This window comes from Narcine bancroftii, chromosome 9 (genome assembly GCF_036971445.1).
Source record: "Narcine bancroftii isolate sNarBan1 chromosome 9, sNarBan1.hap1, whole genome shotgun sequence".
In the NCBI taxonomy this organism is placed as follows: Eukaryota; Metazoa; Chordata; class Chondrichthyes; order Torpediniformes; family Narcinidae; genus Narcine; species Narcine bancroftii.
In genome coordinates this window covers 97,354,211-97,642,568 of record NC_091477.1, presented here as the reverse complement: position 1 = coordinate 97,642,568, position 288,358 = coordinate 97,354,211, and the positions used below count along the sequence as shown (strand labels likewise).

The following is a 288,358-nucleotide window of genomic DNA, read 5'->3' as shown; positions in this document are numbered from 1 at the left end:
ATCTGGATCACTCACCTAACATTGATGGATATTGCAAACCACAACTGTGATAGGTGGCAAAAGGGAGATCTTTTAATTTACCTGCTGCTCCAAGTTATTGCCAAGATCTCAGAAACTCTGCCTGAAAGGGTGTAAGAGGAGGTAGAAATCCTTACCAATGAGTCAACCTGTATTGTAATATTTTAATGAATTTATGTTATTTCTAAATTGCAGGCATCACTTGAAAGAAATGTAATGCTGCCGATTAATGAAAAAAGAACACTGGTAGATATGAACTCTATGTACTTCAACAGAAAACGTCAAAATCATACTAATGTTACAAGCTTTCTACAGATGTCATGTATACACACACACACATACACCCACACACATACGCATGCATGCACACACACACACACACACACACACATACACACACATAGACACACACACCCTACACCCACACACACATGCGCGCACGCACACACACACATACACACACACCCTACACCCACACACATGTACGCACACGCACACACATCCTACATCCACACACACACACACACACAGATGCTCCTCTACTTACATTCCAACAAACCCATCGTAAGTGGAAAAAAATGTGTCAATAAAGAATACAATACCTGGTTTTGGTGGCGCTGCTGTCAATTGATAACAAGTGTTAAGTTGCGCATACACAGCTAAAAGCCCACTGGACTTGGTCAAGATCGTCGACTGCAAAACTCCTAACTTACTTGCTATAGCCACTATCGGCTTGCTGCCTTCATGCTGAGCAAGTTTTGTCTCCAGAGCAATTGCTTTCCTCTTTTTCTTCTCACCAGAAGCAAGAGACTCACATGGGTGTTTAATAGACATGATGGGATGTTAAAACACAAAATAAGAAAACACATTCTACACGGTATTGGTTGTTTACACTTGTTCGCGTCATCACTACAGAGATTGTGCATGTGGTTGAGTGAATGTGGTGGCTCTCCACCAACGCCCAGCATCACGAGATAGTATCGTACTGCATATCGCACGTGCGGGAACAGATTGAAATTCAAAACTTGAAGTACAGATTGTAGCGAACGCGCATCACTTTCGTACATCATAACTTGTAAAAATTGTAAGTCGAACCATCATAAGTAGAGGAACATCTGTACTATATTCTGGTCAAGTTCTGATATTTTTCAAAAAGCTTGTGTTTTCTAACATGTTAATATGGAGCAAGTGGATGAACCAGGAATTCTTTTCTGGGCATCAGTAGCAGCTCTAGTGTAAGAAATAAAAGCATTCTTTTAAAGGAGTTCTGGTCATTTATTTTGATCATGGATAATGGGACTGATCAATCCATTCATCCTTAAACAGGGATTACTCAAGAGAATCTAAGGAAATAATTTGAAATATGTAGAACCACTCAATTTTCCTTTGCCAATTATTGTTTACATTTTACAATGACCTGGTTGTATCCCCCTTAATTTGGGGAACCTGAGATCTGCACAAACATATTAAAATATCTGAACAGAGCATTTTTAAACAGTAATTCAGAAGTCAGTCACTGATTTGGCAAAGCTTGCTGAGGAATCATCTCTGTTGACAATGTTTAACTCACTGTTTAGAGAACACAGTTCCAACCTCCATGTGAAACTGAGGAAAGCCAGGGGTTTCAGCAAAAAAGTAAATAAGACTTGCAGAGAATGCAAGGGAGCAATTGGTACAACAGATGATATTCAGGTCCATGAAGTGGGTAAGATAAGCAATGGAAAGCTGAACTAGTTGGGAAAAAGAAAGCCAGCTCTGAACCACTGAACAGTGAACACAGAGATGATGCAAAGCTAAGCTTTGAAAACGTTACAGTGATCATTGAAATCGAAGTTGCAAAGGACAACAAAGAAAGAAGAAGCTTTCTCAGTCCAATCTGGCGCATCACCATTTCTCAACCTGTTGTCCACAGTGGTCTCTGGGTTTGTTGTAGGTTAGGAAGCCCTAGTAGTTTTTGTGAAAACAAATACTACTAATGTAGCATGCAAGTCATATGTAAAAGATGGTTGTAAATTTTATGAACAATTTTAAAATTACAAAAGGTCTTCAAAAAATATCCTGTTGGTGGACTCGCCAGCTTCACCACCCCCAACGCCATCCCCTCTTCCAACTAGTGGTCCCTCAGTTTGGCTCCACTCCCCCATCCCTCCATCCAACTAGAGGTGTCTGGGTTTGGCTCCACAGCCTCCAATTCATGGTCCCGGGATTTGACTCCACAGCCCCCACCCCACCCGCTGACTAGAGATCCCTGAGTTTGGCTCCTCTCCCCCACCGCACCTTCCAACTCGTGGTCCCTCGGTTTGTTCTGAGTGTTCCACAGAAAGCAGAGGAATACCTCAGGAGATCTGTGGGTGAAAAAAGGTTGAGGACCACTGCAGTACACAATGGCTTTGGTTCCTCACATCAGAACATGTAGTAAACATGAGATAACTCATGAAAGATGATACTGAATGTTCAGAGTCACAAGAAAAGTTGGCATTTTATGCTATAAGATCAAGATCTACCCTGCCCATGGGATCATTTGAAAGAAAGGAGATGCCTTCTCTAAAATCCCAAGAACAGCCCTGGTATATGCCGATAAAGCTCCCATCTAATGCACTCACATCAGCAGAAACAAGGTACCCAACTTAGATGGAGAGCTATTAGTCATACACAGGTGCACGATGCACCACAAGGGATTTTGCAGTAGTCATCAACCTCAAGAACAAATGCATGTGAAAAACATATGTACAGCACCTGCAAAAATTGTCCTTGATGCTTCAGTTGCGATTTCATCCTGAAGTATAATCCAGGAAAAACATGTCATAAGCAGATGAACTCGTCTGTCTGTTGCCACAGCAGAGGTTCAAGATTGATGTGTGGAAAACTCTATTTACAAATTGGGAAAACAAGCAGACTAAGAAGATCAGAGAACTGGGCAGTAAAGTTGCAGATACTTTATCAGTAAGTAAATTAGGGATAGCCCTAGACACAGAGCCAGTAATAAGACAATTATAATCTACCCTCAAGCACAGAACATGATGTTTCTGCTGCATCTGGATGCGCTTCCTATTGGACGGCAGAGTCATGTGGTGAGCCTGTTTCTCATTAAAAAAATCACAATTTTGCATTCTGGAAAATTCCTTTAGCAGCAATAATTCTATCTTAAAATAGTAAGTGTGCTTTTTTTGTAGATATTCTCCTTTAGATATATATTTGCTGTGTCTTTCTGCATTTTGAAACACAACATTACTGATCAGAGGTGATATTTCGCTGAAAAATGGATTATGAACTGAATCTAGGAATAAAGCCCCTGCCAAAAAAAAAGTGAAAGGAGAATTACTCCAGTAGGTACGTGAGAGTCACTTGGGTAAAAAGGAATGCAGGGTGAAAGCTGAAATGACATCTACAGAGATACAGGGCAAATGGTGTCAACATGCTGTGTGTATCAAAAATACAGAAATACTCAATTAGAAGAGATGACCGTTACTGAGATACCAACTGGACCATGGTACATGGTGGAGCTGATCTGTTCTCAAAAAAATCAAAATCAGTATCTCGGAATTGTTTTCCATTACTTCACGTTCTTAAGGATTAAAGGGCTGAGAATTACAACAATTATAGATGTTCAAACCTGCTATGTAGAACAAGTGTCTGAGAAACTGGCAAATTGGAAAATTGCAACAGAATCCAGTTCATCTCAGGAGAATTTAGAGTTTGCAATGTGAGTGACTAACCATTGTGAGCTCCTCCCCATACTATCCAAGGTTTCTTAGACAAATGCATCCAAATAATCAGGAGGATATTTTTAAATGCAGGTAGCAATAGGGGAAAACCCAACCTTGCCTTATTGTCCCTTTGGGTTTTCCTTTGTTACACTGACATGAAATTACCAGCTGACTTACTACAGAGCTGAAAACACAAGGGAACTTTGCCAAGCAAACTAAATCCTTCAGTACAGAAACAACAACTAACTGATGCACAAGTGAGAGGAAGCTATAACAATGACCATGTTAAACTGAGTTGTTGAAAGGACCAAATATGACACCAGGAACCCAATTAAATTTTATTAATACATCACTGCAATCAAGATAGACCACAGAGACAGAACATATTCCATCTCTGACCTACATTAGAAATAAAAAAAACGTCACCCACAACACACCAGCAATACAGCTCTTATACTAATCAGGGGCCTTGATGAAAGGCTCAAGCCTGAAACATTGGTTTTCTATCTTTTTGCTGAATTTTGACCTGCTGAATTTCCCCAGCTTTAGTGCTTTTATTTCAGTCATGGTGTCTGCAGACTTTAGCGTTTTACACTACTCAGATGTTGCTCTGATACCACAAAAGGACTGCCCACATTATTGTGAAGTAACTGTGAATATTCATTACCATTTTTTCTGTGTTTATTATCCCTTTTTCCTTCAATTATGTAAAATTATACTTGGCTTTTATTTGTTTTTGTGTTTTTTATACAAAGTACCCATTCATCTTCAGTAATTAATAATTTTGGTGCATATGTACATTTGTACAATGTGACAATAAACTCATTATCACAAGCATCAAGTGGAACTCTTACTGCAACAGGAGTAACAGGAGTAACAGGCACCACATTACCAACAAGAGCAACAGGAGTAACAGGCACTTAACTACCAACAGGAGCAACAGGAGTAACAGGCACCACACTACCAACAGGAGTAACGGAGTAACAGGCACCTAACTACCAACAGGAGCAACAGGAGTAACAGGCACCACACTACCAACAGGAGTAACAGGAGTAACAGACACCACCCTACCAACAGGAGCAACAGGAGTAACAGGCACCACACTACCAACAGGAGCAACAGGAGTAACAGGCACCACCCTACCAACAGGAGCAACAGGAGTAACAGGCACTTAACTACCAACAGGAGCAACAGGAGTAACAGGCACCACACTACCAACAGGAGCAACAGGAGTAACAGGCACCACACTACGAACAGGAGCAACAGGAGTTTACAGGCACCACCCTACCAACAGGAGCAACAGGAGTAACAGGCACCTAACTACCAACAGGAGCAACAGGAGTAACAGGCATCAGACTACCAACAGGAGCAACAGGAGTAACAGGCACCACACTACCAACAGGAGCAACAGGAGTAACAGGCACAACACTACCAACAGGAGTAACGGAGTAATAGGCACCTAACTACCAACAGGAGCAACAGGAGTAACAGGCACCTAACTACCAACAGGAGCAACAGGAGTAACAAGCACCTAACTACAAACAAGAGCAACAGGAGTAACAGGCACCACACTACCAACAGGAGCAACAGGAGTAACAGGCACCTAACTACCAACAGGAGCAACAGGAGTAACAGGCACCACACTACCAACAGGAGCAACAGGAGTAACAGGCACCACACTACCAACAGGAGCAACAGGAGTAACAGGCACCACACTACCAACAGGAGCAACAGGAGTAACAGGCACCACACTACCAACAGGAGCAACAGGAGTAACAGGCACCACACTACCAACAGGAGTAACGGAGTAATAGGCACCTAACTACCAACAGGAGCAACAGGAGTAACAGGCACCACACTACCAACAGGAGCAACAGGAGTAACAGGCACCACACTACCAACAGGAGCAACAGGAGAAACAGCCACCACACTACAAACAGGAGCAACAGGAGTAACAGGCACCACACAACCAACAGGAGCAACAGGAGTAACAGGAACCACACTACCAACAGGAGCAACAGGCACCACACTACCAACAGGAGCAACAGGAGTAACTGGCACCACACTACCAACAGGAGCAACAGGAGTAACAGGCACCACACTACCAACAGGAGCAACAGGAGCAACAGGCACCACACTACCAACAGGAGCAACAGGAGCAACAGGCACCACACTACCAACAGGAGCAACAGGCACCACACTACCAACAGGTGCAACATGCACCACACTACCAACAGGAGCAACAGGAGTAACAGGCACCACACTACCAACAGGAGCAACAGGAGTAACAGGCACCACACTACCAACAGGAGCAACAGGAGCAACAGGCACCACACTACCAACAGGAGCAACAGGAGCAACAGGCACCACACTACCAACAGGAGTAACGGAGTAACAGGCACCTAACTACCAACAGGAGCAACAGGAGCAACAGGCACAACACTACCATCAGGAGTAACGGAGTAACAGGCACCACACTACCAACAGGAGCAACAGGAGCAACGGGCACCACAATACCAACAGGAGCAACAGGAGTTACAGGCACCACACTACCAACAGGAGCAACAGCAGTAACAGGCACCTAACTACCAACAGGAGCAACAGGTGTAACAGGCACCACACTACCAACAGGAGCAACTGGAGTAACAGGCACCACACTACCAACAGGAGCAACAGGAGTAACAGGCACCTAACTACCAACAGGAACAACAGGAGAAACAGACACCACACTACCAACAGGAACAACAGGAGTAACAGCCACCACACTACGAACAGGAGCAGCAGGAGTAACAGGCACCACACTACCAACAGGAGCAACAGGTGAAACAGGCACCACACTACCAACAGGAGCAACAGGAAAAACAGGCCCCACACTACCAACAGGAGCAACAGGAGTAACAGCCACCACACTACGAACAGGAGCAACAGGAGTAACAGGCACCACACTACCAACAGGAGCAACAGGAGTAACAGGAACCACATTACCAACAGGAGCAACAGGAGTAACAGGCACCACACTACCATCAGGAGTAACGGAGTAACAGGCACCACACTACCAACAGGAGCAACAGGAGCAACGGGCACCACAATACCAACAGGAACAACAGGAGTAACGGGCACCACACTACCAACAGGAGCAACAGGAGTAACAGGCACCACACTACCAACAGGAGCAACAGGAGTAACAGGCACCTAACTACCAACAGGAGCAACAGGAGTAACAGGCACCACAATACCAACAGGAGTATCAGGCACAACACTACCAACAGCAGTAACGGAGTAACAGGCACCTAACTACCAACAGGAGCAACAGGAGTAACAGGCACCACACTACCAACAGGAGCAACAGGAGGAACAGGCACCACACTACCAACAGGAGTAACAGAGTAACAGGCACCACACTACCAACAGGAGCAACAGGAGGAACAGGCACCACACTACCAACAGGAGCAACAGGAGTAACAGGCACCACACTACCAACAGGAGTAACAGAGTAACAGGCACCTAACTACCAACAGGAGTAACAGAGTAACAGGCACGACACTACCAACAGGAGCAACAGTAGCAACAGGCACAACACTATCAACAGGAGTAATGGAGTAACAGGCACCTAACTACCAACAGGAGTAACAGGAGTAACAGGCACCACACTACCAACAAGAGTAACCGAGTAACAGGCACCACACTACCAACAGGAGCAAAGGAGTAACATGCACCACACTACCAACAGGAGCAACAGGAGCAACAGGCACCACACAACCAACAGGAGCAACAGGAGTAATAGGCACCACACTACCAACAGAAGCAACAGGAGTAACAGGCACCACACTACCAACAGGAGCAACAGGAGCAACACGCACCACACTACCAACAGAAGCAACAGGAGTAACAGGCACCACACTACCAACAGGAGCAACAGGAGTAACAGTCACCACACTACCAACAGGAGCAACAGGAGTAACAGGTACCACACTACCAAAAGGAGCAACAGGAACAACAGGCACCACCCTACCAACAGGAGCAACAGGAGTTACAGGCACCACACTACCAACAGGAGCAACAGCAGTAACAGGCACCTAACTACCAACAGGAGCAACAGGTGTAACAGGCACCACACTACCAACAGGAGCAACTGGAGTAACAGGCACCACACTACCAACAGGAGCAACAGGGGTAACAGGCACCTAACTACCAACAGGAGCAACAGGAGAAACAGGCACCACACTACCAACAGGAGCAACAGGAGTAACAGCCACCACACTACAAACAGGAGCAGCAGGAGTAACAGGCACCACACTACCAACAGGAGCAACAGGTGAAACAGGCACCACACTACCAACAGGAGCAACAGGAGAAACAGGCACCACACTACCAACAGGAGCAACAGGAGTAACAGCCACTACACTACGAACAGGAGCAACAGGAGTAACAGGCACCACACTACCAACAGGAGCAACAGGAGTAACAGGAACCTCATTACCAACAGGAGCAACAGGAGTAACAGGCACCACACTACCAACAGGAGCAACAGGAGTAACAGGCACCTAAGTACCAACAGGAGCAACAGGAGCAACAGGCACCACACTACCAACAGGAGCAACAGGAGTAACAGGCACCTAACTACCAACAGGAGCAACAGGAGAAACAGGCACCACACTGCCAACAGGAGCAACAGGAGTAACAGCCACCACACTACCAACAGGAGCAACAGGAGAAACAGGCACCACACTACCAACAGGAGTAAAAGGAGAAACAGGCACCACACTACCAACAGGAGCAACAGGAGTAACAGGCACCTAACTACCAACAGGAGCAACAGGAGTAACAGGCACCTAACTACCAACAGGAGCAACAGGAGTAACAGGCACCACACTACCAACAGGAGCAACAGGAGTAACAGGCACCTAACTACCAACAGGAGCAACAGGAGTAACAGGCACCTAACTACCAACAGGAGCAACAGGAGTAACAGGCACCACACTACCAACATGAGCAACAGGAGCAACAGGCACCACACTACCAACAGGAGCAACAGGAGTAACAGGAACCACACTACCAACAGGAGCAACAGGAGCAACAGGCACCACACTACCAAAAGGAGCAACAGGAGTAACAGGCGCCACACTACCAACAGGAGCAACAGGAGTAACAGGAACCACACTACCAACAGGAGCAACAGGAGCAACAGGCACCACACTACCAACAGGAGCAACAGGAGTAACAGGCACCTAACTACCAACAGGAGCAACAGGAGTAACAGGCACCTAACTACCAACAGGAGCAACAGGAGTAACAGGCACCACACTACCAACAGTAGCGTCAGGAGTAACAGGCACCTAACTACCAACAGGAGAAACAGGAGTAACAGGCACCTAACTACCAACAGGAGCAACAGGAGTAACAGGCACCACACTACCAACATGAGCAACAGGAGCAACAGGCACCACACTATCAACAGGAGCACAGGAGTAACAGGCACCACACTACCAACAGGAGAAACAGGAGCAACAGGCACCACACTCCCAACAGGAGCAACAGGAGTTTACAGGCACCACACTACCAACAGGAGCAACAGGAGTAACAGGCACCTAACTACCAACAGGAGCAACAGGAGTAACAGGCACCACACTACCAACAGGAGTAACAGAGTAGCAGGCACCTAACTACCAACAGGAGCAACAGGAGGAACAGGCACCACACTACCAACAGGAGTAACAGAGTAACAGGCACCTAACTACCAACAGGAGTAACAGAGTAACAGGCTCCACACTACCAACAGGAGCAACAGTAGCAACAGGCACAACACTACCAACAGGAGTAATGGAGTAACAGGCACCTAACTACCAACAGGAGTAACAGGAGTAACAGGCACCACACTACCAACAAGAGTAACCGAGTAACAGGCACCACACTACCAACAGGAGCAAAGGAGTAACATGCACAACACTACCAACAGGAGTAACGAAGTAACAGGCAGCTAACTACCAAAAGGAGCAACAGGAGTAACAGGCACCAAACTACCAACAGGAGCAACAGGAGTAACAGGCACAACACTACCAACAGGAGTAACGAAGTAACAGGCAGCTAACTACCAAAAGGAGCAACAGGAGTAACAGGCACCACTCTACCAACAGGAGCAACAGGAGTAACATACACCCCACTACCAACAGGAGCAACAGGAGTAACAGGCACCACACTACCAACAGGAGCAACAGGAGTAACAGGCACCTAACTACCAACAGGAGCAACAGGAGAAACAGGCACCACACTACCAACAGCAGCAACAGGAGTAACAGCCACCACACTACGAACAGTAGCAACAGGAGTAACAGGCACCACACTACCAACAGGAGCAACAGGAGTAACAGGAACCACACTACCAACATGAGAAACAGGAGCAACAGGCACCACACTATCAACAGGAGCAACAGGAGTAACAGGCACCACACTACCAACAGGAGCAACAGGCACCACACTACCAACAGGAGCAACAGGCACCACACCACCAACAGGAGCAACAGGCACCACACTACCAACAGGAGCAACAGGCACAACACTACCAACAGGTGCAACAGGAGTAACAGGCACCACACTACCAACAGGAGCAACAGGAGCAACAGGCACCACACTACCAACAGGAGCAACAGGAGTAACAGGCACCACACTACCAACAGGAGCAACAGGAGAAACAGCTACCACACTACAAACAGGAGCAACAGGAGTAACAGGCACCACACAACCAACAGGAGCAACAGGAGTAACAGGAACCACACTACCAACATGATCAACAGGAGCAACAGGCACCACACTATCAAGAAGAGTAACAGGAGTAACAGGCACCACACTACCAACAGGAGCAACAGGAGTAACTGGCACCACACTACCAACAGGAGCAACAGGAGTAACAGGCACCACACTACCAACAGGAGCAACAGGAGCAACAGGCACCACACTACCAACAGGAGCAACAGGCACCACACTACCAACAGGAGCAACATGCACCACACTACCAACAGGAGCAACAGGAGTAACAGGCACCACACTACCAACAGGAGCAACAGGAGTAACAGGCACCACACTACCAACAGGAGCAACAGGAGCAACAGGCACCACACTACCAACAGGAGCAACAGGCACCACACTACCAACAGGAGTAACTAAGTAACAGGCACCTAACTACCAACAGGAGCAACAGGAGCAACAGGCACAACACTACCATCAGGAGTAACGGAGTAACGGGCACCACACTACCAACAGGAGCAACAGGAGCAACGGGCACGACAATACCAACAGGAGCAACAGGAGTTACAGGCACCACACTACCAACAGGAGCAACAGCAGTAACAGGCACCTAACTACCAACAGGAGCAACAGGTGTAACAGGCACCACACTACCAACAGGAGCAACTGGAGTAACAGGCACCACACTACCAACAGGAGCAACAGGAGTAACAGGCTCCTAACTACCAACAGGAGCAACAGGAGAAACAGACACCACACTACCAACAGGAACAACAGGAGTAACAGCCACCACACTACGAACAGGAGCAGCAGGAGTAACAGGCACCACACTACCAACAGGAGCAACAGGTGAAACAGGCACCACACTACCAACAGGAGCAACAGGAAAAACAGGCACCACACTACCAACAGGAGCAACAGGAGGAACAGGCACCACACTACCAACAGGAGTAACAGAGTAACAGGCACCTAACTACCAACAGGAGCAACAGGAGTAACAGGCACCACACTACCAACAGGAGCAACAGTAGCAACAGGCACAACACTACCAACAGGAGTAATGGAGTAACAGGCACCTAACTACCAACAGGAGTAACAGGAGTAACAGGCACCACACTACCAACAAGAGTAACCGAGTAACAGGCACCACACTACCAACAGGAGCAAAGGAGTAACATGCACCACACTACCAACAGGAGCAACAGGAGAAACAGGCACCACACAACCAACAGGAGCAACAGGAGTAATAGGCACCACACTACCAACAGAAGCAACAGGAGTAACAGGCACCACACTACCAACAGGAGCAACAGGAGCAACACGCACCACACTACCAACAGAAGCAACAGGAGTAACAGGCACCACACTACCAACAGGAGCAACAGGAGTTACAGGCACCACACTACCAACAGGAGCAACAGCAGTAACAGGCACCTAACTACCAACAGGAGCAACAGGTATAACAGGCACCACACTATCAACAGGAGCAACTGGAGTAACAGGCACCACACTACCAACAGGAGCAACAGGAGAAACAGGCACCACACTACCAACAGGAGCAACAGGAGTAACAGCCACCACACTACAAACAGGAGCAGCAGGAGTAACAGGCACCACACTACCAACAGGAGCAACATGTGAAACAGGCACCACACTACCAACAGGAGCAACAGGAGAAACAGGCACCACACTACCAACAGGAGCAACAGGAGTAACAGCCACTACACTACGAACAGGAGCAGCAGGAGTAACAGGCACCACACTACCAACAGGAGCAACAGGAGTAAAAGGCACCACACTACCAACAGGAGCAACAGGAGTAACAGGCACCTAAGTACCAACAGGAGCACAGGAGCAACAGGCACCACACTACCAACAGGAGCAACAGGAGTAACAGGCACCTAACTACCAACAGGAGCAACAGGAGAAACAGGCACCACACTGCCAACAGGAGCAACAGGAGTAACAGCCACCACACTACCAACAGGAGCAACCGGAGAAACAGGCACCACACTACCAACAGGAGTAACAGGAGAAACAGGCACCACACTACCAACAGGAGCAACAGGAGTAACAGGCACCTAACTACCAACAGGAGCAACAGGAGTAACAGGCACCTAACTACCAACAGGAGCAACAGGAGTAACAGGCACCACACTACCAACAGGAGCAACAGGAGTAACAGGCACCTAACTACCAACAGGAGCAACAGGAGTAACAGGAACCTAACTACCAACAGGAGCAACAGGAGTAACAGGCACCACACTACCAACATGAGCAACAGGAGCAACAGGCACCACACTACCAACAGGAGCAACAGGAGTAACAGGAACCACACTACCAACAGGAGCAACAGGAGCAACAGGCACCACACTACCAAAAGGAGCAACAGGAGTAACAGGCGCCACACTACCAACAGGAGCAACAGGAGTAACAGGAACGACACTACCAACAGGAGCAACAGGAGCAACAGGCACCACACTACCAACAGGAGCAACAGGAGTAACAGGCACCTAACTACCAACAGGAGCAACAGGAGTAACAGGCACCTAACTACCAACAGGAGCAACAGGAGTAACAGGCACCACACTACCAACAGTAGCATCAGGAGTAACAGGCACCTAACTACCAACAGGAGAAACAGGAGTAACAGGCACCTAACTACCAACAGGAGCAACAGGAGTAACAGGCACCACACTACCAACATGAGCAGCAGGAGCAACAGGCACCACACTATCAACAGGAGCACAGGAGTAACAGGCACCACACTACCAACAGGAGCAACAGGAGCAACAGGCACCACACTACCAACAGGAGCAACAGGAGTTTACAGGCACCACACTACCAACAGGAGCAACAGGAGTAACAGGCACCTAACTACCAACAGGAGCAACAGGAGTAACAGGCACCACACTACCAACAGGAGTAACAGAGTAGCAGGCACCTAACTACCAACAGGAGCAACAGGAGTAACAGGCACCACACTACCAACAGGAGTAACAGAGTAACAGGCACCTAACTACCAACAGGAGCAACAGGAGGAACAGGCACCACACTACCAACAGGAGTAACAGAGTAACAGGCACCTAACTACCAACAGGAGTAACAGAGTAACAGGCTCCACACTACCAACAGGAGCAACAGTAGCAACAGGCACAACACTACCAACAGGAGTAATGGAGTAACAGGCACCTAACTACCAACAGGAGTAACAGGAGTAACAGGCACCACACTACCAACAGGAGCAACAGGAGCAACAGGCACCACACAACCAACAGGAGCAACAGGAGTAATAGGCACCACACTACCAACAGAAGCAACAGGAGTAACAGGCACCACACTACCAACAGGAGCAACAGGAGCAACACGCACCACACTACCAACAGAAGCAACAGGAGTAACAGGCACCACACTACCAACAGGAGCAACAGGAGTAACAGGAACCACACTACCAACAGGAGCAACAGGAGTAACAGGCACCACACTACCAACAGGAGCAACAGGAGAAACAGCTACCACACTACAAACAGGAGCAACAGGAGTAACAGGCACCACACAACCAACAGGAGCAACAGGAGTAACAGGAACCACACTACCAACATGATCAACAGGAGCAACAGGCACCACACTATCAAGAAGAGTAACAGGAGTAACAGGCACCACACTACCAACAGGAGCAACAGGAGTAACTGGCACCACACTACCAACAGGAGCAACAGGAGTAACAGGCACCACACTACCAACAGGAGCAACAGGAGCAACAGGCACCACACTACCAACAGGAGCAACAGGCACCACACTACCAACAGGAGCAACATGCACCACACTACCAACAGGAGCAACAGGAGTAACAGGCACCACACTACCAACAGGAGCAACAGGAGTAACAGGCACCACACTACCAACAGGAGCAACAGGAGCAACAGGCACCACACTACCAACAGGAGCAACAGGCACCACACTACCAACAGGAGTAACGGAGCAACAGGCACAACACTACCATCAGGAGTAACGGAGTAACAGGCACCACACTACCAACAGGAGCAACAGGAGCAACGGGCACCACAATACCAACAGGAGCAACAGGAGTTACAGGCACCACACTACCAACAGGAGCAACAGCAGTAACAGGCACCTAACTACCAACAGGATCAACAGGTGTAACAGGCACCACACTACCAACAGGAGCAACTGGAGTAACAGGCACCACACTACCAACAGGAGCAACAGGAGTAACAGGCTCCTAACTACCAACAGGAGCAACAGGAGAAACAGACACCACACTACCAACAGGAACAACAGGAGTAACAGCCACCACACTACGAACAGGAGCAGCAGGAGTAACAGGCACCACACTACCAACAGGAGCAACAGGTGAAACAGGCACCACACTACCAACAGGAGCAACAGGAAAAACAGGCACCACACTACCAACAGGAGCAACAGGAGGAACAGGCACCACACTACCAACAGGAGTAACAGAGTAACAGGCACCTAACTACCAACAGGAGCAACAGGAGTAACAGGCACCACACTACCAACAGGAGCAACAGTAGCAACAGGCACAACACTACCAACAGGAGTAATGGAGTAACAGGCACCTAACTACCAACAGGAGTAACAGGAGTAACAGGCACCACACTACCAACAAGAGTAACCGAGTAACAGGCACCACACTACCAACAGGAACAAAGGAGTAACATGCACCACACTACCAACAGGAGCAACAGGAGCAACAGGCACCACACAACCAACAGGAGCAACAGGAGTAATAGGCACCACACTACCAACAGGAGTAACAGGAGAAACAGGCACCACACTACCAACAGGAGCAACAGGAGTAACAGGCACCTAACTACCAACAGGAGCAACAGGAGTAACAGGCACCTAACTACCAACAGGAGCAACAGGAGTAACAGGCACCACACTACCAACAGGAGCAACAGGAGTAACAGGCACCTAACTACCAACAGGAGCAACAGGAGTAACAGGCACCTAACTACCAACAGGAGCAACAGGAGTAACAGGCACCACACTACCAACATGAGCAACAGGAGCAACAGGCACCACACTACCAACAGGAGCAACAGGAGTAACAGGAACCACACTACCAACAGGAGCAACAGGAGCAACAGGCACCACACTACCAAAAGGAGCAACAGGAGTAACAGGCGCCACACTACCAACAGGAGCAACAGGAGTAACAGGAACCACACTACCAACAGGAGCAACAGGAGCAACAGGCACCACACTACCAACAGGAGCAACAGGAGTAACAGGCACCTAACTACCAACAGGAGCAACAGGAGTAACAGGCACCTAACTACCAACAGGAGCAACAGGAGTAACAGGCACCACACTACCAACAGTAGCGTCAGGAGTAACAGGCACCTAACTACCAACAGGAGAAACAGGAGTAACAGGCACCTAACTACCAACAGGAGCAACAGGAGTAACAGGCACCACACTACCAACATGAGCAACAGGAGCAACAGGCACCACACTATCAACAGGAGCACAGGAGTAACAGGCACCACACTACCAACAGGAGAAACAGGAGCAACAGGCACCACACTCCCAACAGGAGCAACAGGAGTTTACAGGCACCACACTACCAACAGGAGCAACAGGAGTAACAGGCACCTAACTACCAACAGGAGCAACAGGAGTAACAGGCACCACACTACCAACAGGAGTAACAGAGTATCAGGCACCTAACTACCAACAGGAGCAACAGGAGGAACAGGCACCACACTACCAACAGGAGTAACAGAGTAACAGGCACCTAACTACCAACAGGAGTAACAGAGTAACAGGCTCCACACTACCAACAGGAGCAACAGTAGCAACAGGCACAACACTACCAACAGGAGTAATGGAGTAACAGGCACCTAACTACCAACAGGAGTAACAGGAGTAACAGGCACCACACTACCAACAAGAGTAACCGAGTAACAGGCACCACACTACCAACAGGAGCAAAGGAGTAACATGCACAACACTACCAACAGGAGTAACGAAGTAACAGGCAGCTAACTACCAAAAGGAGCAACAGGAGTAACAGGCACCAAACTACCAACAGGAGCAACAGGAGTAACAGGCACAACACTACCAACAGGAGTAACGAAGTAACAGGCAGCTAACTACCAAAAGGAGCAACAGGAGTAACAGGCACCACTCTACCAACAGGAGCAACAGGAGTAACATACACCCCACTACCAACAGGAGCAACAGGAGTAACAGGCACCACACTACCAACAGGAGCAACAGGAGTAACAGGCACCTAACTACCAACAGGAGCAACAGGAGAAACAGGCACCACACTACCAACAGCAGCAACAGGAGTAACAGCCACCACACTATGAACAGTAGCAACAGGAGTAACAGGCACCACACTACCAACAGGAGCAACAGGAGTAACAGGAACCACACTACCAACATGAGAAACAGGAGCAACAGGCACCACACTATCAACAGGAGCAACAGGAGTAACAGGCACCACACTACCAACAGGAGCAACAGGCACCACACTACCAACAGGAGCAACAGGCACCACACCACCAACAGGAGCAACAGGCACCACACTACCAACAGGAGCAACAGGCACAACACTACCAACAGGTGCAACAGGAGTAACAGGCACCACACTACCAACAGGAGCAACAGGAGCAACAGGCACCACACTACCAACAGGAGCAACAGGAGTAACAGGCACCACACTACCAACAGGAGCAACAGGAGAAACAGCTACCACACTACAAACAGGAGCAACAGGAGTAACAGGCACCACACAACCAACAGGAGCAACAGGAGTAACAGGAACCACACTACCAACATGATCAACAGGAGCAACAGGCACCACACTATCAAGAAGAGTAACAGGAGTAACAGGCACCACACTACCAACAGGAGCAACAGGAGTAACTGGCACCACACTACCAACAGGAGCAACAGGAGTAACAGGCACCACACTACCAACAGGAGCAACAGGAGCAACAGGCACCACACTACCAACAGGAGCAACAGGCACCACACTACCAACAGGAGCAACATGCACCACACTACCAACAGGAGCAACAGGAGTAACAGGCACCACACTACCAACAGGAGCAACAGGAGTAACAGGCACCACACTACCAACAGGAGCAACAGGAGCAACAGGCACCACACTACCAACAGGAGCAACAGGCACCACACTACCAACAGGAGTAACGGAGTAACAGGCACCTAACTACCAACAGGAGCAACAGGAGCAACAGGCACAACACTACCATCAGGAGTAACGGAGTAACGGGCACCACACTACCAACAGGAGCAACAGGAGCAACGGGCACGACAATACCAACAGGAGCAACAGGAGTTACAGGCACCACACTACCAACAGGAGCAACAGCAGTAACAGGCACCTAACTACCAACAGGAGCAACAGGTGTAACAGGCACCACACTTCCAACAGGAGCAACTGGAGTAACAGGCACCACACTACCAACAGGAGCAACAGGAGTAACAGGCTCCTAACTACCAACAGGAGCAACAGGAGAAACAGACACCACACTACCAACAGGAACAACAGGAGTAACAGCCACCACACTACGAACAGGAGCAGCAGGAGTAACAGGCACCACACTACCAACAGGAGCAACAGGTGAAACAGGCACCACACTACCAACAGGAGCAACAGGAAAAACAGGCACCACACTACCAACAGGAGCAACAGGAGGAACAGGCACCACACTACCAACAGGAGTAACAGAGTAACAGGCACCTAACTACCAACAGGAGCAACAGGAGTAACAGGCACCACACTACCAACAGGAGCAACAGTAGCAACAGGCACAACACTACCAACAGGAGTAATGGAGTAACAGGCACCTAACTACCAACAGGAGTAACAGGAGTAACAGGCACCACACTACCAACAAGAGTAACCGAGTAACAGGCACCACACTACCAACAGGAGCAAAGGAGGAACATGCACCACACTACCAACAGGAGCAACAGGAGCAACAGGCACCACACAACCAACAGGAGCAACAGGAGTAATAGGCACCACACTACCAACAGAAGCAACAGGAGTAACAGGCACCACACTACCAACAGGAGCAACAGGAGCAACACGCACCACACTACCAACAGAAGCAACAGGAGTAACAGGCACCACACTACCAACAGGAGCAACAGGAGTTACAGGCACCACACTACCAACAGGAGCAACAGCAGTAACAGGCACCTAACTACCAACAGGAGCAACAGGTATAACAGGCACCACACTATCAACAGGAGCAACTGGAGTAACAGGCACCACACTACCAACAGGAGCAACAGGAGAAACAGGCACCACACTACCAACAGGAGCAACAGGAGTAACAGCCACCACACTACAAACAGGAGCAGCAGGAGTAACAGGCACCACACTACCAACAGGAGCAACATGTGAAACAGGCACCACACTACCAACAGGAGCAACAGGAGAAACAGGCACCACACTACCAACAGGAGCAACAGGAGTAACAGCCACTACACTACGAACAGGAGCAGCAGGAGTAACAGGCACCACACTACCAACAGGAGCAACAGGAGTAAAAGGCACCACACTACCAACAGGAGCAACAGGAGTAACAGGCACCTAAGTACCAACAGGAGCACAGGAGCAACAGGCACCACACTACCAACAGGAGCAACAGGAGTAACAGGCACCTAACTACCAACAGGAGCAACAGGAGAAACAGGCACCACACTGCCAACAGGAGCAACAGGAGTAACAGCCACCACACTACCAACAGGAGCAACCGGAGAAACAGGCACCACACTACCAACAGGAGTAACAGGAGAAACAGGCACCACACTACCAACAGGAGCAACAGGAGTAACAGGCACCTAACTACCAACAGGAGCAACAGGAGTAACAGGCACCTAACTACCAACAGGAGCAACAGGAGTAACAGGCACCACACTACCAACAGGAGCAACAGGAGTAACAGGCACCTAACTACCAACAGGAGCAACAGGAGTAACAGGAACCTAACTACCAACAGGAGCAACAGGAGTAACAGGCACCACACTACCAACATGAGCAACAGGAGCAACAGGCACCACACTACCAACAGGAGCAACAGGAGTAACAGGAACCACACTACCAACAGGAGCAACAGGAGCAACAGGCACCACACTACCAAAAGGAGCAACAGGAGTAACAGGCGCCACACTACCAACAGGAGCAACAGGAGTAACAGGAACCACACTACCAACAGGAGCAACAGGAGCAACAGGCACCACACTACCAACAGGAGCAACAGGAGTAACAGGCACCTAACTACCAACAGGAGCAACAGGAGTAACAGGCACCTAACTACCAACAGGAGCAACAGGAGTAACAGGCACCACACTACCAACAGTAGCATCAGGAGTAACAGGCACCTAACTACCAACAGGAGAAACAGGAGTAACAGGCACCTAACTACCAACAGGAGCAACAGGAGTAACAGGCACCACACTACCAACATGAGCAGCAGGAGCAACAGGCACCACACTATCAACAGGAGCACAGGAGTAACAGGCACCACACTACCAACAGGAGCAACAGGAGCAACAGGCACCACACTACCAACAGGAGCAACAGGAGTTTACAGGCACCACACTACCAACAGGAGCAACAGGAGTAACAGGCACCTAACTACCAACAGGAGCAACAGGAGTAACAGGCACCACACTACCAACAGGAGTAACAGAGTAGCAGGCACCTAACTACCAACAGGAGCAACAGGAGTAACAGGCACCACACTACCAACAGGAGTAACAGAGTAACAGGCACCTAACTACCAACAGGAGCAACAGGAGGAACAGGCACCACACTACCAACAGGAGTAACAGAGTAACAGGCACCTAACTACCAACAGGAGTAACAGAGTAACAGGCTCCACACTACCAACAGGAGCAACAGTAGCAACAGGCACAACACTACCAACAGGAGTAATGGAGTAACAGGCACCTAACTACCAACAGGAGTAACAGGAGTAACAGGCACCACACTACCAACAAGAGTAACCGAGTAACAGGCACCACACTACCAACAGGAGCAAAGGAGTAACATGCACCACACTACCAACAGGAGCAACAGGAGCAACAGGCACCACACAACCAACAGGAGCAACAGGAGTAATAGGCACCACACTACCAACAGAAGCAACAGGAGTAACAGGCACCACACTACCAACAGGAGCAACAGGAGCAACACGCACCACACTACCAACAGAAGCAACAGGAGTAACAGGCACCACACTACCAACAGGAGCAACAGGAGTAACAGGAACCACACTACCAACAGGAGCAACAGGAGTAACAGGCACCACACTACCAACAGGAGCAACAGGAGAAACAGCTACCACACTACAAACAGGAGCAACAGGAGTAACAGGCACCACACAACCAACAGGAGCAACAGGAGTAACAGGAACCACACTACCAACATGATCAACAGGAGCAACAGGCACCACACTATCAAGAAGAGTAACAGGAGTAACAGGCACCACACTACCAACAGGAGCAACAGGAGTAACTGGCACCACACTACCAACAGGAGCAACAGGTGTAACAGGCACCACACTACCAACAGGAGCAACAGGAGCAACAGGCACCACACTACCAACAGGAGCAACAGGCACCACACTACCAACAGGAGCAACATGCACCACACTACCAACAGGAGCAACAGGAGTAACAGGCACCACACTACCAACAGGAGCAACAGGAGTAACAGGCACCACACTACCAACAGGAGCAACAGGAGAAACAGGCACCACACTACCAACAGGAGCAACAGGCACCACACTACCAACAGGAGTAACGGAGTAACAGGCACCTAACTACCAACAGGAGCAACAGGAGCAACAGGCACAACACTACCATCAGGAGTAACGGAGTAACAGGCACCACACTACCAACAGGAGCAACAGGAGCAACGGGCACCACAATACCAACAGGAGCAACAGGAGTTACAGGCACCACACTACCAACAGGAGCAACAGCAGTAACAGGCACCTAACTACCAACAGGATCAACAGGTGTAACAGGCACCACACTACCAACAGGAGCAACTGGAGTAACAGGCACCACACTACCAACAGGAGCAACAGGAGTAACAGGCTCCTAACTACCAACAGGAGCAACAGGAGAAACAGACACCACACTACCAACAGGAACAACAGGAGTAACAGCCACCACACTACGAACAGGAGCAGCAGGAGTAACAGGCACCACACTACCAACAGGAGCAACAGGTGAAACAGGCACCACACTACCAACAGGAGCAACAGGAAAAACAGGCACCACACTACCAACAGGAGCAACAGGAGGAACAGGCACCACACTACCAACAGGAGTAACAGAGTAACAGGCACCTAACTACCAACAGGAGCAACAGGAGTAACAGGCACCACACTACCAACAGGAGCAACAGTAGCAACAGGCACAACACTACCAACAGGAGTAATGGAGTAACAGGCACCTAACTACCAACAGGAGTAACAGGAGTAACAGGCACCACACTACCAACAAGAGTAACCGAGTAACAGGCACCACACTACCAACAGGAACAAAGGAGTAACATGCACCACACTACCAACAGGAGCAACAGGAGCAACAGGCACCACACAACCAACAGGAGCAACAGGAGTAATAGGCACCACACTACCAACAGAAGCAACAGGAGTAACAGGCACCACACTACCAACAGGAGCAACAGGAGCAACACGCACCACACTACCAACAGAAGCAACAGGAGGAACAGGCACCACACTACCAACAGGAGTAACAGAGTAACAGGCACCACACTACCAACAGGAGCAACAGGAGGAACAGGCACCACACTACCAACAGGAGCAACAGGAGTAACAGGCACCACACTACCAACAGGAGCAACAGTAGCAACAGGCACAACACTACCAACAGGAGTAATGGAGTAACAGGCACCTAACTACCAACAGGAGTAACAGGAGTAACAGGCACCACACTACCAACAAGAGTAACCGAGTAACAGGCACCACACTACCAACAGGAGCAAAGGAGTAACATGCACCACACTACCAACAGGAGCAACAGGAGCAACGGGCACCACACAACCAACAGGAGCAACAGGAGTAATAGGCACCACACTACCAACAGAAGCAACAGGAGTAACAGGCACCACACTACCAACAGGAGCAACAGGAGCAACACGCACCACACTACCAACTGAAGCAACAGGAGTAACAGGCACCACACTACCAACAGGAGCAACAGGAGTAACAGTCACCACACTACCAACAGGAGCAACAGGAGTAACAGGTACCACACTACCAAAAGGAGCAACAGGAGCAACAGGCACCACCCTACCAACAGGAGCAACAGGAGTTACAGGCACCACACTACCAACAGGAGCAACAGCAGTAACAGGCACCTAACTACCAACAGGAGCAACAGGTATAACAGGCACCACACTATCAACAGGAGCAACTGGAGTAACAGGCACCACACTACCAACAGGAGCAACAGGAGAAACAGGCACCACACTACCAACAGGAGCAACAGGAGTAACAGCCACCACACTACAAACAGGAGCAGCAGGAGTAACAGGCACCACACTACCAACAGGAGCAACAGGTGAAACAGGCACCACACTACCAACAGGAGCAACAGGAGAAACAGGCACCACACTACCAACAGGAGCAACAGGAGTAACAGCCACTACACTACGAACAGGAGCAACAGGAGTAACAGGCACCACACTACCAACAGGAGCAACAGGAGTAAAAGGCACCACACTACCAACAGGAGCAACAGGAGTAACAGGCACCTAAGTACCAACAGGAGCACAGGAGCAACAGGCACCACACTACCAACAGGAGCAACAGGAGTAACAGGCACCTAACTACCAACAGGAGCAACAGGAGAAACAGGCACCACACTGCCAACAGGAGCAACAGGAGTAACAGCCACCACACTACCAACAGGAGCAACCGGAGAAACAGGCACCACACTACCAACAGGAGTAACAGGAGAAACAGGCACCACACTACCAACAGGAGCAACAGGAGTAACAGGCACCTAACTACCAACAGGAGCAACAGGAGTAACAGGCACCTAACTACCAACAGGAGCAACAGGAGTAACAGGCACCACACTACCAACAGGAGCAACAGGAGTAACAGGCACCTAACTACCAACAGGAGCAACAGGAGTAACAGGCACCTAACTACCAACAGGAGCAACAGGAGTAACAGGCACCACACTACCAACAGGAGCAACAGGAGCAACAGGCACCACACTACCAACAGGAGCAACAGGAGTAACAGGAACCACACTACCAACAGGAGCAACAGGAGCAACAGGCACCACACTACCAAAAGGAGCAACAGGAGTAACAGGCGCCACACTACCAACAGGAGCAACAGGAGTAACAGGAACCACACTACCAACAGGAGCAACAGGAGCAACAGGCACCACACTACCAACAGGAGCAACAGGAGTAACAGGCACCTAACTACCAACAGGAGCAACAGGAGTAACAGGCACCTAACTACCAACAGGAGCAACAGGAGTAACAGGCACCACACTACCAACAGTAGCATCAGGAGTAACAGGCACCTAACTACCAACAGGAGAAACAGGAGTAACAGGCACCTAACTACCAACAGGAGCAACAGGAGCAACAGGCACCACACTATCAACAGGAGCACAGGAGTAACAGGCACCACACTACCAACAGGAGCAACAGGAGCAACAGGCACCACACTACCAACAGGAGCAACAGGAGTTTACAGGCACCACACTACCAACAGGAGCAACAGGAGTAACAGGCACCTAACTACCAACAGGAGCAACAGGAGTAACAGGCACCACACTACCAACAGGAGTAACAGAGTAGCAGGCACCTAACTACCAACAGGAGCAACAGGAGTAACAGGCACCACACTACCAACAGGAGTAACAGAGTAACAGGCACCTAACTACCAACAGGAGCAACAGGAGGAACAGGCACCACACTACCAACAGGAGTAACAGAGTAACAGGCACCTAACTACCAACAGGAGTAACAGAGTAACAGGCTCCACACTACCAACAGGAGCAACAGTAGCAACAGACACAACACTACCAACAGGAGTAATGGAGTAACAGGCACCTAACTACCAACAGGAGTAACAGGAGTAACAGGCACCACACTACCAACAAGAGTAACCGAGTAACAGGCACCACACTACCAACAGGAGCAAAGGAGTAACATGCACCACACTACCAACAGGAGCAACAGGAGCAACAGGCACCACACAACCAACAGGAGCAACAGGAGTAATAGGCACCACACTACCAACAGAAGCAACAGGAGTAACAGGCACCACACTACCAACAGGAGCAACAGGAGCAACACGCACCACACTACCAACAGAAGCAACAGGAGTAACAGGCACCACACTACCAACAGGAGCAACAGGAGTAACAGGAACCACACTACCAACAGGAGCAACAGGAGTAACAGGTACCACACTACCAAAAGGAGCAACAGGAGCAACAGGCACCACCCTACCAACAGGAGCAACAGGAGTTACAGGCACCACACTACCAACAGGAGCAACAGCAGTAACAGGCACCTAACTACCAACAGGAGCAACAGGTGTAACAGGCACCACACTACAAACAGGAGCAACTGGAGTAACAGGCACCACACTACCAACAGGAGCAACAGGAGTAACAGGCACCTAACTACCAACAGGAGCAACAGGAGAAACAGGCACCACACTACCAACAGGAGCAACAGGAGTAACAGCCACCACACTACGAACAGGAGCAGCAGGAGTAACAGGCTCCACACTACCAACAGGAGCAACAGGTGAAACAGGCACCACACTACCAACAGGAGCAACAGGAGAAAAATGGCACCACACTACCAACAGGAGCAACAGGAGTAACAGCCACCACACTACGAACAGGAGCAACAGGAGTAACAGGAACCACACTACCAACAGGAGCAACAGGAGTAACAGGAACCACATTACCAACAGGAGCAACAGGAGTAACAGGCACCACACTACCAACAGGAGCAACAGGAGTAACAGGCACCTAAGTACCAACAGGAGCAACAGGCACCACACTACCAACAGGAGCAACAGGAGTAACAGGCACCTAACTACCAACAGGAGCAACAGGAGAAACAGGCACCACACTACCAACAGGAGCAACAGGAGTAACAGCCACCACACTACCAACAGGAGCAACAGGAGAAACAGGCACCACACTACCAACAAGAGCAACAGGAGGAACAGGCACCACACTACCAACAGGAGCAACAGGAGTAACAGGCACCTAACTACCAACAGGAGCAACAGGAGTAACAGGCACTTAACTACCAACAGGAGCAACAGGAGTAACAGGCACCGCACTACCAACAGTAGCAACAGGAGTAACAGGCACCTAACTACCAACAGGAGCAACAGGAGTAACAGGCACCTAACTACCAACAGGAGCAACAGGAGTAACAGGCACCACACTACCAACATGAGCAACAGGAGCAACAGGCACCACACTACCAACAGGAGCAACAGGAGTAACAGGAACCACACTACCAACAGGAGCAACAGGAGCAACAGGCACCACACTACCAACAGGAGCAACAGGAGTAACAGGCGCCACACTACCAACAGGAGCAACAGGAGTAACAGGAACCACACTACCAACAGGAGCAACAGGAGCAACAGGCACCACACTACCAACAGGAGCAACAGGAGTAACAGGCACCTAACTACCAACAGGAGCAACAGGAGTAACAGGCACCTAACTACCAACAGGAGCAACAGGAGTAACAGGCACCACACTACCAACAGTAGCAACAGGAGTAACAGGCACCTAACTACCAACAGGAGCAACAGGAGTAACAGGCACCTAACTACCAACAGGAGCAACAGGAGTAACAGGCACCACACTACCAACATGAGCAACAGGAGCAACAGGCACCACACTATCAACAGGAGCACAGGAGTAACAGGCACCACACTACCAACAGGAGCAACAGGAGCAACAGGCACCACACTACCAACAGGAGCAACAGGAGTTTACAGGCACCACACTACCAACAGGAGCAACAGGAGTAACAGGCACCTAACTGCCAACAGGAGCAACAGGAGTAACAGGCACCACACTACCAACAGGAGTAACAGAGTAGCAGGCACCTAACTACCAACAGGAGCAACAGGAGTAACAGGCACCACACTACCAACAGGAGTAACAGAGTAGCAGGCACCTAACTACCAACAGGAGCAACAGGAGCAACAGGCACCACACTACCAACAGGAGCAACAGGCACCACACTACCAACAGGAGCAACAGGAGTAACAGGCACCACACTACCAACAGGAGTAACAGAATAGCAGGCACCTAACTACCAACAGGAGCAACAGGAGTAACAGGCACCACACTACCAACAGGAGTAACAGGCACCACACTACCAACACATCAATTCGTTACAGAAAAGGATGACTACATTCAAATCCATGAAATTGAAACAACAGCTTGCAGTGAACTGGAATTCACTGTCTATGTATTGTTCGGACGGCTGGCTCCTCCCTGGGCTCCAACCTCACCTACCCCATATAAACCTTGGTTTTCCAGCCTTACCTCAGATTCACCTGAGGACTATTGTATTTACCGGCCATTTATTGTAAGCTATTAAAAGCATGTTTGTACCCCTCACTTGTCTCTGAGTGCAATCAGTCATGTTACAATTTTAGTAGCTTAACTTTGAAGCAGAATGGAAGCTCTGTTGAAGCCAGGCATGCTCAAGGTCGACCCTCTGTCCCCTGGGGCCCCAGAGTAATTTGCCTACTGTCTTGAATGCTTCCAGTCCTACCTGATTGCCACACAAGATGTCTTCAACACTGTAAGTCTCCAGAGATTGGCACTTCTCTCTCATGTTGGCCCCAAAGGGTATGCTGTCATCAGAGACTGTGCTACATATGAGTCAGCCATAGAAGGTTTGAAGGCCCACTACATGAGGCACCAGAATGACGAGCTGGCAAGGCACCAACTCTCTCAACGTTGGCAGCATCCGTGTGAGTCACTGGATGACTATGTTCTTGAACTGTGGGCCCTCACCAGAAAATGTCACTACGAAGCCGCCTTGGCCTGGGTGAGAGAGAAGGAACAAACCTGGGACACTCTCGTTGCAGGAGTGAAGTTGAGGTATATGAGGCAGCGACTGCTAGAGTTGGGGAAAAAAAACTTGGCCAACACCCTGGGAGCTGATGACCTCACAGGCAAAAGCAGTGCCTTTTCAAAGGACAAGATCATTGGGGCACCAGTGACCGCCACAGCCCCAGTGCCGACCGCTGCGGCCAAGCGCGACTGGTGATGTTACACCCCCACACCTGATGCCCCACAAAGGACTCTGTGTGCTCAGGATGCGGTAAGCGAGAGTGCTGGGTAGAAGTCTGCCAGGCTAAAGGGAACCCAAAGAGGATGACCGCATGAAACCCCTGAATCATCACTCGAACCATGTCCGAGACCTGAAGAGTTGGCCTCAGCCTCTCTGTGCTGTTCGCCGCTAGTGTCTTGCTGCGTTTCATGGCAGGACCTGCCACCAGAAGTAAAGCATCACGGGAAGTCACGGCACCTCAAGGTCAGCGTCACCTAGTCCTTCGTCGGATCAAGATGGAGGGCGGCCATCTTGCCGCACCTTGTGCTCGACGCCATTTTGACTGTCCGCAGGCCAAGAGGAGAGAGTCGACATCAGCATGGGGAGCAATGGGGTTTCTAGAGCACTGGCATCGGTCGTCCTGGATCAGGCAATACCTCCCCGATTGAATAATTCATCAATGGAGGGGAGGGAAAATGGACATTTCACTGATTGCTTAGTAGTCAATGGCTCCAGTGAGAGCTATATAAACTCTGCGACAGCTCTGGGGTACAACTTAAGAGTGTACCTGACGGACTATCATATTTTCCTAGCTTCACACTCACACTCTGCAATGATCCAGGGGTATTGTATAGTATATCTATGTGGTGAGCTGTCGGTCAGAAGCAAACACACAAAACCAACATACTTTATTCGACGTAAACTTCCACAGAGCCAACTGTGAGGAGAACTGCTGTAAACTCTGAGATTGACTTCGAAGGGCTGGCTCAGGCTTATATCCCGGAGTGTGATTGACACCCGACTGGGGGTGGGGGGTGGGGGGCTTGGTCCATTCAGGTCGGCTGATTGACAGCCAGCCAGGTGTTGTCTTGTCCCCATGCTCTTCTGCAGGTACAGAGGTTGCCCCCTGCAGTAGGCCAACGTTCTATCTGTAAAGGTTGGGTGGGGGGGGGTGAAATTTTGTAAGTTCCAATTGTATGTACTGATGGATTTGTGTGCTCCTATGTTGCTGAGCCTGGACTTCCTGTCTCACCTTATAAGCGTGACCACAGAGTTCTCTGGCCCATACCCTCCAATCACGGTATGGAATAGAAGGTCCCAAAAGCCAGATGCCATGTGCAGTCTCTCCACCTTAAATATTGATGAATTACCTCCCCCACCCCCACTGTTTCTTAACCTGACTCTCGATTGCAAACCAATAGCTACAAAGAGCAGGCGATACAATGTGGGGGTGGGGAATTTACCAGAGCCGAGACACAGCAGCTGCTCAGAGAAAACATCATTGAGCCTAGCAACAGCCCATGAAGAGCCCAGGTGGGAAAGAGGAAGAAAGGTCCAGGCTAGTGATTGACTATAGCCAAACAATTAATTGTTTTATACTCCTGGATGTGTACTCCCTTCCTTGAATTTCGGACATGGTAAACAAAATTGTGCAGTATTGGGTGAATTCGACCATCGACCTGAAAGCTGCACACCATCAGTTAATGATCCGTTCCGAGGACCACCCCTACCCAGCATATGAGACCGACAGATAGCCCTATCAGTTCCGGATGATCTCTTTAGGTATCACCAATGGGGTCTTGATCTTCCAGAGTCAGGTGGACAAAATAGTCGATGAGTACAGATTGAAGGCCACCTCCCTTATCTCGACAAATGTCACCATTTGTGGACACTCTCTGGAAGACAAGACACCAATCTCCATAGGTTTATCCACATGACCAAGGCCCTGAACCTCGTGTACAACTCCAGTAAGTGCGTGTTGTGGATGAAACGTCTGGTGATCCTGGACTATGTGGTGGAGAATGGTGTCATTGGCCATGACCCTGATCGAATGTGCTCCCTGTTAGACCTCCCGATCCTGAGGATCATGAAAGCCTTAAGGAGGTGCCAGGGCTTCTTCTTTTACTACACTCAGTGGGTCCCTCACTAGGCAGATAAGGTCCACCCCCTCTTAAAGTTAACCTCTTTCCCATTGTCAGCCGAAGCCCAGGCAGCTTTTGACTATGTTCAGAGTTACATCGCAAAGGCCACCATGCATGCGGTGGATGAGAATGCACACTTCCAGATGGAAAGCGATGCCTCTGACCAAACTCTGGCCACTACCCTTAACCAGGTAGGCAGGCTGTTTGCCTTTTACTTCCACACCCTACAAGGCCACGAGCTTTGGAACCCATCTATGGAGAAAGAGGCTCAAGCCACTGTAGAGACTATCAGGCATTGGAGGCATTACCTGGCCAGCAGAAAATTTACACTATTCACCGGCCAGTGATCAGTGGCATTTATGTTTAATAATGCAAAAAGGGGCAAAATAAAGAATGATAAGATTGCTAGGCGGAAGATCGAACTCTCAACCTGTAATTAAGACAAAGCATACAGGCCAGGTACTCTCAATGATCCTCCAGATGCCCTGTCAAAAGGAAGCTGTGCCACTGCACACACTGGTCAGTTGTGGTCACTGCACGATGAGTTTTACCACCCAGACATCACTCGCATGGCTCATTTCGTCAAGGCACGCAACCTGCCCTACTTCTTTGAGGAGATTAGGGAAATGACCAGGTCCTGCCAGGTCTGCGCAGAGTATAAGCCGCACTTTTACCGTCCCAACAAAGTGCTCCTGATAAAGGCATCCCACCCCTTCGAACGACTCCGTGTCAATTTCAAGGGTCCCCTCCCTTCCACCTATGGGAATGTGTACTTTTTCAATGTCATCGATGAGAATTCAGATTTTCCGTTCACCATCCCCTGCCCAGACATGACCATCACCACTGTTATCAGGGCCTTGAACTTTATTTTTACCCTGTTTGGGTGTTCCAGCTATATCCATAGCAACCGGGTCTCATCATTTATAAGCTAAGAGTTACGCCAGTACCTGCTCATGTGGGGCATTGCCTCAAGCAAGATGACAAGCTACAATCCCTGGGGGAATGAACAAGTTGAAAAAGAGAAACAGGTAGTCCCCAACTTACAATGGTCCAACCTACGAATTTTCAAAGTTATGATGGTTCAAATCCGCACTTTTGATTTCCAGTTCTGATGTGTCCCTGCGCTTGCGATATGCAGCAGGCTACTCTCATGCTATTCTGGGCGATGGCAGCATCGTGTGAGAGCAGTGATCAGCATATTTTCTCGCGATGGTGACCCAACCACACTCGCAGTCACTGCATTCAACATTCGACATGTTGTATTCAACACTTAATTATAAAAAATGGTAAGTGCAGTATTCTTTTCGAGTTATGATTTTTCGACTTACAATGGGAGTGCCGAAACAGAACCCCATCGTAAATCGGGGACTACATGTACTATTACATATCCCCTTAACCTGTGGAATATTACGGGAAACCTGGCAAAATCATAGGTCATCCAATTTTATACAATTATACCACAACTCCAAGTATTCTATTGATTTTTGATTCAAGTGATGGTGATTTGGGAGAAACCTCTTTTGAACTTCCAAGTGAGAGACCGAAGAAAGTAATGTGGAAAAGGTTCTTCTCATAGAAACCTTCACAATAGTATATTTTAACCTGTATAATCAGAAGCCATGGATGATTTAAAACAGAGGTCTAAAACATTATTTGAAAATATCTCTTTTGTTCAGAGTTGAGGACACTTCACTGGTTCATCCAACTTCAAAAGATTGTTACTTATGAGTATATTATATAAAAATTAAGATTAAATTATCAGTGCTGTTCCCCTGAATTTCACAGAAAGATGCTGCATAAAGAGACCACATTACCCATTATCCCTACGTTAGCTCCTTGGAGGAGCAACCTCATTAGTTCCATGACCTTATGATTCCCCATGTCTCAGCCTCCAAATCCCCTTTAAAATATTATTATGGAAATATTTCCAGCACTCTTTCAGAGAGAGTGTTTTGGATCATAACCATTTAGCAAAAAAAACTGTTGCTGGGTCACATTTTTTTGCGATTCAGAGCTTTCATTGATCGTTCATCTCTCTGGCTTGATTCAAACATTCCATAATTCAACAAATAACTATTTCACCTACTCTCATTAGCCATGGCCAATCATCATTTAGATATCTCTATCTGCATATCTCCCATTGATTGGAATCCTCGTGGACTACATTCTTCCCTAGGTATCACTATCTGCCTGCTGCATGCTGGGCCATAGAGTCATGGAGTCATGCAGACATGTCATGGAATTAGGACCTTCCAGCAGCATCACTCACTTATAGATTAGAAACAATTTTATGTTGACTGCCCATAGCTTCAAGCCCTTAATACTGAAGGATTTGGTGAACATACACATAAGAATCATGAATCTGAGACTTACTGACTGATCTGAGTCCTAATACAGCCATTGAACTCTGTCCATGGAGCTCATTGGCAGTGCTCAATTTTGTTGGGATTTCTCAGTGCTAAACTGGGAATTTTCTCCAAGTTCCTCTGACCGTTTCTCAACCTTTTTCTCTCTACTCACATACCTCTTTAAGTAATTCCTATACCATTGGTGCTCTGTGATTAGTAAGGGTTTGCTTAAGGTGGTATGTGAATGAGAAGAAAAAGGTTGAGACTCACTGCTCTAGACCTAATTGTTAATGAAATATTTTGCTTGAGAAAAATTGTCATTGGCCCATTTCCTTTGGAGTTATGAAACCATACACATAACGTGTCAATTAGGTACCATTAAAAGAGTGGTTTTCAAATTTTTCTTTCCTCCCACGTACACCTTAAGTAATCCCTTACTAATCACAGAGCACCTATGGCAGTGGTATGTGAATAGAAAGAAAAAGGTTGAGAACCATTGGGTTAAACCCAGCAGAGGATCCAAACTTCCACTGATATGAATAGAAATTCTAGGTCAACAGATTATGATCTTAAGAAGAAAGGAAACTGAACTTGAAACTGTTGCAAATACTCAGCAGAGTACTGATATTAAGTCATCTTCACTCGTATCCCACAAGCCAAGCAATGGTCATCGAGCTGAAACGCTGGCTCCACTGCCTGATCTGCTAAGTGCAGTCTGGATTTTCTGTATTGATTTCACATTTCCAAATTTGTTTAATAATTTTAATTATTTCCTGATGTTTTTAGCAAGTTTACATTACATTTATATTTTTTAATTATTTGCTTCAATAGTAAATGTTTTAAAATATGTTTGGACTCTAGTGTCCACAGCTCAGTTGCCTTTAATATGTCAGCACCTGACTTAAGGGCTTAGAGCAGGGGTGTCAAACTCAAATTCACGGAGGGCCAAAATTAAAAACTTGGACTAAGTCGAGGGCTGAACTAAATATTTATTGAAAATTTTCAACAACATCTGCATGTTTTCTCTTCTTTCAACATATGTAATGTTAAACTTTTTCTTATTAAAATAAATGTTTAATAATAGTTTTGGATAAACTCTTTCATTGTCATTGTCATTGGCCCATTTCCTTTGGAGATCTGAAACCATGCACATGACGAGTCAATGAGGGATGATTAAAGCAGTGGTCTTCACACTTTTTATTTCTACCCACAGACTAATCACAGAGCACCAATGGCACAGGGAAGCGAGTGGAAAGAAAAAAGTTGAGAACTGTTGTATTGTGGTAACTCCACATTCGATTAGGTTAATTGTTAGGCAAGTGGTCAGAGAAGGACCCCCCCCACCCCAAGAAAGGCTTAAATCACAGGAACAAAATAAGCTTCTGTCTCACTGCTCCCAATCTTACACACAGTCCTGATGTGGAATGTGGGGTCGCAGCTCCACATTCACCCGAGTTCAGGTACTGTCTGTGTGGAGTTTGTACGCTCTCCCCTTGTCTTGGACCAACAGTTCGGTCGCCTGACGAAGACACCCGAACCCCCCGTTGAAATGCCGGCGTCCAGGGCGGTGGAGGAATTGGCTGAGAAGAGTGCGTTGCTCCCACCCCCCTCCCATGGTTGGAGAGGGATTAAACTGCAATCTCACGGCGCCGGGCTCGTCTCCAACAAAAGGAGCGGGAGGCAGGGTCCACCGCACGTGGAGCGAGGGGGAAGGCATCGCCAACGAGACGTTCAGTCCGGCGTCACCGCTTAAGCACAGACCCAGCGAGGATGGTCCCCAACTCCAGCCGCGTCTGTGTGTCCAGGAGCCGGGCGGGCTGAGAGCGGCGCTCCGATCCCCAGGATTCGGAACTCTGAGATCCCTCCACACCTCCGGCGTCTTCATTTTCACCTTCAGTATGCATGCGCTATACTGGCGCGGCGGCCAGCGGGCCAACTCTAATATATATTTAATATGATCTTGCGGGCCAAATATAATTATATTGTGGGCCAAATTTGGCCCGCGGGCCAGAGTTTGACATGTGTGGCTTAGAGCATGATCAGTCCTCAGCATCTGGCTCAATTTCCATTTATGCAGAGATCATGCGCAATGATTCCAGGTAGTGGGGCAACAAAACAAAAGCAATTCTCATCTTACAATCAATACGGGCAATCAGTATTACAGGGCACTCAAAGGAACCATTTCATTTATAAAATCTTTGAAAACCACAGCCAGAGAGACAACCTCTGGTTACGCTTTCTGAGATATCCTCATGGTTGAGGCTGATCTCTGTTGATCAATGCCTGCCAAGTACAGGGCAAATGCATTGGGGGAAAGGGTAGTGAGGTAGCATTGATGGGTGGGGGGGGTTAGTTGGTGGGGTAGAGTCAGCTCATCCAGTCCTCCACAGCTAATCACCTGACAGATGGAGACAATGAGCACCAATTCCTGTCACCACAGGAACATTGGAAAATAGGAGCAGAAGCAGGTGATCACCCATTTAGCTGACACTGCCATTCAATGTCTTCAATGCTGATCTATCCCAGGCCTCAGTTCTGTGAAAGTTCCCTGTAGCCCTGAATTCCCACAAATGTACCTATCCCCACTGTAAATAGTTCCAGAGATCTTGCCTCCACCTTCTGCAAGGAAGAGGATGCATGTCAAGACTCTTCAAAGGAACAGAAAGAACATTTTATTCACATTGTCGATATTAATGGGTGGGAACCAATTAGCAGCAAATAGTTTACAGCTACAAACGTTTGTGGCGCCTAATAGCACAATGGTAAAATGATAAATTTGAATATTCATCCCAGATCAGTGAGTTTGTTTTTTTATATTGCCATTCTTACCTTCAGTATTAACAGCATTTGTTTTAGTTTGTTACATTGCATCTCAACACATTTGACTTGCTTTACTTCCTGAAGAGGTAACCCATTTCCTTGGCTGATTGCCCTCAATGTCTTTTTGTTAGTCGTCACAGGCGAGAAATCAGACTGCTCAAACTACAGGGGAATCACGTTGCTCTCCATTGCAGGCAAAATCTTCGCTAGGATTCTACTAAATAGAATAATACCTAGTGTCGCCGAGAATATTCTCCCAGAATCACAGTGCGGCTTTCGCGCAAACAGAGGAACCACTGACATGGGCTTTGCCCTCAGACAGCTCCAAGAAAAGTGCAGAGAACAAAACAAAGGACTCTACATCACCTTTGTTGACCTCACCAAAGCCTTCGACACCGTGAGCAGGAAAGGGCTTTGGCAAATACTAGAGCGCATCGGATGTCCCCCAAAGTTCCTCAACATGATTATCCAACTGCACGAAAACCAACAAGGTCGGGTCAGATACAGCAATGAGCTCTCTGAACCCTTCTCCATTAACAATGGCGTGAAGCAAGGCTGTGTTCTCGCACCAACCCTCTTTTCAATCTTCTTCAGCATGATGCTGAACCAAGCCATGAAAGACCCCAACAATGAAGACGCTGTTTACATCCGGTACCGCACGGATGGCAGTCTCTTCAATCTGAGGCGCCTGCAAGCTCACACCAAGACACAAGAGAAACTTGTCCGTGAACTACTCTTTGCAGATGATGCCGCTTTAGTTGCCCATTCAGAGCCAGCTCTTCAGCGCTTGACGTCCTGCTTTGCGGAAACTGCCAAAATGTTTGGCCTGGAAGTCAGCCTGAAGAAAACTGAGGTCCTCCATCAGCCAGCTCCCCACCATGACTACCAGCCCCCCCACATCTCCATCGGGCACACAAAACTCAAAACGGTCAACCAGTTTACCTATCTCGGCTGCACCATTTCATCAGATGCAAGGATCGACAATGAGATAGACAACAGACTCGCCAAGGCAAATAGCGCCTTTGGAAGACTACACAAAAGAGTCTGGAAAAACAACCAACTGAAAAACCTCACAAAGATAAGTGTATACAGAGCCGTTGTCATACCCACACTCCTGTTCGGCTCCGAATCATGGGTCCTCTACCGGCACCACCTACGGCTCCTAGAACGCTTCCACCAGCGTTGTCTCCGCTCCATCCTCAACATCCATTGGAGCGCTTACACCCCTAACGTCGAAGTACTCGAGATGGCAGAGGTCGACAGCATCGAGTCCACGCTGCTGAAGATCCAGCTGTGCTGGATGGGTCACGTCTCCAGAATGGAGGACCATCGCCTTCCCAAGATCGTGTTATATGGCGAGCTCTCCACTGGCCACTGTGACAGAGGTGCACCAAAGAAAAGGTACAAGGACTGCCTAAAGAAATCTCTTGGTGCCTGCCACATTGACCACCGCCAGTGGGCTGATAACGCCTCAAACCGTGCATCTTGGCGCCTCACAGTTTGGCGGGCAGCAACCTCCTTTGAAGAAGACCGCAGAGCCCACCTCACTGACAAAAGGCAAAGGAGGAAAAACCCAACACCCAACCCCAACCAACCAATTTTCCCTTGCAACCGCTGCAATCGTGTCTGCCTGTCCCGCATCGGACTTGTCAGCCACAAACGAGCCTGCAGCTGACGTGGACTTTTTACCCCCTCAATAAATCTTCGTCCGCGAAGCCAAGCCAAAGAAAACAGGTGAATAAGTTTTCTTTTTTAAAATCTAAGCATACATAACAATAACAGGCCCTTTTGCTCCATGAGCCCATGCCGCCCAATTTACACTTAATTAACCTACAACCCCAGAAAGTTTTGAAGGGTAGGAGGAAACCAGAGCCCCCAGGGAAAACCCATGCAGACATGGGGAAAATGTGCAAACTTCATACAGACAGCACAGGATTCGAACCCTGGTCCCAATTGCTGATGCTATACAGCATTGCACTAACCGCTACACCAACCGTGTGTGACCTTTTCTGAAAAAGCCTGATTTCGGGTGAGAATTCCATGAGCAAGTATCCTGATTAATCTTTCCAATTCCTCACAATACATTACTCAGAAAATTAGAGTATCATTAATAATCTAAAGATCTGAGAAGCATGTCAGGATGAGAATAAAAATTCACAATTATAAACTTTCAAAATGAAATTGTCAGGGTCAGGAGCCAAAAAAAACCAAACCAACAAAATTTCAATGTTTATTTCAATTTTGGCATTAAGTTGGATGAATTTTAAAAATTTAAAATTTTAATTATTTAATCAAACATTGAATTATAGGTACCACACCTAAATAGAAAGAATCTCTCCTGGTGTCCCGGATGATTCAGCTGGAAGCTAGCAGAGTGCCTCCACTTGAATCACATCCATTACTAAACTGATACATAAAGTGGTGTTCAATACGACCTCATGTCTCCAAGTAAGGAAGTTGATGTTCTCCATTCTGGCCCATGATCTTTAAGGAAATCTGCTGTCTGTGATTTCAGTAAGGGACTTGTTTTCCCAGTTTGGTCTGCTTGTGTGGTGAATGTCTGCCAAGCTGCCTGACTCCCCTCTGACGAGCCTTGCTGTACTAACATTGGCTGTGCATATATCTCTACCGCTAAAGACACTCCCCTTGGGTATAACTGTATATGCACCCATTGTCTTTCATTATTTTACCCTAAGTTTCTGCTAATAAAAGCCATGAATATTGTTTGGCTGCATCGTCTTTGTCTACTTCATCAACTGGCACTTCAGCATGTGACTCCCAACCAACAGTAATGTGGTTGACTCTTGACAGTTTCCAAATTAACCTGATGTTGTGTGGAGGAGGTATGGCCTCCCTGCCTATTGCTGATGGTCACATCGCCTCCCTATCTGAAACTCATTCGAAAGTCACATCACCTGTCAGTACGTGGGGTGCTTTTTGTTTCACTCAAAGTTATAGACAAAGAGTCAGTTTGCAGGTGGAGTGTCAGTTCAGATTGGGCTCTGGCCACTGATCAGTGCACACCTGTAGACGCTACTGTAAACGTCACTTGGAAGGGTCGTGGGTAAGGTGCACACTGCACTGAAGTTGAGTTGTGATATTGCTATAGATCAATACCAGCAGTAGAGCCACTGCTCTCAACTGATCAGGGGTCCAAGAGGGTGCATACAGCCCTGCGGGTACAGTGGTACCAGATCCACCTCCTCTGTGGAGGGGAAGGTGTGTATAACCCCTGCAGTGTGTTAATGTCTGCATCACCTGTGTGAATCAATAGTTCTGTACTGTTTAACGTTCTCCCGTTTGCTTCCCCTTACGACTTTTTTCCCCACACTCCTTTATAAATTGTGTGTGTATGTTTAAACACTCTCTTATTAATTGTTGTGTTAATAAGTTACATTTGATTGCAAACCCTTGTGTCCAGACTCATCTCTCTTTGAAGCCACTGAACCTAACACTTTCTCAACAAAACACCTGGCAAGATATTCAGTTTAGACTTCAGATTTATTGTCAGAGAACATACATGACATTACATGCAACCCTAAGATTCTTTTTCCTGTGGGCAAGACGGAATTACCATTTATCGGTCAGCAAAAAAAAAACTGCATACAACATTAAATGTAAATAGAAATGTAAACAAACTGATTGTGCAATACAGAGAGGAAAAAAATCAATAAAGTGCAAACATAAGAGTCCTTAAATGAATCCCTGATTGAGTTTATTGTTGAGGAGTCGAATGGTGGAGGGGTAGCAGCTATTCCTGAACCTGGTGGTGCAAGTTTTATGGCATCTATACCTTTTTCCTGATGGTAACAGCGAGAAAAGAGTGTGCCCTGGGTGGTGTGGATCCTTGATGATTGGTGGTGTTCTCGATAGTCCTTGTGATGTCCTGGGCTGTGTCCACTATCATTGCAGGGCTTTTCACTCAGGGGCAATGGGGTCCCCAAAGCAGACCGTGATGTAGCCGGTCAGCACATTTTCCACCACACATCTGTAGAAATGTTGCACCAACATACTAAGATAAAAGACAAGAAAAAAATCTGACAGAGCAGTCAACATCAAGGTACCCATTGTGATATCAAGAAAAACCTGAATGATCTGAATACAGCAAAAGTGAAGTGTAAGTTTTATTCTCCAGAACCAACCAAAATTCTACAACACTAATATCTACTCAACAGATAGGAAAATTGCTTGATGTGTTAGAAGTCCAAAAATTCAAATGCTAGAAACCTAGACCACCCAAGAATCCGGACATTTTGAAAACTCTCAAACTTTTTAAATTTAGCGGGGTTTTGTGTGCATGCATGCATAAGTACCACTGATGCACAGCGGCAACAAGCGCCCACGCTTGTTGACTTTAATTTTCTTTTTCTGATCAGTGAAGCATGCTGCATTTGCTAATGAATAAACTATCAAAATTTACCTGTTCATCTCTTCTTTATTCCTCCTTAAACATGAATTTTAGAAGTACTGCCTGAGAATTCGGACCAATCCAGTAGCACGGTTCCAGGCTCAGATAAACAGGCTGGCCAGTCCATTGCAGTTCCTGATTTCCTAGGAAAGGCAAACATACATTCATGAGGTGTTTGATTTGTTGCAGTACACAATAAAGACTGAATAGAATGTAGTGCCTCAGGCAGCACCTCCTGCCACCGGGTAACAGGGTAACCATGTGTTTTTAAAGCAAGATTAACAGCTTTCCAGACTGCAGCATTAGCCCTTTCAACCTGCCCATTGCCCTGCGGGTTTTAGCTCATGGTATGGCTGGTGGCAATCCCCTTTCGTAGCAGGGCTCGCCGCAGTTCAACGCTCATGAATGCTAAACTTCTATCAGTATGAATGTAATTGGGAAAACCAAAAATCTTGAAAATTCTGTCAAGTGACTTAATGACAGACACTGACGAGACGTCAGGTCAGGGTATCGCAAAGGGAAACCTGAATATTCGTCAATTACAGTAAGGAAATATACATTTTTGTTGTTGGAAGGTAACGACCCTTTAAAATCTAAGCTAATCCTCTCAAAAGGTCAGGTTGCCTTGATGAGAGTGGCCTCTGGAGCTTTGAGGTATTGCGGTTTGCATTCTGCTCAAACAGGACGGCTTTTAGTCAGTTTCCTGAATTCTTCCAGAGAGTAAGGAAGGTTGTTAGCCCTTATGTAGTGGAAGAATCTCATGACTCCTGGGTGGCACAGTCTGCTATGGATCTCTTTTAGCCCCTCCAGCTGAGCACCAGCAGCAGATCGTGACAATGCATCAGAGAGCGATCATTTAACCTGCCCAGTCTGTACTGGATCTCATAATTATAAGTTGAGAGTTTTATTCGCCAGTGTTCCATCTTATCGTTCTTGATTTTACTTTTGTGTTTAGTACTAAACATGTAGACTACAGATTTCTGATCAGTGACAAGAGTAAATTTTCTGCCGGATAGAAAGTGTCTCCAGTAGCGAACAGCTTCAATAATAGCCTGGGCTTCTTTTTCAATGGCAGGATGTTTAAGTTCAGGTCCGTGTAATGTGCGGGAGAAGAATGCCACAGGTCTGCCCTTTTGATTAAGGGTTCCTGCCAAGGCACAATCTGAGGCATCAGTTTCCACTTGGAATGGGAATCCTCGTCAATGGACAAGAGTGCAGCTTTGGCAATATCAGCTTTAATTCTCTCGAAAGCCTTCAAGGCCATTGGAGAGAGGGGAAAAGATTAAGTGTCAATCAGAGGGCGTGCCTTCGTGGCGTATTCCCGAACCCATTTGCAGTAGTAGGAAAAGGATCCCGTACACCTTTTAAGGGTTTTTGCTGAGTTTGGGGGTGGTAACTTCTTAAGGGGGACCATTCTTTCCAGGTCGGGGCGGATTTCACCCTTGCGGACAATGTAGCCCAGAATGGGTAGCTCTGTCGCGCTGAACACACATTTGCCCTCGTTAAATGTAAGGTTGAGTTCTTTAGCTGTTGCTAAAAATTTCTTTAAGTTGTTGTCGTGCTCAGCCTGTGTTTTCCCACAGATAGTGACATTATCCAGATAGGGAAACGTACCCTGTAACTCATATGTCCTAACAATCTTATCCATTTCCCTCTGAAACACTGACACACCACTAGTGACTCCAAAAGGTACCCTTTTAAACTGGTATAACCCCCCATCAGCCTCAAAGGCTGTATAGGGTCGTTCCTTTTTTTTAATGGGGATTTGGTGGTAAGCTGATTTGAGGTCGATAGTGGAGTACACTTTGGACGCTTGCTTCAGTCTTTCCTAGCAGCTGTCCTTTTGATTTTAACCCTTCTTCTGCCGGGGGAGACTGTGGTAAATGTCTGCCAAGCTGCCTGTCACCCCTCTGGCGAGCCTTGCTGTACTAACATTGGCTGTGCATTATCTCTACTGTTAAGGACACTCCCCTTGGATATAACTGTGTATGCACCTATTGTCTTTCATTATTGTACCATGAGTTTCTGCTAATAAAAGCCATGATTATTGTTTGACCACATCGTTTTTGTCTTCTTCATCAACTGGCACTTCAATTTTATTAGCAGAAATGGATGCAGCGCTCAAGCCAGAGCAGCTGATAATTGACCAGTCTGCCCCGAGGGCCAGAGAAATGTTCAACCACTGGATTTCTTGTTTCGATTACTACATGGCTCAGATCAACGTGGTCAATGAGGCGATACAGTGGGGCCACCTGACCTCTCTAGGTGAGGTCCCTTTCACCCTAATGCAAGGAGCTACCAGTCTGGCTATAGCCTGGGAACGTCTGAATGCTTACTATGCAGTGCCACAGAATGTGGTGCTTGTTCAACACCAGTTGCAGACCAGACGCCAGAAACCCGGGGAAAGTGATGCTGCCTATGCACTGGCTCTCGACTCATTGGCAAATGGACCCCAGAGCAGTCCAAATTTTAGGACTATCACAGACTCAGGCCTGCACAGTGGTACAGCTCAGAGACCTGTTGTCTCACAGCTCCAATGACCCAAGTTCATTCCTATCTGTGCGGATTTTTAATGTCATCCCTGTGGCTACATGGATTTTGTCAAGGAGCTCCAGGTTTCATCTACAGCAATGCTAGTTATTAATTGGCCAGTGTATGTTGCTCCTAGGGTATTGCTGCATGAGGGAAGCTTACAGGAGTTGATAAGCAATAATAACTAGGATCTCCTGATGGCCAGCCACTTTAAATCCACTTTCTATATTTACACATCTGTACATGGCCTACTGAACTGCCAATGAGGCTACATGCCAACTACCAGTTGAACACCTTACATTTTGTTTTGGCAGTCTCTAATCAGATGGCATCAACATTGACCTCCAATTTTTGGTAACCTTCCTTGTTTTCTTTATCATCCCTTGGACTCCCTGATCTGACTGGCCCTTTTGCTCATACCCTTTTCCTTCTCTTTCCCCTTGGGTGGCACAGCAATGCGTTACAGCGCCAACAACCTGGTTTCCAATCTGGTGCAGTCTGTAAGGAGTTTGTACATTCTCTCTGTGTCTGCATGGGTTTCCTCCAGGTGCTCTGGCTTCATCTCAACCTTTGTAGGTCAATTGGGTGTGATTGGGTGGTGCTGGCTTGGCGGCTGGAAGGCCCTGCTACTGAGCTAGATATCTAAATTTAAAAAAAAACATTTGAACATTTTAAATTAATCCTGCCCTCTCCACAGACCCATAACTCACACCTTCCTTCCTCTAGCTTCTCAGCCTCTTCCATTATCAACATTCCATATCCTCCTATCAGTGCATCTTCCTCAGCCATCTGCCTCTTCCTTCTGTCACCTTTTAGTTTCTTACCTACCACCTGTATTTACCTACCATCTGCTAGCTCATGCACCTCCCCCTCCCCACCCCTTTATTCAGGTTTCAGCCCTCTTTTTTGCTGGTCCTGACCAAGGGTGACAGCCCAAAATGTTGACTAACTGTTGCCTTCCATGGTTGCTGCCTGGCCTGCTGAGTTCCTCCAGCATTTTGTGTGTTGCTCCTGTTTTCCAGCATCTGTGGTCTCTCTTGTTTGCCATTTGATATGAATGTGGAGAAAATGTATTAATATAAAATTAGTGTAAATAGAAGCTTGATGATCAGTGAAGAGTTGTTTTTTTTTGTGCTGTATGACTTCATGATTCTATGACCAACCTGGGTCTGAATCAAGTTAATACCTTGGTCCAGATATTGGCCAAGAGCAGAATTCCAGACACGAGGTGAGAGATACTGTTCTTGATGCCAAGGCAGCATTTGACAGCAAGTGGCTGAGTTCAATGGAAATTTAAAAGAAAATTTACATTAGCTGGGGTTTCACCAAGCACAAAGGAAGATACCTGTTTATCAGAAGCCAGTCATTTCAGCTCTGAAATCTTCCTGCAGAATTCCTTAGAGCAGCGAACTTGACCCAAAACTTTTAATTTCTTCATCAATAACTGTCCTTCCATTATAAAATGGGAAGTGTGGATATTTGTTGATAAATGTTCATTTTATAGTCTTCAACAAAGAAACATTCCAGTCTTTGGTCATTGGTAACAAATCTTGAGGCTGGAAATTCAGTGATAAATGACTTAACTCTCTCTACCATCTACAGGGGATGTAAGTCGAGTGGTGAAGTACTCCACGCTTCTCCAGATAAATTCAGTTCTATCAACTATCGATTGCTTGGAATTGAGGGAAGATCTTCATCACAATATCATCAAATGTTCAAGACAGCAACTCACAATTATCTTCACAGTGACAATAAATGCTAACCTCAATCCACATAGGAGTATAAAAAAGGCATCTAATTAGAAGTATTCGAGTGATAATTTTCTCCTCATTGTTAAGAGTCATACAAAATAGAAACCTCCATGTTCATGCTGACCAGTGGGTAGCCATCCATATTAACCCCACCTTCCGGCATTTGGCCCATAGCTGTCTCTGCTCAGTTGAGTCAAGAGCTCCTCCATCCATTTTTAGTGCTGTCTTCAACTCTACATCCTCTATTTTCTCAGCCAGTGTGTTCCAGATATACAACTATACAACATGGCTTTGACACGAGAGCCAACCCAAGCACATTGAGGACCTTCACAGTCATAGGCAGAATGTGCAAATTATACTTATCCAATGCCAGAGGACTGGAGTGAGCCTACCTCTCAAGGAAGCAGCTGCATGGTACTATGTCAGTGAAAAATCTTGCTTGAAAATAAAGCAAGAGAAGATAAAGCTCTCTAATTCTGCCTTCAGTGGATAACTAACCAATCGAGCTTATATTAAATCTCTATCATGACTATTGGATTATTATACAGTAAAAGTCCAAAAATCCAGACCACCCTCGAATCCAGACTTCTCAAAACCTCAAAATTTAAAAAATATTGCAGGCTTTTGTGTTTGCATCCATTAGCATCACAGATGCACAACAGCAACACTTTTAACACAAGTAATCTTATCACAAAAAAATTCATTTTTATATTGTACTTTTCTTTTACAATGTTCATTTTTAAACATAATTTCAAGCATTCCACGCTTTTTTGTAGTTTTTAAATATATTTTGTCAAGTATTAACTTTACTTTATAACTGCTTGTTTTGATAAATGAAGCATGCTGTATTTGCCAATTAATAAACTATCATAATTTACTTGTTCATCTCTTCTTTATTCCTCCTTAAATTTTAATTTTAAAAGTATTGCCCAAGAATCAGGAAAATCTGGACTGACCCAATCCCCGAGCAGTCCAGATTTTAGGACTTCTGCTGTAAAGTAAAACTTGGCCACCACTTCAATATCTCAACAGGGGCCAGTTTCCAAATTTATCGACAGGAATGAGGACATTTCCTGAACTAAGTTGTCAATCTGGGGATCATGGGTAAACCCAAATAAAAGACATGAAAAGAAAAATAAAAAACTATTTGTCACTTCCATTTTTATAAAATTCAATCAAAATCCGGTTTAATTGAGATATGAATTGCAAAGGATTATTAAAAGTGATATCAATTAATACTCATAATTTAATAATTTTAAAGCATGCAAGTTTCAATTTTTTTGGTATGCTTTATTTGACAATGATTACACAATAACCTTCCAGATTGAAATTAGTATTTTTCTTCTAGCACGTCTAGCCCTATTCAATTTAGGTTCACACCCAACAGGCAACAGCATTTTAATGGTGTTGCCTCATATGTTTGTTTCATTAACTAGCGATTTTTTTCAAGTCATTGGAAAGATATGGATAAAATTAGTTAATCCCAAATTACATTAAATTTCAGTGGATGAAATTACCTGTTCATACTTTGCTTTAAAGGCATGATTTTAAGTTTATTGTTCATAATTTTAATTATTTCCATGAATTTCCAATACAGATGTCAATACATTTCATGCTATTCCTAAAACAACTAAATTTGCTCTTATGCTCTGATACAAATAACCATGCAGAATTCAGGACTATTAATAATCTATACTTGTGTCAGATTAATAAGTATTTAATTTGAAAAATGCAGTCCTAGAAAGACAGATGACTGTCTTAAGGGAGATTAAGGTAAAAGAACCCACCAGTGATCAGACTGTGATAAGAATTCACTGCAATTTGAGATGGGGAAGCTAAATGATCTTTCAGGAATTGTTGGGAGTCAGGAATGGTGCCAGAGGACTGGAAAATTGCAAATACTACTCCACTCCTTAAGAAGTGAGGGGGCCAAAGGACAAGAAATTATAGGCCAGTTAGCCTAACTTCACTGATTGGCAAGATTCTGAAGTCTAAGATGAAGTTTCAGTGGACTTGAAAGCACAAAATAAAATAGGCTGAGATCCTTGAGAAAATAATTAGCAGGGCGGACAAAGGAGAGTCAATGGATATTGTTTATTTTGATTTTCAGAAGGCCTTTGGACAAGTTTGCTCATAAGGCTTCTAAACAAGATTGGACCCCTTGGCAATAAGGGAAAGATACTAACATAGATAGCTTTTGGCTGACTGGCAGAAAGCAAAGAGTGAGAATAAAGTGGACTTTTCTGGCTGGCTGCCAGTGTCTAGTGATGTTCCGCAGGGGTCAGTGTTAGATTCACTACTCACACTGTAGGTAACAGAACTGATGGCTCTGTGGCCAAATTTACAAATGCAGTTTAAACAAACATTGGTGGAGGGTTGGGTAACATTGAGGAAGTTGGAAGTCTCAAGAAGAACTTTGATAGGATTCAAGAATGGGCAAGGAAATGGCAGGTGGATTACAATATCGGGAAGTGTTTGGCCATCCACTTTGGTGGAAGGAAGAAGTAAACTTGCAGGAATAAATATGAAACTTTTCAAAAGATTTGGGAACCATATCTTCAAATTGCAGGGATTAGATTCTAATCACCCAACCTAAGTCTTCCGAATCCTTAAAATTAAGATATGTTTTGGTGATAGTTTTAATATTTTTGTTTTCTTCTTTCTTTGGAGCTGAACTTTATTTAGGGAGAGGGTGAGGGGGGTTAAATCACTATGTATTAATCATTATTATTTTGAACAAGACAATTTATGAATAATTTTAATGCATATGTGAAAAATTTAAATAAAATTTTCAAAAAAATCAACTTGCAGATTGAGTCAGTAGTAAGGAAGGCAATATTAGCATTTATTTTGAGAGAATGAGAATATAAAGGCAAAGATGTAAAGCTGGCCCTTTATAAGACTGGTCAAACCATATTTAGAGTATTGTGAGTCATTATGGGCCCCTTATCTAAAGAAAAATATGCTGGTGTTGGAGAAGGTACAGAGGAGGTTTACAGCAATGATCTTAGGGATGATGGGGGAACATATTACATTTATATTTTTAATTAAAATTGATTTTTTTAAAATTTGGACATATTGCATAATAACTGGCCTTTCTGGCCCAATTAACCTACAACCCCACCCCTCCCCCATACAGTTGGAAAACCACTTTATTATTTAGAGTTTGATGGCTCTGGGCCTAGTCTCACTGGAGTTTGGAATGATGAGGGGGGATCTCATCAAAAAAACACCTAATATTGAAGACATGGATGTGTTTCCAGTAGTGGGAGAGTCCAGGATAGGGCACAGCCCTTTAGAACAGAGATAGGGATGTTTCTCCAACCAGAGGATGATGTGGAATCCATTGCCAAAGACAGTTGTGGAGGCCAGGTCATTGGGTATATTTAAAGAGGTTGCTAAGTTCTTGATTAGCTATGGGGAGAAGGCGGAAGAATGGTGTTGAAAGGAAAAATATACCAGCTCTGATTTGAATGGAGGAGCAAACTTGATGGGCTAAATGGCTCTTAAATCTTAGTGATTCAAAGCATTTTTTCACAATTCATCATTTTGGATCATCCAGGGAAAGAATATATCTTAGAATTCAATTGTTTTTGTTTTGTATTTATTGTAATCGCCTCTTGCTATCCATCAACTTGGCTAGCCAACTTTTGGCTATGCATATAGTTTGACCATGGGTGAATGAATCCAAATGGGGAAAATGAACTAAAATTAATTCCTATATTGCTCCTCTGAGCGACACTCGGGATCAAGGCAAACTGGAACATTTTGATGACTATAATTTCTTGGGTACTGGAGGTAAATGAAATTGACTGGAGAAATGGTTTGAACAATAAAAACAGGCCTATGAAATCAGATCAGACAGGAAAGACTGAGTACTCACAAATTTAGAGGGATGGGCACGGTAACGGATGAGGTGAAATACTGGAGGGAAATGTGACATCAATTATTCAAACTGAAATGATGTGTAAATTATGCATTAGGGTTAGTATTTCTTCAGCATCTTCTCAGAAGATGACGTTCAGTGAATTGTCTGGGATTAATGAATATGGTAAAATCAGGGTTAAATGGCAGACTTGTAAAGATAGCTGCCTAATTTTAAGTTAAGTAAAATAATGAACAGGTTCTATCAATTGCCTGTGTCTGGACATCCAATTTACCAAAATCCACCACTACTAGTTGATATGGCATGCTGACCAATGACTCAAGATGGCTTAAACTAAATTAGTAGCAATATTGTGATTCCAAGCAAATTATTTTCAACTGAAGGAATCATTTGTATGGAAGTAAATGAATTTTAATGGCAGCTACTTTCAACTATACTCTTGCACCAATTCATCCCACTGAGTCACTAAAACATAGTTATCAATGTGGTAATTTCCTAACGAATTTGAAAATTGCAACATTGAGAAAAAGGGTAAGGACTATATAATGAATTAAGAACCCACACAAAGTTTTGATCCATAACATCTATGGAATAATTTTTAAAAACCAGGTGATACAAACATGCAAATCTAGGTTCAGATTTCATGTTGCTATTAATTTTATTTCCCAATTGCATAAATTCCAGGAATTCAGTCTGCATATCTTCACATAAAAAGTCAATATTGCATAAATGTTCCAAACGAACAGATGAATGGATGATGATCTTAAGACAGCAGTTCGTTTTCACGATCTGCAAGCATCCTTCCTTCCATCAGTATATGGTTTTGACAGATTAATCAATCAGTACATTCAAATCTGCCCGTGAGTCATTTTACTTGAGAGTAACAAGAATGAAAACAGAAGTCATATTACTTGTTTTTCTGGTCAAACAATGTATCTCTTTGAAGCTATGGGCATGGCAGTCACATTGAAAGAATAAAAGAATAATTATAAATTGAAACATATTGAGTAAGTTTAACATTCTGCAGGAAAGGTGACAAACTGTTGCAATGTTCTCTAAAGCCAAAAGCTTGACTGGCAAATTCTAAAAAACTTTTCATGCAGAATAAATCATTACTAGAATTCAGAAAAAATGAGTTGATTTTGGGTGGCAGTCTAATTCAGTTTCTCAATTAGTGTGCTTATTCATTTAATAAATAGTGAATTTATTACTCTGGTTCAAATAGTGATCAGAAACTCCAGGACAATGTCTCAGTAATAAGTGCATAGAAAAATACAATTCACCAAATAAAGTGTCAAACGATTATTTAAAAAAAAACCAGAAGAGCTTCAAAAGAAATCCTTAGTAGTGTAGATCACAACACAAAACTATAAAGGTATGGAGTATAGGATTAATTTGCAGCTATATAAACCCAAATCTGATCACACCATTACAGGGAGGATGTCGAGCTTGGGAAAAGATACAAAAGATTTTTACCACCATGTTGTCTGCTAGAGGGTATGAATTTATGGGGAGAGGCTGGACAAACTTAAGATTCTTTTTCAGGATTATCAGAAACTGATGGGTTTCTAAAAAATGTGAGAGACATTGATAAGGCAGACAGTAAGAATCTTTCACCCAGTGTAAAAATTTCAAATACTAGAGGATGTATTTAAGAGGTGAGGGAAAGTTGATGATATGCTACTTGTCAGGATTAGTGGTGTAAGAGTTTGAAAGGTTTCTAGATTGACAAATTAGTATGCAGTAAATAGAGGGCTATGTATCATTTGCAAGCAATTTTAGTTTAATTTGGGCACACATGGTGAGCTGAAGAGCTTGTTCCTGCACTGTATTGTTCTGTTATATGTTCCACATTCTGAAACTAAAATTTTGATACAATGTGTATTAAGGTTCCTACATATTCAGCATTCCCAACATTGGGAAAAGTTACTCCCTCACTGCTCAGTCTGGAGAAATCAAGTCAAGGTTGATGCCGTCACACTGCACAACCACAGGAGCAAAAACAAAATGCTGCAACTTCCATCTGACACATCGTACTGTAACCAATGTGGTGAACCACCTGATTAATTTTTTTGCACCTTTTTGTCAAGATGAAGGGTGGCCTCAGATATTCCAACAATTAATAATGTTACAATAGATTTCAGTTTTATTCTCAGAGTACTTATTACATACTGCCCAGAGATTCTTCATGATGGCAAGACAGAATCACTGCTGATTGGTAGCACAAAAAGGACATAATGTACACATGTAAACAAATATCAACAAACTGTGCAATGCAGAAAGGAGAAAAAAGTGCAAATGTGACTTCTTAAATGAGTCCCTGATTGATTTTATTGTTGGAGTCTGATGGTGGCACCTATACCTCTTTCCTCATTGAAGCAGCAAGAACATCTCCTACATGGCTTAGATCCTTGATTATTGCTGCTGCTCTCCTACAGCAGTGTTCCACGTAGATTTCTTCAATGGTGGAATGTTTTGCCTGTGATGTTCTGGGCTGTGTCCACTATCTTTTGCAGGGCCTTCCGCTCAGACGTATGGTTTAAAAAAAAGGTAACGTTTCTATTATTGTCATGTGGTGTCCCCAAATCAGACCGTGATGCAGCCAGTCAGCACACTTCCCACTACACATCTATAGAAGCCTGCCAAGGTTTTCAACGGCCCCTTTTCCACTGGCATCCCAGTTAATTGGCTGTGCAGTGAGTGTCCCAGGATAGAAAGCCCTTTGTGCTGTTTCCACTGGGCCACCCTTAACTGGGACACAAGTCATAGTCGGGGATCGGAGTGTTCTACCTTCAACTGGAAACAGATGACTTTCTGCTGTCTCTTTTCCACTGGTTTTGTCAACTGAAGCCAGGGATATGAGTAAAGGTCAAGGTCAAGTAATCCCCAGCGTGAAATGACGTTATTTAATGCCAGTGTGCTGACAGTTTTCTTTTTCCACTGGTCCCTGTCCTAGTTAATTATTGGGACAAGGTGCCAGTGGAAAAGGGGCTAACGTTGTATCAAACCTCTGCAAACTTCTGAGAAAACTTTCTTCACAATGACATTAGTGTGTTGGGTCCTCGGAGATAGTGACTCCAAGGAATTTACTCACCCGCTCCACATTTGATCCCCCCCCCCACCATGATCAATGGATTCTACACTTCTGTTTTTTCCTTCCTGATCAATGTTTGATCTTTGTAAAACTACAATGTCAATTAGTCTTGAAGCTACAGATATAAATAATCAGATAAATCTGGCAATACAATAACTGTTTTTATTAAATGCGTCTGGAATGCAAATTCTGGTTTGACACACCAAAGGAGATTTAATCTGGGGATAGCTCTGCACTTGCACTGTTTATTTTAATTGACCACCAAACCCAATACAATGTTTGAGTTTTTGTTCTGAAGGAAGTTAGTAATTTGTAAGTCATAGTACAAGGTTAAAACAATTTGAAGTAATAAGTCCTTCTGTGATCTTTCAATCAAAACATTAATATGTACAATATTTCAACAAAAAAAGAAATAAGATTTTTCAACCAGTTTTTAAAAACACAAATTATTAAGATACACCCAATGCATGTTCAATTCCCAGGGATTATGCAATACCACAAAAGCACACCTGTAGTAAAAGGAACCTCAATACACAGATGAGACTCAATCCTCAGAGAACAGCATTAATGTAAGCTCACTCCGAATATATGAAAGTGTTCACATCAAGACAACTTGAACTTTCCTTCCTTCCCCAGTTGCTGTTGTGCCTATATTCCACAGAATATTCATTATCAAAGACTAGCACCTCCACGGCAACCAAACAAGCACCCATCCACGCTAATCCTATTTTTCATCTTGCATCCCATTAACACACCCCGATTCCCCTGCTAACCACCTACATTATCAAGAAATTTAGAACATCCAATTAACATTCAGCTGGATACAGATGCTCCAATTCAGCATCTTCAGCCCTCCTGCCACTGAACCACATTGCAGAAGGCAGTGTAAACCTTGACACTCACCAACTCTTAAGGGACTTTTTTTTTAAACTTTGCCTTTTTTTTGCAAAATTATGCAAGAGTACACCAACTCTGCTAGCTTTTGAATGGCACGCAAATGAAAGTTTTTCATCGTTTCCCAGTACAGGTGAGGATAATAGATACCTTACAGCTTTTAATTTCTGAAGAAACTTGGAATATAATTTTCAAATTGGTTAATACCTCTTTGTGCCTGTCATTCTCTCCTACAATTTAAAGTAGTCCATAGGGCCCACATCTCGTTTTTATGTGAATTTATCTCCTCGTTGTGATAAATGCTTCATTAATTCATATGTTCTGGATATGTCAGAGTCTTGAGAAATATTGGAACACAGTATTTCGAACTTTCTCTGCACTTTTTAAGAGTTAATTTTAAACCTTATCCCTCAACTGCTTTACTTGGTATTGTTGGAGAGTAACCACATCTGAGGTGCATGTATTAGCTTTTATTTCTTATGGCTAGGCGGGCGGTGTTGCTCAGATGGAGGGACATTACCCGACCTAATCATGCTCAATGGCTATGAGACATCATGTCATATTTAGAGATTAGATGTTCAATTTCAGATTTGAATTCAAATTTTCAAACATTATGGGGAGCTTTTTTGTGTTACTTTTATAATCTTTAATTTGTAATGAAGGTAGGATTGTTGATTAATGAGGTTATTTATCACTAATAAGAATTGTAGAATTGTCTTTTTTTTGGCTAAACAGCTTCTTTCTTGGTTGTGGGTTTAAATTTCCCTTTTCTATAAAATATCATTGCAATATAATGTTTGAATAAAATGTGGGGTACCTTGGAGGAAATATGATTTATGTAATGTATCTTCTTGACTTTTAACATATATCCTTATGTACTCTGTATTTTTGGATGTGAAATTTCAACGTTAATAGAAATATTGAAAGAGACAAGAAAGGAACAATACCAATGAGCATTTTTTTTTAAAAGCACTGGGTGAAACTAGAATATCCAGGTCATACTTGCTCTTAACCTCTCTCCTTATAGAACAAGGCAATTAGGTAACTGACATTATGACTACAAAAAAAATAGCAAAGCTATAATCTACAGAGCCAAAGACTAAGAAATAGGAGGCGGGATTTCCCCAACTGTTGGCCAGCTTTAAATTGGTGGGACAAATGCCCTTTCTCTGTAATTCTGAATTTGGCTTTTCTCTCTCCCATTAATGTTTTCCTGTTATCTTACTTCCTTCCAGATTTATTGACTTTCTCTTCTTTTTAAAATCAGAGCTTCCATATTCCTTTCCCACTGTTTCTCCCTCTGTTCAGTTCAATACTCCAACTACCTTCTCCAGTTTGCATTCTGTTTTCCTCTCTATTATGTTTCTCTAACCCAACATACTTCATCTTCCTTTCTATTCCACCTTATCCGAGGTGTTTTGGCCTCGTTTCTTCCTGTGGACGAGACGACGCACTACTGATAAGCAGAATTCTGCCTCCCCACAGGAAAATTTGGTGCTTTTGGCCATCAGCAATTTCTTCTCCAAGTGTGTCATAAACCTGTAAAATTCTGTACCCAAGTCCTGTGGAGATTGGATTACTGAATATTACCAGACTTCAGGCTATCATGGAACCAAAGCTAATGGTAATTGGCTGAAATGTATCAAGCTCAACACTGATCAGATTTGATGGTGAAACTGCTTGAAAGGTCACATGGCTTATGCCTGCTACTATTTACTTTCTTCTCTTGCTGAGTAATGATGTGACACCAAAGGACAGAGATCAGAATAAATAATTACTAATTTCCTTATGGGAGAAACAACATTTGATGTCAGAGAGTATTAAAAATAATTCAAGTTAAGCAATTAAATTGATTTATTATGAATATTGACATTCCATTCAAAACAGATTCTGCAGATGTCTTAAACTCTACAGATCAACAGACTGTGGGCGATTTTGAATCTGAAATTTGTGGGCATTTCGGGCCCTCATACAAAAATAAAAGCAATTACTTCGAACTTCTCCGAGAATCTCAAAGCCTTTTACTGTTGTATCACATGCAGATTGTAACTAGGAAGGAAACATATCAGACTGAAACATGGGAATTACAGATAACATCTTCCTTACTAACTACTCACATTCTTATTGCATCACCACTTGTGTGGGAATGAGAGCAGCAAGGGCTTTATTGTAATTGGTTTAGATCTATCCAAAAAAAAATTGCTAAGTTATTCAGCACAACATAATCTAGTATTCTTAATTTTAACTTACTTTGTGGGGTGCACTTATCTATACAATAATGCAATCTTTGATAAGCCTGGAATAAGTTCCCTTTAGTTAAGATTATGTGGCATTAATAACTGCACTGGTTATGAAAACAATCAACACAATTTAAATGCAAACATCTAACCATCACAGTATTAATTTATTGTGATTAGAAAATTTACAAAATTATTTAACTTGTAAAAGTATCATCAGAACTTATTTTTCTTGCATATAGGAATATCTGAGATTTAAAATATCCCATTACTCTGTTGTAAATGTTACTAGGTTTCTTACAATCAAATCTAACTTTTGAGAAAACATTCATAAGTAACCATTCAAGTGAACTTGCCCTTTCTGGCAATAACAATCATGACTGAACAATTATATTTTTGACCAAAGTTTAGAAATTTGAAACTTATTTTAATATTCATTATTTATGTTAAAATTGTATGCCATTTTAAATGTCCAATGATCTGATGGCAGAGTACAAAATTACTCAATTGATGTTCTACCGAGATTATATAATTGTTACACCACTGGCAATTTGACATTACCCTGTCCCAAAATTCAAGGCAATAACCAATTATTTTTCCTCTCTCTTGGGTACTGTTACCAAATAAAACACCACTAATACCAATTGGTTCTGTATTCTATGCACTTTTAAACATACTGAATTCACAATCAGTTAATCTTTGTTTTATATATCAGAGCTCTGTTATCAAGTGAACGTGGCTTTCCCTATAAAGTCCACCAAGTGTAATTAGGACTTTAATACTGGAGATAGAGGCTTGGCCAAGGACACCAATACAAATTTCATTTATACTTGCTGCAGATTAAGAAGTTTTGCAGGATCAATATTGGTGGAATCTCTCCATTATCTTGAGATGGCTGCAACAGGTAAGCCAAAATTCAAGTGATTTGAATTGTGTTTTGTGCTGCGTTTGAAATCTTGATCTTCAAACACAGTTGTCATCAGTTGGCCAAAGGCTATGCTAAAAGCCATTAATGTAATCCATCATCGTCAGCATAATTCATTCTACGGAGACAGCACCAAGTATATGAAAAATACCTAACTTGCACTGCTGTTCTGCAACAGGAAGAGATTCTAGGTGGTTGAAGAAAAATAAGGATGTTTCTCAAAGCCTTCTTGATAAATTTCCAGATTTCTAAGAATTTCAGAGCCATGACCACATCAAGGGAAAAAGTTTTTGGGATGGAACAGTAAATGACAAGACCAAACTTCAAAGGAATTGGACCACTTCACAAACACCCCACCTTCCTCCTTAAATCGGTGGTAGTCACCTCAGAATACACAGACCAGAGCACAACAGAATTCTTTATCCTGAAGTACAAAATAGTCATACAAACCTTCACCTTTTCATACATTCTGATTATACTCATGAATTTATCATTGTCAAGTCTGTTGTTTTGATGCTCACATTGGGTGAATGTGTCAGACAATGTGAAGTTATTTTTTGATCAATCCAAAATCAAGTTGTTAATAAACAGAGGCACAGATCAATTAAGAATTGTGTTGTTCATAAATTTCTGACCTGGCTGAAACATTTTTGAAATGAATGTTTAGTATCCATTATTAGTTATCCAATTGGGGTAGTATCCACCAGAGTTCCACTCAACAGCACAGGCTAACCGTGCTTTCTTTTCAGCCTAACTAATTAACATATTTTGTTTAGAGAAGGGCTCAGGCCCAAAATGCTGGTTATACATCTTTATTTCTTATGGATGCCGCAAGACCAGCTGAGCTTCTCCAGCATTTACAATCACTGAATCTGCACTTTGATTTCAATATACATCTTTCATTGCACCTGCATACCAATACAGATTACATTTTATTTCCTCAAGTTTACCAATAAAATTTCACTCTGCTATTACAAGTAAATCTTATGAAATTATTGGTGCCACAGGAAACAGAAGCAATTAGAAAGCATGTTACATTGAATCTTCCTCAAGTCTCTGGAGTGGGACTTGGAACTTTCGATCTTCCAACATAGGTATGGCACATACAAACAGGTAAGCATGAATTGAAAGTGTTCTTGTACATCCTTCTGCAGAAAGCCCAATCAAAATATTGTGTTTTTTTTTAATTTTAGAAAAGCCACTTTTCTGTTTTTAAACTCAAAGTTGCAGCCTGATTGGAATGGTCACAATTCTTAGTTCAAAGAAAACTCACGCTCTCAACTGCACTTCACATTAATTGTACTTTGCTAAGCTTAATTCTGACCTTTAAAATGTGCCCATTTTATAAAATGTGGACTTTTTGACTATTTTCTTTTTTTTTCCTTTTGTTGTAGAAGGTGGGTTCGAGGCACAGCAGTCAAACCAGATGACAGGTGCTAAATTTCCTCATAACTGGCATAGTTATTCCAATAAACCCCACCCCCCCAAAAAAAGTATGTGCTATTGAGTTAATTGGCTACAACACCAAATGTAGGAGGGTGGCAGAACTAAATGACTTTATGGGTATATAAGAGAACATGTAACTTGGAAATGGGAACAAAGAAAGCAAGTAGAGGTCTTTTACCAGAGTCCATCATAAGTAGAATAAATATCAAAAATATACAGAAAGAAAATCCTTTAAAATATCAAAAGATGACATGGAACATTCGATTGAATTCTCTTTGATTTATGCTAGAATTAGCTTGAAATTGAGAAACATGGTAAATATTTAGAAAATGTCAATTCTAGCAGGAAAAATAGCAAAATGGACAATAGTTGTATTCTTAAAAAGTGGCTATTCAATCCAATGGATAGTATTCATTTCTCAAATGGGAATATTACAAATATTTATGCTGCTTCTTAAAAAATGCTATACTAAAAAGATTGTGTCATGTGATCCTATTAATCTGATTTTCCATACTTAACTGGACATCATTTTTCCTCCACCTATTGTTGTGTGAATCACCTAAATGCAACACTTTGAAAAAAATGAATTACAAATAAAAGATCTTTGACAAACTACAAATATTTCCAAAAGGGTAATGTATTCTTACAAGAACATAAATTTAGATGCTTCAGTATTCAGTAACACGGAATAGATATGTGACTTACCGCCTTAAAATAGTTCTCCAAATGTAGAGAAACAGTATCAAATTATATTGTACACAAATCTTAACACTTTGAAAATAGTCAAACATGTGTTTTCAATTCATGTCTACCATCACTTTATTTCAGCATTAGTGGCTGTATTTACTTAACATTTCATCTCAGAATAACTCCCGATTTCAACAACTGAGATGACTGCCATTGGTTACAGTGCTCCCATGGACGCTAAGAGTTCATTGGCTTTTATTTCACTAGTGTGAGGGGAGTATTTTAAAGTGTTATACAAATTAAAAAATCTCAAGGAGTCAATTCATCAGAAAAACTCAGCAAAATAAAATTCCGGTTTATTGGACAACAAACTGTTTCACACATACAACAGGCCACAATGGACAGTATTTCAGACAAAAAAAAACCTTGATCTTTGGCCTTTCCACCTCATACAAACCAACTACTTATCGTACAGCTAAAGTACATACACAGTTATTGGAATGATCAAATTAATTTTGTTTTTATTTTTTTTTTACATGTTACCTTTATGATAATGTGGCTAAGACATGGTCAAACCACCAGTAAAGTCTGTTTTACAGAAGAACTTCAAAGCCCTGTTTGGTCACCAGAGGTCAATGTTTAAATTGGCTGACCTCTAACCATATGTACAAAAATATAAAATGTAAATAAAAATACAAACAAATTCTCCTTTAGGATTTTAAGAAAGAAGTAGGGCAATGAAGTCTTAGTAATTTTATTTTAAAAATTCTGGTGTCGACTTGCACTGGTGTACACTCTACTTAGTGATGATGACCAAGTTTTTCCAACAGAAAAAAAGAGGGAAAATATGGAAGTAGTTTATTCATCATCTGTTTTCTGCTTCTTCTTTGCAACATCATCCTATTGGAGTTGAAAAACATTGAATAATGATTGTTACCTTGATTCACATTACATTTTAATTTCAAGTGACTTTTTTTTGCTTTAGCCATTACTTAAACAGACTAACTGAAAATAAAGTTCATTCATCTTGCTACTCGTTCCACTATTTGCCAATTTTTATTCTGTAAATACACCAGGTTTTTATAGATATCCAAGGTATATTATTTTGGCCTCTAATAAAAAAAACCTGAAAAGTTAGAAGATGAGATAAACCACTACCATTTCAATAATTGTACATGGTCATAAACGGGCATGTAACTACCTACCTCTTCATCTTCAACCACTCGTTTCTTTGCAGCTCCCTCACATTCCTCTTCATCACCTTCCTCGTCTAGGAGAAAGAATCCAGGATTTCAACAATACAAACACACACCAGACAGTTGCAAAGGTGTCTTCCCTCGATGATCATTGCAGTCACGCTACCAGATCTTTCCAAATGTAACTAACACCGCTCAAACAAAGCACAGCTGTATGCCATAAGGATAACATTTCTCATTTCTAAAGAGAAAACAAGTGACAGTAAACAGAAATAGCTTAAACCATAGGACCTACACCAAATGGAGAATTTGGAGACCCGTGCCATTCCCAAAATGGCCAGTAGTGTCACTGTAAAAGAGCAACAAAAACTGAGTACATGCACTGGGAGGGACACTTGAAATGCTGCAATTGTCTTGTTATGTCATGATTTCATAAAATGTGGTAGAAGAGGCTTTAACAAAAAAAAACTGAAGTATTCTCCAAAGCATCCCAACCATTTTAACCCATGACCTCCAGACAGTCAACTGGTTATTTTTATTTGGGGGGGGGGGGTGAATTTTGGGTTTATATTCCAACTTCTAGTCATCTGCAAAGCAGCCAAAAGTTACCTTCTTCATCCTCCTCCTCCTCATCATCTTCACCAACATCTTCACTCTCTTCGTCTTCTACCTCATCTGCGTTCTCTTCGACTTCTTGTTCTCCATTTTCTTCATTCTCCTACACGAAATTAGAGGTGTTTAAATGAAACAATCCAGGCCGGTTCCACCCCGCAGAAACCCCACCGTGACGAGTTATAGCAGCAACTCACCGCATTCCCGTTGGGCGCGTCGCCTTTGCCATTCTCAGGCTCCACTTCTGCAGTTTTCTTCAGCTCCTTTACAGAGGCACAAAAAGATAGGAAACCCCCAATTCAACTTCAACCATGCCAACCTGGTTCCCCAGACATGACCCCGACCCGGCTTTCGTCACGAGTGTGTTGCAACTCAAGTATGCGCGTGCCCGCGACCAGAGAGAAGGGGGGGAAACCTCCAGCCAATCGCGAATTATTTTCAAACATCCCCCACCAATGGGCTCAAGGACGCCACCTTCCCGGCCAGCAGGCGCTGATTGGCTGCCCCGGCGGGGCGGCGCCGCCCACCGCCCTGGTGCTGCGAGACGTCAGCGCCGGCTGGGAGACCGCGGGGCACTCTGGGAGTGGTAGTTCGGCCGCGTGGCGCTGCCTCATTGTCGGAGAGCCCCACGCGGACGACAACCTCTCCGGCGTGCACCACCTCCACGCGTAAGTCGCCAGAAATAGCACACATCCACCTTTCTCTCCAAAGCTGCTTCTCCGCCATCACAAACAGCTTCACCCCAGAGGTCTCGATCGCGACTCGCTCAAGCGCAACAGATCCGCAAATGGTCTTGCTCTCCATGCGCGCCCAGTGATTGCAAGATGTAGTTTACATCAATCAGACATCAACGCGTTAATAGGTAAATTGCAACGTTCATGTGAACAAAGAAGTGGTTGGTTACTCCATCCAATAAAAATCCACTGGAAAATAGATTTCATGCAGATTTAACTCCATAACGGTAACTTCGAAAATCTATTCGCCCGATACTTCTTACTGGGACTTTGAAGTAGGTCATCGCCTTTCACTGCATTGCTCCATCTCCTAATACATCAATGTGTTATTTTTTAAATAATTTCCCAATCCTTTGAGAGCCGTCATTATCCCCAAGGCCATCTTCTTCAGGATCCTGCCGCCCCTTTCTCTCCGATCCCCCATTTAAATAAAAGGTCAGATAATTTATACAAGATCCCCATGTATCGGTAATCAAGATTAATCACCTTTTAGAAACTGGTTGATCAGTTACAGATGACCGATGTAACCAGTTTCAGCAGGCGGAAGTAAAGCTCCGGCTTCCACCACTGTTTTCATCAAAGTTCAATCAAAAATAATTTTCAAAAGTACTTCGAAGCGCTGAACTCATTATTGTCATTCAATCCTTTCCGCAAACCGGCAGAAAAGTATTTTTTTTTGTGGAAAGGCGAGATGACATTTTAAATTTCCTACTTTAAAAAAAATCTACAAGCAACTTTCGCGAATCAACCACCTTAGAATAACCCAGATGTGAGATCGTCAGCAGGAGGGACCTGAACCCGATCGATGTATTTGTTCTGCACATCACCAAAAAAAGTAAGAGAAATGTTAAAAAGTCAACAAATCTCAATCTGATGTTACGTAAAGCGTTATTTGAAGTAAGCGAGCCAGATAAAGAAGTGAGTTTTAAAGCAACCTTGCCCCTTTTCTCCTCCAACCAATCCTGCCCCCGTGTTTTGTTGCCATACATGAATGCTGGTGGATGAGCTCCTAACGAAGTCATAAGTCGCGATAGCGGCGCCGTCCCTACACTCCACCATGCACAACTCCAAGGGTGCTGCTTTTACAATCCTTCCAACGGAGGACTGGCTGTCCGTAGAGAGAGAGAGATGGGGGTGGATGAAATAAGGTAATTTAACCAGAAATCTGTCCACAAACTCGGGGAACGCGCCTCGCTGCTCATTGTGATGTCGCCACAATAAAAATTTCACTGCATCCAAACAGATACAGCGCAGCAAACAGCCAGCGGTCCGAAAAAGAACCCCCCCCCCATATAAAAAATAAATGCAAAAGGGACGATCGTCTTTTGTCGCCGGATTCGCAGAGTGATCCCCTTCTCCACTCGGTTGAACAATAAAGCCAGTCCCCAATGCTCCGTCCCCAGCAGCTCGGGACACTTGCCTTGCACCGCTTTTAAGGTCGCCGCTGACCCCCCCCCCCCGGCTCCTTCCCCATCCCGGGACAAAACGCGCAACTTTCTGTCCCTACAGCATCCCGCCCTTCCAGGGGAAAAAAAACACGGAGCTCTCACGGGTTGATACAGTCCGGCGGACCAAACGTCAACTTTCCCCCAAGTCGGAAGACTTCAAAAGCTTCATATATATACATATAAAAAGGAAAGTCTCCCACTCCAGTTTGGGGGTGGAGGGGGAGAGATCTCGGATGCATCCCGATCCAAACCCAAAGAACCCTTTCAGCAAGCGACTTTGCAACAGAAGGCGGACTCGATGGGCTTTTGCGGAGACCCAAAACACGAGCAACGCCGTTACCTTCGGGGACCGCTCGACCGCTTTTTCTACTTTCCTTTCTGACATGACGCCGGCGAGGAAGGTGCGCTGACAAGTTAAAAGAGAAAGTTACGAAGCAGAGGGGTGTAGCTGTGGGCACGGACGGACCCCGCGCTGCTGCCTCCGCCGCCGCCGCCCGCCAGGCACACAATGCAAATATGGCTCGCGCACAGAATGAAGGGCTCCCTGCCGCGGCTCGCGCATTTACACGGCCATCGCGTCACGGATCCCGGTTTAAAGTCACGTGGCCGCCGCCCTGCCCCGCCATTGGACCAAGCGGCCGTAAGCCGGGCGGTCGTGGTTGGTTCATTTTTCAGCTCGAAGGCAATTCTCGCTCATGAAGCCGTTGCCCGTGAACGCAATGACTTCGGTCGGCAATAAAAAAAAATTAAATCACAGCGGATGGGGTGGTGGGGGCGGGGCGCGGACATGCGGCCAATTTGAAAGCTTCTTTGTTTGGATACGCAAAGACGGTCCCGATCCTCCACGCCTCCAATTGGGTGTCGGCACATCGTGATTGGCTGATTGGTCGCCGTAGGCGGAGTGGGGGGGGGGTAGTTATTGGAGCTCCGCCTTCTCCTGTTGATTGGTGTGATTCTGCCTGGATGGAACGCCCGCGTGACGTCACTGGCTTGTGATTGGTGCTCGTGGCTGCCCATCCGCCTGAGTCCCGAGCGCTGGTGGTGGTTCGCAACACACGGATGGTCTTGTGGGTCTGTGAGGGATTGCTGACTCGCTCCCCGTCGGCAAGGATCAAATGAAATCAGGCTGCTGAGACGAGTTTGCCATTCAGCACCTCTTCGGTCTTAGTCTTTGTGAGCATGTGCAAGCCCCTCAAGAAATGCCTTCAAAGAGCGTCTTCCCGTTAATCCCTTTTCAGTGTGAAAGACCCTTCACGTTTGCGGATCGGACCCCGTTTTGAACCAGGGGTGCGCCCCGAAACGTTTTGTTCCCATTGCTCCAACTCGACCTGCTGGGTTCATCCAGCAGACTGGAGTTTGTTTGCTCCGGCGATCTCCTGTCAGACTCGACAACTGTGGAGTCTGGATGTTTTTGTCTTATTGATGTGGGTCCCTGGTGGTACAAGCATTTATTGTTAATCCTTAATGGTCTTTGAAGAGATGTTGATTGGCTCACTCCGCTAAAAGGGTATCATGATCTATCGTCAGGGCATTAGAGGATTTTGATCCAGTGATTTCAAAAGGATAACGTTTGTATTTCATCGTTTTGATGTTTATGTGCAGAGCCACATGTAAATGTAGTCCTTACTGCTGGGGAGATGATGAGCTGAAAGGATTGTGAATGCATTATTCAGGGATCGCTGGAGTCGGGAATGGTTCCAGGGGATTGGAACATTGCAAATGTCGTTCCATTCTTAGGAAGGGAGAGAGAGTCCAAATACAGGAAATTATGGATGGGTTAGCCTAACTTCAGTGGTTGGCAAGATTCACGAGTCCATTGATAAGGACGAAATTTGGGAGGACTTCAAAGCACAAGATAAAATAGGCCAAAGTCAGCATGATCCCCCTCAGAGGAGATCTGTGGGAGTTCTTTGAGGCTGCTGAACAATGAGAGGAGCTCATGATATTACAGGAAATGTATGAGCATGGATAGAGGATTGGCAGATAGCAAAGAAGGAATAATGGGAGCCTTTTCGGGCTCGCTGCCAGTGACTTCTCATGTTTCACAGGGGCTGGTGTTCAGTCCACAACTTTTATGCTGTCTATAAATTATTTAGATTATTGTGGTGGCTTTGTGTCCATGTGTGTGGATGATATGAGGATAGTTGGAGGTGCTGAGGAAGTAAGGAGTCTGCAAATGAACTTAAATAGGTTGGGAGAATGAGGAAATTACAGCATAGGGAAGTGATTGGTCATGCACTTTGGGTAAAGGAACTAACAAGTAGACTATTTTTTAAATGGGGAGAGAATTTGGAAAGTAGAGGTCCAAAGGGACTAGTGTAGATTCACTAATGGTTAACTTGCAGGTTAAGTTAGTAGTCAGGAAGCCAAATGCAATGTTAATATTTATTTTGAGATGACTAGAATAGAAAACCAAAGTTGTCATGCTCAGGCTTTAGAAGGTGTTGGCCAGGCCAGATTTAGGGTATTGTGAGCAGTTTTGGACCCATATCTGAGGAATGATGTGCTGGCATGGAAGAAGGCCATTAATGAGAATGATTCGCAAATGAAAGGGTTAACGTGAGGAGCATTTGATGTCTCTGGGCCTGTACTCACTGGAGTTTAGAAGGATGAGGGAGGGGATCTCATCGACACATTCCGAATATTAAAAGATAGAATGGACATAGAGATGTTTCCATTGGTGGGAGAATCTAAGACCAGAGGTCACAGCCTTAAAATAAAAGGATATCCCTTCAGAACTGGGATGAGAAGTTTCTTCAGTCAGCAGAAGTAAATCTGTGGAATTCGTGCAACAGACAGCTATGGAGGCCAAGTCATTGGGTTTTAAAAAAGCATGACTGCTGGAGTTGCTGTAACAGCAGTGGTGCCGATGGTGAGGACCGTGGAGAGTGGAGACGAAGTGCTGCTCCAAAGGCTTCAAATGCTCAGTCCTAATGCCGCGACTCTGTACAGGCTTTCAATGGCCTGTTAAATGAGCCCACAGTGTTTGTGAGTAAAATCCTGCAACCGTGAGGACTGCCCAAGATGTCAGTGCCTGTACTTGGCAGCGTCTACGAGGGGTTGAATATTTCAGGGGAGCAGTGGACCAGCGCAGGATACCAGAAATGGAGAAACACCCCCTTCCTCCCATTGAGAAGTAGAAGTAAAGGAGATGACCCTAGGACGATGACTACAGTTGCAGACTACCAAGGGGCTCAGCAGCGGAGCAGCTCACGGGAACCAGGTATTGGAGCCGAGATTCAAGAGATGCTGAAGGTAAGAAGGGCTCCTGAAGGGGTCACTGCAGGCTTCCTGACCCTTTTGGAGGTTTTATCTGGAGTTTGGGTTGTCAATGAATCAAACAGGAGCCTATGTAGCTCCAGAGGCTGTGGGAGCACTGGAGGTGAATCCATGGACACTCAGAAACTCTGAAGGGGCTCACATGCTTTTTTCTCTCTTGTACTTTAAGGGGTGGCAGGTAATAATAATAGCGACTCTGTCTGCCTTACAGCAGGTTGAAGTTAAAGTACATCATATATGATAAATTTTTAAGGTATTATTAAATGACAAAAAAAGAAACAAACTCATATTTAAAGCAGAGGTTGTTAAGTTCATAATTAGTAGGGGCATTAAAGGTTATAGGGAGAAGGCAGGAGAATGGGACTGAAAGGACAAAAACATTGGAATGGTGGAGTAGACTCAATGGGCCAAATGGCCTAATTATGCTCTTAAATTTTATGGAATTTAATCTGGATTGTAGAGGTCATTAATTTCAGAGCTGCAGCCAAAGGTCCATTGGCAAGTTACCAAAATGCATTTTACCACCTTAAAATACTGAACATTAAGCCTGTGACATAATGGGCTGCTCTGACAAAGTTGGTGGTGTTGCATACAGCTATAAATTTGGACAGTAATCACACTTCTCATGGGTGTTTTAAATGTAGATTGCTTGGGAGAGTTGGGTCAGTTTTTGCCACAAACACCCAAACTTTGATCTATATTTGCATACACACCATGGTAACCTGTCCAGTTAAGGTGGCCCTCTTTTCCATCCTAGGATATTGATTAAGTGCATCAAACATTGATAAAGCAAATGATTATTGAAAAGATGTTGCTATATTGGTGGAGACAGCCTTTGCCTGCAACATGTTTGTGAATGTTAGTTGTCATTTTCCATCCAAGTTTGAAAGCTATAAATGTTCTATGAATATGGTCAAAGACTCCATCATTATCTGAGGAGATGTTATTGGAACAGTGCAATTGTCAGCACCTTGTCTTTTAATTGGGAAATAGTAAAAAAAAAGTAATTAAATGTGGAAAGAGGACTTCTAGTAGACCCCTAGAAGTAATTTATTTATTCAGAGAAAATTGGCCTCCAACAACAATCTTTACTTTTAATTGATCACGTGAGACTGTTCGACCTAATTCCCACTCTGCTAAGTATTACTATACCTATTTGGTATATTCTTGTCTTGGCAGAGGGAATTACGAATTACTTTAATTGTCTTTTGAATAGATCTGCCTGAAGGCGATTACCAATGTTGTACCTTTTGGTTTGCTCTCATCATTAAGGATAGGAATGTTCATGGTAATATCTCCCGTTAATTTTTCAAATGTCTGATGCCATTTATTTTCTGGATGTACCAACCAACAGAACTTCAATTTTAATCATTGTTGAGAGATAATCTATATCTCTCTGTAACATGCTGTATTTGCAAACACTTGGTCTTGTAAGAACAAAGAGAGGCTGGAGATTCTTGGCAGATCAGGCAGCATTCATGGATAGAAAGGATCAGTCACAAAACCCTTGATCGAGATGGGTTTAAGGTTCCAGCATCTGCAGTTTCTATATTTCTCACCTAGTCCTGAGCCTTCATCTAGTTTGCATTGTATTTTATAATGTGGCTCTTGACATGTCTTCTTGGATCTTGATGAAACTGTATTCTTCCCCTGCCTTGATGGCAATAATAAAATATATACAGTAAAAAGTCCAAAAATCTGGATACCAGAAATGTGAACTACCCGAGAATCTGGACTTCTCGAAAGCTCTCAGACTTTTTAAGGGACTTCCAGTTGTGGAATAGATGTCCTTATCACAGCTCCATACCTTCAGTATACTTTTTGCCCTGTTTACTTTTCTTAAAACTTTCAAAGTGGTATTGAATTGTATATTCTATATTTGAAATGGATACAAGAGCTGTAAAGATTGCTAAAAGTGAAAAAAAATGGAAAGAAACAAAAAACTCCGCCTATTCCACTGGTAAATCTGACTACTGAGGGTTCCTCTGATGTACTTGAACAAATTAAAGAATCTATTGATGCAGGATTTAAACGTCTAAATTATAGGCTTTTGGTGCTGGAAAATCGAATTGCACAGGTCTGTCTTTCTACAGAAGAACAAGGTGAGCATTTGACTTTAGCAGAATCTACTTTAAAGAAATTGAACAACCAAGTCCGCCACCTGAAAGAGAATAATGAGAGACTAACGATGAGATTTATTGATTTGGAAAGTTGAATTAGGCGACAGAACCTGTGATTGTAGGCTTGGCTGAAGATACTGAGACTGGTATGCTTATTAATTTTTTCTCTGATTTGTTTGCAACAGTGTTTGGAGATTAATTATTGCAGACACCACCAGAGCCTAAATCGGGGCATGTTCAGTGGTTATACACCCACATCTTATCAAACAAAGGAACTGCTGATTCATGAAGTTCATCGTAAAGATATCCTGTAGTACCAAGGCAAAAAAATTTAAAATCGTGGAAGATTACTCCTGAAGTTATGAAGCAGTGGACTGTCTACAGAGAAGTTATGTCAGAGTTATATCAGCATGGGTGGAAGCCTTCACTGCTGTTCCCAGCACGTCTCCATATCTCTCTTCCCAATAGAGCAAAAAATAGTTTAGTTTGGTGGAATAAGCTTGGGAGTTCATTTGTAACCTTCCCGCTCCAACTCCTGAATAACATTCTCTTTTTTATCTGTTGAATAGCTGCTTTGAACTGATGATTGAATTTTAATATGTTAAAGTTTCATTCATTTGTTTTTAAGCTTTACAGAGAAACCATTGCTATTGCGAGTTGATTTAATTTGGAGTGGTTGAAGAAAAAGAATTTGACACACTTCAATTGTATTTACAGTTAAGTTTACTCTATCAAAATGGGATAAAAATTATTTTATATATCTTGTAACATTTGTTAAAAATAACCACAAGAAGTCTTTAATTTTTTTTCAATGTTTACTGTATTTCGATTAAACATGGCTTTTTTTGGTTTATGAACAGCTGTGGAGGAATGCTATAATTTTGCTTTAGAGCAAGAACATTTAATCTATACTGGAAGATATTGGGCTTTTAGAATTAATTAGTCTTTCCATCAGCCTTAGGGAAGTGGCCAGGAGAGAAATGAGGTGGGATCATGGATGTTTTGCATTCCCATGGTGCTTTATTGTTTAGATCTTTCTGATTCCAGCTTATAGAGTTGTATTCTATGGTTTAATAAGGCCATATGCAGGCCGGAAGTCTTTGTGCACAAGTTCGACTTTGCACTTGCACATTGGAATTTCCAAAATTAATTTTAAAGTTTGTGTATACTTTCTATCATTGAGCGATCATGGCTAATCCTACTAAGCTCCTGAGTTGGAATGTGAAAGGCATAAATCTTACAGTAAAACAAAGGAAAATGGCTTCATATTTAAAACAACTTTAAGCTGCAGGAGACACATATATGTAGAATGACATTGCTGCCCTTTCCACGCCTGATATTATGGTGGAAAGGGCAGCAATATTATTCTGCTTTTTCAAGCTAAATCTAGAGGGGTAACAATCCTTGTTAATCCAAATATTTATTTTCAAATTCCTAATGTTGTTTCAGTTTCTAACAGTCATTTTTTTTAAATTGGTTCAGGGAAATTACGTGAAAAAAGGGTGACTTTCGCAAATGTTTATGCTCCCAATGTCGATAATCCGGGAGTTTTAAAAAACTTTTTTTACTTCCTTGCCAGATTTAAGTTTTAACTCACTTATTCTAGGCGGGGAATTTCCTAGATCATTCATCTTCTAACCTGGCTACATTAAACAAATTTGCCTTATTAATACATTCTTCTTTATTGGATTATAAGTGTTTTTATTTTTTAATATCCTACAGATAAGAGTATTTTCCCCAAGTTCATCACACTTTTTAAAATTGATAATCATTTAATTTCATTAACTAATTCTTGTGAATACCATAGTATTGTTACACTGTAATTGAATCTTCCCAATTTTCCTCAAAATACAAGACGCTGGTGTTTTAATTCAGTGTTATTATCAGATAAGGACTTTGTTAAATTTATGGAAGAACAGATTTTTCTTTTTTTTTATACTAATCTCTCTTCAGAGACTCTAGTTTAATTATATGGGATACCTTGAAGGCTTTTCTGAGGGGGCAAATAATTTTGTATACTGTTAATAGGAAGACTAATAAAGAAAGATCCGAGTTAATTAAACAGATCAACAATAGGCTCAAACTAAAAACTCAGATGTAAACAAAAAAATGGATTGAACTTAAAACTAAATTTGATCTTCTCTAAACATATCCAGCCACATGTCATCTTTTGAAATCTAAAGGTCAATTTTACATTCATGGTGATAAATCTGGTAAGTTTTTGGCAACCAATTGAGAGTATTTGGTGCTAAATGTCACATTATAAAGTTTGTAAGGATAATTGCATTATGACCAGATTATTTGGAGATAAACGATACATTTAAAAGATGATATTCCCAATGATACTCTGCCAAACATACAAATGATGGTGATTTATTGGAAAATTTCTTGAACAGATTGAATATTCCCCAAGATTTCTTCAGATATTCAAATTAGACTGGACAAATCTATTTTGCAAGAGGAAATAAAGGTCGCTAATTCCTTGTTACAATTGGTAAGACCCCTGGACCCCTTGGGTTCAGATTTGTTTAAACAGGATAAACTTACAGATTCATTTAATGATGCTTGTATATCTTTGGTTGCGAACAAAGGTAAAGACACAACCAAATATTCGCCCCTTAGACTGATCTCCTTATTGAATGTCAATACTAACATTTTGGCTAAAATTTTAGCCAATAGGATGGAAAACATTTTACCATCAGTTATTTCTGAAGATCAAACAGGGTTTATTAAAAACTGATATTCCTATTTTAATATACTTTGTTTAATGAATATTATGTATTTGCCTTCTGGGAAAACTCCTGGGTGTATTCTTTAATTGGATGCTGAAAAAGCTTTTGATTGTATAGAATGGTCATATCTGTTTACAACCCTTGAAAAATGTAATTTTGGTTCTGATTTTATTACATGGGTTAAATTATTGTATTCATCGCCATCCACCAGAATTCTTTCTAATTTACTATTATCTCAGCCTGTCAATTTGCAATGTGGCACTCTTCAAGGATGCCTGTTAAGCCCTATATTATTTGATCTGGTGATTGAACCATTGGCATTTGTATATCGTTAGTACCGGGACATCTTGGGAATATGGAGGAAAGGGATTGAACATAAGGTCTCTCTTTATGCAGAAAATCTCTTACTTTACATTTCAGATCTAGTCACCTCCCACCTCCATATAATGTCTTTGCTTTCACAATTTAGTCAATTTTCAGGATATAAATTGAATATGCTTAAAAGTGAACGTCTGCCATTGAATTTTTCTGTAGCAGTGTGTGATCGGTCTCCTTTTAAATTTGTTAAAAATCAATTTACCTATCTTGGTATTACAATTACAAAGAATTATAAACATATTTTAAAGATAATTATCTTGCTATAGGTGAAGCATTACCTGACCCAATGGTCACCTTTGTCTATAACTCTAGTTGACTGTATAAATTCCATTAAAATGAATATTTTGCCTACATCTTTTGCATTATGTTCCAATTTTTGTTCCTAAATTGTTTTTTGACTTACTTGACTCGGCCATATCATCTTGCATATGGAAGGGTAAGCATCCTCACCTTAATAAAGTTCTTCTACAGAAATCTAAGACAGATTGTGGAATGGCTCTACCTAACTTTAGATTTTGCTGTTGGACATTCAATATACAAAGTCTTGTGTTTTGGTCCTTCTTTCATAATCATTCTGATCGCCCATTATGGGTATCAATGGAGCTGAATTCCTCCTCCACCCCCCCCCCCCCCCCACAGATTTTTCTCATTTTGCACTTCTTGGCTTTTCATTTCCAACTAAGTTAATAGATAATTTAATTGTTAAATATTCTATGAGAATTTGGGCACAGTTTAGAAAACATTTTGCATTTCATAATTTTTCTCTCCCAAACCCTATCATATCCAATCACTTTTTTCAACCTTCTTTACATGATGCAATTTTTTAGAGATGGAATTCAAAGCTTTAAGGATCTGTTCATTGATTGATATTTTGCATCATTAGAGAAGTTTTCTATTAATTTTAATGCCCAAATCTCAATTTTTTTTAGATATTTGCAAGTCCAGCATTTTCTTGAATCACAATTATCTGATTTTCAAAGAGAGTCTGAATCAAATTTTGTAGATAAGTTTTTTTTGTTTTAGCTTAATGCCTTCTCGCAAAGGTTTCATATCTATTATGTACGATAAACTGTTATGTTTAAATCAGACCATTAGTTAAAATCAAAAATGTTTGGGAGCAAGATTTAAATTTGACTATATCGGATGTGGATTGGGACACAACGTGCTCGCCATTGTTTATTACAATTTTAAGTGCTAAATTAAGGCTAAATAGTCTTGCAATCCCTGATGTGACAGCTATAAGAGCAGAGAAGTGTCATTAGTTTATATGCTCTCGACTTGGCCTAGTCTGTAAAAATACTGGAAAGAGGTTTTCCGTACTTGGTCAAAAAAATTTATTATAGATTTAACACCTAACCCTTTGGTGGCCCTCTTCAGTACAATGAGAGGGAATGATTCTTCTTTGTCTCTGGTTTAAAGTCATGCTATTCCTTGTGCCTCTCTTTTGGCGAGACGTGCAATTTTGCTTAAATGGAAGGATGCTGCCCCATCTTGATGGTTGTGTAACATCATGTCTTGTTTGAATATGGAAAAGCTTCATTATTCAAATAATAATTCAGATATAAGATTACAGATGTTATGGGGGTCATTTATAATTTACTTCAATGTAATTAAATTGTCTGACTTGTCTCTTTTCCATGTTCTTTTTTTTCTACTTTTGTTTTTCTTTTAATGTTAATATATAGCATCTGGCAACGCGGTTAGGTAAGGGTTTTGAGTTTTTCTCCTTTACTATTTTCTTTTCTCTTTTTTTTGTGTTATTAGAATTTTTTTCCAAAAAAATGTCACTTAGAATCTGAATTATGGATATGATTTATAATTCATGCATGTTTTTGTCATATTGAATGCCTTATTACATTTGTGTAACTAGTCATATCATATTGTATTGCACATTTATTGTATAATTTCTTTATTAAAATCAATAAAAATATTTTTTTAAATAAAAAGAAATAAAATAAAACTTTTTAAATTTAGTGTGTGTGTGTGTGTGAGTGTGCATGCGCATAAGTGCCACAGATGCCGAGAAGTTGCTGAAATGAACAAATAAATATTTATTTGTTTATTGTACCTTGTATTTAAATGAAAAAATGTTTTGTTAATAAACTATCAAAATTGACGTGTTCACGTCTTCTTTATTCTCCTTAAATTTGAATTTTAAAAGTACTGCCCAAGAATCGGGTAAATCTAAAAATCCTGACCGACCAAATCCCTGAGCAGTCTGGATTTTAGGATGTACTGTAAAGCGCCAAAATGTGAACATGGTGGAGTAAAATGCTGCAGATGGTGGGGATCAGCACCTCATAAATGCCACATTATAAGCTGCTGGTTTTCTGTTGTACCTCAACTGTGTTTCATGCAGCATGAGAGAGTTTCCTCATTGTAACTTCCTCTTTTAGAAGGATTGTATAGTTAATTAAACCAGAACTATTATCGATAATCTACTTACATCTAGACATGCTACAGACACAGTGTGACAGTTTATGTTTTAGTACCCAGCCATTTTTGGTCCAGACTTGCACAAAATAACTCAATTCCAAAGTTACGCCAAGTGCTCGTTCAAGTCAGCATTTGACCAGGTATAACATCAAGGGGTCCAGCAACTTGATGGCAAGCAAGGGGAAAACTCACAGGCTTGCTCTAAATCCCAATAATTCCTGGCTCTAGTGCTTATTAACTTTCATTGGCTTCCCATTACGTCTGCCTTTTGAAACAATCATGATTCCAAATCCTTATTTATCTCCATAATTTTTTCCAGTCTTCCCAATATTTTCTATTCTCCAATATAGCCTCTTGAGCTTCCATAATTTTATTGTTCCCAGTCTTTAATTGCCACTGATTCAAACTCTTAAATTCCATCCCAAAGCATCTCTAGATTTCAACATAATTTTTCTCCTTTTAAAAACATTTTTTTTCTTCTCATGGATTGGTGTAAGATTTTATTTCGAAACTTTCGGTCTATCTTTGACTCTTGTATTGAAAGTACTATATAAATTCAAATTATTGTTCTGTGATTACACCTTCTGCTCTCACAATCCCCAAAAAAAAGATTTTTTGTTCTTTCTCTACTTGGCCCCATACAGCCTGTATTTGTGTCTATCATTTCAAATCCATTATGATCGTCCTTTTCAAAAGTCCACTCTTGACTCCATTGACCTTGAAACAGTCACCCACTTTCTGAACATCTGTTTCCTTTTAAATTCCTTGTCTGAGCTGCAACCTGCCAGATCTTTGCATATTTGTGCATATTTCCATTTTTGGGCATTTCCAATCAGATTTCCATTCCTGCCGTTGCATTTATACAGCAACTATCAAAGGTCCAAATGGATTCCTACCTGAGTGATCTTAGTGCACCACCATTCTTGGCCTTTCTTAACCTGTCTGCACTTTATAGGAGTGTTGTTAGTTCTTCCTTGTTCTGCTGATTGAGGCATCCCAGGACATCACAGGCAAACCCTCCCCACCATTGAGAAGATCTACTGATGCCAACGGACAACAGCAGCAATATCAAGGATTCACATCACCCGACATCACTCTGTTTTCACTGCTACCATCAGGAAAGATGTATAGATGCCATAAGACTCGCACCACCAGGTTCAGGCACAGCTTCTACCCCTCCACCTCCAGACTACTCAATAAAAAACTCAGAGACTCATTTCAGGACTCTTACTTTTAGACTATTGACTTTTTTCTCTCTTTATATTGCACAGTCAGCTTTCATTTCTTTATTTGTTTAGATGTATAGTTAGCTTGTTGAGTATAGTTTTTTTTTCACTACCACTAAGTGATAATTCTGCCTTGCCCATAGGAAAAAGAATCTCAGGGTTGCATGTGGATGATAATGTGGTAAATTGGATCAGCAAGTTTGTTGATGATACTAAGATTGAAGGCACTGTGGACAGCAAGGAAAGCTTTCAAAGCTTGCAGAGGAATCTGGACCAACTGGAAAAATGGGTCAGAAAATGGCAGATGGAATTTAATGCAGACAAGTGTGAGGTGTTTAATTTTGGAAGGATAAACCAGGTCAAAGGAGTGCAGAAGAACAAAGTGATCTGGGAATATAGATACATAATTCCCTAAAAGTGGCATCACATGGTTGTGAAGAAAGCTTCTGGCATCTTGGCTTTCATATATCAAAGTATTGAGTACAATACTTTGGGTGTTATGGTGAGATTGTATAAGACATTGGTGAGGCCAAATTTTGAGAGTTTTTTAAAAAATATTTTAAATTTTATGGTTAAACAAGTATCAAGAATTAACCATTACAAATACATAGAATGAAGTGAAAAAAATTGATACAGATTATCCATGTTTCCAACTAACCCTGTCTCTCTCTTCCCCCCCCCCCACCCCCGCCATTTGTCCCCAAGATAGAAGAAGGTTAAAAAAAAAGAAGAGAAAGAAATAGAAGAAAAAGTGAGTAAGAAAAGGAATCACAAAAGAAAGAGGAGCTGTCGGGATCTGGAATCCAGCCCAAAAAGTTTTGCGCTTTTTCTTATCTGGATCTCAAATATGGGAAAGAACAGGGATGTAAAAACTCAAGAACAGAATAGGTATTTTAAATATTCAATCCTAAGTTATGCAAATATGGCTGCCTTATCTGCAAAAACATATTATACTTCTTTCTTAAATTGTAAGTAATTTTCTCCAAGGGAACACAACTATGCATTTCTGCATTCCAACAGGCTACATCCAGAAGGAAATCAGACTTTCAGGTAACTGCAATACATTTCTTGGTCACTGCCAATGCAACTTTAAGAAATTCTAATTGGTACTTAGACAGCCTCATTTTAGGTCTTATGTCCACAATATTTCCAAGAAGAAACAATTCTGGACTTTGAGGCAATTGTTTCCAATTGATCTGGTTTAATAAAATTCATAAATTTTCCCAAAAGGGTTTCACTTTAGTGCATGACCAAGTAGAATGTAAAAGGGTACCTGTTTCTTCCCTGCACCTAAAACATATGTAGGTATATTGGAATTTAATTTATGCAACTTCTGCAGGATAAGATGTAGCTGATGTAAAAAAATTATATTGCACCAGTCTATATCTTACATTAATTGTGCCAGTCGTGCAGACCTAACGTACATTGGATCAGTTCTTATCATCAATACAGTACTAATATTCAAATCTGATTTCCATCTTTTTTTGATTTGTATAATTCCAGTTTAGGACTACCCGATTTAAGTAGAAAATACATTACTGATGTCAACTTCTTGTGTTTCCCCTTTCAAACCACTGCACTCTGGTAAAATCATAGTTGGTCCTAGTTCATCTCTAAAAAAAAAGTCCTTAATTGAAAGTAGCAGAAGATTGTATTATTGTATTTATTTTTAACTGTTAAAATGACAGTAATTGTCCTTGTAATAAAAATTTTCTACATATCTGATCCCTTTACGGGACCACGCATGTAGAATTTTATTATCCATTGTTAAAGGAATTGATCTGTTTTGAAACAAGGGTATTTTTGGAGTTAATTTTCTTTTGATCCAATTAAACTATTTCCACCAGAAATAGATTTAATGTCCCATTTATATATAAAATCCTCTGTTACTCTCTCTCTCTCCAACTTTGAGCAATTCAATTTCCACCCATGAAGGCTTGTTTCTCCATCAAAGAGGGAAGTGACAAATTTAATCTGGGCCGCCCAATAGTTGTAATCCTCCATTATGATATTTCCAAGTTAATTTTTCCAAGCAGATTCAGGCTAACTTATCTTTCCAGAGAAACTTTCTAATTAACTTAATCTGATTTTGGTAATGATATTTGAAGAGTCTGAAAGAGGTATTGTATATGCAGAAATATATTCATTTTAATACAGTTCACTCTTCTGATTAATGTTATTGGAGGAGTTACCCATTTATTTAAATCTTCTTCAATTTTTTTTAAGCAAGGGGAGGTAGTTCATCTTATACAAAATTTTTTAATCATTATCCATTTTGATCCCCAAGTACTTGATCCCTTTCTTAGGCTGTCTTTGGCAGTTTGTATAATCCCCATCAGTAAGTCATATGGTCTCACTCTTGTCCCAGTTTATTTTGTACCCAGAGACCCTCCCATAATCTTCATGATGTAAATGCAACTTTTGTAAAGAAGTTTCAGGCTCCATCAGATATATTAATATGTCATCTGCGAGAAGACCAATCTTATGTTCATCTTGGTCAACTCTGAATCCCTTAATGTCTGGGTCCTGTCGAATAATTTCCGCCAAAGTCTCTATAGCCAATACAAAGAGAGCCAGTGATAGGGGACATCCTTGTCTTCTAGATCTGGATAGTGGGAATGTTGGAGATACTTGGCCATTCATCACAACTCTAGCCTTAGGCTTGTTTTATAGGGCTCAAATCCAGTTTATAAAATATTGACCTAATCCAAATTTATCCAATACTCTGCCAACACATTCCCAAAGCTGCCAGTCCTGTTCTTTGACCCATTACTAGATAGGTTCAGATAACATTTGAGCAAAGAAAGCTATAGAAATATAATATTTTGAACCTCTTTTTTAACAAATTCCAGAAGGGTTGAGAGTTCATGTCCAACCTCTCACCACATCCCTTCCCAAATTTGGAGTATTGTGTGCAGTTCTAGTCACCAATAAAATTGAAAGAGTGCAGAGAAGATTTACTAGGATGTTTTTGGGTCTTCAGGAGTTGCGTTACAGGGAAAGATTAAACAGGTTATAGACAGAGTAAATGCAAGTAGGCTTTTTGCACTTAGATTAGGAGAAATAAATACAAGAGGAGATGGCTTAGGGTGAAAGGGGAAAGGTTTAGGAGGAACATTAGGGAAACTTCTTCACTCAGAAAGTGGTGGGAGTGTGGAATGAGCTGCTATCTGACATGGTAAATCCAGGCTCACTCTTATGTTTTAAGAATACATTGGATTGATACATGGATGGGAGAGGTCTAGAGGGTTATGGGATGGGTGCAGGTCAGTGGGACTAGCTGAATGATGTTTTGGCACAGACTAGAAAGGCTGAATGGCCTGTTTTCTGTGCTGCTGTGTTTTATGGTTTTATGTGTTTTCATGTATGATTCTGACAATAAATCTGAACTTTTGACTTTAAGACTGCCCATATCTCATAGAGTATTACAGAATTGAAGCAGAGTGTTTGCTCCACCCTGCTCATGCTGCTGTCAAGGATCCTTCAGCATCCAGATAATCTGTAATGAATGCTGCTGTCAGTTAACAACAAACCAGATATAACCTGCGTAAACCCATCAGAGATGGCAAGAGGCAGTACTGAAGCAGACTTAATTCCCAGAAGAAGCTCACTGACACTTGGCACTTATGGTGGTGCATGCAGTGGCTACAAGGAACACTGGGCAGAATACTAAATAACATCGACAGCATCCCTCCCAGATGAGTTCAGTACTTCATGTTCACTTCAAGTAGGAGGGCAGTGAGCCTGTGGAACATACTTCTACTCCGCACCCATGCTCATCTCAAAACATAAGATGGCACAAAAGACCAACAGCATGCACATTTAACTCACCCTGATTGCTCTCTTGCATATTTGCCAGATTGCTTATCTGACATTTTGTTCCAAGTCAATATTGGGAAGTCCAAAGCCAACTTCTTCAGCTCCTATATGTATGAATTCAGCTAAAACTTTGATGCTTGTATTTTACTCAGCACAAACCCTTGTTTTCCTTTTGATCCAATGCTCACTGTTCTGTACTTGACCCAAAACTAGCAATGTCTAAAATGCTAGTCATTTCATAGTCTTTCCCCTTCCTGCTACAGTCTGCCTTTCACCTGCCAACTGTCAATTTAGGGCTTTTTCGGCCTAAAGTTTAGGAGATCTCAGCCAAGTCACACTGCACTAAATCACTCCTAATATAAACTTCTTTAAAATCTACCCCTTTGACTTGATTTGTTCTAAAACGTGCTTCAGTCTTAAATTCTACTTGCTAATATTCCTGAGAAATGCCTTGTACAGCTGTATACATACAAGTTTGTGTGAATATTTGTCACTTGCACAAATCCTTGGATTTGAAAACGCAGGACTCCAATTTTAAGGATAATGGTGAAAGGGAGATTCCACAAACCTTTTCTGCAATTTAATTATTTGTGCCAATTTTACTCAATTTCTTTTACTTAGTTTTGATCTATTTTCTTGATACCTTATCCACTAACAGTCTCTCAATCTCAGTCTGAAATTTCATTTTGTTGAGGTAATTTCACATTGTCTTTCCCTCACTGTGAATGTATGCTTCCTCATTCACTTCTGACTAGGCTTGTTCTAATTTTAAGATTGTACCCTTCAGTTTTGGAATTCCCCACCATAGGAAATAGCTTCTCAGTGTCAACTGTAATATATTTCTGGCACATTTTTTAAACAGCTCAATCAGATTATCCTTTAATCTTCCATTCTCAGTGGAAAACAACCCAGATTGTGCAACATGTCTTCATATACCCATTTCAACACTGGTATATCCTTTCTAAAATTTCATATTTAGATTATACACACTATTCTACATCAGGTGTTTTTATATATTTTCCTCTCCTTTATATTCATAGGATCATAAATCAAAGGCTATTGTTCTTTGTTCATCTGATGTTACTCCTGTGCACTGTCATTTGGTGATGGTAAAGTCTCCTATCATTAATCCTTTTGTTCATTTTACAGTTTTTTTTCTCATGAAGAAATACTGATACATGTCCTTTTAAATTAGTCTAATAATGCTTGTGACGATAAGCAGTGTTAAGATCCAGGATTTGGTTGTTCAAATATCAGGTTATTAAACAAACATCAATCAGAATGCTCAGGTAAAACAAGAAGTCCACAGATGCTGGAGAATTGGAACAATACACAAAGTGCTGGAGGGACTCAGCAGCTCATGCAAAATCCATGAAAAGCAATAGGTAGTTGACATTTCATGCTGCAGCCCTAAATCAGGGATCTTGATATTTGAGGACTGAACAGGGATTCTTATTATGGATCAATCCAAGTACTTATCACTGCCCTCAGTCTCCAATCTATCAAACTTGGTTACCCAGGATCTCTGTTACAAGTCTTTTGAGTGAAACATTGCAAGTTTCCACAGATGATCCTTTGGATTGTGTCAACAGATGTTCAAGACATTTTGGAGGCAGTGCTGGGATTTTTTTTAAAAAGCATTGGTGACACAATCCCAGGGGCTGTGATCTGCCAATGTTTTGAGCAGTAGATTTGGTGGATGATGATGATGATGAAAATATGAACACTAGAATCCAGCAAGAGGTCAAGCCATTATATGAAGAGCTTAGCAGTATTTTATGGGTACAAGGCTATTTAATCTTGTATGATGGAGCACAGATTTTAAATTGAACATGTACACGTTATTCTCTGAGACTCTATACAACTGATCGATTCCTTGGCTCCTCCTCAGTTGGAAGTACACTTTCTCACTTCCATGGATTCCATCTACATCTCACTCTGCTTAGGAAAGGTAGCCAACACACTGAAAGATCTCTTATGCCCTGGACATACTCCTTTCTCCTTCCTCCCATCAGCATCAGGCTTAAAGACAATTTCTTACTCACACCTATCAGGCTCCTGAATGAACCCCATATCAGTGTTATCAAACTGCCTTTGATTGGTGCTAATTGATCTTCCTTTTCATTGTAATCCTATACTCCGTAAATTGTGCTCTTTACATAGTTACATGAATATTAGAGATAATCTGTTTGTCTGCTCGTAGAGGAACCCTTCCCACTGTAATAGGTATTTTGTGAAAAACCTAACCTTAAAAACTTAGTTAAGTAAGACAATAATAAAAAAATTATAACAGTAAGACCCTTTAATGTGTATGTTGGTCATTGATCCGCATTTGTCAATATAAGTAGGCTCCTTTCAGAAAGCAGACAGAAAAGATAGTAAACCTGTGAAAAGGGTTCATTTTAAGAGATGTCTGAATTAAAGTGGAGTATTTTCATAAATTAGTGTAACTTCTGAGTGTGTTCATCAATAATAAAAATAACAACATCCCCGAAACTTTTTTTCTTTGGCTTGGCTTCGCGGACGAAGATTTATGGAGGGGTAAATGTCCACGTCAGCTGCAGGCTCGTTTGTGGCTGACAAGTCCGATGCGGGACAGGCAGACACGGTTGTAGCGGTTGCAGGGGAAAATTGGTTGGTTGGGGTTGGGTGTTGGGTTTTTCTTCCTTTGTCTTTTGTCAGTGAGGTGGGCTCTGCGGTCTTCTTCAAAGGAGGTTGCTGCCCACCGAACTAATGTTCATTCATTTTTAAGTTCCTGTATTATTTGGCATGATATATAAAGCTCTCATTGCTCTCTCAAGCTCACATCACTTTTCCTTGAGGGAGTAAGAGAGGAAGTGTCTGTGGGAGATAGATAGAGAGAGAGAGTTGAGGTGTGCTCTGGTAAGATGCCAGTTAAAGTTAACATGCATCCCCATGCCAACCAAATGCATTGTTTTGCTCATTTGTAATTTTGAATAAGCCCCATTCCATTACTAAATATGCTATGTGGTATCTTCAAAGGTTTCCAGGATTTCAAATCAAAAGTAATCTGAGTGAGAATAAGCAATTTTGATGCTTCAGCAAAAAAACAGGAATATAGTCCCATTCCATTATAAAATAGAAGGTTTATTTTACACAAGAGATGGGCAACTGATGTACAATTAATAATCTGTGAAAATCTAGTGTTGTGGCTAATTCAAGGCTGCCTTTGCCAGATCTGGCCTAATGCAGAAGTGCCAGTAGGCTGATCTGGATAGGCTATTCTATGATGAAATTTAGGGTGCTCTCCTCAAAGCCAAATGAGGAAATCTTTGAAGTTTTTAGCTCCTGATGATTTCAGTGGGCTGGAGTATTGGATGTTTGGATTGTATATAGATGTTAAAGTGCTGAAGAACCAATGCATTTCAGATTTCATATTTATTGTCAGAATACATACATGACATCACATACAAACCTGAAATTATTTTTCCTACTGGCAAGGCAGAATTACCATTCATTGGTCGTAAAATAAAAACTGTACTCAACGTACACATGTAAAAAAAAGAAATAGAAAAATATCAATACAGTGGAAAAGTAAGAGTCCTTAAATGAATCCCAGATTGAGTTTGTTGTTGAGGAGACTGATGGTGGAGGGTTAGCAGCTGTTCCTGAACCTGGTGGTGCAAGTCTCAAAGCACCTATACCTCTTTCCTGATGCTAGCAGCAAGAACTGAGCGTGTGCTGGCTGATGCGGATCCTTGATGATTACTGTTTCATCAACATTCCATGTAGATGTTCTCAATCGTGGGGAGGGTTTTGCGTGTGATGTCCTGGGTGATGTCCAGTACCATTTGCATGGCTTTACACTCAAGCATATTGCTGTCCCCATATCAGTCCAAGAAGCAGCCGGTCACCACACTTTCCATCACGCATCTGCAGAAATTTGCCAGGGTTTTCGATGTCATACCAAACCTCCGCAAACTCCTGAGAAAGTAGGGTGCTGATGTGTTTTCTTCACCATGCCATTAGAGTATTGGGTCCAGGACAGATCCTCCGAGATAGAGACTCACAAGAACTTAAATTTCCTCACCCTCTCCTTTCAACTTTTGCTCAGCCTTCTGCAATTTATCCATCCACTATCTGTTCTTTATGTCCTGCTTTTTATGTTGGATCTTTGTCTTCACATTCCTGGAGATCATTTTCAAATCCAGGCATATCATGTTTACAGTTGATTGGTCCTCAATCTCCTTGCCACTCTTATCAAACAAGCTCTGGTTCCTTATGGCAGAGAAGCCTAGGTTTTATTCCTGAATATCAATTATGGTAGATGCATCATGCATTGATCAGTCCATTCTGTTCATCTTATCATATAATTCACATGCCTGACATCAGATTCCAAAAACAGACCCTCTGTTCCTGTTGGACAGATTTGATTATATGTTTCCATGAAGAAGTACATCATCCAGACTAACTCCTGGGACCTCTGGCCCATGATTGCAGAAGGATCACGTGGACAGTCACCGGTAACAAAATTCACCGTGATTATCAATGTTCCACAAAAGGTTTTGGATAATTGAAGAAAAGGGCATAAACCAGAAGGATTGCAACACCATCATAAACTGCCTGCTCACCCACCCACCCAGGGCAATTTTCCTGCTCCCATCAGTGGAATGATCCTACTTTGGGCTCATTTGTCATCTAAGAACTTACAAAACTAGAGTGGAAGCATCATCGTTGATCCCAAGCACTACACTTTGAAAAAGAGATCACCACATTAGGAATATGGAATATTGCTGTCTATATGAAAGAATGCCCTCAACGCTTTTTTAATGACCAAGTGGACAAAAAAAACCTCATTGATGTGACATCTTTTGTCACATCCTCTGTAGATCTCCACAGCTGAGTGTTACTGCTGCTTTTACTGAACACATAAAGGCTTCACAATTCTCTCATCATTTCCAGCACACATTACCCAATGAAATAGCATAGTGTGACTGCACAAAAGGTTGGCGGTGTAACCACTCAATTGCATCGTAAACTACCAAAGCTCAGCCAATGCAGGAAGAAAATGGTTGCAAAAATTCCCACAATTGCTATTCCTTGACTTGCCTCAGTGTTGAGATCCCTTTAACCTTTGCTGATGGTTATTCATGCTGTGCTTCTCAAAGTTAGCACAAGTTATCCCCTTTCTGTTTCAAAAAGGGGCATTGATTCATCAAAAGAGCCATTTAAAATTTATTAACAAGGCTGTTCATTTCAGGAGGCTGCCAGAGAATACAGAGGGTTTCTGAACCAACGTGATGGGAGCTACTTCACGTACAGGTACTTGCATCTGGGACAAAATGCCCCACCTCAAAAATGGTAAATGCAAATAAATTTAATTCCATATATGGTTCCTTGTTCAACTTTCCAGGAATCTTCACTGAATAAAAAAAAATCTGTAGCTGGAAAGCCACCCATAAAAGACTCTTCCCAACAACAGGGAGTATCTCTGAAACTTACTGCAGTTCCACCTTGCAGAATACCCTGCTGTACTACTTCAAGTTAGTAGTAAGTTGACTCCTATCTCCAATCGTTTACACAAACCAGAGAAGATTTTGATACTCTGTTAGAATTGCCAAATCTCCAGGACTCCCCAAGAATTTCCAGCAGTGAAGGGTGCAATTTCAAAGAACCATTTAAAAATTATGCTTTATTTCATTGTTGATAAATACTTTTATTAAAATTAGCTGTAAATGTTGGGTGAAGGTACAGAATCAAAATTCATTTGGCTGTGTAACAGGACTAGTTTGCATTCAGGTTTAATTGAAAAGAACAAATTTGGTTACCATTAAGAAAGCAGATGAGTAGGATCGTTGAAGGATGGTGATGGTATCTCCAGAAATCTGTCCAGTGTAGGTGACCCCAGCCTCCTTACTTATTACATTAGATTTGGTGTTTGCAAACTTTGAAACAGGCATCAGATGACTGTATTAAATCTGACCCATTATTGGATTAACCCAGCTGCCACAAAGCATGCCAGGAGAATTGTATATTTTTCATTCATTTTTGATGTGAAAATCTCTGGCATGCCCAGCATATATTGTTCAACCCTGATTGTCTTTCGAAAAACTGGTGGTGAGTGCCTTCTTTAGTTGCTGCAGTATGTGTGGTGAAGGTCCAAATGTTGTGGGAGAGAGAGTTCCAGAATTGAGATCCATCCACAATGAATGAACAATAAGCTTCTCTCAGGAGTGTTCTTTCTTAGAAAAGGGAAACAGTAGATGACATTTCGATTTCTTGAAGCCCTTTCCCTTCCTAGAGGTAGAATTGAAGTACCTGTGATTACCTGCAATGTATTTGCAAATGTTCAATGTGAGTTTATTGTCCTCTAGTACAATGCACAGATACATTGAAATTCTGACTAGCTACAGCCAAACAGGTATGTAAAAAAACACACACACACACACACAAATGTAAAACAGGGAAATAGATATTAAATGTCAAAGGATAGATCTGTATATCTGCACAAAATAAAGGGAGGAAGATTTAGGGAAGACATCAAAGGTTTTTTCTACACATGAGAATTGTAGATGGCTGGAAAGCATTTCCAGGGGTGGTGGAGGCTGGAACAATAGGGGCATTTAAGAGACTCTGAGGCAGGCACATGATTGGAAAAAAATGGTTGTGAGAAAGGGAGGATTTAGTTCTTTTGGTTTATTTGGTATATATTGGTTGGTGTAACATGATGGGCTGAAGGGCCTGTGCCTTGCTGCAGTGTTCTATGTTCTTAATATTCACAGTTGCAGTTAGTGAAAGGAAACCGGTGTTTCAGTAGTGCAGACAGATCTTTTGTTGGTCCTAGGTTAGGTTTGGAGTTATAGAGATAGATTTAAGGCACGATCACTGTTGGATAAAAACTGTTCTTAAACCTGAAGGTACTGGATTTCAGGCTTCTGTACCTTCTGCTTGAAGAGAGCAGTGAGATGATATTGTGACCAGGTGATGGGTGAGCTTTAAGATGTTTGCATCCATCATGAGGTAGCACCTCACATAGATGCTTTCAATGAACTGGCGGTCAGTGTCCATGATGGACTTGGCTGGGTTTGTCATTTTCCACAGCCTTTTGCTTTACCAGGCACTGAGTTGCAAACCAGGCCAAGATGCCATCAGTTAGTGCACTTTTCACAGTACACCTGAAGAAGTTTGATGGAATATTTGATGATATGCCAAGCATCCTGAGATTTCTTAGAAAGTAGAGGTTTTGGTGTGCCTTCTTCACAGTTGTATCAATGTGCTGGCTCCAAGAAAGATCCTCCAATATGTGGACTTCCAGGAACTTGAAGATACTAGATGCTCCACCATCATCCTATTAATGAAGATGGGAGCATGATCGCTTGGCCTCCCCTTCCTAAAGTCCATAATAAGCTTCTTGGTTTTGCTGATATTGAAAGCCAGATTGTTGTTATGGCACCACACAACCAGATTCTCTGTCTCGATCCTGTATTCTAACATAATTTTCTATTATTCGGCCAACAACAGCAGTGATGTCACCAAATCTATAAAGCATTGGAGGCAAAATTGGTGATATAACTGTGAGTTCAGAGGAAATAGAGTAGAGGTCTAAGCACACAGTCTTGTCATGCCCATTTTGATGGTCAGTGAGGAGGAAGTGATGCTCATAAACCTCATGACTGGTGTCTGTTGATGAGAAACTTGAGGATCCAGTTACAAAGGGATGAACGGGATCCCCGAGCTTAATTATTAGATTTGCTGGTGTGATGATGTTAAATGCCGAGTTGTAGTCATTGTTGTGTGTTCTTGTGGTTCAAATGATTTAACACAGAGTGGGGGGCTAGAAATACAGCAGCAGCTGTTGACCTGTTACGATGCCAGGTTAATTGAAGTGAGTCCAGGTCCTTCCTGATTAAGGAGTTGATTTGCTCCATGGCCATTCTCTCAAAGCACTTTATCATGGTAGACGTCAGTACCACTGGCTGATAGTCATTAAGGCAGGTCACTTTGCCACTGGTATGATGGATGTCCTTCAAAAGTAGGTGAGGACTTCAGATCATGACAGCGAGGTTGAAAATGTCTGCAAAATGCTGTTTAAATAAAAAGGATTGTTAAATATTAGTATGCAAGAAGTAGAAGAAAGAGATTCAAGAAAATGATTGGTTGTAGATTAAAGAATCTGCACTTTAATATGTTTGCTATGAATAGTCTTTTCAAAATAGGGAGAATATAAGAATGATGCACTCTGGTGACACACACTGTAAAAATTAAACCAATTGGTGATAAATACAATAAATTTTGCAAACTTTGGATAGGCGAGAGGGAAGTCAGGCCTACTGGAAAGAAACACATGGAAAGGAGTAAAGTGTTTATTGGAAAAAAGGGGATGAAAGGGTGGTTTAGGACTAAACTATGGGAGTAACAAAGCAAGAGGTTGAAGAGACAGTTCAAAGGCAATTAGGAATAAGATAGTTCCACACAGGAAGGAAAGTGCATTCAGCAAAGTATGGCAGAAATATGTTTATTATAAGAAGGCTCAAGTTCCATGTGAGATGACCTGTAGGGAAGATTGGGATAAAACATGAAAGTCTGCAGACACTGTGATTGTAATAAAAGCACAGAAATGCTGGAGGAGCTCAGCAGGTCTTGTGCCATCCCTATGAGACAAAGATATATAATCGACATTTCAGGCCTGAGCCCTTCTTCAAACCCTACCTTGAAGAAAGGCTCAGGCCCAAAACATCAGTTATATATCTTTAACTCCTATGGACTCTGCCAGACCTGCTGAGTTCCCCCAGTATTTTTGTGTTTCCTTGGAGTATCCTGAAATCAATGTCAGATTTAGAGCCAGCTGTTCAAGGTGAGTGAATCGAGGAGCTGTTCACTAAGCACCAGTGCGCACACTATCCAAATAGTAATGTACCTTGATCGAAACATGACCCAAGTGTCATACATACCCGGCAACATTCATGTTATTACATGTACTTGTTGAGCATGGCTGCTAAATAATACAGAATAGGCCTTGAATCTTTGTACTGATAATTTAGCATTGAAAGACTAATGCTTTGGGTCCAACTTTGTTTATAATAAACTAAATCATTGGATTACATACTATATACTTAATGGCAGATTTTTGCAACATAAGGTGCAAATCATCGATATATAATTAATGCAGCCTTTTGATATATCAAGCCCAGTGTATTGAAAGGTTCAATTTCTTTTAATTGTACAGTTCTCATTTACCATGAAGTTAATAGTTCCCCAAGGAGGTTCACCACCTGTCCCCCTCTTGTGACGAGTGACTAAACTTAGAGCCTTGTGGAAATAAGGCATAAATTCACCACAGGAAAATCCATTCCCTTCTCAGTTTGATTGTGATATTCTTGGAAGAGTCTTTAATCCAAATACCATTTAAATAATATTATTATGTCCTCAAAGTAAATTTGAGCCATAGGATTTAACATTTTTGTTGAAGACAATTTTAACTTTCTAAGCAGCATATTATTTACAATAATTCCGCATCACTAAAATGGTGCATTCCTATTCCCCTTGCTCTCATAATCCCAGATCCTATCCAATAGAGAGAGAAAGAGAGAGAGAGAGAGAGTGAGAGAGCGAGAGCGCAATGAGACAGAAACTGGTCAATCACTGCATGAACAGTCTTTATAAATATTAACTATTTTTTGGTGCTTTAATTTCTTGTGTTTCTTATGTTATTTATCAGGTTCAATTCAGCAAGTTCAAAAGATCATGATAGTTCTAAAACTATTCCAGTGATGTTTCTGGATGTGCACTGGAATGATGAGCTTTCCCCACATGGAGAGAGAGAAAAAAAATGGTTTTTAGGCAGGGCATGACCTGGTAGAAGTGGAGTATAACTTTTAGAAAGTGTCAACATGCCTCTGGAACCTCCTTCACCTTGCAAAATGTTCATGTTCCTTTTCCTATGTTTTCAACTTCTCTCTGTTATTCATGACATTTTTTTGTCTTTCTGTTTGCTTCTGTTATCTCACAATAACATAACCTACTGTTAAATCATCTTCCATTTTTCATTTACGTTACTCAATGGTGATTGCTTGTTTTCTCTGTTTTTTCTGTGGTTCTTTGTCATTCCATTTGTTCAGTCCTCTTTTAATTGCTGCACATTAAGGATATCTCGCTGTCTTGATTTTACTTTGTTAATTCTTGCCGTAACTTCAGCTTAGCCCGCTGAAAATATACACTATTTTCTGTTTCTGTTTGAAATACATCAGCTTGAGCATTGTCACTATGGCACCATATCCCAGAAGTTAATTGTTTTGGTTTTAAAAATACAGCAAACAAGTAGCATGAAGCAGAACAGGCGGAGTATATCCATCATTAGTGAGATGTAGCCAGGCTGCAGTAAGTCAATTGCAGTTGCACTAGTGGAAACAAATAATATTTTCTTTTCTTTGGGGTTTTTTTAGCAAAATACTGGTTTATTTACTTGATGCATTTTTTGTTCATAGGCTCAGTTTGAATTTGCAGATCATCTTAAGAGAAGAAAATCCATAGCTGACCACAAATAATTAGTTCCCCACTCTCCTAAGAAAAACTACAGGCAAAGAAATAGGTTTGGTAATAATTAGCCAAATGGTTTGAGCCATGCATTTAGGAGAAAATTGATGAATAGTTGGCAGCCATTTTGTATTTTATCAAGTCAATACATCAATGTCCAGTTGCCAGGCCCTGGAATTCTCTTCTCAAGATCCTCAGCCTCTTCATGTCTTTATGGATCAGATAGGACTATCTTTTTTTATCTTATCTCTACAGCAATTTGATTAGTTTAATTTTTTTTCATAATGATCATAAACCATTTTCTCTTAACAGAAGTTTAAATGATATAGAGCTCCCAATTTAATTTGGTGAAGGCTAAGATCCAGATATTCACACCAGGTCAGCTTTCATAATTAATTTTGATATTTTCACTTAAAAATCATCAATTAACTTATCTGATTTTGAAAGAGGAGTTGGAATTTTGACAGTTTTCACATTTCAAGATCAATTGAATGATGAACCAGACTTAGTCCTCTGTGTTAAAATAAACAGGAGGTAATAATGGCCAAAAGAGGGCAGTCTCAACAACAGAGCTGAATAGGTTGGTTCTCAATCAATTTAGTAAGTGATATTACATCTATATATTAACAAATGGATGTTAAATCTTAGCATTGTTAGTTTTCAAATTATCATGAGGCTCCAAAGATTGTTTCCATTTAATTGGATTTGGGGTAATCAGAAACAATAGTATAAAAATAGTATAAATAGTATAGACCTTGTTGAAGAACAATCATAATGACCTGTTCTCATCTGTTCCCTTTCCCTCCCCAATTATTTTATGATTTCAGTCCATTTGTAAAAGTGAAATCACTTTCTCTCATCTGACCACATCTGAGCTCTCCTGGAAGTAGTTTGTTATATTCTGCTAATGGTGTTAATCATTATGAGTATTAGGTACAAGGACTGCCTAAAGAAATCTCTTGGTGCCTGCCCCATTGACCACCGCCAGTGGGCTGATCTCGCCTCAAACCGTGCATCTTGGCACCTCACAGTTTGGCGGGCAGCAACCTCCTTTGAAGAAGACCGCAGAGCCCACCTCACTGACAAAAGGCAAAGGAGGAAAAACCCAACACCCAACCCCAACCCACCAATTTTCCCCTGCAACCGCTGCAACCGTGTCTGCCTGTCCCGCATCGGACTTGTCAGCCACAAACGAGCCTGCAGCTGACGTGGACATTTACCCCCTCCATAAATCTTCGTCCGCGAAGCCAAGCCAAAGATTAGGTTCCATAGCGTGGCACCATGGTACTGGTGTCTCACTGCACCAAAAATCTGTTTTCAATCCTGATCTGGAAATTATCTGTATGGAATTTACATGATCTCCATTATAATGTGTGTTTCTGCCAAGTGCTCCATTTTTCCCCTTTCTTCTGAATATTTTATTTAAATTTCCATACATGTATTACTGTCCAAAGACAAAAAATAACAATCAGTTATACATGCTACATATTACACCCCAGTGAAACTTAGCAAATTTGTCAATAGCATTGGTTATGCTATACTTTGCTTATTCTTTGAAAAAGGGTTCAGGCCCAAAGCATTGGTAATATATTTTTACCTCCCATGTACGCTGTGAGACCAGTTGAGTTCCTCCAGCATTTGTGTGTTTTTACTACAGTGACAGTATCTGAAGACTTTAATGTTTCACTCTTTTCACTGCATGTGGACATTCTTACACTCTTATTTTCTATCTACAATAGTTTCACTGAGTGTTGGAGAACATAGGGGATTTCCTATGGCATGAGTTCCTGGCACTTTATTATTTAGATGACCAATACAAGAGAAAGCAGCAAGAATTGTATCCTCATTAACAATTCCCTCTAAACATCACTTACCTAGTCTTCCATTAGGCTGACTTTTAGTGCTGTTTTAACTTACAAACTGTTGATTTGTTTCCTCTTTTCTAGAATTAAATAGTTCACTCTTTCATTGATGTTCCTACCAAATAAAAGAAGAGATAGAGTCTTGAATCAACAGTAACAGGTCAGTAAACAAATTAGATGGGATCAGTCATTGAACGCTCTTTCATCAATTTTTCTTGCAATGTATATTTGTACATCAAGATAAACTTTAGCAGCAGTTTGGTGTAGAATTGTACATTGTGGAAAATAGTCCAAGAAATGGAAAAGACAAAATACATCATTTAAGCACATCGAGGATCAAGGCCTACAATTTAAAAATTAATGATGTGGAGACCAACAATTTACAAAATTTGATATTTCTGATGTCTGTTGTGGCTACCATAGATTTGTGGCTGCATTCACACAGAAATTCCAATGAATACAGAACTCCAGAGCAAAGTTATTTCCATTTCCAGATGTTAGGACCACAATACTTGCAATAAAGCCTCTTGCAACAATATAATCCCTTTAGCACCACTACATTGCCCATTGGTGCTTCACAGGAGTGTTATCAACCAAAATTTATTAAGAGAAGTTCATGCGGTTAAAAATACAGAGACAAAGTCATTAAGTATTATGAACTCAGATGACAATTTTAAAATTGCAGATTAAAAATACAGCTGTGCAGTCATTTCAGTAGTTTCAAATTTAAGATGCCACAGATATCAAAGTGGTCCCAATATGGCAACATTTGCACATTTGTAATGTGAGTTTTAGTAGCTGTCAAATTGGTCAGGTCATAACCGTGTGCAGTGCAGTCTGAAAAAGTGCATGGTTGATAGTTTTTACCCTCCAAACCAGCTGGAGGCAGAGAACACTGGAGTGTTGGTAGTTTTCCCTCTGCATAATAGATGATAAAATAGAAATTTGGTATAGCATGCATAGAGAACATTCACACAGATCTATTCCCATGTTGACTTTAATATTAAGCTTGAAAATGTGAACTACAAAAAGGATATTAAAATGTACAGGAAGCCAATGCCTTCTTATTTAAAATTTGAAAACCCACCTGATATTACATGATATATTATCCCTTAGGTTTATTAAAAGCAGAATAACATGAATTTAAGTTACAATAAAACAACAGTATCATGTTTCAAACTGAGTGAATTGGACCAATGATAGAACAGGATTAGAATCATAGAACACTACAGCACAGAAACAGACCCTTCATCCCATCTAGTCTGTGACAAACTATTATTCTACCTAGTCCCAATGACGAAAACCCAGACCTTAGCCCTCCATACCCCTTCCATCCATATAACTATCACATTTTTCATATGTCAAAATGGAGCCTGCGTTCATCACTTCAAATGGCAGCTTGTTTCACACTCCCACCACTCGCTGCGTGAAGAAGTTCCTCTCTATACACAATCCATGACCTCAGTGCCACACTTCCATAGACTGTGTCAGTCTCCTGAGTAAATACAGATGTAAAAAATGCATTTAAGTTCTCCTCAATCTCTCTTGGCTCCATATGTAGCTGACCACTCATCTTCAAGAGGACTAATTTTGTCCCTTGTTCTTCTTTTGCTCTTAATATATCTGTAGAAAGCCATAGGATTTTCCTTCACCTCATCTGCCAAAGAAACCTCATCTTCTCTTAACCCCTCCTGATTTTCTTCTTAACTCTTTTCTTGCATTTTTATACTTTTTAAGTACCTCATTTAAATATGAGATTTAACCTTCCTCATTTTTAGCTGCCCACTGAAATTTGCTTCTCGTTTATATTTGCACCCATCATAATATGCGAGCCATAATCCTAACCATAGAGTCCATGATAGATTAATCCCATTTAAGATCAGTTTGAATTAGGTTAATTTATTTCTCAATCTTTCCTTGTAATGTTGCACCAACAAGCTTCCTGATGGAGTGTAACGAATGGGAAACAGTTAAGGGGTTAGACTGTTACTGGCTTATTGCTGCCAAACCTACAACTCCTCAGTCTTCCAACCAGTTTAACTGTTTAAACTCGTCTGCTCTTTTTGTAACAGCAACAGCAGCACATTTCAAGACTGGCAGGTGCAAGCATATTTAAGCACATAGATATCACCGTGCACAGTATTGTAGACGTCCATAGTTCATTCAGTACTGCTTTAACTTTACTGCAGTTACATTGGCCATTGAACACTATTAATGTGTTCTCCATTTCTCAGTTTAAATTTTAAAATTTAGGCATACAGCACGGTAACAGGCTCCTTCAGCCCACGAACCCGATTACACTCAATTGACCTACAACCCCGATTTTTGGAGTGGGAGGAAACCAGAGCACCCAGAAGAAACCCACGCAGACATTGGGAAAATGTACAAACTCCTTACAGACGCTGCTGGATTCAAACCCTGGTGGTTGGCACTGTAACAGCATTGCGCGAGCTGCTATGCTAACAGTGCCACCCATAGTTTGAATAGGCAATGCAAAGTAGAGATGATTGTTGTTAAACAGCTACCAGAATAAATGGTCTGTTTGAAGTTTTATCAGCAAAATAGAACAGAAGACCATTATTAGCCGTAACCTGAGTGGTGTTAAATTGAATTCTGTTTACTAATGCATTTATTGTAGTCGCAGTTCCACCGCCAAATAATTTACAACCTCCAGTAAATCTACTAAAAGATCTTACATTTATAATTCATGACTTTTTCCATTTAATTCTGACTAAATAATTTGAGTCCCAGAATTTAGACTCGATATTTACTCCCTCACACAATATACGTGCATACACACAACTTTTTTGAAAGTCTACAAACATTATCAAGAAATCTCTTTTGGGTTGAAGCAGTAAATGTACTGATCAGAAGGGCAACATTGAATGAAAGATCTATCAATTACTCCTATAGTATATGTATCAGCTAGAATTTAAGACAAAGGTTTTTTCATAAATAATTGTTGGTTTACAGAAATTAATAGCTTTGAATGCATTTGTTCTGGAAGGGTTTTGTGCATATTTCAAAAAGTTTCTTTTAAAAAAATGAACAAATCAGAGATTTTACATTTTATTAAATATTTGATATGATTTGAGAAACAATTAAGACATACTAGTTGGAGCCCAGGTTTGGGCAGAAAAATAAAATATGCAGGCAGTTCTGTGTATGTCAGATAGTATCTGGAAAATGGCTAGTGGATGTTTAGCTAAAGTCTCTTTTTTTAATTAACTTTGATCTTCAAGGACAAAGGAAGTTATGGCAAAGAATGCAAAATTCAGTCAACAAGATGTTCCATTGATTTAGAAATAAATAGCACGTATTTATTCGTATCATGCACTTGGACAACACTGTACATTAAATGTATGAAAATAGAAGCCTGGAATTCAACATTGGAAAGTGTCCCCTAAAATCAAGACAATTGGGGAACGAGTATGTTTATTCTGGTTTCATTTCCCTTTGACAATTTGCATATGCTTCCCATGATATTATTTGAATATTTAAGCAGTTTCAAATGTCCTGTTTCCCATATTAATGCACAATAGGAAATCATATTTGCAGAGTTCTGCATGGTGACTGAGAAGAAACTGCTGAATGAAGATGTTCCTCCATTTATTAAAGTGGAAGTGCTAATTTTTTGTCACGATTACTAGACATTATCACACAACTAGGACTAACATGAAGAACAAGTCCCATATTTTCCAAACACAGCCCTGGATATAACAATTTCAACCTGAATGACAACTCCAGGAATGAAGTCCTGCTCGCTTAGGGAGTTCATAGTCCCTCCAGGTCAGAGGTAAAGAGTATCAAGAGAAGGAGGTTGATGGGGAAGTCAGTTCCAAGAATAGTCTGCCATGAAAAACAAAATGACCTACGCCGACATAAAAGCCAGTATGAACAGCAGCAATTCCATCCATTCCTAAATAGTTTCACCCATTAAGCGTTGCAACACATCTCTGAAAATTAATTAACAACACTTTCTATTAATCAGCACTCCACCCACGTGTGTGGTGCGCTGTCAGTCAGAAGCAAACACACAAAACCAAAAGACTGTACAACAGGCTTTATTTGACATAAACTTCCACAGACCCAGCTGTGAGGAGAGCTGCTGTAAACTCTGAGAGTGTCTTCAAAGGGCCAGCTCAGGCTTATATCTCGGAGGGTGATTGACACCTGACCGGGTGGGGCTTGGTCTACTGACAGCCGGCCAGGTGTTGTCTTGTCCCCATGCTCTTCTGCAGGTACAGAGGTTTCCCCCTGGATTAGGCCAGTGGTGTGCCACCACAATGTGCACACGTACTCAGACACCTAGCACTATTGAACCTCACTCCATGATCCTTTCCACACTCTCTGGCAGGAGATGCTGGCAATAAACTGCTGACCAGTCTTGAGAAAGGGTTCTGACTTGAAACATTAACTAACCGTTTCTGCTTATGGATGCTGTCTGCCTGCGGTGTTCCTCCAGCAAGTCTTTGAATGCTCAGAAATAATTGAAAGACTAGAATCTAATAATTATCCTGACTGCCAGTGTGGAAGAGAAAGAACCACCTGCTGGCAAGTCACCAAAGGTAATGGTGAGAGTGTTCCCTTTATATTATTAGCTGATGATTTGTGATGCCAACAATCAGGCAAGAATAAACTCCAGAGAATTGTTAACTTGGCCTGTGACATCACAGGCACCAGACTTCACTCTATCGAGGACATCATAAGGCGGTGTCTTAAAAAAGCAGCCTCTATCCTTAAAGACGCCTATCACCCAGGCCACGCCCTCTTCACTCTGCTACCATTGAGAAGAAGGTATAGGTCCCTAAAAACGAGCACTCAATGGCAGAAGGACAGCTTCTTCCCCGCTGCTATCAAATTCCTGAATAATCAATGAACCAAAGACCTGCCTTATTTTTTGTGCACTATTATTTTTATTTATTGATGTAAGATGGTTATAATATGAATGTTTCCACTATTAATTCTGCTGCAAACACTGAATTTCATGACTTGTTCATGACAATAAATTCTGATTCTGATTCTGAACCTTCGACGTATTCCCAGGTCAGCAGAGGATAGGATGTAAGGGCCACCTCGTGGAAGGTAGAGAGAATGTGGCACTTGCCTTTCAAACGATGGAATGCTGAGACTGACATCGCATGGACCGAAGTCTGTTTCTCTTCCCATAGAGGTAGCCTGGCTGGCAGAGTGTTGTCCACATATTTTGTTTTTGTGTTAGATTTCCATCATCTGTTGTTTCTTGTTTGATTTTCACTAATAGAAATAGGATATTGATGATATAGTGTAAGCTGTCATCTCAATCACTATTTTGTACAACTTAAAAGGAAGAATAAAAGCATCCGTGTCCATATTAGCCAATTGAATGCAGTGTGGAATAACAAAACATGTTGGAATAGGTGATGAGGTATTTGTTTCTGTCATGCTTATAGAAGCAACCACCTGGAAAGAGGCAGAAGACATCAGGGAGTTAAGAACGTACACATTCTTCAGATCAGGTAGTACCACAGTGCCAGAGTTCCATGTACAGTTAAGGAGGCCTAAGCTTATGGCAAAAAAAAAACAATTAACATACTCAGTCTGAAATACTTTTACATAGAGGGAAAGCTGTGTGGTTTATCAGTATGTAAATGCAAATTTGTATGTACACTTACTGATTGGTGTTCTCCATCCTCAACCGATGGTCAGAACACTTCCAATCTCTTTTCAGTGCCAACCGCTCAGTCCAAGATTCCGCCCTGCTCCAGCTCCCTCAACAGCCCCTAAGGCTAGAGCTGGATGAGGTTCCCACCCTGGATGAGACATATAAGGCAATCGAACAACTGAAAAGTGGCAAAGCAGCAGGTATGGATGGAATCCCCCCAGAAGTCTGGAAGGCTGGCGGCAAAACTCTGCATGCCAAACTGCATGAGTTTTTCAGGCTTTGTTGGGACCAAGGTAAACTGCCTCAGGATCTTCGTGATGCCACCATCATCACCCTGTACAAAAACAAAGGCGAGAAATCAGACTGCTCAAACTACAGGGGAATCACGTTGCTCTCCATTGCAGGCAAAATCTTCGCTAGGATTCTACTAAATAGAATAATACCTAGTGTCGCCGAGAATATTCTCCCAGAATCACAGTGCGGCTTTCGCGCAAACAGAGGAAACACTGACATGGTCTTTGCCCTCAGACAGCTCCAAGAAAAGTGCAGAGAACAAAACAAAGGACTCTACATCACCTTTGTTGACCTCACCAAAGCCTTCGACACCGTGAGCAGGAAAGGGCTTTGGCAAATACTAGAGCGCATCGGATGTCCCCCAAAGTTCCTCAACATGATTATCCAACTGCACGAAAACCAACAAGGTCGGGTCAGATACAGCAATGAGCTCTCTGAACCCTTCTCCATTAACAATGGCGTGAAGCAAGGCTGTGTTCTCGCACCAACCCTCTTTTCAATCATCTTCAGCATGATGCTGAATCAAGCCATGAAAGACCCCAACAATGAAGACGCTGTTTACATCCGGTACCGCACGGATGGCAGTCTCTTCAATCTGAGGCGCCTGCAAGCTCACACCAAGACACAAGGGAAACTTGTCCGTGAACTACTCTTTGCAGATAATGCCGCTTTAGTTGCCCATTCAGAGCCAGCTCTTCAGCGCTTGACGTCCTGCTTTGCGGAAACTGCCAAAATGTTTGGCCTGGAAGTCAGCCTGAAGAAAACTGAGGTCCTCCATCAGCCAGCTCCCCATCATGACTACCAGCCCCCCCACATCTCCATCGGGCACACAAAACTCAAAATGGTCAACCAGTTTACCTATCTCGGCTGCACCATTTCATCAGATGCAAGGATCGACAATGAGATAGACAACAGACTCGCCAAGGCAAATAGCGCCTTTGGAAGACTACACAAAAGAGTCTGGAAAAACAACCAACTGAAAAACCTCACAAAGATAAGCGTATACAGAGCCGTTGTCATACCCACACTCCTGTTCGGCTCCGAATCATGGGTCCTCTACCGGCACCAACTACGGCTCCTAGAACGCTTCCACCAGCGTTGTCTCCGCTCCATCCTCAACATCCATTGGAGTGCTTTCATCCCTAACGTCGAAGTACTCGAGATGGCAGAGGTCGACAGCATCGAGTCCACACTGCTGAAGATCCAGCTGCGCTGGGTGGGTCACGTCTCCAGAATGGAGGACCATCGCCTTCCCAAGATCGTGTTATATGGCGAGCTCTCCACTGGCCACCGTGACAGAGGTGCACCAAAGAAAAGGTACAAGGACTGCCTAAAGAAATCTCTTGGTGCCTGCCACATTGACCACCGCCAGTGGGCTGATAACGCCTCAAACCGTGCATCTTGGCGCCTCACAGTTTGGCGGGCAGCAACCTCCTTTGAAGAAGACCGCAGAGCCCACCTCACTGACAAAAGGCAAAGGAGGAAAAACCCAACACCCAACCCCAACCAACCAATTTTCCCTTGCAACCGTTGCAATCGTGTCTGCCTGTCCCGCATCGGACTTGTCAGCCACAAACGAGCCTGCAGCTGACGTGGACTTTTTACCCCCTCCATAAATCTTCGTCCGCGAAGCCAAGCCAAAGAAGAAGAGAGCATAAAGGTGCACCCTTGTTTTTGAAACTGTTAAGAGTCTCTTAAAACTTATCATGGTTAGAATTTCCCAGATTCAAACAATGGCTCCAGACCACCTCCAATATGCTTAATTCCTCCTCCTGCTGCTTTAGCTGTGCTGTGGGCACAGGGAAATGGAAGCAGATCATATCTTAAACTATGATGGTGACAGTATGGAGGTGGTAAAAACACAACGCTGAAGAAACCCAGCAGATCAAACAGTGTACATTATGTAGGAAAGATAAAGATACAGAACCAATGTTTTGGGCTTGAGCCCTTCATCAAGGTAAGAAACAATCGTTCTGTATCTTTATCTTTAGTATATAAAGAACACTGTTTGACCTGCTGAGTTTCTCCAGCATTGTGTTTTTACTTCAGTCATGGTGTCTGCAGACTTTCATGTTTTACATCAATATGAGGGTAAGGAGTATACAGTGTTAACATACTTATCTTTTCCCCCAAACCATCAAGATCCCATTTTGAAGGTGGGACCCTACTTTGAATGTTATGCTGTGCTTGCAAATTGTTTTCTAAAGTGTTCCTGCATTCAAGGATTTAAATAGTGACCTGGTGATAACAGAGAAACATCCAATGTCATTCTCTAGTTTTATTTTTAGCTCTCAAACACATAACAATTCAGTTCAGCTAAAGCTCAATCCCCAACAATCTCTGAAGGTATTATTACATAAAACACATAACACAAGCATTGGGTATTAGTTCTATCAATCCCATTAAGATACAAGTTTAGCGATACTGCAAAGTCTAAACCAGTCCAACAAAGGAAAATCCAATGTTCTGTCAACAACCTCAAAATATTCATCCAAGTTTATTTCTATCTGAAATCCATAAGTGATTCATAGACAATTCCAGCAATGCAGAATGAGTTCCAATGTGAGGTCTTGCTTTCGTTGCAATGATGTAAATGATTATTCTTGGAAATCTCGCTCTCTGAAAACCCAGCAAGGGCAGATGGCAAGTAATATCCACATGAAATGGATTTGCCAAGTTCTAATAAAGCATTTAACAGCTTTACAGGTATGGAACAAAAGTTATCAAAATTATACTATTTACCCCAACCACCTTTGTTAATCTCTGCTCTAATTGTTTAATAATCCATTTCTCAGTCAGAATCTAACCAAGCATCTGAATCCATTACCATCGTGTGGAAGCTCCCTCTGATGGATGGAAATGTAATTGCACACAGGACGTGACTTTCCCTTTGGTACGTGTGGGGAACATCAAGGGAAATTGAGTGGGAGAATCAAGTTCATTTAACACAGTCCATAATTTATCATTCATACAGTAATTGACAACCAAGCATCAAAAGAAATTGTTAAATGTTGGGTCTTAACCTTTACAAATAGGAGAAAATAGGAAAGAATAATTCCAATTACATGCATGCACTTCCCCTGAAACTCGAGGTTCCGTCTTCAGTCTGAGGTACCAGTGAGAAGATGGGGACCTTCATGATGTTGGCTACCTTCCTGAGACAGCGCCTCACATAGATGTCTTACCTTACATAGATATCTGAAGTCACATGTCAGAATTTCCAGATGATTTTTTTTTTTAGCCTGCTAACTGAATATAGGAAAAGTGGTAATTTTCTTCTTTCTAAGGTGACAGACGATAAAAACAGCAATATTACCTGGGATTATTTAAAAATAAAGTAAGTATAGATTATTAGCAAAAATAGATTCTTCATCTTTGCACATAAATTGATTTACTGCAGAAATCACTGTCAATTATTCACCTTTGTCAAATGATATTTCAAATCCCTGAACCTCGTGTCTTGACTGGGTGTTAGTATTCATTTATCATTCACTCACCTTTTGTTGGCAATTTTAATGATCACTGAGTAAAGGTGTTGGAATGCAATTATTATTGTGAATTCATTATCAGAATCAGAATTTATTGTCATGAGCATCATAAAATTCATTGTTTTGCAGCAGTATCACAGTGCAAACATTCATATGAATCACCTTACCAAAAAATAAGTGAAAATAGTGTACAAAAAGTCAAAGTAAGGCAGTGTCTTTGGTTCATTGATCAATCAGATGGCAGCGGGAAAGAAACTGTCTTTGTGCCGCTGAGTGCTTGTCTTTAGGCTCCTGTGTGGTGGCAGAGTGAAGAGGGCATAGCCTGGGTGGTGGGGGTCCTTGAGGATAGAGGCAGCTTTCTTAAGACACAACCTCTTGTCGATGTCCTCGATGGAGTGAAGTCTGGTGTCTGAGATGTCGCAGGCAGAGTTAACAACCCTCTGGAGTTTTTTTTCTTGTCCTGAGCATTGACATCTCTGTACCAGCAAGTTATGTAACCAGCCAGAATGCTCTCTACAGTACAGCTGTAGAAGTTTTTGAGAGCCTTTGGTGACATACCAAATCTCATCAAACACCTCACAAAGTATTGCCACTGGCAAGCCTTCTTCATGATTTCATTAACATGGAGGCTTCAAGACAGACCCTCAGAGATGTTGACACCCAGAAATTTGAGGTCCTTGGCCCTCTCCACTACTGAGCCCCCAATGAGGACTGGATTATGTTCTCCTAACTTCCTCCTGAAGTTCACAACAAGTCAAGTTTATTGTCATCTGATTGTACAAGTACAACCCAACAAAACAGAATTCTTTGGTCCTTTGTGAAAAATAGGCAGACACACAACCAGATAACACACAAATAGACAAATAATACATATACAGGATGAGTATTTATCTATCTAAATAAATGAATAGATCTTATTTTGTCAGAAGAAACTTGGAGTATAATTTTCAAATTGGTTAATACCTCAACTTTACCCCCTTACCCATATACTTTCCCTTCCCACATCTAATTCCCTCTAACCCTTCCTGTCCCTGACCTCTGGTGACTTTACCCTCTATATCGTCACCATCCCGCTCATTTCTAAAGGCTGTGCATTTTGCACCCATCCTCCTCCCACACCTCTTCACCCTCACCCCTTTCCAGATCATTTCCTTTACACAAATTCTCTCAATAGCATTTTATATCTCTAACAGTTGAATCTATTATTTCTCTCTTGATATGTAACTATTTCCAACAATACACTCTTGTATACTACAAAATTACTAACATTGTTCATTTGGCGCTACACCTATACACATTATTTCTTACAGACTGGTAGCCGTTTCACAAACTCCCAGGCCTCTTTGGCCTCTGACAAGAATTCTTTTTTTTTGGCTCAAATTCTTTTCTTTGCTTGAGGAGGGCCTTGCTTATGTCTGGGTAGAATAGAATCTTTTTTCCCTCCAGCTTCATCGCCCACCCCACCACCTCCCGCTTTCACCCTGACTGCCGCCGCCCTTAAAATTTTCTCACGATCCTGGTGATAGATCAATACTTGCAGAGAGCCCCACCCCCATTGGTCAGGAAACTGGGTGTGTGTAAGAGCCCCTATTTGTAGTGTGTGTACTCAAGTGTGTGAGTGTGTCAGGTGTAGGTTCACTATTATCAGAGTCCAGCCTAGGTCTGAGGTGAATGTCTAAATCTTGGCTTAAGTTAAATAGTAATCGAGTACCATTTAACGTTCTTCCTTGTTTGTCTCCTGTGTAGGAAGTAAAGTTACGTGTGATTGTAACTCTTGTGTCCAGACTCATCTCTCTGTGAACCTGACACTCTTCCCAACATGACACCATCTAAGTATGTTGTCTGGTCCTGCTGCCTTGTGTGGGCTTACCTTGAATAGGGTTCTCCTCACCTCAGCCAAGGCTATGCAGGAAGCCCGCCATTCCTCAGGGGGATGTGGGGCTTTTTTTGACATCACCCTGTTCTCATCATATCCTGCATAGAAGGCACTCAGTCTTTCGAAGGGAGGCATCATTGACTTTAATTCACAAGGTTGACATTAGCATTCTGTACTGTTGGTGGTTTGCTGTCCCTATCTATAGTAAGTTGATGAATACAGGAACAACCTCAACAGGGATTCATTTCAGACCAAGATTAATCTGCACTGTCGAAATGTCAGAAATTAGGATTACACTATGAAAAATAACATGATTATGCTGAGAAACATATCAAAGCTAAAATCAAGAATGGTTTTAATAACTGGTACAAAGGCAATTCTCATTATATGGTTTCTTGTGTCCACTTCCAAAGTTATTAAAGAATATTTGGAGAAAAGTGCAAAAATCACAGAGATTGAGGAATGACAGGGAATCATTATTTTAGTTCAAAACAAACGGTCCAAAGGATGGGATTAATGCCTTGTAGTTTAATCACATGGTACATATTTGAATACATTCCATAACTGAACAGAGTTATGAAATCAACTGTTGATGTAGTCAAGATTTGCGAGCCTGCATTGCACTTTGGATCTCACTGGTCTTGGATCTCATTGATAGGTTCAACATCCATAGGTAAGATGATCTCTGCCTGCATTGCATTACAAGATGAACTCTCAGCCATTAGACTCTGTCCATGGCTAAGTGTGCAAATGTTGACATTGAAGTGGCCAGCACCTCACCTCCATGCTAGAAGAGATGATTTTTTGGCATCACCCCCACCTACACCCACCAGCTGCCCAAAAGGCTCTCAAATTCCTTTGCAGGATTGGATCTAGATTCTCCCATAGTTCTAGACCTCTCACATGGGCAGACATATCCCTCGGGTATCTTGATTTTCATCCTTATTACATCATCTTCATCCACATCCCCATAGCTTTCCTTGATAATTAACAGTTCTCAAATCTCATTAGTTAAAAATTTCATCAGTCTCACTGCTCAACATATAGAATATCTGTGGCTCTGATGCTGTTGTTATAAGCTTGTATTTGCAGCAAATAGAAGAACCAAATCTATGAACTGAGGTAAACTTGAAAAGTTTGAGCTAATCTTCTGTTTCACACATTGCAGCACAGAATTTGTCAACATTTGGTGGCTCTAAATCCATTTTCTTATGACATTGATTGCACTAAAATTCAAACAGGGAACTTCAAAAAAGCCGATTAAAGTTCTAGAAGTTATGGGCTTTGTTCATGAGTTAATGGACATTCTGGAAGAACTGTTGAGTCTGGAAAGGACATAATGGTATTATATACAGTCTGGGAAGGGTTGTTGAAATAGCTTCCATAAGATGTGTTTAGTTGAAAAGAGGTTGCCAGCTGTGCTTGCTGCTTGTCAGATTGAAGCTTCTTATTACCTGATGAATAGTGGTGGACAGTACTGTTTATTGTCTGCATTAGCCAGACAAAGACATTGAATCGTTTGGTGTCCTTCAGCAAAATAAAAGTTATTTGCTTGCATTTGGCTGCCATAAGCAGCTCAGACACTTAAATGGATCTCAGGTTGCTGATGGTTTGGACTGAATTCTATGTGGCTGCAGAGACTATGGGAACACTGGAGGCGAATCCACGGACACTCCATGACTCAGAAGGGACCTTTGCTTCTCTATCTCTGACTGTAAGGGGTGCTGAGCAATTTCTACCAATGGCAAATCTTAGTCTGCCATAAGGCAGACTAAATGCACATTTGTGTAATATTATCCCATCTTTATTACATGGCAATAAAAGAATCTTGAATCTTGGATCAGAACATGTGACGTTGTCCACAATGAATAGGATAGAGTTTGTTGAGCTTCAGAATATATAATGCCTGTAATGAATTCTATATGAAAAGGCTGAACAGTTTATGGTTCAAACCACTGTTTATGTAGGTGTTTTTGTTTTAATATTTATAAAATAAACAAATCAGCTTTGAAAAATGAGTTATATTTATTTCTTGACTAGGAGAATTGAGAGATTAAAAGCTTTTAAAAAGCAAGATACTAAGTAAACGATAAATTGACTGCATTTGGAGTTAGTAGCATAATATCTGAAATATGAAATCCAAATGTAGTTAACTTTGTGCTGTTTAGAAAATTTCAAATACCTTTATTTGGGTTATACAATGAAGGTCAAATTGCAGCCTAATATTGAAATTTACAGGGACGTCTGAACAAACTCCAGAAGATAAAATAATGTAACAGAGACCAGCAGTGTATAACATGTAGACCTCCTGGTACTGAAAAGGATGTACAGTACAGTGGAGTATTATATGTAAAAGGTCAAACTGAAACTTACATATGAATAACTTCACACAAGATGAATTATGAATGCATGTCAAGGCAAGCTGGGATTTCAATATGATTTCAGCAATATCAAGAATTTGACAGAACAAGTGGATGTATGGTTATGTTCTATATTTAACAGGTACAAAGAAGAAAGCATCATATAATTTATAGCAATGAAATTAATAGATTGGACATGTTACAGTAAAACCCCTGGTATCTGGCACCTGCGGGGCATTGGTGGATGCTGGACAAGCGAGTTTTCCAGTTGCTTGAGAATCACTAACTAATACACCAGCATTAAGAATAAACAATTTAACAGACAAAAACAAAAACACAAAATGTAAATTAATTTGAAAAAAATCAGTATTGTAGTCTTATTATTTAAAGTTCACTTTAGTCAGTAAATTCCCATAACTTACAAAATTTAAATTTAAATTTGAACCCCAGTCGCTGGCATTGCACTAATTGCTATGTTAACTGCGCCACCATCATAATTAATCCTCCCCCCTCAAGTTTTCAGATAAAGCCTTACTAATATACTTAATATACTAATAAAGATAAAGACTCTCACTAAACAGGGATAAGAGGCTCTTTAAGAGAGCCATTCCAACAGCGAGCAGCATCAACCAATTCTTCATCTGATGTCATTTTATTCAAACACAACTTTATTCAAACAGCTGCTATGAACAAAGCATGACTAAGGCACTCCACTGGCTGGATATTTATTCCCATCTTCAGAGAACGTTTGCTTGGACAATTTTAATGCTTTATTTAAATTTTTATTTTTTCTTATTTATTTTAATTATTTTCAATATTTTTATTGGTTTCATCAAGTAGATGTTACATAGGTGCATGATAATAAGATAAAGCATTAACAAATCACATATAATAATAAAAATGGTTTTATATCCTATGTTACATTGAAAAAAAATCTATATTATTTAACTATCCACGTATTACTATTACTAAGAAATTTAATAATTTGTTTAAAGAAAACTTTTTTACCTTTATGAATCATGTCAAGAAGTCCTTGACACAGTGGTCCCCTCTTTCGATGACATTAATTGGACATGTCAATATTATCAAGATGAATATCCTACTTAAATTTTTATTTATTTTTCAAGCTGTATGTTTTTTTCCCAAATCCTTTTTTGATTTCACTGAACTCTCTCATATCTTCTTTTATATGGAAAAATAAATGCCCTCGTCTTAAAAAAAAGTTTTTCTTCAACTTATTAAAAAAATGGAGGCTAGGCATTACCCAACTTTAGGTTTTATTACTGGGCAGCCAATATTAGATATGTTTTTTTTTGATCCATCATCAGGAACATCTCGTTGTTTTAAGATGGATTTATTTAGAAATTAAATCTACTAAAAAGTATTCTCCTCTTTCAATGCTTGGAGGACCTTTACCTTCATGGGTTTCCAAATTAAATGATAATTTTGTTGTCAGACATACATTGAAAATCTAGTTTCAATTCAGGAAACATTTCAGGTACCACAGATTTTTATTAATTAGTCCTATTTTAGGTAATTCATCCTTTTTACCTTTGGTTCAAGATATTGTTTACCATCAATGCTCAAATTTAGGTATCCAATCTTTTTAGATTTTTTTATTGACCAAAATTTTGCTTCTTTTGAACAATTATCAACCAAATTTATAATACCTAAACATCCCTTTTTTCATGATTTACGGGTTTGGAGCTTCTTGAATTCTTTAATTTTGAGGCTCCCTCAAGATCTGGAATCTAACATGATAGGGAAGATTATAATTTTAAACCTGATCACAAATAGTTGCTATCAGTCCTTTATGAACTACATTTAAGATCTAGAGATGGTTCCCTGGATAGAATTAAAAAAAATATAGGAACAAAATTTTCAACAGGTAATTTCTGAAAGTACATGGAATTCTATTTTGAAGCGAGTGCATTCATCCTCTCTTTGTGCCAGATACTCATTAGCATAATTTAAGGTGTACACCAGGCCAACCATTCCAAAATCCAATTAGCTAAATTCTATTCTAATCTTTCCTCTAAATTGAATAAGGTACACTGTATCGTATGATCTGATTAGTTTCTCCACTTTCCAACTTTTGGGAAAGGGTATTTCATACCTTGTCTTTAATTCTTAACATTACTTTGACTCCAAATCCGTTTTCTTGCTCTTTTTGGAATAAGTGGGCAAATGGGTCTAATATTGAATGCATCACAATCCCATGTAGTTGCCCTCACTTCCCTTATCACCAGAAGGGCCATATTAATGAGATGGAAAGGTGCTGTCCCTCCCACTCATACAATGGTTGTCTGATATGATGGCATGTCTGACTTTGGAAAATAGATGCTCCACTACTGAAATTAATCTTAATTTTGTTTCATTGTGTGGTTAATTTTTAAATTATTTTCAAAATTTGTAAGGTTGGTTTACTTTTGATTTTTCTGTCCCCATTGATAACCTTCCCTTTTTTTTTAATAGGTAGTGAACTGTTTATGTTTAGCCAGTAACCTCCAAAGTGGGGGGGGGGGTTGAAAAATTTAATTTTTTTTAATGTATTTATTTTCCTTGATCTTTTTTTTGCCATTTGCTTGAGATTGCAGGTTGCTTGAATTCTGGCTAGCAGGTGTTTTAAAGGAAAGCCAATACCAGTGGCTTACAATTACTCTAGAAATGAAGGCATGGTAACAGAACAATGAAAGATATGGAACATATCGTTTACAATTACTGTACAACATTTTTTCTTACATCTGTAATTTTGTAAATGTTGTTTCCACGGTGCTTCCTTTAAGCCAAAACCTGACTGAAATCAAAGTATATTTTCTCAATTAACTATGTCCGTCCAAAAGAGCTGTCTGGCATACATTTCTTCAGCTCTCTGTAAATATATTAAGTAGAATGCTTATGCACAGTTCCAGGAAACATTTTCATGTGTGGATAACTGAAGAGCCAATCATTTTCAATGTCGACATGATTAATTTTAAATCATAAGGTATTATGAATTATGTACTTTCATATTAATTATTCACCAATAAAGAAATAATTTCCTGAACAAGGGCCAAAATGATCTTTGCCAGAGAAATATACTTCATCTTGTGGCAAATGGAAACTTAAAGAAATGAATGCATATAGTGATTCCCATATCAAATCACTATTTTGCTGCCCTTATATTGTAAAGCCAGTTAGGATCTCTGTCCCTACTGGATTCCTGACTAAATATTAAGCAGATTTGAAGTAGTTTCTTGAACATACGTTTTCAATGCAAGAAAGTTAAAAGGGATAAAATTCAAAATACAGAGGTGCAAAGGGTCTTGAGAATCCTCGTGCAGGATACCCTAAAGATTAACCTCCAGGTTGAATCAGTGGCTTATACGGAGAAGGCAGGGGAGAGGGACTGAGTGCGCAGTTGGATCAGCTCTTGATGGTATGGTGGAGCCTTCCTGTTTTCTCCACCTACCTTTGTATCATCTAAAAACTTGGCCGCAAAGCCATTCATTCCAAAATCCAAATCATCAACCTAAAAAGAAGCGGCCCCAACACTGACCAGTAGCAATTGGCAGCTAACCAGAATATGATCCCTATATTCTGACTCTGTTTTCTGCCAAGCAGCCAATGCTCTACCCATGGTAGCTTGTTTCCAGTTATACCATGGGCTCTTATCTTGTTCAGTAGCCTCATGTGTGGCAGGAAAACTGTCAAAGGCCTTCTGAAAATCCAAAATCACAACATCCACTGCATCTCCTCTAGACTGCTTGTCACTTCTTTAAATAATTCCAATAGGTTTGTCAAACAAGATTTTCCCTTTAAGAAACTATATGGGCTTTGGCCTATCTTGTCATGTCCCCCATATACACTATAACCTCATCCTTGACAATCATCTCCAACATCTCCCAAACCACTGATGTGAGGCTAGTCGACCTATAATTTATTTTCTGCTTTCTCACTCCCTTCTTGGGTTTATTCTTTATAGAAATAGGGGCAGGTACAGCAACTATCTTGAACAGAGGGATAAAAGTGTAACAGATGGAAATTAACCTTTGAAATATAATGACAGGAGAGGAGTCTGCATTGGCACGAAAGTGCTAGAGAATCCCAGCTGGTCACTCAGCATCCACAGGAAGTTTCAAGTCAAGTCAAGTTTATTGTCATCTGATTGCACAAGTACAACACGACAAAACAGCGTTCTCCGGTCCTTGGGGCAAAACACGCAGATACTACCAGACATAACATACATACAGACAAACAATACATATGCAGGACAATTCTTCATATATACAAATAAATAAATAAATATTATTTCATAAATATGAAAGTCGAGGAAAGTGTAACCAACGTTTCGGGCCTGAGCCCTTTCCTTTACTTCCTATGGATTCTACATTTCTCCAGCACATTTGTGCATTGCACTCAACCCCAGCATCTACAGACTTTCTTGATTAACACTTATTCATCCTTTGAGGCATTGGTTATGACTATATCTCAGAGTGGTAGATGCTTCTACCACTCAAATTGTACCACACCTTTGCCATTCTCACCAGCACCTTAGATCCACACACCGCATGGAACAGACCCTTCAGCCAACTCATCCATGCCAACCAAGTTGGTATTCTGAGCTAGCCCCAGTTGCCTGCATCTGGTCCTTCAAAACCCTTCCTACCTACACATCTGTCCAAATGCTTTTTTAACATTGTAATTAAACCTGCAGTTTGTTGGATTTCTTCCTGCTCTTTGGAATTTCCTCCTTCTCTGGACCTGTTTCCAATCTTACATTCATAAAATGAGTAACCCTGGCAACTTTGGCTCTGTGTGCTATTGTCAAAAGCCTTCAATCACTGTTGCATGTAGCAACACTGCATGACCCTTTAAAAATGCAAACTACAATATTTTTGTTTGTTGTCAGGAGCATGTGATGTTGTTTACCTTTTTAAGGCAGGTTGTTAAAAAGATTTCAGATAGTGCCAGTAAGTTCAGCTACTCCACTTGAAGCAAAGTACATACTTTCTATGTACTTTATTTATGCTCATTGTGAACAAGGCCTTCCCTCTTAATTCTTGTAAATGCACTGACACCAATGTCTGCCACAATGTGGTTGTAATTTTGGCTAAATTATATATTCAATTACGTAGATATTGATTTTCTTTTGTGAATATGTCACTGATGTTGTTAAAGCCTCTCAAATCCAATTTAGGCTCATTACAGCAGTGAAATTAAAATGTATAAATTGGTGTTTAAATAACTTTTCTATCAGATTCCTAAATGGGCAAATTGGAATGCCACATTTTGTTGTATTTGTGGATTAATGCATAATTAGAGAGGAAATTAGAGAGCTAAATTAGTCTCCTGAACAATTAGAGAGACATGTAATCCTAGAAGTTACCAGGTTGCTCTATATCGGAAGACACCAGAACATAATATCATGAAATTATTGAAACAAGAGAAAAAGAAGACAATGAAAAAAAACATTCCTTCCATGAGGAGAGTCGGGGGATTTGTGCCGTAATTTTTAAGTGTGTCCTTTTTAATTGTTACTTCCCTTAAAAAAGATGCAGCTAGTAAAGAAAATAGAACATTAAACACTTCATCACAGGAACTGACCCTTGAAAATGGCACATAACTTAATTAGAAATGTGAAATGTACAACACAAAATGAGTGTCTTCTTGACATTCCAGTCCTTGAACTAGATATTGGTTGGGGGAGTCAATGTGCATGTGTGTGAATACAATGGGGTTTCTCTCCTGCACACTATAAGCAAAGCCAGGTACAGAAGAGAACCAGACAAAATCCTAGATGAGGGAATTGCCTCACAAAAAAGTTCTGGCATGTGCCCACCTTAACTTATATTGAGCAATTAAAGATCAAGTGTATTTAAATGAAGGACTGACATATAATTCTGCAGTGCAGCTTCCCAGTGTAAAACAAACTAACACAAATTAAGTATAGTGAAGAAGCCATGAAGAGATAAAACAGTAAATCAGTGAAGTGTTGTGATTTGGGTGATACAAGGAGGTTCAAGAGCCTGATATCAGTTGGGAAACAATACTCTTGAAGCTGCACGTGCTGGATTTAAGGCCTCTGGACCTTCAGCCTGAAGGGAGATGCGAAAAGATATCAGGGCCAGAATACCCTTTGATGAGGTTGCTTCCTTCTGTACAGAGGGCCTCACACTGAGGAAAGGAGCCCAGAGATGGGTTATCAATTTTGATGGTTTTAAATGCCGAGCTAAACTCAATGAAGAAGAGCTTGAAATAGGTGTTCTTCTAGCGCAAGTGATCTAATATAGAGGAGCCAGGGCCAGCGTGATGGCATCTGCTGTTGATCTGTAATGGCAGTAGGAGAATAGATATAGGCAGGCTGCAGAAGCACTAGGTCCTTCGGAGCCCAAAAAGTATCTTTCCAGCCTGTTGACAGATCTACTCCATGAAATATAATTCATCGTTGGTTCTCTATGTTGTAATAATGAACCTGCGATCAAGAAAACATTCTGCTTGAGTCCTCCATTTTTTGCAAAATACCATGATGGGAAAGAGATTGCAAATACAATGTGGAAAATTTTTTAATTAAATTATTTTGAGCAAGTTATGGTCATTTCTGTTTTCGATATATCTAACTGATGCAACTGTACATTTATGATGCTTTTTGAACAATGACCAGTGAATTGCATAAGAGTAACCTCTTAAGGCTTAGAGGTATACTTGACCCTACAGAACTTGCAGAATAATTGAAGGATTTATGATTATTCTGCTCAGTCACCAGAATTCTACAGAAAAACATTTGGATCAATGTCATTTAATTGTTACAGGTAATAATACACGAGTTAACATAACTAATGTCCACAAAGTCCAAGAGAATTCATTAATACTATGAAGGAATGAACTGTAACTAAACTTCATAAAAATCACGTTTCAACAGTATTCATTTGTACTAATAAAGAATATAAATGAAACACATTTCACAGTAATTCTACAACTAAACCTTACTCATGTGAGTATTTCATTACTTTTACTGATATGGCATAATCCAGAGAGTCAATGTTCAGCTTTGTGTTTTTTTTAAATTCACAACATGTATCTTGATCCTAGGCAAAGGAGGAGATGAAGCACACCACCATATTTACATCCCTCGTGCAAAGAGCACACCATACTGAATTCTGAGATGATTTGACATTATTTATATGCTTGGGAAACCAGCTTATCGTTTAATACATCTGTAGGGGGGGGGTGGGGGGGGGGAAACTCTTAAATGTTCAGATTTCCTTTAGAGAAGGTTTTGGTAGTGACAAAATTCTCCTCCCTTCAACTCATCCCAAATTCTATCATTAACCTGCACACCAGGACCCATTAACAGTGGTCAATTGTCATGCCAAGCTGCACATTATTGACATGTGGGAGGAAACCAGAGCAGCGTGTTACAGGGAGAAGGTGCAAACTCCATGTCAACAGCAATTGAGATCTGCTTTGAAGCTGGGTCTCTGGGGATGTGAAGCAGCATCTCCGCTAAGTGTGGCACTGTGCTTTCACTTCTCCAGACTGGATTCTCTTTGTTACTTGTTTTGCTCATGTTACCTGTCCAAGGATATTTTTCTGCAACTTACAATATTCCTCCACATCATCAAAACTAGATTTGGTAGATATCTGCAAAGAGAAATGGAAATTTAGGAGCAAATATGGAGACTGTAACACATGAGCTACCTTGGATTCCTGAACTTAGGGGTAGTAAACAGAGAGAACTGTAAGTGATTTGTTTTTTAAAGAGGGCATGCAAAATCACGGATAACCCCTACCATCTCACATGCAGCATCTTCATGCTACTCCTGTTGGGGAAAAGATACAGAGATAGCAGAGCTAGAACCACCAGGCTGAGGAACAGCTTCTTCCCAGGGGGAGTGAGACTACTAAATGACTACTAAAACAACTCTTCATGACTACTATTTATTAAAAATATTTGTGTATGTGTGTGTGTATTGCCTGATTGTGTGTTTTGTCCGGACATGTGATTTGCACTGTTCTTCACCATGGACCACATTGGGTTATACTGGTACAATCAGGTGACAAATAAACTTGAACTTGACCTGAATTGAAGACTCTTCTTGGACAGGGCATTTGTGCACAACAATGTATACATAATCAAATACATCATCCATTGATGCCACACTAATTTATGTGCATTTCATGGACACTTTGCTGAGGTAAACATTGGTTGTGTCTTCCCCAGTACTTTGGGTCAATGGTTTCCAAAGTTTCCAGTCTCCTGGGTGAAGGGGATGGAATGGATAGCTCTTAGCTCCATTATATTCTCTTCTCCTGCAGAAAGAAAAAATGAGAGTAAGTGTGTGGTTAAATGGAAATCCATCAGGCTTGTGCGCGTGATGTAGGAAGTGGAAAGGAAATACAATGAAATGAAAAATGGGAGAGAATCAAGGTTAAAGCAAAGTCTGAGTGACTGTAGGGCCACAGAGCACAGATTTATCCTTCAGCCCACCATATCTTTGCCAACCTATTTGCCTGACCACACTGATCCTATATGCCACATTGTGACTACTTCCTTCTAAATCTTTCCCATTTAAATGCCTGTGTAAATATCTCTTAAGTTTATTTGACTCATACTCCACCACTACCAGCTCCTCTGACAGCAAGTTTCAGATATCAACCACTCTCTGTGAAAATATTATTTTCCTTCAAGTCCTCTTTAAAACTCTTTCCTCTTACCTTTTTGATACCTCTATATTAGAAACTATCTACCCCACCTATACCTCTTGTAACCTCCAATCAGTCACCTCTCAGCATCCAGTGAAAAGAATACAGAATCCAATCTCTCCTCACAACTAAAGTCCTCCAATCCAGGCAATATCCTAACGAATATCTTCTGAACGCTCTCTAGCATAACCATATCCTTTATATGATGCGGTGAGCAGAATTGCACACGGTTCTCGAAGAGTAGTCCAACCAGTTTTATATAGTTGCAACATAAAGCTGCAACTTTTATAATCAATGCCCCAACCTCATATGCTGTGCAGGGAAGAGAAAGGAGTGTGAGTTGTTTGTGCTGATGCATTCCTTACTTTTAGAATGAGAATGGTGTTTACGTTATCATGTGAGTATCAATGCCCATGCTTTTGATCTTTCAGCACCTGGTGGGGAGTGTGGAGTAGTTGGGGGAACTGCATTCGTTGGGCATTCACAGATCCATATAGGTCATCAACAGATCAGTCCTTGCCACACACCTGCCTTTCTTCCAAGGTGAGGGAGCACTGGTTCACTGGAGGCCTTTCACAACATTTGGGAAGTACAGGGGCTGGGGTTTATCCTGGACTCTGAGGACAACATTCTAATTTAATTGTAGTTATCTTTAATAAAGTTCTTTAAAACCAAAAGCAAACTAAAAGATCACATCACAGAATGGGTCCTGGAGACAAATAGGAAACAAGTTCAATTGAACTGAAGGAATGTTTGTGATCTGTGTTCGTGGAGTACAAGCAAACACAGAAAAGCAAAGGCTACAGCATGAGCTTTAGTAAAGCATTTGACCAGGTCCTTTGTTGACTTACCCAGAGGATTAAGTCCACATAAGATCCATGGGAGTTTATAAACTGGATACAAAATTGGTTTGGTCATAGAAAATAGAGGGTAGTGGTGGAGAGGCATTTCTCATACCAGCGGTCTATGACAAGTGGTGTTCCACAGCAATCAGTGCTGTGACCTCTGTTGTTTGTAGTACGTTATATGATTCAGATGAAAATGTCAGTGGACAACATGGAAATTGGAGGAGTTGAAAATAGTGAGAAATGATATGGCATGATAAGGATCAATTGGAAATTTAGACAGAGAAATGGCAGATGTCTAAGATGTTGCATTGTTTTGGAGATCAAATACAAGAAGAAAATGTACATTGAATGGCAGAACCTTTGCAAGACTGCTATACTGAGGGATCTTGAGGCACAGGTCTATGCTCTCTGAAAGTGTCAACAGAAGCGGATAGGGTGGGGTAAAGAAGATGTCCAGCATGTTTGCATTCATTGGTCAGGGCACTGAGTCTAAAAGTTGAGAAGTCATATTGCAGCTGCAGAAGATTTAAGTTAGGTCACATTTGAAGTATTGCATGCACTTCTGGTTGCCACTTTACAGGAAGGATGTGGAGGCTTGGAGAGGGTGTAGAAGAGGATATTGCCCGCTCTGGAGAGTGTTACAGTAGCTAAAATTAGCTAGAAGAAGAGGTTTCACAAACTTGAACTGATTTCTCTTGGGCATTGGAGGCTGAGGGTGACTTGATGGACGTAGGCTGATGGATTTAGTGGAAATGCCTGTTACTAGAGGGTGTTCGTTTCAGGTGAGCAAAAATGTAAAGGATATTTGCAGGGGTTTTTTTTAACAGGTGCCTGCAATGTGCTGGCAAGAAAGGCGGGAGAAGCAGATGTGATAGCAATGTTTTAAGAGGCGATTAGTCAGACTCACCCACAGACAAAAAAAATTGAGGGATGCGGAGAAAGGAGTACTTAGGTTGCCCTAATGTTTAGCACAGACATGGTGGGCTGAAGGGCCTGGCCTATGCTTCGTGTTCTGTGTGCAGAATGCATTGAATCAAGATCCTAGAAATGTTCGGTAACCACCCAAGTTGAAGATCAATGTGAGAACAAGGCCACTTGGGTGAGATGCCTCAGTGTCCCTGTGAGAACTGATAATTTGATTCTCTGTTTTGCACATTATAAATATCGCTCAAAAAACTCGTTTGGTGCTCTAGAAGTATTTTCTCATTTTTGTTTCTATCATATTCCAAAAAAGATGACACAATTATTCATGGTAATATTCCTTTACAGAAATACAAGATTTGAATGGTTTGAAAGGCTTAATAGTTTTTTTTTTGTTACAAAATCACCTTATATCTTGATATACTGATTGATTATGAATGTGTTCATTCATTAATCATGTTTTCTTCAATGTTCTGTGTTTATATATTATTATTGATGATTCATACAGCAATAGTGCATGGAACATCATCATTCCTGTGGAAGGGCAAAACACTGAAAAACAATTGGGCTGCTCCACAGAAACACAGTACATTTACATTAAAAACAAGCTATAAACTTGCCAGAGGTAAAATCGGGGAGGAGGGCAAGTCAACTCACTTAAGGTTGAACAGTGTCGTTCAGTTTTCCAATCACAGTTACAAATATATATTACCTGTTGCAGTGATTTCCTGAACATTATGGGCAAGGAATATTTCAGTTTCAATCTCCATTCTAATCTCGTGCAGATCTTCTTACACCTAAAGAGCTCATACATTGGTTCAAATTCCAGTTCAAGTTTATTTATCACCTGATTGTGTACAACCTGACGAAACAATCTTTTTCTTTGGTTTACGATGCAAAATAGTGCAAACACACATCGAGGCAAATAAAGTACACGTATACATATATTTAAGATATTAATAAATAGTGGATCTCGGAGAGTTGTTTCTGCAGTTCATCAGTCATTCACCAGTCTCACTGCCCATGGGAAGAAGCTGTTCCTCAGCCTAGTGGTTCTCTCTCTAATACAGTACTTCAGTATCTCTTTCCTGACGAGAGCAGCTGGAAGATGGGGTGGTCGGGGTCCTCCTTGATTTGCAAGCCCTCTTTAAATAGTGATCCCAGTAAATTCCATCAAAGGGGGTCATGGGGGAGAGAGACCCCAGTATTCCTCTCTGCTGCTTTTATGGTCCTGTGGATCGACCTCAGATCCAATTCTCTGTGGCAACTGTACCACACTGTAATGCAGCTGGCTGGGACACACTTGATGGAGCTCCTGTAACTAGTGGCCTTGCCCTCCTCAGTCTTCTTATGATGTGCAGTCACTGTTGTGCCTTCCTGACTAGTGATGTTGTGAGTCTAGGATAGATAACTTCTTAAGTGGATTCCGATGATCTTGGTACTCTTCACTCTCTCCACTATGTGTAGTGAAGGGTCGTCTTCCCTGGTCTTTCTGAAATCCACAAGCATTTATTTTGTCTTATCCATGTCGAGACTCAGGTTGTTATTTTCACACCACTTCACGAGATTTCCACCTCTTCTCTGTAGTGTGACTCATCATTGTTGCTGATGAGGCCGACGACTGTCATGTCACCAGCAAACTTGATGTTTGTTGGAGCTGGATCTGGCAAGGAGTCATGGGTCAGTCTCATGAACAGGAGTGGGCTGAGTACACACCCCTAAGGTGCACCAGTGCTCAGTGTGACAATGCTCAATGCTCTGCTACTGACCTGGACAGACTGTTGGCTTTCCGCGAAAAAGTCTAGAATCCAGTTACAGGGAAGGGTATTGAGTGCCAGGGAGGACAGCTTCTCCACCAGCTTCTGGGGTATGATTACATTAAAACTGAGCTGGTCAATAAATAGCAGCCTGGCATATGAGGCATCATTCTCTAGAAATGACTAAATAGTTTAAGGGTTTGGAAATTATGTCATGTACACCAAAGTCCACATTTTAAATATATATTAAGAACCTAATACAGTAGTTCTCAACCTTTTTCTTTCCATTCACATACCACTTTAAGTATTCCCTTTGCCATAGGTTCTCTGTGATTAATAAGGGATTGCGGGTCCCAGTGTGGGTCAGACAGGTGCTCTTTAAAGAACTGCCCTGCAAGGAACTCACATTGCTCCTGATGGGCAAGAAAGGCCACTTTGCTAAAGAGTGCCTCTCCGAACCCACTGGAATGCTGCGGCCCTCCGCGACCAACTGGAAGCACCTTTCGTCTCTCTGAACGCCTCCACGTGCAAATGCCGGGCAGCGCCATTACTCTGCCTGCCACTTCCGCCCGCACTGATGATATCACTTCCGACCAGGCCATCCAACCACACAGCCGCCATGTGCTCACCATGGGCATCGCAAACTTTCATCGTCCAACTTCCACCAGAACCAATGACATCACTTCCGGTCAAGTCACCCGACCGTGCCAACGCCATGTGCTTTTCCTGGGTGCTGCCATCATGGCCCAGCTGACCCCCAACCACCCCAACTCACCCAACTCACCGACTGGACCGTGCCCTTGCCATACTCACTCACCACAACTGTCGGGGAGCAATGACTCAGACCCCAAGGTGGTCCTAGCATCTACTACACTAACATGAGGACATTCCCCATAGACTCAGGCACTCGATGATGGACATCGCTGTTAACAGGAAGCTAATAAAATGCCTGTAGCCCTGAGAGCTTTGTGCACCCAAGTTTAGTCTGTATGCTGAAACTCAAAAGTATACCCAGCGAACTTCGCTCACTCTTTCGCAGCCCAGGACCACTCCATCACGGCACTAGGGTACTGCTCAGTGAATTTGACAGTGTTGGGGGGGGGGGGGGAACAGACATATCAAGGGTTCAGGCTTCTGGTCATACCCAAACTCTGTGCCCCAGTTATCCTGGGACTAGACTTCCAATGTCACCTCCACAGCCTCACCCTTACCTTTGGTCGCCCACTCCCCCCACGCACCGTCCACAGAACAAAGTCCAGCGACTGCCCCAGTCCACCTGGAGGCTCTCCACCCTTTGAGTGCCACCTCCATCCCTCTTCAACTACTTAACACCAGACTGTAAGCCCATAGCTGCCAAGAGCAGGCACTACTGTGCAGCTGACAGGAGCTTTATCAAGGCCAAGGTGAGGCAGCTTCTGGTAGAAGGAGTTATAGACCCCAGCACCAGCCCCTGTAGAGCTCAAGTCCTTGTCATAAAGGGGGCAGCAAACCGAGGATGGTTATCAACTATAGCCAGACCATCAACCAGTACACCCAGCTGGATGCCTACCCACTGCCCTGCATCGCCGACATTGTCAATGAGATAGCCCAGTACAGGGTTTTCTCCACGATTTACCTGGTCGACCTACCATCAGCTCCCCATCCATGCCCGAGATAAATCTTATACTGCCTTTGAGGTGCCTCTACCAGTTCCACCAGGTCCTGTTTGGGGTCACAAATGGAGTCTCCGTGTTTCAGTGGGAGACAGACTGCATGTTAGACCGGTACAACCTAAGAAAGACCTTCTCATTCTCATTCTCATTCTGTCACCATCTTTGGCCATGGCCAGCAAGACCACGATGGGAACCTGGAGAGATTTCTCCAGACAGCTGAGACACTGAACCTCACTTACAACAGGGAGAAGTGTGTGTTCAGCACCACCCACTTCACCATCCTGGGGTGCATTGTGGAAAATGGTGTCATCAGTCCCGACCCTGAACTGATGCACCCCCTAATGGATCTGCCCCTCCCCCGCACACTCAAGGCTCTCCACAGGTGCCTAGAGCTCTTCTTACTACTCCCAGTGGGTCCCCTGCTTCTCAGATAAGGTACGCCCACTGGCCCAAGGCACCACTTTTCCCCTCCCTGCCGAGGCGCAAGTGGCCTTCACCCGCATCAGTCAGGACATTGCCAATGCCACGATGCATGCTGTGGACAAGAAAACTCCATTTCAGGTGGAGTGAAATGCCTCTGATGTTGCCCTCGCTGCCACCCTCAATCAAGGGGACAGACCCGTGGCCTTTTCCTCCAGGACCCTCCACGGCTCAGAGCTCAGACATTCTGCCATTGAAAAGAAAGCCCAGGCGATCGTGGAAGCAGTCCACCACTGGCACCACTACCTGGCAGGCAGGAGGTTCATCCTTCTCACTGACTACTGCGTGGTGGCATTCATGTTCAGCACCACCCACAGAGACAATATCAAGAATGACAAGACCGTGCGCTGGAGAATCGAGCTGGCCACTTTCAGCTGGGACATCCAGTATAGGCCGGGAAAGCTCAATGACTCCCCTGATGCCCTATCCAAGACCTGCGCCACTCCAGTCTGAACAGCTTCAGGCACTGCACGACACACTTTGCCATCCAGGCATCACGCGCCTGTAGCACTTCTTTAAGTCCCGGAATTTCCCCTTCACCGTCCAAGAAGTCTGGACCATGTCTGAGTCCTGCATGGTCTGTGCAGAGTTCAAACTGCTTCTTCCGCCCGCCACAGGCCCATGTAGTGATGGCCACTCGGACCTTCAAGCGACTCAGCATTGACTTCAAAGGACTGCTGCCTTCCACGAATAAGAACATCTATTTCCTCTCGGTCATAGACGAGTACTCCCATTTTCCCTTCGCCGTCCCTTGCCCTGACACCTCCACCGCCTCCATTGTTAAGGCACTGGTACAGATCTTCACCGTGTTCAAACACCTGACATTCATTCACAGCGACCAGAGATGCAGCTTCATGAGTGAGGAGCTGCGCCCGTAGCTGATAGAGCAAGCATTGCGGCTAGACGCACGACTAGCTACAACCCCAGGGGCAACGGGCAGGTGAGGTGTGAAAATGGGGTGATCTGGAAGGCAGTCCTCCTGGCCCTGAGGTCGAAAGGCTGGTCCATCAATTGTTGGCAAGAAGGCCTCCCCGAGGCACTGCACGTCATAAGGTCGCTCTTGTGCACGGCTACAAATCAGACCCCTCATGACCCCTTCCTTTCCTAGGAAATTAGTGACTGATGCCTCCCTGCCAGCTTGGCTGATGTCTCCAGGGCCAGTACTCCTCTGTAAACAGATGAGGACCCACAACTCTGACCCCCTGGTCGAGCAGGTGCACTTTCTCCATTCCAACCCAAATTATGCCTACGTCAGGTACCCCAGTGGATGTGAGGATACCATCTCAACCAGGGACCTGGCACCAGCAAGGGCCCAGCCCTCTCACCCTGGGCACCCCTGGCCCTTTCAGAAACCACCAGAAGCCAACACCCTCTTTCCACCTCTCCAAAGGGCCCTACTCCCACAGACCCACCCCACGCCTACACTCCCTCTCTGCCAGACACTATCAAGCCCACACCACTGGCTGCCCCAGCTATCCCAGAACTGACCATTGACCAGGAGCCTGTCCTGCGACAGTCCCAGAGGCTCAGGCGACCGCAGGAGCACCTGAACTTGCAAATACTACCCGGTACCAAGGACACCATCTTAAGAAGGGGGTGAATGTGGTGATACAACCATTACACTGGCCACACTCCTACCAGCCTACTGCAAGGGATAACTGCTATACCTGGGGGTAGCAATCTGGGAGTTGTCAATAAAGACTTGAGCTGGCCCCTTTGAGGTACAGTCAGACACGTGGATCCATTGCTTAGCAGAATACTCTAAAATGCTTATCAGGATGAATAATGTGTAATAACACTGAACCATGGAGGTTTTTCTTCTTGAACACTTTTGGATGTATTTTTATGGATTTGGGGCTACTGATCATGAAAATCACCTTAAAATTTTCCTATCACATACGGTTTTTTAGATATAACCTATTTTTGTGATTTCCTGTCATATTTTAAAGTCTACTTCAATCATACAAAACCATGAAGGGCAAGATGTCATTTGAAAATTCATTTTCTGCATTCGTACTTGGACTTTTTCCCTGCTGATCTTGGTTCAGTCAGTGACAAACATGGTGAAAGATTTCACCAGGACATTGTGGCCATGGAAAAACAGTATCATGGCAACTGGACTTCATCAATGCCGGCCGACACAAGAGGCATCGGAAGCTGAGTACAATGAAAATCAGTGGCAAAATATTTTTAGTTCAGTGGAACTAACGCAATGTATCACCATCATTATGCGATTAAACATGCTAAATTCAATGAAAGTTAATCTAATGTGTCTCCAACTTCCTGCATGATACAGCAAATCTGAAATTATCTTTGTGTTCAGCTTAAAGTTCTCTATGAATATCCAAATTTTTTTTCAGGAGGCAAACATTTTGAAAAAAATTATCCAATGTAATTTAAGGACATCTTCAAACAAAAAGAATAAGAGTAAACAAATTATAAACTAAACATGAGAGATAAGTGTAAAGGGATACATAAATATCATCTAATGACTGGTTATTAATGAGAGAATTCAACCTTAACTTGTCACTATTGGTCTGGTTTACACATGAAGATTCAGAAATGGCAGAGTGTATTCTGTGGCAACTGCTTTGACTTTGGGAGCAGGTCAGACATAAAGATTAAGTGAAATATTCACTTTTGATACCTGGAATAGACCACAAATTTAATAATAATCTGTGTGTTAATTGATTTCTGTAGGAGCAACGTCAATAGAAAACCCAATTAAGTTGGACACTGTGCAAACCCAAAACTGCTCAAGACTGCCAAGGAACAGGATCTAACTGATCAAAAGGTTTGTGGTAACAATATTCTGGTACAGGTTGGTCACTGTAATATTGCCACTGTGTCAATAGAGAGCAAATTAATCTGCTGGATTTCCATATATTGAAGAATCAGAGTTCAAGGAGAGCAGTTAAGAAATAATAAAAACAAATGTTCCGATTCATTCCAATACTTACTAGTCAAGACAACTTCTATCTATACACAAAACTGTGGATTTTGAGTTTATGGAGCAGACTCCATGATCCAACTCTGCAATCAATAAAATGTTACCACAGTACGTGTGTTTCGTTCATTCTTCCAGATACATATTTTATATTACTAACACATTCATATTTGTTTGTCAATAGGCCATTTCATGTCATGTCTCCGCCTGGAGGCCGGCTACAAGAGCGGATCGAAAACTTAAAACTTACCTTTCAGACAGCAGCCCTAAAAGGTTGATCCAGTGTCAGATTCATATTGAGAGGCACCTCAAAGCACCCTCCGAATCCGATGGAGCCGGGGCGACTGGTGCCATTGCGCCACCCTTCATAAATTCATGGCAGAGCAATGGCCGGCTTCCCTACCCATAATCCTCTATGCAGCTGAAACTGCTCTGTGTTTCCCAGAACAGTTCCAGCTGTGTGGGGAATTATGGGTAGGGAAGACGGCTATTGCTCTGGCATGTTTTAAGCCACAGAGAGTGGCCCCGAAGGCCGAAGCAGCCTGATGAGGCTGTCACAACCCACACCAGCCACCCCCTGACCGCTCCCGCCAGCTGGCTCTGCAGCAACAGCTCCCGCCGGCCCTCACTGCCCCAACGGCTCCCATCAACGCCCACTCCCCCAACAGCTCCTGTGGCCCCTGCTGCCCCATCAGCTCCTGCTGGCCCCCGCTGCCCTGATGGCTCCCACTGGCCCCCGCTGTCCCGATGACTCCCAATGGCTCCTGACAGCCCCTGCTGCCCTGACGGCCCCCACTGCCCCCCAATGCCCCGACAGCTCCCAATGGATCCTGCCAGTACCCAATGCCCTGACAGCTCATGGCTCCTGTTGCCCAGATGGTTCCTGTGGCCCCCACTGCCCTGTCAGCTCTTACAAGCCCCCACTGCCCCAATAGCTCCCACCAGCCCCCTGCTACCCCAACGGCTCCCAATGGCTCCTTCCAGCCCCCGCTGCCTCAATGGCTCCCAAATGGCTCCCACTGGTCCCTACTGCCCCAAAAGCTCCCAATGGCTCCTGATAGCCCCAGCTGACCAGACGGCTCCCGCTGACCCCTGCTGCTCCAATGGCTCCTGCCAGCCCCCACTGCCCCCTGATGGCTCCCACCCGCCACCCCTGCCTTGAAAGGGTTATGGAGGGAGGGGGATGAGTGGGCAAATGGGTCGCGGGTAGATGGCATCATCAGCCCACCTCTAACCAGCCACTTGCAGCTGCTGTACATTCAAGTCAGGTGGTGGATTATCCTTCCTTGAGAAGCCATTCGGAGAGGTAAATCTTTAGGCGCAAGGGTGAAGAATCTCTGACTTTACAGACGGGCGTTTTCCTTGCCTGACAATGAAGATTTTGCTTTCTGAACACCTTTGGTTATATTTTACGAATTTTAGGCTGCTGATCACGAAAATCACCTTAAATATTTCCTATCTTGTACCAAATTTTAGATATAACCTCTTATTGTAACTTCCTGCATACAAAACCATGAGGTGCAACATGTCATTGAAAATTCATTTTGCAAATTCCTATCTGATCTTGGTGCTGTCAGTGAAGAGCATGGTGAAAGGTTTCACTAGGACATTGTGAACATGGAAAAGCGGCATCAGAGCAACTGGAATTCATCAATGCAAGCTGACTATTGTTGGACACTGACACAAGAGGCATCAGATGCTGAGTACAAATGAAAATCAATGGCAAAATATTTTTAAGTCAGTTGAACTAATGCAATGTTTAACGTTATGTGATGAAACATGCTAAATTTAATAAAAGTTAATTTAATGTTTCCCCAACTTCCTAAGTGATACAGGAAATCTGAAATTATCTTTGTGTTCAGCTTGAAGTTGTCTATCATAATCATCATTTTTTTTCAGGAACCAAACCTTTTGAAAAAAATTTGATGTCTAATGTAATTAAACTGGATCTTCTGATTTTTTTTTCATGGGCATGACATTAAACAAAGCAGGATGAGAGAGAAAATCTGATGAGTCTCAAATTACCAGCAGCGGAGGAAAGGTGAATGTCATCTCTCTAAGAGTGAAAGCAAATATTATTTGTGACATGGCATGGTGAGTTCTACTTTTTTTGTGAAAATCATGTTTATTTTACTGTAAGATCATGCTTTTTCTTTGGTTCCTTTTTACGGAGAGCTGTAAAATTAAATACTGTTCCAGGGGATGCTGGTTCCAAGGTTAAACCAGGAGAAGAAGAGGTGTTGGAAGCCCTCTTGTGGTGAAATCAAGCAATAACGCCCACCAATTTCCTTTTCACTCACCGCAGCCAAAGATTCAAAACCATTGACAAATTATTTTGCCTGAAAGTAAAGCATCGAAATGTAAAATGATAAAAGACTGTATGTTCAAAGAAGCAATGGCTGACATAAACTCTGTCAAGGATCCACTTAATGTGCAGTAATGCGACTGGTTATTCTCATAACTAAATAAAATCAGATTGACAGCACTTCTTCCTCCGAAAGTTTGCTCATTATTTCTTAGACAGCCACTTTGGATAAAGGGTGACTTACTTCCACTCCCAAGGCCAGTTTCAGAACTGCAGTTTTTCAACTAAATGAAGCAGGTGGTGGCCAACATTGTGCAGTGGTTCTCTCTGTCTCCAGTCACACAGAACAATTATGTGTTCTCGATGTGTGGACCCCAGGTTGTCAGTATTATCCCAGATATTCTCTATTTGAACTGGTCAAAAAGGTAATGAGAACATTCTTGAACTTCTTCCCATAACTCAGCTTGGAACAGGCTGTCTATTTCATGGATTTGGGTCAGGGATGCGAGCAAAAGCGACTGACAGAGTATTAACTCAAACACTAATATGTTGTTGGTTCATATGCACTTGTAGTGAATTTGGATGATTTTGCTTCTGATCGAGTGGGAAACAAATCACTCACAACGATTACCCTTCCAGAACCAAGGTTGCCAATCGTCAGTGGTCAAACTGCACGAAGCTGGCGGCATTTTCCTTTCCGACGTCTTGCAGGCTGAGCTCCAAGCCATCATCCACACTTCCAGTGAAGTGCTGTAAATGTTAGGCCTCACACTTAACATCTGTAAGACACCCACCTGCACCACATTGACATAGTTGATGGATGTGACCATTTCCCATGTTTGGGAAGTACCGCTCAATCGAGGCAAACATTGTTAATGAAATTTACCAACACTTTCAATACACAAGCAGAACATTTGCTCAATGAAGAAAAGAGGTATTTGAAGATAAAAACCTTAGACCTGGGACAAAACAAACAGGCAATGGGCAGACAGGAAGCACTTCAGGGCACTGGAAAGATAGGAGCATCACTGAGTTCACTGAAAGGATGAAAAAGAAATCAACACCAGCTGCTAATGTCATTCATGCAAGGATAGCAAACCTCCCTGCATTTGTCATTGGATCCTGTTGACCCTTTCACTCTGATCAGCAAGAGACTGAAATGATTGTCCATTAGGCACAATTTCAGCTATCAACATACAAAAATGTAATTTCGTGATTATAAAGATTATTCACGAAAGTCCTGAACTTTTTGTCTTTAACAAAGCAATCATTCATAATTTGAACTCAGTTCTGGAATTTTATGCCCTTGGTGTACACAGGAAAAGGCAGTTTTCCAGGACTTCAACCTCCACAGAAGGATTATTACCACAATGAATATGGGTAGCCTTTGAAGTGCTATCTAACAGTAGTCTGGAAAACTTGACCAGAGATTGGTATTTTGACAATGTTTAATGAAGTCCTCGAATCAAAGTTATTTATAGGATCTGAATGGGCAGAGTGGGGAATGTAATCTGATTCTCACTAGAATCAATAATATTCTATTAATGCAATGCTAGACTGTTTCTTATACCTTCAACAAATCACACACCAGCTTTTAGATGGATAATGACTCCTTTGGGTCATAATAGAACAGGATCAGTGAAAGATTGGTCTGGTAGTGCCTAACATTATAAATGCATCTACATTTGTAATGTGGCATCTGTTGCATGCTCCAAAACATCAGTATTGATGAGATCATTTGTTTGGTTGCAGTGAGCGTCCTCCAGTTGGAAATTGAGAATGCAGATCATAACATTAGCCATCATTGTCTTTCTGAAGATCAATACTGCAGTGAACGCCTTCTCTTTATTTTGCATGGCTGGATAGCCAATTGAAGGCCACAAAGGATTTGCATCAGTATCATTTAAGATGTAATAAATGCAAATAGGTATTGACATCACTGCATTGTTGTGCATATGTACACAGTGAAAGAAGATACAAACACACCTTCCCAGCCCTTTGTGCTTCCTGGATGTTAAGACCCACACGCACATACACTACACTGGCAGAGAAGATGGGATGGAGGTGAATTATAGCTGCCAGAAATAATGCAATGATCCAATCTCTTCCATTGAGACGATGAAAATGTGATAGAGTGTGTCTGAAAAACTCATGGTTAAACACATTAACTTTAATTTACAAACATGAAACAATGTGTCTCAAGTTAAGACTCAAACACTTGAAGAGCAGCACACATGCAGATCATGAAGTATAAGCCTTGGAAAAATTAAATTGAGGACAAACAGATGTAATACAAAGTCTGCAACATTGGTTTTTGTGGTTAGGTAGGTGTGAAGTGATCATCAGGCCAAATAACATTGTTGAAATTGAGCATTATACGCAGGCGCTGGAAATTTGAAATAAAATGCAGGAAATGTGGGAAAGCTCAACAGGGAAAGAACCATCTGCGGAATGAGAGACAGAATCAACATTTCAGGTCTGAGACCATTCCTGTGCTTCCTAAACCCCCTTCACATTCAAAAATGATCAAGAGCATTAACAATAGAAAGAAGACCATGTGGGAATGATGGAACTAGTAGCAACAGTTCCAGATGGAGGGGAAGGTTTCAACATTATCACTTTGAACTGCTCTATGGATAGAGTGAGTGGCAGACTCCAGCCCAAATGTGTTTATTGATGCTCAGTCATGTTGTTCAATAGGTTTACATGGGAGAGTTGCTCCCCTAAGACCCCTGTGAAGTCATGATGTCTTGCTGGGAGTTCATATTTCCCTCTGCAAGAAGCCTGACTGTCTCTGCATGCCCTCTGCATGTTAATGATGCTATAACTGGGAACAACAGCTTTGTATAAATTCTCTGAAGTCAGCAAAGTGAACTTTGCTGGTACTATACCATCCCTGGCGATTACTGCAACTTGATATGTCCACAGAAATGATCACTTATAGAGATAAACTATTAGACATAAGAAATCATCCCCTTTGGTCGCAATGTAAAAATGAAAGCTTCCAGAAAGTGAAAATTCAAAACTAAATCATACAACTTCTAGGCAACCAAATGTCTGATTTGCCTGTGCCTCTGGCACACCTACATCTTCCAACACAGTGCTCCCAAGTGCTAGCAACATGGTTGAATATTGTCTGGAAGTCATATCGTGTATTGTCTGGAAGTCATATCGTGTAGTTTGGAATTTTTACTTTTTGGATGCTTTTGTTTTTACATTGTAACCCAGTGGATCTCAACCTTTTTCTTTCCACTCATAAATCCACTTTAAGTATTCCCTACGCCATCAGTGCTCTGTGATTAGTGAGGGATTACTTAAGGTGGTGTGTGAATGAGAAGGAAAAGTTGAGAATCACTGCTCTAGACCCAAATGTTACTGAAATATTTTGCTTAAGAAAAATTGTCATTGGCCCATTTCCTTTGGAGTTATGAAACCCTGCACATAATGAGTCAATTAGGTACGATTAAAACAGTGGTTTTCAACCTTTTTCTTTCCACCCACATACCACGTTAAGCAATCCCTTAGAGAACCTATGGCACAGGGAATACTTAAAAGTGGTATGTGGTATGGAAAGAAAAAGGTTGAGAATCACTGTTGTAACCAAATAAAGGGATTGATGGTTAATGGAAAATGGCTGAATTGTATGTGAAATATTTCAGGTGTCTTTTGATGGGTGACATGAAGCGCTCTTGAAAACAGAAGGCTTGGATCTGGACTGCATCACTTCAACCAGTAACTATCAAGACTGCCTGGGTGACATAAAAAAAAGAGAAGACCCTGGCATTGAGGAGAGTGTTATCTGTCTTCCTGCTATATCATATTTTCTTCTTTGGCTTGGCTTCGCGGACGAAGATTTATGGAGGGGGTAAAAAGTCCACGTCAGCTGCAGGCTCGTTTGTGGCTGACCAGTCCGATGCGGGACAGGCAGACACGATTGCAGCGGTTGCAAGGGAAAATTGGTTGGTTGGGGTTGGGTGTTGGGTTTTTCCTCCTTTGCCTTTTGTCAGTGAGGTGGGCTCTGCGGTCTTCTTCAAAGGAGGCTGCTGCCCGCCAAACTGTGAGGCGCCAAGATGCACGGTTTGAGGCGTTATCAGCCCACTGGCGGTGGTCAATGTGGCAGGCACCAAGAGATTTCTTTAGGCAGTCCTTGTACCTTTTCTTTGGTGCACCTCTGTCACGGTGGCCAGTGGAGAGCTCGCCATATAATACGATCTTGGGAAGGCGATGGTCCTCCATTCTGGAGACGTGACCCATCCAGCGCAGCTGGATCTTCAGCAGCGTGGACTCGATGCTGTCGACCTCTGCCATCTCGAGTACCTCGACGTTAGGGGTGTGAGCGCTCCAATGGATGTTGAGGATGGAGCGGAGACAACGCTGGTGGAAGCGTTCTAGGAGCCGTAGGTGGTGCCGGTAGAGGACCCATGATTCGGAGCCGAACAGGAGTGTCATATACTGCTCAGAATAATGCAGAAGCAATATGTATAAAAATTTTATATGAGTGCCACCTGTAATTAATGTGTTCCTGTATAAAGACATATCAAAGGTTCAAAAGTTCTTTTTTTGTGTCACACAATAATTCATTGAAAATGTAATATATATGTAATATTTTGTGCATAGAATACCATTTCATCGGATGCAAGGATCGACAATGAGATAGACAACAGACTCGCCAAGGCAAATAGCGCCTTTGGAAGACTACACAAAAGAGTCGGGAAAAACAACCAACTGAAAAACCTCACAAAGATAAGCGTATACAGAGCCGTTGTCATACCCACACTCCTGTTCGGCTCCGAATCATGGGTCCTCTACCGGCACCACCTACGGCTCCTAGAACGCTTCCACCAGTGTTGTCTCCGCTCCATCCTCAACATCCATTGGAGCGCTTACATCTCTAACGTCGAAGTACTCGAGATGGCAGAGGTCGACAGCATCGAGTCCACGCTGCTGAAGATCCAGCTGCGCTGGATGGGTCACGTCTCCAGAATGGAGGACCATCGCCTTCCCAAGATCGTGTTATATGGCGAGCTCTCCACTGGCCACCGAGACAGAGGTGCACCAAAGAAGAGGTACAAGGACTGCCTAAAGAAATCTCTTGGTGCCTGCCACATTGACCACCGCCAGTGGGCTGATAACGCCTCAAACCGTGCATCTTGGCGCCTCACAGTTTGGCGGGCAGCAACCTCCTCTGAAGAAGACCGCAGAGCCCACCTCACTGACAAAAGGCAAAGGAGGAAAAACCCAACACCCAACCCCAACCCACCAATTTTCCCCTGCAACCGCTGCAATCGTGTCTGCCTGTCCTGCATCGGACTTGTCAGCCACAAACGAGCCTGCAGCTGACATGGACTTTTTACCCCCTCCATAAATCTTCGTCCGCGAAGCCAAGCCAAAAGAAGAAATATCAGTGATGGGACTAAGAGATTCCCTCAGCAATAAGGTAAGGGCACGTACAGGGCAATCAACAACATGTACAATATATTGGATACAATGTAGAAAAATGTGACTGGAGACTAAAGGTACTCAAACCATTGGAAGATGGGACATGATGGTCAGAAACACCCAGTATAAGTGTCATTGTTGATCATTATTTACACAAGCAGTTTGAAAGGGATTCTGAAATGCAATCTCAAAGTTTGTACATGAAGTCAAATGGACAGGAATAAGTAACAGAGAGGAAGGTTCCATCAAATATTGATAGATTTTCACTAAGTTTGAAAGAGCATATATAAAAAAAATTGATATTAGATGATGTATTTGGGGAAAGGAAGGTCAAAGAGGATACCTACTCCAGGACAAACAGCATAAACTGATTAAATTAACCAAAAGATCTCAATAGAGAACCAAACTCACCAAACAAAAGAGGATTGCTGTTAAAACTAATAGAAGTGTCATTTCAATGTTATAAGACATTGAAGCAGAATTGGCTATTCAGCCCATCAAGTTTTCCCCACCATTTAATCATGAGCTGATCCATTTTCCCACTCAGCCCCACTGCCTTTGATGTCGCAGCTAATCAAGAACATTTCAATCTCTGCTTTATATACAGCAATGGAGGGGGACGTCACGTGATAACATAGAGCCAGAACAAGAGATCTGGCTCCTTCAAGAAAAAGTTTAAAAAAGACCCGAAAATCAAAGTATTTACTCTAAAAAATAATAAGGAAGAAGAGGGAACTCCCCTGGAATGTGAAAAAATGCCACTCAAAAAGGACAGAGAAGTAGAAGAGAAAAACAAAGATGGAAAAGAATTACAGCTGGAAGAAAAAGAAGGGCCTACCTTGCAGATGAGACCAGGAGCTAGAGTGGGACCGGCTCTCTGTCCAAAATGAGCTCCCCAATTTGGCACTCAGTGGCTTGTGGTGTCCCTGTAAGAGAAGGGATGCCCAGATGAACTGGTGGAAGGAATTATGCGAACAAGGAATCACGCATGCGTGAACATTTGCAGAAGGGAGCCCTGGCTGAATGGCTCACAAAATTGGTGAGTCAGGACCCAGAATCAACCAGGAGAATGGCAATGATACAAATTATTAAGGAAACTGAAGGATATATGAAGAAGAGGAAGAAGAAAGGCAAGAAGAATTAGAAGAGGATATTATACAGGGAGAAGAAGGGGAAGAACAGTTGGAAGAGGAAGAGGAAAGGGTTAGGTTGAAACTTTTATCACCTACAGCTATTAAAGATCCTTTAACTATTATAATGGAAGAATTAAAGTTGGTAAGGAAAAATATTAAACAGTCTGAGGTTAAATTTGAAACCAAAATGGATGGGAAGATAGACAAGTATATGGACTGATTAAAGAAGTTCAAATACTAGTATAATGTAGTAGATGAAAGAGTTAAAGTACTGGAACAGGAGAACTGAAATTTTAAAGATAGACTGGATGATCTCTCCAAACGATTTGCATGTTAAAGAGAAAAATGAAAAAATACTTGCAAAAACAATGTCAAGGTTATCAGTATTAAAGAAGGAAAGGAGGAGGGAGATATGATTAAAGAAAGGAGGGGGAAGATATGATTAAAGAAAGGAGGGAGAAGATGTGATTAAGGGAATGAAGGGGAAGATGTGATTAAGGAAAGGGGGGGAGATATGATTAAGTTTATGCAGGGATGGATCCCTTAGATTTTTGGGCATGAACATTTTAAAGATGGTATCGAGATTGAACCTGCCCTTAGGGTTTCACGATCTAAACCCCCTTCGGAACAGAATCCAAGGCCTATAACAGTGAAATTTATTCAATATCAAGAAAAAGTTTTGGAGTTAGCGGCAAAACGAGCCAAAGAGAGAAAATTGCCGCTGGAAATAGAAGGCATCTATCCTCATATTAGTTTGGAATTATTGAAAAAAATCCTCATATTAGTTTGGAATTATTGAAAAAATGTAAAAGTTTTAATCCAATTAAGAATATTCTGTGGAAGAAAGGTTATACTTTTGCACAATGTTTTCCAGCTACTTTGAAGATATTTCCACAAGGTCAACAAAGTCAGACTTTCTGGAATACAGATCACGCATGACAATTTGTGGAAAAACTACCAGATTTATGTCAAGTAGAAATTGGCAAGAATGATACTTGAAATGAAAGTTATATTGTGGGGTTAGTAATTGATTGTTAGTTTGATTTTCTTTTACAGATGGAAAATTTCTTGGGGGAGCCGGAGTGATAGAGAAACTGATTGCAACTGAGTTACTGAGTCACTGAGCTACAGTTGTAGCTTCACATTTTAATACCAAGGCTAGAGTAGTTGCTACATTAAAAATTTACATTAAAAAATTACCTATTTTGATTTAAAAAGTTGTTCTAGACCCATTTGGTAGGTTTGTTCTTATTAATTGTCAATTTTTATCAGAAAAATGGACACTGAAGAATATCTACAACCTAACTTTGATGATCATAAGTTGATACAAGAGACTTTTGTTCAATTGAGTGAGGTAAATGATAATATTTTGTAGGGGGGGAATTTTAACTTTTGTTTAGACCCTTTTCTGGGCAAGTCAACAAGAACAGTGGGAAATTCAAAATCGCAAAAGCTAACACTGTTATTAAAAAAGGATTTTAATCTGATAGGTGTCTGGAGGAAGTAATACCCGATGGAGAGAGATTATTCATTTTACTCTAATCACCATGGCACATATTCTAGGATAGATATGTTCTTAATGTCAGCTAAACTACATGGTAGAGTACAGCAAATCCAATATATACCCAGGCTTATTTCAGATCAATCCCCATTATATATAGTGCTAAATTTAGAGGATAAAAGGGCAATAGCTTATCGCTGAAGATTTTAATAACATACTATTGAAACGAGAAGAATTTTGTCAATTTATTATAGATCAAATAAAACAGTTTTTTGATATTTAATGATAGTTCAATGGATAATAACTTCATCCTTTGGGACACACTTAAGGCTTATATTCATGGTCAAATAATGTTTTTCCTCTAAAATTAAAATAGAACATATGATCCAAGTTGATAATTTGGAAAAAGAGATTCTATTCTTGGCGAAAGAATTACACAAATATCTGTCGGAAGATAGGAAGAGCATTTTATTGAATAAGAAGTTACAATATAACACTTTATAGTCATCTAGAATAGAAAAATTGCTTTAAAATAGTAAACAAAGATTTTATGAATTGGGAGAATGAGCAAACAAGATCCTAGTTTGGCAATTGTAAAAAGAACGAGAATCTAAAGTAATTACATCTATTCGGCCTGATAAAAATTTCTGTTTCATATAATCCTCAAGATATAAATGACTCTTTTAAACAATTTTATACTAAACTATATTAATCAGAATCAAGGAATGATGAAGATAGAATTGATCAATTTCTAGATCTAGTTAATTTAGCTCAACTGGATCAGGAGGAGCAGAAGATTTTGGGAACACCGTTCTCAGTTGCGAAAGTTGCAAAAGCAATAACTTCATTACAGAATAATAAGTCTCCAGGAGATGATGGCTTTATTTCTGAATTCTATAAGGAATTTAAAGATGTATTGATCCCAGTTTTTATGAAGACCAGACAGGAACTTTACCAGATTCTTTTAGAACTGCTATTATTTCAAGAAAAGGTTAAGATCCATTAATAATATCATCTTATAGGCCAAATTCTCTACTAAACATTAATTACAAAATTTTATCTAAATTATTAGCGAATAGATTATAAAATTTCTTACCAAGATTGATTCATAGAGATCAAACAGGATTTATTAAATACAAAAAAATCAGCAGATAATATGACCAGACTGATTAGTTTGATCCTCTTAGTTCAAAACAAGGACAATCCAAGTGTTGCAGTAGCACTTGATGCAGAAAAAAACTTTTGAAATGGGTGAGTGTAGTTTTCTTTTTAAAACACTTGCAAAATTTGGGTTAGGTCCAACATTTATAAAGTGGATAAAAGCACTGTATTTTGATCCAAAGGCAAAGGTGGTGACGAATGTGGTTATGTCTGATTTTATTTATTTGACAAGATCAACTAAACAAGGTTTACCGCTGTCCCCTGCCCTCTTTGTACTAGTAATAGAACCTTTAGCCGGACTAATTCGGTCTGATCCAAATATTAAAGGCGTTAAAACTGTCCTAGATGAACACAAATTAAGAATATTTGCAGATGATGTGATTGTTTATTTAACTGGCCCGGAAGAATCATTGGGCTAATTTACAAATAAGACGAGATCAAAATGGCAGAATATTGGGATCCAAAGTAAATTGGGACAAGAGCAAAGTGGTGCCATTGAAATTTAGAGATTTTTCTGCCTGAAGAAGGAATCAAATATTGAGGTGTAAGAATTAATCCATGGTTAGATACTTTATACAAGATCAATTTTGGACCATTATTTAAAACAATTAAAGATGATCTAAAACGATAGATGGAATTACCTATTACTTTGATAGGCAGGGTGAATTGTATCAAAATGAACATCTTTCCTAGAATCCAATACTTATTTCAATCCTATTATTATTCCTAAAAAATTTTTAAGGACTTAAATAAAATCATCAGAAAGTTTTTGTGGAAAGGTAAGATATCCAGGATCTCCATTGAAAAGCTTACTCGGAGATATGAACTAAGTGGTTTTCAATTACCTAATTTTGAGTATTACATTGCTATGCAATTTAGATTTCTCTCTTTTTTTGAAGAGGGAGTAAAAGTTGCTTGGGTAAATGTCAAACTGTATAAAATATATGAACAAAATTCTGAAGAAATATTATAACCAAGGCTTATTGACAGAGGAATCAGATACACCAATATCATGACATTTGATGTGAATATGGCATAAAGTGCATAAAATAACAGGATTGTAAGGATATGGTTTAGCTAATATGCCGATAGTATAAAACAGATTGATACCCTTTACGATGAATAACAAAATTTTATAGAATGGTCAAAAAAGGTATAAAGGTTATTAAAGATTGTTTTCAGGATGGGCAATTGGTATCATTTGACCAGTTAAAAACTAGATATGGATTATCAAATAAAATTATTTTTGGATATTTCCAATTGAAGGCTTTCTTACGAGATAATCTATCTATTCCAGCCTTAAGACCACCTGGATGCATCCCCGATCCAAACACTGGCACCTCCTGGACTACATCCTGGTGCGAGAAAGTGACAAACAAGATGTGCTCCACACCAGGGTCATGCCTAGCGCGGAATGCCACACTGACCACCGGCTGGTTCGCTGCAAGCTCAACCTTCACTTCAAGCCAAAGCCCAGGAACAGTAAAGCCTCCAGAAAGAGGTTCAATGTTGGAAACCTCCAGTCAGACGAAGCGAGAGGAAACTTCCAGGCAAACCTCAAAGCAAAGCTCGACGTTGCAACCCGCCTCACGGACCCGTCCCCTGAAACCCTCTGGGATCAGTTGAAGACTACCATACTGCAATCCACTGAAGAGGTACTGGGCTTCTCCTCCAGGAAAAACAAGGACTGGTTTGACGAAAACAGCCAGGAAATCCAGGAGCTGCTGGCAAAGAAGCGAGCTGCCCACCAGGCTCACCTTACAAAGCCGTCCTGTCCAGAGAAGAAACAAGCCTTCCGTCGCGCATGCAGCCATCTTCAGCGCAAACTCCGGGAGATCCAAAATGAGTGGTGGACTAGCCTCGCCAAACGAACACAGCTCAGCGCGGACATTGGCGACTTCAGGGGTTTCTACGAGGCTCTAAAGGCTGTGTACGGCCCCTCACCCCAAGTCCAAAGCCCGCTGCGCAGCTCAGACGGCAAAGTCCTCCTCAGCGACAAGATCTCCATCCTCAACCGATGGTCAGAACACTTCCAATCTCTTTTCAGTGCCAACCGCTCAGTCCAAGATTCCGCCCTGCTCCAGCTCCCTCAACAGCCCCTAAGGCTAGAGCTGGATGAGGTTCCCACCCTGGATGAGACATATAAGGCAATTGAACAACTGAAAAGTGGCAAAGCAGCAGGTATGGATGGAATCCCCCCAGAAGTCTGGAAGGCAGGCGGCAAAACTCTGCATGCCAAACTGCATGAGTTTTTCAAGCTTTGTTGGGACCAAGGTAAACTGCCTCAGGATCTTCGTGATGCCACCATCATCACCCTGTACAAAAACAAAGGCGAGAAATCAGACTGCTCAAACTACAGGGGAATCACGTTGCTCTCCATTGCAGGCAAAATCTTCGCTAGGATTCTACTAAATAGAATAATACCTAGTGTCGCCGAGAATATTCTCCCAGAATCACAGTGCGGCTTTCGCGCAAACAGAGGAACCACTGACATGGTCTTTGCCCTCAGACAGCTCCAAGAAAAGTGCAGGAACAAAACAAAGGACTCTACATCACCTTTGTTGACCTCACCAAAGCCTTCGACACCGTGAGCAGGAAAGGGCTTTGGCAAATACCAGAGCGCATCGGATGTCCCCCAAAGTTCCTCAACATGATTATCCAACTGCACGAAAACCAACAAGGTCGGGTCAGATACAACAATGAGCTCTCTGAACCCTTCTCCATTAACAATGGCGTGAAGCAAGGCTGTGTTCTCGCACCAACCCTCTTTTCAATCTTCTTCAGCATGATGCTGAACCAAGCCATGAAAGACCCCAACAATGAAGACGCTGTTTACATCCGGTACCGCACGGATGGCAGTCTCTTCAATCTGAGGCGCCTGCAAGCTCACACAAAGACACAAGAGAAACTTGTCCGTGAACTACTCTTTGCAGATGATGCCGCTTTAGTTGCCCATTCAGAGCCAGCTCTTCAGCGGTCAACCAGTTTACCTATCTCGGCTGCACCATTTCATCAGATGCAAGGATCGACAATGAGATAGACAACAGACTCGCCAAGGCAAATAGCGCCTTTGGAAGACTACACAAAAGAGTCTGGAAAAACAACCAACTGAAAAACCTCACAAAGATAAGCGTATACAGAGCCGTTGTCATACCCACACTCCTGTTCGGCTCCGAATCATGGGTCCTCTACCGGCACCACCTACGGCTCCTAGAACGCTTCCACCAGCGTTGTCTCCGCTCCATCCTCAACATCCATTGGAGCGCTTACACCCCTAACGTCGAAGTACTCGAGATGGCAGAGGTCGACAGCATCGAGTCCACGCTGCTGAAGATCCAGCTGCGCTGGATGGGTCACGTCTCCAGAATGGAGGACCATCGCCTTCCCAAGATCGTATTATATGGCGAGCTCTCCACTGGCCACCGTGACAGAGGTGCACCAAAGAAAAGGTACAAGGACTGCCTAAAGAAATCTCTTGGTGCCTGCCACATTGACCACCGCCAGTGGGCTGATATCGCCTCAAACCGTGCATCTTGGCGCCTCACAGTTTGGCGGGCAGCAACCTCCTTTGAAGAAGACCGCAGAGCCCACCTCACTGACAAAAGGCAAAGGAGGAAAAACCCAACACCCAACCCCAACCAACCAATTTTCCCTTGCAACCGCTGCAATCGTGTCTGCCTGTCCCGCATCGGACTTGTCAGCCACAAACGAGCCTGCAGCTGACGTGGACTTTTTACCCCCTCCATAAATCTTCGTCCGCGAAGCCAAGCCAAAGAAAAAGAACCTTCGAAAGATGATTGAAATGTAGTTACCAATCCATATTTGAAATATTTTATATCAATTATGCATTTGATCATTTTAAAAGGAACTAATAAGAAAGATTCATTTAAATTTAAACATAGATGGGAAATTGATTTAGACCAGATTATTGCTGATAAAAAATGGACCCAGATATGTTTTGATAGTATGCAAGGCATTATTAACATTTGATATAGAATAGTTAAGTATAATTTCTTGCACCAGTTATATTTAACACCTCAAAAACTTAATAAATTAAAATCTGAACTGTCTGACATATTTTTTTGATGTAAGCAAGATGTGGGTACTTTATACACTCAACGAGGTTCTGCCCCAAATTAAATTTCTTTTGGACTAATTTATTGGATTTTCTGCCACAGATAATAGGGATCCCACTTCTGCAAGATTCTTTGTTAGTTCTACTTGGTGATTTTGCAATGATTGAGCTGAGAGTTCACCTACAGTATTTTCAGAGGGATTTTTTGAAAATTGCTAAAAAGTGTATTGCAACTACATGGAAGTTAGAAGCAAATTTAACTATTGATCAATGGCATACTGAAATGAGAAGCTGCATACCTTTGGAGAAAGTTACTTATAATCTACGAAATAAATATAGCCACTTTTTGAAAATTTGGTTTCCTTATATGCAAAAGATTGGGGTGATTACTTTATGAATTATTTTATGAATTACTTTATGAATTTTTTTAGAGATAGTTTGTCAATTCCTGACCTAACCTTCACCTTGTAGTATTATATATTATTTTTAGTATTGTTAAGAATGTATAATTAGTTTTTCATATATATTTAACAGGTTTTTTTTAACTAGAATTAGAAGTTTTATAATAGAATATATTTGTTCTATAATTTTAGTAATGTGACCCCCATAATAATGTGACCTGTGAGTTTTGTTTATATAAGAATAATTTTTTTTAAAAATGTTGTTAATTTATTATGTACGTTTTCTTAATCTTTCTTTTCTTAAACTCTTTTTTTTTCTTTCTATTCTTTGGGGGGTTTATATTTTCTGTGGGAGGGGTAAAGATATGTATCAAAAATAAATTCTTTTGCAATATGTACAATGATATATGTGTGTTGATACATAAAAAATAAGAACTTCAAAAAAGAAATACATGCAATGGTCTGGCCTCCACAATCACCTGTATCAACCAATTCCACAGGTTTACCACCCTCTGGTAAATTCCTATGCATCTCTGTTCTCAGTGGACACCCTTTAAACCTGAAGTTGTGCCCTCTTGTCCACAACTCTCCTGCCATGGGAAACAACCTTTCAACATCTACTCTGTCCATGCCTTTAAACATTCAAAATAATGAAACATTCTCCTAAATTCCAATGAATACAGGCCAATCCTGAGAAGTTATGTTAAATTTATATGGAGCATTTGTCACACAAAGGGTCTTCATCCTGAAATGTTAACTTGGATTCTGTTCCCACGGATGCTACCTGACCCATGAGTGTTTTCAGCATTTTCTGTTCATATTCCAAACTTCCAGGACCCCAAGTTCTTGTTTATTGTGTACATTAGTTAGACCTATCTATAGCTCAGGTCAACAAATTTTGAATATTGATATAACATGATGAAAGAAGATTCAAAAGAGATTTACCAGTTGGCTAGAATTGAGAAAGTGTGTCTGTCTGGGGGGGATTTTTGATAATTTTTTAATAAAAAAAATTAATCATACAGCACATGATCCCGTGACACCCAATTACACCCAATTAACCCACAATATACGGTACATTTTGAATGGTGGGTAGAAACCAGAGCCTCCAGGGAAAACCCATGCAGACATGTAGAGAATGTACCAATTCCTTACAGACAGCATGGGATTCAAACCCTGGTCCCGATCGCTGGCGCTGTAACAGCGTTGTGCTAACCGCTATACTAACCATGCCACCTTTTTCTCTTCCAAAGTTCAGACTGAGTAGTGGTTTAGAAATCATGAAGCAAGTTGAAAGGGTGGACATGCAGAGCAAGTTTACATGCTCTTGATCCAAAATTAGGGACATAAATATGGGATAGTAATTCATAAATCTAGTGAAGAATGCTCGAGAAACATGACTCTGTGAGGTGAGAAGGTGGAACTGTGTGAATATGGAGAGTGATAGGGATGTTTTTAAATGGAAAATTATGATGGAAAAATAAAGAGACTTTGATAGGGGTAGATAAATTAAATAGATGGAGGCCACTCATGTGAATCAAACTCCAGATGGCATGTTTCTGTACAATTCTATGCAACATAATGCTTACATGTTATGTTGTCTTTTTGATTTGTCTCTTAGATTTTAACTTCAATATTTAGCCACACTTGATCTTCCAAACATAGCATTTTGCCAATCTTTGACCCCCCCCACAAGATTCTTCAGTTACAGAACAAGACACCTTTTGTCAGTCTTCACCCCCCCCCCACAAGATTCTTTAGTAACAGAACAAGACACCTTTTGCCAGTCTTTAACCCCCCCCCCCAACCCCGCCCCCCCGCAAGATTCTTCAGTAACAGAACAAGACACCTTTTGTCAATCTTTGGCCTTCCTCTTGCTGCTTTTCAAATTGGGCAGGAACCACATTTACACACTAAGTATTGTAGAGGATTTGCCCGAGGCTCTCCCACTAATATTCACCACACATCTGCTTTTTAGGTCTATGAAGCAGGCAGCAAGAAAACTCCAAACACATCACTTAAAAGCACAGAGGAAGCTGTAATGTTGCCCAGAATACTGAAGTGCATCATTTAGAATAGCAAGGGCCAGTTGAAATGTTTAAATAGAAGTAGACAAATTTGTTTCATATGGCTCTTCAATCCTTTTTATTTTAATTTTATACATTAGTGATGTTTTCTTTATGTCACGGATAATTCTTACATTGTGGACAATTGATTTGATCAAGGCAAATACACAGATTTGACTTGGTAAAACATTTCTCTCAATAATGATTAAGATGATGACATAAATGCCCAGAATATATGCAGAGTGTAACCAACCATATCTTGGCATAAAAGTTCATTCATTGTATAAATCATCAATAGTTAAACAAATGCACCCATTTCCACAATTAATGTAGAATTGTTCAAATAATACAACATGGAACCTAGAAATCTTTCTTTTTCCATTTTGTTGTCTTAAATTTATGAAGCTTTGGTTTCTTGCCATTGCTGGTAAGAGCAGTACAGTTCTGACATATATCAATCAAAATATCAATATTCTAATATAATCATTTGAATTCAGCACAGATGAGTCAGCAGGACAATGCCAAATATCTCCGTCCATTGTACAAACTGAAAACAATGTAGGTCAATGACTAGAAAGACAAAGACATTTCTTTTAATTTAATCACTGAATTTTCACTTTTTTCTGAACTTACCTCAGTTTATCGCTTCACCCCAAAACTGCTTCAAAGGATAAGTTCCAGATTTTCAAAGAAATGCCTTTATTTTTCTGTTTATTCCTTCTGTGCTGTGTTCAGAATTTTCCATTCAGTTTACATATTATACTTTTGACTGTCGCCTCTCTGTCTGAATGTCAAAAAAGATTTCAAGATTACAACTTTGTACGAGGACACTACCAAAAGCAAGAATACATTCATTATAGATAGAACTTACTGATGAATCTAAACATATTTTCATTGTAAAATAGCAAAGAATGATTTTTAAAAACTGTGGATTTTGAATTGTTTAGCATTTTGCAATAATTGATAATTTATCTGGGATATTGTGGCTCTGCTCTCTAGGAGAAATCTATGCTATTACATTGAGAATCTCACATCTTCCACCCCATTATAATTTCTTATGGAACATTCCATGAGCATTACTCAGGAATTGTGCCAGAAAGAATTCAAGACACGGATGGCCAAATTTTTTGGTTGTGGGCCACATACAGAAAAATATAAGGAGTCACGGGCCAAACAATACTAATCCCACAGTTTTCAACTGCCATTGGCTCCTTTAACAGGCCGTTTAAATTCTGTACAGAGCCAACGACAGTCAGACTAGGTGGTTGGACACTGCAGGGGAGCGCTTAGACATTACTTCCCACTTCCTGCACGTCCACACCAGTAGCTCTGGCAACGCCGCCTTTTTTTTTCTAACCAGCCACTTAAAAATGGGCAAAGGGCTGCAGTTGGCCTTGGGGTCGGAGTTTAGCCAACCCTGGTTCAAGGGATAAGGAAGTCTTATTTTAAACTGTAGGCTGTAACACAGCTAGGGGCTGCAGGGGGAATTACGTATTTTTCAAAAGCGGCGCATCCCCCCCACCCCCACCGGTCTGACAATGTCTCCACCCCGCGCCGGTCTGATGCCACCGCCTCCCCCACCCCAGTCCAACGCCACCCCCTCCCCAGCTCCGACTCTGCTGAAAAATCAATGCGGCCCACTATTCAACTACTGACTCAGCATCTGGGGTGTGTCGTGGCATCTTTTTTATGCGCTCACTCCCCCTAATATTAGAACCTGACTTAAGAAGCTGGATAAAGAGCAATATTATTAGATCATAAATACATGAAGTAACAAGTTAATGACATGAGGCTTCTTCCTCAGGATGAAACATGATAGAGTGTTGTATATAGACAACTTGTATTTCTTCTTGTTTGTGTTTTTGAGAGCAGGTTTATGTCAACCTTCAGACAACTGTGGTGGAATCATGGGATGCTTCCTATCTCACAACTCAATTATGGTTTTTTGACTGCAGGCACGTAATGACACAATCAGAGAATTTTGCTGCTACGCATGCAGTCTAAAAAAGGAATGTGCAGAAATTTTGAGTTAATTCCTGCACCGTGATTTATCCTGCAGGACCCCAACAACTTTTTGGAGGAAGCTGCAGTGTAAATCGTACCGGAAAAATTCATTGTTGGTCATTCATTCTCCTGCACGTCCAACCACCGGGACTGTGGCACTCAGGTACTTGCAGTCTAAAAAGGCACCCGGTATGAACGACCACACGGGCAGTAATCATGTTAATTTTTACCATGATTTTTCTGACATTACAGTCTAAAAAACCATAAATGGAGGATGGAAGAAGCTTCAAGTGGTGTTTATTTGACAGATCCTGCTCTTTATCAGCATCACATGTGAGAACATCAGAGGTTGTAAAATATGATTGACGATGCTGAAAATCTGACATGAAAGCAGAAAAAGGTGGAAATACTCAACAGGTCAGAGAGCAATTGTCGAGCAAGAAATAGATTTGATACTTAAGGGTGATTCAACTGAAATATTGACTGATTTTCTATCCACAGATACTGCCTGACCTATTGAATGGTTCTGTTTTTGTTACAGTAATGTCATTTTATTTTGGTTTTAATTATGTTAAATGTTTAGAGGATTGCAATCATGATGTTTTGGATTTAAGTTGAATGGTATTTAATAAAAATCCGACCTAGACATGAAAGTAAAACACAGAAACTGCGGATACTGAACTCTTGAGCAAAGAAATGACGGAGGAACTCACAGGTCAAACAGTATCCATGACAAGAAATAAGCAGCCAACGTTTCAATAAAGGTCATCATCTTGATAAAGGGTTTCAACTCAAACTGTTGACTGACATTTCTACCCAAAGTACACTCTACTTTGCTGAATCCCTCCAGCAATTTCTTGTCTACTCTCGGCACAAAAGCATTAAGAGGGGAATTTCCACAGAGATGCAGCCTTATAATTGTTTTATTTTTCCTTTTGCACTTGGGCAGAAGTCAGCATCAAAACACATCACCTAACATGATGTGAGCCCAAAAGGATTCCAAGTCTATTTATGAAAATTAAAGGAAAATCAGTCATCTTCAAAGCAGGCACGCCACTCTTCAGATCCAATTTTCTTTAGTGCAGCTGGCTCTTGCCCCCAATTGTACAGTTCGGGTGAAAAGCATTAATAATATCTTCCAGGCTGCAAAAAGGTTGCAGCAAAGGGCATCTAAGTTGAGATGTAAGATTACCGATGTGTGTGATGAAGACATGTTATAGAAACTGAAAGCTTGCACTGGGGAATAATATGCTTGGAAGTGAGTTTACAAAACCAGTTATTGTTCTCAAGTTGAGAGAAATGGAAATAGGTCTAAGAATCCTTGGAGTGGCTCATCCCAGATCAACTACTGAGGTACATCCACTTGGGAGCTCTCCAATCACAAAAAAAAGGGTTGCTTCACATGCCTGTGTTTAGCAGCACATATTCCCTTTCCTGCTGCAATTTATGGCAGAACTAGCCTGTTCCAGTGGTACAACAGTGGCTGCAACTCACCCCACAATCTGAAGCCATGAGAGAAACTTGATATGGCTGCAGTAACTGTGATTGAAAGGATACATGGGGCAGGGAGATGGAGTGTCCATGATTTAACTAATAAATAAATTAAATAAAAAATATAAAAGACATTGAAATTATTCATGCTTGTTCCACCGAGTAGGATGCCCTACATCAATATGGCAGCCCAATGAACCTTTAGCATTAGGCAGCCTTTGAGCATACATTGCCTCCTTCTGAGAAGGAGAGATGAAGAACCCCCTTACACTGGTGCCAAGAAGTTGACCCTTCCACCCAGTCACAAATCAATAATTTCTTTTTAAAGAGCTGCCCATCAGAAAACTAAACCCATTATTGGTTGTTGCAATTCACACACTGGAAATATAAAAGAATAACGAAGAGGATTAGTGTGGCTGGTCTGCATAGACATGGTGTCCTGAGGGGTATGGTTCAGTGCTGTTTACCTGGCCTAACACTGAATTAATATCCCTGTAACATCTTGTGCAAGTGATGATGGTGTTTGACTTGATCATCTTGCCTCATTTGTTTTAATTTCTCACTGTAATTTGCAACTTCTGTAAATAACTCGCCGTTCCACATGCATTGATGTGAGCCCTGCACCTGTCTGGGATGTTGTTTTTATAAATGAGAAATCATCCCCTACACAATTTCATTTCAAAACTGCCAGTGCAGTCTGTGAACTGCTAAGTGGCTGAATTTGTACATCTGCCAAAGTTATGTCGGGTGTGCATCAGAAAGGCCATGGGCTTCTTTTGGCTGTTGATGTTACAAGAAGCATAGAAATTGAAGTGGTGTGTTGAAAATTTAAATCCAGAATGCTTAAGGGAAGGGAGCTGAATGTAGGAACTGAATTGACAAGGGAGGCAGTGTGCTGATAAATATTCGTCAAATTCAAGAGAGAGTTGAAAAGTGTCTGAAGAAAAAAAATGTAAAATGATACAATTGAAGGAAATGGCTCTTGGATACTGAGACATTCTGTATTTTCACTGTTGCAATTGTCATTGGTAGTTGCAAGAATATTCAGATCTAGAGAACACTGATTATATGCCAGTCTCCCCCTCCTGATCCACTAATGTCAGCATCTTAAGATAACATGGGATACCTTTTGGTGAATGAAACCATGAAAACCATTCAGTCCCGAGAGAGTACCTGGCCAAGTACTTAGATCCTGTGCTGACCAACTGGCCAATATTTTCATGGATATTTTCAGTATCTCACATCGACAGGGCATGGTACTCACCTGTTTCCAACAGGCCTCAATTGTACCAGAGCCCAAGAAGAGTGTGGTAATCTGCTTAAATGACAAATGTGGCACTCACGTCCACAATGATGAAGTGTTTTGAGATGCTGGTGTTGAAACAGATAAGCTCCTGTCTAAGTGGCAACATGGATCCGTTCCAATTTGCCCACCGCAACACCAGGTCTACAGCCATCTCACTGATTCTACCAAAAAGTCAATTTGCAAACAAAGCAAAAAATGTTTGTTATTAATTTATATTTATGGTGTTGTTTTCGATTGGCAGAGAATAACTAGTAAACCTGCTCTTGATATCATTGTGCTAATTAGTTAACTATGTGCATTTGCTGGTGTTGTGCATTTTGTAGTGGACCTCTGAAACAGAGGCTACTGCTGAGCACAGTGTACTCTACTTCATTCCAATGATTGGCAAAGGAAATCGTTGACCTGCCAAAGGAAATTGGCAGGTCAATTGTCCTGATTCAGATTTCAGATTCATTATCGAAGTGCATATGTGATATCACATACGACCCTGAGATTCTTTTTCCTACGGGCAAGGCAAAATGACTACTTATTGGCAGTGGGGGGAAAAAATGACTCAATGTACACATGTACACAAATATAAACAAACTGACTGTGCAATACAGAGAGAAAGAAAATCAATAAAATGCAAAATTAAGAGTCCTTGAATGAGTCCCTGATTTAGTTGTTTTTTTAAATTTTTTTTTATTTTTCACACTGAACCATATCAACTAAAATACATACAAACATTTCCCTCTTAAATATACACAGTGGCATTTTCTCCCCTTTTTTCCTCCCTATCTCCCCTCCCCTCCTTCCCACCCCCCTCCAAAACCAATAAACGTTCAATGTATACAATACAATTAAAACATTAAACAATGTCATCACACAGTTAAAATAAACAAGAAAAAATGTGTCATCTACTTTTACACACTGGATCAAGTCAATTTGTCTTCTTATCTTTTTAGGGGGTGGAGGTCCGAGGCAAGCCCTCTCTGTTATGTTCCATGTATGGTTCCCAAATAATGTGACTTTATTTTTTAAATTATATGTTATTTTTTCCAATGGAATGCATTTATTCATTTCCATGTACCTTTGCTGTATTCTCAAGCTCTCTTCTGATTTCCAAGTTGACATTATACATTTCTTTGCTACAGCTAAGGCTGTCATAATAAATCTTTTTTACGCTTCATCCAGTTTGAGGCCTAATTCTTTACTTCTTATATTACTTAGAAGAAAGATCTCTGGATTTTTTGGTATGTTGTTTTTGTGATTTTATTTAGTACCTGATTTAGATCTTCCCAAAACTTTTTCACTTTCTCACATGCCCAAATTGCATGTACTGTTGTTCCCATTTCCTTCTTACAGCGAAAACATCTATCTAATAATGTTGGATTCCATTTTTTTAACTTTTGGGGCGTGATATATAACCTGTGTAACCAATTATACTGTATCATGCATAACCTTGTGTTTATTATATTCTTCAAAGTTCCAGAACATAACTTTTCTCATGTTTCATTTTTTATCTTTATGTTTAAATTTTTTTCCCACTTTTTTTTGGGTTTATAGCTTATTTCATCATTTTCCTTCTCTTGCAGCTTGATGTACATGTTTGTTATAAATCTTTTAATTATCATTGTGTCTGTAATCACATACTTAAAACTGCTTCCTTCTGGTAATCTCAGTCTGTTTCCCAATTTATCTTTAAGTAGGCTTTCAGTTGATGGTATGCAAACATTGTACCATGAGTCATTCCATATTTGTATTTCATGTGTTCAAATGATAATAAATTATTTCCCAAAAAACAATTTTCTATTCTTTTAATTCTTTTTCTCTCCCATTCTCTAAAGGAAAGGTTGTCTATTGTAAAAGGGATTAACTGATTTTGCATCAATAATAATTTTGGTATTTGGTAATTTGTTTTTTTCCTTTTTAAGTGAATCTTCTTCCATATATTGAGTAAATGATGCAATACTGGTGAGCTTTTATATCATACCAGCTTTTCATCCCACTTATAAAGTATATGTTCCGGTACCTTCTCCCCTATTTTATCTAGCTCTATCTTAGTCCAATCTGATTTTTCCCTTGTCTTATAAAAATCTGATAAATACCTTAATTGTGCTGCTCTATAATAATTTTTAAAGTTTGGTAACTGCAAACCACCTTAGTTGTACGTCTCTGTTAATTTATCTAAAGCTATCCTTGGTTTCCCCCCCTTCTATAAAAATTTCCTTATTATTCTCTTTAGTTCATTAAAGAATTTCTCTGTTAAGGGATTTGGTAACGATTGAAATAAGTATTGTATCCTTGGGAAGACAGTCATTTTAATGCAAATTACCCTCCCTATCAACATTAGCGGTAATTCCTTCCAATGTTCTAGATCTTCTTGAAATTTCTTTATTAGTGGCTGATAATTTAATTTGTACAAGTGTCTTAAAATATTATCTAACCTAATACCTAGGTACCGGATTGCTTGTGTTTGCCATTTAAATGGTGATTCTTTTTTAAATTCTGTATAATCCGCATTACTCATTGGCATCACTTCACTTTTATTTGAATTGATCTTATACCTTGATATTTCTCCATATTCCTTCAATTACTTTTATTCTTTTATTGATATTTCTTGTTCTGTTAAGTATACTATGATGTCATTTGCAAATAAACTGATTTTATACTCCTTATTTTTAATCCCTTTTATTTTATTTTCTGTTCTTATCAGTTCTGCCAATGGTTCCATTGCTAAAGCGAACAGTGAGGGGGATAATGGACATCCCTGCCTTGTTGACCTACTTAATTTAACTTGGTTCGATACATATCCATTTACTGTTACCTTCGCCAATGGTCCATTATACAATGCTTTAATTCAATTAATATATTTTTCTGGTAGATTGAACCTCTGTAATACTTTGAATAAATAATTCCAATCTACCCTGTCAAAGACTTTTTCAACGTCTAAAGCAACAGCCACTGTTGGCTTCTTATTTCCTTGAACTGCATGAATTAGATTAATAAATTTATAGACATTATCCGATGTTCGTCTTTTCTTAATAAATCCAGTTGGATCTTGTTTTACTATTTTTGGTACACAATCGACCAATCTGTTTGCTAATAATTTTGCTATTATCTTATCATCTGAATTAAGTAGAGATATTGGTCTATATGATGCTGGTGTTAGTGTTTGGTATTACCGTAATTATTGCTGTCTTACATGAACCTGGCAAGTTTTGTGTTTCTTCTATCTGGTTCATTACTTCCAGGAGAGGAGGAATTAATAACTCTTTAAATGTTTTATAGAATTCTATTGGGAATCCATCCTCTCCAGGCATTTTATTGTTTGGCAGCTTTTTTTAATATGTCCTGTACTTCCTCTATTTCAAATGGTTTTATCAGTTTGTTTTGTTCCTCTTCTTGCAATTTCGGCAGTTCAATTTTAGCTAAAAACTCTTCTATTTTATCATCTTTCCCCTTGTTCTCAGTTTGGTATAATTGTTCATAAAATTCCTTAAAGTTCTCATTAATCTCCATTGGATTATATGTAATTTGCTTGTCCTTTTTCCTTGATGCCAATACAGTTCTTTTAGCTTGTTATGTTTTAAGTTGCCAGGCTAGTATTTTGTGTGTTTTTTCTCCTAGTTCATAATACTTTTGCTTTATTTTCATTATGTTCTTCTCCACTTTATACGTTTGTAATGTTTCATTTTTTTTTGTCCGCCAATTCTCTTCTTTTTGTTATGTCATCCCTTGTTGCTAGTTCCTTTTCTGTACTTACTATATCCCTTTCCAACTGTTCTATTTCCCCATTGTAGTCCTTTTTCATCTTAGTTACATAACTTATTATCTGTCCTCTAATGAAGGCTTTCATTGCATTCCATAATATAAATTTGTCTTTCACTTATTCCGTATTTATTTCAAAGTACATTTTAATTTGGCATTCAATAAACTCTCTAAATTCCTGCCTTTTAAGTAGCATGGAGTTTACCCTCCATCTATATGTTCTTGGTGGGATGTCCTCCAGTTCTATTGCTAATAACAGGGGAAAATGATCAGATAGCAATCTAGCTTTATTCAGTTTTCCTAACTCTCCCTTGAATATGGGCCGACAACAGAAACATATCAATTCTTGAGTATGTTTTATGCCTACTCAAATAATATGAGTATTCCTTCTCCCTTGGGTGCTGCCTCCTCCATATATCCATGTTTCATTTCCTGCATCGATTTAACCATAAATTTGGCCACTTTATTCTTTTTTGCTAGTCTTTTGTCCAGTTTTATCCCACATTGGATCCAAATTAAGGTTAAAATTCCCTCCTATCAATATATTCCCTTGTGTATTTACAATCTTCAAAAAAATATCTTGCATAAACTTTTGATCCTCTTCATTAGGTGCATGTATATTGAGCAAATTCCAAAATTCTGAATATGTCTGACACCTTATCATTACATACATCCCTGCTGGATCTATTATTTCCTCCTCTATTTTGATTGGTACATTTTTATTAATTAGTATAGCTACACCTCTAGCTTTTGAATTATATGATGTTGCCGCTATGTGCCCCACCCAGTCTTTCTTTAATTTATTATATTCCACTTCAGTTAGATGCGTTTCCTGCACAAATGCTATGTCTATTTTTTTTCTTTTTACAGTAAATTTAATAGCCTTTTCCGTTTAATTTGGTTATGTATTCCATTAATATTTATAGTGAGTTTGTTTTTGAGGAGTCTGATGGTGGAGAGGTTGCAGCTGTTCCTGAACCTGGTGGTGTGAGTCTTGTGGCACCTGTATCTCTTTCCTGATGGTAGCAATGAGAACAGAGCATGTGCTGCGTGGTGAGGATCCTTGATGATTACTGCTGCTCTCCAATAGCTGCATTCCCCATAGATGTTCTCAATGGTCGGGAGGGTTTTACCGTGATGTCCTGGGCTATGTGTACTACTTTTGACAGGGCTTTATGCTCAGGGGCATTGGTGTCCCTATTCCTGACTGTGAAGCAGCTGGCCAGTATACTTTCCACTGCACATCTGCAGAAATTTGCCAGAATTCCAGATGTCATGTCAAACCTCCACACTCTTGAGGAAGCAGAGGCACTGTTGATTTTTCTGCATGAGCAGGAGGGAAGCAGTGGGCCAATTTACATTAAAATAGAATAATTACCACTGCTATTTGTAAAGCAAACATTTACCTGCATAATTTTGACCAAGTGAAGGTTGCTGGAGATAGTGACTTTATTTTATCAGAATCAAAATTTATTGTCATGAACAAGTCATAAAATTCGATATTTTGAGGAAGCGTCACAGTACAAACATTCATATTATGAACCATCTTACAACTATAATATATATATAAAAAATGAAAACAGTAGTGCGGTCTTTCTTTGCTGAAGATTTCAGTATTTGCAGTCTTTGTGATTCTCTTCAAAAATTAGGATTGGGCTCAATGGCCTTGATCTTGCCTAATGCCCATCTTGCTGTCCATGGTTCTCATCTGCCTGGGCCTATATTTTCCAAATACTGATGACTAAGGGAAATGATCCTTCAGAACCAGCAGGGAGTCCTTGTTCACAGCTCAGCCGCTGTCAAGGGCTTTTAAACTTTGAACATTGTAAATTGTGCTGTTCTTCTTGGAACAGTTGTATGAGTGTTAGATGATTACAGAAGAACTTTTCTCCCTGTGCCAGGTATAGTGTGACAAATAAAGTTAAAGACTTAAATGTTTATATCTCTCATTTAAAAACTATCCAAACAGATGTAAAGCATTATAAAACAAAATGATTTGTGAAAATGTAACAATTAATGTAATCAACCACATAAAAGTATGTAAAACATTAAAACAAAGTCAAACAAAATGTCAATGCTGTTCTTAGCAATCATGCTTTCATCCAGACTCGCTTCCACAACCACATGTCCTACTTGACTTTGTTTCACTGTCAAGCATTTACCTTTCTTAACATAGAACATCGAACATTACAGCACAGTACAGTGCCTACGGCCCATGATGTTGTGCTGACCTACATATATCAAAAAAGCTTATAAAAACTAAATTCTCCCTATTTAGCGACTAGTGTGGCAGCGCTACCAAGAGACATCCACACAGCGTGAGGGTGAACTAAAGGATGACTTTATTGGTTTGAATTTGCCACATCTCTAAGCTGGCCCACCCACTTCCGGTGATGTACCCAACGGCTTCCAGAAGTGACATCATCGTGTCGCGGTGTCACTCCCTGCGCCAGCAGGCCACTATGCGGAAGTGGAGGGCTCCTTAGCCCACACATGGCGCCAGGCACGAGCTCCTTCTCAACAGTGAAGGGGAGCCCGCACCATCTTGAACTGGCCACGTATTGCACAGATTCAGCCATTTTACTCGCGCGGTTGCTTGGCCCACTGCACCTACCTCATAATCCTCGATTTACTTTCATACAGGTGCCTGTCTAAGGGTCTCTTAAATGCCCCCATTGTTCCAGCCTCCACCACCCCCCCCCCCCCAGGCAATGCATTCCAGGCACCCACAACTCTCTGTGTAAAAAGCATCCCTGATGTCTCCCCTATCCTTTCACTTTGCACGGATGTCCTCTGGTTTTGCTCCTCCTGTCCTGGGAGAAAGGAACTGACCCTTTACCTTATCTATGCCTCTCATAATCTTGTAGACTTCTGTTAAGTCACCTCTCATCCTTCTTCACTTCAGAGAGAAAAGCCCTAGCTCTGCTAACCATACAAGATATATTTTCCAATTCAGGCAACATCCTATTAAATCTCATCTGCTCCCTCTGGGACTGGTGACCAGGTTCAAATGAATACATTGCTATTTATATACAAGCCCTCCAGGGCTAAAGCTGAGGCCAAATATCTTTTTTTTTTTTTTCTTTTCTTTTTTTTTCTTTGGCTTGGCTTCGCGGACGAAGATTTATGGAGGGGGTAAAAAAGTCCACGTCAGCTGCAGGCTCGTTTGTGGCTGACAAGTCCGATGCGGGACAGGCAGACACGATTGCAGCGGTTGCAAGGGAAAATTGGTTGGTTGGGGTTGGGTGTTGGGTTTTTCCTCCTTTGCCTTTTGTCAGTGAGGTGGGCTCTGCGGTCTTCTTCAAAGGAGGTTGCTGCCCGCCAAACTGTGAGGCGCCAAGATGCACAGTTTGAGGCGTTATCAGCCCACTGGCGGTGGTCAATGTGGCAGGCACCAAGAGATTTCTTTAGGCAGTCCTTGTACCTTTTCTTTGGTGCACCTCTGTCACGGTGGCCAGTGGAGAGCTCGCCATATAATACGATCTTGGGAAGGCGATGGTCCTCCATTCTGGAGACGTGACCCATCCAGCGCAGCTGGATCTTCAGCAGCGTGGACTCGATGCTGTCGACCTCTGCCATCTCGAGTACTTCGACGTTAGGGGTGTAGGATGTTGAGGATGGAGCGGAGACAACGCTGGTGGAAGCGTTCTAGGAGCCGTAGGTGGTGCCGGTAGAGGACCCATGATTCGGAGCCGAACAGGAGTGTGGGTATGACAACGGCTCTGTATACGCTTATCTTTGTGAGGTTTTTCAGTTGGTTGTTTTTCCAGACTCTTTTGTGTAGTCTTCCAAAGGCGCTATTTGCCTTGGCGAGTCTGTTGTCTATCTCATTGTCGATCCTTGCATCTGATGAAATGGTGCAGCCGAGATAGGTAAACTGGTTGACCGTTTTGAGTTTAGTCATGGTGGGGAGCTGGCTGATGGAGGACCTCAGTTTTCTTCAGGCTGACTTCCAGGCCAAATATAGTGTGCATCCAAATCCTCTCTGCAGCATGTCCCCATTCTCCTGGGCCATGTGAAGATTTCAGTGGTGGAGCAGATGATCAGGCGCACCAGCACCTGACTCTTAGCCGCAGGAGCCTTGAGCAACAACTGCACTGTACTGGCTTACTATAAACTAATAGTTACTTAACAGCCTTATAATGTTTTGTATTTTCTTGGTAGGACAAATTTCAATTAACATTTTTTTGGTTAATCATGAAGCCTTGAATCAGCCAGTTCAGAATATGGTTGGTCCTTTTGAATTATTTTTTTAAATTGGTTGTTCATGGAATGAAGTTTATAGAAGTTCCAGAATTTGTCATTCCAGTACAATGGAATTTGGGTTCTTCAGAATAACCTTTGTTGGATCTACCACCAGTGGCTTTTGGGAACAGCAAATGACAGACCAATATTTGTTTAGTAATAGCTTGCTGGAGAACAATCAACCAAAGTAATTAACTTTTCCTTCAGCCCTGTCGTCTTGATGTATAAAACCGTGGAAAGATTTGTTTTGTTGCTGGATGAGTGTCATGTGGACTTTCTACAAAATGATAGAAATAAAATTGTGCAACATGTCTGTAGTTATACTGGCTGTGCCTTCATTACTCGTGTTCCTGTAAGACACGTAGTTCCATTGAATTACCTACTAGGAGACGCATTGAAAAATATGGTTGGCTCTATTAATGAAGTTGCAGAGCAGTTGATAGGTTTACAATATCCAACCATCTGTATTGTTCATACATTGTTTGTTTAATTATGCTACAGTTTTGTTTGTTTTAATGTGAGATTGTGAACAACAAAGCTTAACCACCACCTGAACGGTCCTGCTGTACCATTTAAGTTGTGAATAAAAAAGTAGTATTTTCAGGGAAAAAAACGAAAAAAAAGAATTTGGACTGACCATCAATCCAGATAAATGTATTTTTGGACAAGAAACCATTGCTTTCTTGGGCATAGGATTACTCTGCAAGGTGTGACCCCACTGCCATCCAAAGTTGAGGCCATTACCAAACACTAAAAACCTGCTATGGCTAAAAGCCTGCAGAAATTCTTGGGAACAGTAAAGTTTTACCATCAGTTTCTTCAAGGAGCAGCTCTTTTTGATTTACTGTCCAGAAATGACAGAACTATCCATTGGACCAAAGACGGAAACAGCGCCTTCTTGAAGATGAAAGATGTGCTGACACATGCCTCTATGCTCAGCTACCCAGTTTTGAAAGCAGCCACCGCCCTTTCTACAGATGCTTCCAATATGGCCGTAGGAGGTACACTTCATCAATATGTCAATGGGCAATGGAAACCGTTAGCATTCTTCAGCCGCCATCTTCGTGAAGCAGAGAAGAAATACAGTGCTTTTGATAAGGAGCTTTTGGCCATTTACTTGTCTATTCGACACTTCCGTTATTTATTGGAGGGCAGAAATTTTACTATGTACACTGACCACAAGCTCTTAACATTTGCATTTTCCAAGGTCGCAGAGCCCTGGTCAGTGTGACAACAATGGCAATTATCATTAATTGCAGAATGTTCCACAAAAAGACTACATATTTCTGGAAAAGACAATGTAGTAGCTGATGCATTGTCCCGTTCTTCTCCATTCAAGGTTTTATCTGTAGATCAAGATATTGAATACACAGCTTTGGCCACAGCCCAAGAACATAACCATGAGATGAATGCTTAACAGACTGCAATCACGAACCTGCAATTGAAGGATGTCCAGTTTGGAGTTCATGGCAAACTACTCCTCTGTAATATATCAACGGGACACCCACGCCCAGTAGTTCCAGCATCATGGAAACATCATGTATTCGACTCTGTGAATGGTTTCCCACATGCATCAATTAGATTGACCATCTGTACGGTTTCCAACAGGTTCATGTGGCACTGTCTTAAAAAAGACGTTGCACAAATGGCAAGATCCTGCATTGCCTGCCAGAAAGCAAAAGTTCAGTGGCATACTAAGGCACCACTGCGTTCCTTCCCAGCAGTTACTCATGTCCATGTGGACATCGTTGGTCTGCTTCCTGTTTCAAGAGGATACTGTTATCTTTTCACAGTAATAGACAGGTTCACACAATGGCCCAAGGCTGTGCCTATGGTAGATGCTACTGCAGACACTTGTGTTCGGGCATTCCTCAGTTTCTGTGTGTCTTGTTTTGGTTTACCAGCACGTTACTTCAGATAGAGTACCACAATTTACTTCCTTGCTGTGGACAGCCTTGCCTTGCTTGCTCGGTTCATCATATGAATTCTTATCATCCCCAGGCCAATGGAATGGTGGAAAGGTTTCATCAGCATCTCTAGTTAGCTTTGATGGCTTGGTTAGAGGGCCCAAACTGGGCTGATGAGTTGCCCTGGGTATTATTGGGTATTAGAACTACTCTAAAGGACCTCCAAGTTTGGAGATCGTGTATGGTGCACTGTTGGTGGTCTCAGGGGAGTTCGTCCCCTACCATTCCAATTCTAACGATGATTCTAAGGAACTGCTGACCAGACTAAGGGAGACCGAAGGAAAATTGACCCCTATACCACCATTTTCGCATGGAGAACACTCTTCCTTTGTGCCCGGAAATTTCAAAAACTGTGAAGATGTCTTCGTCCATAGGGGAACACTTGGTCAACCTTTGCAGATGACTTAGGAAGGACTTTTTAAGTTATTCAGACAAACTAGGTCGACCTGTATTTTGGAGATTGGAGGGAAGCCACAGTCGTTCACTATTGACAGGCATAAACCAAGTCTTCCCCACTGAAGCAGCCAACAGTCTGTCGCAGAAGTTGACCACCTAAAAGACAAACAAACCTGTCTGCTGGTTTGTGGGGGGGGGGAGGAGGCGGAGGGGTTGTAGCAGCGCTATGGCGGCACTACAACTCCCAGAAAGCATCGAACCAGCCATGTGACGTGATGCCGTCGACGTGCGCCATGATTCGGGCTTTAAAAAGTGCAACTGGTTCTGAAGAGTAAATCCGTTTGCTTCACTCATAAAAACATCTTGCATAGTTATTTCATTGTGTCCACTGTGATTCCAGTGTCCACAGGGTAAAAAATATGTATGTTTAAAAAATATGTGTGAATATACATGTTCTCTGAAGTAACACATAAACCTTTGGTGAAGATGGGAGCAAATATTCAGCCAGCGGAATACCTTGGTCATGCTTTGCTTCCTTTGTAGCTGTTTGAATAAAGTTGTGTTTGAATAAAATGGCATTGCCCAAGATGAAGAGCTGGTTGATGCCACTCGCCTTTGAGGTGTCTCCTCCTAAAGTATCTCCTTATCCCTGCTTGGTAAAAGTTACCCCGCTCAGAGCCTTTATCTATAAACTTGAGGGAGGGGGGGTTAATTATCTATAATTTTATTGTTCATCTTTTGCTCAGCTCCATGGAGGGGGAGGAACCTGCAGATGCAGCAATGGTTAAATGTTTTCAAATAATATGACTGAAATAAAATAAAATGCTTTATGGTTTATATATTCATGCAAGTGAAGTTTGTTCAGTCTAGTATTTTTGTCTTTTGTCTTTTAAACTGTTTATTCTTAATACAGGTGAATTAAGCATTGTAAGAGTAAGTCTCAAGCAACCGGAAAATAACTTATCCGCATTGTCTGATCCCCATAGGTGCTGGATAATAGTTGTTTTACTATATTTTAATGCATTCCTCCAACTCAATTAGGAATTTGCAAGTGCAGACAAGAGAGTAAAGCAAAGTCATAGAGTGGGCAACCCAATGGTTCTTTATGAAACTGTCAGAAATGTTTAGATACAAGTGTGGTGCGCTGTTAGCCAGAATCAGACACACACAAGGTAAAGACTATACAACAAGCTTTCTTTGGCTTGGCTTCGCGGACGAAGATTTATGGAGGGGGTAAAAGACCACGTCAGCTGCAGGCTCGTTTGTGGCTGACAAGTCCGATGCGGGACAGGCAGACACGGTTGCAGCGGCTGCAGGGGAAAATTGGTTGGTTGGGGTTGGGTGTTGGGTTTTTCCTCCTTTGCCTTTTGTCAGAGAGGTGGGCTCTGCGGTCTTCTTCAAAGGAGGTTGCTGCCCGCCAAACTGTGAGGCGCCAAGATGCACGGTTTGAGGCGATATCAGCCCACTGGCGGTGGTCAATGTGGCAGGCACCAAGAGATTTCTTTAGGCAGTCCTTGTACCTTTTCTTTGGTGCACCTCTGTCACGGTGGCCAGTGGAGAGCTCGCCATATAACACGATCTTGGGAAGGCGATGGTCCTCCATTCTGGAGACGTGACCCATCCAGCGCAGCTGGATCTTCAGCAGCGTGGACTCGATGCTGTCGACCTCTGCCATCTCGAGTACTTACAACAGGCTTTAATCCACAAAGATTTCCACAGAGCCAGGCTGGCTGTGATTGCAGCAACTCTGAGCGAGCTTCGTGAGGCCGGCGCAGGCTTATATGCCGGAGGGTGATTGACACCCAACTGGGTGGAGCTTGATCTATTCAGGCCGACTGATTGACAGCCAGCCAGGTGTTGTCCTGTCCCCTTACATTCCTGCAGGTACAGAGGTTGCCCCCTGCAGTAGGCCGATGGTGTACCACCACAACAAATGGCCTATTAAGATATCATAGACACGTCAAAAAAAGCCAGAGAGTGTGAATATCGGCAGATCAATCAATGTACCCACAGGACATGGTCAATACAATAACTGATGGTGTGTGGAATATACTTTACATATGCCATCAAATTCGCCTTCACATGCTGATGGATGAATGTGAAAGATTTCTGTATTTTCAAGACAGATGACTGCCTGATTTTACTTGTAATTTAACCATGAACTTGCCTATGAGCAAGTTCTGCAGCCTATGCTCTGTTGGCTCCTTGTTTTCCAGCATTTTTTTTTGCAACCACAAAGAAGGCTCACCAGCGGCTATACTCTGTGAGGTGTCTGAGGCAGTTCGGTATTGTAAGGTAAAACATCATGAGATGGGAATGTGTAGGGAGTTACCCTGTACAGGGCAGTAACAAGAAGGGGAGGTGTCCTTGTACTCCTGTTAGGTAAAACATCATGAGATGGGACCGGAGAAGGAGTCACCCAGTACTAAGGAGTAACAGAATGCATCCTTGTACTTACAAGATAAGAGAGACATTGATGGATTGAGAGGCAGGAAGCTAGCAGGGAAAGGATAGCAACAGTTTTAGTCATTGGACAAGTAATGATATGATGATGTTCTAAGCATGTATCCAAGGGTATAAAAAATCACCATTTTGCTGATAACGGCAGAATGCATTCTCCGACTAACATTGTTAGTCGCAAGTGTTACAATCCGGTAATAAAGAACAAAGAACCCTGATTTCGACTCAGTCTGGTGTTTGTCTCACTCATTCATGAACAATGCAGACCTAACAGTATGTCACCGAAGACTCTCAGAAATCTTTACAGGTGTACCGTAAAGAGCATTCTGGCTGGTTGCATCACTGCCTGGTATGGAGGCGCCAAATCTCAGGACAAGAAAAAACTCCAGAGGGTTGTTATCTCAGCCGGCGACATCACAGGCATCAGACTTCACTCCATCAAGGACATCTACATGAGGCGGTGACTTTAAAAAGCAGCCTCTATCCTCAAAACCCCCCGCCGCTCTGCTACCATTAGGGAAAAGATACAGGAGCCTAAAGACGAGCACTCAGCGGCACAAGGACAGCTTCTTCCCCGCTGCCATCAGATTCTTGAATAATCAGTGAACCAAAGACACTGCCTGACTTTTCGTCCACTATTATCATTATTATTTTTTCATAGGAATGTTCTAAGATGGTTATAATATTTATATTTACACTGAGATGCTGCCGCAAACACTAAATTTCATGACTTGTTCATGACAATAACTCCTGATTCTAATATTCAGCTCAAATACCCATCATTATCTTTATTTTCAGATCATATTTCATCTATATCACCTACTGCAACCCTAAGTCTTAATTCCTCTTGGATCCCCTTTATGTCTCCATCACTTTCTGTTCCACTGCCAGTGGTAGAGCATTCCTTTCACTCTGGAAAGTTGACCGCAATGTAGGAGACGAACCTATATATCATTATGCTTGAGAGATTCTACAAAATTCATTATTTATCTGGATTTTTGTTGGTTATTGCCATTGTGCTGCCGGCTATAGTTGTGTTTAATGTGTCAGAAGAAAGCTGCAACAGCTGCATGTCACAAATTACCCCAGATATATTTCTGCTCCACTTATACTTCAGATATAGCGAAACCATTTTTGCTGAGACTGAAGAGTCACTTATACAACATATAAATTAATGCTGTAACTGTGGAAAACAAAAGGGCATGCCCTCACCATTGTACAATAATTAGCACAGATGATGAGCTCAGTTGCAAGCATTATATTTATCTCTGGGAAGAAGATAGCAAAAGATACCAGTTTTTAAATTGGGCCTGGAATTAAAAAGTTAAAAATCAATTTTGCAATCAATACTTAGGAAGGCCATACAATACATATTCAATTCTAAGTGGCTGTTGTGAAAGTGCTGTATTACAGATGCAGCTTGTGGTTAGTTGCTCAGAGGCTTGGGCTGATTCTGTTAATGGAATCCTACTTCTGGCAATTTCTGCTCAGTCGTCCATTAAGGATGAATACAAATATAATAACACAATGCTTCAGGCAAGTAAATCCAAAAGTAAGTCAGTCAGTTCAACATCAATATAAATATATTATCATTAGAAAATGCAGATTTGACTGATTCATGCCACTATCTCTTTCTACATAAGAAGAAAATGCAGAAAAATATATTTTTGTATTATTAGTCAATTATTTTTGATCAATTTTCTTCGCAAATTTACAGTGACTCTGAGAAAATTATGCTATTGACTAATACTTCTCCTGTGCCTCAATTTTCTGCTGAAGTATTTTCAGCACAGATTAAATGGATTTGTAACAGTAAACTGATGCACGTTTTGTATGTCAGAAGAACTTCTGTTTTAATTCAACTTCAATTTCATGTTAATGGATGTGTAACTTTCGGGAGGAAAATGGGATCTACTAGGAAACATGATGCAAATTATTAACTCCAAGCACATCATGTGATAACCTGAGTGATGTAAGTCTAATATGGATTATTCCAAATACATTAAAACTCCCGGTATCTGGCACCTATGGGGATTGGTAGATGCCAGATAAACAAATTTTACGGTTGCTTGAGACAAACTCTTACAATGCCTAACTAATACACCAGCATGAAAAATAAACAGTTTAAAAAGCAAAAGACAGTGCAAAATGTAAAGTAATTTGGAAAAACTCAGTACTGTAGTCCTTAATTATGTAAAGTTCACATTAATTAGGTAATTCCTATAATTTACAAAATGTAAATTTAACTTCAAACCCTAGTCGCTGGCGCTGTAACATTGTTGCGCTAACCACTGCACTAATCGCGCCGCCATCATAATTACCCCCCCCCCAAGTTTACAGATAAACCCTTATTAATATACTAATAAATAATATACTAATATTATACTATTATTAGTATAATAATATACTAATACTAGACTCTTACTAGGCAGGGATAGGAAGAGATCTTTGGGACAATTGTTCCAGCAGCAAGGGGTTTCAGTGCTATTTTATTCAAACTGCTGTCGTGGGTGGGGAATGACTGGGGCATAGAGTTAGCCTAAATGTTTGCTTCCATTTTCACTAAGGGGTTGTGTGTTGTTTCGAATTTTAAACTTTTATTTAATTTTGAATTTATTCTTATTCATTTCAATTTATATCTATTTATTTCCTCAAGGTTTTTTTTTCCTTTTGCCAATTGCTTGAATTCCAGAGAACAGGGATTTTACTGTAATGTTACCGAGTGTTAGCACTCTCTGCTTTGCCCTGCTGAAGGCTGTACTGGTTAGACAGAAAAGAGAGCATATACAATGTCCAGTTTAGGGAAAAAATGACATTGAATGCAAACACAAGGAACGCACACTAACGCTTTACAAATCACCAGTTTAATTGAAGGTGATTTCAAGGCCTTGGAGAGAATTAAAAAGTAGTTGATCAAGATGCTATCAGAGATGACAAAGGAGAGACTGCACATGCAGGAATCTGGAGCAAACAGCAATCTGCTGGAGGAAATCAGCGGGTCAAGTAGCATCAGTGGACGGAAAAGAACCAGCAGCATTTTGAGCTGCATCACGTCATCAAGTATGAATGACATCAGTTATGGACAGTTATGGAAATTGGGATTTTGTTTTTCCTTTTGAGCAGGGATAGGTTCAGGAAAGGCATAACACAGACTTTCAGGTTTATAATAAAAGGGGAAGTTCGAAAGTTGTTTCTACTGGCAAGTGAGGCAGAAACCAATAATCAAAGATTTAAATTAATTGACAAGCAAACAGAAGGGAAATACAGAAAAATTTATTTTTCACATAAAATCTGGAACTCATATTCTGATAAGTTGGTGGAATTATTTTCCAAAAGACATTTGAACCCACATTAAAAGACTAATATTCAGAGTTATGGGAGTAAAGATGAAACGAGAGACCCATCTGGATAAATATTGCCAAGAAAAAGGTTCTGAAAAAAAAGAATATTCTTGCACCTTGCAACTTTCAATTAGCTGAATCTTAATACCTAAAACTTGTTGGCAATTCATTGAGTGAGATGAAAACACTTTGCTCTCTTTACTCCATCCAGGTCCATATTCAAAGGAGGTCATAGACTCATGGAGTTTCTTTGGCTTGGCTTCGCGGACGAAGATTTATGGAGGGGGTAAAAGTCCACGTCAGCTGCAGGCGCGTTTGTGGCTGACAAGTCCGATGCGGGACAGGCAGACACGGTTGCAGCGGTTGCAGGGGAAAATTGGTGGGTTGGGGTTGGGTGTTGGGTTTTTCCTCCTTTGCCTTTTGTCAGTGAGGTGGGCTCTGCGGTCTTCTTCAAAGGAGGTTGCTGCCCGCCGAACTGTGAGGCGCCAAGATGCACGGTTTGAGGCGATATCAGCCCACTGGTGGTGGTCAATGTGGCAGGCACCAAGAGATTTCTTTAGGCAGTCCTTGTACCTCTTCTTTGGTGCACCTCTGTCACGGTGGCCAATGGAGAGCTCGCCATATAACACGATCTTGGGAAGGCGATGGTCCTCCATTCTGGAGATGTGGCCCACCCAGCGCAGTTTAATAGCACGGAAACAGACTGTTTGGCCCAACTTGCTAACCAAATTGCCTAGCCGACCCAGTCCCATTTGCCTGAGCTTGGCTGATATCCTTCCAAACTTTTTGTATCCATGTCTAAATATTTTTTGAGTGTCACAATTGTTCCTGCCTCTATCACTTCCTCTAGCAGTTCATTCCATATATCCACCACTTTCTGAGTGGAAAAAGTTCCCATTTGAATCTTTCTCTTCTCACCTTAAGTCTATGATCTATTGTTTAGGATTCACCTGTTCTGGGAAAAGACCATGAATATTTACTTTATCAATGCCTCTCATGATTTTATTAGCCTCGATAAGCCCCCCTGCCAACCACTCCACCCTCCCTCTGCCCCCCAACCCCCCCACCCCTTATCCAGCCTTCCTTCCAGAGAGAAAAATTTCAGCATATAATGTAAAACTAAAAAATTTTAAAAATCAGTCTCTCCTTATAATTCAATATCTGCACCTCCAGCCCTGGCAACATTCTCGCGAATTTTTTGTGCACACTTTCTCGATACCTTCCCAATAGATGGGTGACCAAAACTGTGTAGTCTCACCTTCATCTTGTACAATGCTAACATGACATCCCTGCTACTGTATTAGTAAATCAATGAAAGCCAGAGTGAAAAACATCTTCTTCACCACCCACCACCCTTTCTTCCTGTGCGGCCACTTTTATCACCACACTCGTCAAGCCACTGTCTCCAAAACCATCTCCAACCTCATCACCTCTGGTTACCTCTCCTCCACAGCTACCAACCTCATTCTCCCCGACCCTGCCTGTTTCTACCTCCTACCCAAGATACACAAACCTAACCATCAGGGTAGACCCATTGTTTCTGCCTCCTCCTGCCCCAGTTTCATCCTATCTTGACTCTATCCTTTCTCCCTCCCCACCTACATCTTCAACACCTCACATGCCCTCTATCTTCTCAATCACTTCAGATTCCCCAAACTGAACCATTTCACCTTCACGATGGATGTCCAATCCCTTTATACTTCTATCCCCTACACAGGAGGTCTGAAAGCACTTTGCTTCTTCCTGGACCAAAGACCCTAGCAGTCACCCTCCTTCACCTGGCAGAACTTGTCCTCACTCTAATAACTTCTCCTTCAACTCAACCCACTTCCTCCAAATCAAAGGAGTATTCATGAGTACCTGTATGCAATGCCTGCCTGTTTGTGGGCCTCATGGAGCAATCCACGCTGCAAGCCTACACAGGCAAGACCCCACCCCCCTGCTCAACTCTTCCTTCGGTACATAGACGACTACATCATGGCTGCCTCATGCACCCATGATGAACTTGTCAGCTTCATCCACTTTGTGTTCAATTCAACCCCGATTTCAAACTCACCTGGTCCATCTCTGACAACAGTCTCTCTTTCCTGGATCTCTCTGTATCCATCTCAGGAGACAAGCTTTCCATTGATATATACTACAAGCCCTCCAACTCCCACTACTACCTAGACTACACTACCTCTCACTTTTCCCCCTGCAAGGATTCTATCCCCTTCTCTCAATTTCTCTATCTCTTCCAGTCCAGAGCTTCTGAAATGGCATCCCCTCCACCACTATGAGCTCAGCCCTCACCCATATCTCCTCCACTTCCTGCTCATCTGCCCCAGCTCCCTTTCCCACTAGACACAACAAATATAGAATCCCCCTCATCCTCACCTCCCACCCCACCAGCCTCTGCATCCAAACCATCAGCCTCTGGAATTTCCGGCACTTACAACAGGATCCCAGCACCAGGCACATTTTTCTCTCTCCTCCCCTCTCAGACTTCCACAGGGACCACACCCTCAGCGATTCCCTCATGCACTCAACCCTCCCCACCCATCGCACCCCGGCACCTTCCACTGTGGCCACAGAAGGTGCAACACTTGCACTCACACCTCCTCCCTCACCACAGACTGGGGCCCCAAACAGGCCTTTCACATGAAGCAACACTTCACTTGTACATCCAGAGGACTTATCGACTGCATCCAGAGCACCCTTTGTGGCATTCTCTACATCAGAGAGACCAGTTGCAAACTGAGAGATCACTTCACTCAGCACCACTGCTCTGTTTGCAACCACAGTGACCTCCTAGTGGTCAACCATTTCAATTCTGGGTCACACTCCCGTGCTCACATGGCCTTATGCACTGTCCCACCCTGACCACTCATGGATTGGAGGAACAATTCTTTATTTTCCAGCTGGGGACTCACATTGGCATGAACAGTAACTTTACTGCTTTCCATTAAACCTGTTTGCCTTTTCTTTATCTTCCCCCTTTTCTGCTCCCCCATCCTCTCCCTGCCCATGTGTCTAGCAGCAGCAGCAAATTTCTCAGTTATCTCAGACTGTGGATGTTGTCTACATGGACTTTTGAGGTTAGTCAGGAAGGTTCAGTAGCTTGTTATTCATTGTGAGGTCAAAAACTGGATTCAACATTGGCTTTTATTGATAGTTCTGTTAAGCATACTATGACATCATCTGCAAATAGACTGATTTTATATTCTTTTTATTTTTATCGCTTTTATTTTCTGTTCTTATCAGTTCTGCCAAGGGTTCTATAGCTAAAGCAAACAGTGAGGGAGATAGTGGACATCCCTGCCAAGTTGACCTTGGTTCAATTATATATCCATTTACCGTCACCTTCACCAATGGTCCCTTTTATAATGCTTTAATCCAATTAATATATTTCTCTGGTAGGTTGAACCGCTGTAGTACTTTAAATAAATAATTCCATTCTACCCTGTCAATGGCTTTCTCTGTGTCAAAAGCAATTGCCACAGTTGGAGTCTTCTTTCCTTGTACTGCATGGATTAAGTTAATGAACTTAGAGATATTGTCCATTGCTTGTCTTTTCTTAATAAATCCAGTTTTGTCAAGTTTTACTATTTTTGGTACACAGACAGCCAAACTGTTTACTCATAGTTTTGCTATTATCTGATTGAATTGAATTGCATTGAATTCACCCATTGTTATTGAATGAAGATCTACCGGGACCAATGCCTGAAGAGGGCGCACAAGATCAGTGAACCGGTGCGGACTCGAAAGGCCAACATGGCCTTTTTCCGCTCCGTAAATGGTTATATGGTTCTATGGTTAGGGTAGAAGCCAAAGAGTGGTAGTGGATGATTGCCTCTCTGACCCTAGGCCTGTGACTAGAGGTTTGCCTCAGGGATTAGTGCTGGGTTCATTGTTCTTTATCATCTGGGTCAATGACCTAGGTGATAATATGGTAAATTGGATCATCAATTTACAAAAAGATGACACAAAGGTTGGAGGTGTAGTGGTCAGCAAGGAAGGCTTTCAAAGCTTGCAGAGGGATCTGAACCAGCTGGAAAAATGGACTGCAAAATGCCAGATGGAATTTAATGCAGACAAGTGTGAGGTGTTGCATAATGGAAGGACAACCAAGGAAGGACATACACATTAAAAGGTAGGGCATTAAATGGTAGAACATAGGGATCTGGGAATACAGATACAAAATTCTCTGAATGTGGCATCACAGGTAGACAGGGACATAAAGAGAGCTTTTGGCACACTGGCCTTCAAAATCAAGTATTGAGTATAGAAGTTGGGATGTTATGATAATATTGTATAAGACATTGCTGAGGCCAAATTTGGAGAATTGTGTGGAGAACTACAAGAAAGATTTTAATAAAATTGAAAGAATGCAGAGAAGATTTATTAGGATGTTGCTAGAACTCGAGGAACTGAGTTACAGGGAAAGGCTAAACAGGTTAGGACTTTAATCCTAGTAGAAGAATGGGGGAAGGATATTTGATAGATGGGTATCATAAATTATGATGGTTATAGAGTAAATGCAAGTCGGCTTTTTCCACTGAGGTTGTGAGATATCAGCCAGAACATTTTGGGGGAATTTCTTCACACAGAGTCGTAGGAATATGGAAAGAGCTACCAGCTGAAGTGGTGAATGCGAGCTCAATTTTATCATTTAAGAAAAATTTGGACCAGTACATGGATGGGAGGGGTACGGAGGGATATTGACTGGGTGCAGGTCAGTGGGATTGTGTAGAATAATAGTTTGGCCCAGACTAGAAGCCTGAAGAGCCTGTTTTCTGTGGTGTAATGTTCTATGGTTCTATGGTTATACAAATGGTTCCCATCTGTCCAGAAACTATGTCCAGCAATCAGCCTGACTGCTGTTGGTTAGATCTTTTTGAAACACCACCCCACAGTAACTAAGAAAATCCAAACTCCTGATGAAATGCCGTTGATTTGAAACATTAACTCTTCTTCTCTCTCCTCAGATGCCACCTGATCTGCAAAATACTTCCAACGCTTTTCTGTGTTTACATTAAAGAGCTGGTGTTTTGACGTGTCCTGTCACATTCAACCCTTGTATATGCAGCGTCCTACTAAAGCTTCAGCAGTAATGCAATGAATGACAAAAGAATGTGTGTATAATTGGGCCATCAGTTGGGGAAGGAATGTAGGCTAGAAATGTTCTTCAAATCATCTACTTTAATCTTCAACTACATTTAAAACATCAAAGGCGTGAGTAGGTACACCTCAAAACAATGCCACACTTTTGCAGAGCTGCACCCAAGTATGAGCTCAATCCTTGAATAATAAATTAGTTTAAAAAAAACACTTTCATACCATAACAGTGAATGGTTGGCTCAAGTTCCAGAGTCAATGGGATCTTACAATCTCACACAGTTAGTCATTATGAAAAGGCCTTTTGTCAGCTGTGCAAATGGGGGCTGAGCTCTGAAACATCTGCAGCAGGCAGTCAGTGTTATCCATCTCATACAACTTTGCTCTCACTGAGATGTGTAAAGATACATGAAAAATAGGTCACCTGAGGTGGAATGATGAGATAAGCGATTTAATGTAATATTGAGGTCATGTAATGTTATGAAACCATATTTTAAAGACAAAAATGGAAACTCAAAAAGTGAATATAGTCGTCTGAATTTAAAGAATATGCACAAGAATAAGTAATTATATTTTATAAATGGTAAATGTCATAGGCTATGAAGAAGTATAATCCACATTGCTGTAGAAATCTGTGAGGGTGTATTTCATGTTACTGGAAAGTGTGTCCCAAAGACAGATAGGGTGATGACCAGGCACACTTGATGCATGTAAACCAGTGGTTTTCAAACTGCCCCCCTAACTCACATACCACTTTAAGTAATCCCTATGCCATTGGTGCTCTGTGATTGGTAAGAGATTGCTTAAGGTGGTGTGTGAGTGGGAAGGGAAGGTTGAGAATCACTGTTCTAGACCTAATTTTTCCTGAAATATTTTGCTTGAGGCAAATTGTCATTGGCCCATTTCCTTCAGAGTTACAAAACCATGCACATAAAGAGTCAATTGGGTTCAATTAAAACAGTGGTTTTCAAACATTTTCTTTTCACTCACATCCCACCTTAAGCAATCCCTTACTAATCACAGAGCACCTATGGCGTAGAGATTGCTTAAGGTGGAATGTGAGTTTAGGGGGCAGTTTGAAAAGCACTGATGTAAACAATAATATTTTCTCTCATTTAAATGTTGCTTATTCACACATTGCTTTCTGAAAGCACTCTACCATCCTCAATTCTCCATCTCCATCCATCCTTGACACCAGAAATGCCTCTCCTCTAGCTCCCCACCTCCTGTCTCTCTCTTTCCCTACCCCTCTGTCTCCTTTCCCTCAGCTCTCTCCCGATCAATTCTCAGCTTTTCCCTCCTGCCCTCCTGTCTACGTCCATCTATGGCCTCTTGGTTGTTGGTCTGTGCTCCTTTCCATGCCCTTTCTTCCCTCTTCTCCCCACCTTTAGATTCTAGTGCTTGCCTGCTTTTTGCTCATGCCTTAATGAAAGGCTCAGGCCCAAATCATTGGTTATATATTTTTGCCTCCTTTAGACACCATGGGACCTGCTGAGTTTCTCCAACAATTTTGTGTATATACTACAATCACAGCATCTGAAGACTATCTTGTTTCACTCCTTGGTGAGGCCGATGGCTCTTTCAACCTGCATCATTGTATTGGAGGATTTAAACCACGCTTTTGCTTCTGCAAGGCTGAGAATCAGTAACCTGCTTTGAGACTCAGCAGACTAAGCTAAATTCCACCATGGGGCCCAGAGATGCAGTTATCTGACAAAAAGACATCTGTGTACCAAGAACGTTTAATCTTCCTGCTTGTTAATATATTGGTCACAGACTGTCAGACAGCGACCTAATCTTGAAGCAAAATAAACCATTGTATTCAAAATGATAAGCTAGAAAGTTGTGTTATTCGATAGAAGCCTAGGCATGCTAGCTTGTTCGCTTATCTTTCTTTTTGTGCTGGGAGTAGGTGCTTGAGTAAGTAGTTTTTGGGTAATATAAGCCATGGTCCCACTGCTGAAGTTTGAGACTCTCTGAGAGGTGGCAACATCTCTCAGCAAGAAGAAGAACTTCTAGAGTCCAGCCAACGTCCCGGTCGGGGGAGGTGGAGAAGCTGCTACCGGCGCCCCGACAACCTACTACAAGTGTGCAGTCGTTGCCTCGCCTCGGCAGTTGGGACCAGTCCAGGCATTGATAAGTATAATTGGGAAGGGCTTGCATATTGCAGTTTGATATCAGCTTTAGAATTTGTAATAAAGATTTGTATAAACTGAAGTACTCTCGGCGTGTGTGTCTATTTTCTTTCGATAGCTCAAACACTGTCACCAATCTAAAACTAACAAAGTGAGAGGTACAAGTTTACCCAGGACAATCATTGACAAGGGAAGAGATAAGGATTGAGGGTCACTGTGGCATGGGTAGCACTCAGAATGCTGCGTGTGATGCGGTGCAGCCTGTAATGTTCCTGCAGTAGTGTTTGTGGTTCAGTAATCTCCTAATTAAAAACACAGAGTTGTGGAATGGGAGCTGTTGGATTCACAACTGAGATCCTTTGCCATTTATTTTGTTGGGCAGCACACAGGTGCCACTAGTAAAGCCTCTCCCTCACAGCATCAGGTGACCCAGGATCAAACCTGATCTCCAGGGCTATGTCAGTGGAGTTTGCACTTTCTCCCTGTTACCAAGTGGATTAATTCAGGTTGCTCCATTTTCCTACAGATCCCAAAGGTCTGCAGGTTGATAGATTAATTATCAGTTGTAAATTGTATATGGATCAATGGAATTGATGGAAATATGGAGAGAGTAGGTAAATACGAAAAATTAGTAGACGGTTGAGGATAGTCTGAGTGGGGGAATAGACTGAATTGGCTTAATGGCCTCCTCTTATGTTTTAAGGAATTTCTGAGACATTGCCTCTCTGAGGGAGTACATCCTAAATACTATATGTGCACAGTGTTTTCTTTCTCTCCACCTCCCTCTTGATACAACCATTCCTTATGCTTGCTCTTTCCCCTTCACTTCATGCCCATTCCCAAAGCATTCCTCCCAGAACTACCCACAACCACATACAGGCAACAAAAACTTCCGTTTTACTCCTTCACCAAAAAAAAAGGGTCCAGTTGATAAATTAACTTTCCATAGGGGGAAAGAAGTCCAAAACACAAATAAATTAATCAGTCCTTTGACCATACCTGCATGGGCCCCAGCTATACCTGCCTTTTTGTTGGCTATGTGGAGCAATCCATGCTATGAGCCTATATAGGCAAGGCCCTTCAACTCTTCCTCTGCTACATCGATGTCTATTTTGGTGAAGCTCGTTGACTTCATCCACTTTGCTGCCAATTTCCACCCCGACCTCACATTCACTTGGTCCATCTCTAGCAACATTCTCCCTTTCCTCAATCTCTCTGTCTCCATCTTGGGAGACAAAATCTCAAACCCACTAACTCCCACACCTACCTTGACTACACCTCTTCCTACCCTGTTCCCTGTAAGGATTCCATTCTATTCTCTCAATTCCTCTGTCTCTGCTGCATCTGCACCCAGAACAAGATCTTTCATGCCAGATCATCAGAGATGTCCTCCTTCAAACAATTTGGCTTTCCCTCTACCATCATCAACTTGGCATTCACCTGCATATCCTCCATTACCCACACATCTGCCATGGCCCCCTCTTCCCCCATGTGCAACGACATGATTTCTCTTGCCCTCACCTACTACCTCTCCAGATTCCACAACCAATACATCCTCCTACTACGCAATCCCACCACTAGATACATATTCATTTCTCTGCCTTCCCCAGGGACTGTCCCCTCCATGACTCCCTTGTCCACTCCTCCCTCCCCACCAATCATCTCTTTGGTACCTACCCCTTTGACCCCAAGAGATGCTCCACTTGCACCCACACCTCCACCCTCACCAGAAATTCAGGGCCCCAAACAGTCTTTCCACGTGAAGCAACATTTCACTTGTGCATCTGCAGGGACCATCTACTGCATCCTGTGCTCCCACTGTGGTCTGCTCTACATTAGAGAGACTGGATGCAGACTGGGAGATGGCTTTGTTAAGCACCTCAGCTCTGTCCGCCACAGTAGCGTGGATCTCCCAGTGGCCACCCATTTCAATTCTCCATCCCATTCCCTTGCTGACATGTCTATCCGTGGTCTCATGCACTGCCAGACTGAGACCACGTACAAATTGGAGGAACAACACCTCATCTTCCAACTGGGCACCTTCTAACCAGAAATATTGTCTTCTCTGGCTTCACTCCCCCTCACTACTTCCCCTCCCCCCCACCATTGCCATCCCCCAGCTTAGTCTCTCCCTTCTCTGTCTCCTTTCGCACAGACATGATAAATTCTCACCTCTCCCTTTATCATATTCAATTAACACCTTTTGTTGGTCTGGGTTCCTCCCCCTGCTAGCATTGTCTGAATTCTTAGATTTTCTGAGGTTTCCTCCTTTTGGCTCATTATGCTTATTTCTTGAAGAAGGACTCAGGCCAAAAACGTTGGTTGTATATCTTTCTTTCCTGAACGGTGAAAGACCAGCGTTTTCCTCCAGCATTTCAGTCTGTTTTTTCTCTTACATATTTCACTCACCATGAAATTCTTCTTTTTTCTTCTTTGGCTTGGCTTCACGGACGAAGATTTATGGAGGGGGTAAATGTCCACGTCAGCTGCAGGCTCGTTTGTGGCTGACAAGTCCGATGCGGGACAGGAAGACACGGTTGCAGCGGTTGCAGGGGAAAATTGGTTGGTTGGGGTTGGGTGTTGGGTTTTTCCTCCTTTGTCTTTTGTCAGTGAGGTGGGCTCTGCGGTCTTCTTACAATCAAGATAACTAACAAACTACATTTAAAGGATGTTCTCTTCAAATAGCACAGGCAAGAGCTGCCTTCTCTCTTCTCTGTCTCCCCACTAACAACAATTTCCACCTAATGAAGTGTCTTGAATCTGAAACATTAATTCTGTTTCTCTTTCCTCAGATGCTGCCTGAGTGCTTCCAGCATTTTATTTCCATTTGTTTAAATGTTGTATGTGGACAAAACTTCTCAAGTACTTCACGGAGAGTTAGGCAGATAAAGATATATGGATGATAAAATAATGGTTGGTGAGCTTGGTTTTATAAAATGCTATTAAAGGTGCACAGGGAGAGGAAAAGGATCAAAAATCGAGAAAGGACATTTCCGGAGTTGTTCTCGAAGCTGAGGGCACGGCAGCCAAAGGTGAATTGGAAAGGGTGGGTAAAGATTTATAATTTCTTTACACATATCAAGTGGAACCATGTACACCTCAGAAGAACATTGAAAATATTTCAGAAAAATATATAAATAAATTTAACCAAAGAACTAATCCAAATAAAGCTGAATCAAATGTTTATTGGTTTCAGAATGGATGAGTGTGATCATTTTTATTGTCAAAACAGACAGTGAGTAAAAGATGAAGGGAAACCTGAAGATTTAAAGTTGAATATAAAAAACATTGAAATGATTAATAAAGCATATAATTAAAAGCTGGAAACGTATTTCACTATTTCTGAAATTGCATTCAAGTTCAAGGCACAATGTTGTCCTTTAAAGTTACATTTAAGTGGAAGAGCATCTTTAAACTGTCAATCATCAATGATTTCAGAGCTGCTTTACGTTACTTCTGATGAAGGAGAGGATGGATTAATGAGAAAATATAACGTAGCTGCTCTCCTGATATTTATTTTGCCGCATATGGTCATCATAATTGAGAATACTGGAGTGCACGCTGGCAGCAGCGTGTTAATTTTGGTGTGCTGCTCTCACTCAGCTGGTGACTTATTAACTGCACTATTCATTTCTTCATGACACAACTTATACTAAAGGTTCTTCGATGAGCCAGATTTCCTTTCATACTCCTTCACTATTTTCAGCATGGCACAAATTGACTTGATTTAGCTTTAAAGTGAACTGCTTGTTGTCTCGTTTCAACAAAAGATGATAGGAATGAATGATAAAATTAGAAAATTTGACATCACAGGTTTTAAACAGATACTGTTGAGTGATAGAAATAGTCAGAAGAGAATGAACCCCACATCCTTTAAACTACATGGGGAGTTGCAATAGAGGTGTTAGGTTTGAGAAATTTATGGACAGAGATAATACTGCCGACTGGAAACTCGCTCTCACAATATTACTGGTTATTTTTGTAAAATATGCTTGGTGATATTTTATTAATAAGATTGGTTATTCTTCTTGCCTTGGGCTGACATCACTTTTAACTCTACACTGGATCTGAGAAATGATTTGACAGCCAAAAGTAGTTCAGAGAAAAGCACCATTTTTATTTGCCACATCATTACTGCAGGCTTATACAGAAATAATTCAGCAGAAAAACTGAGAGTGAAATGTGAGGCAGATGGAAAGAATGCTGTTAAAATTGGACTGTGTAGTTATAGTTTCTCAGCACCAGGAATATGAATTCACTTTCAATTTTCCATAGGAAATGTGACTGAACATTTTTATTGTGGCTTATACAACATACTCATTTGGATGGTGTCATGAGACCAAGTCTGATGCAGTGGTTGGTGCTCTAAAGCTTTGTACAGTGCAGGTTTAACACCAATCATGTTAGACAGGGCTGTGACAATTGATCTGATGCTCTTTGTTAACCACATACGGGAAATCTAATGCTCAACAGCCAGAGGAATACTTCAAATTTCTGGTATTTTGAAATAATCTTCCATAATGTAGATTGTGTGGGGATTGAACTGAGTGGGGGGGGGGGGGGGGTGTCACTAGATTCAAAATAATTGTGCAATGTGAGTTTTTTACAGAAAGTAAGAAATCTGTATCGAGTGCTGGATCATCCTTTATGAGAAAAAAATGGGGACAGGAAAAAAGAAAGAAAAGAGAGAGGAAGATCAAGTGAGGAGGTGACAATGAGAACCGCTTATTGGATGTACTGTAAGATACTGAATAAATCCCCTTCTGCTTTCACTGAGTAACGTGAACACCATTAACATGTGCGGGGAATGACACAAAAGTTGTACACTATTTGGACACATGGCAATTAACTATAGTGCAAAATAGTACCAGGTAATGATTATGACCAAAACAAAGTCATTTAACAACTTCTCCTTGGCATTCATCAATATTAATCTCATCCTAGGTATCATTATTGGACAAAAACCTCAATGAATCTAATATAATACAGGTACTCCCCAACTTACGACTTACTTGACTTACGTCCATCCATACATACGACTGCATTTTTAAAAAAATGCACATCAGCACATGACAATAAGGTGCTATATAATGCTTGGCATGTATTCGCCGTTCTGTAGGCGTGCTAGAAACATGGCAAGCAAGAAGAAAAACATATCCCTTGCTGATAGATCTGCAAAGAGGCCAATGAAAGCAATAACTTTGGAGGTAAAAATGAAAGTCATCAACCAGCATTAACAATTTTAAAGGGAAAAAAATAAAATATGTGAGGCTGTAAAAGGTTCTGCAAGTATGAAGAGCACGATACTTACAAAGCAACGGTGGGGCCCCATTTATAAAATAGAAAAGTTATCGATGGTGTGGTTGGAAGATCTAATTCAAAAACACATGCCACTGAACATAAGGACAATTCAGATGAAAGCTAGAATCTTTTTGAGGCATTGAAGGAGCAAGCGGGAGAAGATTTTATTGGGGACTTCACCACAGGTAATGATTGATTTAATAGATTTAAAAGAAGGTACAGCTTGCCCAACGTTCGAGTCTAAGGTGAAGCAGCACATGCTGTCGAGCGAGTTGTCAAAAGGTTTATTGAGAGTTTTTATGAGTTAATTCGTGATGGAGAATATCAACCAGAGCAAATTTTCAATATCAGCGAAATGGGACTTTTTTCGAAGAGGATGCTGGAACGAACGTCCATTCATAAATAAGGTAGCACCATGCCGGGATTTAAAGTATTTGAGGATCGAGTAACTTTGTTACTGGAAGGAAATGTTACTGGTTTTAAGCTGAATCTTTCCTGATTTTCCATTCCGAGAACCCACGTGCATACAAAAACATTAATAAGCACATCCTGCCTGTCCACTACAAATCCAGCCCCAAAGCATGGATGACTAGGGCTTTGTTCAAGACTGATTTGCGAACTTTTTTATTCCAAATGTCCACCAATATTGTTTAGAAAATAGTTTCACTTTCAAGATTCTATTAATCTTAGACAATGCACCTGGACATCTCTCTCAAGGGTCAATTATGACTTTTAAAGCTCATTATCTTCACTCAACATTCACACAGGCCATAGCAGCAACGAACAATGATCAAGAATCGTTAGATAAATTCTGGAAAAGCTACAGAATCTTCAATGCATCAAGAATATTGTGACAGCATGGGAAGATGTGACAGGAAGATGCCTGAATGGAATTCAGAAAACATGTTTCAAACACTACATTCACACAAGCTTGAATGAAGAAGATGTGCTTGATGAGATTAGAGAGAGCATTGTGAGACTCGCAAGGAATCTTGAATTAGAAGTCAAAGTTGAAGATTTGGAAGAGTTATTAGATCTTGAATCCAAGGAATTGTCCAATGAGGACATAATCAAATTAGAAGAACACATTTTAGGAGGAGGAAAGGAGGAAAGAGGATGGAAACAACAAAGAATATCTGACAGCTATGACAGGATCTAACAACATAACCTGATACAAACCCTAATCCGGAGCAGTAGGAGATGGCAAAGCTTCACTCCTAGATGAATTCAACCATAAAAACAAGGAGGAACCACTACCATTCACTCTCACGTCCCCTGATGATCCTCTCCTCCCCATAACCCAGGGTGATGTGCAGGCTGCCTTCAGGAGGGTGAACACAAGAAAAGCGTCCAGTCTGAGTAACTTGCTAATGTATTCACAGATATCTTCAAACATCTCACTCCAGCAGGGTGTGGTACCCACTTGTTTCGAACAGGTGTCTATCATACTGGTGTCCAAGAAGTGTGTAGTGACCTGCCTAAATGACTATCAACCAGTGGCACTCACATCAACAGTAATGAAGTCCTTTGAAAGGCTAATGTGAAGCGTATTGTTACAAGCTCAGAGAACTCCAAAACCCAGCAGCAATAAATATTCACCAAGACAAATGGTTACTTGAACAAAAGTTGCTTTTAATTATCTTTAAACATGAAAACAGGATTAAACTTTAACTTATCACTTTTAACTTAACTAATCTAACTTAATCCCCTTCTAATTCGAAGTGCAAGTGAGTGTAATGTGTATGTAAGTTTAGAAAAGTTCTTTGATTCACAGTCCAATCTCACTTCTCATTCCTCCAAGTTCACTGGTGCAGGAAATTCTTATACTGTGCACAGAATTTAACATTTATAAAGTTCACCAGGCTTTAGTGCTTGAAATGTAAATGGTTACCGCTCAGGAAGGTTCTTGCCAATTTTCAGAGAGAGATTAGTTGTTCCAGGGCATCCTCAACTGATTCCTTTTTGATCAGCCACTCTCTAGTGTCTTGCTGATAAAACTTGCCCCCTTCAGGGTTCTCCAGATGATAACCTCTTTCTTTCAGATCACCACAGAGTTCCTTTTTGTTTCTCTTATTTCAAGTGAAACATTAGGCAGCCAATTTTCTCCTCTTGCATGAACCACAAGGGCCTTGACCAGGCTGAACTAAGAACTCACAATCAGTCAGCAACATGGGGTTTTCCACAAGCTTGCCGGCTTGTCCTGTTCCAGTCACAGCTGCTGCTGCTGAATGTAAAACTGTAAAACTGAATTCCCTCTCTCTCTCTCTCTCTCTCTCTCGCTCTCCAAGCAAAAGCCTTTTTGACTCTCTCTGCTTGCAAAATCACATGACCCTCTTAGAACAGCAACCTGCACTCCAGACTACTCCTCCGATCTCTTTCATCTGTTGCTTTTCAAAACAACAATCCATTAGTGAAGTCTCTTGGGCACTCCCCAAAGTTTTTGCAAAGGCCCTCAGAAACTGTTCTGTCTGGCTTGAGCAGAGCTTCAGTATGTTAAATGAGATATGTTTTAAAGTGTTTGCATGTGACCTATACTAAAAAAACCTGCTCCAATTTATCTCCCAAAAACCTATCTATACACAATATAAACACAACATAATCTGTCACAATATCAGCTCCTACGTGAGTGACGACACAAATCCATTCCAAGTCGCCTATCGTCACATCAGTTCTCTAGCAGATGACATCTCACTGGCTCTACATAAAGCCCTGGGCCACATGGACAGCAAAGATGCACACATCAAGATGCTCTTTGTCAAAAAGAGTTCGGCATTTAACACCATCATTCCCTCAAAACTGATCAGAAAACTCCAAGACCTGGGACTCAACACTCCACTGTGTAATTGGATCCTCAATTTACTCACCTCCAGACCACAATCAGTGAGGATTGGTAAGAACATCTTCTCCACAATCTTAATCAGTACCAGAGCCACACAGGGCTAAGTTCTTAGCCCCTGCTCTATTCACTTTACACCTTTAACTGTGTGGTTAAGTTCGATAGGAACTCCATCTAAAAGTTTAGTGATGATACCATGGTAGTGGTTTTGTATAAAAAGGCAGCATACAGGAGGGAGATAGAAAACTTGGCTGAATGGTGCACCAACAACAACTTCACACTCAATGTCACCAAAACCAAGGAGCTGACTTCAGGAGGGAAAAACCAGAGGTGTACGATCCATTAATCATTGGGGGATCAGATAGAGAGGGTAAGTAAATTTAAGTTCTTGGGACTCACTATCTCAGAGAGTCTTTCCTGGTCCCAACACACAAATGGCAGCATGAAGAAAGCATGTCAGTGCCTCTACTTCTTCAGGAGTTTGCGAAGGTTTGGCATGGAGATGGGGTGGAAAGTTTGCTGACCAGCTGCATTACAGTCTGGTAAGTGGACACCAATGTCCCTGTGCGAAAAGCCCTGCAAAAGGCAGTGGACATAGCCCAGGACAATCCCTCCCCACCATATTGAATATCTACAGGCAACGCTGCAATCAGCGACCAGTAGCAATCATCGAGGATCCACACCACCCAGCATATGCTCTGTTTATGCTGCTACTATCAGGAAAGAGGTATATGTGCCATAAGATTCACACCACCAGGTTCAGGAAAAGCTGCTACCACACCCACCCCCCCACACACACACCCCAACACCCCCATCATCAGACTCCTCAACAATAAACTCAATCAGGAACTTATTTAAGGACTCTTATTTGCACTTGATTGATTTTTCCTCTATATTGCACAATCAGTTTGTTTACATTTGTCCGTTGCATCAGTTTTTATTTTGCACTACCAATAAGTGATAATTCTGCCTTGCCTGCATGAAAAAAACATCTCAAGGTTGTACATACTCTAACGATAAATCTGAATCTGAATCTCTCTTCTTATATGCCAGTTTTTCCTAGCTCTCAATTCTCTCATCTGTCAAAAATGTATCTCTTTCCTCTTTAAATACCCACAGTAATTCACAACTGTCCAGTGCAAAGAATTCCAGAGATTCAACCCCTCTCTGAGATGTTCCTGCACAAAGGATGCAAGGTCCCTGCTGTATATCCTGAAATTTGCCAAATCTGATCAGATATTCTTTGAGTATTTTGAGGAGGAGATGAAGGTGATTGATGAGGGTAGGCAGTAGATGTTGTCCTGTACATTGGCACCTCCATACCAGACAGTGATGCAACCAGTCAGAATGTAGTCCATGGTACACCTGAAGAAATATGCAAGAATCTTTGGTGACATACCAAATCTCCTGAAATTCCTCACAAAGCAAGCCTTCATCATGATTGCATCAACTTGGTGTCTCCAGGATAGCTCTTGAGCAATGGTGACAACCAAAAATTTGAAGTTCTTTACTTTTTCCACTGCTGATGCCTCAATGAGGACTGGTTTGTGTTCTCCTTATACGCCCCCCCACCTTCTAAAGTCAACAATCATTTCTTTAGTTTTACTAATGTTACGTGCAAAGTTGTTGTGACACCTCTCAATCAGCTGATCTATCTCATTCCTGTACACTTTCTCATTGCCGCCAGTGGTTCTACTAATGACTATGGTGACAGTGAGTAGAACAGTGGGCTAAGGATGTATCTTCGAAGTACACCAGTGTTGATTGTTGGTCCTGTGCAAAGTTGACAGGATGGTGGCCAGAAGTCTTGCCTACCTCAACATTCTCAATAAGTGCAGTCACTGTTGTGCCTTCCTGACAAGTGAGGAGATGTTCTGTGTCCAGGATCGCTCACTATTTAAGTGGACTTCCGAGGAACTTGGTGCTCTCTACTCTTTCCACTGCTGATGTATTAATGTGTAGTGGAGTATGGCTGTCCCTGGTCCTCCTGAATTTCACAATCATCTCTTCTGTTTTGTCCACAGTGAGACTCAGTTTGTTATTTTCACACAAAGTCATGAGCTTTTCCACCTCCTCTCTGTTGTGTGACTCATTGATGTTGCTGATGAGTCCAACTACTGTTCATGTCGATTGGAGGCGGATCTGGCATTGCAGTCGTGGGTCAGTAGCTTGAACAGGAGCAGATTGAACACACAGCCCTGAGGTGTGCCAAAGAGAAAGGATATCATGTTGTAGCTACATAAAACTTTGATTTTGCTTCACTTGGAGTATTGAGTGCAATCCTGCTCACCCCAGTACAGGAAAGATGGTCAGAAGAAATTCTGCAGGATGTAGCCTGGATGAGAGGGTATGAGCTATGGGGAGGGTTTGGACAAACTTAAGTTGTTTTCTCAGGACCATTGGAGGCTGAGGGGTGACCTGATAGAAGTTTATAAAGTTATGAGAGGCAAACAATCAGAATCTTTTCCCAAGGGTAAAAATGCCATGTATTTGTGTTCTTCTGATATCCCCGTCCTGAATTCTATTCAAGGTGAAGGTGGGGGTTTAAAGGAGATCAGTGGAGCAAGATTTTTAAACTGAGAATTGTAGGTGCCTGGAACAGGCTGCTCAGGGTAGTGGTGTAAGTAGATAATGTAGTATCATTTGAGGCTTCTTAAGAGTCATGAATATGCAGGGAATAGAGGGCTATGTATCATGTGTAAATGGCAGAGTTTCTTTAACTTGACCATTATGTTGGGCCCAAGGGCCTGTATGTAAATACCTAAATGTTTATGCTTTAAACTTTGGCCCAGTGCCTTCCTTAGCAGGCTGTTAAAAGTTCATAAATTCTCCATAAAGTAATTAAAACAGAACTATTTGTTCATCTTCCCTATCAATTCACAGATGCATATCCCACATACCAAAGCTCTTGTCAATATCACAGAAAATTACCAGGACCCAATTTGCTTGAGCAATAATATGATAGAAATGCAGAATCCCAGGCTCTTAACATCTCACAGATTTGACACTTTAAGATATTAGTTTGCCTGCTGCCTGTACACATCCTCTCAGATCCAGGATAATATGGGTCAAATGCAGACAAATGGGTCAAGCCCAGATAGACAACTTGGTTGGCATTGACAAATGTGGTGAGACAGCCATTACACTGGCCACACTCCTACCAGCCTTCTGCAGGGGGTAACCACTGAACCTGCAGGTAGGCAACCTGGGAGACTGGCCCCACCTGTCAGTTGTCAATCACCAGCCCATATAAAGGCTCAAGCCGGCCCCTTCAGAGACAGTCAGACGTGTATGTTTAAGCTAATTAAAGCCTGCTGCACTGTCTGTGGACTTTGCGATAGAATCAACAGCGCTCAAATAAGTTGGGCTGAAGGGCCTATTTCAAAGCAGTATTACTCAATGACATTTTACCTTTAGATGTAATGTCATATAATATCAGTGTCTGGGCAACAATTATTTCTTTAGGGAGTGATGTGACTAACTTTGGCTATTACTGCACCAGGGATTAATTGGGAAACATCCTGATGGAGAAGGCAACTGCAAGGTTGCAAGTTATTTCTGGAAATTGGTTCATGTTTAAAGTACTTTGTTCGTAGATTTACTTACCCTCCATTTCCAGCATCTTAAAGTGTGCATAAGGGAAACAACTGAAACATGTACAAAAATCTCAACCTATCTGAATCCTTGTGTATTTGATTTTTTCCTGAATTCCCTGCTGATTTCTACAGAAATATAGGATGTTGATCCTGAGCTTAAGTGAAGTGCTAGCAGTATTCAGTGAAGGAATTCCCAGGCTCGAGATTGAAAGGTCAAAGTTCAAAGTTCAAATTTATTATTATAGTGACATCCCATACCCCTCCACCATCAGACTCCTCAATGACAAACTCAATCAGAGAATCATTTAAGGACTCTTATTTGTGCACTTCATTGATTTTCTTTTCGTTCTCACTGCAATGAACAGTCAGTTTGTTTACATTCATTATCTGTTTACAGTTCTTTGTTTGCTTACATGTTTATGATGTGTACAGTTTATTTTTTGCACTACCAATTAGTGGTAATTCTGCTGTGCCCACAGGCAAAAGGAATCTCAGGATTGTATGTGATGTCATGTATATACTCTGACATCTTTGCTGTCCAGCTGTTTCATGGTTTTGTATAGGACCAGTGAGATGGCATTTGTGGGAGGCCCATGTGCTGTATTAGGCAAATTGGAACAGATCCATGTCACCACTGAGAAAGGAACTGATATGATTCAAAATTCTTCATTACTGTCAATAGTCATTTACACAGGTTACCATACTCTTTGTGAGCACTGGTAACTATTGAGACCTGTTTTAAACAAATGGGTACTATGCCTTGCCGGAGTGAGATGTTAAGCTCCCGACAATGCCCGACTCCAAACCCTCCCCTCAGCCTACACCAGAGCTCCCAACACTCAACACCGAACCCTCCCCTTGGCCTACACCAGAGCTCCCAACGTCCAACTCCAAACCCTCCCCTGTCTCCTGTTGGAGCCAGAGTGTGTGCTGAAGGATGTGTTTAAGCATGGGCTTCGGCATCTTCCTGCTTCTCTCCCACCAGGTGCTCAGTGAAGGTAAGAGAGGGCACCAGTGGGAATGGTGACAGCCACTCAACACCTTTAACTAAGGCTGCTCTGCTCTGGCCTGGGGAACACCGCTCTCTGCTTTCATTCAGCGAATGCTGAGGTTTTTTTTCTAATTGTTGGGTGTAGGTTATTTTCCAATATCTCAATATATCCAACACAATGTTGGATATGTCTATTTTAGGGTTCTACAGTGGCGAGGACAAGTAGGGAAGGCAAAGTGGATGGCATGACAGCAGCAAGGGATGGTTGCAGGGTGAAGGGTTGAAGTAAATTTTAATGGGGGGCACCATTTCAGTGCTTGCCATAGGCACTCTTTTCCTTAAATATGCCATTGATTTAATCAAGATTTGCTCAATGGCAGTGGAGCAGGAGGTCAACATAACCCCAAAATCCATCCACCAGCTGGTATTAAAACACACACTGCACCCTCTCTCTTTGCCAGAATCCGGTCCAGTCTGTGAATGTTGGGATCACCGTGTGTTCTCTGTTAGCCAGTTCTCAGTGCAGCACACAACTGAAATTTGTCTCCCCTGTCTCTGATAAAACAGCCTTGCCCTGAAAGTGCTCAATTCATAGCAGAAGGATGAGGAGAAGAAAGGGCAAAGGCAAGGTGCCATTATTTCTCGCATGACATGCCCCCACAATTCTGTCTGCAAAAAGATAAAATCACCTCACCTTGACCTTGAGATGATTATTAAATCACTCGTAAATGAAAATAGCTTTTCCTGGTTTACCTTCTCAAAGATTTTCATAATTCAAAAGTATTTGGCCCTTCACTCTGTAACTAATTAAGTTATTTCAGAGTTCATGGGTATTAATCACATTGCTGTGTGTGTGGAGTCAAAAAAAGGTCAGATCACTTAATGACCATAGGCTTAATTGGTTTGTAAATTTCACATTCTGTCCCAAAGTTTGAAGACATTTTGAATATTTAATTGAAAATATCAAGAGAAATGTACAGAAGAGATCAACTGAGCTGGACAAAGTGATGATGAACAAACATTTAAAATGCAAAGAAATTTGGGAGTTTCATGATAATCATTACTGTAGGTTTGTGTAATTACTTGAATATGAATTAGACAGCTACCAAAGTGGGATCTCAATAAAGTGGGGTTCGGAACATTGACTGACTTTTTCTCCATCAATGCCTCCTGACCCATTGAGTCCCTCCACTACTTCTTTGTTCCAGTATCAACAGCTTTCTGTGTTTCCCTGGGATCTGAATATTTCCAGATCATTGATCCTGGCCTCAGGATACTAGTCCAACAACCTCAAAAATCTCAGAATTTATTATCATCTCTGTCAATTTTTCCTCTCAATGCGTCTCTCTGTCTAATGATCTTTCGTTATCTTTCTGAGCACATGGCTTCTTTATCCATCACATCTAAATTCCATCTGCACTATCCACTCCATCAGTGGCGTCTCCCTTCTCCCTCTTCAAGGATTGTTGTCTGAAGAGGGTGTGCAAAATCATTAAGGACCCCTACCACACTGTACACAGCATCTTTCAGCTTCTCCCGACTGGAAAGAGATCAGACCTAGCACCATCAGGCTGAGGAACATCTTCTTCCCAAACAGCAATAAAGGGCATGCTCGGACAGTGTGAATACTGAACAACCAAAGGAATTGTTGTCACTAACCTTCCAAGACTTCCATATTTATGAAACAATATTTATTTATTCATTTATATAAATGAATACTTATCCTGCAGATGCATCTTCTGTCTGTATACATGTGCGTTATGTCTGGTTGTGGTTTCTGCATGTTTTGCACCGAGGACCGGAGAACACTGCTTCATTGGGTTGTACTTGTGTGATCAGATGAAATAAACTTGACTTGACACTCAACAGTGTATAAGTATAAATTTAATTCAGCTCACCTTTTAGGAATCTGTGGACATTGGGATTCTCTTTAAATTCAATTTAAATTTAGACATTCAGTACGGTAACAGGCCATTTTGACCCACGAGTCCATGCCACTTAATTAACACCCAATTAATCTACACTCTCGGTACATTCTGAACAGTGGGAGGAAATCAGAGCCTCCTGGGAAAACCCACGCAGACAAGGGGAGAATGTACAAGCTCCTTACAGCCAGTGTGGGATTCGAACCCAAATCACCCCAATGTCTCCAATTAAATTAAGTTTTATTTCCTTGATCAGAATGATCAGAATTGGCTTGTGGTTCATGCTGGTGCTTCATCCCCTCTACTCTGCATTCATTTCCATGCTTTCTTCTTACAAATTTTTCCTCTAAATATTTACCTGAAATATGTTCTGATCCTTGGTTTCATCTGCCTGCCTAAACTGTTCTAATGTACTAATATGCAACAGAAAGTGTCATTTTTTTCCCCTTTGTTCCTGTGTTTGAATGGAAGAACTGAAGTAATTGGGGGAAGTGCCATCATTTGAAGAAGTTAAGGAGATTTATCCCTTTGTTTCTTGCATATCTCTGACTTCAATGAAAATAAGTTGCCTTCCAGTGCCACAAAAAGGTTAATATGTGAACTATACACTTGTGTAACATTTCAGAAGGAACCCTTGGATCATTCATCCAACACCTAAACAAATCCACAATAGACTAAAACAAACGTAAGTTTCATACACCACATAATTTTTTTTATCTTAACAGCCAATAAATTGTTAGGTGAGGAAACTTCCTAGTGGCATGTTGCTTTTGGTTCAGAGCCAATTAATCATTATTAGAAAAACATTATGAAAATGATTAATAGTATAAGGTAATATTGGTTTGTTTATAAGTTGTGATCCAGATTTAAGAAACAATTGTTGCATTACAAAAGTTGTACTGATTTTGAAATCAAGAAGCAATAAACCTTTATTGTTGTTTGGTATAACACTGTTACAGAGGATTTTTATGATGTTAGATTTGAGTGGTTAATCCCACTTCAAAAACACCAAGTACCTTTTCACTGTAGTTTGTAATATATGACCTCATTGCACATTCATACAATATCATTTTATTAACAAAATGAATTCCTTGTTTGCTGAAAGCCATATTAAACTCAATTTTATTTTACGACTTAGTTGGCAACATCAGAGTGACAGATTTTATTTTTTAACTTTTAAAGCAGAGTTTCTACTATTTGGTTAAACATGCTCCTGGAACACATAATATTGTCAATGGATGACTCTTGGGCATCTGTTATAGATTACACAGGACAACAATTTTTGTTTTCAAAAAGTTTGCTTCCTGAAAGAAAATTGGGGATTATGAAACACAACTTCAAACTGAACACACAGATAATTTCAGATTTTCTGTATCACATAGGAAGTTGGGGAAACATTAAATTAAATTTTATTGAATTTAGCATGTTTAATCCCATAATGATGCTAACACATTGAAGTTAATCCTAATAAAAAATAATAAAAATAAAAAATATTAGAGGGAGGGGTAGATTAGATTTAGTTTTTAGAAAATTCTAAACAGCATCTTTCAATGCCTTCTAAGCATGCCTAGGCTTAAAACATTATTTGCATAACACCTGCACTGAGTGCATGGCCAGTCATGCTTAGACAGGCCAAAACAGCTTGCTTTGTGGGCAATATCCTAGTAGACTTAAAATATAACAGGAAATTACAAAAATATGTTATGTTTAAATAAAGGGTACATGATACGAAAATTAAAGGTAATTTTCGTGATCAGCAGCCCAAAATCATAAAATACACCCAAAAGGTGTCCAGTGTTATTGTGCATGGAATATCTTTCAGGAGATATGGAATAGTGGAAGTTAATTCAAATAAGAACTGGTCTAGAACAAAACATCCCCACAAAATCAAAACAGATACCAGTGCCTACTTAAAATTATAGGCTGCCATTTAACTGTGAGAGGCCATTTGAGAGACAATGAGCTGCCAGAGAAACTCAGTATGTCAGACAGCATTCGTGGATAGATGTGGTCAGTCAATGTTTTGGGACAGAACCCTTTATCGAAACCTGATCGGTAACTGACCATTTCTACCCATGGATGCCCATGGATGCCACCTGACTGCTGAGTCCCTCCTTATTGTTTGCTCAAGATTCCAGCATGACCAGTTTTTGTGAAATTGATAAGCCAATTTCTTCTATTGGCTTTTGCATCAAACAATGTAACATCCATTGATATATTAAGGCCTTTGAAACCAGCTGTTGTGTCCTCGTTGTACCATCGGAGGTCTAAATAAACACTAAGAAGGTTTGTAAGTTTAAAAGCACGATTCTTTACTCACATTACATTACTGGTCAATGTCTCACTGAGCACGTTCACCACTCAAGTGTGATGCGGCTCTTACAGTCTTGCAGTGTTCATGCTCCAGCATAAAATAGTCCCAAGTTTCCTCAGTATATAACATCAGCCATTGAACATGAGACATCTTGATTCTCTACCGTTGCTCCATCAATTACTCAAAGACTAAGTTTGAGAAACCAATAGATTTTTATTCATTAAAGAACAAAGGCACATCTATGCTGCTCAAATGTCCTGCACTGAGGAGGGGACTGTGGAACAGTCACCTTTCTATAGGAGCCTATGGGAGGGGCCACAGGTACAGCTGGCTAATGGAACCTGGTAACTCCAGGGTGGCAGAGATCATTAAGTAGGGTTTGCAAGAGGTCAAACAGGACAGGGCATCCAGTGGCTCATTAAGTTTCCTTGGCCAGTGCGAGATATTATAATTTTAGGTAGGCAGTTCAATTCTCCACCTCAATATCTTGTCATTTTTAATTTTTCCCCACTGCTGGTTGTTATATATAAATGCAACTGCACAATGGCCAATTTCATTTACCAGCCAGGTAATTATGCCAGTGCCGCACTGCCTCGACAATGGCTTGGGCCTCTTACTCAAACAAAGAGTGTCAAATTTTGGAGCCCTGTAGGATACGGGAAAAGGAAGCAACTGGTCTGCCTGCCTGGTTAAGGGTGGCAGCCAGGGCAAAGTCTGACGCATCGCTTTCCACCTAGAGTAGGATGGATTCATCTACAGTGTGCATTGTGGCCTTGGCAATGTCTGCCTTGATGCAGTCGAAGGCTGCATGAGCCTCTGCCATTAGAGGGAAGGATGTGGATTTGACAAGGGGCGGCCTTATCTGAATAATTATGGGCCCATTGGGCATAATAGGAGAAAAACTCAAGGCAATTTTTAGGACCTAAAGGCTGTGGGGGAATGGATGTTCCAGGAGTGGCCGCATGTGGTCAGGGTCTGCCTCCATGCCTCCATGACACAGCCAAGGATGACAAGGTGGATTGTGCAAAATACGCACTTGGCTTTATTATACATGAGGATAAGGAGCTTGAGAGTTTGGAAAAATTTCTGGAGGTTGGCATTGTTGTCTTGCAGATCGTGGCCACAGATAGTCACGTTGTCAAGTTATGGGAAAGTGACCTGCAGCTTGTACTGCTCCACCATGTCGTCCATCTCCCATTGGAAGACCAAGATGCTATTTGTAATGCTGAAGAAAGAGGTGCTCATCTGCCTTGAACCCAGCGTATTGGTGGTCTTCCAGGTGGACAAGGAGCTGGTGATATGCTGACTTTGGATTGATGGTAGAAAAGACCCGATGTACAATTTGGATCACCATGTTGGCTATGAGGGGGAGGGGGTACACATCTAATTGTGTATACCTGTTGATGGTCTGACTGTAGTCAATAACCATCCTGTTCTTTCCCCCACTATCTGCGCTCTCCAAGGGCTGGTGCTGGATTTGATGATCCTCTCCTTAAGTAAACACTGTACCTCTGCCCGAATAAAGGTCCTGACCTTAACACTGTACTGTCTACTTTTAATGGCGACAGATTTACAGTCAGGGGTGAGGTTGGAGAGCAATGGTGGAGGAGTGATTTTAAGTGTGGAGACTCCACAGGTCGTGCATGGTAGACAACTGGGTTGTTAGCCATGTACGATGGGGGGTGGGGGGGTGAGGCTGAGAGTTTGGTGGATTGCAGCAGTCGGTTTGAAAATTGCTGGTTAGAGACAGTGAGGGGTGGATGGGGCCTGTCGAACTCCATCATCATGTTTTTAAGGTAACATTGAAAATCAAGTCTCAGTAGCATGGCAGTGCAGAGCTGAGTCATTACCAAATGTTTAAAGTCTTTATAGTCTGTACCCCACACAGTCAGAGTCACTATGCACTGCCCTCAGACATTCACTGTATGTGATCTGGAAGCCAAGGAGACCTTCCGGTTCACTGCCATTACCATGAGGGAGAAGCACTGCACCATGTCAGGATGTATGATGCTCTCTGTGCTCCCACTGTTGATAGGCAACTCATCATATGGCCATTTACCTGAATATCCATCATTGACCCGGTGAGCAGATGCGGGCTGTCCTGGTCAAGTGTGATGGAGCCCAGTGTCGGCGGTGTCCAAGATGGAGGCCCCCAGGGCCATGATGCTTCTGGATCCCAAAGATGGCACCCAGGATGGCAGCCCCCCATGGTTCACACATGGTGCTGCTGGATCCCGGTGATGGCAGCGTCCAGGAAGTTGGCCCCCACAATCCACACACAGCACTGCTGGGAAGGGGTTTAGACTTACACACTTTGGTGTAGTGTCCCTCTTTCCCGTAGCTGGAGCAGGTTGAATCCTTTGCTGGGCAGCGTTTCTTCTGTTGCTTCCCCAGGCCGCAGAAGTCGCACTTTGGGTGCATCCGGAGTACCGTGGTTGTGGTCAGGTCACCGACGGAAAAATGCAAAAGCAGTGGGAGGCGTTTGCAGAGCTCTGCTGCCATGGTAGACTCATTAGCAGAGCAAAGGGGTAGCGGCACCCAGGGTAACCATGAGGCAGCCGTATTATCTGTCAAGTAGGCTTCCATATTCTGGAGGGCCACCTCCAGTGTACCTGCCAGCTAAACCGCTCTCCGCAGACTGAGCTCCCCTTGTTCCAAATATCTCTGGAGGATGTAATTCGACCTGATTCTGGTGATGTAGGCATCTCTGATCAGGTCCTCAGTATACTCAGCAGCAATCATGACCTTACATTCACGAGCCCTTCTGAGGGTCGCAGGGCCCACAGGTACTTGGCCTTTGACTCACCGGATCACTGTTTGTGGATCACTAGAAGATGTCCGGCATAGACAATGTTGATCTTTTGCAGGTACTAGCCTTTAAGAATGGCCTCCTGGTATGTCATGGCATCCCTGATCATGGAGTACTCAAGGGTTCCAACTTGGGAGTGCCATACCTACATTTTATCAGTCTCTGACCACACGATGGCTTAAGATGCCTGCAGGAATGTTTCAAAACAGTGTAACCAGAGTTCAAAGTTGCAAAAACTTTTAGTGAATAAGACTGATGCACCATCAATTACTTAAAGACTGAGGTTGAAAAACCAATAGGCTTTTATTAAAGAACAAAGGCACATCCATACTGCTCTCCTGTCCTGCATTGAGGAGGAGGCTGTGGAACAGTCACCTTTATACAGGTGCCACAGGTACAGCTGGCCAATGGATGTGCCTGACCAGACAAATACACGCCACAGTGGTTTACCACATGTACCATTGTAACTACACAGGGGAAGACAATAAATAAATCTTCATCTTAATTGGCCCTCTCAGACCAGCTACTATTATTTGAATATTCAAAGGGATTCGGTCAGTTTGTTATGTGCTCCCATATTTTAAATATACCTTTCTACAAAGTTGTCCATCTGGCATTAAATTGTTGTTATGTCGGTAATTATAACCATTAAAGTTTGAAGTTGTCTATCATAATTCACGATTTGTTTTCAGGCAAGTATAAAACATTAGTCTTGTTGAGTCTCATAGAGGAGGAATAGATTCTCCAAAAGACCTTTTACATCTGCCCACTTCACTATCCTAGCCAAGACATAGTTAGGGAAAAATAGAAAGAGACTCATATCACAGAAAAGTACAGCACAAGTTACCGTATTTGATGGCATATAAGACCCCTCCCATTTCAGAAGGAAGTACTAATGGGTTCCTTCTGCACCTCCTGCGCTGCTGGCGGGGGTCAGCCTTCTCACCGGGGGGAAGTGAGTGGGCTACCTGAGGGAAGGTGGCCCGTTAAGCTGCTGGCGGACTTCCTGGACAGCCACAGTACCTCCGCGGGCACCTTGAAGCTGGGTGAGTAGCCAAGCAACCTGCTCAGCAGCCATCGTGGCCATGCAGAAGTGAGTTGTGGCAGCAACGGCTCCGGAAAGCATGGTCTTGCGCTGCTGTCGGTGTCACTCACCATTATCACCGTCATTTCAACTTTGCATATTTTTGAGCCAATTTTTTTTTGGAAAAAATGTGAGTCTTATATGCAATCAAATACGGTAAGTGTTGGAAATGGAAAGACTAATATGAATTGGATTTAATGGTAACGTGGAGAGGGAGAGCTAAAGAGTCTAATGCTGAGTGATATGATTCTGACTCTTTAAAACATTGCAATGCACAAAAGTGTCAGAGAAACTCAGCAGGTCACGCAGCATCTATAGGATCTATTTCAGACCTGAGCACCTTGTCAGACAGGCATGGGAATATAACAGGTGGGGGAGCAGAAGAGATGAGGGAGGAATGGGTAGGGGAGGTAAGAAGTCATAGATGGAGATGCATGGGAATGTAGAAAAGAGAAAAGCTGAGGAGATAGGAGAGGAAGTAGTTCTCTGAATGGATATCCTCCTCTTACCTGTTAACTCTCTTTAATAAATTACCTTCCACCCCAATAAATTCAACTTTAACTAACAATTTCTTCTGAAAAACTTTATCAAATGCCTTCTGGATGGCCATAATATATATTCACTGATATTCTCCTATCCACACTACTCACCAATTTTTAAAAAATTGGTTCATCAGGCATCCCTCTATAAATCCATTCTGATGGTTTCTGGTCAACTAAAGATGTCTAAAGTGTTTTGCCACTCTATCACTATTATGTCTAATACACAATTCCTTAGTTATCTCTCCCCCAACTTCCTGCAATAACTGGATGCCATGCATACTTCAATCCTCACCTTTCCTCCAATTAGTGCCTTTTGTTGGTCTGGACTCCTCCCCATTCCACTCTTCCACCTTTCTCTCTCAGTCTTTCTTCATTGCTTTTTGTTTATGTCTTGAAGAAGGGCTCAGGCCTGAAACGTCAGTAATATATTTTGGCACAGCAAGACCAGCAGATTTCCTCCAGCATTAACAGTGTGTTGCTACTAAAATCACAGTCTTTGCAGACTTCTGGGGGAGGGGTGGGGGGCACCATCCTGGGTGTTTCACATCATATCTACTTTATTGATGTAATAAAAAGATTTCTGAATTGAAGGGATTCTCATGCATCTCCTTTGCTTCCTGTTGATCCTCTCAGTCTTATTTTCGCTATTATTTTCCTTCATTTAATTTGGTGTTCCTTGATCCTGCGATCAGACTTTCTTTTCACAATACAATGCATACCACATTTCAAATTTACTTAACTTATTGAAATACAGCGTGGCATATCCTGAAGTTATTCTTTACTTGCATCCCTTCTCCATGGGTGAGCTGCAGATTTAATTTTTCCCCATGCTAAGACCCCCACCTAGAGGCCTAGATATGTGATGGGCTGCATCTTCAAGTATGAGGTGAAACATTTTTTTAAAATAGCATTTAGTGGGTTGTTTTAGCCTTTCAGTTTTATCACTGGAATAATAAAATATTGAGGATCGCCGTGAGAGTCTCGATTTTCTTATATTCTTGATAGTTCCAAAATCAAAATATTTCAACTATTATCTGCACATAAGCAAAAAATTTACAATAATTTTTTTGCCTGATATACACAGTATTTTGATTTGTGAACTTGGTTGTAAAACTGACTTATTGTTGAAATGAAAAGCACTTAAGCCCTTTCAAATAATTATTTTCCTGTTAACAAGAAAATCTTCTTACATGGATACTGCTTGAACTATGTTAAATTTTCAGATCTGCACTCTCCAAATGCCCTGTGCACTCTAAAATTATTTCCAGTATCAACTTGAATCTCAGTAATTTTTCTGACTTATGATTCACAAAGTTGCAACAAACTTGTTTTGCCCAGCCTTCTGATCTGAAGCCTGCCTATCAGAAGATTGACAAAGCTGTTCACTTTAATTCGTGGAGATTAATGTATGAAATTATGACATCATTGGGAGCTGGCCTCTGAAAACAAAACAGACTGGACAATCACTATTTTTTAATTAACAATGATTAACACATTTATATTATGATTTTTAATGCAAACATATGATTAGAAGTTCATGAATAACTGGCTATAAATTACACTTATAACAATCAAGCTATTTATTAAGGACTGTAAGATGAATGCTCTTCTATTGCATCCAAAGGAATGTTTACAAAGGCGCATAATCACAATATCTATTTAAACACCCAGATGGGTGCATGGCTTTCTGTTTTTTTTGCATACATAAGGGATACTAACCATGAGAATAGCTTGGTTTTACTTTGTTTCCTACACTTTGTCATCCTCTAGTGGTGAAACAAGTATGCCCGATAAAAGAATAAAAGTTCTGCATTCATTAATCACAATCAATTTCTATCATTGTGATAATTCAATATTCTCATTAACAGTTTATGTTTTATTTGTGCTAAAAATCAATGAATTTTGCTCCAGTAGTCTTTCTATGCATTTTCCCTTTCTCCACCTCTCCTCTGCTAGAGTATGTTTCATTAGTAATGAGGTTTTCCCGCATCTCAGGTAAATTGGTATTATCCAGACATGGGTCCCATAGGAGTGCACATCTCCAAAGCCAATCCCACTTCTGACTGCAGTTCCTAGTAATCTGCTTGATAATGATCAGAGATGGAACTTAGAGCCATTTTACCTCATTATTAGGCAGTGTGCTCAATTTTAATGCTGACGGTTAGATTTCTCAGCCAACCCCAGGAACCTCAGTAACTATCCTGAGTTTTTCCTGCTCTACCTGGTTCAATGTCAGGCTGAAGATGGGGATAGCTGCATTTCTAGCAGCGTTGGAGTACTTTGAACTGTCAGATCCACAAAGCACTTTATGTTAATTTGTGTCAAGAGCACTTGAGCTAGATGTAAATACTTGTAATTATGTTTTTGACTGCATAGGGTAAAAGACACACTCTCTTTTTGCAATACAATTATTGGTAGAGGTAAATGAGTGTCAATCTTGTTTTTTTAAAATTCAATTAAGAATGATAAAATAACATTATTTTGCAAGTTTTTAAAAATATTTGAATCAATTTTCTTACAAAGGAGAATTATTTTACTTTATTTATCATATACTATGGCCAATGTTAGATATTTTGAGGCCAATTTTTATTCTCTATGTTTTCTTTAGGCATGCAAGCATATTTCTTTTTCTTGTTCAATTCAAAATTCAGTGTAAATATTGAAGCACATTGTGGGTGGACCTCAGCTGTAACCATACAGGAAAAAAAGAGAAATTTGGAGCTGAAGTCGGCCACTCAGCCCTTTAAGCCTGCTCACCAGATCATGGCTAATCTAAATGAAATCTCAACTCGACATTCCAGGATTTCCTCAGGATTCCCCGAGAATCATAAAGGAAAATGGGTATAAATTAGTCTTTGTACACAATGGATATAAAATTAGAGAAATTTTAAATGAAATGTCACCTCACTAGCATTGTTTACTTCAATGCACAACAAGAAAACAACTCTTTTTTTAAACTTTATTTAAGATTTTATAACATGAATAAGATATAAGATTACATTTAAAAAATTTAAAAATGAAATAATAAAATTACAATACAACATCAGTAATCTAAACAAACTATACCCCCCCAATAATTATTACACAACATTAATAAACCAACTCAAATTAATCCAACCCCCCCTCTTTCTCCCCCCCCAACAATAAAGAGTGAAGGATTAATAAGATTAGTAATATATGTAAGAGAAAAATTAGTAATATATGTAATAGAAAAAAAACCCACTTACAAAAAAAACAAAAACATTAAACAATAATCAATTCTTAAAAAAGAATTGTAGCATCAGAAAAAAAGATTTAAAAAAACTTTCTCTATAAAAATAAACCTTCACCAAATATCAACTAACTTCACATCTATCATCATATTAGTCACATAAACCACCATCTTAAAACAAAATCCAAACCTCATTAAGCATTGTACAATTCAATTTTAGTACTCTTCCACCATCTTTCCCTTTTGCTTATCCAATAAAAGCCCCAATACCACATTTAAATATCCCCAATCATTACTTTAAAATTCACATATCCAAATAATAAAAACACATCTACAACAAAAACTATATCTTCAACAAATGGAGCATAAACAACAAACAAAATTCAAGCCTTATTAAGAATTGTACAATTCAATTTATAACTTTCACCATTATTCCCTTCATTCTGTAACTAAGATAATAAAATAATTTACACCAAAATTACCACTCCTTTCACATTGAAGTTAAATAAAAAATAAAAAGATTATCCATCCCATTCAGATTTAAATTTCAAATATTCCTTATCTACTAAATAAACTTTACAAAAAAAAACCACATCAACTTTTAATTTTTTAAACAAGCAAATACTTACTTTCTTATACTTAATAAAATTATTAAAACCATAAGTATTAAAAAAAAATTTAAATTTAAACATTACTTAAAAGAACACACAAAAAAAAGAGGAGAAAAGAAAGAGAAAAAAAAACACTCCCTCCCCTTATCCCCTCCTAAAACTACAAAAAAAATTAAAAAAAAAATAAATAAATAAAAAATCCTTCACTCCTCAATCCAAAAATTAATAAGAAAAAAAAACCATGCAGAAGGAAACTACTACCTCCTCCTGGGTCAACCGCTCATTGCGGTAACTCCAACACAATATCGGGTGTGAGATAACTCACACGTAGCTGATGACTTCTGGAAAATAGTGCCCATCCAGCTCCCTCTCCCAATTCACGTTTCACATAAACTATCATCATTATTTAAAATTTTCTCAAAAAGAGAAAAAAAAATTCTTTTTAGTATTTTTTAATCAACTTTATCACTTCGACCACCATTATTTCCATTTCTCCTTGGAATTCGATTGCCATCTTGTATCTCCACTCTCTTTAGAGACCGTGGAGAACTACGTCTTTCCTGAAATTGTATAATTGGTAATGATTGAGCAAAATCCATAGCTTCCTTAGGATCATCAAAAAATTTTGATTGGTAACCATCTTGAAAAATCTTCAGTGCCTCAGGATATCTAAATGTTGCTTTATAACCTTTTTTCCACAACACTTCTTTCACAGAATTAAATTCACGTCGTTGAGACATAACTTCTTGACTCAAATCCGGATTAAAAAAAACACGATTATTCTGAACCATCAAAGGAGATCTTCTTTGTTGTGCACTTCTTATGGCCACATGCAAAATTGTCTCTCTATCATAATAATTTAAACAACGAACCAAAACAGGTCGTGGCTTTTGTCCAGAAGAAGGCTTTCTTCTCAAAGCTCTATGTACACGTTCCAGTATTAAGCCTTCCGGGAACTTATCTTGTCCTAATACTTGTGGAATCCACTCAGTAAAGAATTTTCTTGGATCTGATCCTTCCATATCTTCTGGTAAACCAACAATTTTTATGTTATTCCGTCTGGATTGATTCTCCAAATAATCAACCTTTTTCATTAAATTTTTATTCTGAATTTGTAAAGTTTCAATTGTTTTATTGACACCTTGTAATTGATCTTGTACCTCAACTAAACCTTGGTCACAAAAATTATGTCTTTCACTCGTTTTAAGCTTAAAAGCTCCATAATCAGCCATCTGTTGAGTATTCATATCCACCAAGGTATTAAGTTTAGTATCAAGTTGATCTAAAGCTTTAACAAATTCTTTCAATATAGCAGTTAACTTAGATTCAAGACTCTTAAGAAACTTATCCACTGAAGTAGATTCAGACACAGTAGGGTCCAGTTGTTTCTGAATAGCCAAAAGGTCTTGTATTCCCTTCCTTAATTTAACTGCTTTTCTTGCAGTGTGACTTCATGTAGAAACCCCTGCCATAACCTCCCCAGTAATATTTGGAGGTTGATGGCGAGGGTTATCCCCAAACCATATTCTGTCAAGCATCTCCGACGCATCAAGGTCTATAGGAATCTTCATTTCAGGTGGTGCACTTCACAGCGCCACCGCTACATCAGTCAGTGGACGTCCCTTTAACTGCAAGCCTTCAGCTGGTGGCTTCCCAGCTGTTTCAGCTGTCAAAGGCTCTGTGACAGTGCTCATAGCGGGCATTGACTGAAATACACGCACCTGGCTAGCCCTTTGTTCTAAGGGCTGCCGGGTGCCATTTTTAAAGAGCCCTACCGGCAGAGAACGGAGCTCCGCTGCTGATTCCTGTGCTTCTCCTCCTGGATCCATTCCACGCTGAGTCCTGGCTTCTTGTAAACAGGTAGGCTCTGATATCTTTGGAAAATGTAATTTCTTGACAATCTGTTGCCGTTTTTTCTTGCTTTTTTTCAACAATTGTACCATTGGAAATTAGTTTAACAGCTCTAACTATATCTAACCTCGAAAATATTTTAACGGGCATTTAAAGACAAAACAACACCAAAGAGTCGGGAGAGGACTGGAAGGCACGTCTATTCCTTACGCCATCTTGCCACGCCCCCCCAAGAAAACAACTCTTGAATGACTCTTCATTAAGGGCAATTTGGGGTGGGTGCTATTGTTTGCCATGATGCCCAAATTCTACAAAGTCAGATTTATTGTCAGAGTACTTACATGACATCACATACAACTCTAAGATTATTTTTCCTGCGGGCCAGACAGAATTTCTACTTATCGATAGTGCAAAAAAAAAACTGGACTCAAGAAGAGATACATATACAAATAGAGGAATGTAAACAAAATAGTGTAAACAAACTGACAGTGCGATACAGAACATAAATAATAAATTATGTGCAATGTAAGAATCTTTAAATGAGTCCATGATTGAGTTTGTTGTTGAGGAGTAGCAACTGTTCCTGAATCTGGTGGTATGAGTCTGATGGCACTTGTACTCCTTTCCTGATGACAGCAATGAAAACAGAGCACATCCTACGTGGATTCTTGAGGATTGCTGCTGCTCTCAGATTGCAGTGTCCATGTAGATTTTCTTGATGATGGGGAGAGTTTTGGCTGTGATATACTGAGCTGTGTCCACTACCTATTAGAAGGCTTTTCACTCAGAGGTATTGGTGCACCCATACCAGGGCATGGTGCAGCTGGACAGCTGCAAATGAATAAAGGTAGAACTCGTATTTTGTTCATTCTGTGCACCAAAACAAGTTCCCACTCATTTAATGTAATTCAGGTGGCATGATCCAACAGTCCTGAAGCTTCCTGACTGTCGTGCCTTCAGAGCTGCAAACTCGTCACCAAGGCAAAGTGGAGGGTTGAGTGAGGAGGAGGAGATGCAGGAGAAACAGGGGTTGAGATATCCCATTTCTGAGTCTATCCAAAAGTCCCTGACTTACCCAGCGATAGTCAAACACTTATTGTCAAATGGTTCAAATCCAGCACTGTCTGTAAAGAGTTTGTACATTCTCCCTGTGTCTGCGTGGGTTTCCACGGGCATTCAAAACGTACAGCGTTGTCGGGTAATTTGGGTGTAATTGGGCAGCCCAGGTTTAGATGGCCAAATCGGCTTCTACTATCCTGCAAATAAAATCAATTTTTAAAAAATTTCATGGCTTGAAGTAGCTTCACATTTGGCATTGACAAAATAATCTGGATTCAAAACTTGTTAAATATTGAATATCTGATGAATTGTCATTTTTTTTCTCATTGCACGCTCATGTCTTAGCATTGTTTGCAATGATTGAAAGATCATGTTGTTAATGTTAGGCAAAAGTGCTTGAATGTAAAATATAGAACTGAGAGATGTATGAAAGTGGTCAGAAGGAGATTTTGAAAACATCTCTTTACAGATGGAAAACAGTGTTTTTTATTGCTCTTACTTGTGTGTCTGGTCTCACACCTGGGGCTGCTTTTATGAGTGTGATGTTTAAGATATTTTAAAGCATTCTCGTTCGATTGGGAAATTCTCCTTGCTTTGGATTGGGTTCAACAATGCTGAAGGGACAACTACCGTGATGATTTTGTCATTAAAATCAGTTCCTTAGACAAAAAAATAAATAAATTCCAACATCCTTCCCTTTCACTCTCTTGTTGTTCACCCTACAAGAAAATAACGATTCAGTTACAGCAGATTAGTGAGAAATCTGTCAAAATGAAGAAAATTAGTCATGTCTACAATCCAGTCTTGTTTCATCAACACGTGGAAAGACGCTAAATTGCTAACCAACATGAAAATGGACCTAATGCAGAATGCCATTTCACTCTTACTGATCTGTTTTGTTCAGCTGGAGCGTTACATAAAAAGGGTCATTATAATATAGTATATCAGTTATATAACATGAACACACTTTGCTTTCTCTTAATTTTCACTGTTGATATTTGGTTTTGAGCCCACTCAATTTTATTTTAAATATAAGCAAATATATGAATTAGAAGCAGGAGAAGGTCACAGCCCCGTGAGCCTTTTCTGCTATTTCAGAACATGGCTGACCTTAACTGTATATTTCAATATACCCACAGTAACCTTTCACCTCTTGCGTTTTAAGAATCTCTCCACCTCTGTCCTAAACGTATCCAAAGATGCTGCCTACATTGTCCAACAAGGAATAGATTTCCAAAGATTTGCAACCCTGTGAGAGAAAAATCTACCTAATTTGCCTGATTTCTGTTATTAAATGGATGACACTTGCCTTATTTGGAAATACAACCTTGCTTCTCCCCTGTGGCTGTATGAACAGTGAATTATTTTTAAACTGTAATCCTAAATTCTTGATACCCCAGCTTCTCTGAATCATCCTTTTCAGGATCCCTTGGGACCCTGTATGTTTGACTTATGGTCCTCTCACTCTTCTGAACTCAAGTGGATTCAAGGCATACCCTGTCCTTCATTTCTTCAGAAAGACAACACAAGTATTCTAAGTATTCATTTAGTAAATAATTCTCTGAATCATTACTAATACATTAACATCCTTCCAAACAAGGAAGTGAGTACTGTGCATAGTATACCAAATGTAATCTCACCACATAAGAAAAATATAACCTCCCACTTTTCTAATCACTTCCCCTAATAAATAACATTGTGTTGGATTTCCTCATAAAATTATCCATTTTTTCCTGCCAAAATAGACAGTTACATTTTGCCTAGTTTTTTTTCCTATTTGCTGGATCTCTGCCAAGATCTTAACCTATCAAGCTCCCTTATGCCTTGTTTACAACTTAGCTTCCTACCCCTCTTTATATCTTCAGCATGTTTAGCAATCATACAGTTGGGATTTCATCATGGATACAAATTGTAAAAGGTTGAGGGCCCAGCACCAAACCCAGGGGCACATGACTCATAACATCCTCCCAACCAGATAAGCAAAACTCATTTCCTGAAATCCACCCAATGTTCTATCCACAGGAGCAGTCGTCAAACTCTACAAAACAGGCATGTGAAAGTTATGTCCGAATCAATATTACTTTAATGCATCTGTGCTTAGAAACCTGATCTACTTGAGCATGTATTTTATGTGCTGTTTGCCAAAAAATGTTGTACTTTACAGGTCAGATCATGTTTGCTTTTTTTTATGTTAGAGATTTCCAGGGGGATTTATGAACATCAGGGAAGTGCCCTACACATGATTCACCTTGGTGAATATATAGGTCAGCAGCATGGGGGGAGAGTAGCATTCGCAGGCCATGCCTCCCAAATTAGTTATTGTGCCCCCCCCCACCAACCCAGTCCAACGCTGCTGCTGCCCTCCCCCCCACCCCCAGGTCCGACGCTGCCGCTGCCACCCCCACCCATCCAGCATCTTAATCGGGAGTTCGGATGGGTGGGCAGCCGGTTTGTCAGGGGTTGGATAGGTGGGCAGCCAGGACATCAGGGGTTCAGATGGGCAGGCATCTGGAGCGTCGGGAACTCCAGTGGGTGGATGGCTGAGGTGAGGGTCCTCTGATGGAGCGCTGAGAGCTCCAGTAGGCAGGTGGCCAGGGCATTGGGAGTTACAGTTGGCAGACTGCTGGGTCGAGAGTTCGCTGATGGGGCATCAGGAGCTCGGATAGCCACGCCCCACCGTCCAGCAATGCCGCCAGCCCCCTCCCGATGCCACCAAAAAATCAGTGACGCCCCTTCCCTGTGGTTATCCTAATGCCCCTCGATAAAATTTGTTCGATGCCAACTTCAGGCATATCTGTCATTTTTCCAGAATAATTAAAGAACCAGATGACATGAAAAGTGACAAATAGACAAAGAAAATAGAAAAAAATTGGCAGTGCTGCTGGAATTGCGGTGAAGGCGGTACTGCTGATGGTGCGGACCTGGAGAGCTGCTCCTGTGTCTCCGGGAGTGGAGACACAGCACTGCTCTGCAGGGCCTCTAAGCTCCCGATCCAGTTGTTGACAGCTCCATAAAGGCGTTAAATGACCAGTAAAATGAGTTGACAATGTTTTTAATTAAAATCTTGCAACTGTAGCGTCTGTGCCCAAGATGGCAGGGTCTGTGCTCAACAGTGACCACGAGAGGTTGCAGACTCCGGGAGAGCAGCAGACAGGCGCAGGGCACCTGAAACAGGGAAAATACCCCCTATTGAGAAGGAGAAGCATGGGGGACAACCCTACAGGGCAACTGACCAGCGAGGGATTCAGCGGCTGAAGGGCACACGCAGGCTGCGGGCTGTTGACGACTTGCAATCAAAGACCCAACACAGACTGCTGGAGACTGGCTCATGGGAACCTGGTATCTGAAGCAGAATTTGAGAGGGGGCTGAGGAAAAGGAGGGCTCCTGAAGGGCCTCAGGCCCTGAAGGGGTTCTGATCGAATCAGAGGTTTGCATCTGGAGCTTGGGTTGAAGCTGGAGTCTTTAGAAGCTTTATGAATAAGATATTATCTAACTTTCCTATATCATATCAACCTGATTTGGTTGATACTCTTTTTCATTTGAATCCTTTCCATAAGGGTTTAATAGGTAATATTTACAATAATTCATTAAAATTGCAATCGATCTCTACTGATAAAATTAGAGGAGCTTGGGAATTGGAACTTCAGTCACTTCTCCCAGAGGAACTTTGGGAAAAGGTTTTTGGAATGGTTCGTACCTCTTCATTATGTGCCCGACATGCATTGATTCTGTTAAAGTGATACATTGGGATCATATGTCGAAAGATAAGTTGGCCCGTATCTTTCCTAATGTTAGTCCTATGTATGATCGAAGTAAATCACAAGTGGCCACATGAATCCATATGTTTTGGTCTTGCTCTGTATTGGAGAAGTATTGGACAGATATTTTCAAGACTTAGTCAATTATACTGGATATGAGATTGCATTGACTGCTATTTTTGGAATTATAGTTCCAGAGGTGGGTCCAGTTCCCACTTCTGCACATTGGGTTGTAACCTTTACTACACAGTTGGCCAGAAGAACCATTTTATTTAAATGGAAAGATCCTAATTCATCTACTTTGATATAATGATTCTCTCAAGTTGTGTCATGTTTAGGTTTCTCTTCTTTTTTTTTATTGCAAGGACCAGATAAATATTTTGCACTGATCTGTTATAGTGAACTTTCAGTTTAAGCTGCCAAGCTTTTTTATTATTTTGGTGGGTTAAATGGGATTTTAACAATAATTTTTTTTTAATATTCCAAATTGAGAAATATCGTTCAATATTTTATAATGTTATATGTTGTATTATGTATTGTAATATATGATATTTCTGTTTTTAACTATTCAATTCTGTATTCTATACTCCTCATGTATTGTTTACTATATGTTTAATAAAAAGATTGAAAAAGAAAGAAGCTGGGCTCTGTGTAGCTGTGGAAGCTGTGGGAGTGATGCAAGCAAATCCATGGACACTCAGTGATTCTGAAGGGACCTTCTTTTTCTCATTGTAAAGGCCACCGGGCAATACTGATGGTATCTCTTTGTCTGTCTTATGAAAATTACATCTAACATTGCATTTTATGTTTTATTACATGACAATAAACAAATCTTGAATCTTGATAGAAGAATAGGTTGGCTGAGGACACAAAGAGACATAGATCAGCTGGAAATTTAGGTAGAGCAGAAAGAATTGAATCCAGACAGTGAGATGTAAAGCATTTTGGGGCATGTAATACACAATAAATGGAGGGGACATTCAGAGTGTTGATATCTAGAGAGATCTTGGGGTGCAAGTTCATAGTTCTCTGAAAATGGAACCGTGATATTGGATAGTGATAGGTCAAGTTCATGTTCAAGTTTATTATCATCTGATAGTATATGAACAACCCAATGAAACAGCACACTCTGGTCCTTGGTGAAAAAGCATACAAAAATACAGACATAACACACATACAAACAATGCATATGCAGTATGTGCACACACACATATACTTATAGGTCACTTTTTAAGCGACTTGATACTCTAGGTGAATGAAAAATGCATTTGGCATGCTTGTCTTCAGAACTCAAGGCACTAATTATAAGATCTGGGACATCTTGTTAACAGCTATATGAAACATTATACCACACTTGGAGTATTGTGTACACTTCTGGTCACCACAGTAAATACAGGATGTGGTAGCAATGGAGAGACTGCAGAAGAGATTCACCAGGACATTGCTTGAAGTAGAAGGCTATAGTTACAAAGAAAGATTGTATAGGCTGGGTTTGTTCTCACTAGACTATAGGAATCTGAGTGATTACCTTATAGAGGTTTATGAGATTATGTGGAACAATATAGATAATCAGAGTCTTTTTCTTAGGGTATTAAAGTCTAACCCAAGAGAACATCAGTTTAAGGTGTGAGGGAATAAAAAATGGAGATCTGAGGGACGTTTTTCACCCAGCAAGTACAGTACAATTCTGATTATCCAAAATGGTCAGGAACAGGCCAGTTGCATAAACATTTTTTTTCAGATAATTGGTCATTTTTTAAAAAAAACAGCCATGTAGCAACAGTAAATCACTTGTAACAATGTTTAAGCAATAACAAACAACAAGAGAAAGCTTTTTAAGCATCAAAATAATGTTTAATTCTCACAAAAAAAATACTGGCTGCAGCCAATCCCAACATATCCCCAATGCCATCACCGATCAGCTGTTGCGGATTGTCAGGGAGTCTTCCCGGGCCTGTGGAACACTTTCTGGCAAGTCAGTGGGCTCCTGTCTCCCCAATCACCAGAGCTCCCAACATCCAATTCCTGACTCCAAATCCTCCCCTCGTCCTACCCATACATACACCAGGGAGTATGGTGTGTGTGTGTGCGGTAGTAGGCTGAGGGGAGGGTTTGGAGTCGGGAGCTCTGGTGTGCCAAGGAGGGAGGAAGGGAAAGAGAAGGGAGAGAGGGAAGGGAGAAGGAGGGAAGGGGAGAGGAGGGAGGGAGGGAGAGAAGGGGAGGGAACACCACTGAGCCTGAGGTCCTGCTCCTGCCCAGAAGGATGATGCTGAGACAAGGGATTCTTCCAACCACTTGCAGCTGGAAGATGGTGGGACACAGTTTGAGAGGGAGAGTTGGAGAGAAAAGGGGAAGGTAAAGCAGAAATGGAAAGAGAGAGGGAGAGAGTTACCTGAAACGAGGACAATCGTCATTCTAATTTCAAGTAGAGTGAAATTTTTTTTCAACCTGTGAGGTCAGTTCAGCTCTGGAAAATTTTCAGTTAAACGAAGATTTCTAATTGTTTCGGATATCCTCATTTATCTGAAATTTGAAAAAAAAATCCAATTTTGGATAATTGGAGTTGTACTACAATAGTTATCAGGAATGAGCTGCCAGATAGAAACAGATAGAATTATAATGTTTAAAAGACATTTGGACAGCTACTTGGATAGGAAATGAGTAGAAGGATATGGGCCTGATACAGGCAAATGGGATAAGCAAAACAGACCTCATGGTCAGTGTGGTAGTGCAGGAGGTGACCCCACTACACTGCACAGGCTGGCTCATCTCTGACCCTGTAATTCCTCCCCATAAGATTCCCAATAAAGGCTGATAGCCCTAGTCTCCTCGCTCCATACTAGCCTTAGACCTAGGCCAGCAGCATGTAAAGACGTGCCTGAAGTTTCAGGTTATTAAAGCCTTTAATTACTTGCTTCAATTCTGCTTGCAGTTAATGATTGTACTTCAGTCAGCACAGTCGGATGGGAATGAAGGACCCATTTCTGTGCTGCACACTTCTATGGTTCCAAGACTTATTAAGTAAGTATATCAGGTGTTAGTCATCCAGCTGTAACCTAATGTATTCACTTAATAAAAATATTGACTCAGAGGTTACTTTCAACTTGATTTATGTAGGATTCTAAATTCCAACAATCTCTGCCAGTATTACATTCAATAGGTTTGTTATTGCTCTAACCTCGTTTAGAATCCAGTCTTGATCAAGTTTGATGCATAGTTCCAGTGTCTCTGTTCCTGTATGGACAGAGCACAGAAATGCCACGTGTAACATATGGTTACAGCTGGCACTTCGAGTTCTGAGTGGAAGAGACAAGCAGACACTCAGTTTATTAACCCATATAAATTCCAAAATTCACACATGTGAAGCAGCAATTGATGCTCAATTCAAGCCTCAAGAGACTGTTGATGCTTGAATTTGGAGGAGGTCAGCAGTCATGTAAGGAAAACAATAGTTGATATTTCAGGACATCAGGATTAAGAGCATAGAGGGAGATTAGCAAGTATAAAGGACAGAAGGGCAGGGATGAGGCAGAGGTCAGTAGGTGATAGGTAGACCTGGATGGATCAGGGAACGATGGGCAGATGGATTAGAGAGAGGATTGAGTGTGAGGTTGAGGCTGGGGATAATAGGTAGAAACAGATAAGGAGGGAAAAAAATGTCAGCCACATCAAAATAACAATCATGTGGAGTTCATTTTAGTGCAAATATAAGGCAGGTTCATAAGTTAAATGTGAAAGATTTAACAGTTAAAGGTTATTACGGTTATAAAATATAAACAATAATATTTCATTACTGTACTCCCTTAAACATAGACCCAAAGGTTCAATCTGTTGAGTTGTGCTGCATTACTTTGGTGTATTACTTCATTGGAGAAGATCAGAACCATATGCCCCAGCACACCAAAAATAATCCATCCAACTTTTGCACTTTGACAATAATAATATGGAGGGTCTGGGCAAACATTTAACAACTCCAAAGTATTGACAATGATACATATTAATTTATCACATTATATTAAAAGACAAGATACAAATTTGTGATGTGGTAACAGCCATGAGCATGAATGATTTTTGAAGAACTGTGATTACATTAAAACCCAAGTAAATTCATTAACCACATTCAAGAAAGCTGATAAATCTGATCAAGGCATTTGCAGATTCTTAAATTTAACATTGATGTTGAACAACAGAACGGACTCAGTTTCAGGTGCAAATTTCAAGAACAGCAATTTGAGAGTAATTGAGAATATTTTACACGGAGAGGTTTCAACATAATATATTCAACATGTGAGGGAACAGTAGTTCGGAAACCCTGGATTTTGGGTTTCTTCGAAATTTTTCCATGAATAAAAAGGTTGTTAACAGTGGCTTGTGAAAAATGGTCAAACTTGTACCAGTCATTGGTATCATCACCAATGGAATTACATTACAGCAAACATTTGAGAATATTTTTGAAATTAGTAGACTGCTCAGAAGGTTTAGTATGGATAAGAGCAGTTTTACTCATCGTGTTCCAGAAATTACAAGATAAACATTTGCAGCTATTTTCTCTCCCTAAAACATGAAAATAAAAAAATCTTCAAATATCAAAAAGCCACAAGTTTTTGACATTCGTGCAGTTATTGGAAATTGTTTATTAATAATCAATACAGGAATGAAAGATGCTTAAATGCTCTCCAAATTTATTGGTGCTGTCCTAAATTTAAAAAGTTTAAAATACAGCAGGACAGCCTTTGAATTAGTAACTGTAATGGTACATCATAAAAATGTGATGCATTATGAAAAACAATATATACTGTATACTATATTCAAAACACTTCATTTGATGAGCCAAGTGAGTCAAAGAAATATTAGAATTTTGATGATGTGAGCAGGTAAAACAGAAAGTGTTGAGCCAAATGATTTTGGCTGTGACCCAAATGTGCTAAATAGAACCGATGGTGATTTTCCCTGGGTGCTCTGGTTTCTTTTCACCCTCTACATATGGGGTTAGAGGTAAATGTGGGTGTAATTGGGCTGCACGAGTTTAAATGGCCAGAATTGGCTTCTACCATGCTGTAATCAAAATAAAATTACAACTTGCCAACAATAATTTGGTTCAATAAAATCAATTGGCAACAAAAGAAAAGAAAGTCATTTTGCCTTTTGGGAGAATTTGGTTATGTTACTCTTGCTCTTGGCAAAGTAAGTGGTTTGGTTAAGCATGGTTGTGAGTTGTCAGTATTGTTCTCAAAATCTGCAGACCTGGCTTGTTTCTGGAACACTTACACTATTGTTGCCTGTTTCTCAACCATAAGCAGGGAGAAGGGAAAGTAGTTGGTGAGAAAATTGGTCATCAAAAGAATGGAGGTGAAGGAATTAAACCCAAAATAGTAATATCATTCTGCCTTTGCTCCGTACCAACTGATCTTTCTCTGTAACTCTGCACTTTAGTACTTCTGAACAGTCTTACTTGTTGCACTGTATATGGGATGTCCATTGGTCTGCTCAGAAAACAACCTGTCACTGCTTCTGGGTGGAATAAAATTTGAACTTGGAGGCGAGGAGATATATTTTAAGCACAGAGAGAAATTGTAAAGTGGAAAGAGAGAGCGAACAGGGTGAATGTTAGACAGACCAGGACCTGGGGCAATGTTGAGGAAAGCAGAAAGTGCCTGGAAATGTGAAAGAGCTTAAAATAATTTTTTGGGGGGTGGGGGGATATTGATAGGGATGGTAAAGGATATTGGATACAATACAGGGGAGCACTAAGGAGGGAGGGAAAGTTTGGAAAGACATGACCTGTGCATCATGGCTTGGAAGTATAATATTGCAGAAGGATCCAACTTTATGGCAGCTTTTGTCAACCAAATACACTGGACAGCAAAGATTTTTCTTCCTGGATGCCTTTGGGTATATTTTTTATGGGTTTTGGGCTGCTGATCATGAAAATGGCCTTAAAAATTTCCTATTATGTACTGATTTTAAATATAACCTATTTTTTTGATTCCTATCATATTTTAATTCTACTAGTTTATTGCCCACAAAGCAAGCTGTTTTGTTATTGAAAATTCATTTTCTGCCATTGCACTTAGACTTCTTCCCTGCTGAACTTGATGCAGACGAACATGGTGAAAGTTTTCACCAGGACATTGCAACCATGGAAAAGTGGTATGAGGGCAATTGGAATCCATCAATATTGGCCGACAATTGTTGGACAGGAGAGGCATCAGATGCTGAGTACAAATGAAAATTAGCGGCAAGACATTTTTAGGTCAGTTGAACTAACGCAATGTGTCACCATCATTATGCAATTAAACATGCTAAATTCAATAAGTTAATTTAATGTTTCCTCATCTTCCTACATGGTGCAGCAAATCTGAAAGTATCTTTGTGTTCAGTTTGAAATCGTCTATCATAATCCCTATATTTTTCAGCAAATAACCCTTTTGAAAAAAAATATGTGGTTCAGTGATATGGATGGGATAGATAAGTTGATCAAGAAAGTAGTTTAAAGGCAAGAAGGAGAGACAATGGAAGTACTCTTTCTCCACATGTTGCATCGTGAAGGTCCTTGCTGCTCAAGCCACCACAATTTGCTGAGATCTTCAGTGTCCACGAAACACAACCAACCAAAATAGAATTCAAAATCATATAACCTCATTAAAATATTTAATTGAGTTGCTAACTCCTGGGTTCTCTGCACACATTCCATTAAAACTGCAAATGGGTAGAATTATGGTAAATTAGGTCCAAGTTTCAAATTTTTAATATGTTAATTTCTCACCCAAACAAATTCAGCTGGTAAGTTTCCACTAATTTGGAAAGATCATAGATATTTTGGTCTCAAGCAGTGCTAAAAATAACCACAGTATAAATGGTCATTAATATTTTCAAAAAAAGGTTAAAAAAAAAACCTTTGCATCAAATATAGACTGTGGTAACAGCAAACATTTAGGAAGCACTCCAAGAAAGAGAATGAGAAGCCAAGAGTATAATTACATTCGGAATGCAGAAGGAAGTTAGGGTAGATCAGATCCAGTATGTCTCTGTGAAACAATTAGCTTTTCTTTCTTGACTGAATCTGTTCTGAATTAACTAATGTCACCTTTGTGTGATCCAGTGTATGGAATCACTTTAAATATTAGAAATAAATATTAACAATCTTTTAAGAAGGTAAAATATATTTTAATTTAGTGTCATTTGCAAAGAAAGCCTCCATAAATTCAAGAAATGTATACTCTGTCTTGAAATAATTTTCTGTTATATTTGCATTAGCTGCTGCCACACTTTGTCTCCTCCAGTTAGCTGTCTGTAAATTTGATAACAAATTCTGCACCATTACATAGGCCAACAGCACCCTCTACACTCACTAGCTTGAATTTCTTGAACAGATGTTGCATTTTCATTATTTATCAATGTTGGCACTGTTTTGTGGATTCCCAGCATTCACACTCGCTTTTAAGGCTCCACCAAAAGAGCACAAATAAACTGGGCCACAGTAGCAGTGCAATGCAGAGCTGGATCCAGCCAAAGTGGCAATGGTTTCACAGTTACATAGTAGAAAAATAGACAAAAGGCCTTACACGCAAGAGGCTTTTGTGTCAGTGAAGCCAAAAATACAAAAAAAATGATGAATTAATTAGTTAAATGTAGAACTTTATTCAGGCAGTCCATATGCATCAATTTAGTGGAAAACCCATAATTACAATCCTGGATCAATATTTGGATAGAAGGGGTTTTAGTTCATTGGGTTTCCTTATACAAAAGCAGCATTATATATGGAAGCAAGTTAAAAGCACATCTGTTTTTCATAGAGAAAGAAATGAAATGCATCAAATGAGGTAATTTCAGAAAATTCAAAAGTAATCATTAATATTGTTACAAAAGGTAAATTAATATTAGTGCATTGTCATTCAGAGATGTAATTTTTTTATCAGCAATTATACATTTGGAACAATGCCATACATCAATATTCAAATCATTGAACATGCTTGTGTGAAGTGGTTAAAATGTCATTTTCTGTGTGTTTTATAATCATTCACATTTATAATTAAAGGCAACATGGATTTGAAAATTACATCCTTGTAGTATACAATAATTAGTTACAGAAATCACATTTGATTTTTTGACACAATTGTCAATTACTAATTGACTAGTTGCCCACCTCACTGACAAAAGGCAAAGGAGGAAAAACCCAACACCCAACCCCAACCAACCAATTTTCCCCTGCAACCGCTGCAACCGTGTCTGCCTGTCCCGCATCGGACTTGTCAGCCACAAACGAGCCTGCAGCTGACGTGGACATTTACCCCCTCCATAAATCTTCGTCCGCGAAGCCAAGCCAAAGAAGAAAGTTGCTGATAAGGAATAGTTGTGAAGTATATAACTTATCTCACAACTGTTTCAATCTTGTTCTGTTTTCGGAGACCAAATATCAAACCAATAATAGCAGACCAATGTTTAAGTTCAATACTAATACTATGAATATTTTTTATTTATTACTTTTTTGTGAATGAGGATAGAATTGCTGATTTTTGGGTTCATATAAGCAAAATCTGGACACCCACATGCGCACACCGTTGGCAAAGTTGGCATGATGGAGCTCCATAAATCTTGGCAACAGAACATATCAAAGCACGTTCTGGCTTAATGTTAAATTTACAACTTCATCATTTAACTCCAAAAATGCTTTCTGTCAAGCCTGAATGTTTTTGGCCTTGATCCTATAGGTGTTTGCAATAATAGGTCCACAACCCAAACAGTCATTGGTTCCTTCGGTTGGAAACACGCTGACCAAACAGGTTTTCTGGCGTACATTTCAAAAATTCATCACTCAGTTCCAGAATCCGAATATATTGTCATGAAGGTCACAAAATTTGTTGTTTCATGGCAGGATTACAGGTGCAAATATTGTTATAAATGACAGATTTTAAAAAAAATAATTGACAAAGAAGAGAAGGTTAGGTAGTGTCAGTGGTTCATTGTTGATTCAGAAATCTGATGGCAGCAGGGAAGAAGCCTGTACTATTGGGTATTTGACTTCAAGCTCCTGTACCTCCGTCCTGATATGAAGAGGGCATGGCCTGGGTGGTGAGGGTCCTTGAGGATACTTCCTTAAGACTCCGCCTCTTGTAGATCTCCTCAATGGAGTGAAGACTGATGCCTGTGATGAGGCTGGCTGAGTTCACAACTCTCTGCACTCCTTTCCTGTCCTGTGCATTGGCACCTCCATATTCCTCACGAAGTACAGCTGCTGCCAAGCCTTCTTCATGATTGCAATAACGTGGAGGCTCGAGGCAAGAGTAGAATTAACAACACCAGCGATCTGACCGGGGACTTTAGACTGGCATGGAGGCATATCTGATGATCTATCCTGGGGCCTCCATGCTAGTCTAAAGTCCCCATTTTCATAATCCTATATTTCTTGCATTTTCTTCTCAATTTACTTACAAACTTGCACAAAAATGCAACCATTTCATTGCTGTCTTTTGCTGTGATCAATGTTGCCATCTACTCCATATTTTATTTTATGAATAACTGTAGCCAGGAAAACTTCCCTATCCTCACTTCTTTGAGGTAGAATATCATCTTGCAACTATATCACAATCCCATGTAGTTTTGGCCACTCACCTGTCTTATATTCCCTCTTATGACATGCATTTCAAACTGACCTGAGAAGCCTTGCATTTGTCTTGATCCTAACTTAACTCTGGTGCTATCAGCCTTTCCTAGCCTTTATTCCAACTTTTACTATCCTCAAGCCCATCTGCCTGCCATATGAGTTTGAGACATTTTCCACAATATGAGTTAACTTTGCTACAAGGATATAATACAGTTAAGGATGCTTCTGAGCACAAAATATCCAGTGGATATTAGGTCAAAATTGAACTGAATATAATGTGGAAATGGAAATAATGATGGGGGAAATTAACGCATAAATTATAGGAGTATTAGTTTAAGGCAGATGGAAAACAAAAATATGGAAAAGATAAAAATATGACTCATCTTGCTTCACGCTATTTCTGGTCTACTCCAATCTGCTCCAGGGAAGCAAGGTGCATATTTAAATATTTTAATAAGCTGTAGTCTCAGACTTTTCATGTGTTTAAGACTCAACACTGGGCAGTAGAGCTAAGATCACCAGCATCGCTTCTCTTCAGCTGAACAAAGAAACTATCAACCTTCCCAGTGATCTGAGCACACAGCTCACATCCAAATCACTATTATCAGTCCTTCACAATTATCAGCGCTCTCTGAAACCCTACTCTCCCTCCAAGCTATAACCAAGCTTCAATCTCTCCAAAAATCTCATCTCTCCAGATTATATCATCTCCGTACTTTCTGCAACCTCCTCAACTCCATCACCAGTCTCCCTCTAACTCCTGCAATGTCCTACCCTTCGCAGCCTGGGAGATCACTTCGCTGAGCACCTTCCTCTGTCCGTGCCAGTGACAGGGACCTCTCAGTGGCCAACCATTTCAGTTCTGCATCCATACTCACACGTCTATCCATAGCCGCATGTACTATCCCACTAAGACCACTCGCAAATTGAAGGAACACCACCTGATTTTCTGTCTGGATACTCTTTAGTCAGATGGCATTAACATTGACTTCTCCGTTTTCTGCTAACCTGCTCTCCCTTCCCCCCCTCCCTTCCTCCTGTTTTGTTTTCATCAGCTCTCCACCCCTTTCCTCTCCATTCACCTAGCCATCTCTCCTCCCCTCACTTACTGCTGTCCCCTTCCTCCTTTCTCTTACCTCCTGCCTTTGCTACCTTGCTCCTCCCCCTACCCCCTTATCTTTTTAGATAGACACCTGTCTGACATTTTTTATACTTCGATGAAGGGCTGAAGCCCACACTGTTGGTTATGTATTTTTATCTTTCCTATATAAAGGACAGTTTGACCTGCTGTTTCTCCTGCATTGTTTGTTTTTACTTCAACCACGGTGTTTCCAGAATTTTGTGCCTTACTTGTGATCTTCCCACTGCCTGATTAAGTCACACTCCAGTACTGTTCAAGCTTTGTCTTGTCATCTTGAGAGCAAATTGGAGTAATGTACCTTTACATGTCCGGCCACCACCTCTGAGCTATGAGTCATTAGGGAGCCAAGCTTGCCAAAAGTGCTAGATATTCAGCAGAACATGCAGCATCCATGGAAAGCAAAGGTTCATCATATCAGGCCTGTATCCTTCTTCTGAAAGATTTAGAAGGGATATGAGGGGAACCTTCTTCACATGAAGGGTGTTGTGTTTATGGAACGAGCTGCCAGAGAAGCAAATCCTGCGGTCTCAATAAGGAATTTGTACATTCTCATTGTGTCTCCTCCGGGTGATCTGGTTTCCTCCCATGCCTCAAAAAAAAAATGTACCAGGGGTTGTTGGTTATTTGGATGTAATTGGGTGACCAAAAGGGCCCGTTACTGTGCTGTATGTCTTAAAATCCGCAAAACACCGAATTTCATGACTTCTTCAGGACAATAAATTCCGATTCTTAAAAAAAGTGGGAACAATTGTAATGTTCAAAGGCCATTTTGACAAGCTCATGAATTGGAAAGGTTAAAAGGGATATGGGCCAAACACAGGTAATTGCTTTGTCAGCATTTAGAAATTGGGCTTGTTTTCCTGCTGTAGAACTCTATGTCCATCATTTTAGAGTGGTATTTTCTGTAAAATAGCAGGTTTAATTTGCCTTCGGGTGAAGTTTTGACAATTCTTAGGCTTATATAATTTACCTTTCTTTGGGTCCTCTACTTTCGTAGTCGTGTCAGTTTTATTTTGATGTGGTTAGTTAATGTCTGATTTTGTAGGTTAGTGTACGTGGCACAGTTCGATAATCTCATCATAGCAACAGTTGGTGCTACAAACGCCAAGTGCCAACGTAACATAGAAACGTCAAGAATCCTGTACTAGGTTGTTGTTGAATGACCTTCTCCAGAACAAGCATGTTTATGTACTTTGGATGAAGTAAAAATTCAACACTGCACAATCAACTCAATGGTCAACTAGATTGCTGGAACACGTTGACTAGAAAAGGTCCAGATACCTTGTGTACTGAAAGCTACTGTTAGCTCGCAAAAGTCAATCCGATGGGTAAAAACTTAGTATTTTTTTCCACAATCATCCCAGTTTATTTGTTCCACTAATTTTTTTTAAAACTCACTCAGTTTAAAATCGTAATTGTAAAGGAAACTCCCATTTGCATTCCCCAGTCCAATTTAGCAGGATCATTAATGGACAACAGAATATGCTCATTTGATACAATTTTCATGATCTTCGGTTCAATAATTAATAGCTGGTTTGTGCACCAAGACTTGGCTTTAGACAAGCAAACCATTGTTTGGGGAAGGAAGGAAGATCCGTGTCTTTATTTATCCCCTGTGCTACGTGTGTTTTCACACAACTACAGTGGAAGGCACGCTCTCAAGTTCAAAGCCTCGCAGGAGCACTCAAAAGATGGGCAAAGTGAAGCTGCCCCAAAGCCCCAGCTCTCCGATGGAAGTTTCCCAAGCTCAGGTAACTTCACCCAAGCACCACATTTAGCCTGGCCAGCCCCAATGAGAGATTGTGTGCTTGAAAGCTCCACCCAATGTAATTTTTCACCCTGACTGCCCTTAAAAGGGAGCAGGACTTTCAGAAAACAAAAGCTGGTCTGGGGGAGAACAGGAGAATTTTCCAAGGTTGCTTTTTTTAAAAAAAAAGTTAAAATTTCTATCCTGTTGCCCTGGAAGCCTAGCAGCTTCCACTGTCAGGATGACAAAGGTGGATGAAGCAATTGCAACAGAAACACTGAAAGACTAAAAATAGGATGCAAAGAATTTTTTTTAAAAAGCATGAGTAGGAACCTGCCCTTCCTCATTCTGCTTCCAGCTGCATTGGGTAGCGCCTGTATTGAGTGGCACCCCCGCCATTGCACGTGTTCCCCCCCCCCCCCCCCCCCCCCCCCACCGGGGATGAGTCAAGTCCTGCCCCTGGGATATATAAAAGTGGCATGGAATAAAGACACCCCGATGGATTCAACTATCACCCCCCTTGCTGAGCGTCACCCACGCTCCTTCGACCCGAGAGGAGCTGCGGTCCGGGCCATTTTGGACGCGGACGGCGCCCTCCCCTTGCAGCTCCGCGAAATGGCGGACGGAGGTTGGAGCGAAAACATGGATTCCGTGCGAAGAGCCGGAATCCCCTCCTTCGGAGCGGAGTCGTGCAGTTTTTGGCAGTCATTCCAGTTATATTTAATAACCGTGTCGCCTCTGACATTTTATTGGCTTTTATTTTTTAAATGCGCTCATGCTGTGGAAATTAAGGTGGATCAGCAAAGACGCAAAAGGCAGAGTTGATTCAGCCAACAAAATGGAATTACATTTAAGATCCAGGATGTTTAAAAAATATAAGCACATTGTAAATATCAATTGGAATATGGAATCCTGTATTGATTATCTCTTACTATGATATCTTTACTTAATTTGATACAAATCTGCAGCAATCTCCTGTATCCAAGTCCCCTCCCCTCCCCAACCTCAGTAATATAACCCAAACAGGGCAGATTCTCAGCAGTGCTCTTGGTGCTAGAGTTGGATCACATGCAGGTAGAGCCCCACTTGTACCTGACGCACTGTACACTGTTCTGCTGTATGCACCCGTGAAACACAGTTCATTATAGCCACACAGTTCAAGATGGAGTGACCCACAGAGGCTCCCTGTGAGGGCTGATATTGGCAGATGAGGATGACTAGTGTTGAGAGGTGGAGGTCAAGGAAGTATCCTGACTGGCTTGGTGAGTGTGGGCCGTTGCTGGGGATGGGTAGCACCTGCTCAGCATCTGTTAACAGATGGGCCAGATCCAGCTATCTCTTCTGTTACATCGACCAAGAAACAATGCGTTCTTATCTTACCCTCATAAGTCCTCCCCAGCAAAAACTGGTGATTGTTAGCCATTGAACTTGTTATCACGTCTTCAAGAGAAAGGAGAGTTATGCACCCAAGCTCAGAGCGGGGAACAACACCTTCTATCACACCCAACAGGAGGCAATGAGAGAGGCTCGTAAGCTCAGAGTCTTGCTGCCAGTCGTCAACGTGGGATGCACTCACCAGCCTCCACAGATAGCCATTTATATTACCATCCTGGCTCCTCAACATTGACCCATTCAGGTCACCACTTATTTGCTGTATGGATGGCAGAGCTCTCAAGCAGATCTCCAACACAGCAGGGTAGAGCAGTGAAAGGACAGAGGTTGGGGCTCAGTTCACAGCGCTGCAGCACTATTAGTAACAATACAGCATATGGTGGCCATGCCCAGAAAGTGGAGGGAAAGGGCAACATTTCACTATCTATCCAGCAATGAAACACATCTTACCCCACATATGTCAGAGGTTACAGTTGCACCCCAGAACCCACACAACTGGGGTGGGATGTCTGTCATTCACAATCACCAGGAACCACCTAAGAAGAAGAATGCTTCAGGACTCACTCTTCCCTCTTTCTTCCTTCAAGGCACATCTCGTGACATAGCTCATCGATTAATCTTTTGAACACTGGCCCTGTTGTGTAGTCACTGGAGACTAAAGCTGGTCGATAGAAAGGCCCATACTCACCACAAGCAGAACTTGTGGAGAATCTATTCTCTCTTGACATTCCATTCACCAGAACAGCAATGTTTTATACTTTTTTAATATAAAGGCAACAATAAATTATTACAAAGAGTTACGACCCTTTACTATTTTGAGTGTCGACAGGTGACTTCTACAGAATTACGTATTTACAATGGGAGCACATTCCAACTATCAGAATTACTTTGATTATTCAAATACTTCTGGCTGACACAAACACCAGACAGCTAAAATATGTTATCTTGTTAGAGTATTGGGAATGGCTCAATTGTGTATTTAGAGTCAGGGATATGATTTTAATGATGTGTTAATACAGGAGATGACCAGTGATAGTTAATGCCTTCACTGATGTCATGATGAGGTCAAATTAGCATGAAAATGTATTTATTGTCTTCCCATTGCAGCTACAATTGTACAAAATCAGAATGTTCCATAAGGCCATATGACATAGGAGCAAAAATAGGCTGTTCAGCCCAGCAAGTCTGCCCCACCATTTAATCATGAGCTGATCCATTTTCCCATTCATCGATTAATCTTTTGAACACTGGCCCTGTTGTGTTGTGTAGTCACTGGAGACTGAAGCTGGTCGATAGAAAGGCCCATACTCACCACAAGCAGAACTCGTGGAGAATCTATTCTCCTCTCTTGACCTTCACCAGAACAGCAATGTTTTAATATCGACAAGTGACTTCTACAGAATTACGTATTTACAATACCCAGCCTTCCCCCTATATGCTTTAATGCCCTGGCTAATCAAGAACCTATCAATCTCTGTCTTAACTACACCCAATGACCTGGCCTCCACAGTTGCCTGTGGCAACAAGTTCCACAGATTTACCATCCTCTGGCTGAAGAAATTCCTCGGCATCTCTGTTCTAAGCAGACGCCCTTCTATCCTGAAGTTGTGCTCACTTGTCCTCGACTCTCCCACCAAGGGAAACAACCTGGCTACATCTACTCTGTCCATGCCTTTCAACATTCAAAATGTTTCAATGAGACCCCCAACCCCAACCTCATTCTCCTAAATTCAATGATTGCAGGCCAAGAGTTGTCAAACACTCCTTATAATGATAACCCTATCATAACCCTCCAACATCAGTGCGTCTGTTCCTGAATGAGGAGCCCAAAACTGCTCACAAACCAAATGAGTGGTTACAATGGTCTTAAAAGAATCAAGGGAAGTTATGCCATGAACAGGTTCCTTTTAAGACTGGTTATTGTTTGGTTTATAATGCCTGCTATCCACATAATTTCAGAATTCCTGAGTAATCTCTAACAGGGCCTATTTATTGATCATGTGACTGTGTTAAATTTTGTTTGATAACATTTGAAGCAACTGGGACATCTTAAATTTCTATATATGTGTTTGCATGTAGTTATAATTGTAGATAATTGAGATAGACAACAGACTCGCCAAGGCAAATAGCGCCTTTGGAAGACTACACAAAAGAGTCTGGAAAAACAACCAACTGAAAAACCTCACAAAGATAAGCGTATACAGAGCCGTTGTCACACCCACACTCCTGTTCGGCTCCGAATCATGGGTCCTCTACCGGCATCACCTACGGCTCCTAGAACGCTTCCACCAGCGTTGTCTCCGCTCCATCCTCAACATCCATTGGAGCGCTTTCATCCCTAACGTCGAAGTACTCGAGATGGCAGAGGTCGACAGCATCGAGTCCACGCTGCTGAAGATCCAGCTGCGCTGGGTGGGTCACGTCTCCAGAATGGAGGACCATCACCTTCCCAAGATTGTGTTATATGGCGAGCTCTCCACTGGCCACCGTGACAGAGGTGCACCAAAGAAAAGGTACAAGGACTGCCTAAAGAAATCTCTTGGTGCCTGCCACATTGACCACCGCCAGTGGGCTAATCTCGCCTCAAACCGTGCATCTTGGCGCCTCACAGTTTGGCGGGCAGCAACCTCCTTTGAAGAAGACCGCAGAGCCCACCTCACTGACAAAAGACAAAGGAGGAAAAACCCAACACCCAACCCCAACCAACTAATTTTCCCCTGCAGCCGCTGCAACCGTGTCTGCCTGTCCCGCATCGGACTTGTCAGCCACAAACGAGCCTGCAGCAGACGTGGACTTTTACCCCCTCCATAAATCTTCGTCCGCGAAGCCAAGCCAAAGAAAAAGAAGAATTGTAGCAATTAAATTTTTTCATGTCCCCTTCAAAAACAAAAGTTTTGTACATAATAGTGTTTTGAACTATAATAACATTTTGAAATGTACTTAAAAGCCATTTTAACACATACTTACTTAATTATTTATGGGGCAAAAAGCCTTCAAGTGTTCAGACTAGTCCATAGGCAAACACAAAATCAAAGTACTGTGAATACTGTACTAGAAATGTGAAATAAAAATGGAAGCGTCAATGTCAGGGGGAGAGGAATGTTGTGGGAGGGAGTGAGGGAACATTAGGAACTGATAAACTAACATCGCAAGGTACTTTCATTGTAAGTTTTATTTGCATATAAAAATTGTACAATTCCTTAATATAATGCAACAATGGAATACTTGGTAAAAAAGTAAGCTTATGCCAAGCTGAGACAGAGTACCTGCCAGCTCAGTCCTGGCCAAATTCACTTAAAATAACAATACTACTCCTTTAAATCACATCAAAGCATTGAGTGCCAGGAATTTGATAAGATAATGATGAGAATAATAGAGGAATGGGCTGTAAACAGGTGAATGAGCTGTGAACAGGAGCCAGGTGGACTGTAAACAGTCATCAGATGAGTTAGAACCTTGTAAACAGGTGAACTGTGAATTGTGTAATGGGATTTAAAAGCATCATTGCAATATGCATGATAATAAGCTCAGTGGCTGAATTACAACCATCATGGACTCTTTTAGGCCCTTTCAAACTGCCAAGTAAAATGGGATTAACTGGACAATATGCACAGTTAGCGACCGACCAGTTACATGGCAATTTGAAAGGGTCCAACTGTGTCTCCGACCTACCTCAGGTCAGGGACCAGGTAAAACTTACCTGGGTGTCCTGCTATGGTGATTTGAAAGGGAAAATGACTGACCCAGTGACATCAGCACTTGTGTGCATGCATCACAGGGAAACTCCTGGCTGAAGTGCTGCTGCAGCGATCGGAGGGAGAGTGGCCACTGTCATGATCTGGGGGTTGGGGGGGGAGAGAAGTTGCTGCCACAATTGGGGGCAGAGTGGGAGGCCGTGGTCGGGGTAGAGTGGTCGCTGCCGCAATCGGGGAGAGGGATCGCTACCATAATCAGGGAGAGGGGTCCTGCCACGATCGGGGGGGAGAGTGGAGGGGCCGCGATTGAGGGGGGAGAGAGGGAAAGTGGGGGGGGGCGCCATCGGGGGGACAGTGGGGCTGCGATGGGGGAGAGGGGAGAATGGCTGCTGCCTCAATTAGGGGAGAAAGTGGTTGCTACCACGATTGAGAGGGGGCCCACAATGTGCCGCTGCAGCAAATGCCACTCCAGTTTGCGGCAACAGCTCAATGCGGGAGTGCGGGAGCAATGGCCGTCTTCCTTACCCATAATCCTCCACGCTGCTGGAATCACTCAGCCGTTGCTCCCGCACTCCCATATTGAGCCATCACTGCAAACTTGAGCAGCACATCACTGCAGCAACCACCCTGTCACTATGGGGGGGGGGGGGGGGGAGGCGGGGAGGTGGAGTGGTGGCAACTGACGGGGGTGGAAATTGACAGGAGGGGGCGACTGACGGGGGGTGGCGATTGATGGAGAGTGACGAGTGACGGGGGTTGGAAACTGACGGGAGGGGGCAACTGACGTGGGGTGGCGATTGACAGGGGTGGAAACTGACAGCTGATAGTTCCCGTGACGCATCACTCAGTGCGTCATCACCAGGTTGGCAATTTCACAGGTAGGTCCACCTGTGATTTGAAAGGTGCATCCTTCACCCACAACATGTAATTGCACCCAGGTCCCAAGAGGGCTACCCAGGTGCCGCAATACAAAGAATTAATCATAAACTCTAGATTTGCAAGGCAAATGACCTCTGCTAATCAGCCTTTGCTGCATCACACCATCATCTGAGTACAAAGCGAGCTTCATCCATAACAAGAGCCATCTATCAATGAAGAAAGACATTCATAATGAAATTCACTGTGGCCTATAAATGTGAATAATTGAAAATAAAGACCAGATCTGGCACAAAGTTCATAGTCTACCAGTAGCAATGATCTTTGCCTTTATCTAGACAACTGAGCCCCAGACTATGTACAACAGGCATCTCAAGGCACTGGAAAAGATGCCAATGGATCTCTGCAAAATCCCTCAATTCACTGGAAGGACAAGTGAAGCAATGTTAGTATTTAACCTCCCTCCCCTCCCCCCCCCCCCCAACACACACACACACACACACACACACACACACACACACACACACACACAACAGCATCCCCAGTACTGAGAGCCTACTTACACTCTTTTAGTTTGGTGAGGCAGTCTAGGATACCAAATTCCCAAAATAGACACCTAATATTGTAAGAAAGGATTACCAGGCAGATCAAGATTCAACATTGTGCTCAAAGTTTACTCAAAGAATGCTATGTCTTATTAACTCCTGGAAATATTTGGCCAATTGCCAATCAAAGCAGAGAAAGAGCATTTTATTGAGAACTTCAAAGCTTTCTTTTGAAAGAACACTGAGGACCTGCGTTACTGGTGAAAGGGGAAACAACCTCACAAACTAAGAACCTACCTGCCCTGACATCCATCATCTGCCCTCAGCAGAAGAGTCAACAGTTCCCACATTAGTTCAGAACCCAGAGCAACATGATGGATCCTGTAATCTAAATAACCCAATAAAAGATAACATAGCACTATTGAAAAATTGAGGTAACAAGATAGACCCTCTATCTCAAATCAATGTCTTGGTTACAATACTGTTACAGCGCCAGTGACCGGTTTGAATCGTGCACTCTCTGTAAGGAGTTGGTATTTCCTCAAAGTGTCCGCGTGGGTTTTCCCTGGGGGCTCTGGTTTCCTCTCACCATTTGAAACGTACAGGGGGTTGTAGGTTAATTGTGTGTAATTGGGCAGCTTGGGCTCATGGGCCACAATTAAAAATTAAAAATAAAAAAAATGTAAAAATAATGGGATGAACCAAATAGCTACCTGTCCAATAAAAAAACCAAAATGGTCATATCCTCATCTAATCGGTAATCAAATGTTTTTGTTTCAACCCATGTAAAGTAAAACATGATCTTAAGATTGGGGAAATTCTCACTGGATAGTTTTGATTGTTGCATCTACAGCTCCAGTCTCTGAATGGCATTTTAATCCACAAGTTAGAAGTATTCAGCAAACAAGGAAACATCTGTGGCGCATGACAATTCAAAATGAAGAAGGAACAGAGTTATTATTTCAGATTAATAACCAAAGAGTTGTATTTAAAGTGAAGATTCAATGGCAGATTTCTAATTCAAGGAAAGGCAGCGTGTAAAGTGGATTGGGGGAATTAAAGGAAATTGAACTGTTTATATCCCACTGAAAAATATAGATTTGTTCTGTCAATCTTTCTTCTTAAAATTAATGTTGCTTGGCTGATTGCCCGCCTAACAGTTCCTCCTGATTATTATAATGTTAAGGAGTCATCAGTAGCATAATAAAACATTTGCTCATTGAGGTTTAGTTTGTTTGCCACCAAAAAAAAAATGCCCAAAGTCCCATTACTGCTTTGATCGGAACATGATTGGAAAACTAGATTGGTGGAGAAGAAGGAGGCATCAGAATATGAATTGATTAAAAAAGCACACAATAGAGCTGCTCAAAGATCAAGAATTGCAGAGAAGTTGCTGAATGGCTGCCGTGATGTTTGACAGGGAGGTTTGCGGTTGTCAGGATAACACAATGGTGTTCTGTTGAACAAGCATTTATTTAATGAATCTTACTTAATTATAAAGTCAGAAGTTTGCAGTTCAACACAATTCTTCCAATAGTGAACTGGTACATGTTAATCTTTGATATAGTTGCTGCCTCACTGCTCCAGGATCCACTTCATCCCTATCTGTCTGTGTGGAGTTTGCATGTTGTCCCTGTGACTGTGAGAGTGCCCACATTCTAAAGATGTGCCAATAAATGTACTGTCTCCTGGAAATTAATTCATTAGGAAGGTGAGAGCCAAAAAGAAGCAAAGTGGGAGCACCCAGAGGAGCTCACAAAGATATTAAGTTATGGAGGTACAGGGACATAAGGAGGGGAATAGGGCTGATGGGATAATTCTGTTAGAACTGACATGGAGCCAAGACTCTATGGCTTCCTTCAGGGTCTTAATAAGTATATAAGGTCCAACTTTGGGCTGACAACTAAAGCACCACATAAATGACACTTTCTAATAAGAAATGGTCAACACTAACACCACATTCCTGCTACCAATATTAACTGAACCTGCCTTAGGAACTTAACAGCTACACAAAAGCAGTGCAATGGCTTGGTAAGATAGAAAATGCTGGAAATATAGAGCCAGCCAGGAACAGGGAGAAACAAAGTTAATGTTTCAGATCAATGAACTTTCTTCAGAATGAGGAAAAGTTAGAAATTAAACAGGCTTTAACTTGCAGAAAAGAAGGTGGGGTGGAGATAACAAAGAGAATGTCTATTTTTGGGTGGAGACCAAAGGAGGTTGTGATGCCAGCTGAACTGTCTGGACAAGATGGAAATAGGAGATGAATGAGAACAAAAGGGTGGAAGCAAAACTAAGATATCAAACATTATAGGAAATTTGAAATAAAAGAGAATGCTCAGAGGATCAGTCAACAACTCTGCAGAGTTAATTTTATAGAGACTGGCCAATTTTGATATAAACTGGGAAGAGTGGTTATCTGAATTTGAAATTTAATTTTGCATACCAAGAGCTGTAACATGTCTAGTTGGAGTACAAGATGTTGCTCCTCAAGCTTTCGTTAGGTTCACTGGAGCTGTTTAAATTCATTTGTGATATCGTGAACAGCTTGCTAGAGAATCAACTACAGCAGAGAACACATGCCTGCTCTAACACTATATTAAAAGTGTGTGTTGGTTTCCGCTCACAAGATTAGACTGTCCATCCATGCTAATGTCATCCCATACTAATCAGACATGCATTCATTTTCTCAACATATGCTGGTCTCTTCCTAATTCTCACCTCCCATTTCCACAAATGATTCCTTCCATTCTTAGTTTTCACCTAAATACACTTATATCACTTTTTCCCTTGATTTACACTGAAAAGCTTTTAACATAAACAAAAGCATTAGACCAATTTTTTAATATACAAAATAGCTGCCACATATCTTAAAATCTACCTGACTTTGTCAATTATTCCTTCTCTGGTTGATTTAGGCCACAGAACATATTCGGCCAGAAGGGCCTGTTATGGTGCTGTATGTCTACATTTAAAATATATTTATTTTTATTTTTTAAATGTAGACTTACAACACCATAGTAGGTCCTTCTGGCCCACAAGCTAGTGCCACCAAACACACTAGTTAACCTATAATCTCCATAAATATTTGGAGGGTGGAAGGAAACAAGAATACTTGAGGAAGCCCATGTGGGGAGAACTTACAAACTCCTTACACACAGCAACAGATTCAAACCTGAGTCACTGACACTGTAATTACATTGCGCCAACCACTTGCACCCACACCTCCTTGCTCCACTTGCACCCACACCTCCTCCCTCATCACCAATCGGGACCCCATATAGTTCTTCCAAGTGATATAACACTTGACTTGTGAATCTGCAGGGGGTTATCTACTGAGGGTTCCCATTGTAGTCTCCTCTACAAGACTGGTACAGACTATGAGATCACTTCCTTAAGCACCTTGGCTCTATCCACCATAATAGCATGGATCTACAAGTGGCCACCCATTTCAATTCCCCATCCCATTCCCTTACTGACATGTTTGCCTGTGGTCTCATGCACTTTCAGACTGAGACCATCTGTAAATTGGATGAACAATACATCATCTTCTGTCTGGGCACCCTCCAAGTGGATGGCATTAACATTAATTTCTCCGGTTTCTGTTAAATTCCACCCCCCGCCCCCTTCCCCCCCATACACATCTTCGTCTCCCATCTCCTTTCCTTTAGTTCTGCCTTTTTCTCTTCCCTTTTCTCTCTGTCTCCCTTCACAGAGCCAAAATCAATTCTCACCTTTCCTCTCATCATATCCAATTAACACCTTTTGCCTGTTGGTCTGAACTCTCCTCCCATTTCCCCTCTCAGACGCCTGCCTGCTTTTTACTTCTACCTTGAAGAAGAGCTCAGGGCCAAAACATCAGTAAGATCTCTTTACCTCCTATGGATGCTGTGAGACCAGCTGAGATCCTACAGCATTTACTATGTGTTTTTACAATTACAGTGTTTGCAGACTTTTGTGTTCCATGCTATGCTAAACCTGCTGGCCTACATGTTTGCAAACGTCATTATTTTGCAATTGGCAATTCTATAATACTTCACAAAATGTTTCACTCTTCTAACATTAGTCATCTCCATTTTGATCCTGCATGATATATTTTTGTACATTCAGAACATTAAAATCATTGATAGTCCTGGACTTCTGGGATGCATTTCATCAATCAAAAACAACTGTTGGCAGAAACAAATTCTACACAATCACAAATCCTTGAGTCACTCCCACATACTTTCTGAAGTCCAATAAAGGGGATGTGCTGGGAAATACAAGAACATGGTTTTTTTAAAATATGCTGCATTATTGTTCAAAATGACAAGAGCATTACAATGTATATTTGGGGAGAATTATGATTTGAGCATTATTTTCTCAGTGAATTTCTTAGTGTACAAATACCCACGGAGGTTGGAAGTCCAGCCTCCTTTACGAATTGTTCAACAGTAACAAGTTGAGATTGGATAAACACATTTCTGGGCAGTGAACCATCTGAGTAGGCTGTGATGGAATTTGTGTGGTTAGTAAAAGTACACATGTCCTTACATGTACTGTCTGCTCAGTAAAAAAAAAACAAAGCAATTTTTAAAAATATTGTCAAACTGAAACTTTCACATGAATTTTTACAGAGCCTGGCATTGATCTTATTATAGTTTATTCATATTAGATACATTTTTGACCAACAGGGAACACATTTTGACACAGAATTCTTATAATATAATAACCATTCAAAGCTACATATTTGTTTTAAGTGACAAGCTGATTTTGTAAACATATTTTAAAACCACACCCCTTGTCTCCATTTGATTCAATTGGCCTTTCTGGTAAATTCACAACAAGGAAGTGTTCCACTTAGATAAACACCTTTACAGCAAATATCGCTGATCCCTCCATGAAAAGTCTGTTAACTCTATTAACAGCTGACTACTAATTGTCCATCTGATCACTGATAATACTTTTTTTGAGTTAAAAGTCGTGAATTAAACTTCTCAGCCTTCTCTGAATCCAAACATGCAATATTTTTGTCTCCTCTGAGGTAATAGTGTCACACTGATTTTATACTTCATATCTGCTTATTCCCTGCTCAGATCTGGTACTACACCCAACTCTACATGCTTGCTGCCTGGTTTGCAGGATTAAAAGTACCCCACTCCATATCTGCTTCATAACTCCTTCAAACATTTAGTTAAAGTAAAATTTCTGATCACTAAGAGAGTAAAATTATAAACTACTTTTGATGAACAGGAATGAGGATGGTGTGGTTGACACAGCGGCTAGCTCAATACCTTTACAGCTCCAGTGATCAGGACCAGACTGAGGTTCGAATTCCGTGCCGTCTGTGAGGAGTTTGTTCATTATCCCCGTGACTGTGTGGGCTTTTTCCGGGAGCTCTGGTTTTCTCTTACTGTTCAAAAACTTACCGGTGGTATAGGTTAATGGGGTGAAAATTAGGTGGCACGGACTCATGGAATGAAATGGCCTGTTAACTGCTCTCTATGTCTAAATTTTTAAAAATTAAAAATTTAGAAATTAAAAAAAAGAGGTTTAACACCACAGCACAATTATGTATTAACATGCCTGTCACCAGGACACACCTTCCTTGTATCTCTTTCATTACTATCCTGTATAAAATAAACTAGAGCAATATAACAGGTCAATGGCTTGAATTGATTATTTCACCTGTGCAATGGAAAATAACAAATAGTGGATTCCTAGTGATGTTAAAAGGTGGAAATTTGGGAAGATTAAGTGCTTGAAGGTTCATCTGATCAGACAACAGAAGCTGGTTCATTCCCATCTGTTGGCCATTTTAAACTGTCAAATTGATTTTAATCCTTCAGAACAGAAATATGATTATATAAATTTGTACACTATTAATTGGACCACAACATGAGAACAATGTACCACATTATGAGGAAAGATATGACTTGTTCATTATTCCCTCTGAGGAGAATTTTTGACCCCTCTGCTAATTGATCCTTCTCATTTACTATATCTAGGCTCTGGTAATTATATCTACCTCAAGGATGTCCCTCCTCTATTTAAGTTTGCTTATTTGTCACATTATACCAAGGTCAGTGAGAACGGTTCTTCTATGAGCAGAATAACAGGTTAGCTCTTAAATTTATACAGTCATATGAAGTAGAACACAACTTACAGTGTATAGAGTAGCAAAGAAAAAAAAATCAAGTATCCTCCGTTCCAAAGAAAACAAACCTCACACAAACCAATCTTTGCTCATAGCTATAATTTTCTAATCCCGACTAAATCCTTGCAATTCTTGTGTTTTTTTAAAATAGGAACTCAAAAGTAAAATATTGACAGATAATAATGATTTAAAAAACCCATTGGAACCATCACAATTATTCTGCAGTATGCAAATTTTTTATCATTTCGCTGCTCAGTTACTTGATGAGTGTTTGGTCCATGAGAAACTGCTATGAATATGTTCTAAGCAATCGCTGCCGGATTTGTAGTACATTGTTTTGAATTCATAATCCTCAAACTTGTCCACTTTTGAATGGAGAGCTGTCCTTCTATAACTAATCCTTATTGTTTCAGTGAACTGAATTACTGTACTAGTGAGCATATTGTAGAGCTCATCGAAAGAACCAAAGACTTGTTGATCCAAACCAAGGCTTTTATTAGCAAAAGACCGGAGCTCTTCACAGGTGGCCGACCAGTCCGTAATGATGCGACCTGGCTAGGGACACAACCCTTTAAGGCCCAGACAATAGGTGTGGCTTAGCTCTCAGCCAATCGCTGTAAGCACAGTCTAGATACAGTAAAGATACAGTAACTATTTACACTATGTACATTGGTGATAGATCTGTACTATCACACATATATAATGCAAATTTTTTGCATACGTAAGGTAATTGATATGCAGTTAGGAAAGATAATTTTCAAGATCAAAATAATTATACAACATTATTTTTATTTCATTTTTAAAAACCTTTTAGGTGTCTGGCACTAAACTTATACAGATCAAGTGATCATTCCTCTGTCTAACCCAAATCCTCTTGAATATAAAAGAAAAACATTCAAGATACTCCTTTTGAAATATTGTTGTTGAACGTCAAACTCTAATATGTACAATGAATATTTATTTTTCGGTGGTGCCAAAACTGAGTGTATACTGTAAATGAATTAAACAACTTACTTGTTGACTAATACTTCCTAAAAACAGTAATTGGTTAAAAACAATCTTTTCCTAAAAATAGACATTTTAATTGAAATGATGAGTTGTGCAGATTGATTGTTGGCACAGTGGTGCCTGCAGATAGAGTTGCTGATTCATAACTCCAATCCTGAATCCTGACACTCCCTGTGTGTGCTCTACACTTGCAAGGGTTTTCCTTTGAGGATGCTGGTTTCTTCCCACATCCCAAAGACATGTGGCTTGGTTAATTCATGTCTATAAAATTACCCTCAATTTAGGTAGGTATTAGGTGAAGCATTGAGAGGTGATTGGCACTGCAAGAAAATTGGTTTCGGGGGGGACTGAAGGGAATGCTTCATGATGGAAGGAGAAGGAAAGAAAAGAATGGACTCAGTAGAATTTCTGGTGTATTTTTGTTGAATGACAACATTGTCTGACGGGTTTAATGCAACCTAGATTGTATACCTAAAATGGATGAGAGGGAGGGGGGTGGGGGGGTGGCTTGGGAGGAGGGAGGGGGGGGGAAGAAAAAGTCACTGTATATGTGTGAAAAAGAAAAAGTGTATATCATGGCTAATGTGATTTATGGTGTGAAAAATAAAAAAATTTAAAAAAAAAGAACTGGTATAGACTCAATGGGCCAAATGCCCTATTTCTGACATAAGAAAATTGGGGGAAAATATAGAAATTGCTGAATATAGGAACATTGAAAATGTATTAAAATATTTGCAATCAAATGAAAAGTAAAATAAAAATATTTTAAAGAAGAGGATAAAACAATTTTTAAATGTACTCTTAGGTATGGTACAGAGTTATGGTGCAGTGACCAGGTGTTTCCTTGTGTCAGTCTTTTTCCTGAGTTGCTTGCAAATTGAAGATGGGCAATGGAATAGGTTTTTTTGTCTCAAAAACAAGGAGGACAAGTTATGAGTATAGAAGTGTTATTGAACATAACTCTGCTGCATTATAAACCAGTGGTATTCTAATGCTTTTGGTATGAATCATCAGAGAGGTATTGTCTTAAAATGACTACATCCGTGAATGTTTATACTATCAGTTTGTTTCCAGCCTGAACTGATTCTAGTTATGCAAGTCAGCGTTCAGTAAACAAGAGCTAAACACAATCTGCTGGAGGAACTCAGTAAATTTAACTGCATCAGTGAGAAAAAAAAGAATGCTCAATGTTGCAGGCCAGAATCCTTCACCAAGACCATCCTTTTTCTCTCATTGATGCTGCTTGACCCACTGAACTCTCCCAGAAAATTGGGTTTGGATTCAGATTCCAGCATCCGCAGTCTTCATTGTGTCTCCACCATGAAAAGAGGATGCTTTCTGTCTTGAGCTTGGCTGTCAACTGTTGTCTGGATTCTGCTGAACGATATGAACATGTAATGGGATTTCATTGGATTCCCTAAGAAGAAGGTGCTATCAATGGAATATGGGATGCATTGAAAAGCATATATGAAGACATCCTTAATTTGATTACAAGATAGAGGTAGCATTTCATTACTGTTTAACTGGTATGTGGTACCAAGTGCTTTAGAATTAATTGCAGCTTCAATTCAAAGTTCTCACAGCTACTTTGTACTCGGATAATCAAACAAACCTTCATTGTTGATCCTGAATTTTATCTGTAATAAACCAACAGAGGGACTGTAAAATGTCATCTGCCATAAAAATGAGATATGCCATAAATAGTCATTGAATTAATAAATTATCCAATAAGGTAGAATTCAGAGTTAACATTTCAGATGAATGTTTCAGAATATTCTTTTGGAGCTCTGGTTAATGCCTCCTCATTGGCACCAAAGCATTTATCTTTTCATTTTATTGGCTACAAAGAGTTGTAAAACTAGCACTGCCTGCCACTGGCTTTCCATGTTTGATCATATCCTCGACAAATTCTGACTCCACAAACCATGCTTTACTGCCAGTGCAAAAAAAAACAAGAATTTTCTATTGCCATTTGAAATGATCTTTCCATCTGGACTTTTTGGTCTGATACAGAACTTCAGATGCAGCTACTTTAGTTGAGTGGTTTGAGGAGAGAGGGGGCTTCACAAAACTATCACCTGCAGTTGTGGTGCTATTCTGCTATTGATATTACGAAGCACATGCACACAACCACATTGCAGTGGTATAATAGATGAAGGTCTAACTTATTAGGCATCTGCAAAATTTTATAATTCTTATTCTTTTTAACTAGTAGAATCAGTAACAACACAGAATGAGGCATCCAGTCCAGCCATCTGTAACGCTCAACATTTTCTTTCAGCAAATGGTGGTATTTTTAAAAAGTGATAGGATGTCCTTGTAGAATCAGAGACACAGAATGAAAATAGCCCTTCAAACCACAAAGTCTTTGCTAGCCACCAAACCCCCCCCCCCCCCAGCTTTTAACATCGATCGTGACCTTTCGCACTTTCTTCTCCTCGCATTCCATCATCTACCCACAATTTACAGTGGCCAATTAACCTATCAACCCACATGACTTTTTGGATGGCATTGGAAACCAGAGTATCTGGAGGAAACCTGCATATTCACAGGAGGAATGTGTGGTCCACACAGACAGGACCCAAGGTCAGGACTAAACCTAGGTCGCTGGAGCTGTGAGGCACCAACTATACCAGCTGGCCTTTTCTGACTCCTTCCCTCCCACACTTTCTCAATTCAAGTTAAAATACATTTATGCTTAGAATATGAAGCTCAGCATAATGTATAAGATGAAATACATGGAAAAGAAGGATTTAGAGGTATGTGAGCCAAATGCAATTTGATCAGAATGGACACATTGGGCTAAAGGATCCATTTCCATTCTGTATGAAACAAAGCAGATTGGTTTGGAACGTGCAAGCATCTTGGAAAATAGGTTCTCAAGATCAAAATATAAACTGAGTACCATTTTTTGATGTTGAAGACATGGCGAACCATGGGAGAGAGATTGTTTCAAACTTTTCACTGCGATTTCAGAGATCACACAACCATTTAAATTGGAGCAAAGCCAGCAGAACCATACATATCAATTCTCAGTTGCTTGTTGAACCTGAACTCAGAATTTATTTAAAAATAAAAATTATCCTCCAAAATATTGTAAAAATTAAAGTACAAGTATCGGAATTTTTCAGAAGAGAGCAAGTGGAATATTAAAAATAGAGCATAGTTGGGAGATGCACTCCATTGGGGCTCAAATGTAGTCTTTGGCATCCAATACTTCACAGTAACATATTATAGACCATGTGAAGCCTCAGACACGTATGTGACAGGAACATGGCTTGGACAGAATAATTAAAGGAATTTTAAGCAATAATTGGAGACAAAATTTACATACTAAATTCCTTTGTTTGTAAAGCTTACATTAGAACCTCAGTGGACTTTTCCCAGTCTTCTGCCTTGTGAAGGAACAATCAATAACCTGTACCCTTCTTCTCATCATAGGAAACAGGTCTTTGCCTTTTCCATTAGATTGAACATTAAAGGAAAAGCCCCATCCACTCACCCATAAATAACCCTATAACCTTACACACTAAAGCAGGCAGCTTGCATCCCAAAGTAAAAACATGGTTAAAAAAAACCTGCACTGATCCTCTTACTTGGGATGTTTTATCACCATTACATCTTTTATGGCAAGTATTCATGATATGAACAATTACAGTTAATATTGAATCAGATTGACCTTAAGACTTTGGGTTGCAGAGGAAGAGAGGTGAAGCTAACAAAAGGATAAAGTTCAAATGAGGTGATCAGCAGACAGTATGGTAGTGGTGGTGGATAATAAAAGTTTAGCTGGAGGAGGTTATCAATGAGGAGGAAAGAAATAATACTGGAAATGGGAGATACATAACTGTAATGACTATTATCGTAATGATGAGCTAAAATATTAGTATCAGATCATATTTCAGATTCAGATGTATTTTAAGAGTACATATATGACATCACATACAACCCTGAGATAATAACATGCCAAGTCAGAAGATGAGGTGCTGTTCCTCAGGATTTATGTTTATCTTTGCATGAATAATGCACAGGGCCAGAATGGATAGAGAAATAAAGTGATAGAAAAATGCAAACTCAGAAATCACCCTTGCAGTCTGAACACAGCTGTTCTGTAAGGTCACCAACCAATGTATTGGTTTCCTCAGTACCCAGACCACATTGTGAGTGTCAAATACAGTAAACTAAATTGGAAATGCAAGTTGATCACCACTTTATGCAGCAGGATTTCAGTACCTGGACAAAGGGGATGGAAGTGATTTTTTAAAAAAATAGGTATATCTCTGTATTTGCATTGCAAAATGCTTGGAAAAAGCTGATGGTAGAGTGAACCAAAGCTTCACAGAGGGAACAGTCTCTTTGGAATAGTGAAGTAGGAGCAGAGAGGAAGATGTGCCGAGTGGGGTCATTACTTTAGAAAACAGAGCACTAAGCTATATTAACAGGGTTGGATGATGAGGTGGCTTAAGCAATATTTAGTACAGATAAAAGATCTTGGCAGTGAACCAAATGGCTTATTTCCATATAATACATTCTGTGTATCCCAAAGGAAGACTAGTCCTAGAAGCAATAAAATAGAACCAATCTCACCTCTTAACCCCACCCAAACACTCAGCTCTGTGAAACTAATTAGTGTACCAATTTTGTTTTCATGGAAATCAGGTAATTAAAATTATTGTTACAATTTGATAATAGAAATTCAAATACCTCTAGGTTTGATTTAAAAGGTTTGAAATCAGTGACATCATTGATACGACGCTAGTTTATTTTACAATAATGCATAAAACGGTCACTATAAAACAATATACAATTTACATGTTGTTCTGTAATTGTTCTATGTCCGATAGCAACCCAAAATAAACATTTTGATTCAAAATAGTCAATTATAATTTTAAAAAACCATAGAAGGTGGGAATCTGAAAGAAGACAGAAAATACCAGAAGTACTGCAGAACAGGGAACACATGTGGAAAGAGAATCATACTGCATCTTTCAGATTGAAGATCCTTTATCATAACTCTGGTATTCATACAAATGTCAACTGCACAGCAAGTCTGTGAAGTTTTGACGAGGTATTGTTATTCAGAGCAAGTTTTTTTCCCCCAGTAAGCGTTTGAGGAACACTGTTTTGGATGTAAATGTAAAACATCTGATGCAAGGTCATCAATCTGTAACATTATCTCAGTTGCTTTCTCCTGAATATTTCCAGCATTCTTCTTTGTTTCTGATTTCAGTTGCTGCTGGAATTTCTTTCCTTCTTAGCTTCCTCTAGATTCACTTCCTCCAAACAGATAAGCTACTCTAAACAAACATTAAAGGGGGTCGTTTGATCGCCCCCCACCCCCCGCATTATTTCTCCTAGATTCTTTTTTTAAATCATACTTCCACGCTCTCTTTGTTCCCATCTCTGCGACTGGTTTTCTCACTTTACCAGTTCCGAGGAACCAATAGCTTGGTTTTCCTCTCCACAGATGCTACTGGACTCGCTGAGCCTTTTTACATTTTGATAGCACTGTACAGCACATTTTATTACATGCAATGGTGATATGAGGTCATAGCAAGCACCAAGAATCCTACTTTATAAAGTAGCGAATTTATCCCACAGGTCATTGTTGATAATGAAATCAAGTCCACTGAAATCACACTGTGAAAACGATGATTTTCACGCGTCCAGTATGAGGAAGCGAATAGCAAATGCTACTGATACATGAAATAGAACCAACCGTTCTTTGTTCGACTGACAAGGGTGGCTGTGCATTGCAATATAATCCGTCTATGAATCACGAGCACTTTATAGCAAACCTGGTGTCATCTCGCACAATTGATCTTGGTCAACCAAATTCCAAAGCCCTAAAAGAAGGGAGGGGACAAGAAGTCAAGTGTATTCATGGATACTCTTGTAAACGCGCTGCCGAGACCAGCACAATGTCACATCGTTCTGGGGGGAAAAAACAACGCCGCTGTTGGTTTGCTGCTTTTGCTCAACCCTTGAAATCAAGTCAGCAAGGGGAGTTGCTACATTCGAAAGGACTGAAGGGGGTTCCATCCTGTTCATACTAGATTGACATGAATTCAAGTGATCGTCTTCATATCTTGCTACATGGGTTATTGTTTTTCTCTTACTTGATTAATCATCTGGGTTCTTTTAATGGCGTTGGCTGCTGGATACATTATACATTGACACACAAGAGACAAAAATGTAATAACCGGAAAGGGTTTATATTGATCGTGAGTGGGATTGCAGGAGAAATCAAGAATAGTTTCCGCTGCCACACTGAAATATTTTTTTTACATCTATAAATGATAGGAAGTGGTTTAAATCGCTCCATATTTGTCAACGACCCGAATTGCTTCGATGTTTGGCTTGAAAGTGTCAAGATTGCATTGAAAATATTGAGTCTACAAAAAGCAGTTGCTTTGCAATTTAACTCTTACGGAAAAAATAACCAGCCCGCATTCCAAAGTTACATTTTCAGACTTCGGATTTCTTTTTAGAACCAAAAACAAAATTGTAATCGTATGCTTCAATCTTCCGGAAGGTTCTCTGAAACTGCCAGCTCACCCCGGCTGGAAGTGTCGAGCCAGTCAGCCCCGCCGCCTTGGCTGCCGCTCGCACAGCGACCGCATCGTGGTCAAGGGGCGCTGGAAGCCCAGCCACGGCGCATCAAGACGGAGCAGCCGCCTCGAAAACATCGCGTTCGTAAACGGCTCGGAAAGAGCAGCTTTAACGTGCGAAGAAGCGGCCCATTGTTCTCCTGCTAATTTCCTCCATTATTTATTGATGAATCTCCACCTCTGCAGCTGGGGACATTGTTCCTGCTTCAAACGCGAACAAAAAGCTCAGCGCAACCCCCCCCCCTTCCCCTCGCCTGCGGCGCCCAAACCACCCATGGAGAAAAGCCGCAGGCTGTGAAACACCAGCAAGAAGCCATTTTGCGCTATGGTCCCCGCTGCAGTCCCTTTGCTAGGACGGGTCCGCTGCCACGGGGCAAGCAAGAGGCACTGAAGGCGAGCCCCGCAACCGGCGTCTTCATGCGGATTCTATCCGCAATCATGAAAATAAACCAAGGAGCCAATGCAATGTACTGTAGTTAAAATGATTAATAATTAATGTTGCTTTCTCCTGAATCCTGGTGGTCAATTCATCAACTGCAACTTCCCCACCCAGATTTGACTGAATGCAAACACAAAAGCATTTGATTATCCGCATAATTGACTTCTCATTGTGGACCGTGACTGCCTTTTCTGCGAAATTACATCACAAGCCTCTCACAAAAGTAACAGAATAATTTTCTGGTGAAAGAACGACCAGCACGACAGGCATTTCACACCCCGCCAGGGTGCAGCCTCAATGTTTCACTTTCACTCTGCTACATGTATCTTCCCTGAAATGCGCAGTGAAGATTCAAGCCTTGCTCCCCCCAACCCCCCCGGGACGAGTTCCATTTCCCTTCACCTACGGGGCAAAAGCAGCAATTGGGAGAGAACCGTTTGATCACAAATGATAGTTCGTGCAAATGATTGACCCAAAGTTGTGGCAACTGCTCCTCGCTAAGCCCTCATTGCGTCGGTTGACGCCCTGCTTTGTTAAAGGCTGCAGGGCGCGGCGCTCCCTTCGACTGGCAAGTCTCCCTCAGCCGAGCTGCCTCCCAGTCTTTATAAAGCAGAGGCTGAGGTTTGTTTCGTGCCCAGTGTTCAGCAGATTCAACTTTAATCAGCCGGCTCCCTGAAAATGGGCGACTTTTGCGCTCAGCCACGGAACCATCTCGCTGGCGCCCAGCGCGGCGACAGAAATAGCCGCGAAATCGGTCGGTGGACTGTCATGGTAACGGGGTTCCAGACTTGATGTCACGGATAGTTTCCATGGCAATGAGGCCGGATTTCATGGTGCACCATGAGGTCAATGTTTCCATGGCGATCGGCTGGGTGTGTGTGCTAGCTCGACCCTTTAATGTCCTGCATTCTGCAAAGAGGAGGCGGTACAGGGGGTTGTATGAATAATGTTTATCTGGTAAATCCAGATCCCTCAGGTTTTGTGTTCAATTTACTTTTGGGCGGAGGGACGGGGGTCCCACTGGTTAGAACGTTCTGGCTTGGGAGGGACGGGGGTCCCACTGCTTAGTACGTTCTCCTGCCTTGGGAGGGACGGGGGTCCCACTGCTTAGTACGTTCTCCTGCCTTGGGAGGGACGGGGGTCCCACTGCTTAGAACGTTCTCCTGCCTTGGGAGGGACGGGGGTCCCACTGCTTAGAACGTTCTCCTGCCTTGGGAGGGACGGGGGTCCCACTGCTTAGAATGTTCTCCTGCCTTGGGAGGGACGGGGGTCCCACTGGTTAGAATGTTCTCCTGCCTTGGGAGGGACGGGGGTCCCACTGCTTAGAACGTTCTCCTGCCTTGGGAGGGACGGGGGTCCCACTGCTTAGAATGTTCTCCTGCCTTGGGAGGGACGGGGGTCCCACTGGTTAGAATGTTCTCCTGCCTTGGGAGGGACGGGGGTCCCACTGGTTAGAATGTTCTCCTGCCTTGGGAGGGACGGGGGTCCCACTGCTTAGAACGTTCTCCTGCCTTGGGAGGGACGGGGGTCCCACTGCTTAGAATGTTCTCCTGCCTTGGGAGGGACGGGGGTCCCACTGGTTAGAATGTTCTCCTGCCTTGGGAGGGACGGGGGTCCCACTGCTTAGAATGTTCTCCTGCCTTGGGAGGGACGGGGGTCCTACTGGTTAGAATGTTCTCCTGCCTTGGGAGGGACGGGGGTCCCACTGCTTAGAATGTTCTCCTGCCTTGGGAGGGACGGGGGTCCCACTGGTTAGAATGTTCTCCTGCCTTGGGAGGGACGGGGGTCCCACTGGTTAGAATGTTCTCCTGCCTTGGGAGGGACGGGGGTCCCACTGCTTAGAATGTTCTCCTGCCTTGGGAGGGACGGGGGTCCCACTGCTTAGAATGTTCTCCTGCCTTGGGAGGGACGGGGGTCCCACTGGTTAGAATGTTCTCCTGCCTTGGGAGGGACGGGGGTCCCACTGCTTAGAATGTTCTCCTGCCTTGGGAGGGACGGGGGTCCTACTGTCCTACTGGTTAGAATGTTCTCCTGCCTTGGGAGGGACGGGGGTCCTACTGTCCTACTGGTTAGAATGTTCTCCTGCCTTGGGAGGGACGGGGGTCCTACTGGTTAGAATGTTCTCCTGGGAAGAGCCACATTTTAGCGAGCCTGCTGCACTTGATTCCTGGCTCACACTCAAAATCGGGAGCCCGAGCACCTGGCGAGATTATCAATAATCTAATCTAGTTATCGATAAGACAACACACACCAAAGTTTCGGATCCGACCTGCACACAGGAAAACAAACAAGGAAGTGAGATGTCATCAGTGTTTCATCCAAATCTTAGATGTTGACTCGATCTCAGTAATAGTTCGGGAGCATTGCATCCAAATGGTAGCATCTCTTGCCATCGTTCGTTAGATTCTACTTGTGATTTTCTGAGATGAAGATAACCAACGATAAGCAATGCTCGGAAAAAAAATATGGTTGTTTCTTTGTTGTGCTTGATCGAAGCGCTGGGCGTGTTGAACATCCTCTGTAACTGCTACCACCTACTGCTCTCGCCACCCCGGAGCTCAGGACAATCTTAAAATCAGTGGATTTCTGCAAAATATCTGCATTTATAAGGTTCACACAACCCAAGGGTCATTAGAGTAAGGGCATTTCTTTTTAAGGTAATAGTTTGAAGGCAAGCGCAGAAATGTGGACAAAGATTACCAGCCAGCACTGTTCTCACTGCTGCCTTCAGTAAATAGGTGCCACAAAACTCGCACCACCAAGTAGAGGAACAGCTGCTCCCCTTCCACCTTCAGACTCCCTAACGACAAACTCAGTCAGACTCATTGAAGGACTTGAAACACTTAATATGGATTTTTTTTCCTATCTGTATTGAACAGTTTAAGTTCGTTATCGGTTTACAGTTCTTTACATGTTTTGCGCTGTGTGCAGTTTATTTTTTTTGCACAATCAGTGGCAATCCTGCCGCGCCCACAGCAAAAAGAAACCTCAGGGATGTATGTGATGTCATGCATCTACTCTGACAATAAATCTGAAGATAAATGGGATCATAGAAAGTGATGTTTTAAGAATCAAAACAAGTAACAATGGGACACGTGAAACACGAGTTGGGCTGCACAGTTGGCCTCGTGATTAGCCCAACATCTATACAGCACGAGCGATTAGGACTAGACATGGGTTTGAATCCCGCACTGTCTGTAAGGAGTTTGTACGTTCTCCTCGTGTATGCGAGGGCTTTCTCCAAGAACTCTGGTTTCCTCCCACCAGGGTTAATGGGGTGTGAATTGGGTGGCACAGTCCAGTAGGGCCAAATTGGCCTGTTGTATGTCTAATTTTTTTAAAAACAAGTATGGCATCATATTGAAAGAAGACAAAGTTGTGAGCAGAGGCTACAGGATTGGGAAAGTTTTGTCAGCAGGAAAAAATGGCTTAAAAAAAAAGCATAAAAAGGGAGAAAGCAGAGTACAGGATGAAGGGAGCAAATAATAAAACATTAAAGTAAATGTTTTTAAAGGTATATAACAAAGTAGCTAAGTAAACACTAGTCCCCAAGAGGAAGAGACTAGGGAATTAATGGAAAATAGGAAAATGATATAGGATTTATTTACCATAAATATTCGAGTATAATGCGAAAAAATGCCCCCTTTTTCCCCTCAAAAATGGGGGGGTTGCATTATACATGAGAGTAAAATTAAAAAAAAATTCTGCAACTCGGGGGGTGGTAGTCGGCCGCGTGACTCAGGCAGGTGAGGGGGGTCGTATTATACACGGGGGTAAAATTTTTCCTCCTTTTCCTTCAAAAATGGGGGGGTGTCACATTATACACAAATATTTACAGTAATTATTTTGCATTGGGCTTCACATGTAAAATACTGAAAACATCTCAATATTAATCAACACCTTTGGCCAAGAAGGAACAGTTTTTTTTAAACTGATGCAAAACAGGTTAGCAAACTGATGGAGCTAAAGGCCTTGACCTGATGGACTCCTTCCTTGGGAGTAGATATTGAAGATGCATTGATTATAATTTGCATTTATTCCCTGGATTCTGAGAAAACATGGAGGCTTCATAAAGGACATATGTAATGCCACTGTTTAAAAAAGGAAGGAGATAGAAAACAGGAAATAGGCCAATTAGCTTAACATCCGTCTATGGGAAAATGCTGGAATTCATTTTGTAATACATTTAGGAAATCTTAAGGCAATCAAGCAATATTTACTTGACTTCCTGAAAGGAAAATCATTTGTGATATATCTGCTAGAGTTCTTTAAGGATACAACAAAGAGGGTGGTGAAAGGGGAGCATTCTTCACCTCCAGACCACAATCAGTGAGGATTGGAAGGAGCATCTCTCAACAATCTCCATCAGTACCAGAGCACCGCAGTACTGCATTCTTAGCCCCCTGCTCTACTCACTTTACACCCTCGACTGGGTGGCTCGGTAGACAATAACACCATCTACAAATTTGCCAACAATATCACGGCTGTGGGTCGCACAAAAAAGGCAATGAGTCAGCATACAGAAGGGAGACTTGAAAACTTGGCTGAATGGTGCACCAACAACCACCAATGTCACCAAAACCAAGAACTGATTATTCACTTCAGGGTACGATCCAGTGATCATTGGGGGGGGAAATGAGAGGTGGAGAGCATGAGCAAATTTAAGTTCTTGGGAGTCACTATTATGAAGAACTCCCATTTTACTAAAATTGTGTTATCTCTGTGGGATAGTATAGACAGGAGGGACTGAATGGTCACAGTTAGCATTTAACACAAGCAAAAGTCACAGCCCAGCGATAATTTGATACATTGGAAGAACTGATAGGTTTTTTCATAGTTTCTTCCAGAATTGCAAAGACATGGTGATTTTGCAAAGTTTTTTGAAGCAGCTCGAGACCAGCCAATTTTGTGGAATTCGGAGTAAAGCATTCTCTGAATGACTGGAGCTTTTTGGTGGATCGACCTGTACCAGGAAGGTCTTTTTGGGAAGCAAAGTGCTTCATTTTGATTGTGACTTAGAGAAACTGCTTCATTTCAAATATGAGTAGTAGAGAAGTTACTCGGAGAGACTGGTGCCAGGGTCATGGAAGCTTTGCAGAAGCCGCCCAGTTTGAGTCTTGCCTACAAAAGGACCAGGGGTGATGCGACCACAGCTCGTGTGGACAGACATTTCTTCAAAGGCAATGCCACAAGTCCAGTCTTCCCATCAGTTCAACATTAATTCTAGGCATCAAATTTCAAAGGCCTACACTTCAACACTGAAGTTAAAAGACTGAACTTTGAAGTAATTTTCTATAATGGTTTGGGTATAATCACATATATACACACACACAACACCTGCACATAGCTGGGGATAGATTTAGTGTTAAGGATAGTTTAAAAGTTAAGATTATAGTTTAAGTTTGAAATAAAATTAGTGTTTTCAAATTAAACACTGATTCAATGCCTATTTGGTGCTCATTAAGCACTGTTCATAACACTATCTCGGAGGATCTTTCCTGGACCCAACACACTAACGGCATTGTGAAGAAAGCACATCAGTGCCTCTACTTCCTCAGGAGTTTGCAGAGGAATGTTACCTGTATGACATACCCTGGCAAATTTTTTTACAGATGTGGGGTGGGAAGTGCGCTGACCATCTGCATCACTGCCTGGTATGGGGACACCAATACCCCTGAGCGTATGGCCCTCTAAAAAGAAGTAGTACATACAAGAGCACAGGACTTCACAAACAAAACCCTCCCCACCGTCAGAGAGCAGTAACCATCATCAAGGATCCACACCACCCTGTGTTCTCGCTGCTATCATCAGGAAAGAGGTCTAGGTGCTACAAGACCCACTCCTCCAGGTTAAGGAACAGCTGCTATCCCTCCACCATTAGACTCCTCAACACTGAACACAATAAGGGACTCATTTCAGGACTCTTACTTTTGCATTTTATTAATGTTCTTTCTCTCTATATTGAAATTAGTTTACATGTGTATGTTATTTGCAGTTTTTTTTTGTATTATCATTAAGTGATAATTCTGCCTGGCACACAGTTAAAAAAAATCTCAGGGTTGTATGTGATGTCATGTATGTACTCTAACAATCAATCTAAAATCTATAGCACAGTTGTATTTCCAGGAGACATTCAATAAGGCGCCCACTAAAAAAAGGAACAATGACAATTTTAATAATATTTATTGGGTATTCCACTCCAGAGCAGAGCCACAGATTGTTCAGTCTTTCATGGACTTTGAATGTTGATAATGTCAGCAATTCCAAAGGCTATGAATAAATGGGTCTTAGTGTTGGGATCCATGCTCATTAACACCAGGAGAGTCATTTCAATAAATGTGAAAGGGAAGATATAAATGCTCCACAGCCGTGGAGAAATGAATTAAAAAAACTATGCTATAAATGCCCTGGAAAAGCACAGGGAGCAATGATCGCTAAGTGCAAATCTTTACATTTGGGACATTCAACTATTGTTCACATATGCCAGCTACTATTGTTTTGGTTACTAGAAAATAATACTATTCATTCATAATCAATGAAATAAATAACCAAAATACGATTTTTATTACCACCAATACACATTCTTAAATAGGTTTTTATGTCACAGTATTTTAAATAAGAATTCACCGTTCAGTTGTTATTTTCTAAAAACAATATTTTTGGTAGTAAATAAATATTTTTCAAGAGCACCAAGTAATCTGAATACACCTGGGATTGTGTGATCTCGGAAGTTAAGCAGACACAGGACTGGTCAGTACTTGGAGGAGGTACAGGTTTCTGTGAGGGACGCTGGACAAAGTGGCAACTGCCTTATGTGAAACAAAAGTTAAAGAATTTCATGTACGTTACATTCTAAATGTAGTATTACATGACAATAATGGAACCTTTACCTTTTTACTTAGCCAACACTGGTTCACCAAGATTTCTACAACACATATGAAGTTGAATTGTACAGCCCCCTGGTGACATGAGAAAGAACTTCAGGTATTTCATAGAACTTTACATTGAGAAGCAATCTATGTTCAGAACAAATTATAGACTCTTCAGATTTGGAACAGCACTAGTGAGAATGGGTCATTAAGTTATTCTGGTGTACATCACAGCAATTCCTTCAAGACAGGAAAAACATCTGGAATTGGTCAATTCCCTTTCCATGTTTCCCTTGTATTTTTATATTTGATTACGACACAGGATATTGAGAATATCACAGTTTTCAGACAGAGCATTCACACCAGATACATTTCCCCACTTATTTTTCTGTCATTTCCCTTTACGTATTCATAAAAACCCCTCAGATGTCCAACCTCTACTCTCATCTTGAAGGTAATTTACAGCAGCCTATAAATAAACACTTTTTAAGGACTGAGAACATCCACAATATTGCAGGAAGAACGTGTGAACTCCACTCAGACAACACCCTCAGGATCAATATAAAAATCTGACATTGTGCTACTTCCCAAAGATGGCTTCACCACAATACTAATAGTTTGAATCTAAATAGATCAAATTGCCAAGAACAGTAGTACTATCATGCAGAAATGTCTGACAAATTTGGTACAGAGATGCTGCTCTCAAATTATGTGAAAAGTAAAACAAAACATTAACAGCTAAAAAGACCAAAATAATTAAACAAAAAGATCCAACATCTAACATGCTGGAGGTCAGAAGAATACTCTAAAGGCTGAGTCTGCAGTGGCTCTCATTAGGAATGGCTAGCACATGTCACTATTACAGATTAGAGAGTACAGCAAGTATGAGAGAAATCCATTCATGTGGTTTTCAACTTTAAAAAAAAAACATCTTCAAAATTACAGACGTGCAACATATGGAAAATCTGGAAACTGTTTGAGTTTTAGATTCTATCTGGGATATCCGGTACAGCGCCATTATTTGTTTAAGGATAAAGGATCTAAGTTTTGATAAAGGTGCAGAGGATGGCTATGTGGGAGTATAATTAAGAAGGTCCTGATTGGTGGGACAAAGACATCCCCTGATCTGCTGTGAAAGTAGAGGATGCTATGTCTGAATGAAGAGTCTAACACTCTGTAGTGGACAACAGTTTGATACCAATGGTCTGCGGCCCAGGCATTTGCTTCCATATCTGCTTGTCAACCTTCACCCATGATTATTGTCAACCTTCACCCATGATTATTTCCATGTTTTCCCCATCTCTGATTCCTTCTTGGTTCTAGTTGTGTTATTGCAGCCAGATTCAGTGATGTTTTTCCTATTGTATGTAGGGGACAGAACATAATGTTGCTGGTGAGGAAGAAAAATTACTGAGATATAATCATTTCTGCCCAAGTCAAGAAAAGGCAGCACTGGGAGTAGAGGGAAGATGCAGGCAAATGAAAAACTGGACAGCAGTAGAATGAATCAAGCTCATTTTTAAAATAAGAGTGACCTCTTGTGGTGCTTCAGCTTATCCACATAACAGGCCAGCAAATATTAGCACAGGAACATGAGAGATCCGCAAGTTCCTCTGACCAGCCAAGCCCAAAGATGGAAAAAAGATCCGAAGCGTGAATCTTTGTTGAAAATATGTTTGTGATAACTGGCCTTGAATCAATTTGGTGACAACTGAACAAAATATACTTTATTTTCAATTCACTCAGACCTTACAATAGTCTGCATAACAGCCTTAATGCAATATTTTGTTTCTTCCGGAACCTATTTCCAATTGTTCAGAACTACCTATAATGATAAACTACATTCTTAAATTCATACTTGGAATTTGAATTCCAGACAGGCAATAAAATATTTATATTGTGTGATTAAGTTCATGATTGCAGTTTGGTGGGCCAACTTTTTAAAATGTATAAAGTGGAGAAAGTGGGGTAGAAAGAAGATATTTCTAAATATATAACATTAGGTGAAGTTTACAAACAACTTAACAATCCCATGATCCTTTTCAGCACTTTGTAAACTGTAGTATAATAGCAGTTGGCTCATTGGCAATAATGAGTTGCCTTACAGAGGAGGTTGGGAGGCTCGTAAAATGGTGCAAGAACAACAAACAGTCTCAACGTGGATAAAGCAAAGGAGATGTTGGTGGTCCACTGCACATCAATGGTTCTGTTGTAAAGAGTGGATAACACAAAATTCCTTGGTATGCATCTCATGGACAACCAATCCTGAACACACACCTCCTCATTAGACAAGCTCAGCTTCCAAAGGAGGTTGAAGGCATTTTACAGAATAGTTGAAAGTGTCCTGTCTGGCTGCATCATTGTGTGGTATGGTAGCTGCAAAGCATTGGACTAGAATTCCATACAGAGAATCATCAAAATGGTTGAGAAAATACTGGCACATCCCTGATAATATTGCTCAAATAATGAAAATCTTTTCCATTCATCACAAAGTATCTTTGACCTACTACCATTAGGAAGCTTCTTACTGCAGGCTGAGATTGGTGAACAGTATCCTATAACTGAGCAAATCATATGAGAGAGAGAGTGAGCAAGTGAATGAAAGGACGCGAGTGAAGAGTGTGTGAGGATGAGAAAGTGAGTGCGAATGAGGAAAGAGCATGAACGAGCAAAAACAAGTACAAAAACAAGAACAAGCGCACGCGAGAGCATTACAGCACAGAAACAGGCCACTTTGGCCCTTCTAGTCTGTGCCAAAACATTTTATTTGCCTCGTCCCACTGACCTGCACTCAGCCCATAACTCTCCATCCATGTACCTGTCCAAATTCTTCTCACTGCACACTTCCACCACTATGTGTGAAGAGGCTCCCTCTCATGTTCCCTCTAAATCTTTCCCCTTTCCCTCTTAACTCATGTCTTCTTGTTTGTATCTCACCTACCCTCAATGGAAAAAGCCCATCTACATTTACCATCTACCTCCTCATAATTTTAAATACATCTATCAAATCTCCCCTAATTCTTCTACACTCCAGGGAATAAAGTCCCAACCTGTTTAACCTTTCCCTTCAACTCAGTTCCTGAAGCCTGGGCAACATCCTAGTAATTATTCTCTGCATTCTTTCTATCTTATTGATATCTTTCCTGTGGTTAGGTGACCAAAAGTGCACACAATACTTCAAATTTGGCCTCACCAATGTCTTATACATTACCATAACATCTCAACTCCTATACACGATACTTTGATTTATGAATGTCAATATGCCAAAAGCCCTCTTTACAACACCATCCACCTGTGATGCCACATTCAGGGAATTATCTATCTGTATTCCCAGATCCCTCTGTTCTACCACACTCCTCAGTGCCCTACCATTTACCGTGCATGTCCTTTCTTGGTTTGTCCTTCCAAAGTTCAACACCTCACACTTGCCTGCATTAAATTCCATTGGCCATCTTTCAGCCCATTTTTCCAGCTTGTACAGATCCCAGTGCAAGCTTTGAAAACCTTCTTCGCTGTCCGCAGAACCTCCAATCTTAGTGACATCTGCAAATTTGCTGATCCAATTTATCAATTATCATCCAGATCACCGACAGATGTCAAACAACAGTGATCCCTGAGGCACACCACTAGTCACAGGCCTCCAGTCTGAGAAGTAATCATCTGCCACTATTCTATGGCTTCTCCTGTCCAGTTCACTACTTCACTAGCGTCTGAACCTTCTTGACTAACCTCTTACGTGGGATCTTGTCAAAAGCCTTACTAAAGCCCACGAGACAATATCCAGTCTTTCCTTCATCAACTCTCCTGGAAACCCTCGAAAAAATACAAGATTGGTTTAACATTGGTTTATCACGCACAAAGCCACGTTGACTATCCCTAATCAGTTTCTGGCTATCCAAATAATCATATATCTGATCTCTTAGAACACCCTCCAATAATTAACCTACTACTGATGTCAGGCTTGCCAGCCTACAATTTCCAGGGTTACTTTTTGATCCTTTTTAAAAATAACAATAACATGAGTTACCCTCCAAACCTCCGGCACCACACCCATGGCTAAGGACATTAAATATTTCTGCCAGAGCCCCTGCAATTTCTACAATAGCCAAGGTCAGAGGGAATATTTTGTCAGGCCCTGGGGATTTACCTACCCTTATTTGCTTTAAGGCAGCAAGCACTTACTCCTTCTTAAATCACTATAGGTTTCATGATCTTTCCCACTCCTCAGCTCAGTGTATGCTATATTTCTGTCCTGTTGCCACCCTGCTCCCTGTTAAAATATAGCCTCAGTGTACGAGCCCTCTGGTCTGTCCTAACTGATCACAACTGAGATACTTTCCCTGATGAGCAATCCCCACCCTTCCCCATTTCATATCCCCCCCCTCCCCCTCGTTCTATCATGTCTAAAGTAACGGAAGCCCAGAACATTGAGGTGCCAGTCCTGCCCCTCTAGCCACCAAGTTTCACTAATTGCCAGTGTCATAATTCCACGTGATAATCCATGCTCTTAGCTCATCTGCCTTTCTTCAATACTCCTTGCATTGAAATAGATGCACCTGAGAACATTTCCATCACATATAACCTGTTGACTTCTATGGGTGCCCACAATGTTAATATCATCTTTTCTCCTCCACTCCTCTATCTTCTCTGGTAATCTGGCTCCCATCACCCTCCAAATCTAGTTTAAACCCTCTGGAGCAGCACCAGGAAACCTTCCCACAAGGAATCGATATACGTTTACAACTGGGGGGAGGGGGGCTTAGATTTAAAGTGAAGGGAGTAAGATTTAAAGAAACCGGAGGGGCAAGTTTTTCCACATAGGATGATGGGTATCTGAAAAGGCTGCCAGAGGAGATGACAGAGGCAGGTACAATTGCAAGAAAATGAGATCAGCATAGATAGACATGGACAAGTTGGTCAATTTCTTTACTATACAGCTTTGTGCTTTCATGACACAGCCCAATATGCTCCACCCATGTCCAAAAGCATCACTGACAAAGATCATAGTGTCTCCATATTCTGCACTTCTGTTCAAGATTTCACTATCATTGGTCTCAAGCCCACAACTTGCAGCATAGGGGGCTGCTCATCAGGCCAGATCAATAGGCAGGGGATGCTAGGACATACAGCAAATGGATGTGTTGGCATCTCCAAGGGCATGTTCTAATCGTGTGACTCCATGAATTTCCCATGTCAGTTGGAAGTAACACCACTGTATATTTGGCAACCTTTCTTACTATCTACATACAGAAAATAACTTTGCGTAGAAGTGAATCATTGAAAAATTGAGAGTCAAGCTTGCCTCCAGCAATTTCCTGAGTTATCTTTTTATTTCTGTCCTGTTGCCACCCTGTTAAAATTCATTTCTGTAATTGTGTTTGGCTGTATATTGTTGCCTGACATGCCTCATTATTGTCAGAAAGACTCTGGCACATTGAAGCACCAGATGGGGTAAATCGAGGTAAGGATAAACAAAAGCAGATGAATAGCAGCATTGTGCATGATTAGTCTGTTCTGAATCTATGTGAGAGCGAGTATAGCATAGAAGCTAGAGATGGCATACGACTGGCAGTCTCTGTAAGCAGTAGACTAATGCTTGGTGATGGGAGCTCAGTAGGAGCTGCAGGTTCAGACTAGTCAGATAGAAATGGGGAAGGCAATACATTGCAAGCTTGAAAATGCAGTAGGAAAGGGTAGGAAGAGATGGGTCAACTGCAGAAGAGGAAATTAAGAAACATACAAATAGACCATTCAGCTTCATGAGCCTTGAAGTGTGCAATTTAATTTTGATGACCCGTATCTTAGCAACAACCTTCGTTTCATAATCTTAAATTAATAACTTTCCTTAGGTGCATTGTTACAAGATCTCCTAACACCTCCAGCCTATAGATTACTACAAACATTTCCTTACTGGATCTGCTAAATTCCTCTGCATTTTAGCTGCCATCGTTTTCACATTTTTTGGATCTTTAATTTCAAATCACAGCCAAAGTTTTAAGCCTTATTTAAACAATTACAAATCCTTATATCCAGAGTGGTTATTCGGATACATCAGTGATAACTGAAGTTGGAACAGAATGAGGACATTACACTTCACAAGTCAAATTATTTAAAGTACAATTTCAATATCCCTCCAACCACCCATCCCTTCCTCAATCAAATCAGTTGTTACAATGGAATAATTATTGGGCAAAATTCTCACTAGCTACAATTGAATCTTTCAATTTTTTTTCCTCCAATAAATTTCTTCTTATTTCCATGCAACCACTTGATTTCCAGGTAATATACAGCTTTATCTTCAACACAGATAAATTAAAACCTTCAGAGTGACCAGAAATTATTCAGCCAGAACAGATAAAGATGTCATTCCATATTTTGGCTTCAATTTTTCTGGATCTGTGGATGATTATCCAATGTCACTGCCATATTTCTCTCTTCCCTTTAGAGCTATGTAACAAGGCCAGAACTCAAGTAATTCCATTGGAATCTCTTCTTGCCCTGGACATATGCTTCCCAGATCCTCTTACATCATTGCAAATTCCACAAAGCACTGGCTTCCATTTTCTACATGTATCAAGTTGATTCAGAAATTAATAGCTGAATGTCAATTACGTGCTTGGTTCATTGCAGCCAAGTCATTTTTAATCTTATTGTCATCTCACAACAATAGCTTCTAACTTGTAATTTCTACTTATTCAAATTAAACATGCTCTATATTAAAAAAACATTTTCAAAACAAAGCCATAATTTGCATTTAATCAATAAATATAATTTAAACTGTTAATATGAATGATTAAAAATGAACCTGAAAATTGAGAGATGGATCTTTGGAGGACAAACTGGATGGTCAGCACATTCCCCTTCAGGAAAAAAAGGTCATTATCAGAGGACATAAGTGCAGCATAGCCTGTTACAATTAAAAGTTTACCTCTAGCTATCTTTTATTCTTTCTGTCGCTCAAGAATTCAACTAAAGAGGGTGGAAATGTTGAATTTGGTCTCAGAGTGGGAACTGTTTCTCCTGCTAGACAGTTATTTTAGGCAGAGTCTGTATGAAGGGATCTTCCATGCACTGTCAATAGAGAGCAATCTACTCAAAATTGGTCTAAATAATACTCCAATGTCAATAATGTAATACCCTCATTCTTTAATATTGAGAGTACAAAACCACAACAGGCAGGAGACAATTTAACTAAGAGCAAATCCAACAAAAGAGTTTACACATATACCTTTGAACACCTAATTTTTTTTTTTAAAACCGCCCCCCACCCCACCCAAGGTACCAGAGACTGTATGGTCTTCACCAATTTGTGCTTAATTTTGGGCAAAAAGTAGCTAAAATCCCCAAAACAATTAATGCATGAATTCAAAATTGACAATTTCTATTCCACTGAATTCTGACAAATAACTGAGCTGATGAGCCAATGTTGTTACTGTAAGGATGTAAAAGGTTAAGTATTTCTCAAATAGGAAATCATCGCTGGCCAGGCAATTAAAGGAGCAGAGGATAAGAGAGAAAAAAGTGTTCTTACAAATTGTATTCCAGTTCAATTACTGACTTTGTGATGGAAGTAACATTCAGAGTTCTACAGCATGGAAAACAGCCCTTCATCCCATCCCCCCCCCCCCCCCCCCCAACTGAACCAACTTGTTCCATTCACCTATATTCCTCTAAACCTTTCCAAACCAGACATCTGTATAAATATCACTGAACATTACAATTGATCCTGTTCCAACCACTTCCTCTGGCAGCTCATTTATATCCTGCCATCCTCTGTGTGTTGAAGGTGCCCCTATCCAAATCTATTCCCTCTAGTTTTAGATTTCACTACCCTGAGGAAAAGGCTTTAAAATGCACCTTATTTATGCTCATTATTTTATAAACCTCACTACCATCCTGAGCCTCCTATATTCTGAGGGGGGGGGGAGGGAAGGAAAGGGGGAAAAGAGGAGTCTCAGTCTATCCCATTGAGTTATAAATTCAAGCCTATCCGACTTGGTGACATTCTCATGAATCTTTTCTGTACCCTTTCCAGCGTAATGATATCATTCTCATGGCTGGGTGATGAAAATAGTGCTCAATGCTTCAAGTGTAGTCTCATCAACGTCTTGTATAGTTGTAACATGACACCCCTGTTCCTGTAATGCCCTGATAAAGGCAAGCAAACCATATGCCTTCTTCCCCACCCTGTCTGCTAATGTTACCACTTCCATGGAACTATGTACCTGCACCTTTAAGTCTCTGTTTTACAACAGACCACAGGGCCCTACAATTCACTGAGTACTAGTCTGGTTTAACCTACTGAAGTGCAACACCTTGCACTTGTTAGTTAAATTCTAACTTCCATTCCTTGGCCCTCTTTCCCAGTTCATCTAGACCTTGTTGACATCTTAGGTAAATTTCATTGCTGCTCACTATCCCACCAATTTTACTTTGTCTTTTAAGTCATTAATATGGATGATTAAAAAAAATGGACAGCACTGATCCTGTGGCACACTACTGGTCACATGCTTCAGTCTGAGTAACAACCTTCTAGTCGGTACAACCATCTATCGCTACCACAACCATCTATCTCTACCATAAGCCAATTCTACATCAATTTGACCAGCTCAATCTATATCCCAAACAAATTGGCCTTCTAAATCAGCTTATCATGGGGAACCTTATCAGAGGCCTTGCTAAAGTCCACAAAGACAACCTTTACTGCCCTGCCCTGAAGTATCTTCCTGGTCACCTCTTCAAAAAAACTCAATTAAATTCAGACGACACAATTTTGCATGCACAACCCCATGCTGATTATCCCATATCAATCATTGACTTTCCAAATGCTGGCAGATCCTGTCTTTCAGAATCCCCTCCAGGAACTTAACCACAGCTGATGTTAAGCTCACTCGTCTATAGTTCCCTGGCTTGTCCTTGCAGCCTTTTTAAAATAAAGACATTTACATATGGTCATCTCCATTTCAGGACCAAGGTAGTGGCTACTGGTTCTCACAAAGCTTTGACTAAGTTTTCTCCCATACTTCAATTCTATTCTGAGTTCCTTCAACTGCTCTTACTGCTACTTCATGACAAGTGCTGCTCATATGCCTTGGTTCTTATTCAACAACTAATATTTCTCATCACAATTGAAGGTCCATTCCATTCCCTTCTCCCCACTCCTAGGACCAGGAAGAGTCTTTCCCTCACTTTCTATCCCACTAACCTATAGATATTAATGAAACTACTTTTTTCACACATATTCAATATGACATTACTGGGTACATTGTTCCCTCTTGTCCCTCCCCCCCTCAAATCGGCCTTCCCATTTTTGCCAATACTCATACCCCTTCCTATGACACAAGAGCCAACCTCCATACTTGCAACACACACATGCTTAATGAGGATTTCTGAATAAAAGTATTAAATACTTAATGTTTGGTCTTCTGGATGAAAACAATACTGTACTACCCATGCATGCAATAGTGCTGGGAGAAGTGCAAAGCAATCAATTTGCTGCTGTGATCTTTCTTACCTCCCAGTGATAGTGACACTGTACAGAATTTGAATTGAACTTTGAAATCTCCAGTGACATTGCCCTATCCTATAGATTAAAATCCTTTAAATTTTTTTTAAAAATCCTTAAAATTATCTAAATCTAACTTGTTTAATACTGCATGTTAATAAGTTGTAAACTCAAAACGTTATATTGAACTGATTATATACAGTACAAATTAACTGCATTTGACTTTAATACAGAAGCAACAGCCTTTATTTCAATCAGACTGCAATGTTGCTCAGCCCTCTCATTAGTTCATGAAGGATTATAACTGTATATGTATTTAACACACGAGGAGTATTTTACACTTTGTTACAACTGATGAATATATAACAAAAGTAAAAGGAACTAAATAATTAACAGAATAAACTTGAAGTGCAACGACATATAATACAAATTATGGAAGCAAAGCAGTGTATCCAGATTCAAAACAAGTAGCAATTGAATATACAACATTGGTCTCAAGAAAAAAAACAGTACTGTCACTGTTCATTCTTCTTTCACAAGAGTCTTTTTTTTTGCACTGAGTCTTGCTCACTTCAATCTTCCAAATAATTTCTGAAGAACCCAAATTGCCAGTTGACATCCAGATAGAGCTGGTCCATTGGTCATGGGGGTGAAAAGTGTCTCATCCATCTGTCATCAGCAAGACATTTGATACTAAACTGCAGACAATTCACTTCAGACGTAGAAAAGTCTGACTTTGGAAGTACTTACGAGGAGATCATCGTCATAGAATTTGGTCTCTATGACAACATTACCACTGTTGGTAAAATAAAGAAGTTGTAAGCTTAAATACTGTGGTAAATGGCATTGAACAAAACTACAATGAAGACAAAAAAAACTCAAGTTTTGAAGATAAAGAAACAGTTAATATTGCAGGTGAATGACCTTTCATTGGACATGCCTGAAAATAAAGATAGACATGTAGGAGAGTAGGAGCAAGAGTGAGATGAAAAAATGAAATAGAAGACCTGTAAAAGCGTATAAAATCTGATAGATTAAACAATAAATATAGGTATACCCTGCTTTACAAATACTCGCTTTACAAAAATTTGCTTTTACGAAAATAGCCTTCAATAAGTAGTGATTGGCTCTTTGCTTACAAAAAGTTTCATAGGAATGCTCCAATTTGGAAAAGCAGGGTATACTTGTAATGGGTAATGTTAATAGACAACAAAAGTCCAGACACAGAAATAGGGAATTATCCAAATTACCAAATAAATGTGGAAGGAGTAATAGAAATTAGAAATAAACATTCCTATAAAACTGAATGTTAGATTCAATTGTTGAGATGCAAAACTGTATATAACTGTTCCATTAGCAAATACAACAGTTTAGGAATCCTTGGACTGACTGATCAGAATGGGAAAGAAAAGCAGCTATACTTGTGAACTAAATAGCAAATTAGTTACCTAACATACCATATATTTTGTCTTTCCAAGTTGGAGGACACCACACCGTGATTAATGATACAAAATTTAAAAACTAAGCATATGTAGAAAAAGTGTTTGGACAGTAGGAAGGGCAAAGGTCAGGCATCACTGTGTGAGCAAGTGTCACAGGAAGGGGTATTACCAGAGATAGGAAGGCCAATTGGGGTAGTGGAGGAAAAATGGAAAAGAGAAAATGTACCTAGTAGTGACATCATATTGGATGTGTCTGAAACTGCAGAGGGTAATTTCATCAAATTGACTGAATATAATAGGCTGGTGGGATAGAAAGTGAGGGAAAGACCATCTTTTCCTGGTCCAAGGAATGGGAAGAAGGGCATGAAATGGAGTGAACCTGGTTGAGATGTCTTTCATTTATAATCAGAATTAGTAATTGAATGCAAACCATGGAATAGGATTAGCACATAATGGAAGTAGCAGTAAGAGCAGATGAAGGAACTCTGAGAATAGAATTGAAAAATAGGAGAAAACTTTTGTGGGAACCAGTAGCCACTACCTTGGTCCTGAAATGCAAAAAGAGTTGGAGATGACCATGTGTAAATACAAGAGGAGTGAAAATGATCATAAAGATTCAATGAGAAAGGAAATGGACTAACACTGTTGTCAATGTATTGAAAAAAAACGGTGAGGGTAGGTACCTTTGGAAGGTCAATTGAAAATTTTCTGAATAAACAATGGATCTACCAGGACAAACTATTTTAGATCATCAAGAGGAGATAGTAGTGGGTTGGTGTGGATGCAGAATTATGACATTGGAGTCTTTGGAGCAGCGATCTCTGAAAGCAATGAAATCAGTGATTGTCTTGAAATAATATTCTGATGTTGACCCCGTAATGGTTAAGAGTGCCCTTGCCAAAGGCTCAATGACAAAACTGGGTTTGGTTTCTTCAAGTAACATGCATCAATAATAAGACTGATATCATAAGGTATAAATAATCTGATGGCAGAAGCCCTGCAATTTTCTACAAAAATTCATCTAGGCAATCTTCTTAAAATCTGTTACTTGCCATTTTTTAATCATTTGAAGTGGGAATATGAAATTGAAAAAACCTTTTTTTTTATATATATAAAAAAAATAGACAACCATGCCATTTCCTGTGGAAATTGGACCAGGTACTCACTGTCAGCATTGACCCCAACATTGGTGTCATATCGCTATCATATCTCATGAGTAGGATGACAACATCCGCAGCAGGGGTTTCTGACTTGCTGACAGAGATTGGATTGTCAAGTCATGTCAAGGGAGAAAATCATACCACAACTTGATAATTTTACACAATTTAAAGAATCCTGTTGTGTCATGATTTTTTTACTTGCTTGTTAGTGTTCTTTTTTTTTAAAATTTGATGATTAAATTTTGGTCTTTGAGCTGGTCTCAGATTTTACCATATGTTGGTGACATAGAATCCATAGAACAGGGGTGGCCAAACTTGTTTAACACAAGAGACAAACAATAAGCTTCAGATGTTTGAGAACCGCAATAACGCAATCCGAAGCCACACCCATTAAAACTTCCATTGTGTGCACCAGCTCATACGATTCCTGTCTCAGCCAACATATTTCCATGAGTCGCACATGATACGTCAAAAAGCCACATGTGGCTCATGACCTGAATTTTGGCCATCCCCACTACAGAAGAACAAGTTTGCAATTACACAGAAAACTTTAAATAATACATTTTTTATACCTCCGTGAAACAAAACAAGAACTTCACAAGACAATGTAATTACTATAATTGCAACAACAATGTAATTCAAATCAACTCAAGAAGAATATTTTTTGTTAAAACTAGGAATAGGAAATGGATAAACAATCAGATCCATTCTTGGGCAAAATAGCTAAAACGAAAGCAGATTATAAGTAGGAACTTGGTGCTCCATGAATTCTAGATCCATCTGGTCAGATAACTGGCTCACTCAGGATTCAACCTTCAAAAGAATGGAGTTAGATATAATAAATCTATTTCAATGACCACTTCACCTGCACTTGCATACAGTCACAGGGAGAATGTGCAAAGATAGTACCCAAGGTCAGGATTGAACCTTGGCTTTTGAAGTGCTAATTGTTGTGCTCTGTGCAAGCCCTTCACATTCTCTAAATAGAGCATACTTGAAGGATTCAATACAAGCCCAGCACATTTTTTTCAAAATTCCATCCCTATGCTTTATTAAGATATCATTAATCTTAGTCGGACTTTTAAACATTTCCTGATGGGCTATTACACGCATTGGCTTGAAATGGATCAGCTACCTAATTTGAGTGATTAGAGAATAGCACGTTTAAAAGTGATACTTGTCCTAAAGAAAGCACAAAAACATATTTGAGGCTCAAGTATAGCTGAGGAAACTTTAGAAAGCTACAATTATAAAGGATGATGTCAGACACTGATTCTTTAAATAGCATTTTGAACCTTTGCAACAATACTGACGACAGAAAAATACAACAAGTTCTTGAATAACTGTCAATTGGTTTGTGTTCCGTATTCAAACTAAAATGTTCTCGGATTTAGTGATTCAAACACAATCTTATATTTGATTTGTGGCAATTTTCTATACCTTTGATTTTGGATTCCTGCTTAGATCATCCAGTTATTCTAGAACTCTAAAAGTTTCCATGGCAGATGTAAATCATAAAATAGACAAGTTGTGATGGTACCCCAACTTTGTCATCGACATTAATACAGAATACAAAGACTGACACGACAACTTTCATTCAACATGTTGCATCTCATGCCACTCCTGCTGTCTTTCCAAATAACAACTTGGAATATCAAATGTATACTTCTCACCTTTGAAATAAAATTCAATATTGATATTTCAGTTTATCATTAATATTTGAAAAATACAGCACACAGTATGATACTGCAATTACTATAATAGTTCAGTGTAGATTTGACGAAGAACGATCAGAATTTATAGTGTTGAGCATATTACGAAATTCATCGTTTTGTAGCAGCAGCACAGTGCAAACATTTATATAAACCACTTACAAAATAAAAAAGAGCGTAAGAAAATAAATGGCTCGTAAGGTATGTCCATCATTCATTGTTCATTCAGGAATCTGATGGCAGATGGAATAAGCAGTCCTTGTGCTGCTAAATGCTCATCTTCAGGCTCCGGTATCTTTCAACCCGATGGTATCAGAACGAAGAGGGCATGGCCTAGGAGGTGGGGATCCTCAAGGATAGAGGCGGTTTTCTTAAGACACCGCCTCTTGTAGATGGTGCCCGTGATGTCGCAGGCCGAGTTAACAACCCTCTGGAGTTCTTCTGGTCTTGAGCGCCGGCACTTCCATACCAGCCAGAATGCTCTCCATGGTTCCTGTAGGAGTTTCCGAGTCTTTGGTGACATTCCGAATCTCCTCATATTCCTTCCAAAGTTTAGCTGTTGACGAGCCTTCTTCGTGATTGCATCAACATGGAGGTTCCAGGCCAGATCTTCAGAGATGTTGACACCAAGGAATTTGAAGTTCTTGACCCTCTCCACTGCTGACCTCTTGATGAGGACTGGTTCGTGTTCTCCTGATTTCCTCCTGAAGTCTACAATCATCTTTGATTTTGCTAACGTTGAGTGCAAGGTTATTGTGACACCACTCAACTACCTGATCTAGCTCCCACCTGTACGCTTCCTCGTGGCTGTTTGTGATTTTGCGACATCTGTGGTGTCATCGGCAAATTTGTGATGGGTGTAGAGCGAGTAGAACAGTGGGCTAAGCTTGAATTCTTCAGGTGTGCTTGTGATGGTCGTCAGTGAGGAGATGTTGTTTCTTATTCATACTGACTGGGGTCTTCTGATGAAATCAAGGATTCAATTGTAGAAAGGGGTGGAGGTCCAGGGTTTGGAGCATGTTGACCAGCACTGAGAGAATAAATGGTGTTGAAGGCTGAGCTGTAGTCTATGAAGAGCTGCTGTATGTATGAGTTGTTGTCTAAGTGTTCCAGAGCTGAGTGGAGAGCGAGTGCTATTACATCTGCCATGGAATGATTGTGCCAGTAGGTGAGAAATTAAATGTGACAATACTTAATGAAGTGAAAAAGAACCCATCTTAAATAAAATAAACTTTCAAAAGAAACTTTGAAGTAGAGAATCAGCATAAAATGGAAATAACGAGGCCCAAATTGTTGGTTACCCTTGGATGCTGCATGACCTGCTGAGTTTCTCCAGCACATTTGTGCATGGCACTCAACCCCAGCATAAGCAGACTTTTCTTTAAATGGAAATATCTTCATCCAATAAATGAAAATGACACTGGATACATTCAGCAGTTCAAACAGCATCAATAGTGTTAGAATAAGAGTTAACAAGTGTTGGTGGGGGGGGGGGGGGCACAAGCAGTTTCAGTCTTCAGATTTTGACCATTGCCATTATTCTCTCTTTTGTTTCAGATTTCCATCATGCAAAATAATTCACAGTTGGCATAACTATGAATTGCTTCTTTCTGTGCTAAATCTTTGCTAAATGATTCAATGAAAAGAAAATTTGGAACTCTAATAGGTACAAAACAAAATTGATGCAAGACTCTTGAAGGGCAATTACTCAAAAGCATGGAAAGTATTCAGTGATATCAATATTTGAAATAGAAATGTAGTAATATAAAAACTGTAAGAAAATGAAAGGAAACAAGCCAGTAACAGATGGTCATGTGCCCCTTCATAGCCAATCCACACAAATGTTCATGTTGTTCAATGACAAAAATGTAAAACACATAAGGCACACTTCAGGATACTTACGTTAAAACATTAGCTGGCATCATTTGAGATTCTGGTGCTGCTTCTATTAATGATTGCCAAGTGTTTGTTGAATTAGGGATGACAAAGCCAAATTCGAAATACCATTCTTGTAAAAAAAGTTTCAAGACAATTAGCTACAACAAATACCATTTCTCATTATAATCCTTCACATCATTTTACAAGGTCTCTTCTGGTTTTTCAATTGTGTACTACAGGATATGAAGCATTAATCAATTCTTAATATTTATGTCTATCTCAATAACGTTCCTTATTACTGCTTGCACAATAAGCATTCTCTCAATAACCTTCCAAGAAATCCTCACTTCACCTATACAACTGAAAACCCGTTAAACAGATAGCTATCTCCTTGTATTATATTCCACCTTTTCTCCCCTCAGTGGATAATGGAAATGACTGACTTTGCTTTAGAATTTGAATATAATTAAAGAACTAGAAAAGCCAGTAAATCCAGGAAATAAGATGAAGTATTTCCTTTTCCCAAGAGTGATTTAAGCCCAATAGAAAAGTATACCAGCTTGGAAATTTGTATCTACTAAAAATATGGCGCTGCTGCTGTGCAGACCTGGGAGAATGAAAAGTGAAGATACAGCACTACTCCTAAGGGTTCAAACTGCATGGTCCTAATGCTGGCAGCTCCAGATTGGCTCTAAACGGCCTGTTAAAGGATCCTGCAACTGTGGTGGTCTGGGCCCAAGATGGCAATGCCTGTGTTTGGCAGCAGCCACGAGGGGTTGCAGACTCCCAGTTAAAAGCGGACTGGTGCAGGGCAGTAGAAATGGGCAATGAACCCCCCCGCTCCCACCCCATTGAAAAGGAGAGGCATGGTAGATAAGCCTACAGGTCGGTGACCATAGCAGCAGACCAGCGAGGAGCTCAGCAGCTGAAAGACCCGACTGGGAAGGCTACAAAGCAGCAGAGCAGCAAGTAGCACAATGGCTGATGGACACACTTAGACTTCAGGAGACTTACAGATGAGGGATCTGAATGGGCTGTAGGCTGCTGGCAATTAGCTCATGGGAACCAGGGATTAGAGAGGTTACAGAGGGAAAGATGGGCTGCTAAAGAGCCTTAGGTGCTGAAGGCTTCTTGATCATGTTGGTTTGGATCTGGAGCTTGGGTTGCCAGTGATGGTGTGCAGTTGCAGAGGATGTGTGAACACTGGAGACGAATTCACGGATACTCAGTGACTCTGAAGGGACTCTCTTTTGCTTGTTTTTCTCTTTTTTGGGGCCAGGCAAGGGTCATGACAACTCTATTTGCCTTATGGCAGACAAAAGTTATATTGCGTATGTTACGTTTTTAAATGTATTATTACAAAACAATAAAATGACTCCCAAAGAAATTAAACAATTATTGAAGGCTGTATTTATGAAAATTCATTTATGGTAATATGAATCTGAAGTCAAAGAATCCATATCTAGTCATACACAGCACAAGAGACTGGCTTTTCAGCCCAGCTCATTACATGCTTTTTATGCCCATTTGCCTGCATCAGGTCAACTTGCTTGTTGCATTTCTCTATTGCATGAATTGATGGTATTTTTTAAAATGCAGACCATTATTATTGTAACATTAAAATGAAATTCTAAGAAAGATAATCACCTTCTACGCATTGTCCTTTGAAGAAAACTTTTTGTTCTAGCCTGAATTTTTCCATCTGTTCGGATGAGGAAAAGTTTAATTCTCTGGAAACAGCGTTACATTTCAGGATCTTTTTAGGAACTCGAGCTGCATGGAAATCAAAGCAAAGATTTTGGTTCATAGTCATATTATAAATTCTAATTCTGAATTATTCATTAGGTGTAAAATCAACAATGAGTTGTCCCAGTTGGTGGTGAAAGGAGGTAGGCATAGAAAATGTATGAAATCAAAATAAGTGTTCGGGTTAATCACAAAATAGCCAGAGAAAATTCACAGCTATGACGCAGGTTATACAAGAAATAAAATAAATAATTTGGATCAGAACAGAGTTCGAGGAAAACAGATTATGCTCCTCTACAATAAAAGAAGAAAATAAAAACACAATACAACAAAGAATGCATTTTGGTGCTTTTTTTCTGCCTCCATTGGCATCACTTTATAATTCAATAAACACCAATTGATGACATTTGTGAGGGGGAGGGGAGGAAATCAGAAAGGTTGGAAAATATTTCAGTTCAATGCTGGCATAAAAGGGACAAATAGATTTTTTAAAATTTCTAGATAGAATTGTCTCTTGGTTTAATGTTTCACAATTTGTGAATGTGAGATCCCAGGTTTTAGGGGTCCTCAAGAATAGAAACTGAAAAAAAATGCTGGGGATTCTTGGATACATGGTTGGTTACCCCTCAAGGTACAAAAATACTGAGAATGCAGGCTAAACCACTGGTTCTCAACCTTTTTCTTTCCACTCACATACCACTTTAAGTATTCCCAATGCCATAGGTGCTCTGTGATTAGTAAGGGATTGGTTTGTATGTTGGTGGAAAGAAAAAGTTTGAAAAACCACTGTTTTAATCGTACCGAATTGACTCCTGGATGGTTTCATAACTTCAAAGGAAATGGGCCAATGACAATTTTTCTCAAGCAAAATATTTCAGTGACAATTGGGTCTAGTGATTCTCAAACTTCCCTTTCCATTCACATACCACCTTAAGCAATCCCTTACTAATCATTGAGCACTGATGGCATAGGGATTACTTAAAGTGGTATGTGAGTGGAAAAAAGGTTGAGAACCACTGGGCTAAAGGGTCTGTGATGACATGATATTTGTTCCTCAGCTCGACTTCCAATTATGGTACAGTTCTTATTTTATTATGCCGAGCTATAAGCTGTCTTTGTCTCCTTATCCTTTGCAGTTCTGCCATTTCCTGAGATTCACTGTGGAACTCTGCTCTTTGGCTCCTGAAAGGAAACCCTTTCTAATCTTCATCAACACCTTCTACACATAAGCTGTTTGGCATAGCCCATTCATAATAGCAGACCCTTTTGCTTTTATTATTACTGAATAATTTGTTGTTGAAAACTGCACCCTAACTGCGAGAATGGCAGGATATGTATATCCACAATTTAAATTCTTTTTCACTCCAGTTTCTATTCAATATGTAACAGGGATTTAGGTTTTAACCAAATTCTCAGCAGATGAACAACTCCTCCTGCATCTTGCAACAGTGGTTGTACTAACTCTACTCAATTACAAAATGTACCAGAATCCGCGAATAAGCAAAAAGAGCAGGGTCAGTATTCGGGACTGAGATTGGTAAATGTTTGCTTTAAGACAGCAAACACCTTTTTTAATCTGCATCGGCTGCATGACTTCAAGGCATGTTTTCCTAACGTCCCTCGACTGTGCAAGTTTCCTGAGTAAATAAAGATGCAAAAAAAAAAAAAAATTCAAGATCTCCCACGTCTCTTTTGGCTCCATACTTGGCTGACCATTCTGATCTTCATGGGGTTCAATTTTGTCCATTACTTTCCTTTTGCTCTTAATATACCCTGTAGAAACCCTTAGGATTTTCCTTCACATTGTCTGCCAAAGCAATCTTCATGTCTTCTTTTAGCCTTTCCGATTTCTTTCTTGAGGTTTTTACTTGCATTTTTTAAAAAATTATACTCAAGTACCTCATTTGTTCCATGTTGCCTATACCTGCTATAAACCTCTCTCTTTTTCTGAACCAGATCCCCAATGTCCCTCGAAAACCAAGGTTTCCTATGCTTGTTAACTTTGCCTTTAATTCTAACAGGAACATGCAAACACTGTACTCTCAAAATTTCACCTTTGAAGGTCTTCCACTTAGCTTGCACATCTTTGCATGAAAACTACTCATCTCAAATCCACCTATTCTAGATCCTTTATCATTTCCTCAAAATTGGCCTCAGGACAAAATCTGGATAGCTATTGCTTTAACAAATATACTGCTTAAAAAGTATTGCAACCCTGATACAATTTGGACATCTAACATTTTGAGACAGAGAACATTTTTAATATGGTGCAAGGGAACCAGTGACCACCTTTGAATACAATAGTGTACAATTGTGAACAGAAACATTTTACAGGTGTGCACCATTTAACATCCTCGATAATTTCTGTGAAATGGGCCATTATGCGATATGGACATTGTGTGAACACCATATTATATACTTAGCAAAGCCATGTGGGATACTGTAGTGTACCTGCAAACTTTTTAATTGTAAGTAGGGATCAGAGTGGGGACTGACACAGGGCCGTGGGCAGAGAGTGGGACCGATACAGGGCTGTGGAGAGATCGCGGGACAGTCGGATCAGTTTAGGTATAAAGTATACAATTTCCTATAGCTAGAGATCGCCTTTTCTAAATTACTGCAGACTTGCTTGTGGTAAATGAATAATTATGGGACCATGGACGTATATGCGGTCAGACGTTTACCGAACAGACATTAAGCAGCGTATACCTTCATTACCCAACTGTAAAAGTTACTGTATCTTTCTAATTGTGATTATGTGAAAATAAAGAAATAGAATTTTTAAATTATTTTAAATTTTTAATTAAATTAATATTAAGAGGTAAAGTCATTCATAATGCTCATAAAACCTATACCATTGCCATGTAGTCTTTGAAGCTGATAAACACCATGTACAAAGAGAGTAAACCATATTTTGATGTTGATAAAACCCAAAGCTCAGTTCATCTAAAATATGAAAGAATCATCTTTTTACTATTCAGGCAGATTTTTTTTTTACAATTAATGTATTTATCAATCACATTTTCCTGCATCAATAGACAAAGTGATCTTGTGGGTATGCTACTCTCTCTTTGGCAATCTCAAGATAAAGAACAAATTGCAGCGCTAATTTTCTGGAAAAAATGCAGAAAAGTGCAAGTTTAGTGTTTTTGATGGATTCTAGTTTACTCAACATTTATAGAATCTTTTTAAAAATAACATGCTGAAGTTAAAGATTTTTAAGAGCAGAAGGTTTCATTGTAGTTGAATTCATAAGTTGGGATCAAACACATGATAGTCACTAGTTAAAGAAATCAGGATTGACTCCTTTATTCACAGTGCAGAACCTGCCATCAGAGTAAATGAAGCAAATGGCACAAATACATTGTGCACAAGGGAGAAAAGAAGGATTTGTTGATAGAACAAGATGGTGTTTGCAGAGGTAATGAGAAAGAAATCTGCTCCGAGATAATTATGCAAACTCCTGCACAAACATGCTCGTTAGCTTTACGTTGTTCCAACGTCAGCTGCTGACCTTGGAACAACGCACCCAACTCTCAACTTCTGAACGCCACAGATTCTGGATTTGTTGAATGACGACAACTTCGAATAAGGTAAGAATTGTCTTTTTTAGTAACGGTTAGGTTAGTAACAGTTAGGTTAGATTTGTTAGTTAAGGTTACATTCCAGAACGGGAGGGACGCACTTTAATTTTGCCATTTTGTTTAGCTGATTTTCTAGTCAAATATCTAGCGCGAGTTTGTCGCGTAAAAGCAGCCAAGTACTACGCCATAATTTTAGACTGCACACCTGATATGAGTCACTAAGAGCCAATGTTTCTAACGATCAGGTATGCGTCTGACAGTAACTTGGCTCCTTCAGGTGTTTATGCAGGTTGAAAGTAGCACAGGAGAAGATTTATAGAAACATTATTAAACACACTGAAGGAATTAAATTTAGAGGTGAAAGACATACGAGGCCAAGGCTATGACAATGGTAGCAACATGAAAGGTCACACATCTGGAGTACAAGCACGACTGTTGAAGGATAATTCAAGAGCTTTCTTTGTACCCTGTGCATGTCACAATTATAACCTTTTACTCAGAGATATAGCCAAGTGTTGTCCAGATGCTATAACATTTTTTGGGATCTTGCAAAGGATCTACATATGGTTCTCTGCATCAACTAAAAGGTGGGCAGTTTTTAACAAACATGTACCTGGGTTATCAGTGAAACCCTTGAGCAACACAAGGTTGGAGTGTCAGATCGATAGTGTTAAAGCTATTCGTTATCAAATTGGAGAAGTATATGATGCACTTTTGGAAATATTAGAGTAACAGATGAGCCCAAGTGTAAAAGCAGAAGCTGAATCTTTAGCAAACCAGCTAAGAGACTACAAATTTTTCATTTCTTTGATATTTTGGCATAAAGTACTTTTTAAAAAGTTAACTATGTAAGCAAGGAACTACAAGGTGAAACAAAGGACATTGATGAAGGCATGGAGTCATTTGAAAAACTATTATCATGGCTAAGAATTTATAGAGAGGGCAGTTTTAATGATGTCCTAATAGGCGCAAATGAATTGGCTGAAGCTGTTGAATTACCATTGGAGTTTAGACAATTTCAAGAAAAAAAATTACGTAGAAGGAAGAGAATGTTTCCACATGAGGCAAAAGATCAAGGGTGTCAAACTCAAATTCACGGAGGGCCAAAATTAAAAACTTGGACTAAGTCGAGGGCCGAACTAAATATTTATTGAAAATTTTCAACAACATCTGCATGTTTTCTCTTCTTTCAACATATGTAATGTTAAACTTTTTCTTATTAAAATAAATGTTTAATAATAGTTTTGGATAAACTCTTTCCAGAAGCATTAACAAATGAGAAATAAAATATTCAATAAATAATATTTCTCTATAGAGGATTTGTCAAATGTTGCTAGTGTGCTGTCAAATAGTAAAATCTGAGGGCTATTGAGAATGTGGGAGAATAACATGATTCCTGAAACAATCTAATGGGTGACTGATTGTGGGCATGAACTCTAGCAGGGTTATTTGCCATGCCCTTTTTCCATTGGTACAGATATCCTTTGATTGACACACTTTTCAAGTTTTATGCCTAATGAGCTTGTATCCAGGTGCAGGTCCATTTTTAACCAGGAATATATTGATCACTGTGACATGAAACTATTGGAAGATCGTTTTATCCTGAGATTAAAGCTCATAATCCTTACTCAGGCCTGTGCGTGGGAGGGCAGGGGTTTGCGGGCGATCGGGTTGGACAACGACAGTGCGGGGGCATCAGCTCTCGCTGCAGGGCGGCATCTCGGCGGATCAGCGGCCCCATCACCGTGAGTCGCGGGTCGGCCTGCGGCAGAGAGGGGGAGTGGGCAACGGTCCTGGCGAGGTCAGGCCCGAGGCCTCCGGTTCCGAGCGCTGGGAAGCGGCCTTGGCTTCCCCTGACACCGGCCAGGCCGCGCTGCAGTGGGGGGGCGGGCGGGGGGACACGACAGTGCGGGGGCATCGGCTCTCGCTGCAGGGCGGCATCTCGGCGGATCAGCGGCCCCGTCACCGTGAGTCGCGGGTTGGCCTGCGGCAGGGAGGGGGAGTGGACAACGGTCCTGGCGAGGTCAGGCCAGAGGCCTCCGGTTCCGGGCGCTGGGAAGCGGCCTTGGCTTCCCCTGACACCGGCCAGGCCCCAAAATCAGAGTCCACGGCGAGACCCTGCAACGTAAACAGAGGAGGTGGGGGCGATTAGCGGGCTGACACCAATGCATTCTGGGATTTGTTGTATTACTGTGCATGCGCTATACTGGCGGGGCGGCCAGCGGGCCACCTCTAATACATTTTTGAAATGATCTTGCCAGAGTTTGACATGTGTGCTTTAGATGATCCAACAGAAGCATACAGAGTTCAGTGCTTCAGCTTAGTGCTAGACAAAGTTATTCAATCTTTAGAGTCTAGATTTATGCAGCTTAAAAGCTATGTAAAATTATTTAGATTTTTAAATAACTTTCAGAGCTTACAAAAGGTGGAAATAAGGAAACACACAGACCTTGAAGCAGCTTTAACTGACACCGAGCACTGATGGAGGGGTATTTACTGAAACAACTAAAGATATGGATGGTTATCTGTTGGTCGAAGAACTTGAAGCTCTGAAAACTTTTCTTCCCTTCAGTGTCGTTAAGCCTCAAGCTCTGTTTGAATACCTGGTAGTAAACAATCGATTCACAGCATTTCCTAATGTTTTTATTGCTTTGAGGATTTACTTAACAATGCCTGTAACAGTCGCATCGGGCGAAAGAAGTTTTTCAAAACTAAAACTGATTAAAACAATTTCACAAGAGAGACTAAACAATTTGGCGATGCCATCTATAGAAAATGACATTACTAGAACTATTGACTTTGAAATTATTTTGAAAGATTTTGCAAATAAAAAAGCCAGAAAAGTCTGTTTTTAAAAGACCTGCATAAACAGTATGTCTGTAATTGTCTTAAACTTGTATTAAAAAATTAAAACTTTCATATTGTCTTTCAATATTTAGTATATCAAGCATTGAATGCTCTTTGGCTAAGACTGGCATACTACACAAAATATAAAACATCAATTTTGACTTTTGTAGAGGCCCCGCTATCAATTTTCTAATTGGGCCCCACAATTCCTAGCACCAGCCCCGAACTCCATGAAAAAGTCCTAGTAGCAATAGTGCACAATTTATAAAGACTGTGGAAAAGAGTGATGGCAGACCTGGCCTCCCAGAATTTTGTGTGGCAGAGAAAGGGCTATATGCACAGATCACTCTTGGAGGGGTTTCTCTGCTGTACAAGATTCTGGGAGAGCAGATCCGCCATCTCCCTCCTCTTTCTTTCCCCCCCTCCCCCCACCACTGTGACTTTCCCACAGTCCTTTAGAATTTATAAAGGTTTATATAGGTCAGCAAAGTTTATACCTTTTTAATCTTTTTGTTTCCTTCACGTTCCTGCACTCATGCAAAAACATCATCGATGTGTTACTATCCCAGGATACCCCATGTCCCTTTCCCACTGGGCTAATCAGCTCACAGGTGTCACCTAGGTAGCATCATCCCTGGTGTCTGATGATGCCTGCTTGCTGATTAGAGTTTTCACACTGGACCCTTAACTGGTAGATTGGCTGTCAATTACTGGGACAAGGTGCCAGTGTGAAAGAGGCTTGTGATTAAAAGATCAATGTAAACCCACTTTTTAAACAGATAAACCTGTAGCTCACTGCAAGTGACCACATATAGTTTAATCACATATGCCCCATTTATGAATTTATTATAAATTACTGCATCACATGTCCCTTACATAATACATTTCTGTCAATTACCATACACTTCCAGTTCTTGCCAAAAAGCAAGGCCAGTTTTGTCTTATTTATTCAATACAAATAAATGACAGTTGTCCCATATCACATCCAATTATTTCATTAATGACTTTCATGTTTATGATCCCCTCCCACCACCTCACGCTGACAGTCCACACTGGAGCTTATCAATCTTTTTTGTGAATGGGCTTACAGCAAACTTATGTCCCACTTGGCAAATTCATGTCCTTCTTTCTCAGCGTTAAAAATTGAAAGTAATGCGACATTTAACAATCTTGAATATCTCTGCCAGATAACCTTTAATATGCCTTTTTAAGTGGAAAAACTTTGAGCACCTCCAGTCATTTTTCACATCTCAAAGCTCTTGGCACTAGAACAGTGTGGTTTGACTACGACTTTTCAATGAATTATACTACTCTTTATTATATTGTTCAGAATTATTTATGTTGATTTTTGGGGTGCACGAGTTGGACATTTAAACATGCAAGGCTACCAAAACAGCCAGGTTTTTCAATATTTTCAAACTATTCTCACACCATTCATAGAATAAGTGTGTTTTCTAATTTTTCTTCATGTAAATAGACAAGAGACAGCCAGGTATGGAGAGAGAGGCAAATTGAGACTAAGTGGCACTGGATTGGATTCATTTTCATAAACATTTAGTAGCTCTCTTTGTAGTGCAGTTGTGAGAAAAGACAAAGTATCAAACATCAGAAATGTGGGTGGAAAGAGGATAGAAAAAGTACTTGAGCAAAGAGAACAGCAGACAAGGGATGTGAAAGGAATGGGCAGCAGAGCCACATTTGAGGTTCTTCTAAGAAGAGAAAGTTGAATTTTTCTAAATGATTACAAATTGATAAAGTTCACTCAACATAGGAACAGGAATTGGGCTTTGGAGGAAATAATCAGAAGGAAACAAAAATTAGGAATGTATTGGGGTCTTTGGGTGAGAGACAATGTACATAGGTATGCCACTGAACTCGAAATGCTATTAAAACAAAAGTAAATTGCTTCTTTAAAAAGTTTCAACAATCTACATCCAAAGAATGGGTTGGTTAATAGCGGTAGTGACTATAATTTAAATAAAGAAAACACTCGAGTTTTAACAGCAGTAAAATTGGTGTCTTCCTCCCTTTTATTCTACTCTCCATGATCCCCAAAGGTCTCCTTTTCTCCTCTCCATCTCATTCCCTTGCATCCTGGCTCTCCCACATGCACATCATCCTCACTCTGACCCGCGCGCGTCACTCTGAATGAATAATTCATGGTGCTAGGCCCAGGTAAATATACACCCATTATACAGCCCACACATGCCTCTGATAAAAATCCAACTCGCCACTCCTGTATTTGATTCAGATTTTAAACATTAAACCCATTCACTTCTACGATTTAAATTACTCTACAGTTGCTTATTGAATTAATATGTGAACAAGAAAAACAAGTTAGTCAAATGGAAGAGAAATAAGTTCACACAAACATTTTCTAGGGTGTATTTAAGAAAACAGACAGAAAATATTAAAAACATCTTGGTAGAAAGGATGTCAAAACCCAGTTAAAAGGTTTCTACCACAGATATATTTCAAACTTCAGCACATAAATCAGTTACACTGATTCTGAGTTTACTATGATTAAAGTTGAAAACATAACTTGTTTAAATTTCAAGTGATCTCAAATGAAATCTATAATGATTTTATTAATATCATTGCTTATATATTCCAGTATATTACCAATGGCAACTCTCTAACATCTTTACAGAACCTATGATTACAATACCTTCATGTTCCACTCCTGGTAATGAGAAATCTTCTGTGCCCTGCCACAAAACTTTCCCTGTCTCAGCATCACGTAGGTTCATCCAGTTACTGAAGAATGGATTTGTTAAGTCAATAAAAAATTGGGCACATCAAGGATTTAATACTATCGAAAAATATAATATGCAGTTATTACAAAAAGCTACTTATGACACACTATAATGATTTTCCCTATGTTTCCAAATTACTTTCAACATTATTACATGTGAACTAACAAATCTAATTGGAAAAACCTAGATAAAAATATGCATGAATCACATTTGTACTTGTGCCAAGTTTTTTTTATTTGATACAATGACAGAAATTTTACTTCAATTATTTTTGCACAGGTTTAAATTTTAATGCATCTCAAATAGAATGCAGCCCATGTCCCTACAGAAACAAAATTATTTCACTTCAGAATGAAAATGGTTCAAATGAAAAGTATTCGATTTTTTTTTGCCTACAATGGCTGTGCAGGAAGTTGATGTTAAATACTGCATTACCCATGGAATTCTGCTTGATATTGTATTGGTTTTGAAATATCAAACTATATTCTACATTAAAAAAATTATTTCATTTTTTTTTTTCATACTTTTGGATCTAGGTTATCAATTGTTTACCAACTGTAATCTTTCTTTTGGAAAAAATGAACTTTTAAATGATTCAGCAACATTAAAAATAGCTAATCTCAAAACCTAATCAAGAAGTCACAATGTTGCGGCCCTGGAAGGGGAAAATTATTGCTTTTGTTCTTGATGGTGGTGTAAGTTCTGGCTTTTGAAGGTGCTGATAGAAAAGCCAAAGTGAATAAATGTAGTACACTTTATCCTTGGTTTTTAACAATTGTCCCTTCGCTGTCATGGAGGGAATGAATTCTCAGGGTGGTTAATGGGCTGAAAATTAAGCAACCCGTTTGGGTTAGCCTAACCCAATGCCTGGTGTAATTGCGAAAAGTATGCCATTATGTTCCTGATTCATGCCTCGCAGATGATGGAAGACTTGTGACAATCAAGAAGTGAGTTACTCGCCACAAAATAATCATATATGCCTTGCCCTTGCTGCCACATTAATGTGGTTGGCCCAGATGAGTTTCTGGTCAATGTCTACATTGATAAGGGATTCAGAATTGGTAATGTAACTGAAAGCCATCTGGCCAGGAGTTAAAGCAATCCATATCTGTTAAATGAGAAACTCATGATGAAAGAAACAAAAACTGCAAATGCTAGAGTCTTGTGCAAACAGTAAGATGCTGTCGGAATCAGAATCGATTGTCATGAACAAGTCATGAAAGTCAGTGTTTTGCAGCAGCATCTTCGTGGAAACATTCATATTATATCAGTTGGTCACAGCATCCAGTTAGAAATCATCAATGGTTTGGGTTGGGACCCTTTATCGAGACTGAACATCTGTGAGGTACTGTGGACCAACAGGAGCAAAATTGTATTCCATCACCTTCTCAGCATGACAATCAATCTGGGTACCAACTCTAGTTAAATGAAATTCAAACAGAAAACAATGGAAATCTCAATATGTTCAGCAGCACTTGTGGACATAGAGTTCACATTTCAGTTTGATGATCTTCATTAAATTTAGTAAAAGCTAGAAAACAAGCATGTTTTAAGTTGCAGTGAAAGGGCAGCGGTGAAGAGCCAAGAGAATGTCTCGAAAACAGTGGAGATGAACAAAGACTGAATGATGCAGAGTTGTGGTGCCCTGAGACGACTTACAAACTGCAGTTGTTCTGTCTGAATGAAGTGTAAATAAAGGGACATCATTGAGGAGAGAGATAAATATTGCTGGAACTTAAAATATAGAACAGTGCAGATGTTGGAAATCTGAAAATAAAAAAAGCAGAAGCACTGAGAGATCAGACAGCACCTTTGAGAGAGAGAAAAAAATTATAGGCAGTTGACATTTTAAACAGAATTGTTCTTTGAGATTATGCTGAACTTCACTGTATAGAGATCAAAGTGGGACTGGGATTGAGAATTAGACTGAAACAATTAGATCAGACATCCTCACCATCAAAAATAGTAACCCAACCCATATGCATTCAATCTCTCCAATGCAGAGATCATCATATTGTGAGCATAGAATGTAACACTACATTGGGTGGCATGCAGGAAAATCACTGCTTCACTGAAGAGAACTGCTCAGGTCCCTGATTGGTGGGAAGGGAAAAGGTAAAAGGCCAGATATTACATCTTCTGTGGTTACATAGGAAGATGCACGAGAATGGAAGTGGTGGGGAATCCTGCAGTGAACACTTTCTCAGCTTTCAGAATTCTGAAAGTAAGGCATAGGGAAGATGTTTTTATTGGTGCATCTTGTTGAATGAGGTGGAAATAACATAGGAAGTTCCATTAACTGTTAAGGCTGATAGTAGAGGCCAAGGACAAGGCAATCCTATTCTTGCTCCACGCAGATATAGATATATAAATAACTTTACAGGCTAGTACAGGCCATCTGGCCCTCGTGATGACCTACATAATCCTACTGGATAAAAAAAATTAAACCCTTCCTACTTCGTAACCCTCTATTTTTCTTTCATTCATGCGCCTGACTGAGAGTCTCTTAAACACCTCAAATGTTTCAGCCTCCACCACCACCCCTGGCAAGGCATTCTAGACATTTACAACTCTGTTTAAAAACTTACTCCTGATGTCTCCCCTAAAATTTCCTCCCTTCACATTGTACATTTCACCATTGACCATCAAGCTTTCAACTGCACAAATCCAATACTACTTCTACACAAATCCATATTTCCTCTCACACCCCGATCAACTCACCTCTAATTTTTCTGTCACTCACCAACTTTGGAAACAATTTATAGCAGCCATTTAATTGACAATAGCCACATCCTTTGGCATCAAGAAATAAATCAAATCATCTAGGGAAAACACCCAGTCACAAGGAGCACATACAAACTCCACCTATTCTTAGTTCAAAGTATCATATTGCAGGTCATTGGAGCTGTGAAACAGGAGCATTAACTGCTTGCTATTCTAATTGGTGTACTTTTTTTTTTAAGTGATTCCCTGTTTAGTGCTGATCTCCATTTAGTGCACCAAAAATGAGTGACGCACCAGTCGAGGTCATAGGATGCACACCAAATGGTGTCTGAATTGATTATGTAAATCAAGATCCTATCTTGGGTAATTCTGGTCATCTTTAGCTCCAGAAGTATTTGAGTTTGAGGGAAATAGTCCTTCCCTAGATGCTCCTCAGGCAAGATCCTGAGCTGGAGGCAAGGGGTAAAAAGGTTTTTCGATTGAAATGTGCATTAGGGTCTTTAGATTTATTTTACTTTGAAAACAGATGTTGCTTCTATTAATAGACAGCCTTTATCTGTTCAGCACTGCCCAGGATTCCAGTGAGAAGATAATAAGCAAATTGAACAGAAGATTTTAAACAGGATTTAACCAAAATAGAAGATACTGAATTTTAATCTTTTAACTTCTACATTCATTCCCAGGAATGAAGAGGAAATGTTGATTCACAAGTATGAAGACAAAAATATTTTGCGCAGGAATCATTTTGAATGGAACAGAAAAGCTGCAAAACTTGAAATTGACAGCAACTCAAAGACTCCTAATATTACACAGCAGAATTGTACAGACCAAGACGTGTCTGGTACAAGTTCTTCATCATAACTATAAAAATTTGGAACATTTTTCAATCTTTTCACAAACTGCATAACCTTCCCTCTCCATTCTGGTCTAATCAACTTATAACCCTCAGTCTGTATTTCTCTTCTGCAATCAGACTGGAGATTAACCTGCATCTTGAAAATGCTTTAAATGGAAAGCAAAGAAAGGACACAAAGGAATATATAAAAGGAGACAAAATGTTGAAGCAAATTTAAAATTGTCTTTTTCTCCATCCCAAAGTAATTAGCTTTATTTTGTCTCGAACGACTGTAAAATTACTGTCCTTGAAAATACTAAATGCCTTGCAGTTATTTTTAGCAAGATTATTCCAGAATATATACATAACTAAAGGCAAGCTACCAGCAATCTTCCGCTGAACATATCAAAATAAATGTAGCACAAGCACTTATTTGATTTCACAAAGCAGTCGTTTCTGGCATTTTCTGGCACTCACTGTCACCAACAGCTGCTGGCAGTTCAATGGTCAACTTGATCTATAGTTACCAGATTTTGTAACTAAGTTCCCAGGATTACTTCAGCTCAATTGAATATAACTGCATCTCTCCCATCAATTTAAAACTACATTTAAACACCAGATGAAACTCTTAATGAACCATTTCTTATCTTTTTTAAGATTTGCAGGTTCTGATCAGACAAGATTGACCAAACAAGACAATGAACATTTCCTTGCAATTATGTCAAAATATGCATGAATGAGAAAATATAGAAACATGGAAATTTGATAAAGTTTGGATTCCATTTTCAAAACAAAATTGTAAATCAAGTACCTGCAGGTGTTGATTTTAAATGTTAATACCAAATACAAAGGTAGTGTGAGAAATATTAGTTCTCTTGCCTTTTCCTTCAAAAGCTACATCCAAATTTCTCTTCATCACTGACCACATGTACATCAAACTATGACTATTAACCATCTCTAACTGGCCTCCTGATGCAGAGAAATACTGTGAATGCAAAAGACTCAAGTTAATACTGAGGACAATAAAGTTAGTCTGATCTGGCAAAAAAAAAAATCTCTCAATGAAAGACACAAAGAAACAGATCATGTTGCTAGTCATTTAATTTCATTAGATATTTGGGAAACCATGGACAAGAGTTTTTCTATACATCAACAATTGCATTCTAATAATACATAATTGACAATAAAATATTGTGATCACCTGATATAGACTGAATGAAAGCAGGCTCTCTCCCCCCACCCCCCCCCCCCCCCCCCACACACCACTGAGGTTGCATTAGATACCAACCAGAGGATTATGGGTTAAGGGTGAAACGGGAGAGTATTGGAGGGAATTTCTTCACAGAAAGTAATGCGTATGGAACGAGCTGCCTGTTGAAGTGGTGAATGCAGGCTCAATTTTAAGATTTAAAAAAAAATTGGAAAAGCATATGGATGGGAGGAGTATGGAAGGATATGCAATGGATGCAGGTCAGTGGGACTAAGCAGAATAGTTTGGCACAGACTAGAAGGGATGAAAGGCTTGTTTACGGAGCTGTAATGTTCTACAGTTTACTGTTTTCTTCTACATTTTTAAAAAACTTCTATTCTGAACTATCATTCGGAACCTTCTATCTTAAACACCTGTCTAGCCTGGACATTATGATTTCATCTTTTCCAATGCAATTTTACCAAAAACCTGAAACCCACCCAGTGGCTCATGTGTACACCTAATTTCACCCATCAACAACTTTCAGTTAGACTTAATTATGTAAAATCCATTTAAATTGTTCAACAGAGATCTGAAAAATCAAAGAAAATTGTGTGTGGGATTTAAATTAGCTGTTGAATTAAATGCAATTTATCGACATTTGCTGATAGTGCAAAGATAAAATGGTAATGATGGCACCAAAAGCCCATCAACTCAAAATGCTACCTCTATTCACCGAAATCAACAGTATGGAAACTAGGTGACTTCTATGATGCACAGCAAGTTGAAAATTGAGTTATGACACAATTCTTCTGGAGGTTGGAACAATCCAATTCTGTAGAATTGGTGGGTCGCCATTAACTTGACCTCCATGGAGTGAGTAGAGCCACATGTTGTTTGCAGGATGTTACATTTCTTTGAGATAATTGCATTACAACCCAGCTTGTAAGTGCTTTGTTCATCATGGAAGTCCAAATTCTGCAATACTGAAACACTAGCTCCAACGTATTTGGCACAGCAGGCTAGAAATTTCTTTACTACCATTCATTGGACTCAGAAAAAAAAACATTGCCATTCACTTAAACATTGTGTCAAAAGTAATCAATTGTTGGGTTTCTATCCCCACCCTAAAACTGATGATAATAAATGAAGATGCAGTGTTTCCTGAGTGTATTAAAAATTGTTGCAAGTGTAATCAATAGTGACCCACCAATTCTGGATTGTTTCAAGCTCCAGTAGAATATTTTCTTTTCTTTGGCTTGGCTTCGCGGATGAAGATTTATGGAGGGGGTAGAATATTTAGGTCTTAAATAAACAGTAGCATAGAGTATATTGCATTTAGCAATTGCTTTCAAACACTTAATTACCAAATTGAGATCACATTGGTTAATATTACAAACCTCATCACTTCATAGAAAACCATATTTATCTACATCAAGGTTTAATTAGCTGCAACTGGATACTTCTTGGAAATAAACCATAATGACATATTTCAAAAGCACAAAATTAAATATAGCTCTCATCAGGAAGAAAGGCTTATCTAATATTTACAGGACAAATCTCATTTTGATCAGCGCTACGGTAATGAAAGATCAATAAAATTCTGCATTTCTGCAACCAAAATAAAATTTGAATCAAAAAATGCACAAACTCAAAATCACTTTACATTTAGAATAGCATGCCATTTAGGATTCAGATTGATACATTAAGAATGGAAAGGCATTTAACTACTGTAACTCCTATGCAGCAATTAAATAATAAATATTAGATTGAATGGCAACACATTAAATTTAACCTGCCATTATCTTCCCTTTGCACCAGCCTGCCTGTACCTCTTTGAAGACAAATGGCAACTCCTCCCAAATCACCATGCTTCTATTTCTGAAGCATCTGCAAATTTGGAAATTATGCCCCAAGACCATTTCACATGTTAACAAACATTAAGGGGCGGGGGGGGGGAGGAAGAACAAAATTCTTGGCACCAACACCCCTACATTTCTGTGCAGCACGCATGCACAGAAATGTACAATCTGAAATGATAACTGCCCCTTCTCTTCATGGATGCCACCCGACCTGCTGATCACTCCAGGTCATTGTTTACTCAAGATTCCAGCATCTGCAGCTCATTAGTTCAACATGATTGGTCTTTAAAATATTTCAGATGGTTTTTAGTAATGTGACTACAAATCCTGTCCCAGATTATTTTTATCTAGAGGTTTTCACATACCACTTTAAGTAATCCCTATGCCATACATGCTCTGTGATTAGTAAAGGATTATGCAAGTTGGTACGTGAGGAGGGGTGGGGGGAGGTTGAAAACCACTACTCTAGACCCTATTGTCACGGTAATATTTTGTTTGAGAAAAACTGTCATTGGCCCATTTCCTTTGGAGTTATGAAACCTTGCACATAACAAGTCAATTAGGTATGATTAAAACAGTGATTTTTCAAACTTTTTCTTTCACTCACAGACCACCTTAAGTAACCCTTACTAATCACAGAGCACCTATGGCATAGGGATTACTTAAAGTGGTCTGTGAGTGGAAAGAAAAAGCTTTGAAAAAACCACTCATCTTGATTAAACCAATTGTCTCGTCCTTACTGGGATCATTTCCATACCCTTTAGTGAATAAGGGTGCGTAAGATATGCAATGTCCTGGTCCTGAGGCATCAACACGAAATATCATATTTTCAGTCACATAACGTGCTCACACATACAAAGCACATTCCAATATCTGCCACAGTTCATCTCCTACAATTAACACCCAACTTCCCCCAGAGGTGTAAATCACCCATTATATAGATGATAGCTTGCTGCAACACATTAAGCTTTGGAGATCGAAGAAAGGCCTCAGAGTTAAGCAGGATTTTAATTCAAATATCTCAAATCAGAGGCACTTCATGTTAATCTGTGGGGCAAAGATGCTTCCAGCACCTTTTAAGCTGCAGGAAGATGGACTCATTAAAATCGCCAACCTGTCGATTTAAAGGGGATCTGCCCCCACGATGTCACAGCAAGTGATGCAGCAGGCACTCAGGAACTATCGGTAAGCTTCCCCTGCCCCCCACCCCCAACTGGCCATCAATCGGCCCCCGACCCCTCTCCCCCGCGGCAGCGACACCTCTCCCGCTGATCGTAGCACCACCCCACGGCATCGACCTCTTCCCTCCCCCCCCATGGCAGTGACCTCATAGCCCCCAATTGTGGCCCCCCACCTTGTGGCAGTGACCTCTCCTCCTCCCAACCACCCCTCCGAGCCTTGCGGCAGCAACCCCTCTTCCCCCCACCCCCCCATCATGGCAGGCATCACAGGGGTTTCCCTGTGATGCCAGCGCACAAGCACTGACGTTACAGGAGTAACTGGGTTGTCCATTTTGCTATTCAAGCCGCTGGTGGATGCATCCTGGGCAAGTTTAACTAGGTTTCCCAACTACCTCTGAGATAGGGCAGGGACCCGGTTGACTTTGGACGATGCTGACAGGGTCAGACCCTTTCAAGGAGCCTTGTGAGTGGGGCGCTGACTGTACAAATTGCCCAGTTAACCCCATTTTACAAAGCATCTCGAAAGCACCTACTGATAAAATTCAGTGCTCAGTGAATCAACCTCCCAATCTGCGCCCAGTCTATCCGATGTAGAGAAAGCCAGAAAGAGCGCACCGGATGCAATAAATCAGCCCTGCGGATACACAAGTAAAATGTTCCTTCACTTTAAAGATCTATTTGGGGCCTTTTTCCATGATATATGGGCACAAGTGTGGCACCTCCTGCGGCCACAGGGGAACTTGCTGGGGGGGGGGGGGGGCGATTTGTGGGGAGGGATGAGTGAATGAGGGAATCACAGAGGGAACAGTCCCTATGGAAGGCAGAGAGGGGAGGATAGGAGAAGATGTGTCTGGTAGTGGGATCCACTAGCCAGAAGGTCCTATTTATAGGAATACCATGGCATTCAGTACAAACATGTTCCCAAGATCAAAATTTCCCACACCTGCTATAAACTGTGCCCATTCTTTTATTGTTGCTATTACATTCTCATGTTTGCTCTAATATTCTCATACTTGATATAAATTGCTGGTGCGTCTTTTCCACGGCTGCTATTGTGCAGATTCTTTCAAGGCCGCTATAATATTCCTACGCCCGCTATAAATTGTTGGTTCGACTTTTCCCTTGCATTCTTTCAACATGTAAAAATATTCTCGTGTAGCTTGCACATGCGTATAACACTGGAGGGGGATGGGGAAATAACTGACCTATAAAATACACACTTTTATGGTCAAGGCACTGCAATTTTCTCCTTTACTTCCCTCGGCAATCTAGGATGCATTCAATTTGCGCTTGATTATTTAGCCAGCCTTTAAAGGGCCTTGTCTTTATCAATTTTTACTCAACATAATTTCAATTTGTACAGAGGCTCCAGCACAACCTCCTTCCAAGCTGATGTATTTTAGTTAGTAACTCAACTCTGCTTCCAAGAGGAAATTTCTTTTTGGTGGTCTGACCAGCTGCATTTCCCTTCTTCTCTTCATGGACCTACAAATTCCCTTTTATACTCATTTTTTTCCCTCTTGTTCTCTTTTTGACCTTATTTTCTTTGATACATCCCTTTTTAAACCACATAAACCATATACGGAGCAGAAACAGGCCATGTCGGCCTTTCGAGTCCGCACCGGTTCACTAGAACAACTCCACTAGCTCAAACCTCCCACTCTCCACCAATAACCCTCCAACCCCCTCACCTCCATGTACACATCCAACCTTCTCTTAAATGACAAAAGGGACCCTGCTGCAACTATCTCATTCGGAAGATCATTCCATTCAGCCACCATTCGCTGAGTGAAAAAGCCACCTCTAATATTTCTTCTCAAATGTTGCTCCCTTACCCTTAACTCGTGGCCTCTTGTTCCAACCTACCCTGCCTTCAGGGGAAAGAGTCTGTTTATGTCTAGTCTATCTATTCCTTTCATAATTTTTAAATACCTCTGTCAAGTCCCCTCTCAGTCATCTACGTTACAATGAATAAAGTTTATTCTATTTTGTTCTCACACAGTATCATTGCAAGATTTATCAGTGAAATAGATGGAAGACCATGAAATTACAGTACTGTGTAAAAGAAAGCCAATAAATTATAGTCATGAAAAAAAATGCAAGCATCCATTTCAACGATTATCTAATGTTGTGATTTCTTAATATTTCCAAATACAAGGTAATTAGCACCAATCTTTTTAAAATGGATTTTGATTATTGCGAAAGATTATAAAAACATTAAATCCTTTTTATTTTAATCACATCTTTAGTTCTTTTATACATAATTTTGCACTGCATTAATTATTTTCACAATGAGAACAAAATTAAAACATACTTAATTTATACAAGACTCAGACAAAGCAGCAGAAATAGGCTATTAAGCCCATCAAGTTTGCCCTGCCATTTAATTATGAGCTGATCCATTTTTCCACTCAGCCCCACACTACTTGGCCTTCTCCCCATAACCTTTGATCAATTTTATTGTCATCGGATTGTACAAGTACAGCCTGACAAAAAAAGCATTCTCCTGTTCTCGGTACAAAAACATGCAGACGCACAACTAGACATAGCACACACACACAGACAAATAATACATTTGCAGGACGGGTTGGTGATTTATAAAAATAAATATTGTTTTGTACAAATCAGAGTCTCAGATGGTTAGTGTGAGCAGTTCCTTTGGTCGTTCTGCATTCTCACTGCCTGTGGGAAGAAACTGTTCCTCAGCCTGGTGGTGCTGGCACTGATATTCCGTATCTCTTCCCCGATGGGAGCAGCTGAAAGATGCTGTGTGCAGGGTGGAAAGGGTCCTCAATGGTCTTCTGTGCCCTCTTCAGACAATAATCCCAGTAGCTCATGTTGATTTGGGGAGGGGAAAGAAAAAAAAGAAACTCCACTGATCCTCTCTGCCACTCTTATGGTCGTGGATTGATCTCCGATCCATTTCTCTGCAGCAACTGACCACACAGATGCACCCAGCCAGGCAAGGCTACAGGCCAGCATTATGTCAACCTTGTATAAAACTCCTATAGAAAGATGACACAATGGTGGCCAGCAGCTTTGCCCAATCAGTGCTCAGGAAGTGCTGTTGTGTCTTCCTAACAAGTGAGATGTTGAGTGTCCACGATAGGTCACTAGTTAATTGGTAGAACTTGGCGCTGTCCACTCTACAACATTAGATAATTGTTGAAATGGATGCTTGCATTTTTTTCATGACTATAATTTATTGGCTTTCTTTTACACAGTACTGTAATTTCATGGTCTTCCATCTATTTCATTGATAAATCTTGCAATGATACTGTGTGAGAACAAAATAGAATAAACTTTATTCATTGGAACACAGATGACTGAGAGGGGACTTGACAGAGGTATTTAAAAATTATGAGTTGTAGATGTGTAGTGGAGGGTGGTCATCGCTAGTCCTCCTCAAGTCCACAATCATCTCCTTTGACTTGTCCTTGTTGAGACTCAGGATGTTACTCTCACACCATTTCATGAGACTTTCCATCTCTCCTCTCTAGTGTGACTCACCGTTGTTGCTGAGGAGGTCAACTACTATTGTCATATGCAAACTTGATGACGCTTTTGGAGCTGGATCTGGCAATGTAATCGTGGGTCAGTAGCATGAACAGGAGCGGGCTGACCACACAGCCCTGAGGTGCATCAATGCTCAGCGTGATGTTGCACGATATTCTGCTCCCGACCTGGACAGACATTGGTCTTTCCGTTAGAAAGTCCAGGATCCAATTACAGAGAGGGGTATTGAGCCCCAGCGAGGACAGCTTCTTTACCAATTTCTGGGGAATGATTGTATTAAACGCTGAGCTGAAGGCAATGAACAGCAGCCTAGTTAGTATATGAGGCGTCGTTCTCCAGGTGGGCCAGGATGAAGTGAAATGACAAGGCTATAACATTGTCTATGGAACGGTTTCTTCTATAGGCAAATTGAAATGGATCTAGCATCTCAGAGGCATGTATTGATGTGTTCTAACACCAGACATTCAAGCATTTCATCATGGTGGAGGTCAGCGCCATAGGGCAGTAGTCATTGAGGCCTGTTATTGACGCCCTCTTGTGTACAAGGATGATGGTGGCTGTCTTGAACCCTGCAGGAACAATGGATTGCTGCAGTGAGGTGTTGAAGATGTCCATGAAGACCTCTTGATACCTTGGCAAATCAAGAACCTAACAATATCGGAGAGGAAAATAAATTGAAGAGTACACACTTTGTCAAGACCTCTAGGAATTGTCCACATTTCTTCCTTTTAAACTGAAGTCAATGAGTTCAATCTATTTAACCTCTTCTCATATGACAAATACATCATCTCAAAAGTCAATCTGGTGAATTTTCACTGCATTCCATCTATCACAAATAAATGTTGCTTCCTTAGATAGCAATAACAGACAAGTACACTATATTCCAGATGTAATCATATCAGAGTAATGTATAACTGAAGCAAAACATCTCAATTGTTGTACTCAAATCTTCTTTCAAGAAAGGTCAACATAATCGCTTGCCTTTCTAATTTCTTGCTGAACCCAAATATTATTATTTTGATTCTTGGTCCCCCAAACACAACTTTCAACCTTTTATTGTTTAAAAATTACTCTGCACTATAAATTTTTCTACTAAATTTTATCTCACATATATCTAAACAATATTTCATCTGCAAAGTCATTGCCCAATCACTCAACTTGTACATACTTTCCTGAAGCTTCTCCGTTACCCATCAGCAAACTTTGATGTACTATGCAAAGTCACCTCATCCAAGTTATTGGTTCAGATTAGTTTAATTTTAATTTAGAGATACAGCACAGTAATGGGCCTACACCACCCAATGACACCTTGTGACTATTTTGAACAGCTGGGGTCCACCACTGATTCTCAAATCATCCCACTAATCAGAGCCACTCAAACCAAATTGCCCCATTCATTCCTGTTCAAGTATATTATCAACAAAATCATATACCCTGGTTTTGTTTAATAATATGTTGTTTATTATCAAACGTTTTCTGAAAGTCCAAATATACATCAACTGGCTCACCCAAATCTACAAATATACATCTTTCACAAAAATCGCCAAGTTTTAATTAGCCTGATTTCCAATTTCCTCAAAGCTATTACTACTATTTAAAGTGCCAGGTTATTTCTTCAATAATAAGACTCCAGCATTTCCCTCTGACTGATGCCATTGTAATAGGTCTGTATTTCTTCATTTTCCATCACCTTCCTCTCTAAAAAGTGGAATGATATTTGCTAGATTCTAATCTGTGAAAAGTGTTCTCGAATCAATGGAATTTTAAAAGCAAACACCAATGTATCCACCATTTCCAGAGATGACACCTTGAAAATTCTAAAAACAGGTCATAAGATCTGAAGATTTATCGCATTTCTGTTCTCTTTAAAAAATATTTTTTAAACCGATGCTAATGTTTGTGAGTTTCACGGTTACTCTCGACCTGAAAGTTACCACTTCTGACAAACTTTCTACATCATTTTCTAGGAAGACTTACATAACATTTAATTTTGCTACAATATCCTTATTTCCACTGCAGCTTCTTCTGTTTTGTTTTCATTTTAACATTATAGAACATCTTTAACATCACCTTTTTATGCTTCTTGCTAGCATAGTTTTCAATGGTCCTCTAACTTATCAATATCTAGGTCCATTTTGCTGAATTTTTAACATCTCCCCCTCAAGTTTACAACATTAAAAATCTTTAGCTTCTCTAGAGTCATACCTTTTATGCACAGAACTGGTTTAGACAATTAGAAAAACAGCTCAATTCAAAAAACAGCAAGCTTTTGAGAATCATGAGTGTACTTTGACTGAATGTAGTTAAGTTTGCAATCAAATCACAAACACATCGCCTAACATAAAAGCTCTGAAAATAGCAATTAATACAAAAAGTATTAATACATAAAGACCAACAGATCATAACAATGGAAAAATACATTCAGAATGCTGGGCAACCCTGACAGTCAGATGATCTTTCACAAATATATTCAGAAGTCGATTTTAGCTGAGATTTAAGTATTTTTTCCCCTCTCTCTAATGCAATTCTCCAGGTGTCACACACTAAACCGCCGGCTTCATCTATGCCATTGCTCTAAATCCCTCTGCTTGGGGCAGGGAGGAGGGGGGGGGGAGAGGAGGGGGGGGGGGGAGAGGAGGGGGGGGGGGGAGAGGAGGGGGGGGGGGGAGAGGAGGGGGGGGGGGGAGAGGAGGGGGGGGGGGGAGAGGAGGGGGGGGGGGGAGAGGAGGGGGGGGGGAGAGGAGGGGGGGGGGAGAGGAGGGGGGGGGAGAGGAGGGGGGGGGGAGAGGAGGGGGGGGGGGAGAGGAGGGGGGGGGGAGAGGAGGGGGGGGGGAGAGGAGGGGGGGGGGAGAGGAGGGGGGGGGAGAGGAGGGGGGGGGGAGAGGAGGGGGGGGGAGAGGAGGGGGGGGGGAGAGGAGGGGGGGGAGAGGAGGGGGGGGGAGAGGAGGGGGGGGGGAGAGGAGGGGGGGGGGAGAGGAGGGGGGGGAGAGGAGGGGGGGGGGGAGAGGAGGGGGGGGGGAGAGGAGGGGGGGGGAGAGGAGGGGGGGGGAGAGGAGGGGGGGGGAGAGGAGGGGGGGGGGAGAGGAGGGGGGGGGGAGAGGAGGGGGGGGGGAGAGGAGGGGGGGGGGAGAGGAGGGGGGGGGAGAGGAGGGGGGGGGGAGAGGAGGGGGGGGGGAGAGGAGGGGGGGGAGAGGAGGGGGGGGGAGAGGAGGGGGGGGGAGAGGAGGGGGGGGGAGAGGAGGGGGGGGGGAGAGGAGGGGGGGGGAGAGGAGGGGGGGGGGAGAGGAGGGGGGGGGGAGAGGAGGGGGGGGGGAGAGGAGGGGGGGGGGAGAGGGGGGGGGAGAGGAGGGGGGGGGGAGAGGAGGGGGGGGGGGAGAGGAGGGGGGGGGGAGAGGAGGGGGGGGGAGAGGAGGGGGGGGGGAGAGGAGGGGGGGGGGAGAGGAGGGGGGGGGAGAGGAGGGGGGGGGGAGAGGAGGGGGGGGGGAGAGGAGGGGGGGGGAGAGGAGGGGGGGGGGAGAGGAGGGGGGGGAGAGGAGGGGGGGGGAGAGGAGGGGGGGGGGAGAGGAGGGGGGGAGAGGAGGGGGGGGGAGAGGAGGGGGGGGGAGAGGAGGGGGGGGGGAGAGGAGGGGGGGGGGAGAGGAGGGGGGGGGGAGAGGAGGGGGGGGGGAGAGGAGGGGGGGGGGAGAGGAGGGGGGGGGGAGAGGAGGGGGGGGGGAGAGGAGGGGGGGGGGAGAGGAGGGGGGGGAGAGGAGGGGGGGGGGAGAGGAGGGGGGGGAGAGGAGGGGGGGGGAGAGGAGGGGGGGGGGAGAGGAGGGGGAGGGAGGAGAGGGGGAGGGAGGAGAGGGGGAGGGAGGAGAGGGGGAGGGAGGAGAGGGGGAGGGAGGAGAGGGGGAGGGAGGAGAGGGGGAGGGAGGAGAGGGGGAGGGAGGAGAGGGGGGGGAATTTGAGCACGGCTTCCACGGCCCTATCCTGCGGAGTCACCTTCAAGCAGCGACGGCCACTGCTCCGGATCCACGATGCCAGTCGGATGGTCGGACCCTTTCATCCGACCCCCACGCACCTTTTGCAGGCCCAGGCCTGGCTCCAGGGCTGCACTTCCCATGGAAACCGCCACTTCGTGGAGCCCAATGTTCACACAGTAAAAGGATACAGCTTAAAGCCCTTCAGGATCTCTTCGGCCTTGTCTTCCTTTGAGGACATTGCAGTCCTTCCGATCTTTCTCTGATAAATCGGAACAAAAAAGGATTAAACGATATCAACCTGTAATTAACGTTACTTAAAGAAACGAACAACAAAGCTGATTATCGCCTCAGCAACGTTCCGCTCATCGCCATCAACCTAACCTCATCCAATGGGGGCGTGACGATTAAGATTGACAGTCGGGTTCACCAATAAAGTGCGGGCGGTGCATTGAGGCCACCGTCTAATGCCCAATCGACCTCAGTGTCATGACCCCACCTTTCTCGCAAGCGCGGAGTTGATTGGATAATCTATCCGTCAATCATGCCTGTAACTCACAGCTGCAGGAAGCAGTGGACACATTTTTACAGGTATGATTTGGAGGTGGCACATTTTCTGATGGATTTTTTTTAAGTGGCAGGAAGTCATTCTGAATCAACCATTAGGCCTCTTGATCTAGCGACATTTTTTAAAACTAGGCTTTTAAATGTATGATGTTATTAGTTGTCCTGTTGAAAATTCATGGCCACTTCAACTAATTGGTTGACACAGATGATATTGGCTACAGCAGCCAGATGGAATGAGCATCACTCCAATCACACTCGGCATCAGTGAGTGAGATGACACATAAAGCATTTTCAATGTAAGGTTTTTGGGGAGATAAATTGGAAAAAGTTTCTTAGAGTAGGTCACATTAAAAAACACATTAAAACAGATCTTATTTGAAGTACTGGAGCACTGCTAATGCTAGACTTGGCGGCCCCACAGCCTTTGGAAAAGCTTTGGATAGTGCTCAAGAGGCTTCACTAATGGTTCACAAAAAGGCAACGGATGAAAGATTTTGTCGGAGCTGCAGATTGTCTGGAGCTGTTCTAAGAGGGTCATGTGGTTTTGCAAGCAGAGAGAGTCAAGCAAGCTTTCTCTGTGTCTGTGTGTGTGTGAGAGACAGAGATCAGTTCTAGAGTATTGCTGTCAGCCACAGCAGCTGCGACTGGAACAGAACAAGCTGGTAAGCTTGTGGAAAACCCCATTTGGAAGATGGGTTCTTATTTCAGCCTGGTCAAAGCCTTTGTGGTTCATGCAAGAGGAGAGGACTGGCTGTCTAATGTTTCACTTGGAATAAGAGAAACAAAAAGGAACTCTGTGGTGACCTGAAAGAAAGAGGTTCTCATCTGGAGAACCCTGAAAGGGGCAAGTTTCATCAGCAAAACACTAGAGTGGCTGATTAAAAAAGAGTACGCTGAGGATGTCCTGGAACAACAAATCTCTCTGAAACCCGGCAAGAACCTTCCTGAGCGGTAACCATTTACCTTTCAAGCACCAAAGCCTGGCGAACTTTATAAATGTTAAATTCTGTGTACAGTATAAGAATTGCCTGCAACCATTGAACTTGGAGGAATGAGAAGTGAGATTGGACTGTAAACCAAAGAACTTTTCTGAACTGACATGCACATTACATACACACGTGCTTAGAATTAGAAGGGGGTTAAGTTAGGTTAGTTAAGTTAATTGTGATAAGTTAAAGTGTGATTCAGTTTTCATGTTTAAAGATAATTAAAAGCAATCTTTGTTTAGGTAACCATTTATCTTGGTGAATATCTATTGCTGCTGGGCTTATGGGTCCTTTGGGGTCATGTTAGAGGGAGTAGTTAGGGGCCAAGTATGTGATTGCAGAGACCAATCCATTGAAGCAATCTCATGGGTTGACTCTCAGACACTAAAGCCAAATAAATTGAAAAGTAATACTTTTTTTAAAGAATATTTTATTTTAGTTTATGATCAAACCAGTATCAAGAATTAACCATCACAAATGTATAAAATAAATGAAGAGGAATCATTGATGCAGATTGTCCAAATTTCCAAAAAAGAAAAGACCCCATCCCTCCTGCCCCCAGACAAAAACCCCTTGAAGAGAAAATGAAAATTAGAAGAAAAGTAGTAAATAAATAGAATAAAGAAAAGATTGAGGAAAGAAAGAAAGAAAGAAAAAGGAACTGTTGGATCCAGAATCCAGTTCAAAAAGTCCAACTTTTGTTTTCAATCTACATCTCAAATATGGGAGAAAAAGGGATAGATAATTCAAAAATAGTTTGTGTCTTAAATTTTCAATCCTATATTTGTAAATATGGCTGCCATACCTACAAAAACATATTGTATTTTTTTTCCTTAAATTATGTAATTTTCTCCAGGGGAATACAGGTATGCATTTCTGCATTCCATCAGACTATATCCAGAAGGGAATCAGACTTCTAGGTAACCACAATACATTTCATAGCCGCTGCTAATCGAGTCTTAAGAAATTCTAAATTGGTACTTGAACAGTCTAATTTTAGGTCTTATGTCCATAATATTTCTTAGAGGAAAAATTCTAAACTTTGTGGTAATATTCTGGTTTAATAAAATTCTTAAATTTTCCCCAAAAGGTTTCAGTTTGGAGCATGACAAGGTAGAATGTAAGAAGGTACCTGTTTCTTCCCCACACCTAAAACATATATGAGATGTATTAGAATTTAATTTATGTAGTTTTTGCCAGGTAAGATATAGCTGATGCAAAAAATTATATTGGACCAGTCTATATCTTACATTAATTGTATTAATCATGTCATAAATCAGACCAGGTCTTATCATTAATACTGATATTCAAGTCAGATTCCCATCTTTGTTTTTATTCATATAACTCCCACTTTGGAGTGCCCGATTGAAGTAGAAAGTACATTATTGATGTAAATTTCTTTGTGATCCCCTTTAGAATTAAAATCTCCATGTCACTGCACTCTGGTAAAGTCATGGTTGGTTCTAATTCATCTCTTTAACAAAATCTCTTAATTGAAATTAGCAAACGATTGTACTATTATTGATATTGTATTTATTTTTTAACTGTTTGAATGACGTTAATTGCCCTTGTATGTAGCAATCTTCTACATATCTGATCCCTTTTCGGGACCAGGCATGCAGAATTAAATTATGCATAATTAAAGGGATTATTCTATTTTGAATCAAGGGTGTTTTTGGAGTTATCTTTTTCCTTGATCCAATCAAATTATTCAATTTGTGCCGAATATTCAAAATTTGCTTTATTAATGTTGCCTCCTTTCCAGCAGACATAAATTTAGTATCCCATTTATATATAAAGTCTTCTGCCACTTTCTCTGACTTTGTGCATTCATTCCCACCCATGAAGACTTGTCTCTTCCCTCTTTGAGGGAAGAGACTAATTTCATCAGGGCAGCTCATTAGTAATATTTAAAATTTGGGAGTTGTAAACCTCACATATGATATTTCCAAGTTAATTTTTCTATGGTGATTCTGGCTAACTTACCTTTCCAAAGAAACTTGCTAATGAATTTATTCAAGTTTTGAAAAAATTTCTGCAGTAATGGTATTGGAAGAGTTAGAAAAGATATTGTAAATGTGGGAATACATTCATTTTGACACAGTTTACCTTCCAATTGAATCATGGAAATTGAGTATAAGGTGAAAATCCTGTCAGACCATTCACCTCTATTGTCATTAATTGCTACGCCTGATAAACAGGATATGGGATATATGTGGCATTTCAATCCAATTCTCTTGAGATCTGAATTCTGTGATTTTATTAGGAGAGATATTGGAATCTTTTGTGAAACTAACTGTCATTCTATTCCTTACAAATTTATTATATGGGATACCTTAAAAGCTTATCTAAGGGGTCAAATTATTAGTTATACTTTGAATATTAAAAAAATGCACAAGAGCGGTAGACAAATTTGAAAAAGAAATATATTATTTGGAGAAGGACTTACAGTCATGAAGCTCAGAACAAAAATGAAAGGTACTTTTCAGTAATACCTTACATTTAAGATAGAAAAAGCAATAATGAGAACAAGACAAAGGTATTACGAGCTGGGGGAAAGAGCTCATAATGTCCTATCTTGGCAATTGAAAATAGAACAGGTTTCCCGTACAATTAATGTCTTTCTTTCTTTGGCTTGGCTTCGCGGACGAAGATTTATGGAGGGGGTAAAAAGTCCACGTCAGCTGCAGACTCGTTTGTGGCTGACAAGTCCGATGCGGTACAGGCAGACACGATTGCAGCGGTTGCAGGGGAAAATTGGTTGGTTGGGGATGGGTGTTGGGTTTTTCCTCCTTTGCCTTTTGTCAGTGAGGTAGGCTCTGCGGTCTTCTTCAAAGGAGGTTGCTGCCCGCCAAACTGTGAGGCGCCAAGATGCACGGTTTGAGGCGATATCAGCCCACTGGCGGTGGTCAATGTGGCAGGCATCAAGAGATTTCTTTAGGCAGTCCTTGTACCTTTTCTTTGGTGCACCTCTGTCACAGTGGCCAGTGGAGAGCTCGCCATATAACACGATCTTGGGAAGGCGATGGTCCTCCATTCTGGAGACGTGACCCATCCAGCGCAGCTGGATCTTCAGCAGCGTGGACTCGATGCTGTCGACCTCTGCCATCTCGAGTACTTCGACGTTAGGCATGTAAGCGCTCCAATGGATGTTGAGGATGGAGCGGAGACAACGCTGGTGGAAGCGTTCTAGGAGCCGTAGGTGGTGCCGGTAGAGGACCCATGATTCGGAGCCGAACAGGAGTGTGGGTATGACAACGGCTCTGTATACGCTTATCTTTGTGAGGTTTTTCAGTTGGTTGTTTTTCCAGACTCTTTTGTGTAGTCTTCCAAAGGCGCTATTTGCCTTGGCGAGTCTGTTGTCTATCTCATTGTCGATCCTTGCATCTGATGAAATGGTGCAGCCGAGATAGGTAAACTGGTTGACCGTTTTGAGTTTTGTGTGCCCGATGGAGATGTGGGGGGGCTGGTAGTCATGGTGGGGAGCTGGCTGATGGAGGACCTCAGTTTTCTTCAGGCTGACTTCCAGGCCTAACATTTTGGCAGTTTCCGCAAAGCAGGACGTCAAGCGCTGAAGAGCTGGCTCTGAATGGGCAACTAAAGCGGCATCGTCTGCAAAGAGTAGTTCACGGACAAGTTTCTCTTGTGTCTTGGTGTGAGCTTGCAGGCGCCTCAGATTGAAGAGACTGCCATCCGTGCGGTACCGGATGTAAACAGCGTCTTCATTGTTGGGGTCTTTCATGGCTTGGTTCAGCATCATGCTGAAGAAGATTGAAAAGAGGGTTGGTGCCAGAACACAGCCTTGCTTCACGCCATTGTTAATGGAGAAGGGTTCAGAGAGCTCATTGCTGTATCTGACCCGACCTTGTTGGTTTTCGTGCAATTGGATAATCATGTTGAGGAACTTTGGGGGACATCCGATGCGCTCTAGTATTTGCCAAAGCCCTTTCCTGCTCACGGTGTCGAAGGCTTTGGTGAGGTCAACAGAATCTCTTATAAACCACAGGAAATTAATAAGACCTTTAAATTATTTTATTCTAAATTATATAAATCAGAATCACAAAGAGATATTAATAAAATAGATGATTATTTGTCACAATTGGCTTTGCCTAATTTAGATTTGACTGAGCAGATGGAATTGAATGCACCCTTTACTCAATAGGAAATATTGTGAAACATTTTGTTGCCTCCATTTATTACCTCCTAGCCACTATCTTCACACTTCCCTCTTGTTCATTATTGTGTCTGAAATAATGGCTGGAGCCTGCGGGTGCAGTGAACCAAACAATGAACTTCACTAAGTATAAATCAAACACATTAACGTAACAGGGAAAGAGAGCCTGCAACTCGGCGTCTGCTCTCTTAATGACCTCGTAGTACCTGCACATACGCAGTGCACCCTTGTAGGTATGGAGGCAGTGCGATTACAGTGGGGGTGGAACAGCTGATATCAGCAGTTGTCTACAACCCCCCCCAATCTGATTCTATCTTCCAATTAACCCGATTCTTGCCAGCTCATACCCTATTCCTTACCCTTGTCTTCTTTTACTGTCTATTTCCTACATCCTCTTTTTAATTTTGCGTGTTCCAATTTGGTGAGATGTGTTTCTTGTAAAAAGACTGTATCTGCCTTTAAATTTTTTAGGTATGCCAAGTCCTGTTTTCACTGTTTTGTTTATTCCATTAACATTAAAACTAATAAATTTTAATGTTCTATCCATATTATTCTTTAAAACTATATTTTTTAATAGTAAAATCTCTTTGATTCTTTAAATAATAAAGTGAATCTTTCCCTTTAAGAAAAGCGCACAGTGTCCCTGCCCTGACAAAAGCCCACTGAATGCCTCCCTTTATCACCATCTATTTGTTTGCTACTCCTTTCCAGATGCCTTTCTTCCCCTTAGGCTGGAGTATCCACCCTGCTACCACTTTTCCCAGATTTATTTTCTTTTACTGAGCTCTCCGTGAGCATTTCTATACACTTTACTTTTGAACAATAAATACAAGACAGTTTAACAAAAATAAAAAAATACTCATTTTACTTTTACTTAATTCTATTATAAATATTTTCACAATCTTCTCCCTCGGCGACCGTAATATCTTATTTTTAACAAACTTCACAGCAAGTGTTGCACCTTGTTCTTGATCTTGAAAAATCGTCAGTTCCCTTCTGCTACATCAACCCTCAAAGTTGCGGGACAAATAATTGAGTTTTTCAAGTTTTTGTCTTTTCACCTCTTCAAATTCTTTTCTTTGTTTAATCAAGGTCAGGCTAAAGTCTTGATCAAAATAGTACCTTTTGATGATCAACCTTGGGCGGGCCATTATTGTGCATAGAGTAATCATATGCAACTTTCAGAATTATCTCCCATTCTCAGTAGCTTAAAAGTCTCACCAGAACTGGTCTTGGTCTCTGATCACTGGCTCTTCTGGGTCTGAGTGTTCAGTGAGCTCTCGCGATAAGCAGCTTTTCTCCAAATTTGACTTATCCCAACTCTTATGGATCCATTTTTGAAAAAAGTTTAACGGATCTCTTTCCTCGATTTCTTCCTTTAGACCAATAATTCAGGCAATATTCCATCGACTAAACTTCTCCATATGTTCAATTTTGTCAAGCAGTCTTTGGCTTTTTTTCCCAAAACCTCAAGTTTTTCATGCATTTTTGTCCATTGTCTCTGTTTGACCCATTCTCTCCATCAGGTCTTCAACAATTACTCTTTTTTTTTGGTAATTTTCTCTGTCCTATCTCTCATCACCGTTTCAACATTTGTGAATCAATTACTCAAATTCTCCATTTTTTACAGGATGATGTTCAATTCTTGACCAGACTCCCCAGTTTTACTTGGTTCTGCCAGTCCCGCCGCCATTTTTGCACCACTCCCTTTTGGACTTTCACCCGATGTTCCTGGTTGAATAGGAGCTTCTTCAATCTTTGTTCTTGGCTGCCTTGGTATCTTTGTGCTAGTTTTATCCACTTTTGATAAAGAAAATTTTGATTTTCAAGTTTTGACCTTCTATTGAGGACTCCTCATGGAGAACTCAACCAAAACACGTTTGTCTAAGTCCTTCACATGGCCACACCCCCAGTCTTTATACTCTCGTGACAAGTAACCTGGCAGGACAGCAATGCAGAGAGTTAGTACCTTCAAATTCCTGGATGTCCACCTATTGAAGGACCTCGCCTGATATTTGCACATCAAGCAACTGTCAATAAAGCAACACCTCTACTTTCTAAGGAATTTGACAAGATTTGTCATGTCATCGAATACAAGGTCCTGTCACACACTCTTCCACTGTGGAAAGTAGACATTTAAGTTTCCAAACCAGGCCATGATGCAACTAGTCAGTGTACTTTCCACAGAACACTTCTAGAGCAGGTTTATCTCCCTTTGATGCCTCCTTGCATCCTCAACACTATTTGCATTCCCATCTAGCTTCCTGGTACCTTCAAACTTGTTTCTCTGGTCCTCCCAAGCAAATTAGTGATATGGATTGTGAATAGTTGGGGCCCAAGCTGCAAACTGGGCTACCTGACCAATGAGAGCCTACCAGACTGAAAAATACCTTTTAATTCCTACTCTTTGTTTTCTATCTGTTGGCCAA

The 288,358-nt window shown here is 41.2% G+C and overlaps 3 protein-coding genes and 4 long non-coding RNA genes across 18 annotated transcripts; 4 read left to right on the top strand and 3 right to left on the bottom strand.

Annotated features, from left to right (window-relative positions):
- Window positions 1-14,066: 14,066 nt before the first annotated feature.
- LOC138743586 (GATA zinc finger domain-containing protein 14-like) lies at window positions 14,067-27,840 on the top strand. The gene is made up of 10 exons (XM_069899102.1): window positions 14,067-14,158; window positions 14,508-14,840; window positions 17,007-17,393; window positions 17,779-18,111; window positions 18,353-18,505; window positions 21,410-21,742; window positions 22,734-22,922; window positions 25,706-25,932; window positions 26,882-27,030; window positions 27,334-27,840. Exons 1-10 carry the CDS (start codon window positions 14,067-14,069, stop codon window positions 27,838-27,840), a joined length of 2,703 nt encoding a protein of 900 aa, XP_069755203.1.
- Window positions 27,841-38,415: 10,575 nt separating this feature from the next.
- On the bottom strand, window positions 38,416-39,743 carry LOC138743038 (uncharacterized). Its single transcript, XR_011344613.1, has 2 exons — window positions 39,354-39,743; window positions 38,416-38,945 (listed from the first exon to the last, which is right to left on the bottom strand). It is a non-coding gene; the product is annotated as an uncharacterized lncRNA (long non-coding RNA).
- A 17,385-nt stretch (window positions 39,744-57,128) lies between these two features.
- Window positions 57,129-61,333, bottom strand: ptmaa (prothymosin alpha a). The gene is made up of 5 exons (XM_069897001.1): window positions 61,124-61,333; window positions 58,799-58,864; window positions 58,599-58,707; window positions 57,999-58,063; window positions 57,129-57,693 (listed from the first exon to the last, which is right to left on the bottom strand). The coding sequence occupies exons 1-5, from the start codon at window positions 61,166-61,168 to the stop codon at window positions 57,652-57,654; spliced, it is 327 nt and encodes a 108-aa protein (XP_069753102.1). The 5' UTR covers window positions 61,169-61,333; the 3' UTR covers window positions 57,129-57,651.
- Window positions 61,334-61,823: 490 nt separating this feature from the next.
- On the top strand, window positions 61,824-70,153 carry LOC138743037 (uncharacterized). The gene is made up of 3 exons (XR_011344612.1): window positions 61,824-64,038; window positions 66,368-66,898; window positions 68,579-70,153. It is a non-coding gene; the product is annotated as an uncharacterized lncRNA (long non-coding RNA).
- Window positions 70,154-89,141: 18,988 nt separating this feature from the next.
- On the bottom strand, window positions 89,142-280,619 carry pde6d (phosphodiesterase 6D, cGMP-specific, rod, delta). Of its 6 annotated transcripts, none has more exons than XR_011344211.1 (8): window positions 280,394-280,619; window positions 264,849-264,937; window positions 255,651-255,776; window positions 254,028-254,133; window positions 245,112-245,166; window positions 138,796-138,946; window positions 128,664-128,751; window positions 89,142-89,244 (listed from the first exon to the last, which is right to left on the bottom strand). XR_011344211.1 is itself a non-coding variant. In XM_069897000.1 (5 exons), exons 1-5 carry the CDS (start codon window positions 280,441-280,443, stop codon window positions 245,154-245,156), a joined length of 384 nt encoding a protein of 127 aa, XP_069753101.1. In that variant the 5' UTR covers window positions 280,444-280,619; the 3' UTR covers window positions 245,034-245,153. The 6 variants fall into 6 exon arrangements, 2 of the variants coding, with proteins under 2 accessions (XP_069753101.1, XP_069753099.1); XR_011344212.1 differs by lacking the exon at window positions 89,142-89,244 and adding an exon at window positions 106,893-111,083; XR_011344213.1 differs by lacking the exon at window positions 128,664-128,751.
- LOC138743036 (uncharacterized) lies at window positions 119,842-122,518 on the top strand. Its single transcript, XR_011344611.1, has 3 exons — window positions 119,842-119,928; window positions 122,073-122,175; window positions 122,281-122,518. It is a non-coding gene; the product is annotated as an uncharacterized lncRNA (long non-coding RNA).
- On the top strand, window positions 230,199-277,106 carry LOC138742501 (uncharacterized). 7 transcript variants are annotated; one of them, XR_011344221.1, is made up of 3 exons: window positions 230,199-232,413; window positions 238,340-238,421; window positions 276,228-277,106. It is a non-coding gene; the product is annotated as an uncharacterized lncRNA (long non-coding RNA). The 7 variants fall into 7 exon arrangements; XR_011344220.1 differs by lacking the exon at window positions 276,228-277,106 and adding an exon at window positions 261,747-262,122; XR_011344216.1 differs by lacking the exon at window positions 276,228-277,106 and adding an exon at window positions 268,344-270,887 and having other exon boundaries at window positions 230,200-232,413.
- Window positions 280,620-288,358: the final 7,739 nt, after the last annotated feature.

Bases quoted from the DNA above. Each gene is read 5' to 3' on its own strand.
- pde6d (XM_069896998.1), bottom strand. From the start codon at position 280,443: ATGTCCTCAAAGGAAGACAAGGCCGAAGAGATCCTGAAGGGCTTTAAG. The intron at 264,938-280,393 runs GTATCCTTTTAC...TCCATTCTTCAG, and splicing joins ATCCTGAAGGGCTTTAAGCT to TAACTGGATGAACCTACGTG. The intron at 254,134-255,650 runs GTGATTATCTTT...TTTTTTTACAAG, and splicing joins CAAAGGACAATGCGTAGAAG to AATGGTATTTCGAATTTGGC.
- LOC138743586 (XM_069899102.1), top strand. From the start codon at position 14,067: ATGATCAACAGGAGCAACAGGCACCACACTATCAAGAAGAGTAACAGG. The intron at 18,112-18,352 runs GTGAAACAGGCA...AACTACCAACAG, and splicing joins ACTACCAACAGGAGCAACAG to GAGTAACAGGAGTAACAGGC. The intron at 27,031-27,333 runs GTATTGTTCGGA...GAATGCTTCCAG, and splicing joins AACTGGAATTCACTGTCTAT to TCCTACCTGATTGCCACACA.
- ptmaa (XM_069897001.1), bottom strand. From the start codon at position 61,168: ATGTCAGAAAGGAAAGTAGAAAAAGCGGTCGAGCGGTCCCCGAAG. The intron at 58,865-61,123 runs GTAACGGCGTTG...GCCTCTGTAAAG, and splicing joins CGGTCGAGCGGTCCCCGAAG to GAGCTGAAGAAAACTGCAGA. The intron at 57,694-57,998 runs GTAGGTAGTTAC...CAACTCCAATAG, and splicing joins GAGTGGTTGAAGATGAAGAG to GATGATGTTGCAAAGAAGAA.